The sequence below is a fragment of the Rattus norvegicus genome, chromosome 14, assembly GCF_036323735.1.
Source record: "Rattus norvegicus strain BN/NHsdMcwi chromosome 14, GRCr8, whole genome shotgun sequence".
Classification (NCBI taxonomy): Eukaryota; Metazoa; Chordata; class Mammalia; order Rodentia; family Muridae; genus Rattus; species Rattus norvegicus.
This window is the reverse complement of record NC_086032.1, coordinates 80,363,860-80,607,652: the sequence shown is the minus strand read 5'-3', so window position 1 is coordinate 80,607,652 and position 243,793 is coordinate 80,363,860. Positions and strand designations below refer to the sequence as shown.

Sequence of the window (243,793 nt, the reverse complement as noted above, 5' to 3'; positions counted from 1 at the left end):
GAGACTTTAAAGAGAAGTGATAAGGGAGTGAGGCAGGCTCCTGCGATTCTGCAGGCCTTGTCATCGGCGATGCAGCGAATTACCAGCCGTCAGATGCCGGCCCTCTTCCCACTGGCCCCGGTATAGGCCAAGGTCACACAGCGACAGGTGAAAGGGGCACGCTCGAACCTGGACTGGGTCAAAGTTAGAGAAGCCCACTACGAGCAGGGCAAGAGCCTCGGTCTTAGACGGGAGGCCGTACCGACCGAGCCAGGAGACCGCCAGAGTTGGAACTGCGAGACCCTTTTGGACCCCGCCCGCCTCCAGCTCCGCCCGTGCGCGGACTACAGAGTCCATAGGGCCGCGCGGCGCCTGACGTCACCCTAGGGCCACCTTCTCCCCGCACGGCTAAGTGCGCGTGGCCCTACGGGAGTCGTGGTCCCGCCCTACACGCCCGGGCGGAGCCGCGGGCGGCTGGAACTACAGCTCCCGGCGTACACCGCGCGCGGCGTCGGGGGCGGGGTCCCAGGCCAGGGGCGCGCCGCCCGGGAGGGCGGAGTGCGGGGGGGCGGCCGCCCGCGCCCCTCCCCCTGCCGCCGCTTCCCCCTCCCCCGACGTAAACTGGGATCCCTTTCCCCTTGTGTCCGCCATATTGGACTCTAACTCTGGTCAGCGGCGGCACCGGGCCCGGTAGACTCGCGTCACTCCCGCCAGCAGCCGCCCCTCAGCTCCCGCCTGCCCCGCCCTCCCAGCCCGGGAGGAGACCCCGCGCCGCGTCCCCCGCCCGGCCGGCCGAAGCGCCCGCCGCCGCCTCCGCCTGCCCGCCGCCGCCGCTGCCGCCGCCCGCGGCCCGGCGCCCGCCCGCGCCCCTTCCCCGCCCGCCGTCCTCCGTCCCTCCCTCCCGCCATGAGCCCGGCCGACGCTAAGCGCGGGGCCAAGCGCCGGAAGAACAAGCGCGGCGGCGGCGGTGGCTCGGGCGGCGGCAGCTCGGGCGGCAAGGCCGGCTCGGCGGCGGCGCTGCGCGGCCCCCAGGCCCCGGGCCCCGGCGCGGCGGGCCTGCTGGGCGGCGCGGCGGCCCACGGGCCTCTGGGCGCGGGCGCGGGCGGTGCCGCCGGCGGCTACTTCGAGGTAAGCAGCAGGGGTCCGCGGGCGGGAGCGGCCGCCGCCCCCTCACGAGCGGCCAGGCGGGCGCGGCCGGCGGATAACGGGCCGGCGGCTGCCTAGCTGACAGCTCCTCCCGGGCGCGAGCGGTGCGGAGGGCGGCGCCGGCGGGACCCCCGGGGCACACCGACTGCGGCCTTGGGGCTGACTGAAAAGTGCCCCCTAGAAGTTTCTGGGTACCGCTGGCGTGCCACGGGCGCGGTTGTCTTGCCCTCTGTGCCTGCTGCTGTAGGCTCTCGGGAGCCGCCGGGGGTCTCTTTCCTCTGGAGTGTCAGCTGAGTATAGTCTCAAGGGTTGGGGTAACTATTTTTTCAGGTTTACTTACGCAGGCATGCCGACGATGGACTGCTGTCGCTTTTATTCTGCTTCAGAAGATAGTGCTGGTACGTGGGATGCAGTTGGCATAATCGTTTCCATAGATTGGATTGGCCACCGAATGATTACGGGTTTTTCTCAGGTTGAGATCTTGTAAGGTTGCTAAAACAAGTTATCTTCATTTAAAGACATTCACACTGAAGAAACCAAAGCTTTAACGAGTATTTGAGTGTCAAATCATGAGGCAGGATTTTTTTTTTTTAAATGAGAGATTTGGAATATTGTGTTGGCACAGTATGTTTTGAGAGAGGTTAAAAATTGTTGGGTATGGGCATGGTTTTTGATGCTCATGTTGTAGCATGAAAGTACAATAATAAATGAATACGTAAGTTTTCCTTATTTGTTCTTGGGTGTTCTCTGCAGTTTTGGTGCAACTTTTGGAGCTTTCTTCCCATAGTATTGTTACATTTGTTTAGCATCTGGGATTTGGCCTTGGGCTTGAGTTCTAGAGTTTGTCCTTTTCCTTGACTATGGACAGCAAATCGAGCTCTAGTTTAAGATGAGGTTGTCCTTTTTCATTTTGGGACTTTGAGGGATGCCTTTGCTTCTGTTGTGGGGGAAGGTAGGAGATTGGCCTATGCCAGTGCTTTATAGAAACGTTAATAGTGGTTGCTGGAGCTGGAAGGGAAGACATTCAGTGAAGACCAACTGGTAACAAATAGAAGCCTTATTCCTCATACCTCATTCTAGGATTTAATAATTGCAACTTAGCGTAACATTTACCTGAAATAACTTGCTTTTTGTAACTCTTCAAGCACAGATGACCTTATGCATAGTTTTGGCAGGATTGTTTGTGTTGAACTATTATGCATCAGGAATTTGGACCATAACTCATCATTAAAAACAATCATACACAAATAGTTCCATAAAAGGATTTCCAGTATTTTTTGGTCTTTTCTGTTCTACTCCATTTCCTTAATAAAATACTTGCTCACAGATTTCTCTGTGCATTATTGAATTTAGACATACATCATGTAAAAACATTGCTTTTACTGTATTTTAAACTTAAGGTATCTTTAGTTTAAACGTGTGTGTGTGTGTGTGTTTTCATCATATACAAAACAAGTCTTCATTGGCAGTAGGGCTAAAAATGTTCTCGTAACCCCAGAAATCCTTTTTGTTTTGTTTTGATTTGAGACTGGGTCTTTCTCTATTTTGGCTGTCCTGGAACTTGCTATGTAGAGCAGGCTGACCTGGAATTCAGTAGAGTTCTGCCTGCCTCTGTCTCCTGAGTACGTGGATTAAACGCATCATCACCACACCCAGCTCCACAGAGGCCTTAATGCTACTCTAAAAACTCAGTTTCCATACAAAGTGGTAAGCTCTTTGGGTGGCACAACATAGGTATGCATAACAGTGTCAGATAATGGTGTCTGTGTTGGTCTTGTGTTTCTAAGAGAGAAGTATTGAGAAGCTTCCTTTACTCTCCATAGGTCACCAAACCAGAAGGTGACTAAGAGAGAAGACAGTGGAAGATCTGTCCTTTAGTAGGAGTCCCAATCACAATGCTCTCAGTGCTGGGTACAGAACTACCTTATTTGAGGTGGTTCCTGAGTCAGTTAGGGGATCTGTGGGTATGAGTGAAACGATTATAGGTGTTTATAGTATAGAGCTGTTTTTGTAAAATATTGTGTGCATATGGATTTACATAGGAAAGTCTTGTCCATAAAGACTTTATGGTGGGCATTCTGAAGCTTACTCTTTCCTTTTCCCATGTGTTTAAAACTTTCAAAATTCTCTGTAGTGAGCATTATTTATAGACTAGGAAAGTGAATGGTATTACAGCCTGAGACTACTAACAGTGTTTTTCTGTTTGCAAATAAAACTAGTGGAGGCTTTTTCTACCACCCTTTGGCACTTAAATATTTTGGTATTAGGTACAGAAACAAACATTGTCTACATAATGAGAATTATATTTTCAAAATAATTAACAGTAGTCATATATACTTATAAAACCAAGGATTTTTTTATTGTGGAAATGAACCTGTTAGTTGTTGAAATATCAGATTACATATGACTTACATTCACACAGGACTGGAATGGGGATTTAAAGTTATTGTTTTAATGCTGTGTGAGATTTATAAAAGGATGCCATTTAGGGTAGGGATCAAAGGAAGTTTTCGAACTGAAAATTAAAGTCAGAGAAACCTGTCACTGACTATGGACATTTGTAATAATGAATCCCCTTTTATCCTGACACTAGAAGTGTAGCTGGCAATAGCTTAAGGCCATCATCGTGCAAGTACATCCTGATCTTAGAGGATATTCAGGGCCTGGTGTGCATTTGGATCTTTGAAGTAGATGAAGGTACACTTGTAGTTCACATTGCTTTAGGATCTGAGGAAGTAGCTTGAATAAAAATCTAGAACTTAAGGTGCTTTAGGATTTCTAGTTTAACTTAGACCAGTTTACATCAACTACCATCCAGGCTTTAGAAAAGTGCCACTACAGAGAGGCCTGTTGTGGCATGCTTTTAGAGTGCCTAATGACACTGTGAGTGTTCCCAGTGCCCTGTGCTCCTCACCATTCACTGCACAGTGTGGTGTCTTTGCCATAGTTTTTACTTGTTTGTGAGGGTGTTGTTGTTGTTGTTGTTGTTGCTTGGGTTGATCTCAAACTCCTGAGTTCAAGTGAGCATTCAGGTTAGCCTCTCTGAGAGGTTAGGACTGTAGTAGTATACCACTATACCACTGTGCCCAGCTTTGTGATCCTAAGGGTTGACCTTGGGGCCTTGTGCATGCTTACTACTGATCTATCACTCCGTTCTGCCTTCAACTCTGATTTTTTTTTTTTCTTTTCTTTTTTTCGGAGCTGGGGACCGAACCCAGGGCCTTGCGCTTCCTAGGCAAGCGCTCTACCACTGAGCTAAATCCCCAACCCCTGTTACTCTGATTTTAACACATGGAGTCTCCTGAGATTACTGTCAGTCAAGGTACAGGACAGTTTCATTAATCAGAAACATATTCCTGCTATCCCTGTACAGTTGTACTCTTCCCCCACTCGTTCTTGACAGTCACTGTTACTTACTTAAGAAAGAACAAAGTCTCATTTAGTAATCCTGGCTGTCCTGGAGTTTGCTTTGTAGTCCAGGTTGGCCTTCAGCGTAGAGATCTGCCTACTTCTGCCACTGCCCAACTCGGAACTGCCAATTTCTGGTTGGATTGTTATTTTTTAATTTATAAAGTTCTTTATAATTTTGGGTGCAAGTCTTTTGATATGTATGATTTGTAGACTTTTTTTCCCCAATCTTGTCTTTTATTTGTCATCAGTTATTAGTGCTTTTTAAAAAATAATCTATTTCAAAGATTCGTTATTTTAAATTTATATGTGAGTGTTTTCCTATATGTACTATGTTCCCCTCATGTCTACTTGGTGTCTACAAACAAAGGTCAAAACCTGAATTCCATGTAAGAGTAGCAAGTGTTTTTAATCACTGAGCCATGTCTGCAGCCCTAATAGTTATTAACTGTTGTAGAGAGGAAAAAAATTAGCAATTTTCTTTTCCTGAGGATCATTTTTGTTTTGTTCTGTTTTTTTTTTTTTTTTTTTTCCGGAGCTGGGGACCGAACCCAGGGCCTTGCACTTCCTAGGCAAGCGCTCTACCACTGAGCTAAATCCCCAGCCCCTGTTTTTTTGTTTTTTGAGGTAGGATTTTACCTTGTTGACCACACTAGCCTTGAACACAAAGAAATCTGCCTGCCTCTGCTTCCTGAATGTTGGTATTAAAGATGTGCATTACCATGCCCAGTTTGGATCATGGATTTGATGTCTTAGCTAAAAAACTCTGTTTTAGCCTCAGGTTTTGAAGGCATATCTCCCAGCTTTCCATTTTGAGTAATTTTATGTAAATGATGAGGTATTGATAGAGGTTTTTTGTTTGTCTGGTTTTTTTTGTTTGTCTGTTTTTTTTTTTTTTTGTTTTATGCTTGATTGGTTGTTTTGAGACTAGCCCTCGTTTTGTAATCTAGGCTGTACTACAGTTGGAGGCTAGCTTTAGGCTACATAGGGAATCTTATCTACAAAAACCCAAACTATCAAAAACTTAATTGGTTCTATTTTTGTTGATTATTCTGTACTCTTTGCCCACTCAGTAGCCACAATGTCTCGATTACTGTCTTAAAATTGATTCCTTCAATTCTAATATAAAATCAGAGAATAGTTGTTTTTTGTTGTTTCCATATATTTCAGAATCAGCTTGCTGATACCTAGAAGTAGTTTTTATGGGTTTGAATAGAAACATCTTAAATTTGAACATAGATCAATTTGGTTGACAGTTAATATTTTGAATATTCCAAAAGGTGAAATGGTAGGTTTTTTTTTTAACTTGGTTGTCTTTGTTTTCTTTAATTAACATTTTCTGCATGTAACATAGAGACCATATAGCTTATGTTGTTTCAGATGCGTGTAGATTTCATTATTTCAAATTTGACTTTTTCAACTACTTCAACTAACTCCTTTATTTTTGGCCCAGAGAAGAACGGAAGATCTATTCTGCATGCCACATGCTGCTATCCTTGCCACTTCTGGACCTTTGCTTCTCCCACGGTTTAGCTCCCTGCCCCTAACTTTGCAAATCATGTTTTTTGAATTTTTTTTTTTTTTCCGGAGCTGAGGACCGAACCCAGGGCCTTGCGCTTGCTAGGCAAGCGCTCTACCACTGAGCTAAATCCCCAACCCCGTTTTTTGAATTTTTAATTTTCAGTTACTGATTGGTTGGTCGATTGGTAGGTTGGTTGGAGGGTGGATCTGTCTGTCTATTTATCTCTTGCTATTTGTCTGTCTATCTCATCTGTCTGTCTGTCTATCTATCTATCTATCGTTCTATCGTTCTATCTATCTACTTACTCATTTATTGAGTTGCTTGTGTAGCTCCAGCTGTCCTAGAATTCACTGTGTAGACCAAGCTGACCTTGAATTCAATCTGCCTGCTTCTGCCGCCTGCCCACCTGTCTGTCTGTCCATCCATCCGTCAGTCCGTCCGTCCATCCATCCATCCATCCATCCATCCATCCATCCTCTTATTTATTGATTGGGTTGCTTGTGTAGTAGCCCCAGCTGTCCTGGAACTCATTCTGTAGACCAGGCTGGCCTTGAATTCAGAGATCTGCCTGTTTCTGCCTCCTGAGTGGGGAGATCAGTGAAATGATATGTTCTACTGCCGCTCAGCTGATAGTTCTTATTACACTGGATACAGCATCATCTTCTGGGGTGAGACTGGATATTGCTTTTTCCTGAACTTAGAGGAGAAGCTTGTAGTTTTTCACCATTTTTTGCATTTGTTGTAGGTTGGTTGGTTGGTTGGTTTGTTTGTTTATTTTTTATTTATTTTTTATTGTAGCTATCCATTATATTATATATTTTTGTTCCTGTTTCTAGTTTCCTGAAATTTTTAATAGCAGATGTTGAAGTTTTAGAAATGAAGTTTTAAATAATTGATTCTGGTTGTGTTTTTCTTTATGCTGTCAATGTAGTAATAGTATTACTGATTTTGGATATTGAACCAACTTTGCACTCATGAACTACATCCCTTTGTGGTCATAGTATATTATTCATTTTAAATTTCCAAAATTAAATTTTTTGTGGGAATAAAGAACTGATGTGCTAGTATTGATGTTTCAATGAGTGTTGCTGTATCATGATACATATTATTTTCTAAAAATTTATATTGCTCCTGACTTTTTTTTAAAGATCTATTTATTCATTATATACACAGTGTTCTGTATATATATCTGCATTCAGGGTTGGGGATTTAGCTCAGTGGTAGAGCGCTTGCCTAGTAAGCGCAAGGCCCTGGGTTCGGTTCCCAGCTCCAAAATATATATCTGCATTCAGAAGAGGGCACCAGCTCCATTATAGATGGTTGTGAACCACCATGTGGTTGCTGGGATTTGAACTCAGGACCTCTGGAAGAGCAGTCAGTGCTCTTAATCTCTGAACCATCTCTCCAGCCTCTGACTGACTTATTAGTACAATTACAAATAAAGTTGGAGTTTTTTCTTGTCTTTTTCAGTAGTTTAGTGGTGTTATGGTTAATCTTGGTTGCCAACTTGATATACATGGGAAAACTGAACCTCAATTGAAGAATCACCTTCATCAAATTGGCCTGTGGGACATTTTCTTGATTGATTTAGGAGGGTTCAGCCCACTGTGAGTGGTACCATCATCCCTAAGCAGTTGAGCTGGGCGGTATAAGAGAGAACCAGGGTGGATGATAACTGTTTGACATGGGCATATTAGGCAAAGGTTAGTCACACAGATCAATGTAACTGGGGACAGCTTAGATTCACTCTTAACATTTCTGTATGATGAATAGTGAGGTGAAATGTCTCCGGTGTTAAAAAGACTAAGTGCCCTGGTAGCCAACTTTTTGTTTCTGTTGCCTGTTATGGCTGTTGTTTGTATCCTGGCTACCCAAGACTTCACTTTAATGTCCTCTTAGTGTCTAAAGAGGTCTGTAATTATACCATTCTCTTTAGTCCTTATGTCTCCTTTTTCATTCCCGATAAGACATTCTATATCAAATGCACTTAGTATGTTCAAGTTTGAGTTGTATATTAGCATTAGAATATACAGAATAGCAGTTAGAATATCAGTTTTTACCTTGGATCTCGAAGACCAGCTGCAACTCAGAGCCAACTGCCAGCATTGAAGACTCAGATCAAACATTATCTATCTATCTATCTATCTATCTATCTATCTATCTATCTATCTATCTATCTATCTATCATTATAGGAAAAGATGGGTTTTCCAGGTTTAAAGTAGTAATGAGTACCTCAAACACTTTAATGCCAAACCCACAAAGCAGTAAAGATAGTAAACTTAGTCCTAGAGGTCCTGTGTTATTCTAGTAGTTCACAAAATATCACTTATATTTTAGTATTAATAAGAATTTTACGAAAACTAAATTTCACTCAGTCAAAAGTAGTACTACCTACTTCCTAAGAGCCTTAATATAGTTAAGTTAATGTAGCTAAACAACAAAGCAAAACACTGAAAATGCTTAGATGGATATCGAATCCCATAAACATTAAGGTTTTGTCCTGGCCTTAGAATTAATTGGAGGTAAGATTACACATGCAAATATCCATAAACCAGTGTCAAATCCCTTAAACATTTATTCAAAATATAAGGAGAGGGTATCAAGCATATTAAAATAGCCTAAGACACCTTGCTTAGTCACACCCCCATGGGACTAGTAGTGATACATACTAAACAACAAACCAAAGTTTGACTAAGCTGTACCTCTTAAGGTTGGTAAATTTTTTTTTTTTTGTTCTTTTTTTTTTTTTTCGGAGCTGGGGACCGAACCCAGGGCCTTGCGCTTCCTAGGTAAGCGCTCTACCACTGAGCTAAATCCCCAGCCCAAGGTTGGTAAATTTTGTGCCAGCCACCGCAGCCATATGATTAGCCCAAACTAATTATTCTCAGCGTAAAACGTGTGTATTATAAATTAAATTAATAGAATTAAATTATCATGAGGTTGTTAAAAAGGAAGATTATAAGTCAAACTAATATAAGCTAGAGATCATCTATATTTTGCTTTTGTTCTTTTTTAGTACTGGGATTGAACCTAGTGCCCTGTGCATGATAGGCCAGCACTTTATCAGCAGACTGTATGTATTTCTTAGCACTGTAACTTGTTTTCAGGTTCATTGACTTCTTCCATTCTGGTACTGAGGATTGAGTGTAGAGTCTTATTAGGCATGTTGTTGGCCTCTGCGGGATATGGATATATATGTATATGTGTATGTGTATGTGTATGTGTATATGTATATGTATATGTATATGTATATATGTGTGTATATGTATATATATGTAATATATGTATGAATGTATGTATATGTATATGTATATATATGCACACACATATATGCATTATATCATTAGTATCTCACCCTTTTATTTTTATTTATTTTTCTAAAAAAAGATTTGTGTTGTTTTATGTGCTTGCATGTATGTATGTCTATTTGTGCCTGGGGACCACAGAGGAAAGAAGAGGGTGTCAGACACTCTGAAACTAACTAGTTGTGGGTGGTTGTGAGCCATCATGTGTGTGCTCAGGTGGTCCTCTGCAAGAGCAGCCAGTGCTCTTAACCACAGAGCCATCTCTCTAGCCGATTATTTTACTTTTAAAAATTATTTTGTGTGTGTGTGTGTGTGTGTGTGTGTGTGTGTGTGTGTGTGTGTGTGTGTGTACACTGTGCATTTGTATGTTTGTATGATTACGATCAAGTGATGGTGGGCACAAATGAGCTACAGAACACATGAAGTCAGAGGGCAACTTTGTGGAGGGAATTCTCTCTCCCATGCATTCTCCTGCCGTGATACTCAGCACTTACAAGGCGCTTGCTCATACCCACTGAGCTATCTTGCTGGTGGTCTAGTAATGGTTTCTAGAGGTGCCTTCAAGTAGCTGAGGGTGGTCACAAATTCACTGTCACTGAAGACAACTTTGAACTCCTGATCCTCCTGTCTCATTCTGAGTACTGGGATTACAAACAGGCACCATTGTGCCGTGCCTACTTTTACTTCTCTTTATCCCCCCCCCCCCCCCCAGAGTTTCTGTGTATAGCTCTGGTTGGCCTGGAACTTACTATGTAGCCCATGTTGTTATCAAACTCACAGTGGTCCTCCTGCCTAAGCCTTCCAAGTGCTGGAATTATAAATCTATTAGGCTGTTGTGAGTGCCAGGAACCAAACTTGAATGGTCCACAAGAGTAGAGTGGTGTGTGCTCTTTGTTTGCTAGCTTGTTTGTTTGAGACTATTAATGTAAATCAGGCTGGCCTCAAACTCAGAGGTCTATCTACCTGTCCTATTTTCCAAGTGCTAGTAGTAAAGGCATGCATCACCATGCCTGGTACAGTATGTGCTCTTTACCGCTGAGCCACCCCCCACCCCACACCCACACCCACCTTTTTTTTTTTTTAAGATCTTGCTTTGTAGGTCAGGTGGGCTGATCTCAAGCCTCTTGAGTTGCTAGCATTACAGCTCTGTAAGAGAATTATAGTAGGGCTGGAGAGATGGCTCAGCGGTTAAGAGCACCCGACTACTCTTCCAGAGGTCCTGAGTTCAATTCCCAGCAACCACATGGTGGCTCACAACCATCTGTAATGAGATCTGATGCCCTCTTCTGGTGTGTCTGAAGACAGCTACAGTGTACTTATATATAATAAATGAATAAATCTTAAAAAAAAAAGAGAGAGAGAGAATTATAGTAACTGCAGTGGTCAGAGGCTTCTTTATGCGGTTTTTTAACTTTTTTCATAAATCTGAAGTTCTTTTGGATCCTGGAATGTTACTATGTGTACTGAAATTATTTTCTATTACTGGATGCGGTGTTTCACAAGCTACAGAAGCTGGATTCAATTGGTTTGGGTTTTGCTCCGTTCTTTATTCTTGTTGCTGTTCTTGTGTGTTAATTCTTTCAGTTGCTGATAGAGTAGTGAAGACTGACTAGACTGTTACCTTTGCTGATTTCTTTTTATTTTTTTGTTTCATATTTCAGGTATCAGACATATTTATTTGTTCACAGTTTTGCATGTGTTTATGTGGAGGCCCAAGGTTGATGCTGGGAATCGTTGTCCATAACTCTCCACCTTAGTCACTGAGGATGGGTCTCCATCAAACCAAAGCTCTGAGATATAGCTAGTCTTGCTAGCTTGCTCAGGGAATTTTGTCTCCACAGCTGATGGCTGGAATTACATGTTTTTTTCAGGGGATCTAAAATGGGTCCTAGTGTTTGCATAGCAAGTCCTTTCACTGAGCTGTTTCCCTCAACCTCTGCTGACTTCTTACAGTGTTCTTAGTTTGTATTTTGACTCTTGTGTTTGGTTCATATTTACTTATGGTTCTTATTTATTTGTAAATTGACCCTGTTATTCAAGTCATGTGCTTCTAAAAAGTTATATTTATTGATTGATTGATTGTGTGTGCAAGCATATATGAACATGTAGAGGCCAGAGGACAACTTGGAAGAATCTGTTTTCTCTTTCCATTAGGAGGGCTTTTGGCATGAGTTAGGTCATCAGGCCTGGCAGCAAATACCATAACTAACCATTGAGCTATCTACCAAGTTTTTCAAAGTCTACCTTTAATGATGTTTCTTAAATGCTTTAATCTGCCTTCTGCCCACCACTCACCAGAGGTAGTGGAAATAAAGGATTTGGGGGAAGTGGAGCAGTTTAGAAATGGTTCTTTGGAGCGAATCCTGTCTTGACTGTTAGGAAATCAGCAGTTCAGTTCACAGGTGAGCATCTGGATCCACCTGCAGACGGTTCACTGATACACCAGCAGTCCAGGCCAGCAGTGTTGGGGGAGCAGCCAGGCCTCAGCACTGAGTCAGCAGGAGGGATCTGGACCAGCAGGAACACCACTAGCAGGATGTTCTTTGCTGTGCCTCTCTCCATGAGGTGGAAGATGTCAAGACCAAGCATTTCAGAGCTAGCTCTACCAGCAAGCCCCTCTCATGGTCCGTTGAGTCCTATTTATACTCCCTCCAAACATCACATGTCCTCCATTGATCTTGCCTTGAGAAGTTTTTTCATGTGTTTCTCTCTATGGAGTCCTGACAAAAGGAGCTCAACTACACAGTGTAAGGTGGACCAGCACATGTGTGTCATTAGCAGAGAATTTTTCATCCCATGTCCTTTCATGTGCTTGCTTTAGCAGAACGTCCTTTCACCTGATTCTGTATCAGGAAAACCCTCATTCACTTGTTTGCCCCAGCAAAACACCATCCAACACAACTGACTTTCCAAAGAACCCTGAAGTTTCCACTTCTCTACCTATGGATTGGCCCTGTTAGGCTTTGTAAGCTGATTTTCTTAATTTTCTAGCCTGAAGATACAAAGGCCTATTTATTTTAAGTTGTAACCAGTATGAGTTAAAAACCAAGTAACATACTTAATTGACTTACAAAGCATGTTGTTTTGGTATAGAAATCAGCCTTTGTTTGCTTGTTTTCCCTTTCCTCCCTTTTCTTTGTTTCTTTTCCTTTTTCTTTTTTTTGAGACAGGTTTTTTTTCTGTGTAGCCTTGACTATCCTGGAACTTACTTTGTAGACCAGGCTGGCCTTAACTCAGAAATCTGCTTCCCTCTGCTTCCTGAGTGCTGGTATTAAAGGTGCTCACTACCACTACCTAGCTCTAGTGGTGGTAGTAGTAATAGTAATAACAACAACAACAACAACAATAATAACAACAACTATTATTCTTTTCTTTCTGTTTTTTTTTTTTTTTTTTTTTTGAGACAGGGTTTCTCTGTGTAGCCCTGGATGTCCTGGAACTCACTCTGTAGACCAGGCTGGCCTCAAGTTCAGGGATCTACCTGCCTCTGCCTCCCTGAGTGCTAGGAGTAAAGGTGTGAGCCACCATGCCTGGCTACTTTTTTAAAGGTTTATTTATTTTATTTAGTGTGTTTATATGCTTTGCATGCATGTATGTATGCATGCATACCACATGCCCATGGAGGTCAGAAGCACTTGAGTTAAAGGTAGTCGTCAAGCTACCATGTGGGTGCTGGGAATTAAACTCACGTCCTTTGCAAGTGTTCTTTTTTTTTTTTTTTTTTTTTTTTCCCCGGAGCTGGGGACCGAACCCAGGGCCTTGCGCTTGCTAGGCAAGTGCTCTACCACTGAGCTAAATCCCCAACCCCGCAAGTGTTCTTAACCACTGAGCTATCTCTTCAGCTCTAAAATTAATTTTTAAAATGAAAATTACCTTGGGTTGATTCTAGCAGATAGAGATATTGCTCGTTCTTTCCTTATTAATTTTTTATCATGTATATTCTTAGATTGTTATGTCAAGTGAACTGTTTCTTGAATATTTTGACATGTTATTTACGGTTTGGCTTGATTTGTTTTGGCTTTGGTTTGAGTTTTTGAGACAATATTTCTCTATGTAGCCCAGACTGGCCTTGAACCTCCCATCCTTCTACCTCCCAAGTACTAGAAATCACAAGTATGTGCCACCGTACCCAGCTCTAAGATTTGTATACATGTATGTAATCATAAGTAAAAGATGTGAATGTCTCTCTCTAATACTTTCTACCTTGTTTTTTTAAGTATGTAGATAATTGTTTATTATATGTGTGTACGTGCATATGCGACAGCATGTATGGAGGTCAGAGGACAGCTTTCTTTCCACTAAGGATATAGAAATGGAATTCAAATCGTCAGGATTGTTGAGTAAGCACAGTTACCCACTGCATCATTTTGCTGGTCTAATCCATCTTATTTGTTGAGATAGGGTCTTACTGAACCTGAAATTAGCTGGCTAATGAGTTTCTGGTACTTACCTGTCTGCCATTCCTCAATGCTGGGGTTATAGGCATACTCAGCCATTCCCAGCTTTTTACATGTGTGCTTGGAATTTGAACTCATGTCTTTTTACTTGAATAGCAAATGCTTTTACTCAACTGAGTCATTTCCCTAGCCCTGGTTTTGTTTTAATTCAAAGAAATTTTTATGTGTGAGCATTTTGCCTTCATAGTATGCGTGGTGTGCATGAGTGGCACATATGAAGGTCAGAAAGGAGCACTGGATTCTCTCTGTAATGTTTGGCTGGGAACCACCAAATGGGTACTGTGAACTAACCTAGGTCCTCTACATGAGCAACAAGTGCTTTTAACTCCAAGTCATTCCTCCAGCCTCAGGTTTATTTTTACTTTTTTAGATTTACTTTTTATTTTCTTGGTGACACATGCCCTTTATCCAGGCATTTGAATGTAGAGGCAGGGGAAACTCTGAATTTGAGGCCAGCTTAGTCTATGTATTGAGTTTCAGGCGAGGTCTTCCTGAACTGGAGTTAAGAGGCAGTTGAGAGGTACCCTGAGTGGGCATTGGGAACCAAACTGCTGAGCCATTTCTCCGTCCTCCCACCCCAGCTTATTTATTTACTTAAATATATTTTCCTGTGTTTTTTTCAGACAGAATTTTATTACATAGCCAAGGATGGTCTCCTACCCAACTTGTGTGGTGTGTGTGTGTGTGTGTGTGTGTGTGTGTGTGTGTGTGTGTGTGTTGAGACTTGTTACATAGCTGAGGATGACCTTGAACTTTGATCCTCCTGCCTCCACCTCCAGTGCAGAGATTACAAGGCAATGCCCACCACTCTTGATTTTCTTTTTGGTGCTGAGTAGTGAATCCATGGTATTTGTGAATCCTGGACAAGCACTCTGCCAGCTGAGCTCTACCTCCAGGGTTTTAGTTTTTGTTTTTTATAATTTATTAATTTGGTGTTTTGCCTGTATGTATGTTGGTGTGAGGATGCCAGATTCCTTGGAACTGGAGTTTTAGATATTTGCGAACTGTCATGCTGGGAACTGAGTACAGGTCCTCTGGAAGAGCGGGCAGTGCTCTTGCTGCTGAGCCATTTCTTTTTTTCTTTTTAAAGGTTTATTTATTTTATGAGTACACTGTACCTGTCTTCATGCACACCAGAAGAGGGCATCAGATCCCATTACAGATGCTTGTGAGCCACCATGTGGTTGCTGGGAATTGAACTCAGGACTCTGGAAGAGCAGTCAGTGCTCTTAACCACTGAGCCATCTCACCAGCCCTGCTGAGCCATTTCTTACACTTGTTATTTTGGAGTAATTTTAGATTTACAAAATGAGTAACTTCTGTAATTCCTGTAATATCTGAGCCAGAGGCAGGAGGATTGCTTGAGTTTGACAGCTTGAGGTCAGCTTGGGCAACATAGCAAAACTTAAAAAACAAAACAAAGAACTGGGAGAGAGAATATGCAAATAAAGAAATCTTGGATTAAAGAAATAGTGGCGAAAATTAAATTTATGAAAGGTTTATCGATAGTTTTTGTGTTCCCTTTAGTCAGCTTTCCCTTTTTATCTCTCTTATCTTTTATAAAAGAGTCTCAAGGTGGAACTCAGGTCATCATGGTTGCTAAGCAAGAGTTTTTACTCACTGAGCCATCTCATTGTCTGGTGTCTTTTACTTATTTTACTTTATTGTTCATATGATGTGTGTGTCCATGTTATTATGTGAAGCATGTGTGAAAACTGGGATAGTTTTGTGGTGTTAAATTCTCCTTCCACCTTATGAAAGTTCTGGGGATGGAACTCAAATGATCAGGTTTCTTATTGTTTCTTCCCCCCCCCCCCCCGCCCGGGGGGGGGGAGGGGGCTGGGGACCGAACCCAGGACCTTGCGCTTCCTAGGTAAGCACTCTACCACTGAGCCAAATCCCCAACCCCAATTATCAGGTTTCTTAAGCAGATTTAGTTTTCCTCCCACAAGGTTATACCACTTTAACAAGAGCACCCCTCCTAATCCTTCCCAAACACGTTATCAGCTGGGGACTAAGAATACAGATACATGAATGTATGGGTGCTGTTTTCATTCAAACCACCGAAGGGTGTGTTTTTAGTATGTCCATAGGTTCTCTTGTCTGCTTTTAGTTAAAATGGTTCTCAGGATAGAAGCTGTCTTAGTTAGGGTTTCTATTGATGCGATGAACATTGTAACAAAAATCAAGTTGGTGAGGGATGGGTTTATTTGGTTTATACTTCCAGATCATAGTCCCGTCATTGGAAGAAGTTAGGACAGGAAGTCAAGCAGAGCTGGAATCTGGAGGCAGGAGCTGATGCAGAAGCCATGGAGGGCTGCTGCTTACTGGCTTGCTTTTACATTGTTTGCTCAGCCCTGTGATAGCACTGCCCAGTGGACTAAGCTCTCCCACATTGATCACTAATTGAGAAAAAGCCTTCTGGATCTTTAAGAGGCATTTCCTTACCTGAGGCTGCATTCTGATGAATCTAACTTGTGTCAAGTAGGTACACAAAACCAGCCAGTATAGAAGCCATGGGTTGAAGATGCTGCTGTTAGTAAAAACACATGAAACACTGGCTCATTTGTGGCAGAGCCTGCACACTGTCTTCACAAGATGCTTATTAGCTGTGTGAAACTATGAAAATGATCTAAGTAAAACTGATAATCTACTTTCAAGGATGATTTGAAATGTAGCTTTACATTTACTTCTGTTTTTTAAGATTTATTATTATTTATTTTATGAGTATGGGTATATTGCCTGCCTGTTTGTCTGTGCATCATGTGCATACATTTTATGTAGAAGGTGTAGGAGAGGGTGTCAGATCTTTTTTTAACTGGAGTTATAGGTGGTTGTGAATTGTCATGTGGGTGCTGGGAATCCAGAGTTCTTTTTTTTTTTTTTTCTTTTTTAAAGATTTATTTTATTTTAAATGAGTACACTGTAGCTGTCTTCAGACACACAAGAAGAGGGCATCAGATCTCATTACAGACGGTTGTGAGCCACCATGTGGTTGCTGGGAATTGAACTTAGGACCTCTGGAAGAGCAGTCAGTGCTCTTAACCTCTGAGCCATCTCTCCAGCCCCCGAATCCAGAGTTCTTAACTGCTGAGTCCAACTCTGCCTAACATCCTTGAGAGATTAGGGAGATTAGAGAAGGAAAGCGTAGCATTTACAGTTGACAAAATGTTTAAAAATAAGCACCCAGGAGTTAAATACCACCTATAACTTTTGCAGCAGTTCTAAAGTTCTAAAGTCATGTGTTGCTCAGTGTATTCACTAGACTCTAGGTTTTATAAAGTTTTGTTAAAATGACTCAAGGTTTCTAGCTTTTATCTGTGTGTGGTGGGGTTCAGTTGTAGAAGCACTCTGCCTGGTGAGCATAGGCCAAGAGCTGGTTTTCTACAACAGTTTTGGAAGGTCTTCTGAACCCGGTCTCTGCTAGATTTCAAGAAAGGCCTCCAGTACAAAAGTGTAGTTCTCTGCTGTGGAGTAGTAGAATCAGTGTGCAACATTGTCATACCTTTCCAGAACTGTGGGACACAGTGGCCATCTGTCATTGGGAAAAGCTTTTCCAGCAGGGGCAAGAGTGGGCAAGTGGCAGGAATAACGCATAGAAGCCATGTGGCAGCAACAGCAGTACATTATTTTGTCAGCAAACATTTTTGGAATACTCATAGAAATATTGGCAGAAGATGAGAAAACAAATGATTGAGAGGAAATTTTGGAAGATTGCTTTGAGATGATGAAAGATAGGTGTTTACAATAAGAACCAGCCTAGATTCTGATTGATTTGTGTGTCAGAGATAGAATATGCAGATAGATTTTGAAGTAGTTTCTTAGATAAACAGGATTTTATGGCCCAAAGTGGATATTTGTGGTAATGGAACAGCCATTTTTCTGTGAAGTTTCAGAAGGAGAAACTGGCAAAGCTTACTCTCCAGTGAGACCCAGAGAGATGCTGATAGCAGCAGGTTGAGGTGGAGACTTGGAGGGATCTCCGTCCTCGAATTGTTTGTAATAAGGGAGATGGGGATTATATTTGGCAAGATATGGGTTTGTTGGTCATCTTGTGACCAAGTAAAAAGCATTTATTGTTTTGAAGATGAGTTATCTTTTATATGAAGATAATTCATCTAAATTTGCTTACTTTTTCTAAGCAGTTGTCAGTAGAAAGCTACCGAACAAGTTCAGTAGTTTTTCAAAAAATAAAATCTTAACCTGCCTTCTTAAGACGAAAGTGCCATTTTAGCAATGAGTAGAAAATTGCTTACTGAGAAAACCTTGCTGTATTGAGTATTTTGAAAGGGATGTGTAGAACGGTGTCATTGTATGTATGTGTTTGCTAAGAATAATGTAAATAGTTCTGTGCGCACACTTATACTAGGAAGTGAGTTTTTCACCTGTTTAAAAGCTTCTGTTGTGCAGTAATGTTTTGAATCTTTTTTCCTAAAATGGAAAAATGTGACACCTTGCTGTATAAGAAAGGACAGGAATCTCTTGTGCAGAGGCAAGCTCATTTCGCTGAATTTTAACAAAAGCCTTGAGTAACTGAGGGATGGTATAGAAGAACAAGAGTGGCTGCAGCCAGTGACAGAAACCTTACATATAACTCTGTGTGTTCTGAGAGGACTGGTGTTTCCAGCAGGCACTGCCAATAAAGCTGACTAATTGCTCCTAATATCTCCAACTCCCTTCTCTGAAATTTTTTAAAAAATATCTATTTTATGTATATGAGTATACCGTAGCTGTCTTCAGACACAGAAGAGGGCATCCAACTTTTTTACAGATGATTGTGAGCCACTAAGTGGTTGCTGGAAATTGAACTCTGGGCCCTTCTTTAATTTTTTTAAATGGTGTTATTATTTGTGTGTGGAGAGGGGGGCATGCATGTGCTACCGCATATGAAGGACAGCTTAAAGGACTTGGTTTTCTCCTTCAACTGTGTGGGTCCTGAGTGAACTCAGGTTGTTGGGTTTTGGCAACAGTACTTTTACTTTCTGAGCCATCTCCCCTCCCCTTTCTGTACTTAGCCTGTACTCTACCACTGAGTATAGCACCAGATGTATTTTGTGTGTGTATTAAGTCATGTTCCGTATCGGTGTGAGAAATGCAGGTGCTCTTATGGATTCTCTTTTGCTTCACCATAGTGCAGTATGTTATGTGACCTGTGTATGCATGAGCCAACTTCTCCTGAAATTTAATTGTCTGGGTACCTCTGTGCCTTTTGATCAGTCCCATTTGTCCTTGGGTCTGAGCTTCCTCACTTTGGCAGAGAGGCTTCCGCTGACTACCAGGAATACTTGTTTGCCATTCTCATCCTTGTCTCATCTGTCTTTAGAATCCTAACATCTTCAGGGTCTGGCTTGACTCTGCTCGTTCTGATCCTTCTCACCAATAAGTGAGCACCTTTGTTCTATATACATTTTTCCTATATTTGTTCTATATTTATTGTTCTTTATGAATGCAGAAAAATGGTACATTATTTTTCATGACTTAAATTAATTTTTTGTAGACATAGAAGGGTTCTTAACTGCTTTAACCTTCCTTCTAGCACACTACCCACCTGACATAGTGGAAAGGAAAGATTAATAGAGCAAAAGAGGATGTGGACCTGTTTAGAAATATTTCCTTGGAGCAAATCCAGTCTGCATTGTCAGGATGTCAGCAGTTCAGTTCACACAAATTAGCAGCAGTAGCTTGATCCACTCATAAACACCATTCACGAATCAGCAATGGCAGGTTGATCCAGAAGAAACTAAGGTTTTGCCACTTGGCCAAATCTTAGGAAGCAGTGAGAAGCCACCAAAGGCCCAAATTTGCAGAAGCAGCAAGAAGCCACCAGAACACCACTAGAAGGTTTTTGGTGTGATTTCTCTTTATGAAGTCACAACAAACAATGACCAGCAAAGAATGGTAAGGCATACCAGTACCATCCAGTTGTCAGTGAAGACCAGTGTCATCAAAGCCCAGTGATGACAAGGAGCACCAGTACCATCCAGCATCGTCCACTGTCTCTTTGGATATATTTATCTCCTTTCCAAACATCAGGTGTTTTCTCAATCATCTGCTCTAGGAAAACATTACAGGTTCTTTTTCCAGGCTGCCTCCAGGAAAATACCATGTATCTGTTCTTAGCAAAACATCTCCCCATGTGTCTGCTTCAGCAAAAATATCCTCTTAATAAGACAGTTTCCAGAAAATACATCACGTGACACAACTGAGTCTCCATAGAAACCAGAAATTTCCACTTCAACTTTTTTTCTTTTTTCCTTTTTTTTTTTTGTTTTTTTCAAAACAGGATTTTTCTGTATAGCTCTGGCTATCCTGGAACTTTGCCTGCCTCTGCCTCCTGAGTGCTGGGATTAAAGGCATGCACCACCACTGCCCAGATTAAAATGATTTTTTTCAGTTAACATAAAAAGAGTGGATTTTATTATGATACCTTGTTTGTGTTCTTTCCTGTACCAACCCCCTTTTCTTCTGCTTCCCCTTTTCCCCCAAATAGTTAGTCCCCTTACTTGTTTTCTGTTTTTCGTGTTATTTGTATGTGTGTCCTAAGTTTACAACACTGCATATAAAGAATTAGAAAAAATTTTTTTTTGTTTGTGTTTTTTTTTTTTTTTTTTTTTTTGAGATGGGGTTGCTGGATGTAGCCCTGGAACTCACTCTGTAGACCAGGCTGGTCTTGAACTCAAAGAGCCTCCTGCCTCTGCCTCCTGAGTGCTGGGATTAAAGGAGTGCACCACTGCTTAGCTAAGAATTAGAAAATCTGGGGGCTGGAGAGACGGCTCAGTGGTTAAGAGCACTGACTGCTCTTCCAGAGGTCCTGAGTTCAATTCCCAGCAACCACATGGTGACTCACATCCATCTGTAATGAGATCTGATGCCTTCTCCTGGTGTATCTGAAGACAGCGACAGTATACTCAAATACATAAATAAAATCTTTAAAAAAATTGGGGGTTGGGGATTTAGCTCAGTGGTAGAGCGCTTGCCTAGCAAGCGCAAGGCCCTAGGTTCGGTCCCCAGCCCCCCCCCCCAAAAAAAAGAAAAGAAAAAAAAAAAGAGTGCTGAAAATTAATTTGGGGTTGGGGATTTAGCTCAGTGGTAGAGCGCTTGCCTAGGAAGCGCAAGGCCCTGGGTTCGGTCCCCAGCTCCAAAAAAAAAAAAAAAAAAAAAAAAAAAAGAACCAAAAAAAAAAAAAAAATTGGAGGGCTGGAGAGATGGCTCAGCGGTTAAGAGCACTGACTGCTCTTCCAGAGGTCCTGAGTTCAATTCCCAGCAACCACATGGTGGCTCACAACCATCTGTAAAGAGATCCGATGCCCTCTTCTGGTGTGTCTGAAGACAGCTACAGTGTACTTATATATAATAAATAAATCTTAAAAAAAAATAACTTTTTAAAAAAAATTGGAAAATTTTAAAGAAGTTTCTTAAATAATTATATTTGGAGGGTAAATATAGTCTTAAGAGTTCAGCAATATTATTTGTGATTTGTTTTTTCAATCGTAGTGAAATGAAAGATTTTATAAAACATGCAAGGCTAGCATATGAGGTGTGTTTATCCTTACCATGGTGACCAGAATTTAAGGCATGCCATGTATCATGCTGTTTACCCTCAGAAAATGTTCTAAGCAAGCTGGATGAGGTGAGGGGATAGTCAGCTGTAGTCTACAACCGTAATGGAAGAGAATTGGTTTATATGTCTCTTATGATGTGGATTAGTCATAAGAAATAATTACCAGGGATTGGGGATTTGGCTCAGTGGTAGAGCGCTTACCTAGGAAGCGCAAGGTCCTGGGTTCGGTCCCCAGCCCCGGAAAAAAAAGAAAAAAATAAAAAGAGATCCAGTTATCGTACTTGTTAAAAAAAAAAAAAAAAGAAAGAATTACCGATTGTCGTTTGAGAGAAAAATCTCATCTAGCTCATGTTGCCTCAGACTCCCTATGTACCTGACTGAGGTTGGCCTTGAACTCTTTATTTTCCTGCCCAGCACTACTTTTGTGTTGGGTTTATGAGACTGTATTATCACCCCTAGCTTAATTATATATTTCTTCCTAAAGAATATTTTTGTTTCCAGGTGGCACCTTTAATCCTAGCACTCATGGAGGCAGAGGCAGGCAGATCTCTGATTTCAAGGCTAGCCTGGTCTACAGAGTGAGTTTCAGGACAGTCAGGGAAACTACACAGGGAAACACTCTTGGAAAACCAAACATAAAGGAGATTGTGTGTGTGTGTGTGTACGAGCATGTGTTTGAGGAGGTCAGAGACATCCCCTGAAGCTAAAGTTACAAGTAGTTGAAGACTGCCTGATGTGTGTGCTGGGAATTGAACTCAGGAACTCTAGGTCCTCTGCTGTAACTATGGGCTTTTCCACCTGTGTCCAAGTTCCCTGAAATGATGACTCTGAGGCTTCTTATTTGTGAATAAATGCTTAGTCCATAAGCTTGGGCTTGTTCCCACTAGCTTCTAACTTAATTAACCTGCTTAAACTAGTGTAAGTCATGCTACATGGGCAGTTACCTCTCCTTTAGTTTCATGAACTGTCTCTAGCAGCTCTTGAGAAATCTTCTCCTGCATCTGACTACCCAAGAATCCCCTCCCCCTTGAATGTCCCACTTTGTATTTCCTGCCTTTTGCTAATAGGCCATCAGCATTTTATTGACAGGTGATGTTTTCACACAAGAAATTCTCTGTATATTTTCCCCATTTAGCTCAATAAAAGGCCTTTTCTCGGGGGTTGGGGATTTAGCTCAGTGGTAGAGCGCTTGCCTAGCAAGCGCAAGGCCCTGGGTTCGGTCCCCAGCTCCGGAAAAAAAAAAAAGAACAAAAAAAAAAAAAAAAAAAAGGCCCTTTCTCTTACAATAATAAACCACATACAATAATAACAATTATGAAAACTATTAGGTAAGTTTTACATTTGCAGTGTCCAGTCCATACATATTTGGCAGCTTTGGAGAAAGTACTCCATTATCTAGCCTCTCTTGGTGAGTTCAGAGTTCTGTACCTAAATCAATTTCTTTTTCTTTTTTTTTTTCGGAGCTGGGGACCGAACCCAGGGCCTTGCGCTTGCTAGGCAAGCGCTCTACCACTGAGCTAAATCCCCAACCCCTAAATCAATTTCTATTACAACTTGGATTACCAACCTAACATATCTTCCTACACTTAAAAACTTCTTTCAAGATTTATTTATTTTGTGTACGAGTACTCTATCTGCCATGTACAACTGCGTGCCAGAAGAGGGCATTGGATCCCATCACAGATGGCTGTGAGCCATCATGTGGTTGCTGAGACGTGAACTCAGGACCTTGGGAAGAACAACCAATACTCTTAATCACTGAGCCATTTCTCCAGCCCCCCTTAAAAACATTTTCCTAAATCCTAAACTTAAACTTAAACTTATGTAAGATTATAACCCAATCTGAGACCTGAGGAGGAATAAACAGTACTTGAGTATGTAGGCAAGTAGCTTCCAAAACTATAGAAGTGACAGGGAAAGCTGTTTGCCTCTGCAGTCCCCCCAAAATTCTCTGTTATTGGAGCATCATATTCAGCCTTCTCGCCCAGTATATGACAGACTTTTTTGTGAAGGAGGGATTATGAAGGACTTTGCCCCTGTAAAGCTTGGCAGTAGACTTTCCTGCATCCAGTTTGGATAGCATAATGTCAGCAGTTGAAGCAAGGGCAATTTCTTGGCCAGTGGCTAGCTTGACACTTTTGAAGCAAACTCTGTCTGGAGGTTCTTCAATGCTCCTCATCTGCTTTGAAGTAGAATGGGGGTACTGCCAGGAGCAGACCTGTCTCATGGTCAGAAAAGGCCTTTTAATAAATATCTTTAAATACCATATTCTGTAGATCACTGAGTTTTTTGAAGACTATCTATCTATAGTATATCTGAATTGTTTCTAACTGCTGTCTGTTTAACCTTGGAACCATATTTCTGAAATTACCTAAACTAGTATCTAACATGACTGACTGCCTTGACTACTAACTTGCATTTTTAACTTATTCTAAACGATTTGTACAAGAACTTAATCTTGGATTGTTAAGAATTACATAGCTATAATACCTTTAAAAAGGTTGATATACATAGTATGTTATAAGCAAATAGATCTTAATTTTATATCAATATACAAAGATCTATACCAAATATAACCTTAATTTTGTATCAGTATATACAGATCTATACTTTTTTGACTGGTAGAAGCTCTATAGAGTTAGAGAGTATATTCAGTAATCTACCCTTTATTCCTATTATTCCTATTTTTTCACCCTCCCTCCTTTTTTTTGGTTATCCTTTCTCCATACTTTTCCTGCTAACACTAGATAGGAGAGAAAGAAGGATAGAGGAAAGAAAAAGAAATCCCTGAATCCAACCCTCTCTTATTATATTTCCCCCTGGTCAAGACCATTAACTTGGAACCAACCCTTTTAAATGAGGCCAAACCATCCATCCATGAGTATTGACTGGCAAAGCCATCCATCCTCTTTTTGTGAGTGAGGGATTGCTCTCTTAAAATTGCTTCCTGGTGGATTTGGGAGCATCATTTTCCTTTTGCCTGCACCCCTTCTTTCCCCCTACCCCCCAATTTTGGATATTGGTCAGTCTTAAGAAAGCTAGCTGTATCATTTGTTGTCCAGACTGTATACTGAGAAAATTCAGGGCTTAATTGAAGTCCTGACTGGAATGGTCTTAACGATGCTAGACAATCTAGCCATTTTGAAAATGTGCTGGATGCAGATTTTTGAGGAAATTGTAAGATGATCAGGATGTGGAATAAATATGTCTCAGCATTGCAGCATCCCTGAGGGTGAATATTGTCAGGGTTGCTTTAACTTCATTGGTGTCTGTAAACCTGTAAACTCTCAAAGATAATATACATTTCTGCAATAACATATGTATGGAATGTGCACTGTGCACAATTTAGTTAAAGATGATAATTGCTCTCTGTGTTTAAGCAGGTAAGGCATGTATTTTTCTTTATTAGTTAGTTTGGATTATATAACCAAAGCATAATAACGTTTTTATCTATGCTATTTGAAAGGATGGCATGATAAGTCTTGAGTATTCTTAAGCCAATATTTATCAGCATAGCTGAAGTTCTGGTTGGAGACATTTTCATGTCTCAGCCAGTCTCAGAATTGTTCCTATGTAGAGGGATCAGTAAATCATGTTGCCTGTTTTGATTTAAATTTAATCTTTTTTCTTTCTATGACTGTCTATATTCAGGCTTTAGTTTTTCTATTTGACCTTTTGATCGCATGCATTTAATTCATTTTAGACTTTGTTTTACCTGAGACAATGTCCCATTTCCTAGGTGCTCTATAGATGCCTTCTGAAGTGACCAAGTTGAGTTCCAGGAATCTCATGAAATGGTTACATTTGTGTCTGTATCCATTAAGCCTTTAATTTTATTCTTATCTCATTATAATTTTAACTTTGGTTTCTTTATCTTTTATGGCAATCCCAAAATACTTTTCTTTTTCCTTTTGGTCTTTCCTGAGATTTTCTTTCTTATCTGTTGAGCTGCTCCAGCTTTGATATCTGGGTTATTAAGGTTATATCTGGAGCAGTGTTGTTTAATTCTTCTATGGATGTCTTTCTCCACTGTTGATCTGAGGTGGCTGACTTGAATTTGATTTTGGGGCCCCTGGGCACATTTCTTGACGAGGAGTTACTTTTTTTGTCCCTTGTCAATGTACATTTATTAGTCCAGTGTTGGCTGAAGTGGAAACTTGTGGTTTCTTTGGAAAGTCAGTTATGTCAAAGACTATTCACTGAAGCACAGGTGGAAGGGTGTTTTCCTAAGGCACATATGTAAAAGAATGTTTTACTGGAGCAGACGTAAAGCAAGCATGTGAAAGGACACCTGATGAAGGCTTCTTTGACAGTGACATGTATGTGTTAGTTCACCTTACATGCTTTGTTGAGTTCCGTTTGTCATGATTTCATAGACAGAAATGTACCAAAAAACTCCTCAAGAGGTTCTTGTGACTTCTTGCAGCTTCCACAGACTCAGGCCAGTTGGCAGAGTGATGTCAACTGATACAGACTCACATGCTGAGGCAAGACTTGTGGAAGGACACATGATTTTTGGAGGGAGTATAAATAGGACTCAGCAGACTACAAGAGGGGCATGCTTGCACAGCTAGCTTTGCAATGCTTCTTGGTCTTGCATCTTGGCTAATCTTCACCTTGTTGAAAGAGACACGTCAAAAAACCCACGTTGTGCCTGATGGTCCTGGTCCCTCTTGCTGACTTGTGCCAATTCAGCTGAGGCCTGGCTGTCTCTGCTAGGTTGTGCCACCACGGCTGCTGATTCGTGTGTGCTATCCTGACACTACTGAGCTGGACTGCTGGTATATTCGTGAAGTGTTTGCAAGTAGATTGAGCTACTGCTGCTGAACTGTGAACTAAACTGCTGATTTCCTAACAACACAGATGGGATATGCTCCACAGAACAATTTCTAAACAGGTTTACTTCCCACACATCCTAATAACCTTTCGTTCCCACTCCCTCTGGTGGCTAGAAGGGAGGTTAAAACATTTAAAAACCTTATTAAAAATAGAGTTTAAAAATATAAGCCTAGGGGCTGGGGATTTAGCTCAGTGGTAGAGCGCTTACGTAGGAAGCGCAAGGCCCTGGGTTTGGTCCCCAGCTCCGAGAGAAAAAAAAAAAAAGCCTACAGTCCGCCTTTGTCACATTTGCATATTTCAGAAGGTTGGGGTTTTTCTTTTTCTTTTTCTTTTTTTTTTTTTAAGATTTATGTGTGTGTGTTTTAAGATTAATGTATGTGAGTACACTGTTGCTGTTTTCAGACACACCAGAAGAAGGCATCGGATCCCCATTACAGATGGTTGTGAGCCACCATGTGGTTTCTAGGAATTGAACTCAGGCCCTCTAGAAGAGCAGCCATTGCTCCAGCCCCAGGGCCTCCTTTTTGAATTATTTCTAGACTCTACAAGAACAATACATGTGGGTTGGGGATTTAGCTCAGTGGTAGAGCGCTTGCCTAGGAAGCGCAAGGCCCTGGGTTCGGTCCCCAGCTCCGAAAAAAAACAAACAAACCACAATACATGTTCTGAAACCACTGAGACGTTTTCTCTAGTCCCAATTATGCTGCTGATGTATGTATGTATGTATGTATGTATGTATGTATGTATGTATGTATTTGTATGTCTCTAGCTGTCTTGGAACTTGCCATATAGACCAGGCTCTCAGTAAATTCATAGAGATCTGTCTGCCTCAGTGCCTTGAGTACTGAAATATAAAGACATGAGCTACCGTGCTCTGCTCTATTCTACCTTTTCCTGCCCTTCCATCCCTTCCCCCCTTTTCAAGACAAGGTCTAGTTTTATACTCAAGACTGGCTTTGAAAGTCTTGTCCCAGCCTTCTCAGTGCAGGGATTACAGATGTGTACTTGGCCATTTTCAGTTAATTTAAAAAAGTCCTGATATGACCATTGAGAATATCAGTGGTATATTGTACAAAATAAGTTAATTACAGAACATTCAGATTCAGTGAGACAGTGGGATAAAGTACTTTGTGAAATGTGTGTAAAACACATAGAGTAGATGGGATAGATAATCATAGGACTGAGTACATATTATTATCACACGCCACTCATAAATCTGAGACTTTAAAGAAATGTGTAGTCACAGCTTATTTTATAAAAGTGAAGTTATACTGAGCAGCACTGGCTTTGATTAATCAGAATGTGTCTTAACATTTCCTTAGGGAGGAGATATTGGTCCTTCTGGACTAGGCTCCAGTTTTAGGCCTGACTAAAGTGCAACATCTTATATTTGTCCTGGCCCCATTCTCCCAAGCAGGAGTAGGACTAAAGGTAGAAGACAAGAAAAAAAGCTGATCCTGAATTATTTCATTTTCTCCTATGGTGGCCTTTGGCCAAGATGAAGCAAGTAAGGGGAAAAGGGCTTTGGGGGTTCTGTCTTATTTTCATCTGAAAATAGAAGGAAGATATCACACGCTTCTTCCTCTCTTGGCTGAGTTCTGTGTATGTGCTGCTCTGTTGTATGCATGTATGTGCACTGGTGCATTTTCCTTCTGTTATGTGTGTGTAATGTGTCCAGAGATAGAGCAGATCCTTGATGTTTGCTGGCAGCCAGTCTAGCTAAATCATTGAACTCCGTCCAGTGAGAGACTCAAAGAATTAAATCTCAGGAGAATAAGGTGGAGATTAATAGAAAACACCTGACATTAACTTCTAGCCTCTACATGAACTCACATAAGTGTGCACAGAGAAGAACACTACATAGTCCCCCGCTTCCTCCTAAAAAACAAAAGCAGTGATTGATTGGGAAGGTAGCAAACAGCCCTCAGAACAATATATAAGCTCCAGAGTGGTGGGGAAAGTCCCCAGAGCTCAGAGGAGGAAAAAGTTATCAGGGTGGTGGTTGCAGCATCAAGCTTACTGCTCCAGTTTATAGTCTTAGTCTGCATTTGTCAGCTCGGTGGTTGATGCCGCTTTCATGACTCTGAACTTAAGGGAGTTTGATGATGATTACCAAGTGCCTCTGGTAATGAACCATTGATGTATGCTTGCCTAAATGCATAGAGGATGTGAGCTCAAGAAACTCCATGTTACCCAAGTCCAGAGTCTCCACGATGGTGTTAGCCTTTTTAAAGCATTCAAACTGGTTTTGGAATGGGTCAAGTTATTGAAGAAGACATTGCCTTACAAGGCAGTTTCATATTGGCAATATTCAGCCTGAATACACACTCCAGTGTCATATGGTCTAGTATGTTTGATGCTAAGATATTTTAAAACAATCCCATCCATTCATCCGTCATTTTTGGTTTTTCATGACAGAGTTTCTCTGTGCAACTGTCCTGGAACTTACTCTGTAGACCAGGCCGGCCTTGAATGCAGAGATAGCCTCCTTCTTCCTCCTGAGCACTGGGACTAAAGGCATGCATCACCATGCCCAGCTGATGATGCCAAGTCATTAATCTGTGAAAGTTTGTTATTGGCTGGGAACATTATATTTCTTTAAGATAGCCACTCATTTACCTTGAAATTTCTGGTGGTCTTTGGTCTAAGTTTGATGTTATATTCTGAATTAATTTCAGGCATGCTAATAATTTACTTAATTAAAAGGTTTTATTGGTGGGGCCTGGAGACATAGTTAAGAACACTTAAGAGTTTTTGAGAGGACTGGGTTTAATTCCCAATACCCACCTAATGACCCACAACCATCTGTTATTCCAGTTCTAGTAGATCTGATACTTCTGTTCTTTATGGGTAATGCGTGGGCTCGTGCATGTACACACACACACACACACGGTACATATATAAATTCAGGCAAAACACTCACATATATTTCATATAAGAAATCTAAAAAGCTAAAACTTTTTTTTTTTAATATTGTTGAGTTTGGGTTTTTGAGATGGGATCTTATCTGTAGCCCTTGTTGGGCCAGAACTCACTCTATAAGTAAGCAATCCTCCTGCCTCCCACTGACTCCTCAGTGCTGGAGTTACAGGCCATGCCCAGCAAATTTTGTTTTCTTTTAGATAAAAACTCAATTAAAGGAACCACTATGCCGTATAGTAGTCTCACTGCTGTCTATAGTAGCCCAAGGAAAAGAAATCTTATGCTTTTTAAAACTTACTACATAGTCTAAGCTGTTCTTATTACTTACTCTGATCCTTTTGTTCCAGTCTCCAAATGCCGAGGTTATTGTTATAAACCACCACACTCATTAAATAGTGTTTTGAAGAGACTCTTGTGCTCTGATGTGACATAGCCAGAATGTACAGTCTACCCAAATGTTAGCCAGCAGACAGATTCATAAAGGAAATGTTGAGCATAGACACTGGGTTCTGTTTAACAACCTCCCCTGCAGAGGAGGGGTGGGTAAGGGGGGAGGGAGGGAGGGGGAGAGGATAAAAATTTTATTTTAGATCTAGACAAGGTTCATGTAATCCCAGAATTTTTTAAAATTATGTTTATTTTATGTGCATTGGTGCTTTGTCTGCATTTATGTCTGAGTTTGTCAGACCCCTAGAACTGGGGTTACAGGTAGCTGTGAGTTGTCATGTGAATTCTGGGAGTGAGTCCTGGAAGAACAGCCAGTGCTTTTAACTGCTGAACCATCTCTCTAGTCCCCCCGCCCCCTTTTTGTTGTGTGTGTGGGTAGTTTCAAGCCAAACTTTCTCTACATAGCCCTGACCATCCTGGAACTCACTTTGTAGACCAGGCTAGCCTCAGTCTCACAGAGATCCTCCTTCCTCTGCTCCTAAGTGCTTGGGTTAGAGGCTTGTGCCTTGATCACAGTCTTATGTGCTCAAGTCAGTTAATCATACAGATCTTGAAAACGGAGTTTGGAGAGAGTAGGGAGGAGAGACTGTTGGAAGAGCTTGGTCAGTAGCTGCTTAGCCAAATTAGATAGTAGGAATAAGATTTGGGTTTTGTTGCAGAAATGAAAGCTATAGAGAACAGTAATATATATTTTAAGGGAGTCAGAAAAGTGTCTTTTGTTTTTTTTTATTTTGTTTTTATTTTTATTTATTGTTATATGAGACTGGGTTTTATGTAGCTTATGCTAGCTTCAGACTATATCAGTGTTTTTCAACTTGTGGGTCACTACTCCCTCTCATAGGAGTCATTCAGCCTGCATATCAGGCAAGTATGTACAGTTCACACCAGTAGCAAAACTAGTTATGAAGTAGCACTGAAGATAGTTTTAAGATTTGAGGTTACCATAACGTGAGGAACTGTATTAAAGGGTCACGGCATTAGGAAGGTTGAGGACCACTGCCCTATGTAGTTGAGGCTGGTTTTGAATCCTGGGCCCTTTGACTTTCTGACAAGTGTTGGAATTACAAATGTGTAATACTGTATCACACTCTAAAGACAGAATTCCCCCTATTCCTTTTCTTACTTCTTTCTTCCCTTCCAACTTCTCTCTTTCCCTCAAATTCATCCATTCTTTCTTCTCTTTCTTTCTTTCTTTCTTTCTTTCTTTCTTTCTTTCTTTCTTTCTTTCTTTCTTTTAAAGGATTTGGGATCAAAAGTGTCTTGTGCATGCAAAGCAAGAATGACATCTCTAGCCCCAGAAGGATTTGAAATATACTATGTAATATACACTTGATATACTATCTACCAAAGTATCATGATGTATGCCATCTACTACTGAACATGTCAATGGATACCATTTCCTGAAACATGACAGTGTATGTCATCTACTGAGCACAGCAGATATCATCTATTCCTGAGCATCACAGTGCATATTATCTACTGATACAGTAGTGTATACCATCTCCTGAAACTTCACACTGTGCTCATTCTATTAAAACATCGCATGGCAACCGAGCAGTGGTGGGCAGAGGCAGCAGATTCTGAGTTCCAGGACAGTCAGGCTACACAGAAAAACCCCATCTTAAAAAAACAAAAGGGGTTGGGGATTTAGCTCAGTGGTAGAGCGCTTGCCTAGCAAGCGCAAGGTCCTGGGTTCGGTCCCCAGCTCCGAAAAAAAGAAAAAAAGAAAAAAAAACAAAAAACAAAAAACACCCAAACCAAACCAAACAAAAACCCCAACCAAACTAAACAAAAACTATTACCCGGTACATGGTAAATGTATACAATGCTTTTAAGGATTGGGCATTGTGATGGTTTGTATATGCTCTGCCCAGGGAGTTGGCACTATTAGAAGGTGTGGCCCTGTTGGAGTTGGTGTGTCATTGTGGGTGTGGGCTTAAGACCCTCATCCTAGTTGCCTGGAAGTCAGTCTTCCACTAGCAGCCTTTAGATGAAGATGTAGGACTTTCACCTCCTGCACCATACCTGCCTATGTGCTGCCATGTTCCCACCTTGATGATCTTAGACTGAATCTCTGAACCTGTAAGCCTGCCTCAATTAAATGCTGTCCTTACAAGAGTTGTCTTGGTCATGGTATCTGTTCACGGTAGTAAAACCATAACTAATATAGGCATGTAGTTGGTTGTAGAGAGCCTGCAAGTGGGAGGAGCCCTGGGATGGTCCACAGCACAGGAAAAACATTAAAAACAGTAATGGGGGGGTTGGGGATTTAGCTCAGAGGTAGAGCGCTTGCCTAGCAAGTGCAAGGCCCTGGGTTCGGTCCTCAGCTCCGGAAAAAAAGACAAAAACAAAAAAACAAAAAACCAAAAACCAGTAATGGGTATGATGATGCATGCCTGTAAGCCTGTGCACAGGAGACTGAAGCAGGACACTTGCTGCAAGTTTGACACCTCAAGCCTTGGCTTCAGGGTAAGAGATGATCTGAAACAAATAGTTCCAATCACTTCATTTTTGTCTTCATTATACTGATCTCCTATGGCCTGTACTCCTGGACTTGCTCTGTGGGTGCCGGAGATCTGAACTCGGATTCTCAAGTTTGTGTGGCAAGTGCTTTACCAAAGGAGCTACATTTGTCAGTTAAAAAAAATTATTTTATGTGTATGGGTGTATGCCTGCATGTATGTTTGTACCACATGTGTGCATCACACACAGAGGGTAGAGGAATCCATTGTATTCCTGAGAACTTGTAGTTACAGGTGGTTGTAAACCATCATGTGAATGCTTACAACAGAACCCAGGTCCTCTATAAAGAGTTGCCAGTGCTGCTAACAACTGAGCCATCTCTCTGAGCCCCTGCATTTCCTCATTTTAATGGTAATACATCACACCCCCCATGTCAGATGGATAATGTAATAATGTCATAATGAGGGTTGAAGGACGCGTGTGTCATACAATGGTGTAACCTAATCATACTTAAAAAAAAAAAGGGATGGCAAGTACTGGCCATTTTGACTGGTAATCACTATGCTCAATGGTCTAGACTTCAGATTCTGCATTTAAACTCATGACCTATATGTAATAATTTAGCATCGTATTTGGTTCTCTGGTAAGCCGGAGTAGATTTTTAAAAATAAATTAACAAATGTGTGAAGCCACAGGCCAACAAGTGTTAAGCACTTGCTAGAGGATGAAGAGTGGGTAGTGAGTGTCAACCAGTGTTGTACTCTTTTATGCCGTGTTCTCTGAGCAACTATAATTTTCAGTATTGATTTAGAAACAGTGTTTTCAGAGCTTATGGACTGTCTGTTTCTCAAAACAATGCAAAAGGGGGTGGGGGAGGCTTCTCCCAACAGGGAGATGGAATTGTAATTGAAATTCAGGTTTCCTGACTGCAGAGTTCCAGTGCAGTTTTCCTTCTCACTACTTCTAACATACAGACTGATGGTGACTTACACTGAGATATGAGAAGTGTTCTGCTAGTCTGTGGTTGTTTATTCCAACACAGTCTTGATTTTTTAGGCATTATATTTAGAAATAGGTAGGTACAAATACAGAACTCATGCTGACTAAATTTTGTTGGGTGAGGGGCATATGGTTCTGGGATAATGTTTTGTTATTTTCTTCTTCATTCTGTTTTATAACAAATTCCGATGATTCACGTGGTTGGAACATTTATCAGTACCAGTGTTACTAATCTGAGAAGTCACATCAACATCATGGAAAGGAACTTAGTTTAGGAAAGATTTTCAAACAAAATTCACTTTTTAGGATTCTGCATGTCTCATGTTCTTTTTTTCCTTCACTATTGTCGTAGTTGGTGATTTTTTTCATGTTGGTTTACTTTGTTGGTACATTTAATTAAAAGTTTTATTCCTAGACAAGTAGTTCTTAATGATGAAGTCTATGTAACCTCAGCTATTCTGGTCTACACATTACAACTTTGCTTTTTAGCTGTTGATTCAGAGGTGTGAATATATATGGTCATGCCCATTGCTAGCTACCTGGTGTAGCTGTTCGCCTATTGTGTATAAAGAATCCTAAATTGTGGAATTGGGAAGGATTTTTTTCCCCCTGGATTGTTCATTAAGCTTAGCAGTGAGAGAGTATACTTTCATTTAAAGTTTAAATTTTAAACCCTTTCTCAAATTTGTCTATCTAACCACAGGAGACCAAGTTCTGACCACAGGAGACCAAGTATCATGTATTGCTCATTTATATAGAATATTCTGTATCTAGTGGGACTGTTCTTCAAGACCAGAGGTCCTTAGCTATCCTGTAACTTGTTCTGTAGACCAGGCTAGTCTAGAACTCAGATCCACCTGCATATGTCTCCTGAGGGCTGGAATTAAAGGCATGCGCCGTCACCACATAGCTACAAACTTTAGCCATTTAAAACAAGTATCAAGGAACATATTTGAAAGGAGCCTTCTCTCCAAGGCTGGAGATTAGACTTATGGAAGATAGAATTATAATCAGTAGGTTGTTCAGGGTTTCTGGGTTGGTCCTCAGTTGGCAGGCAAGTCAGATCAACCTGGAGTGTAACAGCTGAGAGTGAGGGATGGATGAGCACACAGAAGAGAAGAGAGAGCTGCCAGAACTGGCTAGAGCACAGCTCATGCAGCAAGGGGAAAAATTATTCACACACACACACACACACACACGTAATTAAATATATATTAAATAAAATGAGTCAGGGCAGCTCCAAGGTTGGCTAGTCTTTCAGTGCTGAGGGACCCTGGTAGGTGGAGGCATGAATGGATGGGGCTTAGGGGAAAGCAGCAACAGTAATTAGGGTTGGGATACAGATTCATGTTCTGAAGCTCTTAGTTATTACATTGCTATTCCTAAAGTTCAGAGGTAGAGAAAAGTACACATTGTCAAATATTACTCATCCCTAGAGGCAATGTGTTTTTCAAGAGCCTATCTGTAGCAGACTCTGAGAGGAGGGAAGCCTTCCCTCCCAGCTCTGTCTCTCTAGCTCCCTCTATTGATAAGTTTTAATTACGTTCTTATAGAAGGGCTTTGTTTTTTTTAACATGGTACAAAGGCCAAAGCCATACTTTATGTATTTTTTTTTTTTTTTCAAGACAGAATTTCTCTGTGTAACTCTTGATGTCCTGGAACTCACTTTTTAAGACCAGGCTAGTCTGAAACTCAGAGATTAGCCTGCTTCTCTAGGCGAATGCTAGGATTAAAGGTGTGTACCACTATCCCCAGTATTTGCTTGATTTCAGCAGGCTGTGCAATAGGCTATGCAATAGAGTAGGACATTGCCTGCTTATTCATGAACTTTATTGGGATGTAAGTCCAGGAGCATCAGTAAAAATCATAAAATGAGACCTGGTGCTTTTCACTTAGTAAGCAGAAAGAGGTGCTGAAGCCAAGAGGCATTATGTCTGCAGCCAGCATGGAAAAATGTGAGCAGGAAGGTGCACCAATTAGCAGCAGTTCATTGCCTCTTGGCTCCACACATACCCACTCTCGTATGTGACATTTGAGGTGCCCTCTACTGATTGTCTCTTTTTGTCAATTCTCTGTGCCTTCTCTACATTTCAGTAGAATTACTATGGGCAGCTTTCTGGCAAATTCTTTGGCTTCCCATAAGAGTCCAGTGTTACTTTCCACAGGCATTGGGTGCTACCAGCACATAGAAGATGGCTCCCCTCCCCTCCCCTCCCCTCCCCTCCCCTCCCCTCCCCTCCCCTCCCCTCCCCTCCCCTCCCCTCCCCTCCCCTCCCCTCCCCTCCCCTCGTCTCTTTTCCTTTCCTTTCCTTTCCTTTCCTTTCCTTTCCTTTCCTTTCCTTTCCTTTCCTTTCCTTTCCTTTCCTTTTTTTGAGGCAAGGCTTTTAAAAGTTGATTCTGGCCTCAAACTCCTGGGCTTAAGTGATCCTTCTGCCTCTGCCTTCTATGTAGCTGGGGTTATAAGCATGTAACATCCCTAGCACCTACATAAAAACCAAAAACAAAAACATGTAGAGTAGCATGTACCAATAATTCCAGTACTGGCAGGTCTTGAGGGCTTTCTGGGCAGAGAGTCTAGCTAAAATGATGAACTCTAGGCTCAGTAATAGATCCTATCTCAGGACTATTAAGATGGTTCAGTGGCTAAGGTACTTGCTGCTAAGACTTAACAACTTGAATTGTAAGGAACCACGTAGTAGAAAGATTGAACCAAGTCTTGGAAATTTTCCTCTGACCTCTACACTTGTGCCATTTCACACTCACACAGAGAACAAAATATAAATAAGTAAATAAAAATAAATAAATAAATATTTAAATAAATATAAATAAATAAATAAAAAGCAAAAAAAGGGGAGAGGATGGGTACTGATAGAGAAAAACACTCAGCTTCTGGCCTCTTGTCTGTATACATAAGGGTGAATGCACCCTCCTGTATACTTGTATTCATAGGGGTGCATATATATATTATATATATTATATATATAATAATATGTTCATATCACAGACAATACTAGTATGAATGATATGCATCAAGTTTATTCTTGAATATTATACCTCAGGTCTATGGCTGCTCCTGTATTTACTCTTGTTTCTATCGCTCCTCTTCTTTACTAAGAATCCGCTAATGTTTTTCAATGGTATGTGGCTCCTACTCAGATTTGTTTTGTTTGAGACAGGATTTACTTATGTAGCCCTAGATGTCCTAGAGCTCCTTATGTAGACTAACTAGGCTGGCTTATAAATTCACAGAGATCCATCTGTCTTTGCCTCCTGAGTACTAGGATTAAAGGTGTTTGCCACCACACCTAGGTTCTTTTTTTTTTTTTTTTTTTGGTTCTTTTTTTTGGTTCTTTTTTTTGGAGCTGGGGACCGAACCCAGGGCCTTGCGCTTCCTAGGCAAGCGCTCTACCACTGAGCTAAATCCCCAACCCCCACACCTAGGTTCTTGATGCAGCCTTTGTCTTTTGACTGAGCACTCAATAGTGCTAAAGTCTCTGTTGAGCTGGGTGTGGTGGCTGAGATCCCACCCTTAATCCCAGTAACTGGGGAGGCAGAGGCTGGTGGATCTCTGTGCATTCTAGGCCAACCTGGTCTACAAAGCTAGTTCAAGGTCAGCCAGGGCTGTTTAGCAGAGAACCCTGTCTTGAAAAACCAAACCAAACCAAACCAAACCAAACAAAACCAAACCAAACAAAACCAAACCAAACAAAACCAAACCAGACAAAGACATTTCTCTCCTAGAGAGGGAAAATTGCCATTCCTACCATGATGAAAGGGTCCAATATAGTCAACCTGTTATTGACAGCTGCCTACCTTCCCTAGATGTTGTACAGATTAGCTGTCAGCAATGGTAAGGCCAACTCCTTGATGGGTATGCATGTTGTTGAGCCATACTGTTTTTCTTTTTTTTCTTTTTTAGATTAAAAAATTATTTATTTTATGTATATGAGTACATTGTAACTGCCTTCAGACACACCAGAAGAGGGCATCAGATCCTATTATATGTGGTTTCTGGGAATTGAACTCAGGATCTCTGGAAGAGTAGTCAGTGCTCTTAACCACTGAGCCAGCTCTTCAGCCCAAGAAGCATTGTTTTAATAGACTATTTTTAGGTTCTTGCAAAGTGAGTAGAAAGTAAGAAGTCAGTCTCTTTCCAACCCACAGCCCCCGTGGGATTATGTAGTATGCAGCCTTAGCAGATTTTTTTTTTTTTTTTTTCGGAGCTGGGGACCGAACTCAGGGCCTTGCGCATGCTAGGCAAGTGCTCTACCACTGAGCTAAATCCCCAACCCCAGCAGATTTTTTTTTAAAGCTTAGTAATATATATGTACAATTTTGCCTGTCCTCTTCATGACTTGATAACTCATTTCTTCTTGTGTTCATTTACCTGCTGAATTAAATCTTTTTTTTTTTTTTTTTTATTAACTTGAGTATTTCTTATATACATTTCGAGTGTTATTCCCTTTCCCGGTTTCCGGGCAAACATCCCTGTCCCCCCTCCCCTTCTTTATGGCTGTTCCCCTCCGCATCCTCCCCCCCTTGCCGCCCTCCCCCCAACAATCTAGTTCACTGGGGGTTCAGTCTTAGCAGGACCCAGGGCTTCCCCTTCCACTGGTGCTTTTACTAGAATATTCATTGCTACCTATGAGGTCAGAGTCCAGGGTCAGTCCATGTGTAGTCTTTAGGTAGTGGCTTAGTCCCTGGAAGCTTGAATTACATCTTGATTGCTTCAGATTTTAGCAGTTATGAAAGCTGTTGTAAAATATCTGAATGGCGGTGAATTACATGGGAAAGGCAGAGTACCACATCTGCCTGTCCATTCATCTGTCCATACATCCATCCATCTATCTGTCCCTCCCCCCCCCACACACACAGATGCACACATACACACAAAATCTGTGTATGACTTTTCATGTATATGTAAACTTTCAGTTTATTGATAGATACGAAACATAGTTGTTGGATCTAGTGGTTAGGGTTTGGTTTATTTTATAAGTCATTTTAAAATTGTCTTCTCAAATGGCTGTGCCACTTTGCATGTTTACTAGCATTTGGTGGTATTCTGGATTTTGTTCATTCTGGTAGGTTTTTAGTGATGTGTGTGTGTGTGTGTGTGTGTGTGTGTGTGTGTGTGTGTGTGTGTAGAAGAGAAGATTGAGTGGCTTTGTTTCTGTGGACAACTTTGTTGACAGGTAGTTAAGAGGTGGATGAAAGGGCTAGATAGATGGCTTAGTGACTGCTCTTCCAGAGGTCCTGAGTTCAAGTCCCAGCAACCACATGTAGCACACAACCATCTGTAATGAGATCTGATGCCCTCTTCTGGTGTGTCTGAAGCCAGCTACATTGTTCTCATATATTATTAAAAGAAGTGGATGAAAATGCAGTCAAGATGAGGATGAAGGGCCTGAAGAGATGGTTTAGCATTTAAGAGGACCCAAGTCAATATCCATGTCTGATCAATCACAGCTAACCTGCAACCAGCTCCAGAGTTACCAGATGCCTCTGACCTCTTTGGGCATCTGTAATTACGTGCACATGACAGTAGGTTAGTTGGTGGGGGTGGGGGCGGTGTTGGTCCCTGTGGCTGCTGTGCTACAGGTCTTGGGCCACACGGAGAGGCTGGACTTGGGAAGTTGACCATGCTTACCCCCATGCAGCAGCCCCTCCCACCGCTGCTTGTGGTTGGGCTGTGGGAAGCCACTGGACTCTGCTCCCCTGGTGGGGAAGGGAGATCTGAGGGCAGGACACAGCCTGAGAGTTCGTGGGCCTGCAAAGATGCTGGGGCATCTGATTCTCAGGCTCTTGGGTATTAGGCGCTGCTGGGATGCCACAAATGAGCTGGGAATGGAATGGGGGCCTGCGGGACTGGATCTAGCCTAGGGCCCAATGGGAAAAGGGGGGAGCCCCGGCTGGTTCCGCTGGATTAGTCCTTGGCTGGACCATATCGAGCTTGAGCTTGGCTGCCACTGCTGGCAGCACAGGGAAGTTTTCTTCAGGAGATTAGAGGCTTCTAATGGTTCTATGGTTCCCCATGGTAGATTCCGATGAAAAGAGACAGTTCATGGTTTTAAGGCGTTTACTGTCTTGGTGGAAAGTGGGTGAGTAAAACTATACTCCACTTCTCAGGGTGGGCCTGAAATTAAATATCTTGCAGGGATGAGTACCTGAGGAGTTTCATTGGCTGTCTTCAGGCCTTTAGGTACCTCATTATAATGGAGATCTGTCTTGAGTTTATAATCCAGTACCTGTAAAGGGGCTTGGGGCATTGCCCTTACGTGACTGATGGCCACAAGTCTATGAAGGACTGCGGCTAGTGACCGGCCTGGTTTCCTGGGAGTCAGGCAAAACACCTACCATCCCTTTCAGGGTCACTGGGGGTTCAAGCCTCCTCAACAGGGAACCAGGATGCTTTTTACTGTCTCACACATGCCCACACACAATACATATTTAAAATAATACAAATAAATCTTTGTTTTAAAAAAAGAGGAGGATGAGACAGGAACAGCATGTTTGTGTTCTAAAGGAAAGATGGAAAAGCTTTTGCTTTTTAAAAGTGAGGGAGGGGGGGTTGGGGATTTAGCTCAGTGGTAGAGCGCTTGCCTAGGAAGCGCAAGGCCCTGGGTTCGATCCCCAGCTCCGAAAAAAAAGAACCAAAAAAAAAAAAAAAAGTGGGGGACGGGTATAACTGGAGTCCTTGGGTGATGGTGGGCATGTGACTGACACATACCCTGGGGAGGAGTAGTTTGGTTGGTAGTAGTCGGAGAAGAGCAGATAAAAGATGATGATGAGTGGGCTGGAACTCTGGGAAACACAGTGTCAAATAGTTTGCCCAAACAGAATGTTAACCCTTTCCAGTCTGTAGTGCACTCATGCTTCTGTTCTCCTTTAGGTGTCTGTGCTGTGTGAACTCCCAGGCTGCTTACTCCACTGCCTTTCTTCCCAGGCACTCCTGTGGACTTAGAGCCTTAGTAGTTACATCTTCTCTGTGATGAAGGTTTCTGGACCTTCTTACATTTTCAGTCTATGGACCATAAAGTTTTTCTACAACCAAGCTTCATCTGTGGTCACCTTTTTCAGAGGGCATGGATTAGATTAGATTAGCCTGGTGTGGATGTCCTTCTGACTGAGTTTTACTCTGGAAAATAAACTTTAGATGAGAACAACATCCAAGCTGTCCTTTGTTTCTTTCCACTGGTCTAACCTATCCTATCACTTGGGATTCCCCTATGGTATTTAGTCATTGACTCCTTAGGCCCTGTGAATTTCACCTTGCTCTTCTTTATTCTGAACTCTAGTCTTTACTCAGAACTGCCTGTAGCAACATGTCTATGTCATTGTCCAGAGAGTTCATTCTCATACAGTAAAATTTCTTTTTAAGATGGATATTGGGTCATGTCTGCTCTTGTGTGAGAACCAGAAGTCTTGGTGATGTGTCCTTTCTGACTGTGCCCAGCTGCTACAGAAGCTTTAGATCCTGGCCTGTGTTTGTGCTCGCACATTGTATTCAGATGTGTGTGCTGTTCTTTCAGCTTTGTTTCTCTTTCAGGTGGACAAGTAGTTTCCTTTGGGTCTCTGCTTTGTGTTTTTCTACGTACTGCTCTTGGTAGATCAAACCTGTAGTCTCAGCTACTTGGGAGACCAAGGTAGGGGGATTGACAGAGCCCAGGATTTTGAAGCCAGTTTGAGTAATACAGAAAGATACCATCTCAAAAACAAACACAAAGGCTAAGAACCTACTGCCTATGACTCTGAGCTTACCTTTTCAATATCCTTTAGAAGAACAGGGTCTCTGTTCTTTGCATTTTGTTCTTGCCTCTCCTAAAAGATGGCCCAGAGTAGAGATTTCAGATGTATTAGGTGTCTTTTTAGAGCTGTCCCTGCTCCATCTCCTCTCAGGCCTCCATTCTGGCTCATCAGATGTCTTATCAGCTCTCCTGCAACCTGGGGCTGGTGCTCTCCCCAGCTGCTCTTTCTTCAGCGTCTGCTCTCTTTGTGCTTGTTCTGCAATATTTCCTGACAGAGGCCTTCAGTGCTACCTAAATGAAAGACATTCTTCCAGCACCAGCACTCAATCAGTTGCTCCTAAGGCATATTTTTTACTGACCTCTCTTTTTACTTGTTTTTTTTTTTTTTCTGGTTCTTTTTTTCGGAGCTGGGGACCGAACCCAGGGCCTTGAACCCAGGGCCTTGCGCTTCCTAGGTAAGCGCTCTACCACTGAGCTAAATCCCCAGCCCCTACTTGTTTGTTTTTAAGAAAGGCTTTAGCTCAGACTGGCCTAGAACATGTATGCCTTAGTCTCAGAGTGTTAGGATTGCAGCTAGCAGTCTAAGCTCTGATGATCTCTGTTTTTGCTTTGGTAGGGATATTAGCTCTTCCAGATAGTGAATAAGTAAAACTTACTACTGTGTTCTGGTGCCTAGGCACATGGTAGGTTCCTAGTGAGTACAGGTTGAGCATCTCTGATCTAATACCAAGTCCAAACCATGTCAACACGAGACTAAGAGAAAGTTCCATCACTAGATCCCATGTAATAGTTGCAGTCATAGTGCTGATGCACTTAAGATATGGATGTAGTGACACTGGCTTCTGTATGTATAAGGTACATCTGAAACAGAAAATTTTCATAGTCATAAATTTTGGGCCCACCCCAAAATTATTTTAAAATATTTTCAAATATCCTAGAATCTGAGTAAAATTGAAATCTTAAATACTTTTGGATCCATGTATTTGGTAGTTAGTGAGTGGGTATCTTTTGTCAGCTTTGGATATCATATTACATTTCTGGCCTGGCTTTTGGTACACTTGTGCCCAGCATGTATAGCCTGTGACCTCTGATCTGACGGTTGTGTTCTGTCTGTTACGAGAAAAAGACAGGCTTACGTGAGATGAGTTTTGAAATTTTCATGTTAACATATGAGGACCTTTGTATAGAAAAAAGATGAATACTCTTGTACTATTTTGTTTGTTCTTCAGTGGGATTCTGGGCAGGAGAGTTTGTAGGCTATACTGGGGACTCTCCTCGCCCCATCCCACACTATGTTTTATGAGTATAACAGGTTCATATTGTTTCAGCCATTATCAGAGCATGTAAGTGTGAAAGACACTTTTCTTCACTCATTAATTCATTTATTCAGCCCCAGATTTTAGCCCCAGTGCCTCTGTGTAGCCTAGGGCTCATTTGGTAGCTCTGATTATTGTGGGTCAGTTGTATGTGTTAGTACACATTCATAATCTGGTTGAATGTCGGTAATATCTAAGGAGAGACATGCAAGTAAGGGAGATTTGAGGAGTTGGCTTGGCAAAGACAGCTGAACACTAGAAAGGAATGAGATGTTCTTCCTTCTCATCTGATGGCTGTGATAGGAGAGGCTGAAGAGGGGTCTGCTGTCTTCCTTTGCTGGCTGCTGAGTCTCTGTGCCAGCTAGCTCCTACAAGGTCACACCTCCTTCTAGGGTTGCCCTAATACTGCAGTGGACAGTAATGCTATAGGAGAACCCATTTTAGTTAACTGCTGTGAGTTAAAGTCTTGTTCCCTTTTTGGTGGTCTTAGTACTTTAGGTCTGTTTCCAAACCCACTACCCTTAGCTTTTTTGTATATTCCAGAGAATCCTTTGCTTCAGGCCTCTATTCCCACATTGCCCATAGTTTTGAAAAAGCAGCTGTTGAAATTAGGCCATGAATTCAGTATTGTGCCTTGGGTCTTAGGTATGCAGCTGCCAAGAGATTGTTTTCTAGAGTCTAGACCAGGAATAGCCCTCTTCAGATATGCTTCTAAGCCAGAACTGCTGCTCGGTGCAAGACCTTGTGTGCATATGCATCGGGTATGGTGTTTCATGCCTAGTTGAGTTCTGCAGATCCGTGCTGATGGGTTTTCCAGGCCAAAGTAATGCAAAAGTGTAGGTGAAGGGCAAAGTGCTTCTTTATGTGTTTTTATTTTATTTGAAATATCACCAATTTCTAGAGTACGAGGTTCAGCTTCATATGTTTTCAAGTTAATATTTTTCTATATAAATATACATATGTATAATATATATTTAACAGTCTTGGCTTCCTGGCTCAGGTTTTGAAAATAGAATTTTTTTTCTATTCCAGACTCCTTTTAGTTTTGGCATGAATCATAGGACACCACCCTACCCCGCTGGGGATTATTGTCTTCTATGCAGAAGTGAACGGAAAGACTCTTCATTCTTAGAGAGTGGAGTTAAGACTGCGAGCAAATTGGCCCTTTCCATGGCTCCCAAGGGCAACAGCGTGCTGCACCTGCCGCTGTGGGTATGCCCAGACTGCCGGAGGACTGTGGAGAAGGAAGAGAGGCACAGCGGTCTTGACCAGCCGGTGAGTGGCTGCAGCTTTGGTGGGCCTCTTGCTTCCCTCTTGTGGGTGGTGGGCTAACTGGCAGTGAAAGGAAAGGCTTTCCATCTGCCATCAGAAAGCTTCCTTCCACACTGTCTTTTGACTTGTGCCAACAGGGATGTCTCTCCTGGCCTTTGCTAGCCACACCAGCAGTAGGGGAAGAACATCTGCTTCCCTATCTGCACAGTCAGCAAGCTGGCCAGTTTGGTACTTTTTGGCTTTTGCATCTGACCTCAGGGTTTCTTTAGTGATAAAGATTCCTGAAAAGCTAGTAAGACTTTCATGTGTTTAGTTCTAGACAATCCTGTATACTGGTAAATATCTGAAAATTATTTCTGTAATGCACTTCAGAAGCCTGACCTTCATCCCCCTTGATTCCAGGCCTTTCCTTCCTAGTTTTAAGTCTTAGTGACCACTGTTCCCATTAGACTTTCTTTCTTATCTCTTTGTGTTCTAGAAGATGGCTTTTTCAACCATTCCCATATTCAAGACTCTTCTCTTCCCTTTTATTATTTTATTTTTCTTCTTTCCTTTTGATTGCTGAATGCAGGAAATTGTTTTCTGAGTGACTTCTGATCTCTTGCTTCTTGTGGCCAGCAACAGGCAGGAATCTCTATCTTTTGTTTTCAGATTAGTCCCAGTGGAGTTTTGAGAAGCATTTGGCTGTAGTATGAATGGTTCTCCACCTCCAAGGCCTAGTCCTCTTCGTCATTGGCCATTCAGGTGGCTGAAGAAAACCCCCAGCTTTAATGCCAGTGTTAGTGGCAGAGTGACTAGTCTGGGGTTTCAGTGCTGATCAGACTAGAAGTTAGTGTTTATCTCAGCTCCTTCCCACAAGCCCTGTTTCCTGCTTTGTCTCTCTTCCATAGCTCTGTCTCTGATTAAATACTTCACTTCCACAATGTGTCTTTACTGTAGAATAAACTCCATCAACACAATTACTTTTGTGTCTGTTTTAACCAAGAGCAATTGACCTAACATATCTGGTACTTAAAATAATTATATTAATTAGTAGATAAATGAATAAGCAAAGGAATGAAGAAAAGCTCCTGTAATTTCTTCACCAAAGATTCAGAGCATGATTAGTCTGAAATTTTCTTCTCAGATTTTTTCTTTCAGTTTCATATAAATTTTGATCATTTCCCCTTCTTCCAGTTACCTTCCCTTTTCCCTCTTGCTCCAAAAACCTTTACAAGTGCCCTCCCACTTCCATGGGTTTTTTTCCTTTCTTTAAGCCAGGGGTTTGATTAGGGTTATTGGCATGAGTGTTGGAAGTGGGACTTATTTATGGGAGCATAGACAGTGGCTTTGCCAGTGAAGAAAATGATACCGCATCCCAGAAACCATTAGTAATAGCTCTCCAGGATAGATGGAAGCCTTATGAGCTCCTTCACAATCCACCTGTGCAGGTATCCCTTTTCATATTCTCCCTCCCCCATTATGTATATTTTTATCCTTTTAAAATTGTGTGTGTGTGTATGTGTGTGTACATGTACGTGCGTTCATAGGCCTTTGGGTTGTTTCCATATTTAAATTGTTTTGGGAAAACTTGTTTTTTTACAAGTCTACCTGGACATTTTTTCTCCATGTTGCTATACTAGTCTGCCATCTGTGGTCAGGGAGTGTTGTGGATTGCTGTTTGTATTTTCTGTTCCCTCAGCAATCCACAACAAGGGAGGATGTCTTCTTTGAGCCCTCTTGACTTGTAGTGTCCTTTAAACCTCATAACATGAGTTGTGTCTCTGTTTTTGGCAGAATTTATGTGGAACTGGCATTTCCATTTCTTCCTTAAGTATTCTTTTTTTTTTTTTTTCGGAGCTGGGGACCGAACCCAGGGCCTTGCGCTTCCTAGGTAAGCGCTCTACCACTGAGCTAAATTCCCAGCCCCTTAAGTATTCTTCTTGCCTATGTTTCCCCCATTGTGTTTGGTCAAATGCCAGGCAGTCAATAGAGAGCTGGTGATGCTGTTACCCATCAGCGACTTTGGGAGGCTGAATACATATATTTACTCATTCTGGGGATACCAAGTTACACGTTATCTCACACTGGAGAGACTGGGAAGTCCAGTAGTTGTTCTATCCACAGGCTAAATGTCTCCAGGGTCTCAGTTAGTTGCTGTAGTCCTAGAGAATTACTGGAGAGCTGCTGATCTTCAGTTAGTGCTGGAATTCTGAATAAATTGGTTGGTTCTACTACTGGTAAAGGAACAGGATAAATAAACCGGCCGTTGAGAGTAAGGGCAAGATATTTCAGGTAGATCTTCCTACTTCAAATAGTCATGATTAAGAGAGTTCCTCAAGGAATGCTTAGTGGTTTGTGTTTTTAGTTTGTTCAAGATGCAGTCAAGTTGACAATCATGAATAGTCCACACACTCCAGATAGCATTTCTTCTGTAGCCACTCATTTCCAGCCACATTCATGTAAGTTATCTATCTATCTATCTATCTATCTATCTATCTATCTATCTATCTATCTATCTATCTATCTATCTACACACAGCATCTCTCTCTATATTCCTGACTGTCCTGGAACTCTCTTTGTAGATCAGGTTACCCTTGAACTTAGAGATCTTCTTGTCTCTGTCTCCCAACTGCTGGGATTAAAGGCATTTGCTCAAAAGGCAACTGTGACTTTCTATATTTTTATTTATTGTATGTGTTGGACTTTTTCCATGGTCCCAGAAAAATTTATGGGAGTTGATGTACCATGTGGATTCCAAGGATTAAACTGAGGTTGTCAGGCTTGGCAGCAAGTGCTCTTACTCACAGAGCCATCTCGCAGGTGCGGCCCTCTTACACATTTGAAAGTGTGCTGTCTGTCATTACTGTCTCCAGCCTGGGCATTGACCAGCAGAGCTTCTTGCTCTTCTCTAGCCGTATTGATTTTATCGTGATGCTGTATGGTTAGAAATTAGATATATATTAGCGATGCTGCATTCAGTTAGCAGCACCTGCTAATTCTGATCCATGGTTGAGTGTCATAAATGTTGCATATGTGTCGACCTGGGTAGAAGGCTCTGTCTGTATCCATTACTACAGCTGTTTCTGAACTGTGTGCCAAACCTTTTTCCAGTCTTGATTTGTGTATGTATGCTTAATCTAATTTCTGGGTGAGATCACTTAAAATCTTATTCTCTGTGTATTTTTGTCCTTTTCTTTTCTTTCTTTTTTTTTTTTAAATAAATGTTTCCAGTCTTGTTCTACATGGTTTCAGAATGTATACTGAGTGATCCCGTTGAAACTACTGAATCCTTATACATTTTCTTCTTTATTGTACGGGAACCTCAAGGAGGCACCTTCTTCCTTTTCTTTTTTTTTTCCCTGGAGCTGGGGACCAAACCCAGGGCCTTGCGCTTGCTAGGCAAGCGCTCTACCGCTGAGCTAAATCTCCAACCCCAGGCACCTTCTTCCTTAAGGGTGACTTTTCATGCTGATTTATAACTTTTTCTTCCCTCTTCTTGCCTTCTCCCCTCCTTCCTATGTCCTTTATTTTCTGTCTCTGGGTAGTGTGTTGTACTCAGTAGAAAGGTAGACTTTCTGGGCATGGTAGTATACATCTTTAATACCATTTGGATCACTCTTTTTTTTTTTTTTTTTGGAGCTGAGAACCAAACCCAGGGCCTTGCGCATGCTAGGCAAGTGCTCTACCACTGAGCTAAATCCCTAACCCCTGGATCTCTCTTAAGACAGAGACCAGTAGCTCTGAGTTGGAGACCACCAGCCTGGTCTATTTAGTGAAGTCCAGTGTGGCTAGAACCTCATAGTAAGACCTTGTCTGATAAAAGGAAGGAAGGAAGGAAGGAAAGAAAGAGGGAGGGTGGGCAGGCTTATTTGGATTTTCTGAGTTTGTTCTTACTGGTGAGTTAGGCCTAGTTGTTTCCTGTAGATGTGTTGGGTATTGACTCTTAGCCCAGAGAAATCAAGTCCTGTCCCTTCCTCAGCTTAGGTCCACTTGTGGCTCTAATTTTTAGGATTGCCTTCCTGCTGAGCTGTTGATCACCTTCTGGCCCCTGTGAGTAATAGCACTAAGCATCTAAATCTAGACATTTTTCCAAATGTTTAAGATTTCATAACCATAACTATATAGTATTCATTCATTGTAACTAAGGTTTGTTGCTGTGTACTAGTCACCTGTGTGAATATAATACATTTGAGCTTCCAAATTTTGCTGTGAAAGATTATTCTTTTGGATCACAGTTACAAGTGCTTTTTTCTGTAGCTGGGTGGAAGGAGTTCCTGAGGTATAAAGATTTACAGCGAAAGCTTGATTGTTAAGTCGGATGTTGTATTCTCATAAACAAAACTGATTAAACGGTTAGAGTGGCAAAGTTTGCATTTTTTTGGAGCTCTTTTTTTTCCTCTAAGTTGTCTTCTGTATGCTGGCTCGTCTTTTGATTGAAGTGCTAGAAAAAGTACTGCAGTGGCCTTTTCATTGGTTTTAAGTGCCCTAGGCATCATCAGACTAAGATGACTCAGTGAGTAAGAGTGATTGCTTGTGCCTGTCACCATTGCTTGTCTTTGGCAGCTTTTATTTCTTTCAGTGCTTGGTATCAGCAAGGGTTAACAGTGAGCAAGTGGAGGAAGCAGCAAGCTCTTCTTCTCTAGTGTTACAGTATTTTTCTAGGCCCTTTGGTATTTCTTGGCCCTTGGTAGCTGTCAGTGTTAGAGGTCTCAATGTACATCTGAGACTGTGATCTCAGAAATTTGACATCTCAAGCTTTTCACTCCATTCTTCCTCTCCTTCTCTTCCTCTCTCCCCCTCCCGTCTCCTGTTGCTCTTCTTCTTGCCCTGGCTCTGGAGACTCCAGCTACTGTCATAGCTGACCTCTTCCACAGCTTACCACCACCATTGTTCTATTGCTTCTTTCCCTATGTCGAGTAGCCTTATATAGATAGCCCAGGAAAGGGTATTTGGACCAATCCAGACTATTTGTTTAGGCCACATCCTTGCCTCATAGCCTGTCACAACAGTCCCTCTGAAGACCATCAGAGGAAGTGGTAGAAAAGATAATCTAGAATTCATATAGGCTTGTGATAGCAAAAAGTTTTATTCAAACTGTTTCAAACAGCACTGGCAGAGGCTGTGCCTTCAGACAGCCATCCAGTCAGCCTCCAGTGCATTAGTTTTCTCAAGTCATCTTTGGAGTGTTCAAAACCGCTAGTGCTGGTGTAAGGTTAATCCACTTATCTGACTGATAACCCTTTTGCTCAAGGTAGGTAGGGTAGCATGGAAAAGTCCAGCATCTAAGTGTTGGAAGTCAAATATATATCAAGTTTGCTTACAGTCTGGGAGTGATGGCTCATACCTTTAATTCCAGCACTCAGGAGGCAGAGGCAGGTGGATCTCTTGAGTTAGAGGCCAGCCTGTTCTACAAGATGAGTTCCAAGCTAGCTAGGACTACATAGAAAGACCCTGTTTTGGGCTGGAGAGATGGCTCAGTGGTTAAGAGCACTGACTGCTCTCTCAAAGGCCCTGAGTTCAGGGGTTGGGGATTTAGCTCAGTGGTAGAGCGCTTGCCTAGGAAGCGTAAGGCCCTGGGTTCGGTCCCCAGCTCCGAAAAAAAGAACAAAAAAAAAAAAAGGCCCTGAGTTCAAATCCCAGCAACCACATGGTGGCTCACAGCCATCTGTAATGAGATCTGATGCCCTCTTCTGGTGTGTCTGAAGACAGCTACAGTGTATTCACATAAATAAAATAAATCTTTTAAAAAAAAAAAAAAAGACCCTGTTTTGAACAGATACACACACAAAGGTTGCTTACAAATAAAATTTTATTTTATCATTCATGTTATTTATATTATTATTTTGAGATGGGATTTTACTATGTAACTCTGGTTGGCTTAGAACCACTATTTAGACCAGGATGACCTTTAACTCAAGAGAGCTGCCTGCTTCTTCCTCTCAAGTGCTAGGATTAAAGACATGAGTCATCATACCCAGCTACAAATACAGTTTTAAAGAATTTATTATTAGCAGTAACAGTGATTTTAAAAAAATATTTTTTAGGGAGAATACATGTTTAAAGATTTTTATTGGAGCCAGGCAGTGGTGCCCGCCTTTGATCCTAGCACTCAGGAGGCAGAGCCAGGTGGCTCTCTTTAGTTTGAGCCCAGCCTGGTTTACAGAGTAATGTCCAGGACAGCCAGGGTTGCACAAAGAAGAGAAATTCTGTCTTCAAAAACGGGGAAAAAAAACGAGAATTTTTACTGAGCCATTAATCATTCTGGTAAAGACTGATAGTGCTAAAATGCTCAGACATAACTCATATGTTAATTAATAGGAAAATTGTTAATTTATTATAGATTTTTAACATGCAACTGTATTCTGTAATTCAGTTCAGTTGCTTGAAGTTTTTCTATAATGTAATCTACAGATGAAAGAATTAAGAATGAAAATAAGGCTAAGGAGAAATGTATTCAGCATACAACCATTTAGTTGCATAACCCCAAATGTTCATATGTATGTGCATATATATTGTGTGTGTGTATATGTGCATCAAAAGAATATCTCTCTTATAGTGCTTTTTCTATGACAGTGCTCTTCTAAGTATTTCATATAATAATTCTTTCAAAACCTTACTACCATCCATACAGGGACAGCTCCCAGTTTTATAGATGAAAAAAGTGGGCCAGGAAGGTTAGTTTTCTAGAATGAAACAATTAGAAGAGGCACCGTCAGGTTCCAAACCACAGTATTTTGATTTCCCAGCCTGTCCTTTTCACCCTGTGTGCTCTGTTGTTTGTAATGACTGGATACCTTTATTAAAATATTTGAAGTGTCTTTTGGTACTGTATATATAGGAAAGAAACAAAAAAGGGTTAGTGGGGAAAAACAAGTACAAATTCCAAGTAGAAGAAATTGACTTGGAATATCTTTAAAAATGCTTTAGAATTTTATACCTCATATTGTAGTAAAAAATATAAAAATGGTAAAAAGGGACAGAGACTAAAGGGGTAAGCACAAATTAAAATTATGGTTAATATGAGGGTTTCTTCCCTAGACTGTTTTGTGTGCATACACACGTTCATGTATGTGGAGGTCATGGGTTGACATTGTGTGCCTTTTCCAGTCGCTCTTCACATTATTTTTGGGAACTTTTAAAAATAGAGTATGATTTATGGCAGTGTTGTTGTATTTCACATAATAATTTATTCAAAACCTCAGAGTCTCTCCTAAAACCTGAAGCTCACTCATTTGGCTAGATTGATTGATTGATTGATTGATTGATCAGTACACCCCAATGTACTCTTTCCTTCTCTGCATCTTCAGTAGTAGGATTACGGCATGTACCACTGCTCTTGGCTTTTGTGTTGTGGGGACACTGTTCATAGGATAGAACTCAGGATCTCATGTTTATATAGCAAGCACTTTACTGATTAAGTCATTTTTCCTTTTGTCAGAATTCATAATCTTTAATGTGAGCACTAGAGTTCTATATCTGTCCATCCATCCATCCATCTACTCACCCCCCCCCTCCATCTCCCCAATTACTTAGCTTGAGGATGCTGTATGTTGTTTACAGTGGAGGAGGAACACATAAATCTCTTTGTAATTACTGTGTAAATTAAATATTTAAATTTACCCTGAAGTTACTTGGAGAAGTTATCTGATTCTGAAAGGGAAAGAACTTTCTCAATTGGGAGAAAACGATAATCTTGACCTTCACTCTTGCAGCATTAGGCCAGCTACTGGCTTGGTTTTTGGTCTTTTCTTGCCAAGATGCAGTTTTGCTGTTTCAGAATTTGCTCTTTTGAATTTATGTTTTCCTTTTGACATAGCAGTTTCAGAGTCCATGATCAGCGTGGTGGCAGGCAGGAAAGATGATCAGCGTGGTGGCAGGCAGGAAAGCAGGGTGCTGGAATAGTAGCTGAGAGCTTACATTCTTCCCTTCAAGATTGAGTCAGAGAGACTAATAGTGGGGTTTTGTTTGTTTGTTTGTTTGTTTGGTTGGTTGGTTGGTTTGTTTTTCAGTAGCACTTAAATCTGCCATTGTCCCAAGGAAAGGTATGTCCTGTTCCTCTTGCCTGTGCTGTCCTCATTTTGTTGGCATTTTGATTGTCTAAACTTCATCAGAATGCATTCAAAGGCAAACCTCCAAACTCTTCCACATTGCTTACAAAAACCAGCTCTGAAGCCTGTGACTCAGAGTCAGGTTTATCATTCTGCTTTTCTTGTTCATCGCTCTAATCAAGCACCTGATGGAAACAGCTTGAGGTCAGAGGTTTATTTGGATCTACATCTTGAAGGTACAGTCTGTTGTAGTGGGGAAGATCGGGTGGCAGAAGCAGTAATCTATGGTGACGGAAGCGTACCAGGCATCTGTGTAGGGGCCAGGAAGCTGGCCATTGCAGATTTCATATTGCCTTGTGAATAGAAAATAATTGTCATAGTTCTAAAGATTGTGTCCAGTGTGGACAGAGCCTAAATCAGCACTGTAAAGTACCACATTCAGGGGTTTAACATGGAGTTCCTGCAGCCCTGGGTATCCTTTCTCACTGGAAAATGTCACGTTAGCTGTGGTTGCTGTGCTAGCTGTCACTGTAGGTGCTTGTGCATAATGTGAGCAGGTGCACTCACATGCTATTGCAGTGTCAAACATAAAAACACCAGAAAGGAAGGAAAGCCAAGATTTCAGATAGCAATTTGTGAGAGAAGAGATTGTTCATGGTTGGTGTGCCAAACAGAACTTGGCCAGCAGTCAGGCACTGCATCAATAAATAGTAAATCTTAACACAGAGGAGAAAGTAACCAGTGGCAGGCAGGAGATCATCAGATACTCAGATCTTTAAAGTGAGCCCTGAAGAACATCCTGGTAATTGTCAAGAGAAACCAAAGCTGTGGAACTGAAGAAACCAATTTGGAGTGGATGTCGTTATGACCCACTGAAGAATAGAGGGTCCTTATCAGGGTGCTGCAGGCCCAGTTGGGTGTTAATAAACCTTCCTTCCCTGGAGAGAGAGTATGTATTCCAGTCCTCATTTCTTCTCTCTCTCTCTCTCTCTCTCTCTCTCTCTCTCTCTCTCTCTCTTTCTTTCTTTCTTTTTCGTGTTCCTCTATTCAATCTTGGCTGCCACAATCAGACAGACAGAGAGTGCAAGGAAATTGTTTTCTTACATCTGTAATAGACACCTTAGCCCCATTTCTTTAAAGACAAAGATGTCTGGTAGTATGAGTAAGGGAAGAAATACACAGGTAGTTAACTTTGGGGTGTTGTTCTATCATCCTCTGCCCACATTTGAACATTGTACCTGTTACTTACACAGTTGACATGTGTCTATTCATCATAGAGAGGCAAAATATAAATAAACGAACAAAACCACCAAAAATGGCTTGCTTGTTGTGTCTGGGTAGGGGATCTTTTTGTCTGAGACCTGTGCTACAGATCTACATTAGGCCATCAGAAGGCACACCCAGGTTAGTGTATGTGCACTATAGGCAGAAGAACAAGTACAGTGACACAGAGGCAGAACCTTGTCCTAGACAAGTTGGAAGACTTTGATAAGAAGCAAGGAATGTATTACAAAGTGCTACAGACATGAACAGAAGATTTTAGGCAGAGGAGCCCATGAACTCTCTCTGGCTCTGTTTGAGAGTGGATAAGGGCCTGGCAGTCCCCAGGTGAGACAGGGCTTGTACTGAGTGGCAGGTTGGGGATGTGCTAGTCTGAGGTGAGCATAGAAGTAGGCATGAGCTAGGAGAGAATAGTCAGCCCTGTACTTTTAAGTGGCTGATCTGCTGCTGTTGAGAATATCTAGTGATTCTTAGCACCAGAAAAAGCTGTATCTGCCCTCTAGGCAAGGATGATGACAGTCATCTGTACAAGAGAGTATAGGAATAACTGTGGTAGAGGCTATGTTTCATGTCCTTATACTTCTCTATTCCAGAGTAGAGGAGGAGGTGGTCCAGGAAGGAGACATTTAGGACCCTTGTTCTTGTCAGGCTGTCTGTGGCTTTTTGCCTAAAAGTACTTGCTCTACGTTATGTGTGACTGGGTCACAGTAGCAGGAATACTTATACTAGTTACTTATTTCCTTTGGTCTGGGATGCTTAATTGGGCCTTCTCATTGTTCAGTGTCTATTTGTGTGGGTTCTTTGCTTGATGACAGCTCCTTCGCCCATGTGGTAGTGACAGTACAATTCCCTACTGTATGTATCTCTTGGGCAGGAAGCTCTTGGGCTCTTCCACTTCAGAGTCTAATACTAGTGTCCATGTGCCAAACCTTTGAAGCACATTACCCTTGAGGTGTCTGTTTCTTGTCCAGCAGTAGCCTTAAGGTGGTGTAAAGGGGTTTGTGTGTATGTTCTATAGGGAACAGAAGGTACTGGAAACATTTCTCAGATCTGGCCCTTTCCCTTCAAGAAGCCAATTTTATGCCTCAGTGTTTTACTCTCTCAGTTAGGATGTTGTCAGAGCAGGCTGGCTCTGTTGTAGGATTGAATGTGCTCCAGTATTCTAACCTATCTTGTCTGCCCAGCATGATCTCAAGCCTTCTTGTCCATGGTCAGAGAAGGCAGTATAGGTAGGCTCTGGGCCCACTGCCTTTGTTTTTCAAGAAGGTGTGGTCATATCACATCTACTAGAATGATTATCACATGCTGGTTAGGGCACTGGAAGTCAAGTTGTTTTTCTTTTCTTTCCTTTCTTTTGAATAAAATTTGTTGGATGTTGTCGTGTGATGGTAAAAACCTTTGGAAGTAAGAACAGCATTGATCCAGATAAAACATGGAGTTTGTTGCCTGCCTATCCAGTGAGCTGCACACTGAGGCAAGAAAATGCAGGCTGCATAACGAATTCAAGGCCAGCCTGTGCTGCTGTATAGTAGACTCTGTCATTTGATAGTCCCTTTTCAGACCCCAAAAGCTTGCTATATAGATTTCAGTGTTTGTGTTGGAACATTTTTCTAGTAGGCATTTTTGTTGTTTTAAGATAGAGTCTTTCTGTGTAGTTGTGGCTGTCCTAGAACTCTCTATGTAGATCAGGCTGGCCTCAAACTCAGAGAGATTCACCTGCCTCTGCCCACTGAGTGCTGGGATAAAAGTCGTATCTGCCTCTAAAAGGCATTTTTTAAGAAGTCAATAGACAATTGATGTCATAAATATAACTAGTCTGTTGTATTCTATTTTTAAAACAGGGCCAAGATTTTCTCCTTCACTCATCACTTGGGGGTTCCCAGCCAGAGACCAGTGGTGCTGGGAGGCTGGCCCTAGGCACACAGACCATGACCTCATCAGGGCTAGGCACCACACCCTCAGATGCCTGTTCATGTGAGGCCTGCAGTGAACGCAGGTATGTATTGTGTTGTGCTGCTTATGCTAGAGTCATGGGGTATGTAAGAATATGTTGTGCTTGTCTGGGACATGGGTTTCTTTTGACAAATAATATGTTTGACATATCCCCAAGTGTATGACATGACTTTGCTATTTATTATGAGGGAAAAAACTATACAAAAAGACAAAATTATTGCCCTTGAGGAACTAAACACCAGTAAGCTGGGCCATATAAAGAGCAAAATGGGAAAACTGTTAGAATTTAAAGAAAGGTCAACTCTTATTTTATGTTGTAATCCTAGCACTTGACAGGCAGAGGAATCTACCTGTAAGTTCCAGTGTGGTCAGGGATATATAGCAAGACTTTATCTCTAGAAAAGGAATATTAATTTGAAAAGAAAAAGGAAAGTGAGCATAAGTAAATGGGTATGGAACAGGAGCTTGTGATGAGGTATTAGGAGTTGAAAGAAGAGGCTAGGAGTTGATAGTGACAGGCTATACCCCTGGCCTGGAACAAGCCACCAAAGGGACAAAGCAAGGCCTGTCTTTGTCATGTGGGGTCAGAGTATGGCATTGAGGAGTATCTGGTGGGAAGTTAGTTAGACTACCTCCCTTAACTCTGCTGGTTTCTATGTTGTCACAGAGACATCTCAGCAGAGACAGACCGGGAACCACAGCAACTGCAAAACTATTGGTCAGAAGTACGCTACATGGTCCGATGCATATACCGCCAGGCAGGGACCCCGCTGGCAGAAGACCAGGACCAGTCTCTGGTTCCCGACAAAGAGGGAGTAAAGGAGCTCGTGGATAGGTACAGGTTGCCCCTTCATGTTACAGCCCCCTCTAATCCCTGCCCTCCCTACTGTCTATGGAGCCTCAGTACTTGTCCTAAGTAAAGCTCAGCTGGACTTTTGAGCTCTTGGTGCAGCTCAGATCTTAAGCAGATAACTGACAAACAGGAGGCTTCTGGGTAAGAAGTTGTAGGTTCTCCACCACCCCCCTCTTTTTGAGACGGTTTCTCTATATAGCCCTGGCTGTCCTGAACTTCACTCTACAGTCAGCTTCTCCCTGAGTGCTGGAATTAAAAGGATGTGCCGCTAGACCTGGCTGGGTTCTTCTGTTTCTAAACTGAAATGTTTCTGTCATATATTAAGACATACGGCATGTATCATATATTAGCACAACCAAGATGCCAGAGTTCTTACTATGCCAGCTGATGTTGGATATTTTTATAAGCATTTTTGCATTTGTAATTCAGGGAGAAAGGCAGAGTGCTCCTGTCCACTGAAGCACTCTGAGATTGAGTAGCTTGTGAAGGCACCTGCTCCATGAGGTGCACAGCAGCTGTTCTCACAGGGAGCGCTTTCTACCCAGCATCTGTTGTTCAGCAGGCTCCCTGTGCCCAGTGGCTGACAGAAAGTGAGGCAGGCGTCACTCTGGTTTCCCACACCTAAGTGTGCCATCTTCCCCGATTGAAATGTTTCAACTAAAAGCAAAAATCTGAGCTGGATATCTCATGGATCAGTTCTCATGTTTTGTTTTGTTTTGTTTTCTTTTCTTTTCTTATGTTTTGATTATACATTTTGGCATCTTAGGAAGTCACATTTGCCATTGATTATGACAAAAAAGCAGGGAAGTTGATTTGCAAAGCATTGTGTTCCAGATTTGACCTGAGACCGACTTAGTGTTATTTGAGATACTTCCAGGTAATAAGTGCCTTTGTAAGGAGAGATTTCCCAGTCAGTGACACATCTCAGATTCTTCATGCTACATCTGGGACGCTCTAGAACACCGTCACCACAGATGTCACCCGGGTGGAGCAGCGCCATCAACACCTGTGCATGATTAAGTGCTGAACTACGTGCACTGTCTCTTTCACTGTTCACCTGGGCTGGGGAGAGATGGCTCAGTGATTAGAAGCACTGGCCGCCCTTAAAGAGGACTTGCTCACAGCTCTCTATAACTGCAGGATCAGGGATCCTTTGGGGGGCACCAGGCACACATGTGGGGTGTGTGTGTGTGCGCACGCCAGCAAAACTCACATACTCATAAAAAATATAAATTAAAAAATTTGTTCTCTAAAGTATCATATAGTTTCTTCCTTAAATTTATAAAGTGTGGAAATGGACAAAGAATCAAAATGCTTCTAATTTCACAGCACTGAAAAAAACTGTAAGAGGTGTCTGTGGGCCTCCCTCCCTCCCTCCCGCCCTCCCTTCCTCCCTCCTTTCTCTCTCTCTCTCTCTCTCTCTCTCTCCTCTCTCCTCTCTCTCTCTCTCTCTCTCTCTCTCTTCTCTCTCTCTCTCTCTCTCTCTCTCTTCTCTCTCTCTTTCTTTCTTTCTTTCAGAAATATTTATATTAGGTATATGAATGCACTATCACTGTCTTCAGACACACCAGAAGAAGGCATCAGATCCCATTACAGATGGTTGTGAGCTACTATGTGGTTGCTGGGATTTGAACTCAGCATCTCTGGAAGAGCAGTCAGTGCTCTTCACCTCTGAGCCATCTCTCCAGGCCAGGGCCTCCTCTTTCTAAGAATATGTGTTTGTTATATGCACATGAGTATACGGGTGTGTATGTGTTCGGAAAAGCCAGGGTATCTTCCTCTGTTGTTCTCCTTCTGATTGCTTTGACTAGGGCTTTCACTGAACTGAAAAAGCCCACCATTTTGGATATCCTTGTCGAGGTTTGGTCTCATCTATTGTAATGTTAAGCGTGGGTCCCTAAGACCTCTTTTCCCAGAGGAGAGGGTCTCTACATATACCTTGGCCCCAGGTTATTTATGATTGGTAAATAAAGATGTTAACAGCCAATAACTGGTCAAAAGAGACAGAAGTAGAGTTTAGGTTTTCTGGGCTTGGGGTCAGAGGAGGACCACAAGAAAGTACGGTTGGGGATTTAGTTTAGTGGTAGAGCACTTGCCTGGCAAGCTCAAGGCCCTGGATTCAGTCCTCAGCTCCGGGGGTGGGGGGGGGTGGGGGGGATGGGGGAGTGTTGGGAGGGGGAGAGTAAAAAAAAAAAAGAGAGAGAGAGAGAAACTACCATGGCTTAGGTGTCAAGAAAATGTGACCCCCAACTAGAGATAAGAATAGTCCAGCTAAAACATAATAAATAATATTTTGGGGATATTGATAGACCTAATATTTTGAGGATATTGATAGATCAATAGACTCTATACCCTCAACAGTATAGAGGGTAGGCAGCTGCCCAGTGTTTATACCATTTAAGAGTTACTATAAATATAAAGGTTTTTGTCTGAAAAGGAAGTGGTCTAAGGCTGGGTAATAACCCTATGTCAAGATGAAATATTATAACAGATAAAATACAGTAATATAAGAAATTAGACAAATATGGATAGATTATTAAATCTGCTCTTAAACAAAGGCATTTTATAGCCATAATCTTATATTGGTAGAGACCTCTATATTTCGATGCAAAATTGAGGTATATTTTCTTACATTGAAATAAAAATTTAAATATTGACACAGGTTTAAGGTTTTCATTGCTATAAATCTTTGTATATTGAGGCAACATTTAAAATTAGTTTTGTTATTCATAGATAGGCATTGTGCCTATTCAACTCATTTAAAAATACAAGGCTTAGACCCAATTCTTTTAATATCTGCTGCTACAAACTGTTTAAAATAATTAATACAAGTTAATAGTCAGATAGTCAAACTCATGGTCATATTAGATTCTAATTGAGTTAATTACAATAAAATGTTTTCAAAGTCATTCAGATAATAAATAGCTAAAAATAATCAGTTTAGCAATTTAGTTATACTATATATAGTTGGTCTTTGAAACCATCAGAGATCCAAAACTTAAGAGCTGCATTCCTCCATACTGAAATACATATTCCTTCTTAAATCTCTGGTAAGGTTAAAGACTAGTTATAGTCTCACAATTAAACTAAACCATTTAACATTAAAAGAGATGCTCTAGTTGTCAGATGATAATCCAAGTTAAAATCAAACATGATTAAGATATAAAATTATAAGCTCATTAAGTTAAGATAAATGATTAAATACTTTATCTAAATCACCAAATATAATAGATATTCATTATAAATATATCATACCTTATAATTTACATAATTATAATTATACTCAGTTTATATCTGAGAGAAAAGAGCCTTTTATTGGGCTAAAAATGGTAATTGTTGAGGTTTGGTCTTTTGCTATGTATTGTAATGCTAATGCGGGTCCCCAGGATCTAGTTGTCCCAGAGATGAGAGAGTCCACACATACACTTTGGCCCCAGATTATTTCTGATTGGTAAATAAAGATGCTAACAGCCATCTGGGCAGAGAGACATAGGTGGGGTTTATGTTTACTGGGCTTGGGGATTGGAGGAGAACCACAAGAAAAAAAAGTGCCAAAATAATGTAGCTCTGAGGACTGGCCAGTTAGAGTTCAGAACAGCCCAGATAAAGCAGAATAATATTAGGGGTTATTGACTTATTATAAATATAAAACATATGCATTTTCATCCAAAAACTAAATGGTTTAAGATGGGATTAAAAACCCAGAGTGAAAACAGATTCTAACAACAGATTCTAGTAGCATAGAGGGTAGGTAGCTACCCAACCATTATACTGTTTAATAAGACTTATTATAAGTATAAAGGTAATATATGGTTTTTTTCCTGAAAACTAGTGGTCTAAGACAGGGTAGAAAGCCCAGGTCAAGATTAAATATTTCTACAACATGTACTGGTTGGTAATCAAGCTTTGGATGTCTACTAATGTTCAGCTAGGCTGGATGTCAGTGAGTTTTCTGAAAACACTTGTTTTCACCTTCCAGTGCTAGAGTGATAGACATGCTCAGGCCTCTCTGGCCTTTTACAGGGGTACTAGGAGTTTGAATTCTGGTCCTGTGCTTGCAAAGCAAGTGATCTTACTCACTGAGCCTTCTCAGCTCTCTAGTGTTCTTCTGAGTTCAATTGTTCCTTACTCATTTGAATTTTATGTCACTGTCCTTAAACATAACACATTCTGCTTAAAATTGTTGCCAGACTTAGTGATATATACCTGTAATCCCAGCACAGAGAAACTAAGGCTTTATAGCAAGTTAAAGGCTCCATAAGCCATAAGACTCTGTTTCCTGAAACTAAAGGCTAGGGATAGCTCAGTGGTAGTATGTAAAAACCCTGGGTTTGATCTCTAGTAATGGGGGAAAACTCACTAAATTTTAATGTTACAAAAATTAATACATCTTTTTGAAATGTAACAGCCAAGTCAACAATATTTATTTTCTCTAAGCACACTGTAGACTTGGCTTTATATATTTATTACCTTGCACATTGTATACAAGGCTTTACATACTATTTTGCAGATTGTATATAGACACATACTTTCTATATGTCTTTGCACATTTTACCTTGATTCTTATCTTTTGCAACTTAAGTGATGTGTAACTTTAGAAAGGGAACAGGAGGGGTTAGAGAGATGGCTTAAAGGTTGAGACTACTTGCTGCTGATGTAGAGGGCCTGGGGTTGTTTTCCAGAACCTATTCCAGTTATGGCAGCTCATAAATGCCTGTAACTCATAGATATAATGTCCTTTTTTGGTTTCCATGGGCTCAGGCATGCACATGGTGCCCATAAATTCAGGTACACATACATATACATATTAACAATAATAAATACATATTATTACTATTTTGGGTTTTGAGACAATATTTCACTATATAACTGGCTAGGCTCAAATTTGCTATATAAACCAGACTTGGATCCAACTCATAGTGATTTTTTTCTACCTTGTGTATTGGGAGTAAAAATGATCCACAACACCGTGCTAATTTTCTTTCTCTTTCCCTCCTTCTCTCTCGCTCCCTCTCTCGTGGAAGAACTAATAACTATTCTCCTTTCTTAAGATTTAATGTAGTGGCCAAAAGACTGAAGAATCTGCCATGTAAAACTTACAGCTTAATGCATTCTATACCTGATTTGTAACAGCCACTGAGCTCAGCTGGTTTTTCATAGTGGTGACACATCCCAGTACATGTTTGGTTATTGCTTCAGTGGTGTTATGCTTCCATCTAGAACAATGGTTCTCAACCTTTGTAATGCTTTAACTCTTCAATTCCTCATGTTGTAGTGATCCCCGACCATAACCATTGCTGCTTCATAGCTGAAATTTTGCTACATGAATCATAATGTAAATATCTGTGTCTTGTGATAGTCTTAAGCGACCCCATGCCAAAGGATCACTTAACTCCTTTCCTCCCAAAAGGGTCTCTACCCACAGGTTGAGAACTTCTGATCTAGAGGCATCTCAGAAATGTACCTTTTAAAGAAGTGACAACTTTAATCATAGTATTACCATACTATAGAGAAAGTTTTAAAAACGGGATCATCTCCATGTGTGAACCTATAATGCAGCATGAGGAAGAAAGTTTTCTTTCTCAGGATGGTAACTTTTATAGTTTCTCAAAACTATAAAAGAGTCACGTGTAAATTTGGATGTTAATTACCATTGTGGATAGTTTGAGGGGTACATTTCCCCTGCCTTTAAGCATTTCATTGTAGTTTATGCATTTTATTGCTTTGTTGATAATTTAAAAATGGGATAACCTGTATCTAATACTTTTTCTAATTTTGAAAATAACCGAGCCTCATTTGTATGAAGCAAATGAGTTTCTACAAACAAGGAAGGTGAACTTGGCCCCAGCCCTCCAGCCAGGTGTCACCTCTGCTGGGATTGGAACTTGTCACTTTCTAATTCACTCATTGGGTTAGCACCTGGGGTCAGCTCTCAGGCATAGTAAAAGGAGGCTTTTGGGGTTGGGGATTTAGCTCAGTGGTAGAGCGCTTGCCTAGCAAGCACAAGGCCCTGGGTTCGGTCCCCAGCTCCGAAAAAAAGAAAAGAAAAGAAAAAAAAAAAAAAGGAGGCTTTTACCTCCTGGTTGTGAGTTATGGTACCTTCCACAGAGATGGGCTGAAATCTTTTCTCACGGACTATAGGCATGGAGCACAGGTTGCATAAACAGTGCGGTCCTAGGAAGCATTTGTGTCATGTCATTGTCTCTGTGAGTTACCTAGCATCAAATGCTATAGGTGCACAAGTTCTTAATCAGTGACTCCCACAGGTTGTTCAAGGAAGACAGTGTACTGTCAGTGGCACTGATATGAAAACTGCTTGTCAATTGACATGTGTGGAAAGATTATGGCTAAGTAGTGACTCTTTCTTTGTCTCTATAGGCTCTGTGAGCGGGATCCCTATCAGCTCTACCAGAGGTTGGAGCAACAAGCCCGGGAATATGTGCTAGAAATGAAGGTTCGTCTGCTCCGGCAGCTGTCTGCTGCAGCAAAGGCCAAGGCACCATCCGGCTTGCAAGGCCCACCACAAGCACACCACTTTGTCTCCCTACTCCTGGAAGAGTATGGTGCCCTCTGTCAGGCTGCACGATCCATCAGTACCTTTCTTGGCACTCTGGTGAGAGACCATATCCACTTCTTTCCTGGCTGCTGAGGTGAACATAAGAACAAAAGCATGTGATAGGGAAGATATGTGCAGCCAGGGGACTGACCATGTGGTTAAGTCCTCCTTGTTGATCAAAGACTCCTAGCCACAGGTGGGGTATGACTATGTTAGTTTAGTGGATTTTACTGGCAGGTAGAAGCATTTAGAGAATTAATGTCCAGGAATTATAGATGGAAATCTGTTTGGGAAGACCTGAGCACTAGGAAGTTAGATATTATGATATGGAGATGAGAACTGTGATGCATTGATGGGAGTCTAAGAAATGTTTGGTGTCTTGGTTTAGTGTTGGTGTACTGCCAGTGACTGGTGCTGGGGTGGTGAAAGGCATAGCCAGAGGCCTCTTGCTTAGATCTCTTCACATGTGCACCTAGCAGCACAGTTCAGGAAAGGGTAGCTGCCTTGCCCTTTCTTTACACTGTTCTCACAGTCCTACTGGAGAGACAATTTCTGACCACTCCATTCCTGGGTGGAGAGGCATTGTGTGGAAATACAGTCATTGAAGTTGGAAGCAGACCAGGGTCTCCAGGGACAAAAATACAAACTCCTATGCTGCCTCTCCTGTTCATCAAGTGTGGTCCCCCAACCCCACTCTCATAGTCTGCAAGTCTTCACCATTATGTTATCTGTTTAATAAGTGATACTTCACTACATGGGTTTTGTTGCTTTCTTAGTGATACCTATGTTTTGGGAAAAATGCAGAAACCATTGGTTCTTTATCTGGTGCTGATGTTAATGGTCTAATGTTAACTCCAGAAAAGTTCACATAATACTGTTTCACAGTACATTGCAACAACCCTACACTGTCCAGTTTTCCTTCTTCAGTCTGTCATCATGCCAAGTAATTACTTCCAGTAAGAGGAGTGGTGAGATACATGGTTAGGGAAAATTGGCCGAAGTGACTTAAGGCAATCTGAATGTGAGGGCTGTGGTAGTTGCAGTTCACCTGTGCACCTCTTTGTAAATCTTGTACAGTTTAGCCCTCCTCCTCCACTTCAACTTGGGACATGGCCAATTCTAGACTTGGTTTGAGGGCCACTGCTCCATCTCTCTGGAGAGTACCAGTCTAGGTTGTTAAAAAATGCACACTCTCAGTGTTTGAAACATGGTGGACAATGTCGACAGCAATAGACCACCAATACTGTTAGAGGAACCTCTGGGTCCTATCAGGCTCAGCTTGGATGATCAAATTTATGTGGAAATGAGAAATGACTGAGAGCTTCAAGGCAGATTACAAGCTTATGGTCAACATTTAAATATGGTCCTGGGAGATGTAGAAGAAATTGTGATGACAGTAGAGATTGATGAGGAGACAGATTGATGAAGAGATAGATAAATCCACACAACGGAACATCCCCATGCTCTTCGCCCGGGGGGATGGTGTTGTTCTAGTCGTCCCTCCATTGAGAGTTAGCTGAGAAGAACAATGGAGCCTGTGTAGGGAAGTGGAGACTTTGCCTCTTGAGATGTACAGGACACTCCTAGAGAGAGAAGCTCACACACATTCTGATAGTCAGGAGTAACCCAAGGATCCCTCTGTCCTCAAAGAAGTTCATTTGCAAGTAACTCACAAGCTCTCCAGTTAAACGACCTGTCCCTTTCTCCAGCCCTCCAGTCAGTGTGACCACCTTGCTCTTTTCAGGACTTGGTTTGCCCATTGTTCTTGCAGTTACTTTCAGGTTGTTTTTCTTTAAATTAAATTTAATGTTTCTTTTTTTTTATTAAAAAAAATGAGGGGTTGGGAATTTAGCTCAGTGGTAGAGCGCTTACCTAGGAAGCGCAAGGCCCTGGGTTCGATCCCCAGCTCCGAAAAAAAGAACCAAAAAAAAAAAAAAAAGATTGATTGATTGATTGATTGATTGATTGATTTAATACATGTGAGTACACTATAGCTGCCTTTGGGTTCAGTCCCCAGCTCCGAAAAAAAAAAAAAAAAAAAGAAACTCTCTAGAAAGTGCTTTTGATGTCTAGCCATCCTCAGATGACTCCATCTTAGAAATAGCAGAGTTTTACCTGAGCTCAGTGGTTGAATGATAGCCTGCTATGTTCAGAACCCTGTGTTCCGTAACCATCCCCTCAAAATAAAGTTTAAATAAGACATGCTTAACAGTAGTTTTTATTTACAAACTTTTATACATATATATACATACATGCATACATACATATATACATGGGAAATAAAAAGTCACACATCAGAATTAACCAGTTATAAAGTCTATGCATCTTAGTATACTAATATATAGATACAATAGCCATTCAGAATAGAAGTTGTATAGCTGTACATTTGGTTTTTATACTTTGACTCACTAATCAGATAGATTTTTTTATGCACTTACCCGCTGCTCAAACTGAAAAATCTGTGTCAAAGTTAAAATGAAAAACAAAAACAAAAAAATCCTCTTTTACAGCTGGTGCTTATTACCTACCTGCATTCATGCTGCTTCATCTCCAATAGCCTTTCTTGCTTTCTGTCCATCATGTTGTGCTGTGCCCACATGCACAGTTGTTTACATATGTACACATAGTATTGACTAGATTCTCCATATGGGAGAAAACATGCTGCTGCTTTATTTCTGAGGTTTTTGTGATGTTACTTAATGTGTTCTAAGTCCATCCATTTTCCTGCAGGTAGTTACCTTTTTTTCAGAGCTAAATACTATATGATCATTCATTCATATATATATATGTGTGTGTGTGTGTGTGTGTGTGTGTGTGTGTGTGTGTATCAAATTTGTGTGTGTGTGTGTAATTTTCATTGTCTATTCATCTGTGGGTGGGCAACTAGGTTGATTCGAATATTTTGCTATAGTGAATTAAGCCGTAGTAAACATGGGAGTGCAAACTTCTCTTTAAAAAAAGATTGATTGGGGGCTGGGGATTTAGCTCAGTGGTAGAGCGCTTACCTAGGAAGCGCAAGGCCCTGGGTTCGATCCCCAGCTCCGAAAAAAAGAACCAAAAAAAAAAAAAAAAGATTGATTGATTGATTGATTGATTGATTGATTTAATACATGTGAGTACACTATAGCTGCCTTTGGACACCCAGAAGAGGGCATCGGATTCTATTACAAATGGTTGTGAGCCACTATGTGATTTCTGGGTGTTGAACTCAGAACCTTTGGAAGAACAGTCAATGCTCTTAACCACTGAGCTATCTCTCTAGCCCTCAAGTGCACATATTTTATGGTGTAGGGTATATAGTTCTCTGAGTATGTGTTCAGGAGTTAAATAATTATTAACTCATAATGTAGAAATATTTTCTTGTGGTTTGAACCCAGTTAAAACTTGAACAAAATGTAGATATAAGAATATTACTTTTGATTATATGTGGCATAGTTTACATAGTCTGTTGTATTTGTTCTTCAAGGGAACAAATAAATTTTGGAAGTCAAATAAAAGACTATAAAAGTCTTAGCTGAGAAGGCATAAAAGGGAAAAAGACCTAGTGGTCAAACGTGGTTGAAAATTGGCACCCTGGGAACATGTCTGCTCAAATCAACATTGGTCCCAAGGATTCCTTCTAGTCCCGATACGGAGTGAAGTCTCAGTCGTCCAGGGTGGAGTCAGCTGTAAGTGCAGGGCCCATAAGTGAATGCCACCCAAGTACTGGACAGAGCAGGAGCTATGTTTATCATGACCCTTGACTTTTTTATTTATTTTTTATTTTTTTATTTTTTTTTGTGATACATCAGAGAACCTGAAAGTTACTTTGCAGTGGTCCAAGCCGTGTATGGCGCCCCCCTCCCCTGCCCCCCAGTGAGAAGCTTTAGGGTTTTTTTTTAGTTTTTTTTTTTTTATATTTTGAAGATTAATTTTTTTAAATGTCTATGGGCGTTTTGTTAAATGTATGTTTGTTTATCAACTTCATGTCTAGTTCCACACAGACCAGACCAGGAGAGAGGCACTAGACCCTGTAAGTAGAGTTACAGATGGCTGTGAGATGCCATATGGGTGCTAAAATTCAAACTCAGGTCCTCTGGAAGATCAGCCAGTGCTCATTACTGCTGAGCCATCTCTCTAACCCTAGTTTGTTTGTTTGCTTGCTTGCTTGTTTGTTTTAAAATCACAAAATAAAAGTTGAAGACAGCACAGCTGAGAGCAAAGAGAGATAACAACTGAACACTGAAGATAGTGAATTTTCAAAGACTGTAAAGTAACTGAGGTTTCTGTGTCTAAAGAAATGTGTTTAAATTTATAGTCAAGGTTAAGATGATGGCAAAGGGGTCATCTCAGTTTGTGGGAAAATAAACTCAGAAACACATAATCTCTCTCACTCTTTCCTCATCTTTCAGCTCTCCCACTCTCCTCTCTCCCTCTCTCTTGATTGTTCCCCCCCCCTCTCCCCCTCTCTCTCTGTCTCTCTCTCCCCCCCTCTCTCTGTGTCTCTCTCTCCCCCACCCCCACCCCCCATACACCCATACACTCTACCCTTAATTCTAGCACTTATTATGCAGAGGCCAAAGGATCGTTCTCCTATCAACCGCCAGTGTAGGTATATAGACAAACTTTTTACCTCAAACAGAAAAGGGTTTAGGTATGTAGATTAGTGTAATAGGCTTGACCAGCATGCTCAAGGCCTAGTGTTAAATCTTTGGTATTGCAAAAGCAAAGAGAAAGGAGACAAAAAGTTTAACATATAGTAAAAGACTGAAAAGAAAATTGGTAAATTAGGAAAAAACACTGGAATTCTGAGCTCTGTAGTATGTGCCCCAAAAGGACAAAGAAGTGGGGCACATCAGAGCCAGAGCACATTGATGCACCATAATGGCAGTGCTGCGGGCTTGCAGTCTGCTGTCTATAGCACTGGTGAGCTTGCTTGTGGTTCCTAGGAGAATAAAAGCCCTTTCCTTGTCTGAGTGTCCCCAGTGGAGAATGTATGTACAGCTATCAGAATGAGCTTTCACAAAGAGAGGCAAGAAAAGTATTGATCTGACCCAAATACATTTTTCTCTTTAAAAGTGTTTTATATATTTGTGTGTGCATACTTCTGGAAGTCAAGAAGATTCTTGACTGATTCTTATCATGTGGGTTCCAGAAATCATACTTAGTTCCTCAGGTGAACATGAAGCACCTTGACCAGATGAGCTATCTCTCCAGCCCTCCTTCTGTCATTTTTAAATCTCTGAACCTGCCTGCCACTCATGTCTAGGGTTGGGGGTGGATAGCGGTTACTTAGAAGGCAGTGAGGTGTTGCTCATGTTAGTGATCTGGTTTGGTGGGTTTTGACACAGGCAGGATGTTCTAGGCCTGTGTAGAAGGTGGTAGGACATTAGGGGTGGGAAGATGCTTCTGGAAAGTTTCATAGTTTCATCTACTCACTATATCTTCTGTTATCTTTGTTGTTATTGTTTTTAAACTAGGAAAATGAACATTTGAAAAAGTTCCAGGTGACATGGGAACTGCATAACAAACATCTGTTTGAAAATCTGGTCTTTTCAGAGCCACTACTCCAGAGCAACTTGCCAGCACTGGTGTCTCAGATCAGGTATTTTGTCTTGACTTGGATTCTCTATTGCTGTAATCTTGTGTATGTGCACGTGGCTATAGATCATCACACATGGAAGTCCTTATAGGGGAAATAACAGGGCATAAGGAAAAAGACAGTGGACAGACAGTTCAAACTCTAAGATATAATACAACCAAACTTGTTTATTTATAATTATTATATGGATATGGATGTTTTGCTTGCATGCATGTCTGCTTATCACATGCTACAATGCCTAGGGAGGCCAGAAGAGGGTATTGGATCCCCTGCAACTGTAGTTACAGGTGGTTATGAGCCACCATGTTGGTGATGGAACCAAACTAGGTGTTCTAAAAGAACAGCCAGTGCTGTTTACTGATGAGACATTTTTCAGCCCACAATTGAAATTTTAAATGTAAAAAACAGGGTTGGGGATTTAGCTCAGTGGTAGAGTGCTTGCCTAGGAAGCGCAAGGCCCTGGGTTCGGTCCCCAGCTCCGGAAAAAAAAAAAAAAAAAAAAAAAAGAACAAAAAAAAAAAAAGAATAAATGTAAAAAACATTCTACCATATAAAACATAGTACCACAGTACACCTCATAAATGAAAAAAGGCTCTGGCAAACATTGCTTTACCTTGATAGGTCTTGGTCTAGTCATGGATTCTAGTATGGTGGTAAAGGGAGACAAGAGGAAGAAGAACATGGCTCTCAGAGTACCTTAGACTCCCCTGGGCATAGGAATGCCTTTTCATCTAGGTTTGTCCTAGTATAGAGTGCCTATGTCACTTCTCAGCAGGAAAGTTGATGAGAGAGTCTCTACTGTTACCAAGACAAGTACACACATAGGGAACTCTCTAGTGGGCCTCCTTTGGGGTGAACTATGTCAAATGGAGTTATGAAGTATGGGCGTTTGTTTGTCCTGTGCCAGCCTCTCCTCATCAGTAGATGAAGTACTCAGTAGATCAGTAGATGAAGTTGAGTAGAGTGGCAGTTAGCTACCTCAGCATTATCTCTACTTGATTTTGTTTCCTGTCTGCTAATCACATAGCACATTGTCACTATGTAGACACACTAACAGCAGCTACCTTTTTCTTTTGCCCTACTAAATGTCACTTCTAGAGAAAGAACCAATTCACAAGTAGTTGGTCAGAGGGAACAGTACAACAAGTCAGGGCAAAGTACTGTGCAGGATTGGTGTGTTTTGCAGGTTTTTACCAGTTTTGCTCAGCCATTCTTTCTGTGCCATTCTATTTCATAGCATTCAATACAGAGTGGCCAAGATGTTTCAGTAAGTAAAGGCACTTGCCATCAAGCCTGGTGACCTGTGTTTGCATTTGATCTCCAGGTCCCACATGATAGAAGGAGAGACTTCTTCCTGAACATTGTTCTCTTGATTTCTGTATGTGAGCTATGGTACATTTGTGCATGTGCACACCCATTAACATGCACACCACACACATGCGCGCGCGCGCACACACACACACACACACACACACACACACACACACACGCAAGTGAACGAGTGGGCACACTCGCACACACCACACATGTACACACATTTTAAAGATAACTTTTTCCTGAATGTTGTTCTCTTGGTTTCTACATGCAAGCTATGGCACATTTGTGCATGTGCACATCCATTAACATACACACACACACACACACACACACACACACACAATTTAAAAAATCAAAAGCACCCAGTATACTCTTGGAGGGTACATTACAATGGGAATTTCTGACTCTGACCCTTGTGGCAGGAAAGGAAGCCAGGGTTAACATGAAGAAAGTATTTTTTGTCCAAGTTCTGAGGATCACATTCACCCAAGCCTCCTGTGGGGCTAGAATAAGTCTCAGTACCTTTCCTTTGTTGCTTTTCTTGGCAAGTATTGGTTTGATGTATCAGTCATTCATTTGTTCTCTAGTGGCTGACAGAAATGATTTCTGCTCCCATGTTCAGAATATTCTTCTCAGTAGGAATGATAGTCAGATTCCAAAGAGTAATAGTGTCCTAGTTTAGTGTTCGCTCCCTGTTACTCTCAGGAGTAGGAAGGAGGTACAGGAGAGGGGACAGTATGCCTGCTAAGCAGTCCAGTCCTCGTTGGTCCAGAAAATGCTCTTCCACCGTAGACTTACTTGTTAAACCCAAGAATAGTTCATACTTGAACTTTCAGTATACAAAACTACATTTGTCAACTCACAAAAAGTTTTGCCATGAAATACATAGTTGTAGTAGGCCCACTTAACTTACAAAAAATTAAAGTCAGCTGGGCATGGTAGCTCATAACTTTAATCTCAGTATTTGGAAGGGACAAGAGCTCAATCTCTGTGAATTCAAGGACAGCCTATGTTGAAAATCCCTGTCTCAAAAGGAGGCGGGCAAGAAATTAAAGTAAAATACAGAGGTGAACTATGCAATGTATACATGTAGCTTAATAGATTATGAGATGAGATGACAAACAGCCTATGGCCAGCACAGGTTTATTTAATGTCTTTTTTTTTATTGTTCTTGTTAACATAAATTATTTTGGAGGCCAATCTATCTGATCTGCATAGGGAGTTAGGGAGTTTCAGGGCAGTCAGGACTTTCATGGTAAGACCCATTACAAAAATGTACAGTAACTGGGGGTCAGACGGTGTCACTGGGTAAGAGGTCTTGCTGCATAAGCATAAGGACCTGAGATGAGACCTTTGGACCTACATAAAACTAAGCCATAGCTGTATGTACTTAGAACCTTCATTATTGGGATGGTGACAAGTAAATTAGGGTCTGCCAGCCAGTTAATGTGACTGAATTGTTGAAGTTCAGGTTCAGTGAGAGGTCTTATCTCAAGCCACAGAGATTAGAGTGATAGAACAAGACAGTAGGTCTCCTCCTCTGCCCACCTCATGTAGTAAATGGCTTTCTTTGCGCACACAAACAAGTAAGTAAACAGTCGCTGAAAGGTCTTTAGCGACTGTTAGAAAGAAATTTAGTTTCTTTTTGAGAAATTTAGTTTCTTTTTGTTAGCTTTCTAACACACTGCTAAACAACGCAGATAGGAATTTATAAGGAGGCATCCCATTTTAGAAAATGTAGTCCGTCGCAGAAGTACTTGGCAGAGGAAGGGTGTTCACCTTGTGGTAACTGCCAAGCAGAAGAAGGATCCAGGAATTTAAAGTGCATCGGGTTCCCACCAGTTCCTGAGGTCAGAGCTCCCCCTCCCGCTGTATGCCCAAAGCCCTGCCTCTAAATGCAGTTTTGGGAATTAAGCCTTCAACACAGGAACCTGTGGGAGACATTTCAGAGCCAAACCATCGTAGTTAAAGACAAAACATAAGAAAACACTTGTTTTATTGGCCGCTTTATTGGGATATTTTTACATATTATATCAGTGCATTTACTTAAAATTACAATTCAGTGCCATTTGACTTGATTTAAATTTTTTTTGATAAATATATACAGTTTACCATTGTAAGTTATGGTTCAGTAACATTAATTATATTCACAGTATTTATAATTAACTGTAATTACAAAATATTTTCATTTTTTCAAACACAAGTTTTCTTTCCCCCTTGTCCTTTCAGAGTCTTTTCTCTGAGCTGAGCTGCTGCCTTAACCCATTTTCCTGGCAAGTTACCAATTAAAGAATCAGGCCATTGTCCTTAATATAAGAAATGCGTATATAGCTCCATATGTTACAGCCTTAGTATGTTTAGGATTCCTGTAGAGGTGCTGTGAGAATGTTCTGGTCACCTCATCCCATTACCAAGGCAGTCTTTATGGTCCCTGTCAGTTCCACTGTCCTTGGTTCAGGTGGTCAGTGTGTGTAACTTGAAGCAGGTAGAAATGGAGGAAGAAAGGCAGGATGGAAGTTCACGGTGTCTTAGTTACCTTTCTGTTACTGTGAAAAAACCCTATAACTAAGGCAACTTAGAGAGGGAAGGGTTTATTTGGGCTTATAGTTCCAGAGACAGGAGTCCATCTTGGTGGGAAAGCATGGCAGTGGGAAAAGGAAGCTGAGAGCTCATGCCTCAACCATGCTCACAAATTGGACATGGAATGAGGCTTCTAATCTCAGAGCCAATGACATAATTCCTCCATCAAGCTATCCTTCTTAAACTTCCCCCAAACACCACCACCACCAGATTCGAAACGAAGTGTTCAGATACCCCTGATTATGGGGGACAGTTCTCATTCAAACCATGACACATGGGTATTGGGGTTTATATTGAAGAATAGAATCAGTTCAGTAAAAGACAGGGCTGGCAGCAGTGTGAATCAGCAGAAAACTTTCTTTCAGGGCTGCAACATACAACTTGGGAGCTGGGGTGATATCAGGCGTTGGTACAGAGCTTAGGTGGACACCTGTGCCAGGTAGCTTTGCATTCAGTAGATTGTCTAGGAATTCCTGTTTGTACAGTGTTCACAAATGATCTACCCTGACAAAGTGAAAGGAAAGGACTTTGGCAACTATTTCTGTCCAGAATTACCTGTGAAATTTTTTTGATTAAAAATTATTTTATTATTTCGTTTCATTATTAAATCACTAGGTTGTTACAGATAGAATCATGAAGTGGTAAACTGTAAGCAACTTTGTGTTTCTTACACCTACTTTTCCTGTGTTTATGCCCAACATTTTTAAACATGCTTTGGTCATACTTTTAATTAACTAATTAATTTTATATGAGTCCACTGTCGCTGTCTTCAGACACACGGCAAAAGAGCACTGAATCTCATTACAGATATTTGTGAGCCACTATGTGGTTGCTGGGAATTGAACTCAGGACTTCTGGAGCAGTCAGTGCTCTTTAGCTGTTGAGTCATCTCTCCAGCCCCCTGAATGTATTTCCACTTCAAAACACACACACACACACACACACACACACACACACACACACACACACACACACACACACACACACACACACAGCTGTTGAGTCATCTCTCCAGCCCCCTGAATGTATTTCCACTTCAAAACACACACACACACACACACACACACACACACACACACACACACACACACACACACACACACACACACACACACACACACACGGTCAGCACCATATGTTGTAGCCTTAGTATTTTCAGGATTCCCATTAATTTCTTTCAGCAGGTGCTGTTAATATATTTGACCATCTCCTTTATAAGTGGTTCTTTTCAGAGTGTATATAATCTTTAAGACTTGCTGTGGTATGTTTTGTGACAGGAGGTGATAAAGTTAGACAATAGCAACAGGCAGCCAAGATTCTTCTGTCTGGCCAGGAACTTCTGGGCTCTTCTTTTGTGATAGGCCTTCTCCCTCCTAGGCTAGGAACCACTACACATGACACCTGCAATGAAGACATGTACAGCACCTTGCTGCAGAGGTACCAGCGCTCTGAGGAAGAGTTGCGTAAAGTTGCTGAGGAGTGGCTGGAGTGTCAGAAGAGGATCGATGCCTATGTGGATGAGCAGGTAAATGCTGCCCTTGAGGCATAGCCTGTACTCTGGGGCCTCTGTGTTAAGTTGCTAGCTGTAGTCTGAGTTGTAGAGCCCCCGCAAAGGCTTTTGGTATGCTCTGGTGAAAATTAGACAATAGCACAGACCTCTGATCTGACTATTATTGTGTGGTAGCAACAATTAGGTCCTCAATAAGGTCATACCCATCCACTGTCTATGTATCTTCATAAGAGGACCTTGGGACGTGACCAGGGCTTTTAGATCCAGCAGCCATTTATAATCATGGTGTTATTCAGAGCCCATTCTCCCTTCATCCAGAACTGTCCCATAGAGGACAGACAGACAGCTCATAAGGGCAGCGGATAGCAGGATAAGTGGGATACACCTTCTGGAGATGGACCTGAAATGGGTATACTAAATGGCCACTGTATACCAGGGGACACCAGACATTTTGTTAAGATGGTTATTCATTCAGCCCTTTTTCTTTTCTAGAGCTTCTGATGAAGCCAAGCAAGAACAGCTTTAGGTTTTAAAGGTTCTGTTTTAAAGAAACCGATATGAAGACTAATAGAGGAGAAATGGCAGCCCAGTGTTGTGTGTGCAAGACAGTTTGTAAACAGAAGTGTTCGGGGTTGAGATACAAGCTGGTCTCATGTGAACCCCAGGATCATTATGCCATTTAGATACTGGTTGAGTCCTTTATTTTTCCTCCCTGCTGCTGAGTTGTTGGGAAGAGGATTTCTTGTTCAGAACTTGTGAAAGCTCTCCCTGTTAATGACTTTGGCCATCATGGTGTCACTAGACTAGTTCCACTTTTTTGTCAGCATATTGCGTTCACTGCTATTTATCTTATGAGATTGTCAGAGAGCTAGAGGCCCCTAGAGACTTATGATTCTGTTGTAATGTGACCTTGGCCTCTGCATAGTTACTACTTGTGCAGTACCCTCCCTGCTGGGAACCACTTGTTGCTCTATATTATCTTTCTCGTGGGCGTGGCCCTAAATTATCTTTTTGTTTGGCCTTATAGACAGATGTACTCTCCAGCTGAGCCAGCTGAGCGAGGAGCTTGGCTCTTCTTGAGCTGAACAGTAGATTGCAGTTTGGGAGACTGACACTCTAACTGGTTAGTTAGCTGCAAGGTCTACCTATGGATTGGGAGGGGAGGAGTGTGAGAATGGCCAGGCTGACAAGTGTGGTATGAGTGAGCCCTCACTTACAGCTCTCCCCCTACAGCCTCAAGAGTCAGTTCCTGATCCTGCAGCTAGCTAGCAGCTCAGTTGTGCAGAGGTAGCCACAGAAAAGGAGCCAATAGCTATCTTCCCTCTGAGCCCCGTGTGTTTAACAGTCTGCTTTCTGAACCGTGCTGTTTTTGCAGCAAACAGATCTGGGTCCTGGAGTGGGAGGGGCCAGAATAGAAGCTAATTTCTGTCTGGGATCTGTCTCCCAGGATTCTGTAGAGGTCCTTGGCAGTTGACTCCAGGGTCAACTTTTTACTGTGACAATGAGAGAGTCACATAAATGATATTTAAGTTTACATGAACTTTTCTACATTTTTACAGACTCATAAAGTTTTGCGTTTTTTATATGTAGTTTTGAAAAAGCAGACTGTAATGCACTGTGAACAGTGTGAACTCTGCAGAGAACGTTCATGGCATCTGAACATGACTGTTTATTGAGGGCACCAAAGTCAGAAGTAGTTAGGATCTGGGTCATTAGTAGTATGAAACAGTGAAGCAAAAAGATACTCCCCAGTTGCCCATCACTGTAAGAGAATACAGCAGTGTGTCACTTGTCACAGGTCTCCTCCACACTCTAGCTAGCTGTAAACCTGTGATCCTTTCCCTCTGCCTCCTGAGTGCCCTGTGGCTTGAGTAACCAACTGAAAGGGCGGTGGCTGCAGTCTATGATTCTCTTGACTTTGCTGTGTTTTTGTGGCGGCATAGCACACAGCTGGAGGTCATGATGGAGGAAGTCCTTAGTTAGTGCTCCAGAGAGAAAGGGTTTGGAGGTCTAATGTGCATTTCTTGGTTATGCCCCAGTGACCTAAGTTCTTCTGGAAGCCACCTCTTGTAAGGTCCCTTTACTTTCCAGTGTTACTTTGTTGAGGAACAAGTCTTCAGCATATGGACCTCGTGTAGACAGTCAAGAACTTGTAAAAACATTCCCTGTTAATGATTGTAGGTAGCTGGAGGATGTCTCAGTAGTTAACAGCATTGGCTGCTTTTTCAGAGGACCCAGGTTCAATTCCCATTATCCACATTGACAACTTATAGCCATTTATAACTCCAGTTTCAGGCAGTCCAACACACTCTCTGATGTTTGTGGGCACCAAGCATGCATGTGGTACACAGACATACATGCTGGCAAAACACTCATACATATAAAACAATACATTTTAAAAAGAGAGGACTATACCTGGCTAACTCTTGTCATCACGGTGAATGATACATAGAAAGGGGATGCGGAGCCAGAGGTATACAAAGCACCACTGAATTGATAGCAAAATTAGAAGAGCTTGCTTCTGTGCCCATCCAAGTCAGCTAAGGTTCCCAACTACAGAGGGGCTCTAAACTTAAAAGACCCCTGAGCATACAGTGTGTCACAGGAAAGTTCTGCTGTAGCCATGTGTGCTAATGCTAAGACCACATAGGATGACTCCCGTTACCTATAAAGGGTTACCACGTATACTAATCTGGGTTTGCCTTTCACAGTCTACTGGACAGTGGTAGAAGGAATCCAGTGTGTTGTAGGCACTCTGTACTTCAGACAAGCATGGGCAACACCCAGAACTTTCTTTAGAGGGCATAGTAAAGTTGCTTGCAACAGTGCCCATAAAACATAAAACAGCAGCTGGTGTCTGCTTTGAGCCTCACATTCTAGTTAGCTGTCTCAGTTCTGACTGAGAAGCTGCTGCAGATCCTGCTTTTGGGATTTTCGAGAAAGGGGTATGTGAATGCCTTAATTCTTAGAATGGGGAAATGTGCCAAAGAGGGTTAGCAGACATTTGAGGTTGGTTCCTTCATTTGTCTCTCTCAGGTTCTTCTCAGATTGCATTGTTTTATACTTCATTTTTTTACCTTTAATTTATTTTATGTTTTTGTTATTGTTGACATCACATATAGATGAAGGGTAATTAGGGCTAGTGTTCTCAGGACTAGGAAGGTCTTACACATGGGTGAATCAAACCAGCTCCAGGAGTCCCCAACCAGGCTTGTGACCTGTCAAGTACAGGAGAGCAAGCATTTACTTTCTTCTGCACAGAATGTACCCTGATCTCTGAGGTCAGGAGCTCCTGAGGTTTTCCTTGTGAGGACAGGACTTATGATAATATTCTTAAGTGTCAGGCAGGAGACTGAAATGTGGTCGCACATTGTTTTGTATACAGTTCATTGTTTTGTATTGCACTCCTTTTTTGATTTTATCATTTAAAAGAATCTCCCTTGGGAATGTTCTGTGTAGTTGTTACTAAGTTTTTTTTTGTTTCTATGTATTTTTTTTTTTTTGGGGGGTTCTTTTTTTTCGGAGCTGGGGACCGAACCCAGGGCCTTGCGCTTCCTAGGTAAGCGCTCTACCACTGAGCTAAATCCCCAGCCCCTCTATGTATGTTTTAATGTCTCCTTTCTAGATGACAATGAAAACCAAACAGCGCATGTTGACAGAAGACTGGGAGATTTTTAAGCAAAGGAGATTAATTGAAGAGCAGGTAAGATTGACAGGAGAGACGTGTAAGTGACTGTCCAGAGCAAGTATCATCTTAGTATAAAGGTGGGCTCAATGCTCAATGTTACAGGACACCAATGAAGACCATTGGCATCTCCTGCCAGTGTGAAAGTCATCAGACATAGTGAGTTTAACTTTCACAGAAACTGATTGCATATACCTGTTTCTTAGTCTTCCATATACTTGTTTGAAAAGAATAATCTTGATAGGAATTTTGAGAACTGGTACAAGGATCCATATTCCCTGAACTTCTTGTCGGTGCCAGTTAGCCAATTGCATCAGATTGCAGTTGAGCTCCCTCTCAACAATGGGATGAGACAGAGGCTACTTTGCCTGAGTGTGCAAATAGGCCCAGCCAGTTGGGCCTTTCCCCTTTGAAATCTGGATGCCTACTTGTCAGTTGAGTTTGGGTGTTACTTCTATGCAGCTCTCAGGTCCAGTCTTCTCCAGTGGAGAAGTGTCTGACGAGTACTGAACACTCAGAGCAGGCTGAGTAAACTTGGTGTCTACAGCAGACCTACCTCTGGTTGTCTGCAGAATTGTGCGTGGTATGTGTCTGGTAGAGACCAGAACATCAAGAGGACTCCTGATGTTTTGCCCATTTGGCTAACCCTGCCTGCAGATTCCAGGGTCTTGTTTTTAATTTTGTCCATCTGCAAAAAGTGGGCCTCTTGGTTTGTAAATGGTTACTGTTATAGTTAAAATGGGAGAAGTATCTTGCAAATTTAAGCCATTGTTTGATAAATTTCCTCTAGTTAACTAATAAGAAAGTGGTTACTGGCGAGAACAACTTCACAGATACCAGGAGGCACATGTTGTCATCTCGGTTGAGCATGCCGGACTGCCCCAACTGCAACTACAGGCGAAGGTGAGCTGGGCTGTCTGGGTGCTACTGGCCTTCACCCTGCACTAATAAAAGCAAAGGTTTGAACCCAACCTTCAGAGTTGGCTTTCTTGGTAACTGTCCTTAATTCTTGATCAGATGTGCTTGTGATGACTGCAGCCTCTCACACATCCTCACTTGTGGTATCATGGACACCCCCGTCACTGATGACATCCACATTCACCAGCTACCACTCCAAGTGGATTCTGCTCCCGACTATCTGTCTGAGATGCGCCCACCTAGTGTGTCATCAGCAAGCTCAGGGTCAGGTTCCAGCTCTCCCATCACAATTCAGCAACATCCCAGACTCATCCTCACAGACAATGGCTCTGCACCAACTTTGTAAGTTGTGACTTTATAATAGTTTCAAAAATTTATCCAATAATGAGAAATAATGAGGAATCAGTCTACAGAAATACAATCACCATTACAGCACTTTTTATAAAAAAGAAAAAAAAGACTTTTCAGTGTGTTAAGCACCTGTTAAAACATGAAATTCGTAAACCCAAACTGATGCTGCTTTCTTAACCTGAGAAAAGAAACCAGTGACTTTCTAATTGCCAGTTGGTATGCAGGGAAGTGTCTTGGCAGCTCTGGCTCATCTTCTCATTCTGTCTGAGGTGGCCAGTGGCTGCTCATCCGCTTCATTGTCAGCCCAGTGTTCATGCTCGTTCCATGTCTTGCTAAGAACTCAGAAGATCACTTTAGCAAGCAATTGAGTTTGTGTTTTCTGTATTCCCACATTTTGTAAAGAAGTGCATTTCATATTAGCAAAGTGGCTGAAAACTCATTTCTGACCCTGTTGCTTGCACAGGCTTCATACGCTAATTTGCACATGGATGTATAGCGCTGCTGCTGCTATTGCTGCTGCTTCTTCCTCTTCCTCCTCCTCTTCCTCCTCCTCTTCCTCACCCCCCCCCCCGTTTGTTTTTTTCAAGACAGGGTTTTTTAAAAGTAATCCTGGCTGTCCTGGAACTCATTCTAGACCAGACTAGCCTCAACCTAGAGATCCACCTGCCTCTGCCTTCTGAGTGCATATTCCGCCACACTGGGCTGTGTGTGTGGTTTCTTTTTTCCCTCCCTCCCATCCCCGTCTCTTTCCATCCCATGTGTTGTCCCCAGCCCTTCCAGTCTCCCCTGTATGTAGTTTCTTAAGTGAAGTCAGTTGAAAATGCAGCCATCACTAGCCCTGCAGAGGTATTTATGTGGAGAGATTGCTGACTGTATCTGGCTGCACTTGATCTTCAGATTTCTTCCAACTGACGGAGATGCTCATCACACATTTCATTTGGTTTTGTCATGGTGCTACTTATGTTTTCCTCTTTGAAAGTTTTTCCTTATCTTTCAGGTCTCAATTTTTATGGTACTGGGAATAGAATTCAGGGATTCATACAAGCTCAATGACTACCACTGAGTCTTTTCCTCAACTCCAAATCCAAAAATAATTCTAAAGGCCTGGGTTTAGGTCAATGCTTGACTCTTCACTGATCAAAGTTCTGTTGCGTGTGCTCTCAGGCTATAGGCATTTTGAGGATTTTTTTTTTTTTCTCTAGCTGTTATACAGCTTCTGACTGAGGCAGGCATATAGAAGTTTACCAGGCAGATGAATCCATTGAAAATTGAAGTAAATGCAAATGTATCAGACTATCCCACTTACTGTCATAACTGCTGACATCAATTGAGGGCTCTGATGGGTGATAGTAGTGGAGCATGGGCTATAGGAGTCTTCTGCCTGGGTGGAACTGCTCACCACTGGTCTGGGCAGCTCATGTCCCTTAATACTCTAGGCCCCAACAACTTGTGATAAGTGTCTTCCAAGAAATCAACCTCTGTGACTTGAAAAGCCATGTGACCCTTAGTGTGCATTGTCGTTCATGGTGCTGTTTTCTAAACAGATGAAATGGCAGCATCATTTTAGTCATTGCAGTGCAGTCTGGGTCTTCCTGGGGTAGAGAAGCCTTCAGCTGCCATGTGTGCCAGGTATGAATTGGTCACTTCATTTCAAAATCAGTTCCCCATTGGTAACACTATGGTAGTGATAACACTGAAGAATGCTGTGTTGGCCAAGACACACACTCCCTTGCTGGTGGGTGCTTTTTTCTTCTATTGGTGAGCTCTAGGTTTCGGTATAGTGCATCAAGACTCAGGAGGCAGAGGCAGGTGGATTTCTGTGAACTCAATGCCTGGTCTATATAGTGAGTTCCAGGACAACCAGAGCTATGTAGAAAGACCCCTCACAAAACAAAACAAAAAGGAGAATACAATGAGCTTGGTAATGCTAGGCCTTTTCTTAGGAGTCAGACCTAAGGGAATTTTTACCTAGGATTTTTATGTTCTGGAGATCATCATATGCCGGGATAGAAGAGAGATTGGTGCAAGTTTTAGCTAATACTGGGTTGGACATGTCAGTTCTCTCATGTATTAGGAGGTCACATTTTAAAGTGGCCTCCATAGGCTAAATCCAGAAGTTTCGGCTTAAGTTTTGGTTTTCATTTTTTAGTGAACATGTCATTTTCTCCTTACATTGATGAAGTGGATTGTTATAACTGACTTGAGTGGAACAAGCATAATTACTGTGTTGTTACTTAGTAACACTTGGAGTTTGGTCAGCTGGATATTTTCTGACAATTTGATGTCTGTAAAATAAAACACTGAAGACCTGAAGTTGCTCGCTGTACCTTAACATTTTAATAAAAATTATATTTTCTTGGGGATGGCATTTTTACTTTAGGACTTTTCAGACCAAATGAAAGTGTAATACTGATTCGTCTTAAGTTTTTTGTGGTTTTCTCAGAATTTCTATGTGGGACATTCTTTCCCATCCTCCATGTCACAGATGTTACTCATCCAGGCTTTTCTTTGTGTTCAGGTGACTAAGAGGTGTTAAGTAGTGTGAGTGACACTGAACACTCTTCGTGAGCAGACCCATGACCTTAGAGGAGATGTCGTGCTCAGTGGGGGGTGCTCCTCACTGTCCTCCCCAATCGAAGGGCCTCATGGTGACCGTCTCTGCTTGCCTCAGTTGTAGTGATGATGAAGATGTCGCACCATTGTCAGCTAAGTTTGCTGACATTTATCCGTTGACCAACTATGATGATACCAATGTGGTGGCCAACATGAATGGAATCCACAGCGAACTGAATGGTGGTGGGGAAAACATGGCCCTGAAAGATGAGGTATGAGTGTGGCTTTTTTACGAGGAGGTGTGGGTGTCAGTAAAGAAGTGGTTGGTGGTGTCTACCCTTTATTCACATCACTGTTTTGAAAACTGAAGCTATAAAATGCCACCTCTTAAGTCCCCTCAGGTAAGCAGCACCAGCCGTAGTTCTTCAGAAGCTGATGATGAAGAAGCTGATGCTGAGAGTAGTGGTGAGCCCCCAGGAGCTCCCAAACAAGAGGAGGCCATAGGGAATGGTAACCCCAGGACAGAGGAGAGTAAAGTGAACACTCCACCTCCATCCTACCCAGCTCAGCAGGTAGGATCTTCTGTTTCTTTCCCCAAAGGTCTCTTTCTTGGTATAAATTTTCTATAAGTATACTGAAGCAGATTACTGTTTTAATAAAATGAAAACTCGTATTTTAATCTTTTTTTTTCCTGAGATCTGTAATTGTCATTAGTTTTATAGCAACCTGTGTTTACTGAAATAAATGTTTTTGTTTCCTTCCTTCATTTCCGTCCTTCTGTCCTTCCCTCCCTACCTCCCTCTTTCCCTTTTTCCTTCCTCCCTTTCTTTTTCTGAAATTTGTTCTGTAGAAGTATACGACAGGTTTCAACATTTGTGTTGGAGACAGTTTTTACTCTTGTTTGGCCTTGAACCCATGATCTTCCTACCTAAACTTCTCAAGTGCTGGGGTCACAGGTTTATATTCCACATATCCAGCTTCAGAATTTCATTTGTTCAGTAGACAATATTTAAATGAAAGGGAGAGCAAATGAAGGTCAGGTGCTTCATTAATTATCATAATTGGTAATTAAGTACGTGATTAAAATAATAAATGTGATACCAAAAGGGATAAATTGGGAAATCTTAACACCATCTACTCACCTACGTGTGTCTCATCATCTGCGCAGCTTGAGCTCCTAGGCCCAGTAGATGAGCAGGTTCATCATGTGCCCATGCAGACACACTAAGACTGTCCTTGTCTTAGAGAAATGGCTGCCTTGCTTTTTTACTTAACAGATGTCTCTCAAGCATGTGCTTCTAGATTCTCTTCATTTTTGTAACTTTAATTTTTAAAAGTTATTTTTAAAAGCATTTTTGTGTGGGCATGTGCACATGAGTACAGGTCACCAGGGAGGGCAGTAAGATCTGATCCTGTGGAGCTGGCGTTAGAGGCACATGTGAGTCACTGGAGATGGCCATTAGGAACTAGAATCATGTCCTCTGTGACAGTGGTATATGCTTTTAACTGCTCAGTTACCTCTGGAGGTTGGGGGATTGTTTGTTTTTTTAAATAAGTTTGCTTTTTTTGGTATTATTATTATTATTATTATTATTATTATTATTATTATTATTATGTTTGTTTTAGGTTTTATTTGTTTACAACAAGGTATGTGTAGCTAAGACTGGCCTTAAAGTCCTGATCCTATTGCCTTTACCGCCCAAATGCTGGAATTATAGATATGTAGTACACTCCTGGCTCTAAATAATTTAGAATCTTGACTGAGAATCTTAGACTAAGTTTGAGAAGTTCTTTAACTTTATTCATTGAAGTATAAGGGTTTGCATTTTGGGCCTCACTCTTTGTTGGCAAGTTCCCTGCCACTGAGCTGTAGCTGCATTCAGTCTTGTCCTTCCTATTCCTCTAAGGCTTCAGATTTTTAGGTAAGTACATTGGTCCTAACTGATGTTCTCTTCTCCTCCTATGGAGCTGCTGATTTTTTGTTTGTTTGTTTTTTTTAACTCTGTTAGCCAGCACTTGAATTGTTTGTTTCTTTTGACCATTTCAAGCTATTCAGTGAGTTGCCTTATATGTCTGACATTCTGTTCATAAGCAAATGTGATCATAGCATTGATCTGGCAAAGAGTACTAGGTCAGAATGATCACCCAGGGCCCTCAAAAGAGTCACAACGTAGTTTTGAAGTTTTGCTGATATTAATAATGATAAAGCCTTTTGGTTGCCTTTTATGTACTTAAGGACTGTTTGCTTTCTGTCTTGTTACTGTATTTCAATAGTTCTTTATATACTGGATGCAAGTCCTAGTTTGTACTATTTTCTCATGTCCGTGAAGTATCTTACTGTATTGAATTGTCTGCCACCACTGAACACTGGAGTATGAGCCCTAGTCCTTACAATTGCTAATATTTATATTATATTTATATTATATTTTACCACAGCCTCTTATGGTATCTTTTGTAAAGCATAGGTTTTTGTTTTAATGCATTTATTTATTTATTTATTTATTTATTTATTTTTAAATATTTATTTTTCATGTATGTGAGTACACTGTAGCTGTCTTCAGACACACCAGAAGAGGGCATCAGATCCCATTACAGATGGTTGTGAGCCACCATGTGGTTGCTGGGATTTGAACTCAGGACCTCTGGAAGAGCAGTCAGTGCTCTTAACCACTGACCCATCTCTTCAGCCCGCATTTATTTATTAATGTATTAAATAAAACAATTTTCTTTTAGTTTCATAACTTTACCTCTGATGTTATGATCCATTTGGCTCAGTATTTTTTATGGTGTAAGGTTAGACTCAAAACCATTTTATTTGAAAGGTCACATTTTTCCGTGTTGAAAAATCAGGCTTACGTCTGTCTATTGGTCTTTTTCTTTTTATTAATCCTTCCATTTGTTTATATCTCAAAAGAGTAGTTTCTATACCTTACTGAAGTTCACAGATTCTTTCTGTCATCTTCAGTCTCTGTTAGAATTTATGTACTTTTTCCTTTCTCTTTATATTAAATTTTTTTAACATTTTCTTTAATTCTCTGAACAAACTGTAAGAACTGCTTAGACATCTTTGTGTACTAATCTGACAGGTGAGCCAAGAACCACTGTCCACTGACTGTAGTTTTTTACACCCTCACCCCCTCAGAATGGTTTAGATCAATGAACAACTTCGAATTCTGACTTTGTCCTTAGGGTTGCTAGTTTGTTTGTTTTTTCGGGGGATCTGGTTTTTGTTCTCTTCGATCATTACTTTATTGCTCTTAGATGCTGTATCCATATCATTCTCAGTGTATGGCTTCTGCTCTCTCTGTTCATATTTTTTTCAGTTTTATGTTTTGTTTGCTCCTTTTTATTTTTAGCCTGGCTACTTGCTTTATTGGTTCACTTATTATTCTGAAGATTCCTGTGTCCCAACACAGCTGTGTGTAGATTGGGAAACATTTTTTTGCTCAGCTTATACTCCAGTGAACTTTGGCTTCTTTCTTTGTGCTATGAGGTCCTGCCTCTGTGTACACCGTGTCCTCCCAGTCAACCGCTGAGCTGTGGAGCTGGAGGAGCACTGCACACTTGCCTCATTACCAGAGTCTTCTTAATGTGTTTCTGTTCCATTCCCCTCACTGTCCATTCCCACTGAGTCTGCTTAATGAAAAAAAGAAGTAAAAGGGAAGGACATGGCTGTTCTAGGTGGTGGAGGAGGAAGTTTATTGTAGATGTATGGGAGGGCATAACCAGAGGCCATCTGGGAAATCCAGGTGGACATGGCTGAGCTGGGCCATGAGTAGAGAAGGCAGATGGAAGAGTCAGGAAGTAAAGGGCAGCTGAGCTGGCTGGGAGCCAACGTGGCTGGAGTATACAGGGAAGGGCGGTCTGGGGAGGAGCAGCCCAGCCCCTGTTAAATAGGCTCCTCAGCCATTGAACACTGAGCAGGGCTTCTCTACTCTATGCCTCTGCATTCTGCTTCCTGCACGAGAGCTAGGACAAGGAAAGGCCTTGGCAGGAAGTCTAGATTCTTCCTGTTCTTCTCTGAAGTTCTGCCTATCTTAAAGACTTTCTAGTATTTCTTTGGCTGAGTTCTAGATCCTGAAGCATTACCTTTGTCATCTGTGTTCAGTTTCACATTTGTTTTGCTAAGAGGTATCACTGGTCTTTTCATTCTGACCAGCTAGCATCCTGTATACATTTCATGGTGGAGGTTTTATTGCAGCTGCTGATTGAACGACCCCAGCAGACACCAGCCACTCAGTGATCTTGTTTTCCTTGGTCCCGTTTTCCCCATAGCTTCATCCTTCTATTATCTTTGTGGGGCCTTTTATTGCTGTTCACTTGAGTCCCTAATCAGGGTCTGCTGCCTCTGCAAATACCCATATGGAAAAGTGAGGCCTAGCTCTCCCCTCTGCATACCTTCCTCATTACCAGCTCTGCATGCATACCTTCTCCAGTGAGGGCTCTGGTCATCTCAAGCCTGTATCTTTGTGTTTGTTCTGTATTATCTGACTGACTGCAGCTTAATTTATGCCATTCTTTGTTCTACATTTTACAAGTACTTCTTTTTCTGTCCTTTTAGGCAGAACAAACACCAAACACTTGTGAATGCCACGTTTGTAAACAAGAAGCTTCTGGGCTACCAGCATCAGCAATGACTGCTGGAGCCCTGCCTCCTGGCCATCAGTTCCTGAGCCCAGAAAAACCAACACATCCTGCGCTTCACCTGTACCCCCACATCCACGGACATGTGCCCTTGCATACTGTTCCACACTTGCCACGACCGCTCATCCATCCCACCTTGTATCCAGCACCCCCCTTCACACACAGTAAGGTAAGCCAGGGCAGGAAGGGCCTGGAAGGTTCCTCATGACTGAATTCTGACAAGAGCAGTTACTTTAGCAGACAGGGGTGGGTATGCTGACCCATGTGCAGAGCAGTATCTGCTCCTGATTGGATGGGCTGCAGCCATGTGCTTTGGCTGTAGTCTGGCAAATTCTTGTAATGTTGAACCTTTACAGTGTGTAGGTAAACAATCAATCATGCCTTACTCAGTAGAACTGGAAGATTCTCAGGTGACACTGCTAACAGGTTGAACTCGTGACAGAAGTTTGTATTTCTACACATATCCTGACTCTTGCCTTAGCATGGCAGATAAATTATGTGCCAAGTAGCAGGAATCCTCGGTGTTTTCTGGGCATCCTTAGTTTGAAAACTAGGGCTTTGTCAAAATATGCAAGCCTGAAGAAAAGTGCAGTATACAATGCAAAGAAATCCTATTCTCTGCGGCCACGGCAGTATAGCTAGAGGGGAGAAAAGAGGGTCCTTATAAATCCAGCTTGCAAAGAGCCCACTTAGGAAAAGCATCCTAGAAAGTGGTCAGTTTTTGAGTTTCTCCTTAAAAGCAAAAACCAAAACCATGTATATACTTAACATTTTAGACATTCAAGATAAATTTAGAGAATTTGGCCTGAAATTCTTTGTAGACCAGGCTAACATACAGTGATCCTCCTGCCTCTGTCCCCACTACTAGGATTACTGGTGTGCACCGTCTTCAGCCACTTCACTCCAGGTGCCTTCGGCTGCTTTGCCTCTTGGTCTGCCTTGCACTTGCACCGTTGGCTCACCATAGTGCTGACTGAGGTCTTGTTATTTACAAGTTGGCACTAATTAGTCACAACTCTCCCTAACTGTTTGTTTGTTTAACAGAGCAGTTCTCAAGTGGGACAGAGACCATGACATGAAAAGGGCCTGGTTTTCTGGGTTTACTCTATGATGTGATATGTGGTAAACAGGTTCCCTATGTGTTAATTGGGGAGGACACATGAGGTAAATTAGTACCACACTTAAATAAGGTTCACATTCAGTTTTACTCAGAAGCTCCCCAAACCTATGCTTGGGTTTTGTTAGACTTGGTATCAACCTGTATGAATATGTAACAGTGTCTTTATTAACAAAATGTTTTAGTCATAGCCAGGCTGTGTTTGTGGGTTTTATGACTTACACCTTTCTTTCCTCTGGGTGAGTGTATAAACTTTTGTCAACTTCTTATTTTTTTTTCTAGATAGAGCTTTTTATCTAATTCTGAGAAAAGATTAAGGAATGTCTATTATATATTTTTTGCTTATTGAAACTATTGAAGAATTATTTTTAAAAAGTATCCCAAGAAAGTAGTCAAATTAATGTTCCCCAAGTCTACTGGGAATACCCTTATTAGCTGTTTACTGTTTGTTTTCTTTCTTTTTTTTTTTTTGGAGCTGAGGACTGAACCCAGGGCCTTGCGCTTGCTAGGCAAGCGCTCTACCATTGAGCTAAATCCTCAACCCCTACTATTTGTTTTCTTTACTTTGACTTTTTCCCTCCTCCTTTTATTTTTATTTTATATATGGATATTTTGTCTGTGTGTGTGTGTGTGTGTGTGTGTGTGTGTGTGTGTGTGTGTATGTGTGTGTATGTGTGTGTATGTGTGTGTATGTGTGTGTATGTGTGGCCATCGAGGCCAGAATCCGTTCTCAGACCTTGGAACTGGAGTTTATAAATGTTTGAGTCAGAATGTGGGTTTTAGGACTCAAACCTGAACCTCTGGAAGAGCAGTCAGTGCTCTTAACCACTGAGTCATGTCTCCAGCATAACTACCTTTTAAAAGATTTGTTTATTTTTATCTTATGTTTAGGAATATTTGTGTGTGCCTGATGTCCATGGTAGTTAGAAGAAGGTGTGCCATCTCTCTAGCCCCCAACCCTGGCCTTTTTTAAGGAAGTTAGAGGTCTCATATAAAAGGGTAAAAGAAGAAAAACCTTTTTAGTACCATTTTTATATCTGATACCCATTCCATTAGTTCTGTTAAACATAGGCCATAGGTAAAATGCAAAAGGTTCATGTGTAGGAAGGCAAATACAGAGCTCTAGCTACACATGGTGAAGGTCTTCTAGAAACTCGAAAATTTATTCTTTAAAGATTTATTATAAAATTATTATATATAATAAATACACTGTACACTGTAGCTGTCTTCAGACACATCAGAAGAGATCATCAGATCTCATTACAGATGGTTGTGAGCCACCATGTAGTTGCTGGCATTTGAACTCAGGACCTCTGGAAGAGCAGTCAGTGCTCTTAACCACTGAGCCATCTCTCCAGCCTGAAACCTAAAAATTTATAATTAAGCTGCATTTCTTTTTTTTTTTTTTTTTTTTTTTTTTTCGGAGCTGGGGACCGAACCCAGGGCCTTGCGCTTCCTAGGTAAGTGCTCTACCACTGAGCTAAATCCCCAGCCCTAAGCTGCATTTCAATAGCATTGCTTTTTGATATTATAACTATACACTGATCCATTTTTATTTTTTTTTTACCTTTTTTATTTTATGTGTGATTGTTTTGACTGCATACCTATCTGTGAATCACAAGTGTGCCTGTTGCCTGTAGAGGCCAGAAGAGGTAGTGTTGGATCCTCTGGAACTGGGGTTACAAGCAGCTGGGAGCTGCAGTGTTGGGGTGCTGGGACTCGTATCCAGGTTCTTTTTAAGAACAGCCAGCACTCATAATCACTGAGCCCTTTCTCCAGCCCCACACTGATCTATTTTAAATACATCTATTGAAGGCCTTTTTTATTGTGGAAAATAAAATGGTGTTAAGTAGGCTGTGGCTATATCTCAATGCTTTCTGGCATTCAGGACACCGATGCACAATGGAAGGGGAAGTATAGCGGTTGATAAACACTTCATGTATATTTGGTATAAATATACTGACGTCTTTAAACAAGCTTGTGTTTTCTCTTATGGGGCCTTATAGAATTGGTTTGTGTCATTTGAGTTAAGCAGATATACTTGAATGTTACGGATTTACTGTTTAAATGCACAGTATGCTACAGCCCCACAGAGTACTAGTAGAAGGATCCTCTAGAAACAGGACATGCTCACGCTGTTCTAGAACGGTATAAACTTGTCTCCAGTTTCCTTGGAGGTTTCTCGGGAAGTGTTAAAGTGTGGTGTCTCAGTATAGCCAAAAATCAAAGGGTAGGTGCCATGTGTAGAGGACAATTCCTCACACTGAGGTTTTTGGGCCACCCGATGCCTCTATCTTTTGCTGCTTTGTTTGGAGTGGTGAAGTCATAGTTGTTACTTGTAATATTGTCACGGTTTTAATTTTTGTTTTAATTTACACCCAGAACATTGTGGCTAAACATTTCATGCATTAAATGTTTTAGTATGAATACTATAAATATTTAATTTCTTTAAATTTAAGGAAATTAAGATTCTGTACCAATGATATATTTATTTGTTAAGATAGATATGAGTTATGTAAAAGTTTAAAGAGACAACAAGAAAAATACTGCAGTGAAATATCAAAGGAAAATAAGATTTAGGTGTCTTGCCTAGCTGTACCAGGTCCCAGTTTAATTGCCAGCACCACAAACACAATCTAGTAAAACAGCATTGCCGTATAGAGTGCTAGTCTATACACCTTCGAGACCTGTTTGCTACTCTTGAATTTATAAGACTGTTTATAGTCCAGAAGTGAATACTTGCTGGGTATGGTGGCCCACACATTTAATCCCAGCAGAGGCAGGGGGACCTCTGTGAGTTTGAGGCCAGCCTGTACTACATAGTGAGCTTTAGGAGAGAGGACTACAAGAGAGACCCCATGTCAAACTGAACGGTGAATATTCCCTATGAGCTAGAGAAGACTGGTTGTTGGGTAATCTGTAGAAGGCAGTGTACCCATTCGCTGGTGTTTGTTTCATCATCCTTGCCTGCTTGATTCATCCATTTTTAATAAAAGGGATTGGAGACTCCCAACTATGATAGAAAATTCATTTATTTCCTTTTGCAGTCTTCTCTTCTTTTGCTTCACATACTTGTATATTTCATTGTTAGGTTCATGTGTACCCTTGTTTTTATTTTTGTTTTTTTACTTGATCTGATATCTTTTTGGTCTGTTCTACTTTTGCATGTCAAGATTTGTTTCTACTTTTTGACTATTGGAACAAATATTTCTGAACATGGATGGATGAACAAGAATTTAAGACTCTGCTTTTGATTCTTCTGAGAATGTACTATAATAGTTGGACTGTGTGGTACCTATACTGCCATGCTCTTTTCCTCCTAAACTGTGCCACTTTGCAGCCTTACCTGTTGTCTACTGTGCAGAAGAATTCTTCCTCCACATTTCACCAACACCTATGCTAACCCCAGGTTTTTCCACCCACTCCCCAGTTCCCAAATAACGACTTGGAGGTCTATTTATGTACACTGCCTATGGCCTTAAATAAGAGCTTATTTCTAGACTAGCTTGTAACTCATATGTCCTGTTTGTTCTGTGTCTGCCACATGGCTAGCCACCTCCCCTCAGTTTCATACATGCAATTTCCTCAGAGTCCCAGGGAAATATCCCACCTCTGCCTGTCTCCCAGAGTTCCAGTCTCTTTATCAGAACTCCCACCTGCTATTTCCTGTCTTTTGCTAATAGGCCATCAACTTTTTAACATCAGCTTTTTAATGACAGATGATGCTTCTTCATAGTACACAAGAGATTATCCATACAGCCTGTTACTTTATTTACTTTAATAGTGACCATCTGACAGCTGTGAGGTCATGTGACACTGACTTAGGATCTTCCTGCTAAGCAGGATATGTGGGGTTACATGCCTTTTCCTTTCCTCCTCCTTTCTGTGCTACTGTCCTGCCTGTCTATTTTGACTGTCAGTGCCACAGGCTCATGACTGGGGCTTTGCCATGCATTTTATACAAGTGTACAGTTTTGTTTTCTTTCAAGATAGTTTTGATTATTGTCTTAGGCACTGTTCTATTGCTGGGAAGAGACCAAAGCAAGCATTTAACTGGTCAGAGGACCAGTTTCTTATCAGGCACGTTCTATAGCAGCACACACAGTGCTGGATTTAGCAATTTAGCAATTGCTGAGAGCTAAATCCTAACCCCAAGTCAGAGTCAGACACTGGTTTTGGCATAGGCTTTTAAAGACTCGAAGTCCACCCCTAGTGCCATACCTTCTTCAACAAGGCCACACCTATTCTCTTCAAATACTGCTACTACTCCTTGATGACTAAGCATCCAAATATATGAGCCTATGGGGGCCTATAGCCGGTCTTTGCTGTTGTGGGTTCTTCTTTTTCCTATCCTTTACCTCTCCCCTCCACTGCCCCACCCCATTTCATGGCCATCACTCGCTAGAGAAAGAAGGAAAAATTAGGGGAGGGGATCCCTAAATCTAATTTTTTTCCTTTTGTTTTTTCTTTGAGTATGACTACTAACAAGCTATAAGCAAATACCCTGAATGAGCAACAACTACCCATCCAGCCTCTCGGAGCTCGAGAGTTATACTCCCTCTGAGGAGTTCCCAGAATTCCAATTATCACACAGTTATAGAAACTATCTACAGCTGGCAAACCATGCCTCTGCTAGAGCATGAGACAGATCATAGTCAGCTGCTGCAGACAGTCTGAAGCAACCCCATAGCACCACAACTAGAATTAAATAGATAGCACTTTATTTTATTTCTGTGCTTTTTAAAGAAACCAAAATTCCAGAATTGTTACTACAGGGGCCATTCTTTTTTTTTTTTTAAACTTTGTATTTTTGTGAATTTGTATTGATTCTTTGTGAATTTCGTATCACACAACCCCAGACCAACTCATCTTCCCATCCTCTGAGGCGTTGCAACTCCCCAACCCCCAAGGGAAAATAATTCTCATTGTAGAAGCTATACTCTGTCACAATGAGTCCCACTGTATTAGCAAAAGGTGGGAAATAGCAGGTAGGAGTTCTGATAAAGAGACTGGAACTCTGGGAGACAGTCAGAGGTGGGATATTCCCCTCGGACTCTGAGGAAGTTGCATGTATGAAACTGAGGGGAGGTGGCTAGCCATGTGGCAGACACAGAGCAAACAGGACATATGAGTTACAAGCTAGTCTAGAAATAAGCTCTTATTTAAGGCCATAGGCAGTGTACATAAAAAGGCCTCCAAGTCGTTATTTGGGAACTGGGGAGTGGGTGGAAAAACCTGGTGTTACAACAGGACATCATTGTGGAAGCTGTAGCGACAGTGTATACCCTATTGTCCCCTTCTTTGCAGTGTTCATAGCAGTGAGTCACTGGTCTGGTTCCAAGCCTCTTGCTTCTGCTATCCTATCAATACTGGATCCTCTCTGGGATGCCTCTCAGATATCCTGTTGTTGCCCTATGCCGTGGAGATCCTGTAGCTTTGGATCTGTACAACTGGCCCCTTCACTCACTTAGGAGTTGATAGATGGAGTAGTTGTTAATCTGGGCATGCGGGTGGTGGTGGTAGCAGAGCTGATGAGCTTCCCAGTTCTCTCTCACTCACACTACCAGGGTGAGTTAGTTCTCCAGCACTATCCTGATTGGTTTATCCAATGCTGCAGTTGATGAGGGACAGAGCCGGCGCTCCTGCTCTCACACCCTTGGGACAGACTTACCTGTGCCCATGCTATCAGAGCCAGCTCTATTGTGCTGCCCAGGTAAGATGCAGGAACTAGTTCTCTAAGAGCTGATTCACCTGAAACTCCCCAACCAGGGTCAGCTCGACTGTGCTCCCCAGGCAAGCTGCAGGGCTGGGGGCCATTCTTACTCAGACTATCACAGTTATGGACTCTAATATTCTTTGTGAGTTTAAGATGATTCCTTTTCTACTTTGAAAAAAAAAATCATTGATATTGTGACAGAAGACATGGCAATGTAACATGTTAGCAGTAATCTTTGATGGTCACAGTTTAACGTCTGTACTTATTTGTCCTCCCACTTCTTTGGTTAATTCATAAATATTCTATTCTTTTTGTGTTATTTTCTGATTGTATTGGTGCATAAAATTGTAATTTGTTTTGTTTGTTTTTTTAATGTTAACCTATCTTAGTGTGGGGTTGAAATTCATTTATTAGCTCTAACCATTTTTGGTTTTGGTTACATCTGAAGTTTTTTGGGTTTTCCTATAAAATTGTATAATCTAAACAATTCTTTTCTTCCTTTCCCCCAGCTAAGTACCCTGGCACTGGTTACTAATACTGTATTTGAATAGAGTTGGTAGAAATGTACCTCTCAACTCCCTAGAGCCTAATGCTTGCATGCTAAGTAAGCACTTCACTTAAGTTCTATCTGTAACCCTGGACGTACCCACCTAAAATTCTGTCAGTAACTGTTTCCACTGACATTTATGAGTTGGGTAATTTGAGTCTTGTTTTTTGGTTGGTTTGGTTTGGTTTGGTTTTTGTTTGTTTTAGTCTTTTTTTTTTTTAAGATTTATTCATTTATTATACATAAGTACACTGTAGCTGTCTTCAGACACCAGAAGAGGGCATCAGATCCCATTACAGATGGTTGTGAGCCACCATGTGGTTGCTGGGAATTGAACTCAGGACCTCTGGAAGAGCAGTGGGTGCTCTTAACCACTGAGCTATCTCTCCAGCCTGTTTGTTTTAGTCTTAATAAAAGTTTCTCCATTTTGTCAGTCTTTACAAAGAACGATCTCTCGCTTTCTGTCTCTCTTTGTGGGAGAGTGCTGCTTGTTTTTCCAGAGGACCCAAGTTTGGTTCACAGTGCCCATGTTATGCCGCTCACGACTGCTTGAAACTGCAGGCTGGAAAAGGCGGTGCCCTTTTGTGGCTTTTGATGGTGGCTCACATGTGCACAAAGTTAAAAGAAAATGTTATTGATTACCTTGAGACTCGAGTTAAAGTTGTAAGATGCCCAATATTGGTGGTAGGATCAAACTCATACCTTTTGCAAAAAAAAAAAAAAAAAAAAAAAGCAAGGGCTTCTACCCACTGAGCTATCCCTCTACTCCATGATCTTTTTTATTCAATTTCTTTTCTGTGTCATTTATTACAACCCTAATTATTATGATGATTATTATTTAGACAAAAGTTTGTATTTCCTGGATATGTCACAAACTCAAAATGTGTTGCTGCTCTAATGTAAATTTCCTCCTTTACTCTTGCTTTCTCTGCATCTCATACTTTTTTTCTTGTATCTTTCATCCATTGGTTTCTTCCTCATTCAAGTATTTTTCTCAAACATTCATTTCCTGGGTAGGTGGGGGATTAGTGTGATGGCACTTGTGTGGTAGTCAGGAGAAATTAATGAAGCCCATCCTGTTTTTTGCCATATGGGTCCCAGCAATTAGAATTTAGCTCACAAAATTAATGAGCTGAGCCATCCTTTTTCTTTTTTTAAGTTTTTAAAAAAAATTTTATTTGATATATTTCTTTACTTACATTTCAAATGTTATTCCCCTTCCCGGTTTCCTGTCTATAAGCCTACATCCCCTCCCTCGAGCTGAGCCCTCCTGACAGATCTGTGTGTTCACTTTTAGATGTCTGTGGCTCAGGGGTGAGAGCATGTGCTTGTCCAAAGGGCCCAAGCTCAGTTCACAGCACGTAACTTAACAACCTGCAGCCTCGGCTTTGGGGTATCCAGTGCTTCTGCCTTTTGTACGCCCATCATCACTCACCCCCACCCCCACAAACACATAATTAAAAGAAATAGAAGTAAATTTTTTGAAACGGGTGTTTTAGATCAGTATAGTTGAGTTTCTTAGACCTTGTACTTCTATTTATATTGATATTTTCGTATCATTTTTCTATTTTTATGAAATATATTGACAGGAGTGATTTTTGATATATTTAGATTATTATCAATGGTGAGGTTCTTTATATTCATCTTCAAGGCTTCTGTTTAACTATACTTTGCACTTTTCAATGCCTTACGCTTTATCAGTCATACTTACATCTTACTCCTCTTGCTGGTACCCTGGATTCACGGTGCATATCAACTAGATTCCCCTTGAGATCAAACTGTCAGGCCTTTGACGTGTAGCCCAAGTGGCTTCTAGAAAATGCCTCCTCCTTTCTCCACCTTTTCCCATAGCTTTTGGTACATGAGTTGATCTCCCAGACAGTTGCCTTCACCTGAGGTAGGAATATGAGAAAATATTTTATTTTGCTTTTATTTGTGATCTTTCTGTCTGTGGACCCAACCATGTGACCCATATACTTTTTTTTTTCTGCCTGAAGAGAGTCATTTAATTTCAGACAGTCAGAGGGCCAGTCTATCATAGGTGAATTCCTTAGGGTTTTGAAATTTTTATTTCTCCTTTACTTTTTTTTTGTTTGTTGTTTTGTTTTTTTCTCAAGATGGAGTTTCTCTGTGTATCCCTGACTGTCCTGGAACTCTGTAGACTTAGGTTGTCTAAGTCTCAGATCCGCCTGCCTCTGTCTGCAGGAGCGCTGCAGTTAGAGTGTGCAGCTGCCCAGTTCTCCTTCACTTTTGAAGGATTAACTTACTGATTGCACAATTCTAAATATGTGGGGTTTTCTTGCAGTATCCTAAATATACTTAACTCTGTTGTTTCCATGTATGCATATTCTAAGAGACCTGTTTTAATTGTTTTCTTTCCAATTCAGATTAGGCGTTGTGGGGAGATCCAGTGTGGAAACTGGCTCATGATGGGGGTTTTGTTATGATGATCTCTGTGTGTTTCATGTTAGGGTTAGGGCTTATTTTCTCACTAAATAAGGCTTATAGTCTCAGAAGCGTGATGCCAATACTAAGGTCTTGTTACCTCTTTACCATCGCTGGGAGGTATTAAAAAAAAAAAAAACTCAGAAAAACCAAACTAAAAAATATTTGTGTTAACTTTGTCTTTGACTGGAATTTCTGTTGGTCTGGACTGTACAGTGCACGTGATTTCATTTAATGGTTTCATCTCTATTTGTCTTGGCACGCCACCTTCTCTCAGTCTTGGTATCTGAGCTGGTGTAGGTAGGGAAGACTGGATCATCCACCCAAAAGGGATGCAGTTTTATGAAGGTTATTTTGTTTGTACCCTCATCAGAATTTTTACTTAACAGAAGGAATTTTCTTTCTTAGGAGTTACTTTTTGCCATAAAGTGGAAAACAATTCAAAATTACTGTTATGAAGCTTTGTGAGTTTGTGGAGTCACTGATCCGCTTACAAAGCATAGCTCATGATGGTCCACTTATTAGACCTCTGAGCTTTTCTCAGAAGGAACACTGTTGCTGCTAAGGTCATCAGTGCACAAAAATGCACAAAATCATTAAAAAACAGCTTTTCTTGTTATCTGTTCCCTCACTTTTTTGCCTTCAGTCTTTACAACTGGGCCTGCTATTTGTGTGGGTGGGCTTCTGAAGAAGCATGTAAGTAAAATATGTAAGAGCATGGCTGTTGGACCCCTTAAGTCTTCTGAACTAAGCTATTTTCAGCAGTCATTTATTGAGCACCCAGTATGTGCCAGGCCCTGTGCTACATTTTAGGAGCACCCAGCTCAGTTAATCCAGTCAGTGTTTTCAAAAGAGAAGGCAAAACATCATCAGAATAAAATACGAAATGTTATGGCAAGCCTGGTGGTGTGACTCAGTGGTAAAACACTTGCACAAGGCTCTTGGTTCCATCCCCTGAGCCACAACAAAGGATACCTTGTCATGACTCAGGTAACTTATGGCTAAATATAGGGTAGGAAAGTAACAGAGAACAGGTCTGAATGGAGCACAAAGATCATCACAAAGTAGAGGGCACTGGAAAGAGTGACCAAGGGTCTAGACATGAGTGTGATAAAGGTGAGGGACCAAAGGGGAAGCCAGGCAAGTGCACAGCTGTGTCCAAAAAGAATCTCAGGCTGCTCTTCAAGTAGCTCAGATCCCCAGAGGTGCTTCTGCTCAAATCTCACCTCACATTCTGGACTAGCAAGTGTGCTGATGTACACTGGCAGGTGTTTCTGTCCCTTAGCCAAAGGATCCTAAATTACCTATTCTTCCCCCCCCCCCGCCCCTTCCCCCCCGGAGTTGGGGACCGAACCCAGGGCCTTGTGCTTGCTAGGCAAGTGCTCTACCACTGAGCTAAATCCCCAACCCTAAATTACCTATTCTTACCAGCGAATCTCAACAAGGTCCCTCCGAGCTTTTTATTACTTTGTGGAACCAAGTATCTATTAAAATGTAGTTTCATTATTTTCCTTGCTTTTTGCTTCCTCGGGCTCCCATGCCAAAACAGCTTGCTGAGACCATTGCTTTTGAGTGGCCCATCCCCATCACCTCTGTCTAGAACACTTTGTCTCCAGCATTTGTTCTGCTTGTCTGTCTCCCCTTCTCCTGTCTCCCAGAGCCTTTCAGGTTAGAGGATGTTGTGTGTTGTGCCAATGGACTGGGTGGAGTCACTGCCCAGCTCTTTGAATGTTAGAATGGGTCTAGCTGGTGGGGTTTGGCATAGTCTTAGTACTAGATAGCCATCTTTGCCCACAGCAAATGCTTCTTGCAGGCCAGGCAGTATACTCACTCACCAAAACTTTTGGGGTAGCTATTTCCAGATTTCAGATGAAAAAACTGAATCACAGAAGGTTGAGTGATATGCCTGAGGTCACACAGCTACTAAAAGGGAGGCTGGGATTGATTTGTAGTTTCTGTTTAGCTCTCATTAACTATGCTATCACAATGGAGCCAAGGATGACTTCCAGGTTCACACACAGCTCCCTCCTTTCCTCACTGTTTTCACTCCATTATACCATCATCTCTCATCACCTAACTGGCAGTTTCAGTGCACCCTTGCCTTGCTGACCATCACTATGTGTCTCGGCTGACCTTCTACTAAACTGATCAGATGATTGTCTTCTTCTGGCTTGGCACCCTCAATGTGGCCCCTTTGCCTCTTCAGGATAGTAACCACACAGTTGCCTCTGCTGTAGCCTCTACTGTTCACACCCCTCAATTCCTCATCTCTTCTCTATCCTCCCCCTTCCTCCATCTAACCATCCCTTGGTGCAATTGGAAATCCCCCCTGAAGTCCTCACACTTGAATCTACAGAATTCACTGATCGTGTGCATCACCAAAAAATGGGATCACCAGGCATTCTTCTAATGCCAGGTCTGTGGCTCACCCAGGACATAGTCCACTCACTCATTTCAGCAGTACTTGACAGAGCTACACAGCATTGTCCAGAGCTAGGGTCGAGGGCCAGGACTCTTTTGGTTTTCGTTTTTAGTTTTTCAAGACAGGGTTTGTGTATGTAGTCTTGGCTGTTCTGGGACTCTGTAGACCTGGCTGGCCTCGAACTCAGAGATCTGCCTGCCCCTGATTGACAAGTTCTGAGATTAAAAGCATGTTATCACCATCACCAGCCAGGGCCAGGACCATCTTCTTAACGCCCCATTTTCTTATGAAGTAACTTTGATTTAGGAGAAGGCAGACATCAAAATCCCAGGCTACAAGTCAATCTTGCATTCTACTGCTGCAGGTGGAGGAAGAGACTAGATTCCAAGGTGTTAAGTGGGGGACTCACCTTGGTCCTGGATTGGATCCAGAGCAAAACAGTGTCAGCTTTTCTGGGACAGTGGCATCTGGGCTGAGTCTTGGGAATGAGTGTACATGAAGAAGTTCCAGAGCTTAGACACAGGTGAGCAAGTGAGGAAGGAAAATAGGTTGGAAAGGTGGAAACCAGAAAGGAAGATCTGTGTGCCCAGGCTTGTTGAGCAGGAAGAGGTGGTCTTTATTTCCCTAGGATGTCATGGAGTGTGGAAGGACTTCGATTTTTATCTCAAAAGTAGCAGAAAGCTTCCTCAGCATTCTAAATAAAAATCACTTAGGCTGCTGTGAGGAAAGGACTGGTTCGTATCAAGGCCAGATCCTAATATCCAAGCCAGCACAGCAGTGCACCTGTGTGGACGGCATAGCCCTTCCAGGGCTTTGTTCGGTGTCAACCATGGAGGGCTCTAGGAAACCCAGGTGAGTGCAGGGAGCTGCCAGCAACTTGGCACTCAGTTAATATGTATTGCTGACTGGCCCCGGGAATGTATCCCACTCCCCTTCCCTGGCTTCTCAGGACCTTTCTCAGGGCTCAGGCCAGTTTGCTGATGAGATTGGAATGACTTACTCCCTGGAAACAGGAATAAGTCAGCACCCCCAGGTTCAGAGCACAACCAGAACCTCTCTAGCTCTTGAGATCTATGCTGTTCTTTGCACAGGTCTAAGAGTTGAGGGTTAAAGGCCTTACTTACCATTGTTATCAGTACCTCTAAATGACTTTACAGTGTTGATCAGTACATGTCTGAGGAGACCAAGCCACAGAACAGCTCTTACATGTATGACTAGACAGGAATGTTAGGAGTGGCTGAGTTGTCTGAAGGCATCAGGAACCTTTGGTTAAAGGTTGACCTACACGTGCAGCCTACCTAGGTAAACCTCCACTCCAGCATTTATGAAATGTGCTCCCCATGGACATCAGCTTGTGGGAAGGTTTCAGTCACAATTCGTCTGTCTGTAGTTGAACTACACAGGTATACAGAATATTAATTTGATATGTGATTAGAACTTTTTTTTTGTAGGCTTTACCGCCAGCACCTGTTCAGAGTCACACAAATAAGCCTCAGGCATTCAATGCATCTCTTCAAGACCATATTTACCCGAGCTGTTTTGGGAACACTCCAGACTGGAATAGTTCTAAATTTATAAGTCTTTGGGAATCAGAAATGATGAATGATAAGAACTGGAACCCTGGCACTTTCTTGCCAGATACAATTTCTGGTAAGGAATTCATTAAAATTTTCTTAAGGTTTTAAATATCCTGAGCCAAGTAAGATTGTCATCATGGCATTCCCCAGTGGGAGGCCCTGGGGCCTGGCATCCCACGCACCCTTCCACATTTGTTCTGATGGGTCCACTGCATTGATTAACAGAGCTAACACTGGCTCCATGCTCTCTGCCAGCACAGTGAGCCATGTGATGCTGCCCAGCCAGAGAGGATCTAGTCTCAAGGGTCTGTGTCTGGCCTGTAGTTCTCAAATAATGGTGACTACCCGAGATCAGCTCAGTGCGTGGAGGCAGGGAGATATTGACACATCCACCTGAATGCTGTGGTTCAAGTTCCTATTTGCTGATTTCTGTATTGACCCTAAAGGGCTCTGTCCCCTCTAATAAGCACCTTCTCCCCAGCTGGCTCAGTTGCTGAGGCTCAGCTACAACTTCAGTCTTAGGTCCAGAGGCATCTGGGAAGGGCTGACACCCACACCTCTCTATCTTGAGATGGCCAGAGCCCCTGGTCAGTCACTCCCCTCCCAACCTTGAGTATGCTCAGAACAGAAGCTAGTCCTGATATTCCTGATCTATGCTTGAAGGGATTTCTAGCTGTGTGACCTTAGACATGTTGCTTAACCTTTCTGAGCCTCAGTTTCTTCATCTTTAGGATGGGAATAATATTTCCAACATCAAGAACGGGTTTCAAGGCATTCACTGATACTAAGACGCACCTAGCACAGGAATTGGCACATAATAGGTGCTCAATAAACCTTCTACGGAATGAAAGCATCATCCCAGAGAAGTTCTGGTTTCAGTAGCAGCCCTAGTGTTAGCATGTTCTTTAGGGGATTTTGCTAATTGCTGTTTCTCCTAGAAGCATTAATTTTCCCATTCTTCTCTAAAGGAAGTGATATATTAGGGCCAGTGCTCTCAGAAACAAGACCTGAAGCCCTTCCACCTCCACCCAGCAATGAGGCTCCTGCAGTTTCAGATATCAAAGAAAAGAAAAATGCTGCAAAAAAGAAGTGTTTGTATAATTTCCAAGATGCTTTTATGGAAGCAAATGAAGTTGCCATGGCAAACACAGTTGCCATGGCTACCTCCTCAGCCACATCCTCTGTGTCATGCACAGCCACCACGGTGCAGTCTAGCAGCAGTCAGTTCAAGGTGTCATCCAGAAGGCCGCCTTCCATAGGTAAGAACCCTGAGAGCCTAACAGCCTCTCACTTCTAACAACACACCCATGTTGTTACTATTCAGCCTTTCTAGAGGTGGAAATGAAACAAACCCTGAAGGTGCTTGTGCACAAGAACATACCCTGTTGATTTTGGGTGGGATTTTAGTTTCCATCAAAATAAATACCCTTGGGTGGCTGAGGTCCTTGTCTTGTCTCCAGCCTGTTTTCTGTGATGGGCATAGATCATGGCTTTCTGGGCACAGCTGCTGCTGAGCAAAAGAGAATTTGTGTGAGCCAATAAGACTAACCTGCTAACATTTACACTATTCACTCATTGACTATTAGAAGGGGCCTCAAAGCAAGGAAATGTTTATAGAGACTTGGGACAAATGCCTCAGGCCATGGAAGCCAGGTAGTACCTCATCAACCCAAGTTGAGGCAGTTTGAACATCAGAAAGAATCATGATTGTTCTCCTCACTGTCAGGAATTCCTGGGATGTTGACAAACTCCTCTTTACACAGATGCATAGAGAAGCGTAGAAAGAAAATTACTGTGCTTCAATCACCAGCCTAATCGGGGACTATTTTTGTTACTTTTCTTCTTGTTGTGACAAAATACCCTGAAAAAAGCAACCTAAGAAAGAAGAGGTTATATCCATTCTGCCAGGGAAATCAGTGACGCGCTGGTCACAGTGCATCCACTCACAGGAAGCAGAGAGCAGTGAATGCATGCAGATGCTCAGCTCAGTGTCTTCAGAGTGTACAGTCCAGGTTTACAGGTATCCAGAAAACTGCTCACTCACAATTAAGATAGGCCTTCGCATGTTAATTTGAATGACCAGAATAATCCTCTTTAGGCATGCCCACAGGCCCATCTCCTCCATGATTTCATCAAAAGGATCTTTCTTGTATTTGGGGGAGGTGAGAGATGAGATAGGTTCTCTGTATGTTAAGTCTAGGCTGGCCTCAAACCATAGCAATCCTCTTGCTTTAGCCTTCTAAGGCTTGTGCTTGTACTATAGTATTAAATAGATACACCCCCCATCTGTGTGTGTGTGTGTGTGTGTGTGTGTGTGTGTGTGTGAGAGAGAGAGAGAGAGAGAGAGCGCGAGTGCACATGCACCCACTAGAGTATCAGCCAGTTCCTCACACTTGCTTCACAAACATGCTATCATTGAGCTACATCTCCAGTTCTCCTTCAGGGAATATTAAGAACACTGGATATCAGTTTGGCAAACGTTACAGTTCCATGGAGGCTGATCCATTATGGGGCAACTATGTGAACCCCTCAGAAAGAAGGCTGGGGGCCATCAACCTGGCAGATTTCAAATGGAACAAAGAGCATTAATCTTCACCCAGCTTAACTTGATGGATAGATTCCATTCTGAAGTGATTCACCTAGTTGTGGTAAGAAACCACACAGGTAGACACATCTTTAGAGTTGTCTGCCTTGGGAAAGGAAAAGCTGAGCAGCAGCTGGATCAGTTGGAGAAGCTGTGGTGAACTTGGTAAAGTTAGGATCTTAGATTCAGATTGCATTTGGAATTCGAGCTCCAGGCCTGTGAATGCCAGTGCCCACAATGGAGAAAGCGCAGGTTATCTACAAACCTCTCCAGTCCCAAGAGCTCAAGCTAGAGCACAGCTTACTGTAGGTGTCAGGACCAGATCTGATGTGTGTAGAAAATAAGTAAATGTGACCAGTCATATAGATGGTCTTCTTTGACCTATTCCTTCAAAGTTACTCCAGGTCTACCTGCCTCCAAAGTGGGGGAAAATGTAATTAAAGGCAACAAAAATATTTGTTTTCTTCAGCCAATGGCAGTTTCTCTTATATCTCTACATGTAGGTGATGTTTTTCATGGCCTCAACAAGGAAGATCACAGACATTCAGCACCTGCTGCTCCAAGGAACAGCCCCACAGGCCTAGCCCCACTCCCAGCCTTGTCTCCTTCTGCGCTCTCTCCAGCCTCCACACCTCACCTTCCAAACCTTGCTGCCCCATCATTCCCCAAAACTGCAACCACAGCCCCTGGGTTCGTGGATACACGCAAGAGCTTCTGTCCTACCCCTGTGGCACCCCCACCCTCCACAACAGATGGCTCCATAAGTGCCCCTCCCAGTGTCTGCAGGTGAGCCACAGAGTCCAGGTTCCTGAGAGGAGGGTTGGGAGACATGCTGCACTAACATAGCTACAGACTGTGCTCTGGGTCCAGGCAGGTAACAAGTCCAGTGCAGAAGAAAGAGACCTCACCAACAGAGGCCAAGGCCGTGGACTTGGAGAGGCTCCAGTCTCACTCTCAGCCTCTAGTTCTTCAGAGGAAAGAACAATGGCCCGGCTGCCAAGACCAGGGTCAGGGATGCTGACTATCTCCACTGGTGGCATTAAGGGTGTGGTGTGCCTTGCTTGTTTTTTTTTTTTTTTTTTTAAAGTTGTATCTGCTATACATTGGGTAGAATCTGCAGGAAATTTCCAAGATGTATATACTAAAACTAATACCACACACAGTGAGTTTTATAAAAGATCATGACTGTTATCTTTGAACTTGCCTGTTAGAAACACGTCCTTCGTAACCCCCATTATGGAACCAGTGGTCTCAAGAAAGTCAGAAGAGTCCTGTGTTCATCCAGTGGCACTGGAGGTGTGCCATGACTACCGAACACGTCTGCCAGAGCCCAGTCACTGTATTCTTGGCTGATGGCACACGATTCTCTGACTCCAATGAGTGGGTGGCTATGGGGAATGATTAGAGCCTCCAGGGTGGCTGCTTGCTAATGAGCTGTACACGGTTTTGCAGTGACCCTGACTGTGAAGGGCACCGCTGCGAGAATGGTGTGTATGACCCGCAGCAGGATGATGGGGATGAGAGTGCAGATGAGGACAGCTGCTCTGAGCACAGCTCTAGCACCTCAACTTCCACCAACCAGAAGGAGGGCAAGTACTGTGACTGCTGCTACTGTGAGTTCTTTGGACATGGCGGGGTAAGTGCATGCTGTCAGGGTGTTATGACCTGACGGTTGTGAGACTTGGCAAGAATTGTGTGTTAGATATTTTTTTGTTATTTTGAATTGTGTGTAGGTGTGAATATCTGTATATGGGTATGTGCAAGTGCCTGTGCTGATGTCCTGGAACAGATGATTGTGACCTGGGTGCTAGGAATTAAACTTGGGTCCTCCAGAAGAGTAGTGTGTGCTCTTAACCACTGGCAATCCCCTTAATGGGTTGTTTTTGTTACTCTTGTTTTTAATAATTTATTTTTATTTTATGTACATTGGTGTTACACCTTCGATGTATAATCTGTGTGAGGGTGTCACATCTTGGAGTTCAAACAGATGTGAGCTGCCATGGAGGTGCTGGGAATTGAGCCCAGGTCTTCTGGAGAACAGTCACTGAGCCATCTCTCCAGCCCTAGTGGTTTGTTAGGATCCGACAGGTACTTCCTGGGAATAAAGAGTGCTAAGGGGGTAGAAGGAGGGTAAGAGGCTGGCGGGGTGAATATAGTCAAACTATATAAATGTTTGAGCCTTATAGGCCCTTCCAGGTATACTTACCTAAAGAAAGAAGATTTCATCACTGCGGCTTTTCTCTTACCACTGTATTGTTGTTGATGATGGTTTGTTTCTGATTTTTGAGGTATTTTCTTCATATTTTAGGCCAACCTGGAACTAGTTTTGTGGCCAGGCTGGTCTTATACTTTGTGCTCCTCAATGCTGAAATTACAGAACTGAACCACCTGCCTATTGCTGCAACTTGGTATCTGTTTATGAGATTTTTTTTTTTTTTTCGGAGCTGGGGACCGAACCCAGGACCTTGTGCTTCCTAGGCAAGCGCTCTACCACTGAGCTAAATCCCCAACCCCTGTTTATGAGATTTTAAATAGTCCATGAAGTAGGTTGTAACCTAAATCCCACCCCAGTTTGTGTGTGAACCTCTTGTTGGATGAGTGCAAAAGATACTGTGACACTACATGCTTGAACACCTCTGCAGATCAGACACTGTATTTATGCAACCCAGGGTTGTCTATGGTCCCTAGGAAGGGTAAATAAGAAGTGAAGGGGCATTGTAGGTGTTTTGTTTGCTATGTTCTATCTCCATTTCCTAAACTGCTTGCATGATTTTTAACAGTAAAGAATGTGGCAGTAGTGTTTTCCCTTTTGTTTTCCTTTTAACACTGAAAAGGAAAATAAAGGTTGCTGAAGAGAATACAGTACAAAGATTATCAACATCAAAAAGTAACTTGAGGGGCTGGGGATTTAGCTCAGTGGTAGAGCGCTTACCTAGGAAGCGCAAGGCCCTGGGTTCAGTCCCCAGCTCCAAAAAAAAAGAACCAAAAAAAAAAAAAAAAAAGTAACTTGAGAGTTAGGGATTTAACTATCTCAGTTATAGGATGTATTTGCCTAGCCAATGCAGAACCCTCGGTTTGGTCCCCAGCTCTGGTAGGGGAGATAATCGCACTGTACTAAATAAAAATAGACACATAAATATGTGTATTGCTTTTCAGCTTTAAATATCCATTTCACAAATGTGAAACCAATGAGAATTGGAAGGTAGCTTATAAATCTTATCTTTTAGGTTCTATGGTAATAATTAGACTTTGTTTTTTATCCTGTCATTAAAGTTATTTTCTTAATTTTCCTTTTACAATGTTTATTGTAAGTATATATTACATATTATAATCAGTCTGAAAGCATGTATTGTTTTAAGCATATATATTAAGTATTTAAGTAATTTTTTTGAAAAACAGGTTATTTTTAGAGAAGTGTTCTGAAATTTGTTACATTCAAAGTTGTTAAACTTGAAGCCTAATTTGTTTATATTTTTACTTTAGCCTCCAGCTGCACCAACAAGTAGAAATTATGCAGAAATGAGGGAAAAGCTTCGTTTACGGCTGACTAAGAGGAAGGAAGAACAACCCAAGAAAATGGAGCAGATCTCAGAACGGGAGGGTGTTGTTGACCATCGGAGAGTGGAGGATTTGTTACAGTTTATAAACAGCTCAGAGGCCAAGCCAGTTAGTAGTAGTCGGGCAGCCAAACGAGCGAGACACAAGCAGAGGAAGGTAAGTGACAGCCTTCCCTGCCAGGGGACATAGATACCAGGCTAGGGCTGCTTGACATGCCTGCCCTGGTACTCTGAGAATCTGTCTGTCTCAGAAGGCCTGAATTAGAAGCTGTACCCCTTTGTCTTCTCTGAGAGTATTGAATTTGTAATAGGCTTTCATGCAGCCTGCTCTTCCTAGACTCTTAGGTTTAGAAGCTAAGAGATGGCCCATAGTACCTACAAGCACCTTCCCATGTTCTTGTTCTGACCCACGGGCCCATCTACTTGAAGGACAGTTCCTAGCATCAGCATTTTACAGGGTAAGGTTAGGCAGTTGTTCTTAGTGTAAACTTCTGAGCAATTTTTACCTCCCCAGAGGCCATAACATGTCATGAAAAGTAGACATCGGGGCTGGAGAGATGGCTCAGTGGTTAAGAGCACTGACTGCTCTTCCAGAGGTCCTGAGTTCAATTCCCAGCAACCACATGGTGGCTCACAACCATCTGTAATGAGATCTGATGCCCTCTTCTGGTGTGTCTGAAGAGAGTGACAGTGTACTCACATGCATTAAATAAAGAAATCTTTAAAAAAAAAAAAGAAAAGAAAAGAAAAGTAGACATCTACTTGCTGAGGTCTGGGGCTGTGAAAGGATTTGGTCTGTGGTCTAGGATCATTATTAAAATGAAATCTTCACTTGGTGAGACTTCTTTCCATCAAGTTGGAAAGCGGAACACACTGGGGCCATTTTGCTATGTGATACTGAATATTATGAAAGATCTTTGCTCTTGTGTAGTTCAACATGTATTGAATGGAGACTTTTGTCTGCTAGCGTGGGAAGGGACTTTTAAATTTTTGGACACATTTTGTTTGTGTCTTATTTATGCAGGTCCTTGTTTCAGGTTCAGCCCTCACCTAGACAGCTAAGTTTGTCAGGAGCTCATGCAATCAGTGAGCTGATTCCTTGCCATCTATACAGAGAGATGGTCAGCTCTGTGGGTGCTGCACACACAGCACAACTGCTGATCTGACTGCTCCTGGGACCTACTTCTTGGTCAGAGGCTAACCACCTTGTTCCCAGTAAAGTAAACACGCTGTGGGAGGTAGATGAGATCTGACAGTTGTTTTGGGTGGAATAATTGCAGGTAGGTATGTTTAAGTTTTTATTTAGTTGTTACGGCCTCTTTCAAAGTTTAGTTTTTAATATATGAAAAGTTTTCAATATATGAAATTTTTAGAGTAATTTTTTTAATTACATTTATATGTGTAGGGAGGGGAGGCCATTATAATTTGTGTATATGTCAGAGGTCAATGTTTATGGGGTGGTTCTCCACTGTGTGGGTATTGGAGATCAAATTCAAGTTACCACGCGTGGTGGTAAGATGGCTGCTGAGTCACGTTTTGGAGTTCTTACCCTCGTCTAAAGCCATCTTCTCTTTTGTTGTTGGCAGCTGGAAGAGAAGGCACGCCTAGAAGCTGAGGCCAGGGCACGGGAGCATCTGCATCATCAGGAGGAGCAAAAGCAGCGGGAGGAGGAGGAGGAAGAAGAGGAGGAGGATGAGGAACAGCGTTTCAAGGAGGAATTTCAGCGGCTTCAGGAGCTTCAGAAGTTAAGAGCTGCAAAAAAGAAGAAAAAGGATCGGCCAAGTAAAGACTGTTCCAAGTTGGACATGCTTGCTAGAAATTTCCAGGCAGCAACAGAGCCTATCTCTAACTCTGAAAACATCCACAATGGCTCATTAGAACAAACCGAAGAACCAGAAACCTCATCTCACTCCCCTTCCAGACACATGAACCACTCAGAGCCCAGGCCAGGCCCTGGAGCCAATGGGGATGCTACAGACCCTGTGGACCCCAGAGACTCCAAGCTTCTGCTACCCAAGGAAGTCAATGGGAAGCAGCACGAGCCTCTTGCATTTCTCTTGGACATGATGCATCATCACAAAGAGGGAAATAGCAAGCAGAAGTTAAAGCAAACCAGCAAGGCCAGCAGTGAGCCAGCCAGGAAGCCCACAGAACCTCCTAAAACCACAGAGGTACAGCTCAAACCCCGGGCCCAGCCAGAGTTGAAGCCTAAAGTAGTTGACCTTGCTCTCCTCACAGAGCAGAAGAGGGAGGAGAGGAAAACCAACAGCAACAACAACAACAAAAAGCAGCTGAGCCACATCAAAGAGGAGAAGCTGAGCACTGTCACTCCTGAGCCACCCTCCCCCAGCCAGCACCTGCAGAATGGCAGGCTGATTCTGGCCAGTTCTCCTCAGCCCAAAGGCAAGAATAAGAAAAATAAAAAGAAGAAAGGAGACAGAACCAGCAGTTCAATTGGTAAATAAAGATCACAAGGGAACTGTTCCCAACCTTGGCTGGTGGTGGTCTGTGTGTGTGAGCTCTCTACAGGCCCCTGCAGGTGGGATGTTGCTCATCTGACTTTTCCAACAATAATAATACTTGTAGCTGCTATATTATTATTTTAAAATAATTTTATACATATAAAGTGCACAATATTTATTTATTCTTTTTTTTTTTTTTTTTTTTTTTTGATTTGTGGTTAGTTGAAAACACAGGTACAGAACTGGAGAGTAAGGAAGGTGGCCACTGTAACATCCCTCGTATCCTGGGTCATCTTTGGGTGAGGCTATGTCCACCTGTTCCTAATACAGTTGTGTTGATGCTTCCAGTCTTATAGTAAATTTTGATGTCTATGTCACGGAGAGTTCCTGTGATATTCCACCGCATGACGTGTTCTCAGACATCTTTGATTAGTAAGAACTTGTTCTCATAGTGACTTACACAGGTTTAGTACATTCTTGAAGTAGTTGCAGAGTGTTTTGTTCTACACTCTGGAGAACTTCCTGTTTTGTACATAAAAGTGACATGCTGCTTACTGGCTTGCTCCTCATGGCTTCCTGCACTTGCTTTCTTATAGCACCCAGGAGCACCATCCCAAAGGTGGCACTATCCATGCAGTGAGCTTGGCCCTTACACAACAGTCGTCAGTCAAGAGAATTGCACCACAGGCATCCATAGGCAGGCCAGGCTGACAGGATCATTTCCTCACTGAGATTCTCTCTAGCAAAAATGACTCTGTATCAAGCTGGTAAACAACTGTCCAATACAGCCTTTTTCTTGTTTTGTGTGCTTGTTTTTGTTTTTAACTAGAATTTTGTTATTTGGTTTTTAAGAAATTTTTACAAATTAGTGATATGAGTTTTTCACCTCTCTTCGGTGCTGCCAAATTCTTCTCCTGGTTCCAAAGTTTCCTGTGGACTTGGTTTACTGAATTGTTCAGCCATTTGGAAGTTTTCCTGTTTGCTTTCATGCAGTCATTTTACCAGTCGTACATTGTAAGTCTTCCGTTGTAAACTGCCTTTGGAGTTTGATCATTGTTAGCCTTATCTGACACCAGGGTTAGGGAGGAATACAAAGTTTTCCTCTAGTGTTTGTGTGGTTTCTTCTTCCTCCCCTCATGTAGATCTTAAACATGTTTGGGTTTATTCTTAGGTATGAGGGTGAAGTATGGGTTTATTTTTCTCTTTTCCCAAATGGTGGCATCTCTTGCTGTGCTTGGTTTACAGTGCTGCTCCTCTGAGGCAGGTCTTCGTGTGTCCTGGGCTGTGTCTGGGCCTTGTGTCCTTTTCTGTTCCCTGCTCTGAACTGTTATTTTGAAGTCTCTGTGTTTTACAGGTTTTATGGGTGTTTCTCTCACCTCTTAGTTGTTCTTAGTGTTTTGCTGCTCTTCTGTGTGACTTGTAGTGCGTTGAGATGTAGGCTACGGTAGGGTATCTGTGAAGTGTGCACTATATTTTGAGACTAGTTTTAAAATGGATGAAGTATTTCAGTGTATTTAGGTTCCAGTACTGAAGTTGAAGCCCAAGACCTATGCATCTCAGAAAAGCACTGCATCCCTGAGCTTTGTCCTTTACCACAATGCATTTTATATTTACATGTTGAGATGCTATTTTGATTAAATATAATGTTTTGTTTTTAAATTTTAAAATCTTACTCTTAAAAATATGTAACTCAAATCTCATTCATTCCTGTTAGACAACACAGCCTCACTAGTTGGTTATATGAAACTTTTTTTGGTGCTAATTTCCTATCTTTTATTTTACTAAATTGCTTCGCTGTTCAAATCTTGTCAGTCAGTGGAGTTTACTGGAGAAGTTATGTCATGTGTCTGTAGACGGGTGACTGATGTGCTGTGTGTGTGTGTGTGTGTGTGTGTGTGTGTGTGTGTGTGTGTGTGTGTGTGTGTGTGTCTCATGTTGCTGCTGTTTGGTTTTTGTTGGTTGTGACAGGCCTCCAAGGTTTTGGATGTGCGCTACCATTCCCATTTCATGCAGTAGTAGGGATTGAACCTGAGTGGCAAGTCCTCTACCAACTAGCTATTACCAGCCCTACCCCTCCACTTGTTTTTGATTTGTTTGATTTTGTTTCTGGAGTTTTGTTTGTTTATTTTCAAGACAGTGTTTCTTTGTGTAGCCCTGGCTATCCTAGAACTCACCCTGTAGACCAGGCTGACCTTAAACTCAGAAATACCTCTGCCTCCCAAGTACTGGGACTAAAGGTGTATGTCATCCTACCTGGCTTATAAATTTCTTTTGTTATTGTTATATCTTTATCTGATCTTGGTATCAATGTGAAACTAGACTCAGAAGTGTCTAAAAGCCTTCTTTTTCTATTTTATGGAATAATTAAAATAGTACTGGCATTAGTTCTTTGAAATCTAGATAGAATTCTGTATGAATCCATCTATTTCTGGGATCTTTGTAATGTGAGAAACTTTATTACTGTTTCAATCCTGTGGTTGGTTTTAGATATGTTTGAATTATTTCTTCAGTCTTGGCATATTTTATATATATCTAGGAATCCATTCATTCTTTTGCATTTTCCAATTTAGTGGAATGTGTTCCTAATTTTTTTCCGAATTTCAGCCGAGTAGTGGTAGTGTGGGCTCATGTCTTTAATCCCAGCACTCAGGAGGCAGAGGTAACTTGGTCTATAAAATGAGTTCTGGGACAGCTAGGACTACACAGAGAAACCCTGTTTGTTGTGGGGGCTCTGCATTCCATTCATTTCTTTTTTCTTTTTTTTTTTTTTTTTTTTTTGTTCTTTTTTTTCAGAGCTGGGGACCGAACCCAGGGCCTTGTGCTTCCTAGGCAAGTGCTCTACCACTGAGCTAAATCCCCAACCCCCATTCCATTCATTTCTGTTACATAGTGTTATCTTCCCTTTTACCTCTACATTTTACTAATTTGTGTCTTTTTTCTCTAGCTGTCCTCAGATTTGCCTGCCTCTGCCTCCCCTCCTGAGTGCTTGGATTAAAGTCTTATGTGACCATGCCTAGCTTGATTGTAATTTTTTGTGTAACTCCAGAAGAATGGAGTTACACATGGGTACTGGGAATCAAACCTGGGTCCTCTGGAAGAATAGCCAGTGCTTCTAACCACTAAGCTATCTCGCCAGCCTTTGAGTTTTGGGCGTCTTGGGGGGTTGGGTGGGGTTGGGGTGTTGTCTGTTTTTGAGACAAGGTTTCATGTAGTTCTGGCTACCCTGGAATTCACTGTGTAGACCAAGCTGGCCTCAAACTCATAGAGATCCACCTGCCTCTGCTTCCCTAGCACTGGGACTACAGGTGTGCACAGACCCACACACAGACTCTCACCCAAGGCTTCCACAGTTGTTTTCTCTTAGTGAATCATATTCTGCCAGAAATGGTTGTAGTGTTTCCCTGTTGACTGAGATGCTGTTCCACCTAGTGCTAGGATGGGAGCCAGTGAGTCTTGACATCCTTGAGTGTCGTTATGAGGACTAGGTATTGAGTTTTATCAAGGTGGGTTGTTTTTCTTTTGTTTGTTTTGTTTGTTTGTTTTGCACCTACAGAGCGAATTATGATTTTCTCCTCAAGACTATTTCCTAAGATTAAACCAACCTTAAAATTCCTGTAATAATTACCATTTGCCTTGTGGTAATTATATTCTTTGGCTGAGGTTCTGTTTGTTGTTACTTTATTGTCTTGATATTCATACTTCATACATTTGTAACTTTCCTTTTTGTCACTGTTTTTACTTTGCTTTATTTGCACAGAGCAGAATTGGATTTCAATCAATAATCTTCATAAAAGGAATTAGAGAGCATTTTCAGTCCTGGAACAGCTTGAGGCTGTCTTGGAACTGTCAGAGCTTTAGAAGTTTGATAGCATTCTGTCTGTTTCCATAGAAATCCTCTCATATTTCTTCAGGTAATGAGGTTAATTTTGGAAGATGACTTTTCTTTAGTAAGTTTTCCTTTTCAACTAACATTCCAAATCTTGTCTAAATTGTTCTGTGCTTGCTCAGAGCTTGCTTTTTGAGCAGGCCCGCCCTGTATCGACAAGACTGAATTTGCATTCCAGCTCTGTGGTCCTGACATGTGACCTGTCACCTACATGTATTTTCTCTTTGCCATTTCTCACTCTGTGTTTTGATTTTGCTTAAGTTAATAATCTGAACCCTTTGTTAGGTTTTGTTGTTGTTGATTAACTCAGGTTTTCCCTTTTTTCCTTTTTAGTTTTCTGCTCTTACCTGTATTTCTTTCATGTGATTTTTCTATTTTGTTGTTTGTTACCTTGATGTTCATTGTCTAACTTATTTTTAAGATGTATTTATTTATTATATATAAGTACACTGTAGCTGTCTTCAGACACACCAGAAGAGGGCATCAGATCCCATTACAGATGGTTGTGAGCCACCATGTGGTTGCTGGGAATTGAACTCCGGACCTCTGGAAGAGCATTCAGTGCTCTTAACCACTGAGCCATCATCTAGCTTTTTAGTTTAGAATTTAGTTTGGGGCCACTGAAGGCATAAACCACGTGCATCTTTGTGAGTTCATGAATAGCCAGGGATATGTGGAAGGACTGTCTTTTTTTTTTTTAAAGTAAGAAAAGAAGAAATTTCATTTGTTTTCATTCCTCTTCTGCCTTTATTGATAAAAGTGTTTGATAGTTGGCATTTTCCACTAATTGCTATCATTACTTTAATTGTATCCCAAAGAATTTTTTGAGACATCTTACCAAGGAACTCAAGCTTGCTGCACACCTAGTGTGTTACCCAGCTGGCTTCTAGCTCTGTTGCCACCTCCTCCTGAGTTCTGGATCACATGCTAGTGTCACCTCATTTGGCACTGTGGTCTGTCTGACAGGTGATTTTTCAGCTAGGTTGTTTAGAAATGTAGTTTCCGTGTTGTTGGCTTCGTATGGTTTTCCTTGTACCAGGTAGCATCTTTGCAGCCTTATATTCTAGGTGGGGAGGCTCGTTGCTTTCCTAGTTGTTTTACCCCCACCACCACCACCCTTGCTCTCCCGTCCTGGTTAGAGTGTTTGGACATTTCTTTCTCTGGAAATGTTCAGAGCTCTCCACTTACAACCTAACAGATAGCTTTCTACTATTAGAACAGAATGCTTGAAATGATTGACTGCTAAAGAGGGAAGGCTTACTTTGCTCTCTGTTCTTTAGATGTTAGCCTCTAGTCAGCCCAGTTGCTTTGGGGCTTGTGGCAAAGCAGCACATAATAGCAGAAGAAATCAGTTCAACTTAAAATGGCTGGTAGGCAGAGAGATGCGGGCGGGAGTAAAGCACCACTATTCCTTCAGAATTGTCCCCTGACTTAAGTTCCTCCCCGTAGTCCCCACTTCCATAGTTTTCATTACCAGTAGCCCCTTCCTTGGCCTTTGTGGGACCCCTGCAGTCCTAACTGTTGTGAATGTCTCCTATGAACTTAAGTTACAGGTGTATTTCTGCCTTATGTTATTGGTGATATATAAATTACTTTATCGAAAGTACCCTGTCACTAAGATGCATCTCCACTTTTTTGGGGGGTGGTGTGGGATGGATAAAAACGTTGTCCAGGCTGGTGTCAAACTTGCAGTCCTCTTGCTGTAACCTCCTGAGTAACTAGAATTAAAGGATCCACTACTGTAGAGCTCCAAAGTCGGCCCTGTCAGGGCTGGGAGTCAGAGGAGGAAAGAGAGGTTTTCTTTGGTGAGTTAAAGCCATTCCCATTGTTATAATAACTTTATAGTTAGCCTCAATGTTACCACTATCTTGTAATTACTTTGAGTGTCTTATATGTATTGTTTTTTTTTTTCCTCTGTGGTATTTTCTTCAACACTTTTATTTCTTTTTTTTTTTTTTTTCTTTTTTTTCGGAGCTGGGGACTGAACCCAGGGCCTTGCGCTTGCTAGGCAAGCGCTCTACCACTGAGCTAAATCCCCAACCCCAACACTTTTATTTCTAAACATATTTGGTACTTAGGAAAAAATCTTTTTTCTGTTGCTATAGCAAAACACCTGGGACAGGGTCATTTGTTGAAAAAAAAGAGGTTTAGTTTCACTCACAGTTCTAGAAGCTGAGGAGTGCAAGATCCAACATGTTTATGTATTGTGGCCTTGTGCTACCTCCAGGTAGAGCAGAAAAGTCCCAAGAAATGCAGGTGTTCTGAGGAAGTTGAAGTAATGGCCCACTTTAGAACATACACTTTTTTTTTGTTTTCTTTGTTTTGTTTGTTTGTTTTGATATGTGCGTGTGTGTCTGTCTGTCTGTCTCTGTCTGCTGGTGTCAGCAGAGGCCAAAAGAGAGTGCGTTGGATCGCCTGAAGCTAGAGTTACAGGCAGCCGTGTGCTGCTACACATGGATGGGGATTTGAACTGACATCTCCTGGAAAGGCAACAAAAGCCATCTCCAGCCCCTAGAACAGGCACTCTACATACATAATCTGGGGCCTTTAAAGAAGAGCTGGCTCCTGCGAGTCATTCCTGAGGCTCTGCCCTTTGGGCCCCACATTCTAGCATTTAAATAAGGAGTTAAGCCGCAGTGTGCTTTTGTGGGGTCAAACTATATCCCAACTGTGTTAAATTTCTACTTACTTAGTAGTTAGACTTACTACTTCAGTGCCTCGGTGCCTATTTCCTGATATCCCCTCTCACATCCTGCCTTATTTTCCTTTAAGGGACTCACTGTACCTCCTCCTTCCTCTGTAGCTGACAGCCAATTCTGCTCTTTCTACTTTGCTATTCCAGTTCCTTCTCTTCATTTTGCTCATTTCTCATTGATTCTGCTTTTTCTGAATACAACATCTTTGGTTAATGCTTGGGACAGGCCCTGGTCCTTAGATAAGTGTTACACAGCCTCAACATGTCTCCTCTCATCACTACATTCTTACTCATTGGCAGTGAATGTATTGGCTCCCGTAGATTTAAAATTCTTAAGTCACATTTGCATTTTAATATGCTGTGGAAAAACTGGTCTTAGTACCAAATATGGCTTATATTAAAGTTTTATAAATGCTCACTTATTTTATATTTTTGAGATAGGGTCTCATGTAGACCAAGCAGACCTCCAACTTTCTCTGTATCTCACAATGACTTTGAGCTTCTCATCCTTCTGCCTACACCTCCTAAGTCCTGGGATTACAGGGAAGTACCACCATGTGCAGCTTCTGTGTGTGCTGGTAATTGAACCCAGCGTTTATTGAATACTGGGAAAGCACTCCACGAAACTAAACTAGAAAAGGAAACTAGGAAAGTGTGTGGTAGACACTGTAGTATTACTACCTGGACTGGTGTCTCAGTGTATGTGTGCAGTTATGACTGCCGCTGCTCTGAGACTGAAACGACTGCTGAGCTTTACTTTTCACACGCCTGCAGTCATGATCTTGCCTTCCCCTGAGAGGGCCAGATCTGTTAACTCTTCACGGGGTGGGTGTGTGTGCATGTGCGTGTGTGTGTGTGTACGTGTCCTTTATTATTCCTTCTACATTCACTTATTTGTTGTGTGGGGTACATATGCATGCTACAGTGCAGGAGTGGTTCAGTAGGTAATTCACAGGACTTGGTTCACTCCTACACCATGTGTTGTGGAACTCCAACTGAACTAGTCAGAGCTTGGCCCTGTTTTGTTTTGTCTTTCTTTCTTCCCCTCCTCCTCAAGATAGGTTTTGTGTAACCCAGACTGTAATGGCTAGAGTAACAGGCATACCATCTTCTTTCCTTGCTTTTTTTTTTTTTCTTAAAAGATTTATTTATTAAGCACACTGTCGCTGTCTTCAGACACACCAGAAGATGGCATCAGATCTCATTACAGATGGTTGTGAGCCACCATGTGGTTGCTGGGAATTGAACTCAGGACCTCTGGAAGAGCAGTCAGTGCTCTTAACCGCTGAGCCATCTCTCCAGCCCTTTTCTTTGCTTTTTATTTCTACTACTTGAATCTTCAAATGTGGGGTCTGGTCTGGAGTGCAGCCCTGTGCAGGTATATAAAGCCTAATGTGACTCATTGGCTATCTTTCCTCTGAATCTTGTCTTTTCTTCCTTCTGAGTTTAGGAACCCAGAGGCTCTCTCCTGGGCTTTGTTACTTTTCAGAACAGACTGTGGTACTCTTGTCATGTGAGTTGCCACAACGGCAGCTGCTGTTATGCAAGTGAGATGTGCCCTAATTATGCCACTGTGGAAATACCCCATGGTAGAACTAGGCTGGTGGTTATTTGAGAGACTAAGGTTTGTTTTTTAACAAAGAAGTGTGAGCTCCCTCTGCCTTTACATTGTCATTGATATTGCACGCTTGGAGCCAGGCTTGGGGAAGAGGCTCAGTGTCCGTCAGATGCCGCATGACAGAGAAGAAAAGTTGAAATTATCAAACTGGGCTGAGATTCTGGGATGTAGAATGTCCCTCAGCCAATGACTCGTTGGTGCCTGGAAAGTTACGCAGGACTACACTTCCGATGTGGGAAGGCTTGAGTTCTGAGTTGAGCTTCTCTCCAGCAGGTTTTGTTGCTGGGACCTTGAAGTAGTAATGGCTTTGTTTGAGCACATGAGTGAGTAGCTCTAGGTGGTCACAAGCAGTCTGCTCTCCTGAACTTTTGCAGAGTCTTGTCTATCTCTTTATTCTGGTGAGATGGCCACTCTGGTAATGTGAGATATCTCCTTTCCTTCACTTTACAGATGATGTTTTTCTGCCTAAAGACATCGACCTGGACAATGTGGATATGGATGAGACCGAGCGGGAGGTGGAGTATTTCAAAAGGTAACATGAGGCCTGCTTGTCAGGACTTCCTGTCTGCCAAGCTTATCTGGTTTGCCTATTCTCGTGATCCTCCTGTGACATTTCTGTCACCCTATATGATCCACCCTGTCCCACGTCATGCCACCCATATCCCTGCCCTCGTGTACACAGTTCATCTTCACTCACTTCTTTCAGTGTCCATGTGCTCAAAGAGCAGTTGAAAGTGGTGATTCTCCTGGTGGGCCTGAATCAGCAGCCTCTCAAGATCTGCTTCTTCTGTTTCTAGCCACCTGTGTTCTTGGTAGCCTAGCAGATGACTTTCGTGCACATGGGGGATTTTGAGAAGTTGCGTAGCCTTCTTTTTTTTTTTTTTTGGTTCTTTTTTTCGGAGCTGGGGACCGAACCCAGGGCCTTGCGCTTCCTAGGCAAGCGCTCTACCACTGAGCTAAATCCCCAACCCCTTGCGTAGCCTTCTTTAAGGAGAAAAGTAACATTGAACACAGAGCAGCTTTTTGGTGGCAAACTTGGTTGGGATCGTATTCAAGGATCTTTGTTTACTTTATGAATTATGGCAGCAAAAGATTTTAAGCAGCATATTTCATCATATACTTGTAATCCTTAGTAGCTGGGGAGCTGAGGCAAGATTACAAGTTCCAGAAAATATAACCTTTGTCTCAGCCACATGAAGACCAAAGGACACATTATGTTTTGGGTGTTTTGTTTTGTTTTTCATATTTGTCTTTATGTATGTTTAAGCACTATTTGTGTGTAGTGCCCAAAAAGGCCAGGAGAAGGTGTTGAATCCCCTGGAATTGGAGTTACAGACAGGTGTTTGTTTGTTTTCCCACATGGGTGCTAGGACTCAAACTCTGATCCTCTAGAAGAATAGTCAATGATGTTAACCATTGAGCCATCTTCCAGGCCATGAAGGGCACAATGTGTAAGAAAAGACAAAAGTATTCATTCTCTATTAGAGACCTGCAGGGCATGTACAAATGGTTAGACATGGAAAACTCTCGAAGCCCAAGAAGAAACCAAAGGAAGGATGAAGTGAAATGGTTAATGTTTGTATATGCTTAAGTACATTTATATAGACTCCAAAAGAGATGTAAGTAAACTAATTGAATTTTCAGTGTTTGGTTTGTTTTTAAAGACAGGGTCTCATGTAACCCAGGGTGACCTTAGACTCACTGTATAGCCTCCTGCTTCTACTTTCTTAATGTTACTTTATTAATGATTATAGGCATATATCACCATATCACACTTAAATTATTAAAGCATCTGCCCAAGATTGTTGTATAGGAAGTCAGTGCACTGGGTTCTGCTTTGATGTCATAGACTGTCAGGAGTTTCATTTCAGCATTCTGAAATGTTCATCTGTAGCTCCCACGCTGCCCTGGCATCTGTTTCCAGGTACTTGTGACCAGGAATGCAGGGTGGTATGGGACAGGCGAACAGACAAATAGCCTACTGCAAAGCTGCTTCCCAGCCCCATGTTGAGGCATGATCTTACTAAGTTACTCAGGCAGACCTTGGTCTCATGATCTTCCTGCCTCAGCCTTCTGCATGCTTTAATTCATAGATACTTAGCCACCAGTCCCATACCAGCCTACATTCCTGGCCACAAATACCTGGGAATAGATGTCCAGACAGCAAGGAACTTAGTCCAAGGCTAAAGCCGAGCATTGTAATTCATTTCTGTAGCTCCAGCTATCTGGAAAGCTGAGGTAGGTGATAACAAATTCGAGGCTAGCTGTGATTACAGAGAGAAAAATTTTCTCCAAAAAAATAGAAGTAGGGGCTAGAGGAATGGCTCGTCAGTGTAGAGCTCAAAGGCACAGGTATCATGTCAGTATCTCATAACTGTCTGTAACTATAGACCCAGTGGTCTAATGTCCTCTTCTTAGCTCTTTGGGCACCTGTACTCACATGAATATACCCTGACACAGACACACAGACCTATATATAAGTAAAAAGAAATAGATCAGGGGTTGAGGATTTAGCTCAGTGGTAGAGCGCTTGCCTAGCAAGCGCAAGGCCCTGGATTCTGTCCTCAGCTCCAGAAAAAAAAAAGAAAGAAAGAAATAGATCTTTGAGTAAAAGACAAATGGGTCTAGAGAGATGGCTCAACAATCCAAAAAGGATCAAGTGATTGTTTTCCAGGGGACTGCGTTTCCAATTTTCTACATCCATAAGGTACTGCTCAAAATGTCCTATAACTACAACTCTAGGAGATTCAACTCCTGTGGCCTCCACAGACACACATAGTTGTAAATAATAAAAATAAATCTTTTATAAAAGAAGGAAGATGGTAAACACCATCATATGTCAGTAACCATAAATAAAAAGAAAAATTGTACCCAGATGCAGTATCTTAAATTTGTATTCCCAGCACTCAGGAGGCTAAAGTAAGGATCACTGTGAGTTCAAGACCAACCTGGGCTACATAGTGACTTGCAGGTCAGCCTAGGCTAGCATGAGACCTTGCCTTAAAACAAAATTCTAAGGGGTTGGGGATTTAGCTCAGTGGTAGAGCGCTTGCCTAGCAAGCCCAAGGCCTTGAGTTCAGTCCTCACCTCCGGGGGGGGGGGGGGGAGTGTGTGTGGGGGCGGCGGATCTAGTCAAAATAAATTGGAACACATTATATAGATCAAAAGAAGTATCTGTTAGAGAGGTGGTTCTTAACTTCCCTAATGCTATGATTCTTTAATACAGTTCCTCATGTTGTGGTGACCCCCAACCATAAAATTATTTTTGTTGCTACTCCATAACTAATTTTGCCACTGTTATAGATAGTAATGTATAGCTGATATTCAGGATATCTAATATGTGATCCCCTGTGAAGGGTCATTTGACCCCTTTAAAGGGGTCATAATCTAGAGGTTGAGAACCACTGTATTAGATATTAAAATGTTTGAATGTACATATATATGTGCATGCTATTTATAATGCTATACTTGAAATAGCCAGCCATGGTGGTGTACACCTGGAATTTGAATTCAAGACCAGCCTGATGTACAAAGCAAAATTGTTTTTAAAAAGCTACAAAAGAAAAACAGAAATGATAGACAAGCAAAAAGGACTACAGAATTTCTGAGAGTAGTGGCACATGACTTTTTAATCCCTTTTTAATTCAGGAGGCAGGGGCAAGTAGATCTCAAGTGACTTCGATACCAACCAAGACAAATGTTTATGAGACAGTATTCACCATAAACAAAACAAAAAACTAAATGGAAGGTGAGAATTGACCAGGGAAGAAACAAGCAATTGGTAAACTGGTGCACTCTAAAGAGTGCGAGCGCGATGGCTGTTGTTAGTTGTCAGCTTGACTACCAGTTGTAGTTGATGTGGAGTTAACTACAACCCCAGTGTGTGTATACAGCTTCGAGAGGTCGTTTTCTTAATTAAAGTATTTAAAGTGGAAAGATCCTCCTTTCATCTGCCCATACCTTCTGGTGGCAGCCTATATAAAGGTCATAGAAGAAGGAAGCTCTCCCTTTGTCTGTTTGCCCTCACTCTCACTGTCAGGTCCGTTCCTTCCCTGTCATTAGAGCCCCTAGAAGGAAAAACCAGCTGAGATGCCCAGCCTTGTGGACAGAACTGGATTCTTGAACTTTGCTTGGACTTCACATTGGTAGACAGCCACTGTTGAACTAGCTGGACCACAGCCTGCAAGTCATTCTAATAACGTGCGTGCACACACACCCTTGTGTTCCTCTAGGGGACCTGGACTAACAGAAAGAGATAGGACAAAAATAGATTTTGTATTCCCTACCTGGGAAAGGAAAAATGTATAAAATAGAGGTACTGTGCCTTTCCAGATTACTCAGCCTCAAGCTATAATTCTTAGCCAATACAGAAAAAAGAAACTGAAGGCTTAAACAAGTTGACAGGAAGGAATAATAAAATTATTTTATAAATAGTCTCTTTTGTCTACAGAGTAAATGTGAAAGAACATCACAAGGGAGTAGTGTGTGGGTTCAGTATAAAAGTTAAAGTTAACTGCTTTCTTTACACACCAATAATCCAAAATTGTAATTTAAACAGATTCAGTGTTTATTGGTTGGGAATTAGTCTCATTGGTAGGGAACCTACTTAGTTGTTAGAGGTCCTGGGTTCCCTTCAACAAAGAGAAGAGGACAGATAGATAGTAAAGGACGAGGCACACAGCACTTACCATAGGACCCATGTCACTGCACTACCCCTCATTGAGCTAGCAGAGGTCACACAGGACTTACACTCAGAAGTCTAGGGAGCTTTTAAAGGAAAAGCATAAAAGGAGCCAACTGAGATAGCTGAACAGGTAAAGAAAGGCACTGCTGCAGAGCCTGGCAATCTGAATTTGATCTCCAGAACCCACCTGGAAGAGGTAGAGAACCAATTCCAACAAGTTATCCTCTGACTTCACACTTGTAATAAGAAAGGGAGGGAGGGCTCACTGAGGTTGGAGAGATGGCTTCAGCAGTTCAAAGCATTTCTTGCTCCTGGAGAGGACATAAGTTCACTTCCAAACCCTCCGGTGGTTCACAACCATCTATAACTCCAATTCCAGGGGATCCAATGCCCCCGTTTAGTCTGCTTGGGCACCAGGCATACATGTGATGCACATACAAACATGCTGTGAAAACACACACATACATAAAATTTAAGACAACAAAGCACTAATGAAGGCCTTACCCACAGATCCTGTTCAAAGACAAGAATTAACAGTTATTGACCTTTGCACATTTTACCTGTGGCTTAAATCCCAAGAATGGTCATTGTATTCGAATTCTTTAGAAAAATGGGACTGATAGAATGCATATGGTATATAGTGAAAGGATTTAGTAGAGTGACTTACAGACCAGGGTGCTGCTAGTCCAACAGTGACTGTCTCCCAGTAGAAAGGCCACAAAACTGTATGTATCAGCTTTTCCTATCTGGTCCTAGAGTCTCAAAGCATTCATAGAGAGCTGCTAGTCTGTAGTCTATTTAGGAATCCCGAAGAATTGGGTTTTAATAGCAGCAGAGGAATGCTTCAACAGAATATATGGGCTTGCCAGCTAGAGTGAGAGCAAGCAGGCTGTTTTTCTACCCCTATGTCCACTAAAACGTATGGCCCAGACTTAGCATGGGTCTTCCTATCTCAAATGAGCCAATCAAGAAAACCACAGGAATGCCCAGCAGCTTGGGTTTTGGTTGATTCCAGTCTAGTCAACCAAGATTAGCCATTACAATCATGGAGCTTGGGTTTCTAAAGCATGTTAGAATAAATTGTGATTGAGTCATGGGGAGAAGGCTGTGCAGTGACACCACGGAGCAGAATTCAGCAGCTCCTGCATACCTTCCTGTCCATTATGTTGATCATCACCAAAAATGTTATGTCCCTCCAGTAGAATTCCCTCTACATTACGAACAGTATCTGCAATGCCGCACCAAGGAAGGTTTCCCACAGGAGCATATGCAGTGACCAGGCCAGCACAAGACAGGTCGTGTTGGCCAGATTACATGTGAATTTATCCACTGACAGACCTTTATCACTATTTCTTGACCCTAAATCAAGGTAGGACTTAGGGGAGAACAGGACAAGGCAGGAAAAGGTGTGGCAATGTGTCTTTATTGAGGTGACCCACAGGGATAGAGTCTTGTGTTGATGCCAGTAAGTTTCATACCAGCTAGCCATGCTGTTTTCATGAATTAAGACTCATAAAGTCCATTTTTCAATTTTGGTGCAGGGAGTATACCTAGTTAGTAGAGTGCTTTGTGTTCAGTTCCCAGCATTTCATAAAACCAGACATGGAGGAGATTCATGCCTATAATGCCAGCACTTGAGATGTAGAGACAGGAGGAGGATCATACATAATTCAAGCTCATTGTCAGGTACATGGTGAGTTGGAGACCCTCACATAAGAAATAAAATGTGGGCTGGAGAGATATGGCTCAGCGGTTAAGAGCACTGACTGCTCTTCCAGAGGTTCTGAGTTCAATTCCCAGCAACCACATGGTGGCTCACAACCATCTGTAAAGAGATCCAATGACCTCTTCTGGTGTATCTGAAGACAGCTACAGTGTACTTATATATAATAAATGAATAAGTCTTTTAAAAAAAAACGTTCACAGATGCAAATGTATGTGTTAAAACTCTGAGAACATGTTTGGTCCCCAGCTCTGAAAAAAAGAACCCAAAAAAAAAAAAAAAAAAAAAAAAAAAAAAAAAAACTCTGAGAACATGAGGAAATTACCATGGTAAAAGCCAAGATACTTCTGAGAGAAGGAAGAACTGACACCAAAGTAGTGTGGCTTGCTGGCTGCTGGGGTTGTGTACTTGACGTTGAGTTGTCAGGACAGCAGCGGCTGCACTGGGTCTGTTGGTAAGGCTTCTGCATCCTAATACCATATTATATATGTCAGTCATTCATGGATGCTACTACATTTTACAAGGAGGGTAAGTATGATTTGGTTATACCTCCCAGAAGAACAAAGGGAGGCTGTTATCCCTACCCAATTTAAAGTTGTAGAAGCCTTCCATTGAGAGCTTGTGATGACCATGTAGAAGGAAAGGCCCTGAAAGAGCTTGGTGAAAATACTGGGCCTGGTTTGTTAAAGAAGATGGATCAGCAGATTGCTTTAGAAATGAAGCTCTTCATAGGTGTGGCTATGGGAGTTGTTATCAAAGAAAAAACAAAACTGAAATTGGCTACCAGTTCCACACCATTCTTAAAAGCCAACGCTTCATGGGTAAAAAAATTTAAATGTCAAGGGGCTGGAGAGATGGCCCAGTGGTTAAGAGCACTAAATGCTCTTCCTTGAGATCCTGAGTTCAATTCCCAGCAACCACATGGTGGCTCCCAACCATCTGTAATGAGATCTGGTGCCCTCTTCTGGACTACAGGCAGACATGCAGACAGAGTACTGTATACATAATAAATAAATCTAAAAAAAAGAAAAAGAATTTAAGTGTCAAAAGCAAGCTTTTGGCTGGGTTACGGGTATAATGCAGAGAAATCTGGCTTTAGTCCTCAGTCCTACTTATAAAATAAAACCTTTAATTTGGAAGAAAATTAATGTTTCTGAAGTGAGATAAGGGAAAGTTTTCTTACTTGAGTTGTAAACTGGGTGCAGAGGTTTATGCCTCTCGCTCCTTTTAGTCAAGAGTCTGTAGCAGGCTCCTCACTTGAGCGAAGCTAGATCACATCTCAGAGTAAGTCAGAGCCTCATAAGTGATACTAGTAGTGCTATGCACATCTATAGGACTTGACAGTTTTGCCTTATAGAGGAAGCTCAACCATAATATTAAGTAGAAGAAACAATAAGGTGAAAAAAAATGCAGTATGATCAGTACAGATGCTCAAATCAGACTACTGCTGAGTATGGAGGCCTTACTCAAATGCCAGGACAGCAAGGGCTACATTGGGACATTCACTGAGGCTTCTGCATCCTGGTACCCTGTATAAATACGTGTGGAGCATGCAGAATGCAGTCCAGCGATGGCAACCTAATGGGTCTAGGTCTTAGATGTGGTAAGGCCATCCACTTGCAGGGCCTACGGGTCTTTTGGGGAGCAGCTTGCATGTTATGTTCTTGATTCTCTGATAAGATTTGCCTTTGCAAAGGATTGAGTTTGTTTCTGAATGGCTTTAGGCATTCTTACTGCTTTGTAGAGAAAGGGGACTGGGATGTAGCCTACACATGTGACAGACAGTTGGACAAGAGATATTAGAGGTTTGGAAGGTTAGCTCCAGGAGAAAAGAGTTTTGATTCTAGAGCTGAGATGGCACAGCCCTTCCCTGGCATTGACTCGTTCTTTCTCCATCTGGACAGAGGCCACAAAATGGACAATACATAGCTAAGCAGTGATTGAATGATTGGGCCATAATTCGAACACAAACATTCAGACCACCTGAAAACCATCATTTTAGGTTTTATTATAAAATTTCTGCTCCCCAAATCAGAGCTGGAATGTTAAAAATGAAAAATTATGCAAGAGTCTTTAACAAAAAAGAAAAGACTCTGGGGTCTTGAGAGATGGCTCAGTTGTTAAGAACACTGGTTGTTGTTCTACAAGACCTAGGTTCAATTCCCAGCACCCACATGGGAGCTTTACAACTGTCTGTAGCTCCAGTTCCAGAGGATCCGATATCCTCACACAGACATACATGTAGGCCAAACACCAGTGCACGTAAATGAAAGTAAATTATTTTAAAAAAAATACTCTTTTCATCATTAATATACAAATTGACCATTGTTACCTAAGAAATGGGGTAAAGACTGGTCCTTTTTTTCTTAAGATTTTTTATTTTATTTATTTAATGTGTGGTGTGTGTATGTGTACATATGTGTACGTGCACACATACACTTATACCCATAGAAAATAGAAGAGTATCAGATGCTTTGGAGCTAGACTTACAGGAAGCTGTGAGCTACCCAAAATGGGTATTGGAAGGTTCTCTTCTCTGTTATGCATTCTTAACCACTCACTAGCCCATCTCTCCATCCCCAAAGGGTGGTCTCTTTCAGAATCTATTTAGCTTCCAGTGTTTGTGGTCAGGGCACAGAGCTGGCGGGTGGTTCATACCTGAAGGCCTTCATGTACAGAGGGCAGATGCAGTGGAGGGCATAGTCTTACCACCTTTCTCATCATAGTAAGTTTTAACTCTGTGAATAAGTCCACAACCTCCACTTTACACATAGTCTTAGCTGTTGCCCTAGATGCCATTCACTTGCTGCAGGCTATGGGCCAGATCCAGCCTGTCCTTGTTCCTGTGTGACTCTTCCTGAGCTAAGAGAATGTATATACTGAAGAAGTTGGGACACACAAAAATTCTACAAACTTTGGATTTTACTCTCTAAATGTTGTTTAACATGAACTTCAGAGACATCAGCTCAGGCTTTATGGCCATGGATGCTTCTGTGTCATTGAGGCAAGGTATGAGATTGCTACAGACTATAGGATCTACAAATTTTGAAGTACTTTCTGGTCAATTACAGAAGTTTTGGCTGGCTCATGGCAACCATATCCTTAAGCTTAGCACCTGCTCTTCCTAGCAGCACAAGGTCCTGGTCAAGTGGGTATCTGCCTGTGACCCTAGTTGTGGCTCTCCTGCATACCCAGCCACATTGGCCACAACATGCCTTCCTTCCTGAGACTCATGGCTACTGTGGAGGCTGAGCCTGCTGGTGGCTTCTTACCCTGAACACATTTGTTGTTTTGAGTGAGCTCATGCTGTTGACCAAGACTGTGAGGTATGTATCACAGGAAGACCTGCTGCAGGACTGTATTGGAGTCCTGCCTCTTGTGTGGTGATCTCTGGCCTGATGCTGCCCAACAGTTCCTCTGCTGGGCAGCAGGGTGTGACTTAGGTAATGGGTTAGACAACACATCAGAACCTACATCAGTCTTAAGGAGCCTCTGGGATAAGGAAGTAGCAGGACCCAAGCCCGTTTTTCAGGTGTAATAGTGGCTGATGTCAGCTGCTCTCAGGTGGTCACATGAGAAGAGGTTTCCCTAAGCCCTTCAGTGATACTTGGTACACTCTCTCCCTCTCCTACAGTAAATGCTGCTTTTCCTACATTTTCCAGACTGTCTCCTAAAAACAGTATCAAATGACGTCACCAAAAGATACACAAGCCACTTAACTTGGCCATTGTCCTAAAGGTGGGACCATTCTTCCAAGCATGGAGACTTGAACTTAAACCTCACTAAGCCTCCCTGGTGAATTGCTAGCAAGAATTGACTTGGCGGTTGCCAGTCTGGGTAAAAACTCTGCCCTGTGACAGTTTGCCTTTTTGTTTTGGCAGGTTTTGCTTGGACTCTGCTAGACAGAACCGACAAAGACTGTCCATCAACTGGTCCAACTTTAGCTTGAAGAAGGCCACCTTTGCTGCCCACTGAATGAGGACTGCCTGGAGAGGGATATGTGGGAGGCAGCTGGGCTGCGCCACTCAAGAGCCAAGCCCCTCACTGGCTCCCCTGAGCTTCAGTACCCACCCAGGGTGTGTAGGGCGGGATGCTGTGGCCTGATACCCCCAGATTGAGAACTTGCTGCTCGACCTGCGTTGTTAGCTTGTGTGCGTGTAGTCTGTGAGTGAGACTTCTTTGATTGTAGCTCTGTGCTGTCGGAATGGAACAGTAGTTCCCGCCAATTTCTCCACCACCACGGCTTCAGAGGCCTGGGCCGTGGCCAGAGACGAGTTTGCATCATCCACGTGGCTCTGTTGCCTCTGCATCTCGCCCTGTCCTGTCATCTGTCCCCGCCAGGGTGTCAGTCATCCCTCAGCTCCCATGTGCCCTGTGTCCCACCCAAGGCGGGCTGGGCGGGCAGGCCTCCTTTGTCCTCTTTCACAATCTACTGTTTCTGAGTGTACACGTTGCGCTGTTTGTGTTTGACCCCCTGACTTGTAGCCAGCTTGTGTAAGACCCCTTGCAGAATGAGAACGTTAAAAACAAGAAACCCACCCAGTACTCACACCATCAAGTCTGTTCTAGAGCGTACAACCGTATTAACACGGAGGCCTGCCTGGCTACTTTTTTAACATATTGTTAAGTAATATTAAAATCATGTCTTTCTTTTTGAAAGATGGAATACATTAGTACAGCAGGAGACCCAGTCTGGTTGCTTTCTGCTGGGGATGACGGGTGTGGTGGGAGGTATCAAATGGGTGGTATTCGTCCCAGTGACCCAAGGCCACCAACTCCAAAGTCACTTTCTGATATTCCTAGGTCTCAGGGTTCCTGGTATCCTCAGTGGTCTTCTGAACACGAGGCTGGTACAGGTACTAGAACAAAGAAGTGAACAAGACACAGCAGCCAAACAGACGATTAGGCTTCATGTGCTCATGCCCAGAAGTACCAGGAAGTTGCAAAGTGGGGTTGTGGGTTATACCCAGGTCACTAGGACACAGAATAGAGACTGAGTCTTTGTAACACATAGCAGAGGGTTATTACGCCTTGTATGCAGGTACCTATCCACATTTGGGGGAGGAGGGGAGTTGTGATCTGTAGTGGAATGCTTAATTGGGTTTAGATTAGGAACAAGGGTATTGAAAAGTGAAAGAGTAATTCTGGCTTGGTTAGACCCATCTTTGTCCCTTCGGAGATAACAGGAGGGTCACACAGTTGCCTCTGGGTTCATCTAGTTTTCGTCTCACCTCAGCACACTACATGGCTCATATTTTTCGAACATTGAGGCATCCAGCACCTAGGAGAAGATGAATAAGACCTGAGGTGGGAAGATCATCAGACCCAGGCTGACAGTACCCAAAGGAGGTATAGAATGCTCGCTTTTCCAGGTGAGAAAGCAACTCATCCCTGTGTTCCTGGGACAGTTGAGCAAAGAGAGTCATGCAGAGATGTGACCTTGCATAAACAGTGCTCTTGAAAGGGCAGAGATTCTGGTTCTATTCCCAGAGGTACAGGTGTTATTTCCTGGTTTCAGAAATGGCTAGAGAGGCCCAATATTGAGCTTGCCTCCCAGACACTGCCTTTCTGGGCCTCTTCTGGAGCCAAGCCACCTGCCAAGAGGAACCCAGGATCTCCAGCTATAGCACCAGCAGGAACTGTTGGCACTATACTAGTGAGGGGGGAAAACCTGGGTGCCCCAACAGCAAGTACTATATTGGGGCCCAGAGTCACTCAGAACCTAGCCCCCAGCTCTTGAGTACTTATGGTGTGTTGCAGGCCAGTTCCTCACATTTTCTTGTCATGTGCTGCCAGGAATGAGCTTTCTGTTTCCCTAAAAGCCTCAAGTTTCTTTGGCTCTATCATCAAGGGTACATGACTCAGCAGTTTGAAGAACAAAAAAACTAGAAGACAGCAGAAGCGTCTGGTCCCAGTTGATGCAGAGGGGAGAGTAAGTGGTGAGGGAGTTCCATGGCGGTAGAGGCTGCCAGGGTTTTTGCAGGTTAGAGTGGTCATTCTGCTTCTGGGTAGGGGAAACCAAAACCCAAAGGTGGTCATTGCCTCAGGGAGGCTGAAGACTTCCTGCCAGAGCCTGTGCGCAGGCAGGCTCCAGGGGAGCCTATTATAAAACACCATGACTAAGGCAACTTCTAGAAAAACGTGTTTAATTTGGGACTCACAGTTTCAGAGGATTAGACTCTATGACTATCGTGGTGGGGAACAACGTAGTAGACAATTAGGGGATGGCACTAGAGTTGAAGAGACACTAGGAACAGTACTAGTCTTTTACAACTTCAAAGCCCACCTTCACCCCACCCTGTGATACCTATCCAAAAGGCCATACCTCCTAACCAAGAAAGTATTCAAACGTGAACCTATGGGGAGCAATTCTCATTCAAACCACTAAGGATCAAATACCAAAACAAGTGAACAGCAGGAATCCCTTCTGAAGCCATTAACTCCATCTTCCTTTTTCTATCTGCTGAGCAGGTGTGAGTAAGGCTTGTATTTGGATGGCAAGTATCATTATCTGCACCTCATGGCTTGCGCTGCATTCTGAATGCATCTCTGACTAACAGTATTAACTGCTAACTTAAAGTCCTAGAGTAAGTAGTTTTGGAAATCTCTGCTCTAAGACAGGGATTCTCTACGGTGAGAAGATGACAGACCCACAAATCCAAGTAGCAACAAGCTCCTCTGCTTCCTCCATAGAACGTGACAGCAAGTTTTGTTTTCTAGAAGGTTTCATTTTTTTTTTTTCTTTTCAACAAGGGGTGGAGGAAGAAGGCAGTAAAGTTAGTAGGAACATCTACCACTCTTATCAGCCTACAAGAATTTTTATTCTTTTGCTTGTTTTAAGATTGAATGCATTCCCATTGCTTGGATTGAATAGCTCTTGGGTCAGCATCATGTTTTGACAACATGCCTGACAGTATGTTTGTGACAAGGAGAAGCAGAAGGAGTCATGCTTAAAATTTGTCTGTGTTGTAAGCATGAAGCTGTATGAGTTGTCCCCAGATGTTAACTGAAAGTGCCTTAGTTTCATTGCAGCCCCAGACTACCATCATTTTGGATCCACCTCCATGGTAAATGTGGTATTAGTTCAGAGATAAACGAATTTTGACTATTTGATGATATGTGTCCCCACCCTCTCACCCCACCCCACACAAAACGGGGGCCCAAGGGGACCAGCATTTCTCATAGGCTGAATAGGAAGACACTATAATAAGTCCCATGGGTAATGGTATATGGAAGACTGGTGACAACTAGTAAAGTATCTTTCAAAGGTAAGGACAAACAAAAATACAATTAGTAAGCAGCAAGTTAGTTCCCAGTCAAACCATTAGGAAGAAGTCAGTGCAGTCAGGCAGGGAAGTTGGTCTTATCGAAAGGGCTGTTTTTGTACGGTGTCCATGTTTGGGTGCACAGGCAATCATCCCTTTACCTTACGAGTTGTTTTCTGGGACTAGCCATTTGTTTTGGTTTTGGTTTTTCAAGACAGAATTTCTCTATGTAGCCCTGGCTGTCCTAGAAATAGTTCTGTAGACCAGGCTGGCCTCAACCTCACAGAATTCCTCTGCCTCTGTTAGAATTAAAAGCATGCTCTTTTAGAGACTGGTCAAGGCACCAGAGTTACTACAGGTGAAAGTTTCAAGTGTGACCTGGTTGTTAAACTGTAAGAATTTTGCTTTTGTTTTTGCCTTTGCCCCTACACTCAGGGTACCAGTAAGTTATTAAAAGGGCATCAGCCAACAGAGGGATTACACTGGCAGAGTAAGTCTTAAAACCAAAAACACTTAAGGAATATCAAACAAACCTTACTTGTTGGCACCCAGACAGATTTTTCTCAGTCTATACCTAAGAAAGAGAGAGAGAGAGAGCGCGAGCGAGCGCGCAGCTTTAGGAGAAATTTCAAAAGAAACCCAAGAAGTATAGATGATAATTTATAGGCAAAGATATCAGGCAAAGTGGCACACATCTTTAATCCCAGTGCTCTGGAGACTGAAACAAGTGGGTTTCTGTGAGTTCAAGACCACACTACGTATTGAGTTCAAGACAGCCTGGGCTTCATACCAAAGATGCTGTCTCAAAGTAGGTGGGAGACTAAGTCATAATAACTAACCAAAGGCACACAATTAAAACACTGAAAGAAAGAGATTAGAAATTCAATGTCAAATGATACTTCAAAAGGAAAACTTATGAGACAGATAATAACCTGTGTAGAGCTACCCACTAAAGGACTCAGTGCGTATGGATGTGAGTATGGCTAGTGATGGTGCACACCTTAAGTCCCAGCACTAAAGAAGTAGAGGCAGTCTTTGAGTTCGAAGCCAGCCTGGTCTACAAAGTGATTCCAGGGCTATTTAAAAAAAAAAAAAAAAAAAGACTCTATCTCTGAGGGGAAAAAATGGATGCCTGAGAGAAAATGGTAGTCAAAAAGGTTCACATATAAGGCCCTGGGTTCGGTCCCCAGCTCCGAAAAAAAGTTCACATATGTCTGCATACATGTGCACTGGAAATAGAAGCCAGGATCTCATGCATACAAGGTAAGAACTGAATCAGAGCAACCTCACCTAAAGATAAAACAAAATGATGGGAATGACTCAGTTCAACCTAACATTCATTCATTGGTTTTCTTTTTATTCTTTCATTTTTCAGATATTGTCTCACTATGTAGCCCTTCCTGTTCTGGAACTTACTTTGTAGACAAGACTAGCCTTGAACTCAGATCCAGCTGTCTTTGCCTCCCGAGTACTGGGATTAAAAGTGTGTGCTGCCACTGCCTGGCATGTTTAGTTTTTTAGTTCTTCATATAGTCTACACACTAATCCTATTAGATAAATAGCTGCCAAGGATTTTCTCCAATTGTGTAGGCCATCTATTTACTCACTTCAATTTCTTTAGTTTGATGAGATTCCATTTGTCAACTGTTGATCTATTTCCTGTGTGATCAATCTTATTCGGAAAGTCCTTTCATGTGCCTATTGGTTGAAATATGTACTCTTACTTTTTCCTCTAGCATTTGAGGGTATCAGGTCTTATGTTGAGCTCTGTGATACATTTTGAGTTGTTTTGTGCATTGAGAGAGAGAAGGGTCTAATTTCATTTGTCAGTTTTCATGGCATTACTTTAAAGATGCTTTCTTTTCTCCAATGAATATTTTTGGTATCTTTGGAAAACTTCCGGTTAACTGTAGTTGCATTTACTTATATATCTTGGTCCTCGATTCTATTCCATTGATCTATGTTTTGTGCCATTATTGTGTTGTTTTTATTAATGTTGCTGTAGTATAATTTGCAACCATGTGTGGTGTTACCTTCTGCAGTATTATTTTTACTCTGGATTGTTTTCACTATCTCTGATTGGTTGTGCCTCCTTGTATATTTCTGGACCTTTAAGTAGGGTGGTCAGTTTTCACAATATTCTTCTGATCCAAGATTATGGGGGTCTCTTTCTACCTTTTAGTATATTCCTTAACTTTTTTTTTTCTTTTCTTTTTTTCGGAGCTGGGGACCAAACCCAGGGCCTTGCGCTTGCTAGGCAAGTGCTCTACCACTGAGCTAAATCCCCAACCCCCCTTAACTTCTTTTTTCAGCGTCTTAAAACTTTCATTATAGAGGTCTTTAATATCCTTGGCTAAGTTCATTCTCGGGTTCTGTGTGTCATTTGCTGACCATGATTATCAGCTCGAATTTTTTGGTTGGTTCTTTAGGAGCCCTTGTGTATAGGATTGGTACTATCTGAAAAAAAGAGATACTGCTTTTCTTATTGGTATCCCTTCTCTTTTTTTATTAGTCTGTCTTCAAGCATGGTATGGACTAGAAGTAGAAAGAATGGAAACCTTTGTCTTATTCCTGATCTTAGTAGAAATACTTTGAGTTCTTCTCTAGTATGATGTTGGCTATAAGTTTGTTATATGTAGTCTTTATTATATTGAGGTATGCTCCCTCCATGTCTAGCCTTTCCATGACTCTGGTCTTGAAGGGATACTGGGTATGTCAAAAGCCTTTTCTATGACTTTCATGTGATTTCTGGGTTTTGGTCCATTTCTTTTATGAATTATATTTATTGAATTATGTATGTTGAATCATCCCCATATCATTGACATAGTCATGATAAATACTTTTCAGTGTGATGTTATATTTTAAGGATTTTTGTCTTTATAATCATTGGAGAGATCAGTCTAATTTTTGCACATGTGTATGCAGTATTTACCTGATTTTGGTATCAGAATAACTAGATTCGTAAAGAGTTTGGAAGATGCCAGGCATGATTGTGTAATCCCAGCACTCTGAAGGCAGAGGGCAAGCAAATCTCTGTGAGTTGAAGGCAAGCCTGGTCTACATAGGAGTTCTAGGATAGCCAGGACTACATAGAGAAACTGTGTCTCTTAGGGTATGTCCCATACTTTTCCGAGTTGTATTGAAATCTGTTGTAATACCTTTTTACCTTCAGTTTTTTTTTTTAATTTGGGTCTTTTGACTAATTTTTAAGGGTTTTGATAATTTTTTCTAAAAACACCCTCTTCATTTCACTGACTCCTTGTAAGTTGATTCTTTTTTCTTTTAAGTTGTTTATATTTCATTGATTTCTGTCTTGTTTTTTATTATTTCTTCCCCTCTATTCTTAGGGTTTCTTGTTTTTCTAAGGCTTTATGGCCTATCAACTTATTTTAGCAGTTCTCAAAATGTTTTGATACCCCTGGGTTCGGTCCCCAGCTCCGAAAAAAAAAAAAAAAGAAAAAAAAATTAAAGCAAAAAAAAAAATTATAAAAGGGGTTGGGGATTTAGCTCAGTGGTAGAGCGCTTGCTTAGCAAGCGCAAGGCCCTGGGTTTGGTCCCCAGCTCCGAAAAAAAAAAAAAGAAAAAAAAATTTAAAGCAAAATGTTTTGATACATTTGCCACTATAAACTGTCACCTTTTTAAGTTTCCTTCTTGATTCCATCATTGACACATCATCATTTAATAGTATATTATTTAATTTCCATGAGTTTGCATACTTTTTATTACTGTTGCTATCCAGCTTTATTTCATTTTGGTTAGATAAAATACAGGATATTATTTCAATTTTCTTATACTTTTTGAGACTAGCTTTGTGCTTAATATGTGATCAGTTTTGGGAAATGCTCTATAAATGTCCTTTACATCCATTGTATTTTGATGACCCTTAGCTCCAGTGTTTGTCTGTTTAGTTTTTGTCCAGATGACCTATCTACTGGTGAAAAGTAAGGGAGGCATCACTACATCAGTCTTACTCTGTGGCTTTACATCTAACAGTGTTTTAAGAAAGTAGGTTTGCCCATATTTGGCACATGTATATGTATGTATGTATGTATGTATTTATATACGTATATATGTATATACTGAGACAGGGTCTGTGTAGCCCAGGCTGCCCTCCAATTCACAGAGATCTGCTTGTTCCTGTCTCCTGATTACTAGGATTAGAGGGGTGCACCACTATGAATATAGTATCCTCTTGATGGATGGATTTTTAAATTTTCTAATCAAGAGTATATTTTTTGCACACTAAGCAATATCATTTAGAACAACAATTAGAATTTGAACAAGAAAGACAATGAAAATTTGCTTTAACATTTTTTTTTTCAGGGAGAAGACACCACACTTCTACCTAAGGAAAACACTTTGCAGTCCGGGTCCTTTATTTCCTTTGTGTACATTAGGCCATGAATCCGTATGGACTGGGCTCCAGCAGCTCAGGCTCCTTCCCGTTAGTCCTCACAAAGTGGGCTTCTCTGGGTGGCACAGGCTAGCCCTTCAGCTGAACCCGGGTACCCTTTGGCTTCCTTTTTCTTCTGATCGTTCTTTTTCACCCACTTCAGGAAGCTGTCTCTGCCCTTTGAGTGCTTGATGTGCTCAATCTACACATTGATCCTCTTGGCCAGAATCTTGCCCTTAACTCATTTACAATGATGCCTGCAGCATGCTGGGTGACATTGTAGACTCTTCCGGTTTTGCTGTGGTAATACTTATGGTCATTCCTTTTTGAACAGGGCCCAGTCCCTTGATGTCTAGAATGTCACCCTTCTTGTAGATTCGCATGTATGTGATCAAAGGAACAACTCCATGTTTCCTAAAAGACCTAGAGAACATGCTGAGTGCCTCTCCTCTTTCCTTTTGTGTTTTGACGAGTTACTAGAAGATGGCTGCTATGGCCGAAAGGAGCTTGATGAATTTTTCTATTGATGAGTATTGATGGAGTGACCTTCCTTATCTCTTCTCTTTTTGGTTTGAAGTCTATTTTGTCACCTACTAGGATAGCTATGCCTGTTTGGTTTCCCAGTTCCATTTGCATGGAATTACTTTTCCCACCCTTTTACATTAAGCTGGTATCTGTCTTTGGTGGTAAAATGTATTTGTTGAAGGCAGCAAAAAAAGATGAATCCTCTCTTTCTAATCCAGTCTGCTAATCCAATCTTAATTAAGATTTATTTATTTATTTATTTATTATATATAAGTACACTGTAGCTGTCTTCAGACACACCAGAAGAGGGCATCGGATCTCTTTACAGATGGTTGTGAGCCACCAGGTGGTTGCTGGGAATTGAACTCAGGACCTCTGGAAGAGCAGACAGTGCTCTTAACCGCTGAGCCATCTCTCCAGCCCCCCAATCTTAATTAAGAATTAAGACTACCAATATTCAGTTTTTATTGACATACCAGTTTCTGTTGTTCTGCCAATTTTGTGTTTGTTTTTACCTTGTGTGATTATTTAGTCATATGACTTGTAATTTTTATACTACTTTTGAGATCAAAGCATTTCTTCCAGGATCTTCGGTAGAGCTGGCTTAGTTATTATAAATTTCTTTAGATTTTTTTTTTTTAAGATTTCTTTCATGTGAGTACACTGTTGTTGTCTTCAGACACACCAGAAGGCATTGGATCCCATTACAGATGGTTGTGAGCCACCATGTAGTTGCTGGGAATTGAACTCAGGACCTCTGGAAGAGCAGTCATTGTTCTTAACTGCTGAGCCATCTGTCTAGCCCTCATCTTTAGACTATTTTTAACATGGAAAGGGTTTTATATCTCCTTCAATTTTAATAGACAACTTTGTTGGATAATAATCTGATTTTACAGTTGTGTTCTTTCAGAGCTGTATTTCAGAATATATTTTTTAGGCCCTTCTGGCTTTAAAAGTGTCTTTGTAAAATACTCATGTTATTCTGATGGGCCTTCTTTTATAGGTAACTTGACCTATAAAAAACCTGTAAGTTGCTTTTGCAACTTTCAATAACTTTCTTTTGTCTGTATTTTTGAATTTTAACTAAAACACGGTATTAGAAGTTTTCTTATCCTATTTGGTAGGCTATTTATAGGCTTCTTGTATCTGACTTGGCATCTCATTCTTTAGACTCAGAAAATTCTCTTCTATTTTATTGAAAATATTTTCTAGATGGAGCCAGAGAGATGGCTTAGATTTTTAGAGCACTGACTTCTTTTCAGATGACCAGGGTTTGATCTCCAAGATGCACATTGTAGCTCACAACTGTCTAGAATTCCAGTTCCAAGGGGTTCAATTCCGTCTGGCCTCTGAGCACTGAGCACACATATGAAATACAGACATACAGACAAAAACCCACATACACAAATGATTTTTTTTTTAAGAAATATATTTTATAGGGGTTGGGGATTTAGCTCAGTAGTAGAGCACTTGCCTAGAAAGCGCAAGGCCCTGGGTTCGGTCCTCAGCTCCGGGGGGAAAAAAAAAAGAAATATATTTTATGCTTTTAGTATAGTATTCTTTATGAGTATTTGATGCTCATAGTTCAAAAATTGAGTGGCTTTATGGTATTTCAAAGCTTTCACATGTTCTGTTTACTTTTTTGAAAAATCTTTCACGAACCTTAACTGATTGATCCAGTCCTTGTGCTGCATCTTCCAGCCCGAGTTATTCTACTTCCTGCATGATCTATTCTGTTGGTGAAGATTCCCACTGAGCCCCCCCACCCCCCAGCTGGGGACCGAACCCAGGGCCTTGCGCTTGCTAGGCAAGCGCTCTACCACTGAGCCAAATCCCCAACCCCTCCCACTGAGCTTTTAATTTTAATAAGCTTTGGCTTATTGAAATTTTCATTTCCAGCATCATTTCAGTTTGGTTTTCCTTCAGCAGTTCTTTTTATTGAAGTCGATGTTCATTTCTTAGAATGACTTCATTATTTCATTAGCTCTTTGTTGTTCTCTTGGAGTGCATTCATGTATTCTTTAAGCTGTTTGAACATACTTACATTTTTTTTCTTTGTATGGAAATTCTAACAAAGCATTCCCATTAGGAGCCAATACTGTGAAATTAGTAATCCTTAAGGAAGACATATTATCTTGGTTTTTCATGTTGGTTTTGTTTCTGTGCTAGGACTCGCCCATCTGGAATTAATATGTTAGTTAAATTTTTCTTTCTTTTGTATTTTTTTTTGTTGTTTTTTTGTTTTGTTTTGAACATTCGAATTCCCTTTATTCTTTCAGTGGTGACATTTACAAATGCTCAGGAGAGGACTATGTTATAATAAAGTTGAGGTGTCATTTCCCTCTGTGGAACTGGTATTTAGGACTAGTGGCTCTTTGTGTATGGATCAGGTATTGTCCTATGTAGTGGTGCCTCTTGCATGGGTCTTCAGCTTTTGCTGTGAGTTCTGGAACTCCCCAAGGGCCAGTGAGCCTTACTCCAATTGGTAACTCCTGCCTTCACTGGGTCTGCACCTTTCACTGACGCTGGTATGAGATACAGGACTTCCTGAGAACCTGTCAACCTAAACTGGAGTCCCTTGGGCCCTCACCGCAGTTTGAGGTTTCTGCTGAAGCCACTGGAGTCCCAAAGCACCAATGCGCTTTACTCTGGTTCAGGATAGTTTCCTCTCGGTTTCTAACCATCCCCATACTGTTTCAAAGCCCTAGGTCTCTTCTGAGAATAAATCAAAAGATAGGTTACAGACTTCCAATATAGAATAGCACAGTAAACATTCCCATGGGAAGATGGCAAGACCAATCCTGTGGTTATCTGGCATCTGGGAATCTCGATGGTATCAGCGGGGCTCCTTGGGCATCCCTACTCCTCTGCTACCTGCAGCATATGTAAACACATTCTTGGACCAGCTCAACTCCATGCCTGGACACTAATCTGAGCTCTGCCCTTTAATCCTGTTATCTTGATGAAGAGACTTAACTCCTTTGCTCTCCTTGACACTTCTGGATTGAGGCAAGATGGCAGGGACATTTCTCCTTACCAGCTGGTCTCTCCTTAGTGACCAGAAAACACCCATTGTTCCTGCACACATCCCAGCCCAACTCTCAGAGCAGCACAGTAGTAAATCCATTTATTATAAAAGTAAATGATTAGGAAATAAAGGTGCATTCCCTTTGGAAATACAAGTGTTCTTGCAAGGTGATGGTACTGGATACAGCTGTGTGGCTCTGCTGTGTTTGGGAAGGTTCTAGTGTACCATGTAACTGTAGTGCTCACAGACCAGTCAGGGAATAAGACACCTACCTACTCAACAGGATGGAGCTACCACCCTGGAGAGAGGACACGCTGCTCCCACAGCAACTTCCCCTTCCAGCAAGTAGCACAACTTTAGGTGCAAGCAAGTCAGAATACTCCCACAACAGATAGCTTGCAGCTTTGAATTGACAGCTCGGTCCAGATTCCGCATGAGATGTTCCACAAGCATCCAGCTTGATGCCCCTGACCCCATCTCTTCCTCCTGCTCTGTCAATAGTTCCCTCTGACCAGTGACCCTGCCTATTTGGGCCCTAGATCTCAGGAGAATGCAACACACTGAGTTGCTGGTCATGGGTCACACAGGCATGGTGTCTCTGGCTCATTGGCAGCACTCAGAAAGGTGCCTGAGGAATGCCTCGCCTTGCTCATCACTGAAACACCGCAGGCAATGAGGACACTGAAGATCACCCTGACCTCTCTGGGTTGTACAGACATGCCCACCCTCTGCAGAAGGTTCCATCTGTTGGGACCTAGACTCAGGCCTCCAGCCGCCCGGCGCCACATGCTCCAGTGCATCCATCTCTAAGTACTTGGCAGTTTTGCTCCCCGTATGAATCCGACAGGGTCCTGGCTCCCGGGAGTCCTGCAGACAGGCAAAGGTTAGTTTACATGGGCTGTGCTAGAGGTTAACAAAGCCTGCCCCTGGGTTTTAACAACTAGAGACATATCTCACAATAGAGCAAGTTCTACTGTCTTGCTTCTTTCTAGACCAAAATGCCTTACTTCCACCACACATCAGTTCTCAGTCCACATATCACAAGTTTCTTTAAGGAGTGTAGAACTAACCTCTGGAATCAAGGCATTTTACTTGACTACTCTCTAGAGCTTCTAAAGGCTTAAATTAGAAGACCTCTCCTCAAATCCTAATGCTTCTTGGTGTCTAGACAAAAGTACTGAGTGAACTGAAGAAATCTTACAGATAATTGGTCGTATCATGAAAGCACAGGCCTGAGTGAGCTTTCTGTCCACCCATGAAGTGGGAGGCCTGATTGGAACCCTCAGCCTTAGAATATTCAGTCAAGGAAGTGACCCTGATGCCATGCCCCACTAACACCAGAGTGAGAGAAACAAAGCTGGGGTGGTGTGGGCAGCTGGGCATTAACCAAGGAACAGGCAAACTAAGTGCCACCCTACCTCGATGTGATTTGAGGTGCTAGACAGCCTCTGAGACCTACAATGGCAACCAGGAGTATACTCTTGGCACAGTCTGGTACATGTGCACTAAACAAATGCCACAAACCCCTTGGGCATTTGTGTATAGAAGTATGGGCGCCTTACTCCAGCACCTGCTCTTGGTGCTGTTACCTCACCTCCCGCACCTACTTGGTGCTATTATCTGAATTTGAATTTTTCTCAGGGGAACAATGTCTTACCACTTCTACCTCAGAACCACTGTCACATGGTTGTCCTCCCTGGATCGAACAAAGATGAGTGTTTGAGAGGCTACTACTAATCCCCAACAGAAATCTAGCCTTTGGGGCTGATCAGGAATCCCTCAGAGGACCTAGCTTGGCAGACCTAGAACAGGTAAGATCACTCCACTGGCATGCCATTGAAAGACTGCCTGAGGAACCAGCATAGTCAACCGTACCATTAGTGTCCTTGCGAGATACAGCACAGAAACCAGCAAACCTACAGGCAAGGCCAAAAGCTCAGCAAACCCACACAGCCATGTTAGGATATCCCCATTCCTGCCCATATTGCATGCTAAAGAAAAACCCTGTCCTATGCCTATAGTCCTGTGGCTTTAGGGGAATAGCCTCCTCTATAGCCATACCACCTTGAACAAGCCTGATCTAAAACAAGATGGGGAAACATCCACACTCCACTTTACAATATCAAATAGACTGCTGGAGTTAAGCAAAGGCTGCAGGAAGGGTCCTCTGTGACTACTAAATAAAGCATTCTGGCACCATCCTCTTGGCCTGTGGACTTAGGGAGGGCCTTAGGCTTCCATCAAAATCCTCTAGTCATTAGAACTGATGCTTGTGTCCAGGCCCTGATGTGAATCAAGCTTAAGGTTGATGAACAAAGGTATCTACCAGGACACCCCTGTGCCCTTGTTGCAAATGAAGGGAAGCAGAGGCTGATGAGGTCCAGCAGCTGCTCAGAACAGTGTAGGCAGCCTTCACATCTCTGGTTCTTCTCACATCTTAATTGGGAAAGACCATTTCAAAGCCAGTGCTGCCTTCTCAGCCTATTGATTTTCAGAGGTACCGTTATTATCTGAGCTGTTAGGACAGTAAGTTTTCTGAGGGCAGTCTGGGGTTTATCACAGGACAGAAGATGTATGGATACTAAGTGGCTAAAATAACAAACTTTTCCTGGGAATTTGCAAAGCAGGAGTCTATCCAGGTAGGAGGAGAGGTAGAAGGCATGTGTGTCCAGCTTTCCATGCCTGAAAGGCTTTCACTGACAACATCCACCAGCACTAAAACCAGAGGAGGCAACAGGCCCACTGGCTATCCTGAAGGACTAGGACTCAGAGTCTGTGTCCTACCTCTGCAAAATAGTAACTAGGGTTTCTCAGTTAAATACAGTACCACAGACAGGTTTTCTACGGCCACACCCTAGGCCCAGGAGAAGTTGCTCTGCCCAGAGCTGGGAATGGCACGTCACCAACAGTATTGGCAGCCAATACATCTTTGTTCAAAATTCACAATAAAAAAAAAATCTAAAGGGAGAAATTCTCTTGTACTCTTACCTGTCTCTGGGAAACTTGGTACATCAAGGACATGACCTTTTCCTCCAGCTCCTGAATCCTACTATGAGCTCGTTCCCGATCTGCCCTTTCTGATTTGAAGTCATCCTTGTAAGCAAGAATCTGAGAAAAGACAGAATATTCATTTGTATTCAAGGGAGGAGAAAATCCTTACCTGCCTTCTCCCAATGTTCTATAACTGTATCCCACCCAGTTCCACCAAACATTTAGCCTAGGCTGTCCCAAGACTGCAGCCACTGCCTGTGGTGTAAACAGGCAGACATCCTGGTCAGGGCTGCTCAGAGCCTGAGGACACCTGCTGCTCCAGCATCTGCACTCGCTCCAGCGCAGTGTCCCGGGCCATCTTCACGGCTGCCAGCTCCTGTTTTGCTTCGGCACAGTCACTTATTTTCTCCTCCAACTGTCTGTTAAGCCGGGAAATCTCCTTCTTCATAAGCTCAGGCTCAAGAGGAACCTGCCGCCTCTTCAGCTGTGCATGTAACCCCTTCACGTATTCATCCCTACTTGCATCATAACGCTGCCACTTGGCATTGAGGTCTTCCACCTGAAAAGACAGAACCAAAAGAGACTTTTGCTCAAGCCAACATGGATCTGTGGTTATCAGCAATAATTTACCAAGTAAGGTTTTCCTAAGAACTGCCTTCCTTCCCTTTCTAAGCCTTCCAGGAACCCTGATACATTAGAGTAATATCCATATGAGAGTAGCCTTTTGTTGTTGGTGGTTGATTTGGTTTGGTTTTTAGATGACAGGGTTTCTCCATGTAGCCCTGGCTGTCCTGGAACTCTCTGTAGATCAGGCTGGCCTCTGCCTCCCAAGTGTTGGGATTAAAGGTGTGCACCACCACCACACAGCCATATTAATGATCTAAACAGATATAAACTCAGTGTAATTTTTCTGCCTTAAAAACTGCTTCCCAGCGAGAGGGGGAACACAAACCACTTCTGGAGGGAGTGGTTCGACCATGAAGAACTTGCTGAGCATGAAGACCTGTTTTCAGATTGCCAGCATCCATGTGAAATCTAGGTATGACACACATGTCAGTAATATCAGTGCTGGCCATGGGGAGGCAGGCAGATTCTGGCTAGCCCCCAAATCTATATGCTCCAGATGCAGCAAGATAAGGTGAGATACCATTGCCTGGTGTCACTTTTTAGCCTCCACACACATGTGCAAACATATATAGACACAACACACATACACACACTCAAAACTACTTCCTGATGGTGAGTATGTAAAAATGTTTCTAGAGGACTGGAGAGATGGCTCAGTGGTTAAGAGCACTGACTGCTCTTCCAGAGATCCTGAGTTCAAATCCCAGCAACCACATGGTGGCTCACAGCCATCTGTAATGAGATCTGATGCCCTCTTCTGGTGTCTGAAGACAGCTATGGTGTATATAATAAATAAATAAATAAATAAACAAATAAATAAATAAATCTAAAAAATGTTTGTAGAGCTACTAAAAAACCCTCATTTACAAAATAGTTGATAAAAATATCTTTTTTTTTTTACTGTTTCATAACTGAGATTTTATTGGTCGAGGAGCAGAGTACACAAACATTCCAATTCTTATCACACCTACCCAGACTCTGAAGAATCACACTGTGTTCACATATGCAGATGAAGAGCTGCACGTTGTTTTTCTTTGGACTTATCCCAGTGATGCTCCAGCCTCAAACGTGGCAAGTTTCCCTAAGACCTCATAACAACCAAGTGCTCATAATCCTCCGTTCCACCAACTCACAATTTTATGCCACACACACAACATACTCAAAATCTCCATTTTTCACAGCGCATTATCACAGTTGTTAGGAAAACGGACTGCTATGACCACAGGCATCACACACAGTTCTGACAGGGCGAGGACCAAAGACTGGCTATCTTACAAAATGGTTCTACTAGAAACACAGGACCAGATATAACAGAAAATATTCCAGACGTGAATGCATGACTGAGACCCCAAACTGCCATTTAATATGCTTTGTAATGTGGCATATAAAACTACCCCCTCTGCGGAATGTTATGGTGACTCCCAAAAGTCACAGCCTCTCCTGATTCAGTGTCAGCTATTTTCTGGTTGTACCAAAAAGTAAACAACCAGCAAATAATTTAACCTCTTAAAGAACCATTTACACTTAAAAGATGGGATGAGGTGGGATTCCCTCACCTTTTAAAAATGTTTCTAGAGCTACTTAAAAACTTGCATTTACAAAATAGTTGATAAAAATATCCCTCTGGATTGCACAAGAAGGGAGGTGGGGACCACTGACAGACATGACTGATGCTTAGTCGGACATGGCTTGGGCTCCGCCTTTGCAGCTCCCTGATGGTAATTCTAGTACTTCCTTGACTGACCAGTTAATTCTAAGAGGACAGAGAAAATCAGGAACTAGGTCCTCTGTGGCAGAATGGTCAGGTCTCTGGAGGCTGTGTATATCCAGTTAAAGCAGCCAGGGGACAGAAGTCACCTCTAGTCTTCATTTGTCATTTGTCAGGGTTAATGTTAGATACTCACATGAATCACCTTCTGTTTTAACAGTCGATTTTCTTCCTGTAACTTCTTAATAACACTCTGGCCAGAGGTATCCCTGCTTGTATGCTCTAGCTACATAAGGGAGAGACAAAGAGAAACCATGTCACTGCGTGAGTATAACATGCAGAAGTGGAGAGGAAGTTGGGACCAGAGGCAGAGGTCACAGACCGTCACTGCAGCTACACTGTCGGAGATGGTGACTGCTCACTTGGGGAAGAAGCAAAACAGATGCCAAACAAACAAACTGTGCAAATCCAGCTCCTCCTCAACCCATTCCCAACTGAGGCCAGGACACAGCCTTGGCAGAGGTCTCTAGGTGTATCACTCTTGACACTATCTTTGTTCCTTCTTACCTACCAACATAAGCTGTCTATTTTAAATATGGACTAAAATCTGAACTAAACATTCGATTACCATCAAGTCTAGAGCAATAAGTACACCAGCTGTAACGTGACACAGCTTATGTATCATCACAGACGATAGGGAAGACAGGAACATAGTGTCACTCTGGAACGGAGACTACTCAGCATCCAGGAGGCTTTCCAGGTCCTTAGTGTGGCCTGGCCACAGATCCACCTTACCTCCCGCTGAGCCACCAAGACAGAAATCCTGCCTATCGGCAAGAGAACTTATCCAGATGAGGCAAACTAACGTGTGCTTCACACAGGCTCAGAATCAGGGCATTCAGTCACGGACGCTATACTCCAAATTAACTCCTGATAGCAGTTGGCTGACCCAACTGGAAAGCATCAAAACTTTTCTCAAATATACTTTATATCCCAGAAATCCCAGGCATTCAACAGAACAGAGGAACTGTAAATAACTGACATTAGTTTTAAGAAATCCCCTTGAATGACAGGAAGTACACGTCCTAACCCGGACTGCTGAGAAGCCCCAGATGACTCAGCCAAGTCCAGGGCTGAGAAATGATACTGACTTGAGAGACATGATGTGCCTGTGTGCCATGATCCAGCACCCACCTTCCAGCCTACTGAGGCTACTTTGAGATTTTCAAGGGGAATGTTACAGTGATACAAACTTGGACAAGAGCACCTCCTGTGCAGAAACATATACAACTGTGTTCCTTCTAGGGTGATCTTGTGAACTCTGAGATGGATGGCTGCTGATGGAATTTCCTACACTTTGGAGACGCTGCTGGTAGCTATATATCCCTTACTTCTGACACACAGTCACATGAACACTGCTGCAGCCTTAGAGAACTGCCTAGAAAGGACATGATCTAGAGGCCCCAGGGTGGGGCTGGGGGGAGGCTTACATAAGATGCAGACTCAGCCTGGTGCTGTGATTATTTCAGTCAGAAATGTTCCCACAGGCTCATGGTTTGAAAGCTTGACCCCAGTTGATGGTGCTATTTGTAGATGATACCCGGCCCCTGGTCTCACTGCCTCATTTTCTGTCTCTCTGTCTCTTCTCCTTGGCCTCCTTCCTGTCTACCATGATATGAGGACTCTCTGTCTGTCAGAGATCTCTTCCTGTTGCTATGACTATGCCATCCCCACCATGATAACCTGGAACCCTCCCTGAAGTTGTTCTGTTGGTCGTCATAGTAACACAAAAGTTACAGCCTCTGGTAACTGAGGCAAGGTGTGCCATATGTGCCTGCTTCCCTGTCAGCTCCGCACAGATCGGCACTACGTGCCAGCAGGAAATACGGTACCATGGCCAGTACCTAGCCTGTAGAGTCCTGGTCCCACCAGTCATGTGCTCCTCCTGACCAGGAGCCCTCTGGTTTATGAGATGCATCTCTCACCATAACTACCTTATGGATGCCCAATGCTGAAGCCTTAATCATGCTCCTCTCCACCAAATTTACACAGAGCCATAACCCGAACCATTCTGGCCTGGAGCCACAGAGGGCTCTTCCTGGGTCCTTACTGCAACCTGTCCCTTCTGGCTTCTGGCCCTTCTGTCACCATCTGCTGTCCACCTCACATAGTTTTGAGGCATGAAGATGTTCTGTGTTATTGTGTGATGCTGGAGAAGCCCTGATGGTGGCTATATGGCAGCCTAGCTTACGCCAGGCCATACTGCTGGCCACAGAAGTTCTGGCCCTTCATGAGACTTGTGGCTAGATCAGCTCTTACCACTGAGATGTATGGAGCCTGCAAAAGGCTGGCACTCATGAATCTCTAGCAACGTTAGGTCTGGAATCTGCATATGTGGCATGTGGAGGCATCTGTGCTCCTCAGCAGTGTCACCTAGATCTGCCTCAGTTTCTTTTTGTCAAATACACATGTGACGACACTTCCTGGGGGCAGCCCCTCAATTCGCAGCTCTTCCTTCCTCTCCTCAGTGCAGAGAAAACCAAAGTGTCTTCTCCTGGCTGTCATGCAGGATCAGTTACAACCAATATTAGGAGTGGTAGAGGCAGGCTACAGGTTACATGTTGTACCAGATCTCTCTTGATAAGCAAGCTTATTCTCCCCCTGAGAAAAGAGTAGATTCTGTAGCCCCCCCCCCCACCTCCAGACCTCGGTGATTGCTCAGGAGTCCTAGAGAACAACAAAGGCTCTTGTCACACAAGAGTCTTCACTTGATCTAGTTATATGGCCTACCTCAGCAGGGCTTTTCTCCCCAGCGTCTCCCTGCACACGTTGTCGCTCATCCAGACATTTGGCCAGATGTTGGCACATGTGGGCAGTGGCAGCCAATGTCCTGCGCAGTTGGTGGGTCTCATCAGTCAAGGAGCGGCACAGAATGTCACTGGCCGCCCTGGCTTTTTCCTTCTCTACCACACTTCTCCGAAGCAAGACCACCTCCTTCTCTTGCTCATGCTGAGGCTGGCTCATCAGCTGCTGCATCTCCCTCTCTTTTTCTTCTAGACACTCAGTAAGTCTTTCAACTTCCTAAAAAGAATGTAAAAGCACAGTTCCAATGAGTGTGATAACCCACGCCTATAATCCCAGCAGCGAGAGGTCTGAGACAGGAGGGGCAAGAATTTGAAGTCAGCCGGGGAGACCCTCTCTAAAAATGTAAAGGGAGACAGGCAGGTGCAACAGTTGTGAAGATTAAAACAGATTGATAACTGAAGCAGTGTCAAAAGCAAAGGTTCAAAGCCAGGCGTGATAGGACACACCTGTAATCCCTGCACTTAGGATGTGGAGGCAGGAGCATGAGAAGTTCAAAGAATGCTCAGCTATACAGCAACTACAAGGCCAGTCTGGGCTACATGAGAAAAAAATGTGATTAAAAACATAAGAAACTCTGGCAAGGATAACAGATCATTAGGTAATACTCACTTTGACGGCAGACTTTAGAGGTAATATAGTTAACGGAGTTTTTCATCTTATAATATTTTTCAAATGTCACTCAAAATTTAGTCTCAGCCAGATGGAATGGTGCACACCTTTAATCCCAACTCTCGGGAGGGAGAGCCAGGTAATTAGTTCTCTTTGAGTCTGAGACCAGCCTGGTCTACCCAAAACAAGTTCCAACTAATCAGGACTACATAGTGAGATCCTGTCTCCCAAAAAATGATAATAATTAGTGGGAGGCAGAAACAGGAGGATCTCCAAGTTCAAGGCTAGGCCAACCTGGCCAACAGAGTGACTTCCAAGACGGCCAAGGCTACAGTGAGAAACCCTGTTTCAAAAAACCAGAAAAATTAGTTACTTAATGAAAACTTGAGTATTTGCAGAGATCATTAGTTCAAGTGAGGTCATACTGAGTTAGGACTATTCCTTATCTAACCGCTGATGTCCATCTGAAAGGAGAAATTTTAGATAGATGTGCTTAGAAGAGATGGCCACGTGAAGACAGAGACTGCGGTGCAGTACCTGTAAGCCAAAGAACACCAAGGACCAGCAGCTCTGACCAAAGGCAGGAAGAGGTAAAGAGGACAGCTGACACCTTGATCACCATGGTGCTTCTAACATCTAGGACCGTGAAAAATTAAATCTCTGTTGCTTAAAGTTGACCATTTGTGGTACTTTGTTTAGAAAACTAATATAGCCTGAAATCCTAATGACTACTTAAAAAGAGAAAAAAAGCTGGGTGTGGTGGCCCATTCCTGTAATCCTAGCACTTGGGAATCTGAGGCAGAAGGACTACCAAGAGTTTCAATCAGCCTTCTCTACCTAATGAGTTCCAGTCCAGCCTAAAACAATTATATCCTTTTTATTATTTTTTTAAAGATTTATTTATTTATTATATCATCGGATCCCTTTACAGATGGTTGTGAGCCACCATGTGGTTGCTGAGAATTGAACTCATGACCTCTGGAAGAGCAGTCGGGTGCTCTTAACCGCTGAGCCATCTCTCCAGCCCATTATTATTTTTTTGACACAAGATATCTCTCTACAGCTCAGTTGAACCTCAAACTCATGGCAGTCTTCCTGCCTCAGGCTTCTAATGTGCTGGGATCACCGTCCTTAAGTGGCAATTTTGTTTTACTTTGTGTTGTTTAAGACTTTTTCTGAAGAGTCAGATGGTGGCACACACCTTTGATCCCACACTCAGGAGGCAGAGGCAGGTGGATCTCTGAGTTTGAGGCCAGATTGGTTTAAAGAGGGAGTTCCAGGACAGTCAAGGCTACACAGAGAAACCCTGTCTGGGTACTGGGGGAGACTTTTTCTGGGGCTAGAGATATGACTCAGTGGTTAAGAGCACTGAATGATCTTCCAGAAGACCCTAGTTCAAGTCCCAGCACCCACATGGCCACTCGACATGGCCTGTAACTCCACTTCCAGGGTATCTGATATCCTCCTCTTGCCTCCACAAAAACCAGACAGACATGTGGTGCCCAGACATTCATGCAAACAAAACACTCACACATATAAATAAAAATTTAAATAAATAAATAACAAACTTTGTCTAGGTTGCCCAGACTGGCTTGGACCGTTGAGCGAAAGCTTAGCCTCCTGAGTGCTAGGAGTACCTGCACCCTTAGCCTGGCCAAAATGACCATTTTTAACGACCTGGCCTTAAATTTGTGCTTTCCTATTTTCAAAGACTCCTCAAGCATAAACAGAACATGATGAGATGAGATAGCCTCAACCAATCCACTCTGCAAATGAAGACACAGACTCACCACGCTGTAAAGACAAACTTCAATTATTTCTCTTTATAACTTTATTATTGTACTTGCATGTGTGTGTGTGTGTTCGTGGTGTGGTGCACATACAGAAGTCAGAGGACGACTCTGAGGAGTTGATTCTTTCCCTTCATCCTGGGTGCCAGATATCAATAAGCTTGTTCAGAAAGCACTTTCTGCCCACTGAGCCATCTCACCAGCCCCTGGATTTTTATTGTCATAAAAACATGTACTGTTTGGTAATTCTCATTTGTTGATTGTTTTGAGACAAAGTCTTTTACTCTAAGCCAATGGTTCTCAACCTTCCTTACGCTGTGACCCTTCAATACAGCTCCTCACGTTGTGGTGATCCCCTATCATAAAATTATCTTTTGTTGGGGTTGGGGATTTAGCTCAGTGGTAGAGTGCTTGCCTAGCAAGCGCAAGGCCCTGGGTTCGGTCCCCAGCTCCGAAAAAAAGAAAAGGAAAAAAAAATTATCTTTTGTTGCTACTTCGTCATTGTAATTTTGCTACTGTCATGAATCAAAGAGGCTTGACAAAGGGGCCATGATCTACAGGTTAAGGACCACTGCTCTATAAAGTGTAGCAAGCGAGGAAGAGAAAAATTGCAAGCAAAGGACTGCGGATGCCAGGACTAGGCAGGACCTAGGAGGCCGGTCTCCAGGGTAACGGGATACAGTTGTATAGCCACAGGCCACATGGTGAATAGCACCATTAACCCAGAAAATCTTTTTTTTTTTCTTTCCGGTTCTTTTTTTCGGAGCTGGGGACCGAACCCAGGGCCTTGCGCTTCCTAGGTAAGCGCTCTACCACTGAGCTAAATCCCCAGCCCCAGAAAATCTTATCTGGAAGAAGTTTGCAAAATCATTCATCCAGGCCTCAAGTTGCACGTGAGGTAGGGTCCCAAGTGCCACTCCAGGACACCATGAGGACACATTTATGGCCTCATCTGGACATACTGGCTAGTGTCTGTCAAAGATGAACCTCTCAATTCCTCCACATACCTAGTCTGCAGTATTCTCTGTGGGAGCCATCAGTCTCTTCTGGTCTAGGGTCCCTGTTTCTAGAGATGGTGGATATGGCCATCAGAGAAAGCAAGCTAACCAACCATTTGCTTTCTACTGTAGTTGGGTTTGTTTCTTTGACAGGATCTTACTCTGTAGACCAGTCTGGCCTAGAACTCACAGAGATCCACCTGCCTCTGCCTTTCCAATGCCAACCAACCAGAGCTTCCAGGGACTAAGCCATTACCCAAAGACTATACATGGACTGACCCTGGGCTCCAACTGCATAGGTAGCAATGAATAGCCTAGTAAGGGCACCAGTGGAAGGGGAAGCCCTTGGTCCTGCCAAGGCTGGACCCCCCAGTGAGTGGGATTCTTGGGGGAGGGCAGTAATGGGGGGAGGATGGGGAGGGAAACACCCATATAGAAGGGGAGTGGGAAGGGCTAGGGGGATGTTGGCCTGGAGACTGGGAAAGGGAATAACATTTGAAATGTAAATAAGAAATACCCAAGTTGGGGTTGGGGATTTAGCTCAGTGGTAGAGCACTTGCCTAGCAAGCGCAAGGCCCTGGGTTCGGTCCCCAGCTCCAAAAAAAAAAAAAAAAAAAAAGAAAAGAAATACCCAAGTTAATAAAGATGGAAAAAAATTACACATTTTCCTTGAATGTACACTCCCTTGGCCAAGCTGGGATCCTGAAAATGCCATTACCAGGTGTGGGCCCTTGGCTTGTACCACCGGAGACATCCTCTGCTCCTCCTGATCCTCTTCAAATCACCTTCAACACATGCTGTTCATTTTTAGTTTAATCTCTTCTGTCAGTTTTATATCCACAAAAATGTCATTAATATCTTGCTCCTTTGTGTGTGAGTCTGTGTGTGTGTGTACGCAAAAGCCTGCATGACTGGGCATGCATATAGAGGTCAACTTGCAGGACTCTGTCTCTCCTTCTACCACATGAGTTCTGGGGATCAAGCTTTCATCAGCAGGCTTAGTGGCCTTCGAGTGTTGGACCATCTTGCCAACACTATTTCTTTTATTCTCTTAGATTTTACTTGACTTTTTGAAATAGGGTCTCACTATGTAGCTCTGGCTAGAACTCACTATGTAGACCAGACTGGCCTCAAACTCTCAGAGATCTACCTGCCTCTGCCTTCTAGTGGTGGGATTAAAGGCGTGTGCCACTGTGCAAAGCTGTTCAGCACTACGCCTGGTGCCAAACTTTCATTTTAGGTGTCTGCATATTACTATGCATTTGTTGGTGGATTATTACAGAGGCCAGAAGAGGATGCTGGGTCCTTGGGGCTGGAGTAACAGGCACTTGTAAACCCCTTGATGCTGTGAATCAAGGGTACTGTGCACTGGTTGGTTGGTTGGTTGGTTGGTTGGTTGGTTGGTTGGTTGGTTGGGGGATTTTTTTTTCCAAGACAGGGTTCCTTTGGGCAGCCCTACCTATCTTCAGACTCAGAGATCTGCCTGCCCCGTCTCCCAAATGCTGGGATTAGGGTATGTACACCACCACACCATGAGAGTCATCTTTCTAGCCCCACAGTATTTGCTTTCAAAATTAAAGCCAGTTGTTCTTTTCCTCTCATTACAGATGAAAATCAAAGGATTTAAAACATAACAATGTTGCATTCACTAGTAGAATTTAATGACAAGAGGTAAGAAAGTGGGCTGGAGAGATGGCTCAGTGGTTAAGAGCACTGACTGCTCTTCCAGAGGTCCTGAGTTCAAATCCCAGCAACCACATGGTGCCTCACAACCATGTGTAATGAGGTCTGATGTCCTCTTCTGGTGCATCTGAAGACAACTACAGTGTACTTATATATAATAAATAAATAGATCTTTAAAAAAAGAGGTAAGAAAATGATAAGTTGTTTTAAAGTCCTTCTGTATTTGCACTGAGTTGACAAGCACATAATCCCTTTGACATTTACTAAAATTGTGCTTACACAGATCTGTCGTCAGGGAATGTGTTACATTAGTTACTGGGGTGGTTCAAATGAGAATGGCCTCCATGGGCTCATGTATTTAAATGTTTAATTCCCAGTTGGTGGAACTGTTTGTGAAGGAATGGGAGGTCTGGCCTTGCTGGAAAATGTGTGCCAGTCACTGGGGGTGGGCGAGTGCCTTTATCCCCTTCACCAAGCCCCATCTCTTTCTCTGCCTCCTGTGGATCAGATGTAAGGCCTCAGCTACCTCTCAGCAGGACACCTGCCTGCTGCACCCATAATGGTCATGGACTCACTCCCTGAAACTGTAAACAGGCCCCCGATTGAATGCTTTCTTTTGTAACTTGCCTGGGTCATAGTATCTCTCCACAGCCATAGAAAAGTAACTAAGACAGTTATTAGTATGTAGGCATAAAATATATTACATTAATAACTAATAAATTATACTAATTACATAAGCCTTATCCTGTGCACACCTCTGCAAACCACATAACCAAGGAAGCTACATCATAGAAAGAAGCAACACTGAAATTAAAGTGAACAGAGTAGTTATTTTAACAGGGTAATTTTTGACACATATTTCTACTACTAATATAGTCAGTCAATTTGTTTTGGCAGACTCCTCAGTCCACACATGGTTTTGTAATATTTAGTCACCACACTGTTAACAAAATTCCCTAAATAAAATTGCAAATAGTTCTTAAAATCCCAGAACAAAATCTGTATGCCAGTGGACGTAGAACCGTTAATACTGGGACCATCGACTGGTTCTGTCTGGAGCCTCTAGAGAGCTATAAACAAGTGCCAGTTGCTGGGTGTAGATCCATCTGCACTGAGCACCAGTGGCTACCAGACTGCACGTGTAGTTCTGTTGTGAGTATGGAGAGTTCCCTTACCCTAACTGTTCCCACTGATATTCTGGTGACAAATTCTGAAGTGCCTTCAGGTTGACGCTCTGTACTCACTGTGGCTCCTGATGTCACAACACTAAGTTAGTGGCCCAGACCAAGTAGCCTCTACTTTTCTCTCTGCTCTGATGTTTTGCAACCCTCCTTCCAGAAAGAGAGACTTGGAGTGGGGAGACTTCCGTTTGCTCTTGGTGCTTTAAATGATACAGATAGAAAACAATGACAACACGATATAAAGTAAAATTGTACAGAAAAACGTGAACCCAACAGGACCACGTATCTATCTCCGCAAAGGAAACGCAGGTAAGAACCACACACAAAGCATGTGGGATTCGTTTTTCACGTATTCTAAAGTTTACCATCAGGAAAAAAATACGTTCTTTTTTTCCCCCCTCTAGAATTTTGTTGTGGCCAGGCCTGGTGGCAAAAGCCTGTAATACCATCTACCTGGAAGACTGAGGCAGGGCGGATCCAAATTCATTGCCTGCCTGAGATTCACAGTGAGTTCAAGACCAGTTTGGGTAAAAAGCAAGAAAATAACCAGAGATGTGTGCAGCTCAATGGTACAGCACTTACTTGCCTGGGCTCTAGCTTCAATCCCTAGTACAACTGGTGTAGGGATGGGAGGAAAACAAGAAAAGGAAAAAGAAATCTAGTTGCAGTGGTAATCTTGGAAACAATATTATCTTTTACCAGCTGCTCCCCTGTCAGGCTTACTGTCCATGGGGGAAAACCAAGATAGCCATGGACCAAATGGAATAACATGCCAGCATTCCTCCAAATGTGGGGCAAGGTAGTCAGATAGAGGCGACTGCTACAGGAAAGTGTTATCACGCATTTCAGTTTTGTGTGCTTGTGGAACCAAGTAATAACAAATGACAAGGAGAACCAAGTAAGAATTTACATATTCTCAGATTGGCATCTGCTGCTTCTTCCAATATAATACCAAATACCAACCAAATCCCAATATAATACTAAATATAACACCAAATACCAACCAAACACCAATATAATACTAAATATAACACCAAATACCAACCAAAAACGTGGGTCTTTTCTCTCAGAGTCCCAGTCTTCAGAACCCTATGCATCTCTCAGGTTCCTGGCACTCCGCACAGGATTCAGAAACTCACATTCCACAGAAGACCTCCCTTCACAGAACACAAGAACCAAGACCTGCACTGCCCCCTCAGAGCCAACACAAACACAATGGAACCTGTACACATTCCTCAAAGAGCAATGCCTGTCAGGATGTCCTTGAGACCCTCTTGACCCCATGCCTCACTCATGTCCTTTAGAGCCTCTAGTGTCTGTCCCTCAGAACCCTACCTACAGAACCCTGAACACCACCCCTCCCAGAACTCCATCTTCGTCAATCCTGGTGCCCCACTGGTGTGGCTTGAATAAGAAAGCGCCAGGTTCAGATACTTGCATTTTTCATCATCCAGAAGTAGCACTATTTGAGAAGGATTGAGACATGTGGCCTTGGAGGAACTATGTCACTGGAGATGGGCTTTGAGGTCTCAAAAGCCCACACCAGGCCCTGTGTCTCTCTCTGACTGTGGATCAGGATGTAGCTCTCAGCTACTTCTTCAGCACCAAGCCTGTCTGCATGCTGCCACACTCCCCACCATGATGATAATGAACTAACTCTCTGAAACTGTAAGCCAGCGCCCAATTAAATGCTTTCTATTATAAGAGTTGCCCTTGGTCATGATGTCTCTTCAAAGTAATAAGCAGTGATTAAAGCCGCTACACACCCCTTTGGGACCCAGAGCACATATTGGAGAAGCTCACTACCAACAGAACCATGTGTTCAAGGCTACCTCAGAACATTATGCCCCACAGATCCCTGCACTCTCGGATCCCTCACATTCCTCAGACCTCTGCCCCCATGGAATTTCATGAGCAAGTTTCCCACAGCAGCACCCCCAAAGTCGAGAGACCCAGGGGGTCTGTCCCAAATTAACCTCCATCACATGTTCCTCAGAACTGCTCATAACCTCAACAGAATGTCAGGACTTGGTACTCCTCAAACGTCACACTTCTGCCACCCTGGTGCTCACCAGAACCCTGTGCCCCAGAGACTCCTGCTCAACTCTGCCTAACTCTCCGGCCTACGAATGAATCTCGAAGTGCTCAGTATCCTGAACTACCCAGACTCTCGCCTTCAGACCCCAATCCCTCAGGATTCCCTGCGCCTCAGATCCCCACGCCCTTCAGACCCTGAAACCTCAGGACCCAGAGCTCCTTAGGACCCACTTGCCTCAGGATCTCGTGTCCCTTATAACTCAGCTCCTTTCAAACCCCAGCGCACCCCTTAAACCACCATGCTCCAGACCTCGAGCTCTTCAGACCCGCACCTCGAGCCTCATACCCTCGGGACCCTCAAGACCTCGCGCACCTCTGGACTCAGTGTCACACTCTCCAACAAGCTCCCTAGGCCACCTTGGGCAACAGCTCTTGCCCTCCCCGCACCTGCCGCAGTTGGGACTCCGAGGCACCATCCTCCTGTCGCCGCAGCTGCTCACGGAAGCGCTCCACCTGATCCAGAAGTGCGTCCACAAGTGATGGTGCCGTGTGCCCTTCCAGAGCCGCGAGGCGGGTGCGGAGGCTCGCGATAAGGGCGTCACGCGCAGCCAGCTGATCCTTCAGGAGCTGTAGTTGCTGGCCTGCCTCGTGGTACAGGCCACAGAGCGCTGAGGCCGCGCTCGGGGCCTCGTCCTGTCTACCAGACCTTGCGTCCCCAGACGACATAGCTGTGGGCCTTCCGTGGGGACTTGGGCGTCTCCAACTTCTCTAGGCTGCGGGAGCGATAACCAGCCTTCCCGGAACTTTTCCCGCCCCGCCCACTCCCTGAGCCTAATCCGCTTCCACCTACAGCTGGCTCCGCCTCGCCCTCTGCCCAGAGTCTGACTCCGCCCCCGCACACAGCTGGCTCCGCCTCGCCCTCCGCTGGGAGTCTGACTCCGCCCCCGCCCACAGCTGTCACCGCCCCTCTCTCTCGATGATCTCACTTTCTCTTGACGTGCCAGCTCCCTTCTAGGTGCTGTCTGCCCCACAGTCTTAGACTTGTCACCACGGCCCTATTCCCTGCGTCTGAGGTATTTTCCTGGAGTCAGATCCCATCTGTGACCAGGGTTTGGGGTTAGGTATCCTCTGGTACAGCAGCTGAAGAAAAGCAAATAAATCCAAGGACTTCAGACATTGGACATGAAGTGTGGTCAGGTTTCATTGGCGGGGCTCCTTCCTCTTCAGGGACTTGACTTGTGTTTCTTCATACAGGGACACTGAGCTCACAGTACATGGTGGACCCCAGAGCCAGCCACCAAACGCCAGCATGCCCCTAAATTCGAGTTAGGATGGCCTTAGCGCTAGAAACTGTTCTTCAAGCAGAAGACAGGAGGGCGCTGGCCCTTCCCTTCCCACAGCTTCCATACAAACCCTATTTTTCCTCTGGGAAGTCTCTCCTCCGTGAAGATCTTTCAAAGGCTCCTTGCTAAGATCTCATGGAAGTCCTCTCCCTAGGTGAGGATGTGTTTCTTCTCTGCTCAGTCTCCTTCTCAGTATCCTGTCTGCTCACAGCCAAGCTCTGGTTGAACCTGCAGGAACACACTCCCTTGCAAGTATCAAACTATATGCAAAGCCAGACCTCACCAAGAATTTATAGGATGGATACTAGGAGTCACGGACCTGGCTCACTTATGTTCAGCTCCTTCTTAGCCTTCAGAGCCAAAACTCCAGTCAGAAGCGATGCATCGCAGCTGCTGCCTTCCCTACCTGGTAGGGGTGTTATCACACTAGAGAATAGGTGTGTATTTTTTTTTCTATTACTGTGACAAAATGCCAGGACCAAGGCAGTTTATAGAAGCATTTAAGTGGGATTAAGGGTCAGATGTTTAAAGCTGAGAGCTCATATCTTGATCCCCAAGCAGGAGGCAGAGAGCATGCTGAAGTCTCAAAATCTCTCTGCCCAAGTGACATGGCTCTTCCAACAAGGCCATACCTTTTTTTTTTTTTTTTTTTTTCCGGAGCTGGGGACCGAACCCAGGGCCTTGCACTTGCTAGGCAAGCGCTCTACCACTGAAAGGCCATACTTTTAAATCCTTCCCAACCTTACATGAGTCCCTAATTGGGGACCAAGTATCCAAACAGGAACCTATGGGAGCTGCTCTCATTCAAACTTCCACATATTAGACGATTGTCCAGCACAACCATTGCTGTGGCCATGCAGGGTGCATCTTGACTGACCAAGGCAGTTGTGGGATGAAAGAGAAGGGGGGGGGGTACCACACAGAAGACCCTGGCCCTGAGTGGATATGTGGCTTTAACTGTTCACTTACTGCCGTGTGTAGCCTAGGGTAGGTCACTCAAGTGCTTTTGAGCCTCGTTGTGAACTAACCGCAAAATAGACATCAAACAACAAAGAAACTTATTCAAATGCTCCTGTGTCACAAGTGTTTGAAGTTCAAAAGCGTTGATTTACAGAGGTGCACATAACTGAGAGAACCTTCCTCTAAAAAGGAGTACTCTTGATGGCACACACTTTCGATCCCAGCACTCAGAGGCAGAGGCAGGCAGATCTCTGAGTTTGAGGCCAGCCTGGTCTACAGAGCAAGTTCCAGGATAGCCAGGGCTACACAAGGAAACCCTGTCTCAAAACACAAACAACAACAACAAAAGAAGTCCTGTTGCCAATATCTGTACATATGGGCAGGCCCCACACAACAGGGAGTACTTAGCCTCTATAACCGTGCACTCCGAGGTTCCTGACAAACTGAAAAGTAACAGACGGGTGATATTGCTTCAAGATGCTAACACTTGGGAGTCTTTTAAAGTGTGTGTGTGTGTGTGTGTGTGTGTGTGTGTGTAACATATGTGCATGTGTATAATATGTATATGAGCATACATGTAATATACATGTATGTATGTGTTTAATATGTGTGTATGTATATATAGCACACACACGTGGATGTATGTGTGTAGAAGTCAAAGGTTGATGTCAAGTGTCTTCCACTGTCTCTCTTCACCTTCCTGAGACAGGGTCTCTCACTAAACCCAGAGCTCACAGATTGGCTACATTGATTGGTAGCAAGTTCCAGGGATCCACCTGTCTCCATCCAACCACAGCCCCCACGATAGGATCATAGATGTGTGTAATCACACTTGCTTTTACGTGGGTGCTGTGAGTCCAAAATCAGACTCTCAGGCTATCTGCTTGTACATCACCGGGCTAGCTCAGCCCCCTTGAAGACCTTTCTGATTTGTTCTTTATTTTTTGTTCTCTTCTGCTTTGGTTTTGAGACAGCATCTCACTTTGTAGCCCTGGCTAGCCTAGAATTCTCTATGAAGATCAGGCTGCTCTGGAACTAACGGATATCTACCTGCCTCTGTCTCCCAAGTGCTAGGATTAAAGGTATGTGCCACCATGCTTGTGTCTTTTTTTTTTTTTAGGATCTATTTATTTATTATATATAAATATACTGTAGCTGTCTTCAGACACACCAGAGGAGGGCATCAGATCCCATTACAGATGGTTGTGAGCCACCATGTGGTTGCTGGGACTTGAACTCTGGAAGAGCAGTCAGTGCTCTTAACCACTGAGCCATCTCTCCGGCCCCATGCTTGGATCGAATCTCACTCCATAGACCAACCTGGAACTCGCTTTGTAAACCAGAGTAGCCTCAAACTCATGATAATCTTTCTGCCTCAGCCTCCTGAGCTCTGAGATTATAGTTAGAGCTACTATCTCCAGCCACACTTGAAATTCTTTGTCTCAACAGAACATCAACAATTGACATACAATTTAGCACTCCCACTGGGGCATCTCTAAGACCCACAAAACATGTCAGTTTTGGTTTTTGGTTTTTTGTTTTTTTTACTTCCTGAACTACAGAGGGAATGTCTAGTCAAATTAAGTAAGACAGGATTCGAGTCAGCTATTGTATCAGCTTTAAGAAAAATGCTTTGGGTTTCTGAGCTTTTTGGGACTTTAGAACTGTAGATGAGAGATTTCCAGACCTCTAAGGACACTACCTTCTGTGGCATGGTTAAGAGTCTGCAACGTAGGGGTTGGGGATTTAGCTCAGTGGTAGAGCGCTTGCCTAGGAAGCGCAAGGCCCTGGGTTCGGTCCCCAGCTCCGAAAAAAAAGAAAAAAAAAAAAAAAGAGTCTGCAACGTAACACAGGAAGTGGCCAGCATCCTTGTGTCTTCAGCTGAAATTCAACTACAGGGCTTAGGCCCAGAGAGTTACAGATGAGTATTCTAACAGTGGAGACAGACGCCCAGCCTAAGAGGTGGGGGAACTTTGTACAAGCTCGTTGGTTAATAACCAACACTAACTGGACACACCCGGGGCATGCCCACGAGGTTTCCAGGGAGGATTAACTGAGGAAAGGAGACCCATCCTAAATGTGGGCAGCATCTTCCATGTGCTGGGAACAGGCTGAATGAGGAGGGAGGGAGCTGTGGACCACTGATCGTTTCCCTTGGCTTCCTGAGATGTGGCCTCCTGTTCCAGCTCTCACACCTTCTCCTTCTGACGGATTGTGACCCCTCAAACCAGGAGCCCAAACAAGCCCTTCCTCCCTTAAGTTGGTTTGACTTGTTGTTGTTTACTCTTTTAATTGGTTATTTTGTTTATTTACATTTCAAATGTTATCCCCTTCCCAGTTTCCTCTCCAAAAGCCTCCATCCCACCCCACCCCCCAGTTGGTTTGTTTTTATTTTTTGTTTTTTGGGTTATTATTTTTTTTTAGGTATTTTGCATCAACAACAAGAAAAATAACTAATATAATAAGAAAAGGATGGGGGGAATATGTGGGGGCCAGGAAAAGGAATGGAGAATGTTTCACCTTAGAGAGGGTGATTGGATGAGCTACCGTGCAGATTTATGATCCCAGAATTCAAGACACTGAGGCAGGAGGATCATAAGTTTGAGGCCAGTCTGTACTTAATGGCAAGGGTGTTTGTTTGTATGTGTGGGGAGGGGGCTGTCTTTGCAATGTACAGAATGAGGAGGAGCCTGGTACTTGGGTTCCCAAGAAAGGGATACAATGTCCTGGGGACATCCAAGTGTGGGGTGATCTCAGTGTCTCAGAGACGGATTCTCATTCTGAGTCCCCATAGGCCGTGAGTTTCCAGTGATCCTGTGGAGCAGGCCTAACTCCGGCTTAATTTACTGACAGACGATTGTCGGTCTGATTCCCCGAAGGCCTCTTCCTCTGATACAGGTCCCTTTGGAGTCTGCAACTTTTCCTAATTCTCTCCTGCTTCATTTTGAATGCTGACACCTCAGTCCTGTTCTGAGATCTTGAGATCTCAAGGGCCAGCTTAGCCCAAAAGGAAGCTGTGTAAGAAGCAGAGGCCTCCCTAATGAGGGGGAAGGCTCATATGTGAGTCTGTGGTCAGTGAGGTTGGTGACTGGCCTGATGCCATCACACCAAAGCTATGTACATACAATGCTCTAACACTAGCGCTGACTGACACCTGAGGCCTTCACAGGTAGGAGGGCCTTCCAAATGTCCACAAGGGGGCAGTGTGGCCACAAAGGCTTGGGGACCAGAACTTCAGGCACCAACCCCATCTACTCTAGTAGGCCTGCACATCTGATTGAGCCTGAGTGTCTGACTAGCGGTGACTCTTCCCTGAGACCTAGGTGCCCCAGTCTCTGGTCACTGAGTGAGAGGCACCTGTGCGTCCCGATGCCTGCTTATTTCTGGGGCTCTGGCTACTGTTGTCCCAAAGCGCCTCCTCTAACTCAACAATCTCACTGCTCTCAGGGCAGGCCCAGGCTCTTCTTTGGAATTGGCTCCAAGCATTAAGGGAAAGTCTTGCAGATGGTAAGCGTTAGCAAGTGCGAGACAGCATCTGTACTCCATAGGCTTCGTGAACAGTTCAGCACATACACACCGATAAGGATTATTGTTCTGAATTCTAGAGGTCATCCAAATGGGAGGACTCAATGTAAGACTCAATGGCCTTAGTGAACAAGAACCCTCCGTTTCCACTGTACAGAAAGACAGTATCAAACAAAAAAAAAAGTCAGAGAGACAAGGCCCACCCCCTTCCAGAGGAACAACCTTGAACTAGAGATGCCTTTGTTCCATTTATCCATAAACTATGCTAAGACAAGGCTTGAAGACAGCAGGTTTATTTTTCTTTTCCCAGGTTGCATTGAATAAGAATTTGGGGTGCTCTTTTTTCTCTTAGTGTGACTAGCAGCATGGACTGCTTTCTGGTTTCACTTCCATACACACAGCTTTTCTCCCCCACACAGCTGAGGCACTGTACGTGGGAACGGGACAAGTGCTATTCATGGAACACTAGTTACAGCACCATACTTGGCAGTTCTGCCCTCTGCTTCCTCAGGGGAAGAGTATGTATACATACATACACACACACACACACACACACACACACATGCATACACACATACACACATGAACAGACACATGCACACACATGCATACACATGTACACACATACACGTGTACACACATAAGCACACACATACACACATAAACACACATGTACACACATAAGCACACACATACACACATGAACACACATATACACACATACACACATATACACACACATGCATACACATATACACACATGCACACATACACACACGTGCACACACGTACACACACGCATACACACATACACACATGAGCACACACTACACACATGCATACACACATACACACATGAGCATACACATGCACACATGAACACACATACACACATGCATACTATTCTGACAGTGGAGGTGTGTATACCCAGAGCCTGTGCCCCTCTTCTAGACCACGTTTTAGGACTGAGGTCTGTAGTTGTGTCTCACAAAGGGTAACAGTGCTGTGTGTGCAGCCCTGGTCTACAGCATACAGCACTCGGCAGTGAGTTGGAGTAGGTTCCTGTATTCAGGGCCTCAAGAAACCAGACCTGGGCCTTAGTCCTGTTCTCCAGGCAAAGAGCGCAGGGAAGTTTAAAATGGTAGTCCAGTTGGGCCTTTCTGGGCACTGCAAGGTCAAAACACCATGTTTAGTTTGTGGCTTGCCATGGAAACAGGGGCTCTGGTATATTCAGATACAATACTGTGTTACAACCCTCTTCTTTCAGAGGGACTGAAATGTGTTTGTCCAGGCAAAGAGCAGCCCTCACTTCAGAGGGAAAAAGAAAGTTCATTTCAGAGTCAAATATGAATAACAATGACCCAGAGATAGGAACTCAAGTTGCTCCAGAAAATACATTTCTCTATGGAAGCAGCTACATGCCATGTGAGATTTTGTTCTAGAACAGAGGAAGTCATGAGTCAAGATCTTTACCAATTACATTGGTGGAGACAATGGTAGGTGGGTTACAGGTACGGTAAGGTCTGCCGAGGACACATCTTCAAAGTTGTGCCTGGGGCCAGGGAAATGGACTGAAGCAATCCTTTCACCTCAGCCTTCTGATGAGCTAGGACTACAAGTGTTTGTCACTACAGCTGGCTTAGAACATGCGATCAGTACACTCAAGCGAAGAGAAAAATTTGTACATATTCATGAAAAAAAAAACGGGCGCTGAGAAGAAAGAATATTTAGAAAATGTAAAGAACTCTCAGAAATTAAAAATATGACTGGGGAGGTTTCGGTTATCATGCAGTTGGCAGAATGGTTGCCTATCATGCATGAAGGCCTAGGTTCAATCCTCAACTCTGAATAAACTGAGTGTGGTGGCACATGCCTGTAATCCCATCACTCAGGAAGGGATAGCGGGACAATCAGGAGGTCGAGGTCATCCTTGGCTACATAGTGAGTTTAAGGCCAGCCTGGGCTACTTAGTGAGTTCAAGGCTAGCCTGGGCTACATGAGATCCTCTCTCTCTTTCTCTCTTTGTCTCATCTCTTTCTGTCTCTGTCTCTGTCTCTCTCTATATACATATATATATATACACATATATACATATATGTTGAGAGACAAACATACACATGATCATAGAAGTTCAACATACATATGTATATACATAATATATCTTGAAATGTATATATATGATCCAGGAAAATACATATGTATATATGTACATGAGTGTAGAAACTCAATAGAACTGGAAGATAAGATTGAAATCTTTATTAAATTAATTAATAAAGATAAACCTTTATCAAATTAATTAATAATAATGTATTTATTGGGAGAGAGGGGACAAGCACATGCTTGTGGAGAACAGAGGCACCCGCAGGAGCTGATTCTCACTTCTTCCACATGGATCCCGAATGCTTGGCAGCCAGAACCTTTATCTCTGAATCCAGCCCAGGATAAAGGAAATCCTACAATAGAGCTAAACACTGATTAAAAAGGGGCGTGAGAGAGAAAGAGATATTAAAGGAAGAGTCTAGGAGCCTAGCATTGGATGATAAAAGATCTGGAGAGCAGGAATGAGGGGGAAAACATCAGGCTTCCAGATAGTACTCGCTGGCTTGTTTTACTGTTTGTTGTCGTCAACCTGACACAAGCTGGAGTTATCGGGAAAGAAGGAAGGGACCTCAACTGAGAAACTGTCTCCATCAAATTAGCCTGTGCAAGAATTTTCCTGATGAATGCAGAAAGGCCCAGTGTGAGCAACGACGCTCTAGGCAGGTGGTCCTGAGTTCTACAAGAACTCAGGCTGAGCAAGCCAAGGGGAGCAAGTGTCCTCCGTCGTCTCTGCAGTTCTTGTCTCTAGGTTCCTGTCTCAGGCCCTGACTTCTTTTCATGATGGACTGAAAACTGTAAGATTAAAAAAAAATCCCTTTCCTCTCCAAGTTGCTTTTGGTAATGTGGTTTATCAAAACCACACTAAGATACAGGTTAAAAGGATGGACTGAAGCCAGTGGCAGTGGTGCATGTCTTTAATCCCAGAACCATGGAGGCAGAGGCAGGCGGATCTCTGTGAGTTCAAGAGCATTCTGGTCTACAAGGTGAGTTCCAGGACAGAGAAATCCTGTCTTGGGAAAACAAAAACAAAAGAAAAGAAAAAGAAAAAAAAAAGGATGGACAGAACGTTCAGATACAAGAAGGCAAGTAGATGTGTGCGTCAGGCTTGTCTACAGGAATCTCAGAGTCTTTATTCAGGGACCTTAGCAATGGAGATAGAGAAAGGGCCAGAGAACTGTGGCTACCAGCAAAATACAAAGTTTGGAGACACAGGACTCTGCCATAGTACAGGTCCTCAGAAAATGTGTTCCCTTCTCAGGAGCCACTTGGGGGTGTGCTTCTCCAAAAAGAGGGGGGAAATGAGAAAGAGGAAGTTCGAGCCTCGCTGTAGGGGATTCCAGGGAGACAAAGACAGTGGCAGGACACTGGTGGAAGCAGGCTTCGGGCGCCAGACTCTGTTGTAGTCTGATGGCTCATCTGGTATAGTGGAAGGCCTTTGGGGAGAGCCGGGCATTTGGTGGGATTTAAATTATTTATTTCATAAAGCTGAGCAAACGTAAAATGAAAGCTCCAGGAGGATCAAGCTGAGGAGAGGAAACTAGCTGCTGGGAGGCTCTACATAAAGGCCCCGTGTCACCTAGCCTTGCTATGTAAGGCAAGTGCTGAGGCTGTATGTCAGAAAGTAGCAGTAAGAGTGTCCTTTAGGAATAGGGAAGTGAAAAGAACAAGACATGGGCAGAGTTGAGCTGCGGCCTCTGGAGTAGGGGAAGGAGGGTTACTCCTGTGTTCTGTGAATCTTGCCAGCTGTGGGGCTTCTCAAACTGTGGCTCAGACCGTCCTAAAAGTTACTATGTGGCTCACACTGGCCCCAAACTTTAGGCAATCCTCCTGCCTCAGCATCCCAAGCCTTGTGATTACAGGTGTTACAGTGTCAGGCCTGACTGAGATTAAACTTGGTCCGAACCCTTGCCTCAGGCTTAATTCATCGTTGTGGGTCTGCAGAGGGAATCCCCAGAGTTACAGTGCCCACTTCTTAAGATGGTAAAAAAAAAAAAAAAAAAGAAAATAGAGTTTACTAATTTCAGCCTGTGCACACTGGAAAGGGGACTTCCCTGCCTGCCTCTCACCTAGGTACTTAACCACCACAGGACAGGACAGATTCAGCCTCTCCTTCCTTGAGCCCTTCTTGCTCCCCTGCTGGTCTTCGCTTTGTGATGGGAAAGCCACAGCCTGGGGCAGGTGTTCCTTGGCAGGAAAACGTCTGGGTAGAGCACAGTCTGGCTACTTTGTCACAGTTGTGACTTTTCCAGTCCTACCTCTGAGGATGGAGGTAAGGAGGAGGTGCAGGGCCAACAGAGACTTTCTGGGCAAAGCCTATCTGACCTCCTCCGTGTTTGGGGCCCATCTGTGGCATAGGAGGGCTCCAGGGTAGCCTTCAAGGAATGAGCACAGTAGGGATCAAGGTTTTGAGGGGTCAACACCGTGCCCCAAGGTTATGTAGCATCTGGGGTGGGTTAGGTAGCAACTGGGAGTCTTGGGTCTGGCCAGCATGGTTTGAGGTTCTCGTGGGTGGGAATAGAGACCCAGGTCTAAGAACAGAAGAGTAGAAGGGAGAAGTAGTCAGGCTGAAAACTGGGTGGTGCCCATCTAGACCCAGTGCCAGGTCTGGAGGGGCAGGTGGTTCTGGAACTTTGTGGGGGAGCCCCACATTCATTTCTACTTGGCAGACTCTACCTTGACAGGGCCTGGGGCAGGTGTAGGGCAAGGATAGAAGCCAGTCCTCAAGTCTCCTGGGCCAGGATTATTATTTCCCCTTCTCCTCCCGCCACAGTTTTGGCGGACTTTTTTTTTTTTTTTTTTTCTTTTCTTTTTTTTCCAGAGCTGGGGACCGAACCCAGGGCCTTGTGCTTGCTAGGCAAGCGCTCTACCACTGAGCTAAATCCCCAACCCCTTGGCGGACTTTTTTATTGTCACATGCACTTTTCACCCCACATCTCAGTGTCCGGTGTTGACTGGAGAAAGGCTGGCCTCCCCTCCTCACACAGGCTTGGGTGATTGGTGGGCCTTACAAGAGATCATGGGGAACCACATGCCGTTGAAGGCTATAGCTTCCCTACCCAAGCCTGTGGTCTCCTTCCAGACCCCATTATTGTCCTGGAGGTTATGTAGCTGAAAGAGGGCAGGAAGGGACAGGAGGCGGAGGAAATGGGGAGGGCAGAGGGCAGAGCAGCCTGTGTGTACAAACACCACCTCCACCACACCACCAAGGCCGGAAGTGAGTCCCAGAATAGAACAGGCTGCTTTCAGGTTCCAAATCGGGCTCCGGGGGTTGAAAGCATGTTTGGGTGTAAAAATAGAAGTATTGGTATATGTGAGGCCAGGGGTCTGCCACCCACTGTGCTTGGCTGTTTTTAAATAGAAGTTTCTACTAAGGTTGTTTTGATAGTGTTCTATATCGAAAACTGATCCAAATAAACTTTTCTGTTGGGAATGCCAGTGCCAAGCTGGGCTTTATCACCAAAGTTAGGTAGCCACATGCATGTCTGTGGAAGGGCTGGGGGGTGGGGTGGGTGGGGAGTGAGGACAGCGGGGAGGGAGGTGTCGGAGGTGGGGCCCTTCTGCCTGGCTGTAGCTCTTGCTCCATCCTCCCTCTGTCCTCCAATGTAGCATCTTCTCCAAGAAAGCTCTTCCAGGTCTGGTCCAACTTGGTCCTGCCATCCTCGGAAAACCTCCAACTCCCCATCTCACACCTGCTCTCTGCCTGGCCAGGAAGCCTGGCCTGGCTGGGCATGAGAGGTACAGAGAAGCTTGGCCAGATGTTCAGAGGCTGGGCCAGCCAAGCAGGACTGTAGAGTCCTACCCTGCAGGGTGTGGCGAAAGCTGAAAGGGACAACTGGGTGGTGCATGACACAGGAGCCTGGAAAGGTCTCCTGGGCAGGGGTGCTCTGCTGGCTCTCCCAACGTGCATGTGGGACTGCGACAGTAAGAACCACGGCTTGGAGTATGGCCTGGACCTGAATCAGGGCCCTGTGCATACCCCATCGATAGCCTGGCATGTTGAAGTCCCTTCAGCCACTCTCCACTCCCTACCCTCTGCCTAGATTCTGACTAATACCAGCAAAGGAGAAAACTTTTTGCCTCCCCTTGAGCAAGTCCAGTGTGAGAGAGCCACAGAGTCTGCTCCTCTAAGGGAAGACCTAGAACCCAAGAAGGCAAGCCATTAAGCCAGTCTCCCAGGAGAGGACCCAGCCTTGTTCTCGAAGCCTGCTAGATGATTACATCTGCCAGATGTCTGAGGCCAACTCTCCCTCCACCCCGACACACACCTCTTTGTAGTTTGAGTCCAGCCTGAGCTAATCATCTACAAGGTTCCCCTTTAACCACCCCTCTCCCACTCACCCTGACTGCTTTGGTCTGTGGGGTTCCCTGCCTCCTGATGTCCCCCATATGAGTGGCCAGTCACCTTCAGCCCACCTAGAAACGGGCCTGCCAAGGAGAAGCAGCCTAACCATGAAGCCATTCTTGGGGATAGAAACAAGAAGGTGGGTCAGTGTTCCTCCAACAGAGGCACCTGATTGGGAAGGCAGTCTTCCCTTCCCTGAGAACTCTACCTGCTGGTTTTGTATTTCCCTTCACTGGCCATTTATTAAGCATCTATTTTGTTCCAGGAAGTGGATGAGCCCCGGGGCAAGCAAGGTCTTGCTCTAGTAAGATGGCATTCTAAAGGGGGCCTGGGTGTGCAGATGTTGGGGTTCAAAGGACAGGGGAAGAGGGAGGAATATAAGGAGGGTGGACACACATGCACAATTCTGCATATACACACAAATACACACATGCACACACACATACATGCATACACACACAGGAACACATACAAGCATACACACACATGCACACACATGCACACACACATACATGCATACACACACAGGAACACATACAAGCATACACACACATGCACACACACAAACACATATATGCATACACACACACACGAACACATGCATGCATACACACACACATACACACACACACACACACACACACACACACACACACACACACACACACACACACCTTTGTGGAGTTGCCTCTCTCCTTTCACCTTTGCGTGAGTTCTAGAGATCAAACTAAAGTTATGGAGCGTGCATGGTATCTTTTCTCACCAAGACATCTCTCAACCTGTGGGTGGAGACGCCTTGGGGTTGTCAAATGACCCTTTCGTAGGGATGGCATAGGACCATTGGAAAACACACATACGTAAATTATGATTCATGACAGTAGCAAAATTACAGTTATGAAGGAAAATAATTTGATGGTTGGGGGGCTCACCACAACATAAGGAACTGTGTTAAGGGGTCGCAGCATTAGGAAGGTTGAGAACCACTGCGCTAGCCCAGGGAAAGAGTCTTCTAACAAAGAACCGGTGAGGCTGACAGCAGACAGATGGGAGAGAAGGGACAGGTCCATGCAAGAATCTGGGGCAAGAGTGAGCTGGGAGGAAGCTCACTAGTGTTCCTAGTGAGGAACAGTCCAGAAGGAGGAGTAGGCCGGTGACTGGCAAAGGTAGTCTACTGGGCATGAGCCGGTAGGACCTCCAGATAGATGGAAGACAAGATGTGGGATGGGAGAATAGGGAACAAAAGTGACCCTTGAGCTTTGCAAAGGGAGAAAGAGGTTCCAGGATAAGGGGACACGGGGGGGAGCTGCTAAGGGGGCCTCTGGTGGCCAGGAAGATGACCTGGCAACTTCGCTTGCACGGGAGGACTGGCCCACTACACATGTGCTTTGCAGAGACCTGCTTTCCCTCTCTGTGCCTGCTTAGGGGTTTTGCTCCTGCTCACCTGAAGCATGGGTTCTGTCTTGCATAGCCTGCCATCTTTTCAGCTCAACTTGGGAGCTCTGGGTGCTCAGACCCTGGGCCCCACCACAGCTACAGTCTCTAGCTCCTTCCATCTTCTCTGAACGTGGTATGAGGAAGCCAGCCCTGCCTATGCCTTCAGTCAGGTTCCTGCAGGTGGCACCAATGTCTGGCTTTGCTCTACTTCCCTCCCGGTCTCTGTCCCTCCCTCAGCTTTGGGGACAAGAGATGCAAAGTGACTCAATAGTATCTGTGTCCATTTCCTGCTAGCCATAAGGATCAGGATTTGCCTTGAATCATTTCAGGGTCCCCAGGGCCCTTGATGGGGTCATGCGTGTGATTAACTGAACTTGACACCAGGGGTAGATGTGCCTAGCTCTGTCCAACCCTGAGCCAAGTCCCAGCAGTAAGGCACAGAGGAGGGGGTGAAAGTGTAGGATTCTGGGCCAAACAGCATAGTGCTCTGCACCTGGCACTCTCCACAGGAGAAGATGGAGTAGCCTGGGCAGGCAGAGGGTCATAGACAACTTAGGTACACAGAGGTGACACCTGGGCAGCAGAGATGGGGGCATGGTGGGTACCCTAGAGGATGGGCATCTCAGCCAGTCAGCACCTGTCTTCTTAGCCACTGGGATCCATGAAAGCTAAACTGTGGGCAAGTGGTGTTACCCTAGGGCCAGAGACAGGAATAATGAGTGTGGGTCAACTCTGAGGGCTGAAGGGTTAGGATTCTGGGCATGCTCCCTGCTCCTCTCTTCATCCTCTTCACCAGTGGAGAACCCAGTGCCTCGTTGGCTGAAGTTTCCCCCATGTCTTTTACTGCCTCCTTTCCCAAGCCCTAGGTTTTCTGGTCTTTTCCTAGTGGGCACCAGCCTCTCTATATTTGCTCAATGCTTGACCGAACTAATTTCCTAGCCTATACCCAGTTAACCCCTCTGCCTGCGGGGATGCCTCACATCAAAGAACTAAGTATGGGTCCTTTGGACCTGGGCAGCCCTGGAACAGACGTGGACAGGGACGTGTAACCCACACTTGTGCAGCTATGGATGTCCCGAGTCCCCGCCAGCAGCTCAGCACGGGTGGACTCCTACTCAGCCCCTTCAGCCTCAGCCTGGTCTGGAGCATCCATTGTAATCCTTATCTCTATAGCAGTTAGGCCCCTCCCATCTGGGTAGCTCCCTCCAGAGCCAGCCCTTCCTTAGCCCATAGTTCCCTAGGTTTAAAACCTATATGTTCCCCTGGGGACTTCTGCCAGCCTGACTCCACTCCAGACTCATATCCCTGCCTGGCCCCAGGGCTCTCTTAGGAAGCCATCTCCTCTTAGGTGGTCACCCCTCCCCAGGTCCCTGCCCCTTGCGTGTGGTCCCCCAGGCCTATAGATAGGCTTAGCAGAAGGCTTAAGTGGCTGTGCACAGGAAGCCTTGAGTCCTTGGCTTCAGCATAGCAACCCAGTGCTGGCCATGAATTTCCAGCCCATGTCCTACAGGCAATATTTCCTTTAGATGTGGCTGAAAAGTCTCTAGTAGGATTCCAGAGGTTCCCAGCAAACCTTTCCTGACTGTGAGGGGGTTAATGGACAGGTGACAGGTGCCCTTACCTGGGGCCTAGATTTTTTTTTTCCCCCCGGAGCTGGGGACCGAACTCAGGGCCTTGTGCTTCCTAGGCAAGCGCTCTACCACTGAGCTAAATCCCCAACCCTGGGGCCTAGATTTGAGTCAGCCCCACCCAGCACAGCAGACACATGCTGCTATCCCAGAGAGGATACCACCGAGGAGACCACCGGATCAAAGGTGTGTGTGTGTGTGTGTGTGTGTGTGTGTGTGTGTGTGTGTGTAAGAGAGAGAGAGAGAAAGAAAGAGAGGAAGACTCTCTGCTCACTCAGACACCTGCCTACATCTAGTGGGCACCTACTGCTTGCTGGTTACAGACACCTTAGTCCACCAACCAATCTCTGACCAACCAGAAAAGGTGTGTTAAGCTGCCAGAGCATGAGAGGGAACGGGTGGAGAAGTTAGACCAGGGGTGGGGCTCATTGATTAGTGCGAGGGCGGGGCCTGAACCTGGGAGGCGGGGCCAGATTGGAGGCGGAGCCTGCACCGGAGTGCCTGCTGCCCGCCCAGCTGGCTGCAAAGCGAAGCAACAGAGGAGGGATCCGCCTCCCGGACGCAGAGTCGGTGGGCTGGGAACCGGCGGGTAAGGCACTGCATGGGTTTTGGGACCGGTCGTGGACATGCGCGGCACAGTCGTGTCTCAGAGACCTGCCTGGGTCCCTGGAACCTGTGTCCCGCTGTGAGGTGGGAGTCGGGTTCTTATAAATCTTTTTTTTTTTTTCTCTTTTCTTTTTTTCAGAGCTGGGGACCGAACCCAGGGCCTTGCGCTTGCTAGGCAAGCGCTCTACCACTGAGCTAAACCCCCAACCCCGGGAGTCGGGTTCTTAGGGCGGACCGCGGCAGTCTGGGCTCAGGGCTGGGCGTTCAGTCTAAGAGAGAGGGCTGCTGTTTCGCGTGTGTCCTGGGTCCCTCCAGTCCCTCCGGCTCCCCTGGCACCCGTTGCTAGACCCAGGTTACAGGGCTCATCTAGCGGGGCTTCCAAAGACTTAGGAGGTGAATTTGCTTTCATTCCCTCCAAACTTTTCTTCCCACAAAGGCTCCATGAAGTTTAAGAGAAAAGCCACCTGTTAGTGCTGATTCACACTGACGAGTGAATGACTGGGTGTGGGGAGTTTGGAGATTTTTGAGGAGGAGTGAGTCTCTGAAAAGATAGAAGACTGTTCAGAGCGTTGTAGGTTAGCGGACATGAGGGTTTCCACCTCCACCCTTCTGTGGCTCTGTGCCTTGGCTGTTAACAGTTTGAGAGCCCCCTTGGAGCCAACTCCCTCTGCCACCTCCCATGACCCTACGCAGCTCCTGTTCTCTCTCTCTCTCTCTCTCTCTCTCTCTCTCTCTCTCTCTCTCTCTCTCTCTCTCTCTCTCTCTCTCCTCGTTCCTTGACACTGCTAGTTCTGTGCCTCCTAGGCAGGTGACTCCAATAAGAGCCCCTGAGAAGCCACCCCTGCTGGGCACAGTGTGGGACCTCGGGACTTACTACATGTGACTGTTAAGGATTCTATTGCTCAATCTTTTTTTTTCCCCCCTGGAGCTGGGGACCGAACCCAGGGCCTTGCGCTTGCTAGGCAAGCGTTCTACCACTGAGCTAAATCCCCAACCCCTGTTAAAGATTCTAAACCCCACCTGAGGGGGCTCTGGAAATATCACCTACTGGATCATCGGTGAGATGCACAGAATTGTTTCACAGCACAGGTCAAGGAGTTAGGTGCTGGGCTGGGAGTGAGAAAATGGACTCAGGTCAACTCTGGGTGACCTAGGTGAGTGCTGTGCTCACCGGCTTCAGTCTCTTTGGACCACTGTGTTCTTTCCCTGGCAAGGAAGCCCAGCTTAGGGCCCCAGATTAAGCTCTCCACTCCTGGGGCCTGGGATGGCTCCAAGGAGATGTGAACCACAGGTCTGTCCACCTCCTTTTCCATGCCCTCTCTGCCTCTTTGGGACCTGGCTCTGGGTTCTGGGTGGAGACATACCCTGGCAGAGAGGACAAACTAAAGGGTAAACAAAAACTGATGGGCAGGGGCTGGGGATTTAGCTCAGTGGTAGAGCGCTTACCTAGGAAGCGCAAGGCCCTGGGTTCGGTCCCCAGCTCCGAAAAAAAAAAAAAAAAGAACCAAAAACTGATGGGCAAATTCACCTGGCAAGAGAGGAGTTGAAAGGGAGACTGGCCTTTGTGGGGAGCCCCCTACAGGGTTATATGGAAGCCCGCTCAGGAGGCTGGGCTAGGAGAGACAGAAGGAAGGAAGGTAGACTCCAGGACTGCCTTGGCCCTTCCTTTTCACTTCCTTCTCAGAGGAAGTGGGGTGCTGAGTCAGTCCCTAGTATCCTTTTGTCCCCATATGGGTGCATGAGCATATGTTGGCCTACAGAAATCCAGGAAGCCCGGTGAGTCAAAATGACCTGCTTTAATCATAGAAGGACAGATGGAAGGACATAAACCCAGGCTGGGGGCTTGGGTTCAAATCCATCTACATGATATTCATCAGGCATTTCCTCTTGCCGAGCCTCCATTACCTCTGTAACATGAGGGTTGGCAAACACTTTCTACCTGAGGGTGGTTATGAGTGACCACAGTCTGCTAGGGGTAAGCAGCTGATACTCAGGTGACGGGGGTGTGTGTCCTGGTCAGACAGGGACAACAGACCATTTTGACTTGTGATGGGCAAGGCCAGGCCTGGAGAGGCCTGGGGCACAGAGCAGGCTTCCAGGTCCCTGTTTGTATTGGTCCTGTGGGTAAACACCTGAGTCCACAAAGACTGACCAGTGTGGGTTCTGTCCTCAAAGCTCCAGGGTGGGGACCAAGGGTCAGAGACTCTGACAGACCTCTTGCCCTGCCATCATCTGCCTGGTTCATGTCCTTCCAGATTCCCTGGGCACAGACAGGTCTGGTTCTTTTATAAACCTGCTTGGCAGAGGAAGTGGGCAGCCTGGGCAGAGGAGGTGGGGAACCTAGAGCCTGGGAAAGGCAAGATTTATAGGAAAGGGACTCTTGGAGCTGGGCATGAAACTGTTAGGAAGGGACGGACAGACAGATGAACAGACAGACCAGGGAGGATGGCAGATCATTGATCGAAATGCCCTTGGTATCCCAGACATGGTAAAAACATGGAGGAGTCTGAAGAGTCAGAGAGGGGCCTCTTCACACCTCAGAGTCCTCCTCGGAGAGTAAAGTACCCCAGTGTGCCTCTGGAGTACTCCCCCCATGTTTGGGGACTCAAGGGCTAGAGATGGTCCCGTGTGTGGGTGCACAGGGGTTGTGGGCATTTTTCATGCCCACTTCCACCTCCCTCACAGCCCCTCAGCCCAGGGAAATGCTGCAGCCTCCTGCCTTGATTCAGGGTCCTGGGTCTCCCAGGCACATTGTACTTCTTCCTTTTCTTAATGACTTATTCATTCTATGTACACTGGTGATTTGCCTGGGTGTCTGTGTGAGGGTGTCAAGTCCCCTGGAACTGGAGTTACAGACAGTTGCGAGCTCTTGTGTGGGTGCCAGGAATTGAACCCGAGTCCTCTCTAGCCCCAAATTATATTCATCTTCTTCTTTTAAAAGATTTTATTTATTTATTCATTTAATGTATGTGAGTACACCGTTGCTGCTATCTTTAGACACACCAGAAGAGGGTATCACAGATGGTTGTGGGCCACCATGTGGTTGCTGGGAGTTGAACTCAGGACCTCTGGAAGAGCAGTTGGTGCTCTTAACCACTGAGCTATCTCTCCAGCCCCAAATTATTCTTCTTGACTCTCACTTTTCTGTTCTGTAAAGCAAAGTGCAGGTGTAGGGCCACATGGCTGTACTTGGGCTTAGTGTCAGCACCCCACCCCCACCCATGAACTGCAGGGACAGTAGGAATAAAACAGAAAGCCGGCTGGGTTTCAGGATGGGGCATCATGGGTACCCAGATGCTGTTCCCTCTGCTTTTATTCTTCTGCCCCGGCGCTGACTTCTGAGGTTCTAGCACCAAATGATTGGACTCTCTGTTGCTCCATGAAGTAAATCACTGCCCCCAGGATTTAGGGACAACTCCTTGGTCTGTGTGAGCTGGCCATTAGAGATTCCAGATATACCTGAGTGAGTTTTGCTAGCTGACTTCCAGGAATAGCATTGGCTTGGTCACTTTGGGCAGTAGCCCATGGAAGTCAGGAAGCCTCACAGGCAGTCAGGCACCCTTGTAGCATACACTCCCATGCCCTACAGCCAAACTCTGATTCCGAGAATTGCTGTCTGCCTCCCTTTGAATCATGTTTATTGAATACCCGCTGGGCATGGTAGAATGGCTTATAGCCAAACGCCTTTGCGTTAGATCGCTGAGTAGGGTGCAGGGTGTCTACCTGCTTGAGCCTGCAGAAGGAGGTGTGGTTCTTGGCCTGGGATCTGCCAGACTGGTAATGTGCATGCCATGACCAGGGCTGAGCTCTCTCATGGCCTAGGGCAAAGCCAGCTCAGGCTGGTTTCCTGGAGTTCTGAGAACAGAGGCTGACCAGGAAAGGCACAGAAGCAAGACAAAGCCATAGCCTTGTCCAACTTGAGGTTTTTGGGCTTCAGCACCTTCCCCCGAGAGAAATGGGATCAGATCAGGATTAGCTAATGGGATTTAAATGACATTTAAAAGACAACTCCCTCAGACTTCAAGCACCTACAGGTGAGAGGCACTCACTTGAGATGCCTCTCAAGGCAGCATCCTCAGACCTGAGCTGGGGGTTCCCGCTCTTGTCCCTGAACAGACTGCATGTCTCATTTGGGGTTCTCTACGACCTGGGCCTCAGAGTATTATAATCTGTTCTGGGGTATTAGAAAAACAACCGGCCCCATACCCTGAGCTTCCCCTATGACCCTACCTACCTTGCTAAGGCAGGTAAGGAGATGGCCAAGCACTTACAATTGCCTACTCCTAATCAGGATGGGAAGAGGCCAGGGCTGGTCTGGGGGCCTGGAATGCTGGGGTGGGTTTTAGCTTTACTTCATAGCTTTGAAACCTAGGACAGCACTCACAGTTCACTTGGAAGCTGGATGGGGAGCTGAGGATTTCCACTCCACCTTCCCTGCATCTATGACATTGGCAGACTCCATTCAGTACCTGTTCCTCACATGCTGTATGCTGTGTGTACCAGGCCCAAAGCCAAGTCTGGACCATAAGAGTGGTCAGACCCACAGGCTCAAAGACAAGGATTTCTATCCCATGCTGTAACTCAGTGTCTGGCCCGTGCCGTGACACTCTCTGAGAAGGAATTTTTGTTACAGACACAATAATCCTGCTTAGTGATCAGGGGACCTTCCTTGGCTGCCTGTACCCTGCCCTACTCCTGAGCTGTAGACCTCTTCATAGCTCAGTACGCGGCGATGCACGGCGACCTACCTGTTCACCACCCTGGTCAGGAACTCATGGAGCCTTGCAGAGAGAACTCCAGGGCCTCCCTGAGTAGGGAAGTCCCTGCAGGCTGGGTGGGTTGGGCACTTACTGGCATGATAGGCTTTGAAGTTGGTTTGCCACTTTCCTCTCCACTGAGCCGGAGACAGACCCGGCCCATCATCCTGGAGCTGTGCTGCCTGGGTTGGCAGTTTCCATTCAGACAATGGTGGGTTGTCGAGCTGGGGCCTCTCACGAAGCTCTCTAGGTTGCTGTCACAGCCCCTCCCATCTGCCACCCAGCAGCAGGGACCCAGCCTCTCCTGAGCCTGGTCTCATTGACTTCAGCAAGTGGGACAGGCTAGGAAATTATTTTCTGGTAGGAAAAATAGTCACCACATGTGGCCCTGCCCTGAAGTGCAAAAGTGCTTTTCTCTGCAACTGCTCCTGTTGAAAGACGGACTTTGATACTTACCTGGCAGGGAGATACCATGTTTACGAAGGTGGTTTTCCCAGGGCAAGGTTTATCCTTCGGATGTACTGACACCTCAAATGGGGGAAACTTGACTGCATGATTTTTGGTGGTGGGAACTGTGTTTATGTTCTTCTGTTAAAAAAAGGAAAGGAAAGGAAAGGATACACATTGAGGCCAACATTGGGGGTCAACCTGGTCTCCCCTAAGCTGCCTGCCAGAAACAAGGCTCTTAGGTGTTGAGCCTCAAGAGCTGGCATCTGTAAGAGGTCCCAGCAGAAGGTGAGATTTACAAGCGTTAGGGGAGCGGGGTGGGTGGCACCTGGAGAGGCCTGGAGTCCTGAGTTGGCAGATGTGAGGAGTGTGCCCTAGGGACATGGTGCGAGGCACTGAGCAGGGGGAAGCACAGCAGAAACCGCTCTGACCCTGAGTGCTGCTTCTCCTCTTGTTTGAATCCAGGAAGGGGAGCCCCTTTTGGAAGAGTTAAGTGGTTGATATTGACCTTTTCCCCCCTGACGACTAGGCAAATGGTTTGGAGGTCTGGTCCTAGCAGGCAGATCAGTGGTCAGCTGCGTTGTCTGACCATGGCAGAGCAAGGAAGGGGTCAAATCCCCTAATGCCATTATGTTCTGTTGTCAGAAGCCTCTAGGTACACAGAGATAGCCTCCTGGGGCTGGGTTGATGCAGATGGCTTCTATAGACCTTGCTGTGTGAGCTGGACACTTTTCACCCTCTTTAGGGGCAGACATAAAAGGTCTAGCCTCATGCGGTATGGGATGGTGAGGGGGAAGCCAGCCTACTGCTAGCACTGGGATATATAGTGGTAATTCAGTGAAAACTGGATCTATGACTGAGGACCTCCAGAGTTGGAGTCAGGCTCCCTAGAGTCCCCCACTGACCAGAGCTAATGGCACTAAGAGTTAGGCCTCAGCCTGGAGCTGAAGTTGCCACCCTCTCTGACCTGCACCCACTTGTCTCAGATCTTTGTGTTGTGCCTTGGGCTGGCCTCCCTTCCCTGTGAATTCCTGCCCAAACTTCCTATTGCTCCTCCAGGGAGCTACTGCTCCAGGACGGAACCATAGGGCAGGAGCCCCCTAGAAAACCTGCCTTCTGGACTTCTCTAGAACTGAGTTCTGTCCCTTTCAGACAGGCGCAAGGCTGTGGTTGCTCAGGAAGGTGGGGCCTGGCCCTGGTTTTGCCAGCTATGGCATCTGCTATTGGGTCCACTGGTCATAAAGTAATAACAGAGGTCAACATTGAGTTCCTCAGCTCATTGCTCAGTTTCAGGAAAGTTCGATCTCTGATATCAACCTTCCCATTTTCTCAAAAATGTGACCAGGAGGGTGAAGTGCTGTGGTTGATGGTGGCTGTGCCCACTCCGGAGACAGGAAGTTGCTTAGGAAGGAAGAGGGTTGAGAAAGGACATTCCCCCTGCCCCACCTCTGGGCTCTGTCTCAGACACCCCTTCTACAATCAGGGTTCTTCCCACTGAGCATCAAGGGAGCAGCCGTTTTGGGGCTCGGGTCCAGAGAGACAGGAAGAAATCCACAGCTTTCAGTCTACTTAAGATGTCCAAGAATGGTTTACAAGGTACCATGTGGAGTGAGAGCTCTGATTGTTGGCCAGTGTGGGTGCTGTGGACACCAAGGTTGTGTTGTTGTGTTTTATGATGTGTGTGTGTGTGTGTGTGTGTGTGTTTACATACATGTATATATGTTTTGTAAGGGGGAATTCATGTGCACATATGTCAGGCAGTGAGATACATGCCTTTAATCCTAGCACTTGGGAGGCAGAGGCAGGCAGATCTACGAGTTTGAGGTTAGCCTGGTCTACAGAGTGAGTTTTAGAACGACCAGGGCTTCTCAGAAAAACCTGGTTTCAAAAAACCAACCAACCAGAACATCTCTATGCACACATGTAGAAGACCAAGGCTGGTGTCGGGTATCTTCCTCAATCGTTTTCTACCGTGTTTTTGAGATAAGGTCTCTCACTGAATCTGGAACTTGCCAATTTGGGTAAATTGGCTGGTTAACAGGGCTCACCAAATCCTCCTGTCTCTGTCCACCCTCCAGTACTGGAATCACAGATGTACACTGCCCTACCCGGTTTATGTGGGTGACTGGGGATCTGAACTTATGTCCTCCTGCTTGTGTGGTAAGTGCCTTACTGTCCTTTGGCTTCTGTTTTTGAGGATCACTCTGAGCTGGGCTTGATGGTACCTCTAGTCCTAACCCTTAGAAGGGAGAAGCAGGGGGATGACCAAAAGCCTGAGACCAATCTGGTTTATGAGGCTACACAGTAAGACCCTGTCTTGGGAGATTGAAGAGGTAAAAATAAAAGCTCACTTTGCACTTTGGGGTCTGGAGACCATTTCAGTACCCCACCCTGCAGCAGTATCCCCTGAAAAATCGGCGAGGAGTAGGTACAAAAGACCCATGGAGGGGTTGGAGTGAGGATGTCAAGCAACTAGGGAGGGGGTGAAGCTCTACAGAGGGACCCACAGATAGGGAGCAAAGCTGGTAAGAACTGGGTCTAGTGGTTCCGGCCTGGCCCAGCCCCTCTCCATACAGCGCTGGGGTTCTCTTTGCTGCTGATGACAGCTGTATCTCCCGAGGGAGGAGCCAGCCTCCTTATCCTGAGGCTGTGTCAGCAACACTGACAGAGCTGTGCTACAGCCCCTGTGGACGGTCTGTAGCCAGAAAGAGAGGCTGGGCTCTGCTGACCACCAGAAGCCACATTACCTGTGGGAGTCTCTGAGGGGGTAGGTAATAAGGCCAGGCACTGCCACACTAGGCATGAGAACAGAGAGTCTGCACACAGGAAAGCATGGGATTTGGGGTTAACATAGATCTGAGGCTGTGGTGGTCAAGGCCTCTGAAGGAGGGCTGGACTTGGAGAACCAGACTCAGGGAACAATGGGACATATACTGCCGCTAGAGGCCTGCCATCTTCAGAAGCTTCCCTGCCCCTGCTGCCTGAGGGCCTTAAGGGTATTGTCCCGCAGCCCGATCATGGGACACCTGACCTGGAAGGCCAGCGGTAAGTTTGTGGGTACTAATGGCACAACGTGGTCAGGGAACAGTAGGAGAGGGGCCCAGGATGAAATACTGGATGAAGACCTTGAACCCTGAGGCTGAGTCCAGTCACTTTAAAAAGCTGCCCTGTGCTGGGGCTGAGGCAGGCTGTCTCAAAGCAGGTGGCAAGGAGGAGGCCTGGCCTTGGGCTGTTGGAGGGGTAGAGTTGGGGAACTGGCCTCTTCTGGCTGTCAAAGACTAGACCAAACTTCTGAAAGAAGGCCAGGCCTGGGCTTCTTTCCCGTCCACAAGGGCCCATGGCCAGACCCTTGTCCTCACTCGGCCTCCAAACAATGGGGTAGTGTGAGGGGGCCTGGGAATGTTTTGGTCAGCTGGGCACCCTGTGGGACCATGCTAAAGGGTGAGGATAGGAGACAGCAGTAGGCCGTGAGTCACGGTGTCTACCACCAGGCCTTAGAGGCCCTGGCTTCCCAGCTGAGGAGGAACAACCAGTTCTCAGTTCCGCAAGCCAGGGTCTGGCCTGCACCTCCTTCCTGCTTTTGGTCCCTCTCCACAGTTCTTCCTGTGTGTCCCCTAGTTCCTTCCCTCTGGTCTGTCTTTTTCTCTTCCTCACTGTCCAGCCTGAGATAGACCTGACAGGACAGCTATCTACAACCTCTTGCCTACTGAGAAGAAGGCCCAGACCATCACCTCTGATGGCCTGTAGTTGACCCCAAGAGGAACCCAATGAGAGGACAAGGTGTTGCCTAAAAGGAGACCTAAAAGTTTACTAAGTGTGCTGCAGAGGGGTAGACAACTGTTGTCTCAAGTTCAGAACCATCTGGGCAACATAGCAAGACCTTGCATCACAGAAAGGGGGACTTGGAGGTATACCTGAGTGGTGGGACACTTGTCCAATCTGTGTGCATGCATGTGTGTAACCACACTACTATAGAGAACAAATAAGAAAACCTTAAGGGCTCTCTCCCCCTCCCTCCCCCTCCCTTTTCCTCTTTCCCCTCCCCTTCTCCCTCCCCCTTCCTCTCCCTCTCCTCTTCTCCCCTCCCTCCTTTCAAGCCTCTCCCTCCCTCCTCCTCTCTTCCCCCTCTGTCCTCCCCTCTCTCCTCCTTTCCATCCTTCCCCCTCCCCCTCCCTCTCTGCCTCCTATGGATTAGAATATAACACTCTCAGCTACTGCTTAAGTGCCATGTCCATCAGCCTCTTGCCATGATGATCATGACTTAACTCTCTGAAACTGTAAGCAAGTTACCAATTAAATGCTTTCTTCTGTTAAAGAAAGAAAGAAAGAAAGAAAGAAAGAAAGAAAGGCACAAAGGAAGGAAGGAAGGAAGGAAGGAAGGAAGAAAGAAAGACAGACTTAAGGAATAAAAAGTGATGAAATCCAAAAGACTACGGGATAAAATAAACCCAGAGAATAAAAATTGAACAGCGATTGGGACCAGCTTAAAAATAGTAATATCTGGGGGTTGGGGATTTAGCTCAGTGGTAGAGCGGTTGCCTAGGAAGCGCAAGGCCCTGGGTTCGGTCCCCAGCTCCGAAAAAAAAGAACCAAAAAAAAAAAATAGTAATATCTGGGGGTGGGAAGGGGAAGAGAGCCAATGAATTAAGACAGACCTGAGGGTACCATGGAGGGTGGGCAGAGGGGGCAGGTCAGCTGATTCAGTCTGAATGGACCCTGTCTGTGGCAGGGGAGACAGGGGTCAGAATATTCACAGGAGACCATGGGGTACAGAAGGACTAAGAATGAAGGCCAGGCTGGAAAGTGCCCAGGCTGAGCAGATCCAGGAAGCTTGATTTTGTGTGGCTCTAGGAAGCCAACGTGATGTGAAAAATCCCCAAGTGTTGAGTCATAGAGGATAGAGTAGCCAAGGTACTGACAACGGCAGGGATCAGGGCTGGCATCTCTAGAGTACCCTGGGAGACCCCAGTAGATGGCCACAGTAGAAGGTCTGGTACAGTGACTCTGGGCCAGCTCTAGGACACTTCAGGTGCTTACTCAGTGTGCCAAGGCTGACCCCTGACCTCTGCCCATGGCTCTGGCGTGGAGCAATGGGGGTGGAACTCTGATTGCCTTCCTCACTCTATCTCTGCCCTCCCCCACCACCATGAACTTCATGGCCACATACAATATGCCCAGTGTGTTCCCTCAGTGTCTCAGAGCCCTTGTGCTGGGATCCAAACTCAGCAGGGTGCCCTCACCCCAAGGACCCTGGCACCAATACTAGACCCAGTGCCCGTGACATAGTCTTTGTGAGTCATTTGGTTTGGTCCTTGGAGTACCATTCTCAGGAAGAGGAGTAGCCTGCCTTAGTGCAAGGGGACAACGTTGGGACTGGAGCATGGGCCTGCTTGGTGCCTCGGCCCAGACGCTTAGACCACAGACAGCTGCTTTAGCAGAGTACTGTTCCCCGTAGCACTTCTGTCTGGCATATCTAAAGGTGTGTGTACCTTCTCCTGTCCTGACTCCAAGGTCTTTGCATAAACTGTCGTCCATCTGAAGAGCTGTCTGTGTAATCCGCTGGCTTGGCTAACTCACATGAAACATTGCTTCCCAATGCTGGTTGATGTGTCACAGTGTCTGGTGGAATGGATGTCACAAGGGTGTGAGTCAGAGGTGGCCACTTCCACAGATTATTAATAGGCAGTCCCAGATAGACAATGATGCCAGCTTGGATCCTGGGGTTCAGGTTGTGGGCTTTGCCCATAGAGAGCGACGCTCTGACTGTCTCCTTTTGCCCCTCTTACTTGGTCACCAGAGTATGGCTGAGTATGAGAGATGGGGCCTTCAGCTCTTCAGTACTCCTCATCTGCTTCATTGCAGACTGTGGCAAAGCAGGTGCCCATCCCTCTGTCCTGAGCCCCAATGGCCCCTTGGACTTTGCAGTTTTTGAGGAGCTGAGGCCTGGGGTTCTGTTTCTTTGCTAGAATTTTCTGGTATGAGCATCTGGCCCCTAGCCTCCTTCCCGGAGCCCTGCCTTGTCTACAGAGACTGGGACCCAGCACTGCTGTCCTCATGGAGGGCAGACTTTCTGTCTTTGAGGGATCCAGGTGTCTTCCCAGGGATGGGTCCCAAGGCTGGTCTGAGCCAAGCTTAACGAAAAATGCCTCCTAGGACCCTGGGGCTGTGAGGCTCCCTCAGAATGTTAACTTTGGCACAGGTGACTGTGAGCTTCCAAGTTAGTAGCCTTGGCACAAGGGAAGATCCCTCGGTTTCCCTGGTCCAGCTGGAGGCAGGATCCTCTCTGGATTCCTGACCCCCATGTCATGGCCCCATCATGTGCCTCTGATGTAGGTGTCTCCAGGAGGGGTTAGTGGATGGGAGCTCTGTCTTCTCAGCTGCTGGATGTTGGAGAGGTAGAGCAGGCTGGACCTGGGAAGGCCCTGCCCTTGACAGCAGGGCTCAGCACTGACCTCAGAGGAGACAGCGTTCCACAGTTATTAGTAGATTTTGCCCCTGACTATATTCCTAAGGATTTCAGAGGATCAGGAGCGGCTCAGGGGCAAGGTGTGGGTGTAAGCTGCCCAGCAACTTGCTACTCTTGCTTTATCAGCACAGGTACTGTGAGGAGAAGCTCAATCCAGGAAGGCTCAGTGCCTGCTCCAGAGTGCACAGCTTCAAGGACATTCTCCATGTAAACAGAACCCCCTTTTCCTCTGCTAGGAAGAAGAAGGTGGGTGCATGTGTCTAGAGCAGTGGTTCTCAACCTTCCTAATGCTGTGACCCTTAAATACAGTTACCTCATGTTGTGGTGACCTCCAACCATACAATTATTTTCACTGCTACTTCATGAGTATAATTTCACTACTGTTATGAGTCGTATTGTAATTATCTTATATGCAAGATATCGGACAGGTGACCACTGTGAAAGGGTCATTCGATCCCCAAGAGGGATCACAGTTGAGAACCACTGGTCTAGATGGCGAGTCTGGTCTCGTTTGGCAAGAAAGTACCATTAGCTGAGTGCCATGGGGTATTGGGGTGCCAGCTATTGGGAGACAGAGACTATAAGAAGAATCCGTCGCCTACATCATACTGGACACCATAGGCACATACCAGGACACACAGGGGATGGACTTAGAGAGGTCCCTGTGCCCAAGCGCTGATGCTGGGGCAGAGTATAGGTAACAGCATTGAAGGGGGGAACACAAAGGGAGCCAGATTCTGTGAGGGACTGGGAAGGGTCCTCCAGAAGGGACAGTGGCCTTGGGAAGCAGGGAGGGTAAAACGTATTCCCTCCGCTGTGTGGAGCTAGAATGTATTCTAGTGTGTTTGGATCAAATTCCGACACTCTGGGAATGCAGGTCAGGCACAGGCTAGAGGGATGATGGAGCATCTTACCAGACCCTTGGGAGTGCAATGGGAAGGTGTCAAGCAAGAGAATTTCCAAAACATTCTCTGACGCTTGCTTGATGTTCAGCGTGGCAGGAAGGTTGTGCCAGTGGAAGCCCAGTATCCTGGAGTGAGCTGGTCACCTCAGTAGGTGGCCCACGCGGGAGCTGTGGGATCTAGTCCTCAGTGAAGAAACTGAGCTGAGAGTGCGTTAAGAGCCTGGGGATGGGGGGTTGGGGATTTAGCTCAGTGGTAGAGCACTTGCCTAGCAAGCGCAAGGCCCTGGGTTCAGTCCCCAGCTCCGGAAAAAAAAAAAAAAAAAAAAAAAAAAAAAAAAAAAAAAAAAAAAAAAAGGAGGGCTGAACACAGCGGATCTGTTGTCTAGCCGCTGACCCAATCTGTTCCCAGAGGTCGCTTGAGCGGAGAGATGCTCATTAGGTGGGGAACTCAGAATGGAGTGGCAGCAGTCTCAGGGGGCAGCTCCAAGTGTTTTTAGTACAAGGCCTGGATCAGAATGCCCAGGCTCACTGCACTGGGTGGTGGGGGAGTGGACTCCTCTGAGTCAAGCCCGGCAGGAGCTTGAAAGATGCAGGCTGCAGTTGTGGGTGAGGTGCCAGGAACTCGGGGGTGGACCTGGTCTAATACGTCAGCACCCTTGAAAGATTTTTTTTTTCTCAAGCAATTAAAAGGTGGAAATTTGTCAGTGTTTGTGATGAACTGAAGTGTGAATCCTGAGCCGCCTCTGCTGGCTTGTGGTTTGGGGTAGGGGAGCAGCCCGCAGCAGCCATCATGCCAGGCCAGCGTGCATTTCCCGGAGATTTTGCCTGTTTCCTTCTCCCCAGCCCCACCCACCCCTCACCGTACTGGGACTAGTTATCTTCAACACGTAACACTTCCCCAGTCATCCTCCTTGAAGTTAGTGTGCTGCCCCCTCCTGGCTAGCGCAGACTCTGCACCAAGTGTGGGGGTCTCCTGGAACCCTGGAGCTCATCACTCCCAGTCAGCACAAGAGACACTCCACCACCCAGCTCAGGCACGCTTATGAGGAACAGTGACATACGGGGCCTGGGAAAGGAAGCCCTGGTCAGACATCCCAGGACATAAAGACATCACGAGTTTCCTTGGTGCTGTGCTTTGTGGTAGACACCTAGCACCCTGGCTCAGTCTTGTGCTGGTATCACCCGGTCAACATCAGTGAGCCTTGACTATAGCCAACATGGACGTCAATTCTATGAGAGACCCTTGAGTGCAGTTTAGTTTTGAGACACACATTCTGGACTCAGGGATATCCTGGTTCTAGCCACACTAGAGATGCTGCTTGTATGTGACCCAAGCCCAGCTTCTGGCTCCTCCTCATCCATCTCTTAGGCCCCTGGGGATTTAGTGAGATGCAGGTCAGTAAAGAGTGCTGGTGTCACATTTGGTGACATTGGTGGGGAGGATTGAGCTGCTGATGTGATTCCAGTGAAAGGGCAAGGTTCTAGGTAGTTCTAGCCTCAAAGGAAGTGGCTTTAAGTTTCAAACTGTAGGTGTTGGGAATGGCCAGGCCTTGGAGCAGGAAACAGTGGTCTTGCCACATCCCCTCAGCCAAAGAGCTGGTTTAGCCTTTGCTGTGCTGTTGAAACAGCTTGATTGAGCCAAAGAAGAACAGATTTCGGAGGGGAGACGGGCACAACAGTTTTGGTGGATTTGAACCAGGTATGACGCCCCTTGTATGAGAGCTGTGAGAGGCTTCCACAGGGATATGACTTCCAGGGAAGCCAGCTTAGGGTCATCCCTTTGAGATGCAGCTTCACAGAGCTACCCTTTCCTTGATAGAGCATACAGGGAGTAGGTCAGATCCCATCAAGAACTTGGATGAGGCTCCATTCAGGACCAATTCCTGGGCCAACACTAATGGAGTCCTGTATCCTAGAGAGCTGAAAACAGCAGAAGCTTACCCCCTCACAGTTCAGGCACTCACAGGTCCCAAGGCAAGATAGAGGCAAGGTTTCCTCCTCTTCTTCCTCCCCTTCCTCTTCCTCCTCTTCTTCTCTTCCTCCTCCTCTTCTTCCTCCTTCTCTTCCCCCTCCTCTTCCTCCTCCTCCTCCTCTTCCTCCTCCTCTCCTTCCTCCTCCTCCTCCTCTTCCTCTTCCTCCTCTTCCTCTTCCTCCTCCTCCTCTTCCTCCTCTTCCTCTTCCTCCTTCTTCTTCTTCCTCCTCCTCCCCTTCCTCCTCCCCTTCCTCCTCCCCTTCCTCCTCCCCTTCCTCCTCCTCTTCCTCTTCCTCCTCCTCCTCGTCCTCTTCCTCCTCTTCCTCCTCTTCTTCCTCCTCTTCCTCTTCCTCCTCTTCCTCCTCCTCCTCTTCCTCCTCCTCTTCCTCTTCCTCTTCCTCCTCCTCCTCCCACTGGAATATTCTTCTCTTGGCACACTTAGTGCCTGAGCTGTATAGACAGCTGGTCAGCAGATACCAGGGTGGGTACAGAGGTTCTGTGTGCTTGAAGTGGGTTCTAATGCGATACCACTGATCCCTGGCTGTGGGTCATATCGTGCCATCCTCCAAATCTCAGTAGGGTGCTGATGTCAGCAGGGCTAGCCTCTTCTCAGGCTTGAGGTATCAGGGCAGGGCCAGCACTGTGTACCCTTTAGGTAGTGTTAGGTGCTTATCTCACTCCTGAACAGGCCGAGGCATGCCAGGACCCTGACTGAAAGAAAGTTCTGTGCTAGTTAACCCTGGGCCCCTGCTTAGCTTTACTGGCTATCTCTTACCTTCCCTGGTAAGTGCCTTGAGTCTGACCTGATTTGGGTGGGGGTTCTCAACTTTGGAAACCTAAGGCACCAGTCCAGAGTATGAGGATAGAGTGGAAGTCAAGGCAGCCCAGTGCTGGTAAGGATAGGCTCACCCCAGCCACATACATCCGTCCTCCTGCTGGGATTCTGCTGTTACCTCACGTTAGAGTACAAGGTGAAGGTGGTGGAGTGACCCTCACGGAGGGGTCTTGGCGCTTGGAGAAACTGAGGCCTGAGGAGGTCACATGGCTCAGGACTCCTAGAGGCTGGGATTAGGGGGAAGGTCCAACAATGGTCTGAATCCTTTGTTGGGGCTCTGTCTCCCCTACAGACTTACAGGTGAGGGCCTGGGGTTGGAGACCTGGTTGGGGTGTTCAGGGTGGGTGTGGCTCACTTTGACCTCTATTGCATTGAGGAGTGTGGGAACAAAAACTGGGCATGGGTGTGGTGCATGCCTCTGCCTTAGGCTGTATCTAGCCTTCCGTTTGTTTGGCAAGGGGTAACATACTTTAGAGAGCTGGCTGGCTCCTGGTTCGTCTCCTATTGGGGTTCAATATTCTCTGCCCCTAATCTCCCCAGAGCCTGGCTCCCCCTCTGTACTCCCCCATGCTGTTCACCCTGAGCCCTTCCTAGTGTGATTCCTTCAGCCCACTTCTGTTCTAGAAATCAGACCTAGGGTTCTCTTCCAGGAAGCCTCCCTGGGCCTCACATGTCCTCTGGAGCCCACAGCTCCCAAATGCCCTGTGCCCTCTGGAAACTGCCCCACTGGTTTGTACTCATTGCTGCATGCTTCAGGGCCCCTCACCTGCTCCTTTAGCTCAGCCCTGCTGGTAAGGAGAAAGAGAGTGAGAAGAGGCCTGCATTTCCACATCCTATTCACGCCTTGCCCCCAGCTTTCTGCAGCAGGGAGGGACTTGCCTCAGAGGTAGAACCTAGTGGCTTAGGGAGACTGGGGATCTGTGCCCACCCTAAGGAGGCCCAGACAGCAAAGCTGAGGCCTTCCACTCTCCAGGTGATAGCCAGGGCTCTTTAGCCCACTGGCCGCCTTTGTGGCCTGGAGATCTTGGCTGCACAGCTGAGGCTGCAGATGTTGGGAAGGCAGGAGCTCCTTCTTCAGCAAGCTGCCCTTTTTGAGCGGCTGACATACAGGCCTGTGCCTGTGAAGGGTTAGGTACTTGCAAAACCAGTCATAGGGTTGGTATTCAGGGCCACTGGAGTCAGAGCCACAGACAGAGAAGTGAATCCATGGAGTTGGGGTGCCTCTTGGGCAAAGTAAAGACTCCACAACTCTTAGGAACCCCGTAGTCTTTGAACTCAGTCCTGCCATGAAGTTGGCCCTTGGTCTCAGAAACCCCCCTTTCCATCCATTTTCTTTTAAAGATTTTATTTATTTTATATAAGTGAGTACCCTGTCACTCTCCTCAAACACACCAGGAGAGGGAATCAGATTGTGTTGCAGATGGTTGCGAGCCACCATGTGGTTGCTGGGATTTGAACTCAGGACCTCTGGAAGAGCAGTCAGTGCTCTTAACCACTGAGCCACCTCTCCAGCCCTTCCATCCATTTTCTATCCCCCCATTTCCTACCCTGGGATTGGGGCTCAGCAGGGAGAAGCAGAGGTACTCAGTGGCTGGAGTTGAAACTCCTGCTTCTCTACCTGGTGGTTTCCAGGATAAAGCAGATAAAGAAGCTGGGCTTGTGGGAGCAGAAATATCTGGGAGGGGCTTACTCTAAGTGAGCCACTGGGCAGGAACCCTGGGACAACAGCAGTGTGCTGTCCACTGAGGCCGCGTGGATAGCAAGAATGCTTTCCAGAAAGCCAGGTGTTAGCTGAGGCAGAGAAGTAACTCAGAGAGTCCTTGTAGGAAGAGATTGATGTCTGGGCCCAAGCTCCTTCCTAGCCTCTCAGTTTCTTGGTGTCAAAGGGCACAGAAATACCCATCTTGAAAGTCACAGGTACTAGGTGCAAGGCAGAGCTTTGAGTATGTGCCTTGTAGGGAAGAGTCTGATGGGGAGGGAATGAGCTCCCAATGGGAGATATCAGCACTGTCTTCCTTGGGCCAGACACCCTAGTCTGTGAGGGGCTTCATGGTCTGATAGTGTGAGTTGGCCTTGAGACTTGGGCCAGGAGGTTCTAGAGGAAGCTATCTCTGTAGGCACACAGCTGGCCCCAGAACTGAGTAAACTCAGAGGCCAAAACCCAGCAGGCTGATGGGAGTATTGCCCTGGGCCCCAGGTGGCTTTTAGAACCGTGCTGTGGGGAAGTCAGAAAACGCCTTCTCCTTGGGACTGCCCACTAACAGGAAGTCCCAAACAAGGAGGAAACCCTCTTGGCCCCAGCTTCCCCTACCCGTGAAGCCTACTGAGCTGCTCTGCAGGCTAGGCAGTGCTGGGAGCAGCTGGGGCCTTGAGGATCTCATGCTTGGGGGATGTAGGTTGCAGTCCCTCCCCATAGCCCCCGGACTGAATAGCCTTTCTGGACTCAAGGACACCTGTCCTCAGCAGGTCACAGGAAGTTGTGCCATGTGTTGGGTCAGTGCCATGAGGTAAGTTGAACAGCTTTGGATTTGGGCTTCTGGAGGTGGTACTGGCCTAGCCACTATAGGACTTGGGTGGGGGCAGGGGGAGGAAGGATCATAGATCGCTCTTACCAGGATAGGGGATTGGAGTCAGTCCTGTGAGAAGCAATAAACTCCAAGGAGATTGGCCTCTGTCTACTTAGCCCCTAAATCTGAATGGACCAAATAGAGCCCAGAGAGGAAACTGGCCATTAAAACACTCTTAAGACTCCATTATATACCTCCCAACAGCAGCTGTGGGGAGGAGGAAGAAGACAGCTCACCAGAGAGAAGGCCAGGCCTCTGAACCCTTCCTACTGTAAGCCCTGTCTGGGGTGGTTCTTGGTATTAGGTTCTGTGTCTACACATTGTGCGTGTGTGTGCGCGCGCACGCGTGTGCGTGTGCGTGTGCGTGTGTGTGTGTGTGTGTGTGTGTGTGTGTGTGTGTGTGTGTGCAGGCATGCGTGCACACACATATGGGCTCAAGAGGACTTGAGAAGTCCTGGCTGCCTGTAGGAGAATGCTGTGCTCAAGGCCCTGACATTAAGTGGGTAATCCCAAGGCCTCAGAAAACTGACCAGAGGGGGCTGTCCTTGTGAAGCTGACAGCAATGGGGACCCTCTCCTCCCCCTACCCCCGGGTTATCTGGTATGACTGGTCACTGGGCCTTTCTAGAATTTTAGTTTTGATTCTCTAACAGAGAAGATTCTGGGAAGAGGAAGGAAGAAAGAGAAACTAAGAGGGAAGAATTATGAGGCAGCGTAAGCTGGGGCAGCCCCGGGTGAGGCAGTGGGCTGGGTAGGGAAGCTAGACCGCTCTGACTTACTGGATGTTTACCACGTGTGGCTTTGGATGAATTGTTGGCTCCTTGGACCCTGGCATATCAGGGTGTTGTGATGGTGATCTGGGTCGGCTCCTGAAGAGCATAGAGTCTGACCTATGGGGAGTGCCTAGTGCAAGCCCTTCCGTGCCTTATTGTCCTGGCCTGTAAAGTACAAAGCACTGAGTTCATGCTCCCACCCTGTCAATGTTGATGAGCAGTTGGGGAGTGGGCTGGGCCAGGCCAGCTTCTAGGGACCACCCATGAAGGGTCTTAGCAGACTGTAAGTGTGTCTTTGTGTGTATATGGTGTGAATATCTAGGCGATTTGCATATATGTATGGTACGAATGTATATTAGCACGCGTGTGTGAGCAAGCAGGTATGTAAGAATGTGTGAGTGTGAGCACATGAATTTATGGCTTTTAAAAATATGTCATTTCTTTTACTTATTTATTTTATGTATATGAGTCCACTGTCGCTGTCTTCAGACACACCAGAAGAGGGCATCGGATCCCATTACAGCCACCATGTGGTTGCTGGGGACCGAACCCAGGGCCTTGTGCTTCCTAGGCAAGCGCTCTACCATTGAGCTAAATCCCCAACCCCCCAGCACCCACTTTTAATTGCTGAACCATCTCGGTAGCTTCAAGAGCATGTGCCTGGACACATGACACAGTATGTAGGCATGTGTGATTGTGTCTGTAGGTATGTGTGATTGTGGATGCATGTGTGGTTCAGTTCCTAAGAGAACAAAAATGCCTTAGTTACTTTCCAGTGGCTGGAACAAAAACCAGGATCAAGGCAACTCATGAAAGAAAGTACTTAATCTGGAGCCCACGGTTCCAGAGGGTCAGAGTCTGGGACCATCCTGCAAGAAGCTCGGTAGCAGGTAGACAGCATGGCCCCGGAGCAGTAGCTGAGAGCTCTCATCTGATACAAGTACAGGGCAGAGAGGGTTAAGTGGGGATTGCATGGGACTTTTGAAACTTCAAAGCCCACACCCAGCGACACACATCCTAGAACAAAGCCACACCTCTTAGATCCTTCTTAAACGGTTCTACCAACTGGTGACCAAGCGTTCAAATATATGAGCATTTGGGGGCCGTTCTCATTCAAACCACCACAATGAGTATATGTGCATGTGTATGTGTCATATGAGGGTTAAGTATGAGATCATGGGTTGGGGATTTAGCTCAGTGGTAGAGCGCTTGCCTAGCAAGCATAAGGCCCTGGGTTCGGTCCCCAGCTCCGAAAAAAAGAAAAAAGAAAAAAAAAAAGAATAAGTGTCCTTCACGCAGGTGGGAACATATCTGCAGGTGTCAGGGGCTGTCAGAGCCCAGAGCTTCATAGGCTATACCCTGAGTTCATGTATTGGCTCGTATATGCATGTATGTATGCACATGTGTCAATGTGCATACACGTACATCATGTGAGTGTAACACCTGTGATGTTAACCAGGTGTGCAGAGCCTTGTAGGTGATGACTACTCACCCCTGTAGGTTCATAGAGCCCCGAGGCAGGTACAAGCCATAGAGCTTACCTCTGAAATTGTTCGGGCTGCCATTGTGGCACAGAGTGGCTTTTATTGGGTGGTTCAGTCGGTATCCTCTAGCATCCTCTGGAAACAGGGTCCCCTGAATAAGATCAATTATGAGAAGGGCTGGGAGGAAGATGTACACAGAAGCAGTGATACGTGACTTGGGGAATGTGTGGCAGGGATCCAGTCTCCCTGGTGTGTATGCAAGCACATAAACGTACAGGCTCAAATGCATGTCCATACATGCACACACGAACAAGGATTGCACAGCTTCTACGTGGTCTCATGGGCTCTAGCCACAACCACTCATTTGCACATATCCACAGCCCTGGTGTGGGGCCGGGGAGAGGCCTGCAGCTACGAGTAAAAGGATTCACGAAGCACAGTGAACCTGGCAAATGAGTCCTGACCCTGTTGCCCCAGCCTCCTCCTGAGGAGGGATTTGTTGCTATGCTTCAGAGGCCTGGACTCTTCCATATCTCCTCTGTTGCTAAGGACTCAGTTGAAGATGAGGGCAAGGTGGGCTTTTCACTGTCTCCACACTCTCCCTCAAAACTCTCCTCCACAGTGACTCAACCCACCCAGGCTGCTGTTCCTACAGAGAAGGGGACTGAGCATCCCCAACCCACGAACCGTCAGCTCCCCAGTATTTAGGAGTTGAATTGTGCTCTTAGGTCCCTGGAGCTGGGGTGGTGCTGTGGGGACTGAGGTGGCTAGCTCGTCAGCGAGTGGCTAAGAGTCTTCTTTGTCCACAGGCAAGCCAGGAGTTCTTTAGTTTCTCTTCAGTTTTCCCAGGCACAGACGACGCTGGAGTCTGTAAGCTGGGCTGAAACTCTCCAGGAACTCTAGCACAGCACGGTAGTCACCCTCGGGTGCCACATCCTCTTTCTGCTCCTGGATTGGCGATTGGGTTCCTGAGCAGGGTCAGCTGGTGTCAGGCAGGGCTCATCTGGAGGGGTTGTGATCCCAGTTCTGTCTCTGAAGTGAGAACGCCTGGGAGAGATGAGGCCGAGTATCGCTCTCTCTCCTGACACCCTCTCCAAGGTTGCTCACTGGCCACCTACGAGCTTTCATTCTGCCCGAAGCAGGGTGGTAGCTGGGCCTTCTCCTGCTGGCCACTGAATTGAAAAAAGATGGGGCTGAAACTGCTTTACTCTTGCACTCAACCCCACCCATGCATTGAGCCAGGAGGAGGTTGGCTCATCTTTCCTTGTAGCAGCTCCAGACAGATCAGAGCAGGGCTGTGTCAGCTCCCTTCAGCAATCCTCAGCCCAAACACCCACCGGGAACAAGAGTCTATTTAACTTGGGGCACCGGGGATTCCCACTCTGTGCTGGGCCCAAAACCTAAGCTTGAGGGATAATGATGACCTACTATGGCTGGGGTCAGGTAGAGAGAAGCTGTGTCACTAGCTACCAGTAATGGGCAACTACTCAGGAGAAGGAACACTGAAACTCACTTGTTCCCGACTTGTTGCTAGTACAGCCTTTCACCATGCAAAATCCACTTATTAGTCCTGATAATTTCTAACTTCCTTGGAGTTTATGCTGCATAAGCCATCTAGTCATTGCTTAGGGTTTGTTTCTGTTTGTTTGTTTTCTTATCTTGACTCTTGATTTCTGTCTGGGCACCAAATGTATGTAGTGCTTGTGGAGGCCAGAGGAGGCCATTGAAGCCCCTGGATCTGGAGCCACACACAGATGCGAGCTTCCTTGTGGGTGCTGGATCCTCTGCAAAGGCAGTGGGGCTCCTTGCCACTAAGGAGCCTCTTCAGCCCGACATTCAGTTTCTTTTTATCATAATGCAGTTGCCTTGACCACACTTTCAGTACAATGTTGAAAAGCAGCAATGGATCAGACATCCTTGCGTGGTTCCTGCCTTTCAGGAAACTGAAAATGGTCAGCCTCTCACCTCCAGCTGTAATACTGTAGGCTTTTCTTAGACACCCTTTGTTAGGTTTAGAACATGTTCCCTTCTGTTTCTTTTTCTTTTTTTAGATTTATTTACTTGTTTTATGTATATGAATACACCGTCACTGTCTTCAGACACACAAGAAGGTGGCATCAGATCCCATTACAGATGGTTGCGAGCCACCATGTGGTTGCTGGGAATTGAACTCAGGATCCCTGGAAGAGCAATCAATGCTCTTAACCACTGAGCCATCTCTCCAGCCCCGTTTCTAGTTTCTTTATTATGAAGATTTAGATAACAGCAAATTCTTTTTCTGTATCTTTTCAGATGATCGTGTGGTTTTGTTCTTTAATCAATATGGTGCATTATATTAATTGTATTCAACTATTAAAGCAACCTTGGATTGCTGGGATAAATCCCCCTTGTTCATGTTATAGAACATTTTCTTATGTGGCGTTGTGTTCAGTTTGATGGCATCTTGTGGAGAATGTTTATGCTTATATCCAGAAGTGGGTTTGGGGCTGGGGATATGGGATATGGGATTGGTAGATCCCTGTCTAGTTTCAATCCACAGCACTGTTTAAGCCAGGTATGGTCATCCTAGCACTTAGGATGTGGAGGCAGGGAAATCAGAAGTTCAAGGTCATCCTCAGCTACGTAGCTAGTTCAAGGCCAGCCTGAGTCATGTAAGATTCTGTCATAAAAGAAAAACAAAAACAAGCAAACCAACCTCAGAGAATTAATGTTCTGTCTTGTGATAGCTTTACCTGGGTTTTGGTATTGGGGTGATACTGGCCTCATGGCTTTGGTTTTATGTTTTTTGGGTGAATTTGTATATGGTTAGTGTTCTTAGAATCTAATATTTAATGGCTAAATTACTTGAGTTGCAACAGCAGGCAGTGGGAACAACCTGGACTAAGGTGAATTCTTATGGGCTTAGGTTAGTAGGGTCTGTGCGCAGAGACAGAGACCCAGAAGGTGGGGACAGAGCAAAGCACATACCAAAGGTTGAAAGTAGGGGTAGGACTGAATTAGGAGGTGCCAGAGTGTTGCCAGGTGTGAGTATACAGCAGTAATACTAGTCCTGGGGGGGGGGGCTGAGGCAGGAGCATCCCAAGGTAGAGGAAAGCCAGGCTACAGAGTGAGATCTTCTTTAACACCCTCCCCACACCCCACACACCCCCAGGCAGGACTGTGTCTGTGGTATTTAGACTAAAGATGTGATGGGAATGGTGTGTTGGCAGGAAGGCAAGGGAAGGACATTGTTGGAAGCTGGGAGAGGCGTGGCCTGCTCAGAGGCAGTAGAGAGGGGGGACCTGTAGTGCAGGGTGGTTGGAAGGAGGAGGCAGCTTAGTGTTCTGGGTAAGAAGGCAGGTGCTCCTCCAGGAACCAATGCAGGCAGCCAGCCAGCCTCTTGGAGAGAGAAAGCTGCAGGGACCTCAAGGCTGCACCTAGTGGGAAGGGGCCAGCAGAGCTTGCCTAATCTAGAGGCTTGGACTCCAGGGAGAAGAACGTAGATTGGACAGCTGGGTGGGAATGAAGCCTGAGGAACATTACCAGAGCTCCTCAGAAGGGCAAGGGTGCTGCCTTCTGTCTCAGGCAGTCCATCTTGGGGCAGCCTGTATTGTATGGGAGATGGAGGAGGAAGGATGCCTAGGAGATCAACAGGTCTTTACCAACCTTAGGCAGCCAGGAACACTCTTCTGGGACTGACACCCAAAAGAGCCCAAGTAGGTGAGAGCTGCCAAGGGCTGGACCCCCTGCTCCTTGGGGGGAATTCTGTCCCAAGGGAGACCCATGGAGTGGACATTGGCAAGGTAACATGGTACCCTATTTCCTCTGCTCATATCCAAGGCACAAACTGGGTGTCGATCCACAAGCGGGGACTTTGGGATCCTCAGGTGTTGGGAATATGAACGGGACTTCCTCATTCGCCTTGGTGGCTTCCTTGTTTGTCTAGATGGCTCTTAATTCTGGACTGTATAGGCATAAGTTTCTAAGTTTCCACTTCTTGTAGCCCACCACCCTCAGTGCAGTGGGTGGAGAAGCTGACGTGTGGAGGGGCGGGTCCGCTTCCTCACCTGGCCCCTAGCCCTTACTCCTCCGCCCGCGAGGGGAGGAGCCAGTGGCCGCTCCGGCCTGGGGCTCTACGAGCTATGGCGGGCTCTGGGTCGCGGCCCCGGAGCTGGGGCTGGCGGGAGACGGGCTCCAGGGATGAGGCTGCGTCTGGTGGGCCCGGCTCTGGACAATGTCGCTGTTCACAGGGTAGACGGGCACTGGCCGCCCCCCGGAAGCCCGCTGTGCCCGCCGCGTGGACACCGTGAGTACTGATCCTGGGGCTCGAGATCTGGGGCCCCAGCTCTGGGTTTGAGCACCCACGCTTCAGACTCTCACTCCTCAGACCTGGGCCCCCAGCCTTTGCACTACGACTGGGGACTGTAAGTCCATGGAGCCCCAGGCGCTATCCGGCGTCTACCCAGAACAAAGGGGAGCATGGGCCAGCCACAGTTGACTGGCCGGGGGCCCCCGAGCCTGGCACTCTGTCTGTCCATTTGCTAGCACCCTCCCCCGATGGGTGTGGGAGTGGGCACCCTCCTCGTACCCCACTGCTGTGGTCGGACCCGCGTTCCCCCTTGGCCCTGCGTGGGGGTGTGGTCGCGCTATTGTTCCATACCTCTGCCTGCGGTTCAAGGACCAATGGCCCTGACCTTGCTCCTGCTGGCCGGGACTATGGACCAAGTGCATTTGAGTGTTAGTGGATTCCCCCCATCTCACCTCCCCCCTTGTGTGTGTGTGTGTGTGTGTGTGTGTGTGTGTGTGTGTGTGTGTGTGTGTGTGTGTGTGTTGGGGTAGCCAACGGAACTTAATTCTCTAACATATTTGGTGGCGTGGGCCTTGCCGTTGACAAGAGTTTGATTGATTTTCATCCTTTTTCCTTTCGTTTTCTGACGCAGTAGATCTCCCCGCTTCAGCCTTCTGAATGTTGAGCTTTCAGGCTTGGGCCACCCGGGCCTGGAGGGTTTTCTGTGTATGTAATTGGGGATTGACACTGTAGTAATAGGAATCCCAGTAGCCTGCCCTTCTGGATCACTCCCTAGCCGTCCCACCTTGTTGAGAGCAGGCTACTGACCTTATTCTCATGCAGTTCCTCAGGGGTCCAAAAAAGGACCTGATGGAGTAAGTGGGGGTACCAACAGAATAATGCCAGTTTAGGGGACAATTGTGACTGCTAGTTGGGGTTCCTCACAGGAAGGAGCCTCTGGGTTCTGATACACTGGGCTGATAAAGTGAATACTAGCAAACCTGCCAAATGGCCCTCACGGCACTGATGACAAGGGTGTGTGGAGTCCACCCTGTGCTCCCAATTTATAGCTCTAAGAACCGAGGCTGGAGTTCCTCTAGAAAGCCAAACTAGGTAGGAGCCCAAATCATTAAACTGAGGAAGTGGGGGCTCTTGGCTTGCTCTTCTCCTATTATCTGACTTCAAGACTTTAAAAGGACAGAAGTTACTGAGGAAGGGTAGACATCTCAAGACCTTACTTTCTCTCCACGGAAGGTCAGACCTAGTGGAGAAGGTGCCCAAAGCCTGCCTCAGTCCTTCTGAACAGCCATTTTCAAGGGGTGATTCCCAGTATTCCCTGCTCCAGGAAGCCACCCCTGACTTCCCGCCTAAGACAAGCAAGCACCTTGTGAGCTCCTGTAACATTGGAACCTTGGGGTAGCTATGGCATAAGACCTGATGTACCCAGATGAGGGTTTTCTGAGTTCAGTCATTACTGCCCCAATCTTTCTGGGGCCATGAGCTCAGTGAACTCACGGTGAAGACAGGATTGTGTTCAGCATTCTGGAGTCAAGTGTGTGGCCAAGAGGATTGGGAACTGACTTTGTAGCACCGTCACTCCAGAGTCTCACTCAGAAGAGTTGATGGCTCAAGAAGAGCCTTCCTCCACTGACCTGACCTTCTACATTGCGTTCTGGATCTTGGCTCTGTTCTCCCAGGATCCCCTGCCAACCTGTTCCCTGATGTCCACCCCAGCTGCGTCCTGTCTCTCTTGCTTCTATTGCAGCTTCATGGAGGCTGAGGAAATGCATTGGCCTGTCCCCATGAAGGCCATTGGTGCCCAGAATTTGCTGACTATGCCTGGTGGTGTGGCCAAGGCTGGTTACTTGCACAAGAAGGGTGGCACCCAGCTGCAACTGCTCAAATGTGAGTCACCGGATCCTGGGAGTTTCAAAGGGGGGACCTGGTTCTGCTTCTTCACTGCTCTAATGGGGCCTCCTGAGATTTCTTTTCCTTCTCTGGCAGCTGGCACACCTGGTAAACCTGATGATTTCCTTACCCTGGGCCCTGTCACAGGATCCAGCTTAGTACAGCTAGGCAAAGTGAGGATGAACATTTGGTGTACGTACTGACCAGCTAAGTCATGAGTGCCTCAGTCTGCAGCCAAGGCTGGAGGACCTCAGTGTGGCCTGATAGGTCTGGTCCCTCAGTGTGTTCTTGCCTTGCATGTGAGTTGTGGGTGAGCTGGCGAGTCACGTGGCACAGAATGATGCCGTGTGCCAGGCCAGGAGTCAGCTGAGTGAGTGTCAGGATGCTGGCAGCAAAGAGCCTTGCCTAGCTCTCTGCTCAGCCATGGGCACTCCATGCTTTTGCCCTCGCAATGCCCTCTGCCAGGGACTCCCTGCCCCTGCGTTGCTCTAGCTGGACTATTGGACCCTGTGTGCATATCAATGTATAGACAGCTTCCAAGAAAGAACCATAAAATAGCCTTCCCCAGGGTTAGGAGGAGCTGTTGGGCAGGAACAGAGGAGCTTGAGAACAGGTCCCTGTGGCTCTCATCAGCCAGCTCTGGGTGCCTAAGCTCTGTTCTCCTTGCCCGGTCAGGTCCTCACCTCCCCAGTAGTCTTATTGCTCCAAGCAAGGCTGCCATGGCCTCCTTAGCCCTCTGGTCCAGGCTCCACCCTTTCTTACTGTCTCTTGAGGCCTTAATCTACCCATTTTCTTTGGGTGGCTAGGCCTTTCCTGGGGTGGTGCCCCAAAACTTGCCAGTGTGCCAGTGACCCCAAAGAAAGCTCAAGGAAAGGGCAGCACACCTGCTCAGCTCTACCTTCTGCAGTCTCAGAGGTCTGGTCCCATGTTGCCCAGGGCCTCTGGAGAGGGCCCCAGAGTAGAGCCCTCACTGGTGGCTCTGTGGCTCACCTCTGCCGCTGAACTGTCCCCAGGGCCCCTCCGCTTTGTGATCATCCACCAGCGCTGCATCTACTACTTCAAGAGCAGCACATCTGCCTCCCCGCAGGGCGCCTTCTCACTGAGCGGCTACAACAGGTGAGTGTCTATCTGCCTGTCACCACCCTCCCCTGCCAATTGCCTTCCCTCTCGCCCTACACCACAGAGCCGATCCCTAGCTGTCTGAGATGGCCTTCATCTGTTTGCTGGCTATTATTCTACCTACCCTGGCTTTTGCTGAGGGCAGGGTGGGACAGTATGTGTGGGGTGAGGCCTTTACTAGGAACTTCTTGGGGGTTCAGGTACCAGGGGCCTGGGTAGCTTACTTTGTGGAGTTCCCATTGAATTATCACCTTGTAAATTCTTTGTTCAGCCTCTGGTCCTGCTGTTCACTCACCACCCTCCTTTTCCAGGGAGCCCTGAGTCCATCCATCCCAGACTATGCTAAACTCAGGTTCTTCATGTATTTTCTGGCTCTAGGGTCTTCCCAGGCTCCAGTTCAGTTCCCTGCTACATTGGTCATCTTGAGTTCTTTTTGTGCCATGGGGACTGTAGGGACCCAGGCTCTTTGCCTTGTAGCATTAGACTGAGCCTTTCATCACCCCATAAAGGCCTAGCCCATCCTGCTTATTCTAGTTGCTGCAGGCCTCTGCTTCACTCTGACTATAGCCTCGATGAGCCAGCCTTGCCAAAGTAGCCAGGCCAGGTCCCTAGTCTAGCCCTAGGCACTAGCTAATCAAAGCTCTCTCCCTAGTCACTTTCCCCAGACTGGTAGCCCTTGACCGATGTGACTGCATCCTAAAGATTGTCCACCCCATTTGGTGGGTTGAGCCTGAGAGGCCCTGGCCAGCACCTGTGATGAGTCAGGCAGATACCCTGGCCTAGATGCCCAGCCAGCAGGACTCCCCTAGGTAGACTGATGTTTGAGAAAGCCCTGCATCAAGGGGCAGACCACAGAGTCAAGAGGCAGTCCAGGGGCCACGTGTGCCAAAGCTAGGGAGCTTTGATGAATGACTCTGATGGGCAAGGAGAGTAATGGGACCTTGTCTTTGAGCCCTGCACTCTGCTCTCATGGGAAGCCCTCACAGATGCAGTGCCTTCCTGAGCTCATACTCTGCTATCTCCGTGAAGCATCTAGGTATTCTACTGAGAGCCTAAGCAGGCAGAGACTGCCCAGATCTGCCCGTGTTCCCCAGGGCATGATGCTGAGTGCTGGAATCAATTCAGGGGTGGGCTTTGTAGTGAGAATTCTAGAATTTTGGTTTCTTAAAAAAAAAAAAAAACTAGCATGGAAGTATTGTAAGACTGTTTTTGCCTTAATCTCTCGTGTAGAGATCTGTGAGTGCTTTGCAGCAGTTGATTGTGATTTGCCCAGTGCTCTAACGGAGGCATGGTTTTGCCAGCTGCAGATAATTTCTGCAATGGACCTTTGGAATTCTGGGAGTTTTTCAGAGAAATGGGGTTCATAGTTGCTGGTCATTCGGGGGGGGGTTGGTTGCGGTTTGTTCGTAGTTTTGGTCAAAGAAGAAACAAGGAGAAGGAAGTTAGATTCAGACTTATCCCCCACCCTTTCCCTCTACAGTCCTTTCTCTCCTGTCTAGTGATAGTGGGTGAAACAGGGGGGAAGGGGGGAATAAAGGATGGTTAAAAGAAGAACCCCCTAAGTAGGAAAAGTCCAGCTACAGGGGTTGATGAGCCCATTTCTTGAGTGGACAAGCTGGTGACTTCTGGCAATGTGCCCTCAGAGTGATGCGGGCAGCTGAGGAGACCACATCCAACAATGTCTTCCCGTTCAAGATCATTCACATCAGCAAGAAACACCGCACGTGGTTCTTCTCAGCCTCCTCTGAGGACGAGCGCAAGGTGATTAGCAGGTAGCAGGGCCCCAGGAGCCGGGCAGGACTTGCCTGAAGTGCTACACTGATCATCAGGCTCTGACCTCCCATGAATTCTAGACAGGAGGCTAGGATCCTGAAGAGAAAGTCTTGGTCGAGGTATATGGGCAGCCAGTTGGATTAGACCCACAGCCTGGTGCCTGTACTCACCATGAGAATATGCCAGCAGGATGTAACCTGGAGCGGACTGAGGGACAGCCGCAGCCCCGGGAGGGTGATTTCATGTCTGAGCCACGTGATCTATGCTATACCCAGCTAGGTTCCTCTCCTTGCTAGACAGTGGGAAGAGGATAGTGTGGGACCCCATTCTGGGCAACATCATACTTACTATGGCTCTTCCTGACCCGCAGAGCTGGATGGCCATGCTACGCAGGGAAATTGGCCACTTCCATGAGAAGAAGGAACTACCTCTGGATACCAGGTATGCCAGGGGATGTGGTAGGTGGGGGAGTCCCCAGGGCTTCTTGGCTCTTAGGGCTCCCTTCTAGTCCCTGGGGACTAGACTTATAATCACTTCCATAAAGGTTTTTCTGGTGGTGCCAGGCAAGCGTCATGTGTGGAAGCACACGCTGCTTACATAGTCATGTGTGAGTGTGCATGCGACACCTCTGTTCTTGTCTGTCTTCCAGCTCTGTCTCTGTCTCAATCTGTTGTACTTATGTGTTAACTCCTATGTGTCTTTTCCTTCCCCTACTATGGAGGCCCAGCATTTACAGCTCAGAGTTTTGGATTCCTAACTCCCTGGTGTCTACTTCATCCTTGGGGCGAGTGTAGTATTCCTGGTCTCAGCGTCCTCACCCATGAGATGGCCCAGCAAACAGCAGGGCTCTCTAGGGAACATAAGTCAATCCTATCCTAGTCGGTGAAACTGAGATCCAGGGAGGGCTGGGCACTCTCAAGGACCTGCCCTGGGGTCCTGGACTGAATCCAGAGCTCCTGGCTGTCGGGTTGGACAAGAAGTAGCCATTTGGACAGTTCTGATGCACCAAGTCAGTCAGAGTGGCTAAAACCACAATAGGGCAAGGAGGTGGCACCCATAGATGGTCCCAAGCTTCCAGTCCCTATGTTCATACATGATGCCCAAATGTCATATAGAGAGCTATATGATCTTTGTGTCCCTATACACATGTGAGGGATTATCCTTGTGTCTGTATATGTTCGTATCTGTGTGTGACTGTGGTGTTGGGAGTGTTCACAAGGAGGACACCTAGTCTAGTACTCACTGCTTGTTCCTTGCTCTGGGTTGCAGCGACTCTAGCTCAGACACGGACAGCTTCTATGGTGCAGTTGAGCGACCTATAGATATCAGCCTGTCTTCATATCCCACAGACAACGAAGGTAAGACTCTCTGCACCTGCCATATGTCCCCATGACTGCTGACAGTGAACCCGCGTGGGCTGCCCAGAGGGAGAGAAAAGCGCATTTGGCTTTGCCCCCTGCCCTGTCCTCTGGCAGAGTGATGCAGCTTCTCTGCCTCTGACCCCTAGCAGTGGGAGTTCAGGTTAGATCCTACCTCCTCATCCTCAACCCCCTGCCTCCTGGGTGCCATGCCGCCTGTTCTGCATGCAGTGGGCCTGGCCTGTGTTGTGTCTCATCTTACACTCACTGCACGTAGATTACGAACATGAGGATGAAGAAGACTCGTACTTGGAGCCTGATTCCCCGGGACCCATGAAACTTGAAGGTAGGTAGTGTAGCCGGGCCTGGGGTCTCCTTGGTGAGTAGAGTCCAGAGACAGGGACCGAGAATAGAGCCTCTCCTAAGCTGGTGGGTCTTTATTGTTTGGTTGGGTCTCTTGGTAATAATGGCTGTCCTCAATCTTTCCTGACCGGGCTGTCTGCAAACTCAGATCTGCCTGTCACTGCCTCCTGACTACAGAATTAAAAAACATGTACCACGACGCCTAGCAGGTTGTGGGTCTTGCTCTGTGTGGACTCAGTTTCCTTGCTGTGATCCAAGTAATCAGAGGTTCGGGGCTGGTTGGCTTTACCAGCCATCTCCCAAGTTAACCTTGTGTGGATGGAGGTTCAGGAGAGAGGGGTGGTCCTGGAAGCTGACTGAAAACGAAGGGGCACTGAGAGGTGGGTTAGTCTGAGGCAGGCCCATTGCCCATGGCAACAAGTTCTCTGTGGATCATAGCTGTAGGCCAGGCTGTCATCTCTGACTCAGTGTTCACTACACCCCCTGAGGCACACAGACAGATGAGCATACAGACACATCTCTGCGAGTGACAGGGGCGGCCAGGGCTGGGGAGGAAGGTCATGTCTCTGTCCTTCACCTCCTTATACCTCATACTTTCTCGGCTTCCTCTGCTCAGAACACTCCAGCTTTGTCTTGTCTGTCATTATGTCTTGGGACGATTGCCATCTTCTACTTGCCGTCTTCCACTGACCTTCCTCCTTCCGTCTGACTAGCTGTAGGTGTTGGTGTCCTTGTTCACTGCTTTCGGGCCAGCTCTGCTGATGCTCCTTCAGCGACCAGACCACTGGCTTTAATTTCCTACTCTCACACTTCTTGCCTTAGTCCTCAACTTGATTACCCAGCTTCCGAGAGGGAGAAAGCAGTCTCTGTCCTTGAGCTGTAGGTAGGCACATTCAGGGTACCTGCAGCCTTCATTGAACGCTCTACACCACTCTTCCCCCTACCCTCTAGACAGACCTCCCCCACTCCTCACTGGCCTCATTCTTCCAGATGCCCTCTGACCCTCCTTCTCTGCATTTACCTCTTGAGGGTTATCCCCACCCTTCCTGTGACTGAGGGACAACCCAGGCCTCAGGTCTCATTTCTTTCACGTCATTCCCACTTGTCCCGGACCTACTGTCCTGGAGCTCCCTATGACATCTGATGTCATACCATGCTTTTGCTCGTTATAAACACAGGCTTTCATCTTCACCCCAGGGGTTCTGGCCCATGCTGCTCACCTCTGTTCAGAATTCACCCTTCCCCTTGCTCAAGTGAAGGCCTGGGAATCCCAACTCTGCTTACTTCTACTCGTGGGAGGCTTAAGAGCTCTTCATGTGACATCTAGGCTGTAGAAACCTTACATGGACTGTTGTCAGGGGATGGGAAGTGGCAGGGAGCAGCGGTGGCTTGGGCCCAGGGAAAGCTGGGTGGCAGGCTAGTCATTGGGCGTTAGGTAGGGCAAGGGGGAGGCATGGAGGATGCCTATTGAATGAGCTGCGGCCGGCAGCTGAAGGTGTGGCCATGAGAAGTGCATACCTGGTTGGTTCTTGTTGTCTGTTGCTAGTATAGGATAGTGGTGGTCCAGCCTCTATGTGGTGCCAACTTGCTTTTATTTTTTGTTCTGCAGATGCCCTGACCTATCCACCAGCCTACCCACCACCCCCTGTACCTGTACCTCGGAAGCCAACCTTCTCTGACTTGCCCCGTGCCCACTCTTTCACCTCCAAAAGCCCAAGCCCCTTACTGCCACCCCCACCTCCTAAGCGAGGCCTTATGGACACTGGCCCTGCCCCTGAGGATGCTAAGAAGGACCCCCTGGGCCTGAGGCGAGTAGAGCCTAGCCTCAGGGTGCCTGCTACCCCTCGGAGGATGAGTGACCCCCCAGTGAGCAACGTACCCACTGTGCCCAACCTCCGGAAACATCCTTGCTTCCGAGACAGTGCGAATCCTGGCCCAGAACCCTGGACCCCTGGCCACGGGACTAGCTCTGTCTCCAGCTCTACCACCATGGCCATTACCACCTCTAGGAACTGTGACAAACTCAAGTCATTTCACCTGTCTTCCCGAGGGCCACCTGCATCTGAGCCCCCACCTGTGCCTGCCAATAAACCCAAGTTCCTGAAGATAGTTGAAGAAGCTTCTCCAAGGGAAGCAGCCAAGTCTGCACCTGTGCCCCCTGTGGCCCCCAGGCCTCCGGTGCAGAAGATGTCCATGCCTGAGGTTACCGTTCGGCCTGCAGTGCTGCCTAGACCAGAGAAGACACCTCTTCCCCACCTCCAGTGAGTCTGGCTTGGGTCGTGCCTTTGCTGCCAGCCAATAGGTTCCCTCAACCCAGTCTGTTCTCTATCCAGTACCCCCTACATTCTGAGGAGAAGCATTTGGCATCCCTACCCCTGGCTGGTTCAGTGACGCAGTGATATCTAGTCTCATCCATTCCGATACACATTTGTGTCTCAGAGCACGTGTGGCTTCCTTTAATTCCCCTTAAAGACTTGGAGACTAGGCTCAAGAGGACTACCTGCTACCTGTGCAGAGGGCTGGGCTCTTACCGTAGGTGTCCTTTGTGGTCAGATTACATTGTTCAGCGTCCCCCAATCTGTCCACCTCCTTGTAGCTTTAAGAGAGCTGTGACTTTGTCACAGTCTCACAGATATCAACAGTAGATCTTGGGCCCAGGCAGTGTCCACTATAGGATAATACCTGAGTTCAGGTGGCCAGTGCCCCTGCTTACCAGTATTAATGGCAGCCCTGATTTTACAGTTGGGCTGTCAGGACTAAAATAACTCCCTTACCTCCTTTGGGCAGTGAGCAGGGTTCTCCGAGTTTCGCTGTCCTGAGCAGTGATGGCCACAGGGGCCAGAGAAAGCTGGCACCAAGATTCCAAAGGGTCATGTGTGGAGGGGAGGAAGGGGTGACGTCTGTGTCTGAGAGTGCTAATATTCTTGCCTTCCTCTTTATTGTTTCAGGCGATCCCCTCCGGATGGACAGAGTTTCAGGGGCTTCTCCTTTGAAAAGGCCCGTCAGCCCTCACAGGCTGACACTGGCGAGGAGGACTCAGATGAAGACTATGAGAAGGCAAGACTGAGTGGAGGATCCAGGTCCCACAGTCAGCAAGTGGGCAGACATGGGAGAGCTATAGACTGGGGGCCCTCGCTAGCTCTCCTGCACAAAGCGGGACGGGACACCATGCAAAGCCTTGTATCCTGAGGCAGGTGGCAGCCAGCTAGGGGAGCAGAGATGTGTGCAGGGGTCACTCATACTTCGACAGTGACACTGTTGGCCTCTTACAGGTGCCGCTGCCTAACTCAGTGTTTGTCAACACCACAGAGTCCTGCGAGGTGGAAAGGTTAGTGCAAAGTGCTTCTTGTACTTGCTATGACAGCGTGAGGTCCCTTGTCTCCCTTGCTCACTTGTGTCAGGCAAGTGTTAGTGCTTTGGTGCTGTGTGGGGCCTTAGCACGGCAGGAAATATGATAGCAGTGGGTCTGGATTGGCCTTTTTATTCTTACAAGCCCTCTAGGGTTATACCCTCTGTTACAACTGACAACCAAGAGTGGGAAGAGAGCCCAGTAGTGGAGTGGGTCTAGTGGGTACCCCTTATGAAAGCTGTCTGGGGAGGTTCGCCCATTGACATGGCCGTTTTGTTTTAGGTTGTTCAAAGCCACAAACCCTCTCGGAGAGCCTCAGGATGGGCTGTATTGTATTCGGAACTCCTCTACCAAGTCAGGGAAGGTAGGACGGCTGCCTAAGTACCACTGTGCCACTAGAGCCCTCTGTCCTCTTACTTGGCACCTTAACTGAATTCTTTCTTAGGGGTCCTTGCCCAGTGGCACATTTTCTCTCTGTTCTCAGAACTCAATGACTTCTGTAAATTGGGTGTGAATGTGGCTGCCTTCCAACTGGAGCCATAGAGTGCGAATTAGGGTGGGGTTTGTGCAGAGGCATAGGGAGACCGTGTAGGGCAGAGGTTGCATATCCATTAACACCACACCTCACTCGTGTGAGAGATGGTCCCACTGCTTAGCGTCAGGGGGGCTCTCTAAGGGCAGAGGGATGGCCTCAGGGTGAGGGGCTATCTCTGTACAGGTGTTTGTAGCTGGAATGTAGTCTACGTTACCCCCACCCCCAGCCCCCAAGCTGCAGCGTCTAGCCCATAATTGCTACTCCCCACTCCAGGCTTTGGTGGCCAGTCCTCAGCCTCCTCTAAGCCTCCCACCCCATATTTCCCTCCTCCTAGGTCTTGGTCGTGTGGGATGAATCTTCAAACAAAGTGAGGAATTATCGCATCTTTGAGAAGGTGAGAAACTGGGCCCTGCTCTGAGGATGGGGTAGGGACCCTGGCTTCAAGGCTTAGCAAGAGTCAAACGAGTGCCCCTGACAGGATTCGGCAGTGGGAAACTAGACTGGTCCCTCCATACCATCAGCCCTCCCCTGTCCTTTGCCCTCCGTCTCTTCTCCATGGCCTCATACTCCATCATCTTCTAACCTTGTTTTGTCATTACTTCCTCTAGAAGTACTGGGTAACCACCCTTGGCCCTTGGTTTTTTTTTTTGGTTCTTTTTTTTCTGAGCTGGGGACCGAACCCAGGGCCTTGCGCTTCCTAGGTAAGCGCTCTACCACTGAGCTAAATCCCCAGCCCCTGGCCCTTGGTTTTATTCCCAGATCTTGCCCTGAGAGCAGTTCTTCTCACACTGGGCCCTTGAGGCTAATGAGAGGCTACTGACAGGAGACCTCAAGAACCCAGTCCTGACGTGTGTGGACAGACAGGGAGGGAACATGGGCAGCTGGGAGCGAGCCTGACTATCAGTGCCATTGTCACTGCTGACCTTCCCCTTTGAGAAGCCGAGGGAATGCGGTTGGGGGAGAAGCCGAGGGAAGAGGTGAGGGAGACATAGGCTTGAGACAGTGGGCCACTCAGTCCCTGCTGAACCCGCTTCCTCTCTTCCTGCAGGATTCTAAGTTCTACCTGGAAGGTGAGGTTCTGTTTGCAAGTGTGGGCAGCATGGTGGAGCACTACCACACCCACGTGCTGCCTAGCCACCAGAGCCTGTTGCTGCGGCACCCGTACGGCTACGCTGGGCCCAGGTGACATCATTTCACACAGCTGTTGGGTGGAAGCATCCACAGGGCCACAGCCCTGCCACATAGATGGAGACCGGCTTGCATGGGAAGATGAACAGGAGTGGCCTTGATGTCAGACACCTAGCCTCAGTGAGCAGGCTGGGTTCCAGGCTGGAGCAGGCCACAACTAAAGGACTGGTGGATGACTTGACCCATCCAGCCCCTCCACGGCCCACCTCTCAAGAACCCAGGTCTGGTGCTAAGTGCTGCCTGGGTTTTGATGGCACAAGAGCTAGTCTCTATTACATGCCCACTCTGGAGTGGGCTGGGACCAAGCAAGGCTGGGTTAGTTGAATGGTACCTAAGCCTTGTCCCGGGACCCATAGGAATGCTAAGACATAGGAATGCTCAAGGAGGGGCCATTGCCTCTCTATAAATCAGAGATGACCTTTGTCTCAAATGACCAGGGCTTGATTGGCACAGAGCAGGCAGCAGGCTCTACTGAGCACCACCAGTGTCCAGGTAGAGAGCTACCAGAGGCAGCCCTAATGGGTGGTCTTTAGTCTTCCAGGGCACAGGCTGCTGAGGGAGCTAACTGGATCCACCTGGATCTCTCAGTCTTGCCTGGAGCCTGACCTTGAAAGGCCCAGTTAGCAGTTATTAACCACCTATGTGACTGGCCTGGTGCTGGAGCTGGTTGCCGGCTGTAAGCAGCCCCTAGTCCAGCCTGGCCAAGCTTAGTCTAGAGCACTCTATGAGATGCTGCCGCTGGAGGTGCTGTATTCTGGGATCCAGGAGCTTAGAATCCAGTGGGGTTGGTGGGTCGGGGGTCAGGGGAAGGTTCCAGTTACACTTCTTCCTGAAGTGCTGACGAGAGTGAAGTGGGACAGGCCAAGGAAAGGTGGGGCTAGTGGCATCCACATACCCCCAAGTAGTTTGGGTAATCCCAGTTGGTCCAGGCCACACCCCTGGCACAGCTGTTTAGACTGGGCTTTTTCTGTGAAAATAAACGCATCTGGATGTCAGGGCCGGCAGAGACCTTGGCACCATTGCACTTTATGTTGGAGAAGAAGGTTGGTTTTTTTTTTAATTTGTATTTTATTATTTTATGTGTACGAGTGTCTTGCCTGCATGTTTGTCTGTGTATCATGTGTAGGCACCTGGGGCCCAGGGGTGACAGAAGAGGGTGTCAGATCTCCTGGGACTGGAGTTATGAATGGTTGTGAGCCGCCATGTGGGTGCTGGGAATTGAACCTGGGTCCTCTGGAAGAGCAGTCAGAGCTCTTTAACTGTTGAGCCATCTCTCCAGCCCTGGAGGAGAGGCGTTTACATAGAACCTAGAGCAAGGACTGGGGCTTGTGCTCAGTAGCCAGGGACTGCTGTCTAGTAAGAGGGGCTTTTGTTTGGGAGCCCCCCTCCACAACTCCTGTATTTTGGAAGCTTCAAATTTGTGAATGTGGGAGGCTATGTCCCCCTGGCATCACAGGGTGCAGTGAATGACAGACATTGGATTCCACTGGGCATCTGTTTCCAGGAACCAGATGTCCATCTCTGCAGATGTTTCCTTTCAGCCTACTGTGGGAGAGGGATCAGGATGCCATGGTCAGGTTTAGGGCATATGGAACTTTTGCTGTTTTGAACAATCCCTCGGGGGCCAATCATTTTTTTCCTCCCTTTCTAAACTCAACCAGGGACTGGGTCCATGGAAATGGCCAGTGTCCATTTCTGTAAAATACAAAATAGAAGTCCCGTGCCTAGGAGTCTGCGAGTGTGCACGGTGCTGCAGATCTCCTGCTTTGGAGACCAGCTCAGAGGCTGATGTGTTTCAAGGCTAGAAGATTAAGGATTCTTTGGGTCAGAGCTGGATCCTTCAGGCTGACTAAACAGTTGACTAAACTGTGAGGTTCAAGGCCCACCTAGGGGTTTCACACAGCCTTGTCTTACCTCTGGACCAGCTGGTACAGCTGTCCATCTCTGTGAACCGACTCAAGTCGAGGGCCTTATTTGCAAGATTGTGCACAGGGGTGATGGAAGAGTCCAGTCCTTGGTCCTACACCATGAGAGAGGAACTCCTAGTGTGGTGGTTACTGTGTAGTGAACACTTCAGGCATTTATGTTACTGAGCTGGAGAAATAGACCCATTTTTTTTAATTTATTTATTCATTAGGTATAAGTATGCTGTACTGTCTTCTGACACACCAGAAGAGGGCATCAGATTCCATTACAGATGGTTGTGAGCCACCATGTGGCTGCTGGGAATTGAACTCAGGACCTCTGGAAGAGCAGACAGTGCTCTTAACCGCCGAGCCATCTCTCCAGCCCCCAAGTAGACCCATTTTTAAGTGAGAGACTGGAGAAGCCTGAGTTTGAGTCTCAGCTTTGCTACTTACGGTCATGTGAATCCATCACTGCTTCGCTGCTCCGAGTTGAAACTATGGCTCCAGTCTGGCTCCCTGACACTCCACTAATCATTGTGGGTATCTGGTCAGCTCTGCTAACCTCCCATAGCTCTCAGGTGCCCTCAGCCACCCCAAGAGCCATAGCTGTGGGGGAGCAAATTTGCCTTTTGGATCCCAGTGTGTGAGGCAGGGTTTGGGGTGGGCAACAGGAGCTTGAGGTCCTGCCTTACTTCTGAGGGACTGAGAGAGAAACTGAAGCCCCGAGAGGGTTCCCTGACTTTTCTGCTTTTATGATGTGGTCATAGATGGCTTCTGTTTGGAATCTGAGCAAAGAGAAGCATCCTGGAGTCAAGGCCCAGGGAGGAACATGGTTCTATGTTTCCTGGTCTGGAAGTGTGGAGAACCTTTTTGCTCTTTGAGATTGTTTCCCTCTTTTTAGATTTTTTTATTGGTAAAAGGATTTTCATATATTGTTTAAACAGCTAGAGATGGAACCCCAGCATCTTACTAATGTTAGAGGCAAGTGCTCTACCACTGAGCTACAAGCCCCAGTAGGGTAGTTAGAGACTTAGACAAGGGCCAGTTGCTCCCACTCTGGGTCGTGTTTCTGGGTGTGCACCTTATCAACCAGACCCCCCTCCCCCCAGACACAGCTTCATTCCCAATACAGGTCAACCTAATAGAGAAGAGGCTTTGATACAAGTCCTGGGGGGATGACTAGACAATGCAAGGGCCCACAGAGTAGATCTAGGACCTGAACCAACACAGATATGAACCTCACTGAACCCCTTGAACCATCCTGCAAGCATCCACCTGCACCTTCTGTTCCCTCCACCTGGTTAAGACTTCGGCTATGGAGTCCTTAAGGAAACCTCCTTTTCTTGGAGAAGGGGCAGTGGCCTTTGCCAGTGCCACAACACTGAACCACAAAAGTATGTGCAGGTGGTGATCCCCTTCAAACCACTTTCCTGTCTCTCCCTGGAGGGAGACTGGAGAGGCAGGGCAGACCTCTGACTCATCTCTACACAGGCATTTGGCTTCCTGGCAGCTGTCCTTGCACTGCCTGAGAGCTCAGGCAACTCCTTTCCTTCTCCATTTCCTGTGAAATAAAATGCAGAGAAATGTGAATATAAATGTGCAGGGGGCCGAATTGCAAAGGGTGTCTACGGTTGCCGAGGAGCCATATCGAACCCACAGACATTCCCTGTCACAGCCCTCCCCTCCGCAGCCCTGGCTTTGGTGACTCTCGTGTTCTTGTAATCTTCACCACCCAGTTCTTCACCCATTCCAGCATTTTCCTGTTTTCCTGTTTTGTAGCAACAGAATCATACAGATGCAATCTCTGGCATCTCACCTCTTTGGCTCATTATGAGATTTTTTTCATATTGCCACACATAGCTAACTTTGTTCAAGCTCATTGTTGAAACAATTCCACTGTATGACTGTATCACTGCTCACAGAGCCAGTTCTGTAGAGGGATGCCTGAGAGTTTCCATGTGGGGACAATTACAGATAGTGCTGTTAGCAGCCATCTTCCCACGATGCATCGTTTCTCTAGGGTCTTTTGCTGCTTTCTTTCTTTTTTTTTTTTTTTTTTTTTTGGTTCTTTTTTTCGGAGCTGGGGACCGAACCCAGGGCCTTGCGCTTCCTAGGTAAGCGCTCTACCGCTGAGCTAAATCCCCAACCCCCTTTTGCTGCTTTCTAAGAATGCTGCTTAAGAATGCAGTTGAGAGAACCCCTTGGGTCTGTTCCCTTCCTTGCCAGAGATTTTATTTTTGCCAGTCTGGGGGCTTCTTTTACTTTATGCTGTAGGAATGTTTTGCCTGTATGTCTATGCACTGTATATGTGCTTGGTGCTCACAGAGCCAAAACTGCACTGGATCCACTGGAACTAGATTTTAAATGGTTGTGAGCCACCAGGTAGCTGCTGAAAATCAAAACCGGAAGAACAGTCATACTCTTACCGTTGAGATATCTCTCTAGCCAATGTTTTTGGTTTTAGAGACGGGGTATTGCTATATAATTCAGCCTGGCCTCTGACTTACCATACAAAGCTGGCCTTGAACTTGGTGTTTCTCTTCCTTGTGCCTCACAGGTACTGGGATTACAGCAGTACAACACCAAAGCTGGCAGCTCTTTTTCTGTTTTTTAGACTGAGCAATTTTTAAAAAGTCATTCTATTTCCCCCTTTTCCTAGTTAGAATGTCTCTTATCGAATTCTTCTTCCTAGAGATCACAAAGTCCTCACTGGACCTTAATTCATATCCTTTATGATATATTATTCTGCGTGTGTGTGTGTGTGTGTGTGTGTGTGTGTGTGTGTGTGTGTGTGCGTGCGTGCACGTGCATGAGTGACGTGAATGAGTGTACGTGTGAAGTGTGTGGTCAATCTTGGGTGTTGGTCCTTGCCTCCTTTCACCTTGTTTGAGACAAGGTCTCTGTCTCGGTCTCTGATTCTGACTCTGCGTCTAACTCCGACTGTGTCTCTGTCTTGGTCTTCCTTGATTTGTTGTATGTGTATAGCTTTTTTGTCTGACCAAAAGAGGTTGTGAGATCCTCTGGGATCTGTGTGCTTGGGAATTGACCCAGGCTCTCCTGATAAATGCTCTTAATTGCTAAGCCATCTCTCTAGCCTGAGGCAAGGTCCTCTTGTTTGCTGCGGCCTGTATTGGACTGTGAACTTCTGAAGAGCTTCCTCTCTTTGCTTCCCGAGTTGCTGCAGGAACACTCAGATTACAGTTACGTGCTGATGATATGGCTTCCTTTGCATGGGTTCTGGAGATTTGAACTCAAGTCCTCACGTAGCCACAAGCAATATCCAATCTCTTCTCTATTCCTTCCATATTCCTTTCTTTGAAGTGGCTCTTTGTTTCCTCTTCTTTTCTAACTCTTTTTTTTTAAAAAAAGATTTATTTAGTTATTCGATATATGAGAGTACACTGTCACTCTCTTCAGACACACCAGAAGAGCCACCATGTGGTTGCTGGGAATTGAACTCAGGACCTCTGTTAGAGCAGCCCGTGCCCTTAACCACTGAGCCATCTCTCCAGTTCCCACTTTTCTTCTAATTAGCTCATCCCTCTGTCTTTCTTGAGCATTTTGCTCAACTTGCCTGTTTATAGTTAATTCCCATGGGAGTAGAACAGAGCTGCCTGCCCGCCCCCGCCCCCCCCAGTTGCCTCTAGGCTGTGAATGTGGCATAGTAGTGGAGGAGCACTTGCTTAGCATGGGTGAAGCCTGCATTTAATACTTAGTGCTGTGGGGTGGGGAATGACCTGTGGCAGGCATTCCTGCTAGTATACATTGTATATATTATGTAGTCATTAGCCCTATTTACAAGGACAAGGGGCTGGTGAGATGTCTCACTTGCTGCCAAGCCTGATGAACAGAATTTGATCCCTGGAACTCTCCTGGTGGAAGTAGAGAACTGACTTTTGCAAGATGTCCTATGACCTCCACACACGTGCCAGGCCATGGGTCTATAGAGAGAGTTCTAGACTCGCTACACAGTAATTCCAGCCAATTTGGTTACTGTTTTCAGTGGTTACTAATTACTTACATGAGTTCCATGTGATTAGGTGGCAGTCAGCTTCAATTTTACCATGTCCCCTGGTAGACATGACCTCTTTGGCAATCAGGACCTCTAGACCTAAGAAAACTTAATGGAGTAGAATTTCCCAAGTGGGTCACTGGGAATTACAATTACCATGAGAGAACTCATGAAACAGTTTTTGGTTCAGAGCGCACGACTTACTGGAAAAAAGCACTTTGTCTCCAGGTCTGTGCTGCATCTGAATCCTGATGCAGTTATTCTAGTACATCAGTGAAATGACTTCTGGATGGTGCAGTATGTGGCAGGAACAGGGAGTGTCATGTGCCTATTGCCACAATACCTTTGCATAAAAAAACTTTGATACTAGGCAGGTATGTCATGGTTCCATTTCAGCAAATCAGATGCTTTGCAAATTATTTCAAAGATTTTAATTTTTAAGGTTGTTTTTTGTTTTTGTTTTTGTTTTGTTTTTTGTTTTTTGAGACAGGTCTCTTTTGTAGCTTTAGCTAGCCTGGAACTCTCCATGTAGACAAGGCCAGCTTCAAACTTAGAGAGATCTTGCTTACCTCTGCCTCCAGAGTGCTGGGACTGAAGGCATGTGCACCACACCCAGCAAGAATTATTTTATTTTTAAAGTATGTGCATACACTTGGAGGGCTGGAGAGATGACTCAGCAGTTAAGAACTCTTGCTGTGCTTCCATATGACCTAAGTTCTTTTTCCAGCACTCATATTGGTTGGCTCCTTATCTCCAGCTCTAGATGATCTGACAGTCTCGTCTGGCATCCACTGGCACCAGTATGTACATGGTACACAAATGGGTACAAACACACGCACATAAGTAAAACTAATAAAAAGTAAATCTTTGGGGCTGGAGAAATGGCTCAGAGGTTTTAAGTACTTGTTGTACTTGCAGAGGATCCAGGTCTAGTTCCCCAAACCCACATGGTGATTCATAACCATGAATTCCAATTCTAGAGGATCCAGTGTCACCTTCTGACCGCCAAGGGCTCCAGCCATATACATGGCGGTCAATGTGTAATGCACAGATCTTCATCTGGTCTGGTTGGGTATGGTGGCACATGCCTTTAATCCCAGGATTTGGGAGGCAAAGGTAGGCAGATCTCTGTGAGTTCAAAGGCCAGTGTGGTGTGCATATGAGTTCCAGGGCAGCAGAAGCTACATAGTGAAACCCTGTCTACGAACAAAGAAACCAACCAAAGATCTTCATCCTTTTTGTCAACTCCCATGAGCCCATCCCTGTGCTTCTTCCTCAGACCAGTCCATCCTCTAACTTCTAGACAGCCATTTCAGGTTTCCGACTAATTAGCTGAGCCGTCTACTACCCCTGAATCTAACCCACATTCCTTTCCACACAGTGGGAGTGGCCACGTTCACAGCTTGAAACTCTGCCTCTGGGATGATAGCTCCCCATTCTGTTCACTGGAACTACTGAGTGGGCACACAGCAGTGCTAGACTCCTTTTAGCCCACACCAACAAGCCAAGACAAAGGTCTCTTTCCTCAGCTGCCATTGTTGTAACAGGGTTCTAGACCTTAGTAGGCCCTGGGATCTTAGCACAACTGGCACCATGTGCCAGAAAGGAAAACAAGGACCCAATCCATCAAAGTCTGTAGGTCCGGGGAGATATCTAATGTGCTAACTAACCTTGCTCTTTGGCTTCTGAAGTTCTGCTTCTGGCTAACTGTTCTTGTTAACTGAAGTATGTCAACCCAGAACATTCTTTTTCGTAAAAGCGCCCTAAAAAAGGCCAGCCATTAAGACTTTGTATTGGCTTAAACCCATGTCCAAGCAGTCTTCTCTGGTGAATACCCACAAGATTGTGACATGCAGACTTACACATACGTATGGACCAGGAGACATTGGATTATAGTTGAACCCACTTCAGGGCTCAGTAGCATTTACAAGTGACTTAACCGTTTCCTTTTTCCTTTTTGTATATTCATACAGAATGTGATATATGTATGTGGCATATGTGCACGTATGGGTGCAAATGTGAAGAGGCCAGCCCAGGACGTCAGGTGGTTTTCTTTTTTTCTTTTTTTTTAAAGATTTATTTATTATATACGAGTACACTGTAGCTGCCTTCAGGCACACCAGAAGAGGGCATCAGATCTCATTACAGATGGTTGTGAGCCACCATGTGGTTGCTGGGATTTGAACTCAGGACCTCTGGAAGAACAGTCAGTGCTCTTAACCACTGAGCCATCATCTCTCCAGCCCATCAGGTGGTTTTCAATCTCTGTCTTTATTCCCTTGAGACAGGGTCTCTCACTGAACCTAGAGCTGGTGTGGCAGCCAGCAGCCAGCAGCCAGCAGGCCCCAGTAATCCCTGTCTCCACCCTCAATAGCGGGGGTGGGGTGGGGGGTGGGGGGGTGGGTAGGGGGGGTGGGGGGGTGAGGGTGGAGGTGCAGGGGAGGGGTGTTACAGGGATGCACTCTCATGCCCCGCTGGGGATTGAAACTCAGTCCTCATGTTTGAGCAACAAGCTCCCACACCTACTGAGCCTGCTTGAGCTCCTTGAATTTCTGACTTTGAATCTTCAAATATTTCTGCCCTTGCACCCCCATCTCCATTTTCTGGGACTCCAATGGCATATACATTGGGCCTATGAAGTCCTACAGCTGCCTGATATGCTGTTCAATCTTTCCCAGTTTCTTTGCCCTGTGCATTTGCCCCAATGGCTTCGAGTTAAGAAATCACTTCTTTTGCTAGTTGTCTCCTAATCCCATTCAGTGTTTTGTCATCTCAGACATCATGAATTTTTATCTATTCATGTCTGATTTATGTTTTGTTTTTCTATCTGCATGTACAGGTGGGTACCTTTCTTTTTTTTTTTTTTTTCTTTCTTTTTTTTCGGAGCTGGGGACCGAACCCAGGGCCTTGTGCTCGCTAGGCAAGCGCTCTACCGCTGAGCTAAATCCCCAACCCCGGTGGGTACCTTTCAATCAGCCACCTCTCTCTCCGTCCCTCATTCCTTTCAGCAAGCCTTCACTGGCATCTCTTATGGGTCAGACTTGTTGCTGGGTGCTGAGGAAACTGAAGTGATGGAAGAGACTTGAGAGGCTTTGTCAGAAAAGTCATCTGAGAACAGTCAACGTGTAGGGCGAATGTTCCTAAGACAAAGGGTACTGACTGGAATCCACAATTTCGCTGACCCTATGGCGTCAAAGTCACGGCTCCTGCCGTGAGGAGAGGCTTGGTTACCACACTTTTTTTTTTTTTTTTTGGTTACCACACTTCTGTCACTTGCCAGGCTTGAGGCTGCAACCTTTAATGGCTTGAAGGAAACAAGGAGCTGGATCCCTTTGTTTCCTTTGGCTCTTTTAGGATTCAGATGACGGGGGAGACAGTACTGATTTGGCTCCTTACGTTAGTTTACCAAGCCGCTGCCAGGTGGACTGGTTCTGCCAAGGCCTCACCTAGCCTCATTCCCTGACTGTGAAGAGACATCAGTGTTTGTTAATCCACTCTCATCCGGCGGGCCATTCCTGTCTGTGGAGCTTTATCAGAGCCACACAGACGTCGCAGTCCCGACTCCACCCTGATTGACAGCTCAGTCTCCAAACTGTCTAATGATATTCTCGCCAGCAGCGCACCTAGACCAGGTCCGTTTGCAGTCAGTTTGAGGGGTTGACAGTCTCGGTGGGAGAACCAGCGTTCCTGTGAGCAGGCGCACCAGCCCCGGGTCCTGTACCTTACAGTGGTCAAAGCAACCGCTACTCTCACAGTGACGCGGCCTTCAGCCTGAGGCCAGAGTCTACCTTCTCTCCACCTCCGAGGACCCGCCTTTCTCCGGGCCTGCCCCTTGCTGGAGATTGACCAATAATAGGGAGTAATGGTGGACGGCAGTAGGGCGTTCAGACCAATGGGGTTGCGTATTGTTGGGCCGCAGCGCTGCAGGCCGCACCCAGCTTGGCGGCGGGGGCGAGTAGAGGGGTGAGGGTTGAGGGCGGGAGAGGACGAGGGCTGCTGCAGGCGGCGGGGGTGCGCGGCAGCCAGGGGGCGGAGCCCAGCGCGAGCCGCAGGCGAGGCGGCGGCCGCACTCGGACCCGGGAAGCTGTGCGCTTTTCCCGATTCTCCGCGGAGGTGAGGCCCGGGAGCGCGGCGAGGTCTCCGGGCCCGCAGCGGGCGTAGGACCGGGGCGGCGGTGCTGGGCGGGCAGGGCAGGGCTGGGCAGGGCTGGGCAGGGCGCGGGGCCTCTGGGGCGCTTCCACTGCACTGAGGAGGGCGCGGCGAGGTCGCTGCGGCGCGGGGTGCCCGGGGTCTAGGTGCTTGCCTCGGAGTGCGGGGGCGAGGACACTGCATCGTCGCTTCCCAGGATGGCCCGGACGGACGCCGGGTTCTCTGTGGAAGTGGCCGCTCGGTTCTGAGCTGGCCCGTGGGCCTCGGGGTTCTCCTGGGTCAGCATTGTGCTAGTGCTGGCCCCATGCGCTGGTCACTGCAGAGATTGTGGAAAGGTGCATCTGGGTTCCGTTTGTCGGCTCATTTAAACACTGACAACGTCTTCCCCAAGAGAAAAAGCCAGTTCTGTTCACGGATGGTAGTAATGAGGTGGTCGTGGAACTTCCTGGAGATGGGGTTTGCCTTTCCTCTCTGTTTTTTTCGTTCAGACCTCTCCCTAAAACACTTCGTTTTTGTAATTCAGTTCCTGGTTCAAGGTATTTGGTAGATGAGTCGCGTTTGTTTTATGAACACCCATCTTGAAATAAATATTTTGGCTCACCTGAAACTGCTGTTGTTTTGACCATGATTTTAGGCCTAACATTGTTAAACTCCAAAGACCAAGAACAGAGCTAAAAGCTGTATGCTGTATGCATTACGGCTCAGTAATTTCAGAGAGATTTTGTGTTTGTCACAAATGGGTTGAAATCTTAATCGAGATAGGAACTAGATGGCTAACGGAACCGGTGTGTCTCCTTTGCAAAACGCAAGCAAACAAGCTGGGAGTCATGAGTAGATTCAACAGGCTCCAGAGAGGAAAGGACATTTCAGGTCGGGAGTGAGATTTATGAGGGTGTTTATGATTCTAAACATTGCAGTCTTTAATTAAAGCCAGTAATGTAGAAATCGCATTTTAATTCTAAAAATTTGAAGTACTTCTTTAATTCTGAGGATGGGTAAAGTTATGTATATGTTGTGTGTGGTCTCCTCTGCAAGACAATATCTTACTCTGTAGCCCAGAATGGTCTGGAACTGAAATTTTTTGGCCTCTGCCCCCTTAGGATTACCTTGAGTATTGACACCACACCCTGATAGTAAGGTTGTTTTTTGAGGAAGTATGAATGGTGTTGACATTTGAAACAGCTTTTCAGGGTTTAGATGTGGTTTGCAGAGGTGCAGGTGGTGTGGTTAGTTTACTAATGTGTGTAGGTTAGTGAGAGTCAGCAAACGAAGTGATTCTAATCATTCAGCCGACGGGCATAGCTTCCTTTCTAAGATCTGTTTTATACAAACTATTCAGATTTCCACTTAACTCTTGGTGTATCTGATACTGTTGTTGCTTTGACACACGTACACCCCGAAACCATTCATTTCATATAATCATATTGAATCAGGAAATTAAATACTGAAGTGCTTCAAAAGGTACGTACAGTGCTGGTTAGGTTTTTAACTTGACGTGGGCGAGAGAAATTCGAGAAGGAACCTCAATTGAGAAAACGACCCTACCAGATCGGCCAGGGGGCAAGCCTGCTTTTGATTGATGATTGATTTGGGAGCTCACTGTGTAGGCGGTGCCCTTGCTGGGCAGGTAGGTGGTTTGGGTGCTACAGGAGAGCAGGCTGAGCAAGCCATTGGAGCAGGCCAGTAAGCAGCACTCCTCCACGGCCTCTGCAGCAACCAGCTCTTTTCCTCAGAGTTCCTGCCTTGAGCTCCTGCCCTCACTTCCTCTGGATAATGGACCATAAGCTGTAAGATGAAATTAACCCTTTCCTCCCCAAGCTGAGTTTGTGTTTTATTACAGCAATGGAAACCCTAACTGAGACAAGTCCCAAGTATTTTTTACTGCATGAGGCTTAGTTTGTATTGATTTCTCTCTTTTTCCTTCTCTCTCCCATATTGAATAAACTCTTCCATATACACACATTCACATCTGAGAGAGTAGCATTAAACAAGTCACTATTTATGCATTCAGTTTCAACAGTTGCTAGCTAGATATCTATAGAATGCGTTAATTCTACCTTTAATATACATTATGTACTTCTAGACTTCTAGAAAGACTAGGAATTCCAAAACAGGAATTAAGTTTGTTCTGTATCTGCATATTAACATTGAACAAACTACATATGCAAAAGTGATTATTATCTGAAACTGCTTTAATCATTGTTAGAACTAAAACTAACTAAGGGCAAAAACCAAGCCAACAGGGCTGGAGTGGTACCTTAGTTAATAGCGTGCTTGCCTAGCATAAGACTCTGGGATCGATCTTTGACACCATATGGGCTGGGTGTGGTGGCATACGTTTGTAATCCAAGCACCTGGGAGGTGGGCACAAGAGGGTCAGGTCATCCTTTACTGTACATTGAGTTTGAGGTCAACCTGGCCTGTATGATATTCTTTTCTCAGTAAAAATGAAACAGACCAACAACCACAATAATAATTGAATCTTACATAAGATGTGGTTACCTAACAGATTAAATATTCCAATGCCTTTTTAGCTTGGTCAGAATCATGTTTCTTAAAATAGGAATGTAGCATGATTTTAAACTTTAACAGAACTGTTTAATAGTTAATGTTTGTTCTGACCTTCTGCAGTTAGGAATCATGTGGGAAGTAAAAAATGGGTTTAGTTCAGTTTGCTTGATCTTTTTTTTTTTTTTTCAGAACTATTGTTTAAACCAGTTGATATGAGTAGCCTGGAATGTATTGATAACATGTTCCCCTCAGGTCTAAAAAACCATTGTTACGAATACTTGGGACTTCGAAGGGCTGGGCATGTTCAGATCTGGCTTTATGGGAATCTGCTGCTTCGCAGGGGAAAACTACATTTGAATATAGGACTGGAGTCTGCAGGCCAGCCATCTTGTGTTTTTTAGAAGAGATACTGGGACTGTAGAGGCAGAGGTTAAGGAAAGCACTTCCTATTCGTGCAGAGGATCGTGCATCAGGTCCTCTCACCCACATGGTGGCTCAAATGCTTCTAACATATGTGATATACACACATGGAGGCAATCTAGGGGAAAAAAAACTAAGATGGGTTCCTGGGGCTGGAGAGATGGGGACTTAGCAATGAAGAACACTGGCGCTTTTGTTTGTTTGTTTGGTTTGTTTTTCAAGACAGAGTTTCTCCATGTAGCCCTGGCTATCTTGAAACTCTGTCTGTAGACCAGGCTGCCCCAAACTCTGCCCGCCTCTGCTTCCTGTGCCACCACTGCTGGACTAGAGCCTTTGCTCTTATAGAGGCCTGAGTTGGATTCCCGGCACCTTCATTGGGTGTCTTAGGGTTTGTAATAAATACCATGACCATGAGCAACTTGGAGAGGGAAGGGTTTATTTTGCTTACACTTTTACTTCAAAGTCTGTCAGAAGAGGTCAGGGCAGGAACTCAAGCAAGGCAGGAACCTAGAGGTAAGCACTGGTGCACCACTCTTCTACCAGGAAGACGAACTAGGCCTGGCCACAGGCCCTTCTGATGGGGCATTCTCTCAATTGTGCTTTCTTTTTCCCAAGTGATTCCAGCCTGTGTCCAGTTGACATAAAATTAGTCTGGACAATGGGTGAATCACATTAAATCATGTACCAGGAGTTACACTGTTTTTGGCCTCCTTAGGCACTTGTACATATCACTCACACACACACACACACACACACACACACACACACACACACACACACACACATATCTTAGGCCAGGTGTGGTGGCACGTGTGTTTCATCTTAGCACTTGGGAGACAGAGACAGGCAGATCTCTTGGAGCCAGCCTTGTCTACGCAGTAGGTTCAAGGCTAGCCAGTGCTACATAGTCAAACTATCTCAAAAACAAGTCATTAAAAAAAATTTATTCGGGCTGGAGAGATGGCTCAGCGGTTAAGAGCACCCGACTGCTCTTTCAGAGGTCCTGAGTTCAATTCCCAGCAACCACATGGTGGCTCACAACCATCTGTAAAGAGATCCGATGCCCTCTTCTGGTGTATCTGAAGACGGCTACAGTGTACTTATATATAATAAATAAATAAATCAAAAAAAAATTTATTCTGGGGTTGGGGATTTGACTCAGTGGTAGAGCGCTTGCCTAGCAAGCGCAAGGCCTTGGGTTCGGTCCCCAGCTCCAAAAAAAAAAAAAAAAAAATTTATTCTGAGGGGATTGGAGAGATGGCTCAGTGAGGGTCACTTGCTGGCACCTACACGTTAGCTCACTGGAGTTACAGCTGTTTGTAACTCCAGTTCTAGGGGATCCAACCCCCTCACACAGAACATGTAGCAGGCAGATCTTTGGGGCCACCCTGTTCTTCAGAGGAAGTTCTAGGACTGCAGGGCTACACACAGAAACCCTGTCTCAACACCCGCTCCTTCCAAAAAAAAACAAAAAACAAAAAACCCAAAACAAGGAATAAAACGTTACTGGGAGTGCTGTGTTTGTGTGTAGGCTTCGTCTCACTGTGTAGCCCTGGTTGGCCTGTAAATTAGAGATTGTCCTGCTCTGCCCACTGGGTGCTGGGTGCTCTGCTGGAGCACCATTTATAACATTAAATCCTGGAAATGAAGCCATCAGTATGGCAGTGATGGGTATACCTGTAAGGTGAGTGCCTTGACATTGTTAAATAGAAGGGGAAATAATGCTAAGCATAAACATTTTCCTAGATACAGTAAGAAAGAGACATGATATCGTTATCTTTAACTATTTCTCTCTCTCTCTCTCTCTCTCTTTCTGTGTGTGTGTGTGTGTGTGTGTGTGTGTGTGTGCGCGCGCGCGCACCTGTATTTGTGTGCATACTTTCAGAGATAGTGGTACTCTGTTATTGCCCCTGCCCCCCCCCCCCCTTTTTTCCCTGATTCAGGGTTCTCACTGCACCTAGAACTTGATTGGTTTTGGCTAGTTAGCTGGTTTTGGCTAGTTAGCTGGTTTTGGCTAGTTAGCTGGTTTTGGCTAGCCTAGCCGGCGGTGGGCCCTTGGTGCTTGCTGTCTTTGCTTCCACTGAGTGCTGTAGTTACAGGTCAGTACCACTGAGCCTGGCTTTCACATGACTTCTAGAGACTCAAACCTCACACATGCACTGCAGGCGACACTTACCTTATTTATTCAGTTCACATAGTGACACTGTGCTCATTTTGCAGATGAAGAAGCGCAGGCCGGCAGAGATGGGCCTAAGGTTATATAACCAGTGAGTTTTGGTTTTAATGAGAATGGCCTTTGTAGCTTTTATATTTGAACACTGGGTTCTCAGTTGGCGTTTGTCTGGGAAGGAGGAGGAGGTGTGGCCCTGTTGGAGGAGGTGTGTCACTGGGGGGCAGGCTTGAGGTTTCAAACGCCTCCCCCCATTCCCGCTGTGCTCTTCCCTTCTTCCTGCTGAAGATGTGAGTTCCCGGCAGTTTTTGCTGCCCTGCCTTTGCTCTACCATAATGGACTCTAACCCTCTAAAATCATAAGCACAGTTAGATGCTTTCTTGTATAAATTGCCTTAGCCTGCTGTTTTATCACCGCTATAGAAAAGTAACTAAAACATGGGTGAGCTGGGATCCCAACACAGGTGGTTCCTGCAGGACCTAAACATCAGACATGTGTCCAACACGTTTGAAAATCCCAATTGGTATGGTAAAGAACTTTTAAAAAAATTTTAATTTGGGCTGGAGGAATGGCTCAGCGATTAGAACACTGATTGTTCTTCCAGAGATCCTGGGTTCAATTCCCAGCAACCACACGGTGGCTTACAACCATCTGTAAAGGGATCTGATGCCCTCTTCTGGTGTGTCTGAAAAAGTATACTCATATACATAAATCTTTTTTAAAAAATTAAATTGACTCTTAAAAATATTTTATTTAATTTTTTAAAGATTTATTTATTTTATGTATATGAGTACAGTGTTGCTGTCTTTGGACACACCAGAAAAAGGAATTGGATCCCATTACAGATGGCTGTGAGCCACCGTGTGGTTGCTGGGAATTGAACTCAGGACCTCTGGAAGAGCCATCTCTCCAGCCCCCTTATTTAATTTTTATACACTATATTTTGATCATATTCTTTCCCTTCCCCCCAACAGTAATGGAATTCTTTTCTGTACCCGTGATGACAGACTTTGGAAATATAAACAAGCCAGGGAGCATTAGAGTTCATGGAAATTTGTTCATTTACAGATAATGGCTTATCTCTAGTTGACTCGTCCATTGTTTTTAAAACCACACCTTTGACTGTTGCTCATTTAGGGGCTGAGTTGAAGTGAGACTCTTATGAAATCTCAGTGCTACATGTGTTGATTCAGACAGGATCAGTTTACCTTAAAATACAAAAAGCAGAAACAGTATGAGTATATAGTAGAATGTTCTTTCTTTCTTCCTTCCTTTCTTTCTTTCTTTCTTTCTTTCTTTCTTTTTTTTTTCTTTTTTCTGGAGCTGGGGACCGAACCCAGGACCTTGTGCTTGCTAGGCAAGCCCTCTACCACTGAGCTAAATCCCCAACCCCTAGAACGTTATTTCTAAGGGTTGGGCATACAGCTCAGTGGCAGTCACAGTGCTTACTTACCCAGTGTGTGAAGCCTTGGGTTCAGTCCCCGGCACTGCCTTCCCACAAACAACAATGACAGTTTCAGATAACCTAGGTTGGGCTCAAGTGTGCAATATAGCCAAGGGTGACTTTGAAATTCCGACCTTCCTGCCTTCACCTGGTTTTAAGAATGGTGTTGGTGCTGGGAATTGAACACAAGGGCTCTACCACTGAACTAAATCCTTTACCCACAAGTGAAATTTTTAGCATACTACTAGTACATGCTTTCTCATCAGTGGTAGAATAATGAAAACATTTACCAATTATAGGCTGTGCAGCATTTACACCAGATACTGCTAGATATTTTATACTTACCATTACTCTTCTCGCTGTTAATACTACTTTTTAGAGAAGAGATTTATTTTAGCTTATAGTTCTGGTTCAGGCTTGAGAAATCACATCTGGTAATGGTCTTTCTACTGGCAGAGCCCCAAGGCAGGGCAGGGCAGAGGCAGTTTGAAGTGGGAGACACCCTAGAAGTGTGTCTTGAGCAGAGCAGATGGTGTCTGTGTTGGGCTTCTCAGCAGGAAGCCAGGCACCTCTCCAGAGCAGCTAAGTTGCAAGGGAATCCTCCTTGACTGTGCTAAAGGACTGTCTTTTTACAAGAGTCTGGGGATGCAGTTGTGCTGAAGGAGAGAAGGCGGATGACTCACCAGTTCTGGTGTGCCTGATGATAACCGTCCTATCGGTATAGACCCAAGATAGAGTCAGGCAAAGAGAAGGAAGCCTTTGTTCACACCTGTCTGTCTGTTTTTGGAACACCATTTCAGTTTGGAGCCAGGCTGTCCTTGAATTCCTAGTCTTCCTTCTTCCTTGTGCTGGCGTTGTAGGCATGAGCCACCATGTCGAGCTACAATGCTATTTCCAATAGCCGAAGCAGTCAGGATGGACTGTGTTTACTGCAAATGAAGACACGAGGCACAAAACATGATAAGCTTTTCAGGGTTGGACTGTTGCAGACCTGAAGCAGTTAAGGGCACACTGCTGGGAGTGCAAGGTCATGTGCTTCATGGGACGCTGGAGGGGAGAGAAGAAACCGATTCACCTCTGTGGGAAGGAGGGAGCTTGGCATTTATATAACTGGTGTACATATTCATCAAAATAAGTCTGTGGCTTAAAGGGGAAGGTTTAAAATTGGAGGCAATAGGAAAAGGCAGATAAAATGTGTATCAGAAATAATGCCATAAAATTTTGGCAGAACATTTTATTTAATGTGTGCCTATGATGGCAATTTTCTTTTTTGTTTCTTTGCTTTGATGGTGTCTCACTGTGTGTTTCATATTAGCTTGGAACTCACTAGGTTACCCAGGCTAACCTCAGTCTGACCATTGTGCTTCAGCCTCCTAGTGATGGGATTAAACATGTGCGAAAGTTCTGCCTGGCAATATCTCTCTCAAAAACATGCTTAGTTGTGGAGGTGGGTGTACTCGTGGGGGTCGAAGGGCATCTTCGTGGAGCTGGTTCTGTCCTGTATTTACATGGGTTCGGGGGATCAAACTCAGATCACTTGGGTTTTGTGGCAAGTGCTTGAGTCATCTTGTTGGCCTTGTAACTTTCTTTTTAAAAGTAGAAGATATTCCTGTGAAAAAGATGTACAAAAGTTAGGTTTGGTGTAGCTGTAATCTCAGCTACTCTAGAAGCAGAGACAGGAGGATCAGAATTTAAAATATTCCTGGTCTATAGAGGGGAGATTTAAAGCTAGGATAGGCAAATTGGTAAGAACCTGTTTCAAAAAAAAAAAAAAAAGTACAAAAAGGTTAAGGCAGCGTGAGTGGGTGCTGTCCCACATGTGTGACAAAGGAAAAGAATAGTTTGTCAATGTGAATGAGCAAAATGGTAAAGTATTTACTTAATGGAAAAGTGAAACTATAGGCAATACTTTGGGGTAGTGCCTGTATTAGTTGACCCTCCCCTCAAAAAACAACCAAAAAGCAAGCTAAACAAACAAAAACCAGTTTCTCCCTGTAGCCCTGGCTATCCTGGAACTTGCTCTGTAGACCAGGCTGGCCTGAAACTCAGTGCTGCACCCGCCTGTCAAAGGATTGCCAGGATTAAATACGTGCACCACCACACCCAGTTTGTCTTGTTTTCAGATGGTGTTTAAGGGAATTGTCCTATGTAGCTGTGACAGGCATGGAACACTCAGGCTGGCCTGGAACTCAGAGATCGACCTGCCCTGGCCTCATGCATGCTGAGGTTAAAGGCATGTGCACCACCCTGCTCCTTTTGACTTAAAAAATGTATTCTTTGACAATTTCATACAAGTACACAGTACATCTTGATCATATGCACCCCCAGTTTCTTCTCCCACTCCTTCCAGAAACCCCAGACTCCTCTTCCCACTCTGACCAGGCTCCTCCAATACCTCCTTCCCTTCGTTTCCTCTCAGGCTCTGGAAATAACCTATGGAGTCCTGCTGGCTGGAATGCTGACTGACCTGGTTGGCTTGGTCTCATGGAGGTTATCACAGCTGCAGTGAGTTTGTGGTGCTGTGGCCATGCCTCCTCCCAGTGACAGCATTTCCCAGCACTTCTCCTCAGCCCACCGGCTATTACATTTCTTTCTTCCTGTCTGCAGTGTTCCCTGAGCCTTGGTGTGGAGTGGAGTTGATAATGGATGTCCTGCTTAGGACCTTGGCACTTGGACCAGCAGTGAGTCTTTGTAGTAACTGCTGATCGCTGCAAAGAAAGGCTTCTCTGGCTGATGTAGAGAGCAACTTTAAGTTACAGGTGACTCTAAATCCAGTCAGGTCCATAAGGAAGATCACCTACCAAGCAGGAAAACTCGAGTTATACTCCTGCTTCCTTCCTTCTCAGCATGTGTGATCCAGAAAGAAAGTGGCTTTACACTTAACCCCAACCTGCTTTCTGTTTGGAACATCCTTCTGTCACAGATGTTTCCAGTATCAGAAGACTTGCTCTTCTTTTTCTTTTTTTTTTTTAAGATTTTATTTTATTTATGAGTACACTGTTGCTGTCTTCAGACACACCAGAAGAGGGCATCGAACCCCAATACAGATGGTCATGAGCCACCATGTGGTGGCTGGGAATTGAACTCGGGACCTCTGGAAGAGCAGTCAGTGCTCTTAACCGCTGAGCCATCCATCCAGCCCAAGACTTGCTCTTCTCAACGTGCTGCTCCTGCTTCATTTTTAGCCACTCTTGAGCTGCCGTGGAAGGCAAGGCCCAAGAGCGGGGATTTTCAAGAGTGGCCACACTTTGAAAGATTGTTATGTGCTCTGTTGGCCTATTGGAAAGTGCTTTCTTTCCATGTTTATTGACTCGTTAAACAATGTGGAGTTTTCGGGAATGAATTAGATGGAGCTCGTTTAGGGACCTCGGGTATCTTTCAATGGAAAGTCTAGAGCTTAGTTAATACATAGGGCAAGAAAGCGGCCCTCTCTGCCCGAAGGAAGGAGTTTAAGATAGCTGTTGTTATTGTTATGCTGGCCACTGAACAGAATTTATTGTTGATACAGTAACAGTTGCCAGTGTTACGTTGTCTTCAACAGTCTCTTGGAATGTAGTTTTATCATCCTCCCTTTCATTTGGGAAACTGAGGTGCAGATAGTGAGCTTGCCCAAGAGGTGTCTCATGTATCAGCCAAGAACTTTTGTCTTGTGTTTTGATGCAGGGTCTCACTGTGTGGTTCAGACCCCTTTGGAATTCTTTATGTAGTCCAGTTTGCCCTTAAACTTAAATTGCCCTGTGCCAGCTCCTTCATACTGGGGTTATAGGTGTGTGTCGCTGTCCTAAGATTTGAACCTTGGTGACACCTAACTTTACATTTCATTTATGCCTCATCCGTTCCAGCAGGTGGCGGACTTGATGACCGTTTGATCACACACTACTCACAGACCGTCAGATTGCAGGTGGAGAATAGTTGGGACCAACTGGCAAGAACCCTGCAGATGGTTGATAGAAGTCACAGAGAGAAGAGGGCAACAGTGTTGTGTAGCTTAGTAAATGTCCTGGTTCTTGTCCCTCATGTGTATCTGCCTGCTCTATGGCTGCAATGGCTTGTATGTGTGCATACGAGCATATGAATTCCAGTGTGTGTATGTGTGTGTGTGTATATGAGCATATGAATTCCAGCGTGTGTATGTGTGTGTGTGTATATGAGCATATGAATTCCAGTGTGTGTATGTGTGTGTGTGTGTGTGTGTGTGAGCATATGTATTCCAGCATGTGTATGTGTGTATGTATATGAGCATATGAATTCCAGTGTGCGTATGTGTGTGTGTATATGGGCATATGAATTCCAGTTTGCACACAGATGTGGAGGCCAGAGGTCGAAGACAAATGGTTTCCTTAGTTGCTTTCTGCCTTACTTTTTGAGACAGGTTCTCTCAACCTGGAGTTCACCAATTCAGACAACAAGTCCCAGGGATCTACCTTTCTGTACTCACAACTGTGGTTACAGATGTGCCCTGCTCCTGGCTTTTACATGGGTTCTGGGCACCCAAACTCGGGACCCAATGCTTGTATGACAAGCACTTTACTGACTGAGCGGTCTTAGCAGCCCTTGTAGTGCAGTTTTGTATGTGCTATTTTAACATCAAATTACTGCCTATGCCCTGTATAGAGCATTTAAGGATTTATTTTATTTTTGAGGTAGGATCTTAGTCTGTAACCTAAGCAGGCCTAGGACTGTTTGAATTTCCTACCTTAGCCTCCAGGTGCTGTCTCATTTGAGTTTAAGATCACTTATTATATAATATTTTCATCCTGTTCTATAATTATCAAACTATCCCTATATATAAAATCAAATATACTATTAATTGCTATATATATATATCTGTATCCCCCACCACAAACACTCTCACTTTAGACTAGTGCTGTTCCCCTAATGTGTATAAAAGACTGCAGAATGATCCCCTTGTCAAATCTGTTTAGACTTCTTTATGCTAATGTGTGTAGTCAGACCCAGCTTTCTGGCTTAGCTGTGGCTTCTGCGGTTTTGTGAGTTCACTGTAGTGCCCTGTGTACTTAGTTGTGGTACCTCTTAGGTCTAGAAGTGTCCTTTTCTTCCTTCCCTCCCTCTGGGAGTTATACATGCTCTTGTCTCCAGATCTAGTCAGCTAGAGACAGATAAAGCTGCTTTTGTTGTACATATTGGCTTTGGGGATTGACGTAACTCTTTGAAACATAACACCCAGTTACAAAGATACACAAAGCCCAGTTTCATACACAGATTTGTCCACTTGCGGTCTGGAATTCCTGTTTAGATGGTAAACTGATATTTGGAACCTGTTTGTTAGTGTATGACTCTCTGCCCCCAGTGCCTTTGAATTATGTGTCAGTTTGTGATTGAAAGAATTGGAACAGTAACTTTCCCCAGTCAGACGCTCCTGGAACCCACACAGAGTATGATTGACATTGTCAGTCCAGAATGCTAGACCAGGAAGTGTACCTGCCCTTTATTTTATTTATTTATTTATTTTTAAAGATTTATTTATTGTGTATGCAGCGTTCCACCTGCATGTACACGTGCAGGCCAGAAGAGGGCACCAGATCTCATTACAGATGGTTGTGAGCCACATGTGGTTGCTGGGAATTGAACTCATGACCTCTGGAAGAGCAGACAGTGCTCTTAACCTCTGAGCCATCTCTCTAGCCCCCTGTACCTGCCCTTTAATGTGTACTTATTAAGGCCTTGCTATTGATCGTCCTGTGAGTAAGGCAGTGGGGTCAGACACACAAGTTTCTTGCCCTGTGGGGAATTAGAGTCTAGTGAGGGAAATAGTGCATTTTTGACTTGTTACTAATAGTTAACTCCCCCCCTTACCAGGGTAGGGGGGTACTAGAAATTGTATTTAGGGTTTTGCTTTACCACTGAGCTTTTAGCATCCCCAACCCTGCCTAAATATTTTTTTGGGGGAGACAATGTCTTGTGATGTTGCTGGAGCTGATCCTTGTGTGTCATTCTTCCAACTGATGGGATTGCAGTCCTAAACCATTACAACCCAGCTTAAAGCAGCTGGTGTAAAGATGCTGGCTGTGGACGGGCAAGATGGCCTGGTGTGTAAAGGTGCTTGCCTGTAAGACCCACCCGCTCAGTGCTTGGAACCCATGGTGGGAGGGAAGAACAGACTTCCAAAATGTTCTCTCCTCCACACTTATGTACACACATGAAAAAGTCAGGAAAATAGGGCACATATAGAGCTGGAGGCAGCCTGTGACCACTGTGACCACTGTTGACCCCAGTGACAGGAACCATTTGGGGTTCTACCCCAAAAGGAAGACCCACAGGTTGAGAACCACTATGTCTACATCCAGGAGATTTGGCCTCTGGCCTCTGTTGGTACCTGCGGTTCTGTGTATACATCCTTGCCCCACATGGGTTTGTTGTTGCTGCTGCTGCTGTTTTGAATCAGTGTTTCTCTGTGAGGCCCTGAGTGTCCTCTAACTCACTCTGTAGACCAGGCTGGCCTGCCTCTGCCTCCTGAGTGTTGGGATTAAAGGTGTACGCCACTACCGTCTGTCTGGAATTTATAAAAATATAAAGAAAATGGGTCAGGTGTAGTAAGCAAGTAAGTAAGACCTGTAATGCCAGTACTCAGGAGTCTGCGGCAGGGGGATCTGGAGTTTGATGCAGTCCTTGGCTGTGGAGTGAGATGATCTCGAACCACTCATAACAGGGTAGAAGGGGAAGCAGGCAGGGCACGGGGCACACACCTGTTATCCTTGTGAGTACTGGAGAGGCCAAGGTAGGATAGCAAGAGTTTGAAGTCTGTTTGAACAGATAGAGACCTTAATAAAAGACATTTTAAAAGCTGGCCTTGGTGGCCTAAATCTTTAATCTCAATGTTGGGAAGGGAGAGGCAAACAGATTTTTGTGAGTTCCAGGCCATCCTGGTCTGATTGGTTTCCATAGTGAGCTAGGACTCTATTTGAGACAGTCAGACCCTGTCTCAAGTAGAAAATATGTGTGATACAATTAAATGTGGGAGACCAGATTGTAGGAATGTAGAGTTCTGTTTGAGTAAGCTGTGAGTGGACACCCAGGTAGGTGGTTGTTGTTGTTATTATTATTATTATTATTATTATTATTATTGTTACATATGTGAGTTAGATGGTTAAAAGTTTAGAAGTCGATTGGCATACATAGGTCAGTGATTTTTTTTTTTTTTATTATTTTTTTTTAGGTTCTGAAACTCACTTCCATGGGTTTGTAATACTTTAAAAGTGTTGGTCCCAGAGATTTGTATTTCTTGGGTTTGGGCTAATTTCTTTCTTTTCTTTTCATAAAAGCTCTTTGACTTTAAACACTCCCCATACCTCTCTCCATCCCCGCTCCCCCCCCCCCCCCCGTGTGTGTGTGTGTGTGTGTGTGTGTGTGTGTGTGTGTGTATGTGCGTGCGTGATCAAGAGCTGTGGCCAGAGTTTCAGGCGTTTGTTGGCAGACAGCTTATTATAAGGGTACTGGGATCTGAGCATTGGTCAAGCATACCTAACCACTAAGCCATCTTCTAGCCTGTCTTAGGGGCTTAGTGCTTTGATGAAATACCGTGATCAAGCCAGTTGGGGAGGAAAGAGTTTATTTGGCTTACATTTCCATATCACTGGGCAGGAGTGTATGCAGAGGCCAGATAGAGGTGCTGCTTACTGGCTTGCTTCTCTTGGCTTTCTCATCCTGCTTCCTCATAGAACCCAGGACTACTGTCCTGGAGATGGTACCATCCACAATGCACTGGGCTTTTTCCATCCATTACTAATTAGGAAAACGCCCCACAGATTTGTCTGGAACCCAGTCTTATGGATGTTGCTTTTTCTTAATTGAGGTTCCCTCTCAGATAACTTTCACTTGGGTCAGGTTGACATAAGACTATCCAGCACACACAGCCCATCTCTCTGTTTTGTTTTTGTTTTTGCTATTTTATGTATGTGAGTACACTGTTGCTGTCTTTAGACACACCAGAAGAGAAGAGGGCATCATATCCCTTTACAGATGGTTGTTGGGAATTGAACTCAGAACTTCTGGAAGAGCAGCCAGTGCTCTTAACTGCTGATCTATGTCTCTAATTCCCTCTCTGATTCTTTAAAAATATGATATGTTAGTTTTTTAAAATAGTCTCACGCAGTACAGTCTTGGAATTACTATGTATCCTAATTTCAGGCTGGCTTTGAACTCAGTGATCCTTCTGCCTCAATCTTCAGAATACTAGGATAACGACAATGAATGCATCACCATGCCCGGCTTCTCTAGGTGAATCTGACAGATGGCCAGAATAGAGGACCAGAGAATTACAATTAGAGATGGGGCTGACAGTATAGTTAGGGAGAAAGGAGATGGCAAGACAAGCACAGAGTGACTGGAGAGGTAGGAGGAATGATGCTGTGAGGCTGAGTGGGGTCAGGTACTGCTAGGAGGTTGTGTGAGGTGATCTTGGAGGATGAAGGGGAGCAGTTAACAAGTGAGTGGGTAGAGGAGGAATTACAAGTGCGTCTCTGAGGTTCAGAGCTTTAGGAACTGCGACCTTTTGTGGTGCAGGAGATTAAGCCCTGAAGGAGAAGTGAATTCTAATCCAGTTGGGGAGCTGCCTCCTCCAGAATTGCCTCTGATCCCTGCTGTGGTAGCTCTCAGTGCTGTATTCCCAAGGTGGAGCCAGCAGTCAGAGTTTATAGTAGATGAGTAGGAGAAAACAAAAGGGCACTCTCCAGGGTAGAGAGCAGCTCTGAGCCCAAGGGTAGTGGCCCCAACCTCTGGTGTTGTTGTGAAAGTCTTTGCCCATCAGTTCTTTGGTCTAGCCTTTCTACCCCTGAGGTGGCCCAGAGTGGTCTCTTCCCTGGATGTAAGGTGTGTTCCAAGGTGGGACTGTTCATCAAATTGAGGTTTACCAGGGCAGAAGGCATCAGTGCTGTGCCTGCTCTTTAAAGAGGGGCGTATGGGAGACACTGCTTGGTTGTTTGTCCAGAGCTGTTTTCTTCCTCTTACCTGGTAAGTTTGCCTGCCTCATCCTATAGCTGCAAGTTCTCCAGCATTTGGGGCACCTTGGTGTTTTAACCCTAACAGTCCTACTCTCTGACATTTCTTTTCTATGGAGAATGAGACAAGATGCTTAACTCTTTCTTAGTTTATTTGCTCTTTTACCACAATGTGGAGGAAATGTATTAATCTCAAAAGTGATAAAGTATTTGACTAGTACATTCTCATGCTCTGGAACAAGTTAGTTCTCATGGGTCTATTGCTTGTCTGTCTGCCTAGAGGCTGTTCCGAACACAGGCCACCTGGCGGTGGCCCTAATCACCCACATCCGTGAGCCTTTCCTGAATGATCACGGTGTCCTGGGCCCTGCGCTGCCAGGCCTTACATGGAACATTCCATTTCTGAAGCTCTGTGAGTTACTCCCTGATCATCTACCTGCCTGCCTTCCTTTCTGAAAGATGCACTCCTGTTTTGGAGATGGAACCCTAGGCCTTGTGCATGGTAGCCATCCCGTTGTCCACTCCCCACCCCCCAGTCCTTCAGAAAGACTCAGTGAAGGCAGAAGTGTTTTGTCTTGTTCAGTCCTGTTGTCCAACACCTGCACAGCTGGGCGGAGCTTTCTTCGTAGTGGTGCCATACAGTTCCTCAGCAAAGGTTTGACAGCTGAGTGGATTTGTCTCTGTGAGAAAGCTGGCTTAGGTTTTGGCTCACCTTAAATCACATCTAAGAAGTGGCACAGGGTCTGTCTCTTTTCTGTGACCTGATTGTAGACTCTTCCAGAGTTGGCTCATGTCTGTTGCACTGGCACCATTTTGGTGAGGTTTTGTTTGTTTGTTTGCTTTGTTTTTTTTTGAGACAGGATTTCTCTTTCTGTGGGTAGCCCTGATTGTCCTGGAACTCTCTTTGTAGACCAGGCTGTCCTTGAACTCAGAGATTTGCCTGCTTCTGCCTCCTGAGTGCTGAGATTAAAGGCCTGTACCACCACCTACTGACCCTATTGCTTATTTTAGACTGGGTCTCACTGTGAAACCCTAGCTTTCTGGCCTGCAAGTCACTATGTAGATCACACTGGTCTCAAACTTGGGCACTCTGTTTCCCAAGTGGTGGGGTTACACCTATGTCCTACCATGTCAGTTCAGGTTTTTTACTTTTAAAGTGAAGAGATTTAATTAGTGTCTTCTGTAACAGAGAACTTACTCTTTTTTATTTCCCATGCTGAGGATCAAACCTAGGACATTTTGCATGCTAGGTAAACACTCTGATACTGAGCTACACCCCTGGGTTACATTTACAGTGAACAAACATTTACTGGCTGATGGTTCAGGAAGAAGGTGTTGACATCTGCTGAGGCTGTCTTTCATCATCCCTGTTGAAAGACTACTGAAGGGTGGGCATAGAGAAAAGGGAACCAAATTTGTTTTTTATGCCTGAACCCACTCCCACTATTCACAAGTGAGGAGTCCTTACAGCCTTAGAACCTACCTTGGCTGCATCTCCCAGCCTGCTGAAGAGCCTCTCCAGTAGATAATTTTGGGAGGATGCCCGCCCGGCACAGCAGTCTCCTGAGGTCTTTGTAGCTCTGAGTCATAGGCACTTCAGCCTCCTGGCCTGCTGCTTGCTGATGAGTTTAATCTTTTCCGTGGTTGACTTAGCACCTCCCACGACTAGACAATGCAGCTCACTGGGCGTAGGGGTGCATGGACGCAGCCCCTCTGTCCTGATCAGGAAGGTGGGTGTGCTTACTGTGACCTCAAGGCCAGCTGGATAAATGCCCTGCCTTGTATCCCTTCACACCAGTATCTTCACTACTTTCTTATGGCTGTGACAAAACACCATTACTAAGACAACTTATAAAAGAAACATTTAATTTGGGAGTTCGTGATTCCGGAGGTTAGAATTCATGGCCTTGCATGGCAGTAGTCGTTCAGGCATGCCCTTCCCCCAGCAAAGGCATGATCTTCCTTTAACAAAGTGCATCTCCTAGTCTTTCCCAGACAGTTCCGACAACCTAGACCAGGTATTCAAGTAAGAACCTGTGGAGGTCACTCTCATTCAGACGGCCATAATCCTGTGTGTCATCCTCACACGGAGCGATCCTGTAGGCTGGGACACCACTGCCTTTGGCAAGATGAAAGTAACCTCTGCCAAGTGGGACCAACAGAGATTCAGAAAATACTCAAGTTCTAGGTGGGCTGTTTGTGGCACACAACTTTCAAAGTGGATGCAGGGGGATTTCTTGTGTGTTCACGGCCAGTTCATCTCTACATAGCAAGACCAAGGACAGCCAGGGCTACAGTGTGAGGCTGTCTCAAAACAAACAATAGCAAAAAACAAAACAAACCCAAATAGTTTTAATGCAGCAGTGTGGATTTAGAGAGAGAACTCATTGATAGTTACGCAGATGCAATGGAGTCACTTTGAACAGGCACCAGGAAGGGCCATGTTTTGTTCAGTATAGTCTTAGCTGAATTTGAAAATTCGCCTAAAGTAGTATATTTACTTTAGGACAAGACACAGTTTCTTGTTTGTTTATTTTGTCTTTTGTTTTCTTTTCTTTTTTGTGTTGTTTTGCTTTTTTGAGGCAGGGTTTCACTATATAGCCATGGCTATCCTGGAACTTGCTCTGTAGACCAGGCTGTCCTTAGACTTGACAGTATCCTGCTTCTGCCTCCTGTCACTGGGTTTAAAGGTGTACACCACTGTCCACAGTCTTACAAGCTGTATTTTATAATCTGTGAAATCAGGTTAAGGCCACCCGGCTGAAACACCTTAGTCAGAGAACATATTTTTAATATCGTATAGATTGTCAAAGTCTGAGACAAGTGGGGATGGCAGGATGGCTCAGCAGGAAAAGGGCTTGCAGTGCATGCATGGTGACTTTGGTTGGATCCCGTGTGTGTGTGTGTGTGTGTGTGTGTGTGTGTGTGTGTGTACTTCACATAAAGGTAGAAGAGAGAACTGACTCTTTAATGTCTGCAGCTCTCCCCATATTCTGCTGCTGCCAACATAGCACAGTGGCTCTGTTTGTTGTACACCCACTTGTCTAAGTGGTATTTTATTTTTAGATTATTTTTATAAGTTAATTTTAAGATATATATATATATATATATATAATACATATATAACTGTCCCCTTATCTGCTCAGCTCCTTATACCTCTGCCATTTTCAAGTTCTTGTGGGTTTTCTCATTTATTTATGCAAATATAGATGAGTTTTTACTTACCCCTCACATACACCGTGTATAACATGAATACAGACCATGTTCTGTATCTTTTTAACAGTGCATCCTTATTTTGTGAAGACACCTGTACATTTATAGTTACTTGGTAGCATAAAGACTTAAGCCTCTAGTAGCCTATGTGGTGGCTTTCAAAGAGCATACTTTTGACAGTTTTTCTTAAGCTTCTGTTTGCAATTTTTTTTTTTTTTTTGGTTCTTTTTTTCGGAGCTGGGGACCGAACCCAGGCAATTTTTAAATGCTTCCTGCTTAGATCAGAAGAGGACCCTGGCTCTGCCCTCAGGCTTCAGAGCCAACACAGCAGCCACACGCAGCCTCCGTGTGCAGAATAGCAATGCATCCTCTCAACATTCAGTTTCGTGCTGCTCTCTGTCTTTCAAGTCCTAGCTTTTACTTCAGAGCTTTCCTTTGTCTTTACTTCACAACTAATTACTTCACGGCTAGGGACATTCAGACCATTGATTGGGGGTGGTGGTGGTGGTGTTCCTTGCCTATAATCTTGCCAGACTTCCCCTCAGAAAAATAATTAAAAGGGCAGACCAAATTACTACTTGGCCACCTTCCCTCATGTATGCCCTTCAGAAAGAGTTCGGGTCTGGGGTGCAGCCCCGAAGCAGAGTATTGGGTTACCACCCTTGAAGACCTGTGGTGTGTGAGTCCCAGCACCGAAAGGGAAGGGGAAAAGGCAGGGCAAATTTCATTTCAGGAAACAGTAAATTTTGAAAAATTTTTATAATTTCAACAAAAGTAAAACTATTGCAGTGGTTGAAAAAGCCTGGTAGTTGAAAAGTGTGAGACGGTGGGCTTTTATCAGTTTGGAGAGAGTGGCAGACAGAGCTCTTCGTTTGAGGCCAGCCTGATTTACACAGTGAGTTCCAGGCCAGCCGGAGCTTGATGATGAAAACCTGTCTTAAAAAAAAAAACCCAGGTGGCGGTGGCACAGGTCTTTAACCCCAGCACTAGCAGTCGGGTGGATCTCTGTGAGTTGAAGACCAGCCTGGTCTACAGAGTGAGTTCCGGGACAGCCAGGACTACACAGAGAAACCGTCTCACCCCTACCCCTAATGACCATAGTTAAACAGTAAATCTAGGGAAGAAGCAAAAACAGGAGAGGCAGTTGGCATTGTTGCAGTGTAAAGTTGAATTGGGCTTTTACTTTTCTCTCTAATATTTAAAAAAAATTATGTGTATGTGTGCGTGCCTGAGTTTAGTGCTGGTGCCAGGGGCGTGTGATTCCCTGGGTCTGGAGTTAGCAGTACTTGTGCTCCTCCCACACGTGTGCTGGGAAGTAAGAACATGCTGTGCTCCTTCCTGCAGGCCTCCTCTCCAGCCCCGTCACCCCCTGTTTCTCTCTCCTTTTCTGAGGCATGGGGAATGCGTTGAATAGTGTCTGGCCTGGAGTTCACCCTCATCTTGCTTCTACTTCTGAGTGCTGAGGTCACAGGAGTATGTCACCGTGCATGGTGTTCACCATCATGGTGTTTGGCCCAGAATCTGAGACCTGGTCCAGTGGCCAGTGAGGAAGCTCGTTAGACACTGTGTCCAAACTTACTTCTCCCAGATGCTCCTAGATGTACTGCTGTCTTCTTCATAGAGTCATCTGTTTCTTTCTTTCCTTACCTCCCCTCCCTCCCTCCGTCCTTCCTTCCCTCCCTCACTCCCTCCCACCACCTCCTCCACCACCACCATCACCAACATCACCACCACCATCATCTAAATATGTAGTTCAGGTTGGCCTTGAACTCTTGATCCTTTTGTCTCAGTCACTGGAGTATGTAGAATTTCTTTTCTTTTTTATTTTATTTAATCTTTTTTACACTTCATATTTTACCCCCCTCCTGGTCCACCCTCTGACTGTTCCACACCCCCTTCCCCACCCCACTCCCAGTGAGTGGAATTCTTTAAAAACTTTTGTTTTGGAATGTTTGATTGACATATGCTCATGGCCATGTGAAGATAGTGAATATCAACATTTTCTTTTTTAAACGAAGACAGATCCTTTATGTACTTCTGGCTGTCCTGGAACTACGGTGTGTAGACCAGGCTGGCCTTGAACTCAGAGATCTGTCTGCCTCTGCCTCCTGAGTGCTGGGATTAAGAAATGCGACCCTGCTCCCACCTGAATTAATTAATTAACTATATATTTTGGTCTTTTGAGACAGGGTTTCTCTGTGTATCTTTGGCTGTCCTGGAACTTGCTCTGTTGACCAGGCTGGCCTCAAACTCAGATCTGGCTGCCTCTGCCTCCAAGAGCTAGGATTGAAAGGCATGCGCCACCTCCTCCTGGCTTTTTTTTTTTTTTTAAAGTAAATTTGGTAAAAATTAGTGATGTGAAATAATTTTGTACCTTTTTAGCCCTCACTGAATGGCTGTCTTATGGCAGACAGAAGCAGTGGCGCATGCCTTTAATTTCAGCATCCAAGAGGCAGAGTCAGGTAGACCTGAGTTCAAGACCAGCCTCATCTACAGAGCAGGTTCCAGGCCAGGCAAGGCAGCGCACGCGCGCGCGCGCGCGCACACACACACACACACACACACACACACACACACACACACAGACACAGACACACACCACACAACCCTCTTTGGGAAAAACAAAAAAGGGAAAAAGGATATTTGTTTTCTCAGGGCTGTCATGTACCAAGAAATGGAGAGATGATGCTGACCCAGACGGCAAGCCCTGCACTGTGTGGTTGGAGTTCCGGGATTTGACTCTGACCTCTGGGCTTCATTCAGTACAGTAGATAAGCATGGCGTTTGGAATTGGTGGTCTTGAGTCAGGGTCTGAGTTCAGCCATTTGTTCTTGAGCCCTCTGACAAAAGTTAGTGTGTGGCAGGCAGGAAAAGAGGATTCAGCAGGACATGGATTAGATTCCCCACATCCACATGGTGACTCAGTCTTCTGGGACTCCAGCTCCAGGGGATCCGGTCCCTCTTCTGGCCTCCAAAGGCACTGGGCACATACGTGCTGCACAGATATACATGCAGACAAACATGCATACACATAAAAAACCTCAGGGTGTTTGTCTATCTGTAAAAAGAGACACCTTACAGGGATGCTGGATTTAACTGTGGTACTGCGGCAATGCAGGGTTCATAACATGCAGTTGCCCGGTGCTGGACCTGTAGAATTTGAGCACAGGTCACTCTTTGGGAATCCCTTGTGTTTCTCCTTTTATTCTTTGCTGGGCTTAAGGAAAATTTGGTTTGGAGTTGGGGTGGTGGTGGGAGTTTAAGGGTGAGGACTATGCCTTTGTCTTACTCCTACCCTATGTGCAGGCTTTTAGTTTTATTCTGACCTGTGACCTGTGACCTGTGACCTGTGACCTGAGTAAGAGTCTGTGTCAGCTACCAGAGGGCAGGCTGGTGAGGGGTGAAGAGTGCTGGCTTCCACACCTCGTCTGATTGTCACTTTTTTTTCTTAACTACATTTTCAATTGTAAGCGAGTAGCTGGAGTCTCAGTAACACACTGCAGAATTGGTTGATGCTATAGTTAAAGCAACAGAGCAATATAATTATATAAAATAATATATAATAATATATAATTATATAAAAAATGTAGAAAATTTAAGCCGGGAATCCATTAATTCATCTATCATAAGGGAGCAAGAGGGGCACAGGTAATCAGTTCCTGGAATGTATTGCTTTTATTTATTTATTTATTTATTTATTTGTTTATTTATTTTTTTTTTTTGGTTCTTTTTTTCGGAGCTGGGGACCGAACCCAGGGCCTTGCGCTTCCTAGGTAAGCGCTCTACCACTGAGCTAAATCCCCAGCCCCTGCTTTTATTTTTAATTTGTATTTTTGGAGTCATTTTTCTCACTTCAGCTTTCTTGAAATAGGATGGATGTTTAGTGTTTAAATCAAGAGTTACTAAGAAAATAAACTAAGGGGTTGGTGAGATGACTTGGTGTGTAAAAGTTCTTGCTGCAAACCTGATGACTTTAGCTTGATCACTCACATGTGGAGAGAACTGGGTTAAGTGGACGCTGACGTCCACTCATGCTGTATCCATGACATGGCAGCTGAAAGAACATGGGTGGCTTGTCCTGCAGCCCCAGCACCCGGGTGACGGTGGCAGAGGGTTGCTGCTTGCTCCTATTGCTAGGATTACAGCATGAGCCACCATGGTGGGAAATAGTGCAGTTTTAAACAAACACATTGATGCATGTAGAACTCTGGCAGGAATACATTTTTTTCTCTGTCTCTTGTTTTTTCTCTCTTTTTCTCCCCTCCCCCCGCTCTGTGTGTGTGTGTGTGTGTGTGTGTGTGTGTGTGTGTATGTGTGTGTGTGTGTGTGTGTGCGCGCGCGATTAGACAACTTGTGGAAATCAGTGTGCTTCTTTTGCCATGTGGATATTGGGGATCAAACTCAGGCTGTCAGGCCTAGTGGCAAACATTTACCTGCTGAGCCATCTTGCTAGCCAGCAGTATTTTCTTTTCTTTTTTTTTTTTTTTTTCTGAAGCTGGGGACCGAACCCAGGGCCTTGCTCTTGCTAGGCAAGTGCTCTACCACTGAGCTAAATCCCCAACCCAGTATTTTCTTCTCTTATTGATATTGACCAAAATTCCATATGCTTACTTATAGGCGTTACTTGGACTTTAACCTGCTGGCCCCCAGAGATGATTTGATTTGATTTGTTTTTCTGTGTGCATGTAGATGCACTGTATACAAGTCCGGTGCCCTTGGAAATCAGAAGAGGTCACTGGATCCCCTGCAGCTGAACTTAACGGGTGGTTTCCGTTCTGGGAACTGAACGGGGGTCCTCTGCAAGAGCAGCAAGTACTCTTAAGAACTGAGCCATCTCTCCAGCTCAAGACCTTTTTCTAAAAATATTTTTATGTATGAGTGTGTACCACATATGGTCAGTGCTTTTGGAGGCCAGAATGAGAGTGAGATCCCCTGTACCTGGAGTTACAGATGGTTGTGAGTTGCCACATGTGGACTGGGATCCAAACCGAGGTCCTTAGAAGAGCAGCCGGTACTCTAAACATCTTTCTAGCCCCGTACCTACCCCCATCTTTCCAGCCCACAGCAAGCACTCTTCAGGACTCTGCTGAGCCATCTCTCTAGCACCAAGACTTTAAAACAATTGTTAAGTCTGAGAATTTATCAGATCTATTTTGATTTTATATACCCCCATTGTGCTTCCTCTTAACTCCTATATCCATCCCTGTGTGCGACAACTGTCTTTCTGTTTGCTTTAGTTTTCAACAACCTATTGAATCTAGGTCCTGCTCACAAATTCCTGGGGGTGGGCCATCCACTGGATCCCTTCAGGTTGTCCTCTGAATTCCTCATGCTCCTGCCCTTCTCCCAATAGATAAATATTTTTTAAAGTTTTATTTTTTGATTTAAAACAAAGATAGTGCCTCAAGGACATCAGAGGCTGACCTCTGGCCTCCATCTGCTTTGCCCACACATGTGCCGCTCCCCATGTGCACACATGCAAGATTAAAAACGAGATAAACCAACTCTGCTGTTTACCCTGTTTACTGCAGTAGCTGGCGGTGGGCCCTGGGAGGATGGGGCGGGTGAATGAGGCAGACTAAAGTCTCAGGCAGTAGCCAGTAGACCTTTATTTAGAGTATCAGACAATTTATCCTCTGAGGGTAAAAGGAATCGTGTCAATAAAGTCTGCAATCACAAGGGCAAGTTACATGAGACAAAGATGTTTTTCCGTAGAAGCATAGAAACCCCTAACCATAGCCAGTCGTAATGCATAATCTGAAGTAACCGTCTGCTGGTACACCTGGGAGGTGCATGAGAGTGCATTCTAAGAACAGTTCCTTGTTTTTGAAGACAGTTCAACAGTTCCTTTGGTTTTTTTTGAGATTTCTCAAATACTCATAAATCTCATGTGACTCCATTCTGTTCTAACTACCCTAACTTTTGTTGTTGTTGCTTTCTACACAGGGGTGGCCATTGTGGTTGCTAGACATTGTAGAATAGGCCCAGCTATCTTAATGTCTTACGGTTCTTTTCCCTTGAGGAGAGCAGAGTGCTCTGGTCCAGTGCCGACGAAGCCTTTGAGGCCCCGGGATTTTTTTGTTTTGTTTTGTTTTTTTTTTTTTTTTGGTTCTTTTTTTCGGAGCTGGGGACCGAACCCAGGGCCTTGCGCTTCCTAGGCAAGTGCTCTACCACTGAGCTAAATCCCCAACACCGATTTTTTGTTTTTTAAGCCGTGAAAGCCTCTAACAGGAGGATGAGAGATTCTCGTAAAAAGAGCAACAGAACATAAATGTTCTTTTGCAGACCTTTATTTATTGTTTGACTTTAAAATTACACCTACTTTTGCTGGGTGTTGGCGTTGGGGCGTACCCTTAATCCCAGCACTGGGGAGGCAGAGGCAGAGGCAGAAGCAGAGGCTGCAGGATTGCTGTGAGTTTGAGGTCAGCCTGAATTATAGAGTGAGACCTGTTTTGTTTAAAAACAAAAAGGTAGGGTCCACAAAATGTCTCAGCAGGTAAAAACCATTGCTGTGAATATCAAAGATCTGAAATATTGGTGATTGGGAGCCTTTGAGAGAAAGAGAAAACTGTCTTCTAGAAGTTTCTTCTTCCATGTATGTTCATGTGTGGCCATGCATGTGCATGTGTGCACACTCCCTCATTGATGGTCAGTATGAAGGTCAGTGCCAGACTGTAAGTCTGTGGCAGTTAAAGGCCAATCCTCCCATCCATGCCCTCCCATCTTTCTCTCTTAAAACTCGTGGTGGTATGAATGTGAGAAGGTCAGAAGAGGAGCTGCACAATGTGGGTGCTGGGAACAAATCTTGGGCACCTGGGAAGAGGCACAAGTCCTCTCTACCTGCTGAGCTGTGTCAAGCCTCAGCTCCCTGTCTCCTGAAGGGCGTTGCTGCCTTGCCGTGTTCTGTGGGTTTGCCATTGCTGCAGTTGTCATTTTGTGGTGTATAGTACAGTTCAGAGGGTTTAAGAGCCAAGCAAAGCTCTGAGCCTCATTGCTTTGGTCCGAATCTCAGTCCTCATGTATTTCCAGCTGAATTAAGTTTTTGTTTGTTTTAAGACTTGTTTGGGTCTCATGTAGCCTAGGCTGGCTTGGAACTCACTAGATAGCCTATGATGAGTGTGACTTCCTGATCCTCCTCTTGTACATGACAAGAACACTTGGGGTTCAGAGGCAGGCAGATCTGTGTGAGTTTGAGACCACCCTGGTGAACAGAGGGAGTTCCAGCACAGCCAGGGCTACATGGAGGAACCCTGTCCCAGGAGGAAAATAGTGTTGGGATTATAGACATGAACTACATAGCCAGATGTTTCTTATCTTTAAAAATGAGGAAGGGGGGGTTGGGGATTTAGCTCAGTGGTAGAGCGCTTGCCTAGGAAGCACAAGGCCCTGGGTTCGGTCCCCAGCTCCGAAAAAAAGAACAAAAAAAAAAAAAAAATGAGGAAGGGTACTAGAGTGGATTTGGTGCTGCAGTTTGAATCCCAGTACTCCAGAGGCAAACCTAGTCTACATAGTGAGTTCCAGGATAACCAGGGATACATAGAAAGACTATCTCAAAAACAGACGCACACAAAAAGAACAAAGAAAAAAAAAAAGAAAAGAAAGAAAGGAAAGGTTTTACTTTAACATTTCCAAAATCTGCCTGTCAATGTAGGATAAATTATCATATGTCAAATTTAAATTTCTTACTCCTTTTGGATTTGTCAGAGGACATACATAATAGCTTTGTTAGATTGTTCTTCTCTGTTCTAATAAACAATGACTAGAACAAAATACAGCATTGATTAGTGGAGGGAGGGGTGATTGACCAGTCATGTGCTTCTGAGCCATAAAGGAGCTGGCATATCTCCACATAGAAGACATATTTCTGTGGTTGATGTCCTCATAATGAAATCCTAATGAGCATTGATTTGAACACAAAACATGTCTTTTATTTTCATTCTGTAGGATCCTAGAAACATTGTGCAATGAATGGTGACACGCGGGCCGCAGTGGTGACCTCACCACCTCCAACCACAGCCCCTCACAAGGAGAGGTACTTTGACAGAGTCGATGAGAACAATCCAGAATATTTGCGGGAGAGGAACATGGCACCAGACCTTCGTCAGGACTTCAATATGATGGAGCAGAAGAAGAGGGTGTCTATGATTCTGCAGAGTCCCGTAAGAAGAGTTGGTTTAGAACAAATTTGGCAGGCTTCGTCCTCGTGCTCCCGTGCTCCTTAGGCCTGCTGTTTGAATGGCATACTCAGCTCTCATTACACAGCCCACCACTGCTTCATGTTTATAGAAACAGCTAAAAGATTCTGTTTGCTTCATGCTAGCAGGCATAATAGAAGACTTTAGAGTTATAAAGGATAGATATTTATTTCTACTTTGAACTGTCTTTACTGTTTGTCCAGAGTGTTTTTTTATAAACACTTGTAAATGTTAACTGTACATTGCAACAATGTAAGATCTGCTGTTTTCTTCAACATACAGGTCAAACATATTTCAAAAATCCAAGACAAATATTTTAATCCTTACCATATTGGTTAAAACATTTGGATTTGAGAACATTTGATATGTTTGTATGCTCAACTGATAAAGCCTGTGCAAATACTGCAAAATCTGAAATAATATTCACTCTAACCCCAAATATTTTGAATAAGGGACACTTACTGTGGCCTTCACTTGTTCTTGATCATAGCTAAGCTAATAAATAGAACTGCCGAGTGTCCTCTAGATGACAGGTAATCAAAGTAGCCCTGCTCACAGCTTTTCCTGTTAATTATGTTATTGTGCTGCAGTCTTTCCCCTCCCTCCCTCCCTCCCTTCCTTCCTTCCTCCTAATCTGGTTTTGCTTTGTCCTTTTTGGAAGGTGTCACTGACTTTTAAAAAATGATATTGCCTTGTATGTTGTGAGGACATGTGGATTTGAACTGGGGTCTGAGCAGTAAGCAAGACTTGTGAGGGAGGCCTCTAGTAGTTTGGGTTTGACTGTATCGTTATCAGGGTATAATGAGAAAGAGCTCAGGTGTGTGCAGAACCTGATGACTATAAAGGCCACATGCAGATATTCCAGTTGAAGGCAGTAAATGATTAA

General features: G+C 44.7%; 4 protein-coding genes, 1 long non-coding RNA gene and 3 pseudogenes across 39 annotated transcripts in view; 5 read left to right on the top strand and 3 right to left on the bottom strand.

The window, feature by feature from the left end:
- The first annotated feature begins 566 nt into the window (after positions 1-566).
- On the top strand, positions 567-126,911 carry Fam193a (family with sequence similarity 193, member A). 4 transcript variants are annotated; one of them, NM_001427458.1, is made up of 21 exons: positions 629-1,107; positions 43,143-43,385; positions 54,535-54,689; positions 55,314-55,481; positions 61,878-62,112; positions 67,515-67,639; positions 72,911-73,058; positions 76,669-76,746; positions 77,519-77,631; positions 77,746-77,988; positions 80,669-80,822; positions 80,943-81,122; positions 85,112-85,363; positions 98,893-99,091; positions 99,987-100,277; positions 102,106-102,388; positions 103,055-103,238; positions 105,086-105,316; positions 106,746-107,616; positions 116,271-116,352; positions 126,109-126,911. In NM_001427458.1, exons 1-21 carry the CDS (start codon positions 886-888, stop codon positions 126,200-126,202), a joined length of 4,551 nt encoding a protein of 1,516 aa, NP_001414387.1. In that variant the 5' UTR covers positions 629-885; the 3' UTR covers positions 126,203-126,911. The 4 variants fall into 4 exon arrangements, with proteins under 4 accessions (XP_038948754.1, XP_063129224.1, NP_001414387.1 ...); XM_223536.10 differs by lacking the exon at positions 629-1,107 and adding an exon at positions 1,182-1,523; XM_063273154.1 differs by lacking the exon at positions 43,143-43,385 and having other exon boundaries at positions 581-1,107.
- Positions 32,482-32,578, bottom strand: LOC120096838 (small nucleolar RNA U13; annotated as a pseudogene).
- LOC134481858 (U6 snRNA-associated Sm-like protein LSm3) lies at positions 62,119-66,403 on the top strand (annotated as a pseudogene).
- A 10,600-nt stretch (positions 126,912-137,511) lies between the features above and the next one.
- Positions 137,512-154,717, bottom strand: Tnip2 (TNFAIP3 interacting protein 2). Of its 2 annotated transcripts, NM_001394684.1 has the most exons (6): positions 154,375-154,717; positions 145,555-145,845; positions 142,961-143,050; positions 140,740-140,988; positions 140,427-140,546; positions 137,512-138,305 (listed from the first exon to the last, which is right to left on the bottom strand). In NM_001394684.1, exons 1-6 carry the CDS (start codon positions 154,651-154,653, stop codon positions 138,042-138,044), a joined length of 1,293 nt encoding a protein of 430 aa, NP_001381613.1. In that variant the 5' UTR covers positions 154,654-154,717; the 3' UTR covers positions 137,512-138,041. The 2 variants fall into 2 exon arrangements, 1 of the variants encoding a protein (NP_001381613.1); NR_172145.1 differs by having other exon boundaries at positions 140,427-140,988.
- Positions 154,718-169,765: 15,048 nt separating this feature from the next.
- Sh3bp2 (SH3-domain binding protein 2) lies at positions 169,766-206,968 on the top strand. Of its 8 annotated transcripts, XM_039091976.2 has the most exons (14): positions 174,701-176,665; positions 177,148-177,229; positions 196,102-196,241; positions 197,258-197,360; positions 199,007-199,124; positions 199,507-199,577; positions 200,406-200,494; positions 200,772-200,840; positions 202,467-203,118; positions 203,806-203,914; positions 204,130-204,185; positions 204,489-204,570; positions 205,076-205,135; positions 205,790-206,965. In XM_039091976.2, the coding sequence occupies exons 3-14, from the start codon at positions 196,106-196,108 to the stop codon at positions 205,925-205,927; spliced, it is 1,683 nt and encodes a 560-aa protein (XP_038947904.1). In that variant the 5' UTR covers positions 174,701-176,665; positions 177,148-177,229; positions 196,102-196,105; the 3' UTR covers positions 205,928-206,965. The 8 variants fall into 8 exon arrangements, with proteins under 8 accessions (NP_001401905.1, NP_001094154.1, XP_038947904.1 ...); NM_001414976.1 differs by lacking the exons at positions 174,701-176,665; positions 177,148-177,229 and adding an exon at positions 169,766-169,848 and having other exon boundaries at positions 205,790-206,968; NM_001100684.1 differs by lacking the exons at positions 174,701-176,665; positions 177,148-177,229 and adding an exon at positions 169,815-169,949.
- LOC120096774 (U1 spliceosomal RNA) lies at positions 175,071-175,214 on the top strand (annotated as a pseudogene).
- Add1 (adducin 1) overlaps positions 206,012-243,793 on the top strand; it is a 68,400-nt gene continuing 30,618 nt past the window's right edge. For 22 of the 24 annotated variants that reach the window (XM_063272849.1, XM_039091611.2, XM_006251161.3 and 19 more), the window contains exons 1-2: positions 215,823-215,961; positions 242,657-242,871. In XM_063272849.1, the coding sequence (XP_063128919.1) occupies positions 242,677-242,871 (195 nt within the window). In that variant the 5' untranslated portion in view covers positions 215,823-215,961; positions 242,657-242,676. 24 annotated transcript variants of the gene reach the window in all.
- Positions 206,673-215,701, bottom strand: LOC120096505 (uncharacterized). Its single transcript, XR_005493027.2, has 2 exons — positions 214,814-215,701; positions 206,673-214,695 (listed from the first exon to the last, which is right to left on the bottom strand). It is a non-coding gene; the product is annotated as an uncharacterized LOC120096505 (long non-coding RNA).

Coding starts and splice junctions, on each gene's coding strand:
- Fam193a (NM_001427458.1), top strand. CDS start 886: ATGAGCCCGGCCGACGCTAAGCGCGGGGCCAAGCGCCGGAAGAACAAG. Junction 100,278..102,105: donor CAGAAGGCCGCCTTCCATAG/GTAAGAACCCTG, acceptor CTCTACATGTAG/GTGATGTTTTTCATGGCCTC. Junction 103,239..105,085: donor AGTTCTTTGGACATGGCGGG/GTAAGTGCATGC, acceptor TTTTTACTTTAG/CCTCCAGCTGCACCAACAAG.
- Tnip2 (NM_001394684.1), bottom strand. CDS start 154,653: ATGTCGTCTGGGGACGCAAGGTCTGGTAGACAGGACGAGGCCCCGAGC. Junction 143,051..145,554: donor GGGAGAAAAGCCCTGCTGAG/GTAGGCCATATA, acceptor TCCCTTATGTAG/CTAGAGCATACAAGCAGGGA. Junction 140,547..140,739: donor TGCAGATGCTGGAGCAGCAG/GTGTCCTCAGGC, acceptor GTCTTTTCTCAG/ATTCTTGCTTACAAGGATGA.
- Sh3bp2 (XM_006251247.5), top strand. CDS start 194,191: ATGGCGGGCTCTGGGTCGCGGCCCCGGAGCTGGGGCTGGCGGGAGACG. Junction 197,361..199,006: donor TCACTGAGCGGCTACAACAG/GTGAGTGTCTAT, acceptor ATGTGCCCTCAG/AGTGATGCGGGCAGCTGAGG. Junction 204,186..204,488: donor GAGTCCTGCGAGGTGGAAAG/GTTAGTGCAAAG, acceptor GTTTTGTTTTAG/GTTGTTCAAAGCCACAAACC.